At 43.3% G+C, this 243793-nt stretch overlaps 6 protein-coding genes across 7 annotated transcripts in view; 4 read left to right on the top strand and 2 right to left on the bottom strand.

The window, feature by feature from the left end:
• The first annotated feature begins 1774 nt into the window (after positions 1-1774).
• Positions 1775-55581, top strand: GSAP (gamma-secretase activating protein). The gene is made up of 31 exons (XM_081879118.1): positions 1775-1883; positions 11123-11199; positions 13860-13916; positions 15507-15576; positions 16770-16826; positions 16918-17006; positions 17223-17292; positions 18113-18159; positions 18570-18674; positions 21871-21930; positions 22194-22237; positions 23082-23167; positions 24856-24933; positions 28517-28594; positions 30540-30632; positions 32175-32392; positions 32975-33044; positions 33416-33498; positions 33983-34036; positions 34831-34959; positions 36328-36380; positions 37474-37505; positions 41010-41071; positions 42284-42379; positions 43144-43214; positions 44706-44800; positions 46278-46397; positions 51880-51941; positions 53600-53704; positions 53967-54060; positions 54879-55581. Exons 1-31 carry the CDS (start codon positions 1790-1792, stop codon positions 54968-54970), a joined length of 2541 nt encoding a protein of 846 aa, XP_081735244.1. The 5' UTR covers positions 1775-1789; the 3' UTR covers positions 54971-55581.
• A 2144-nt stretch (positions 55582-57725) lies between these two features.
• Positions 57726-134988, bottom strand: CCDC146 (coiled-coil domain containing 146). Its single transcript, XM_081879110.1, has 20 exons — positions 134847-134988; positions 128389-128453; positions 126923-127122; positions 95995-96077; positions 94994-95203; positions 94065-94122; positions 89515-89691; positions 89302-89375; positions 79322-79549; positions 77733-77919; positions 72486-72581; positions 70079-70249; positions 69531-69619; positions 69260-69424; positions 67866-68090; positions 65889-66117; positions 62060-62188; positions 61056-61193; positions 59734-59982; positions 57726-58145 (listed from the first exon to the last, which is right to left on the bottom strand). Exons 2-20 carry the CDS (start codon positions 128399-128401, stop codon positions 57942-57944), a joined length of 2925 nt encoding a protein of 974 aa, XP_081735236.1. The 5' UTR covers positions 128402-128453; positions 134847-134988; the 3' UTR covers positions 57726-57941.
• Positions 102417-110267, top strand: FGL2 (fibrinogen like 2). The gene is made up of 2 exons (XM_081879181.1): positions 102417-103193; positions 108872-110267. The coding sequence occupies exons 1-2, from the start codon at positions 102578-102580 to the stop codon at positions 109576-109578; spliced, it is 1323 nt and encodes a 440-aa protein (XP_081735307.1). The 5' UTR covers positions 102417-102577; the 3' UTR covers positions 109579-110267.
• Positions 134989-135122: 134 nt separating the features above from the next.
• FAM185A (family with sequence similarity 185 member A) lies at positions 135123-172147 on the top strand. The gene is made up of 9 exons (XM_081879193.1): positions 135123-135245; positions 135392-135913; positions 137369-137478; positions 137771-137863; positions 146879-147017; positions 154563-154604; positions 164679-164777; positions 166037-166171; positions 171803-172147. Exons 2-9 carry the CDS (start codon positions 135448-135450, stop codon positions 171916-171918), a joined length of 1200 nt encoding a protein of 399 aa, XP_081735319.1. The 5' UTR covers positions 135123-135245; positions 135392-135447; the 3' UTR covers positions 171919-172147.
• Positions 172148-172965: 818 nt separating this feature from the next.
• Positions 172966-243793, bottom strand: part of FBXL13 (F-box and leucine rich repeat protein 13) — a 94439-nt gene continuing 23611 nt past the window's right edge. Inside the window, exons 10-21 of one of the 2 annotated variants that reach the window (XM_081879123.1) lie at positions 237157-237209; positions 236497-236597; positions 230734-230863; positions 210746-210844; positions 209327-209444; positions 208985-209147; positions 207576-207695; positions 206191-206317; positions 181211-181294; positions 177011-177145; positions 176614-176777; positions 172966-173748 (exon numbers count right to left, since the gene is read on the bottom strand). In XM_081879123.1, coding sequence (XP_081735249.1) covers positions 173529-173748; positions 176614-176777; positions 177011-177145; positions 181211-181294; positions 206191-206317; positions 207576-207695; positions 208985-209147; positions 209327-209444; positions 210746-210844; positions 230734-230863; positions 236497-236597; positions 237157-237209 — 1514 coding nt within the window. In that variant the 3' untranslated portion in view covers positions 172966-173528. The remainder of the gene's footprint in view (positions 173749-176613; positions 176778-177010; positions 177146-181210; positions 181295-206190; positions 206318-207575; positions 207696-208984; positions 209148-209326; positions 209445-210745; positions 210845-230733; positions 230864-236496; positions 236598-237156; positions 237210-243793) is intronic. The other variant, XM_081879122.1, reaches the window with a different exon arrangement.
• LRRC17 (leucine rich repeat containing 17) overlaps positions 230653-243793 on the top strand; it is a 13937-nt gene continuing 796 nt past the window's right edge. Inside the window, exons 1-3 of the mRNA XM_081879182.1 lie at positions 230653-230793; positions 240749-241642; positions 243384-243539. Of these exons, the coding sequence (XP_081735308.1) occupies positions 240886-241642; positions 243384-243539 (913 nt within the window). The 5' untranslated portion in view covers positions 230653-230793; positions 240749-240885. The remainder of the gene's footprint in view (positions 230794-240748; positions 241643-243383; positions 243540-243793) is intronic.

Below are 243793 nucleotides of genomic sequence, written 5' to 3'. Positions count from 1 at the left end.
CTCGAGTGTCCGTCTCTGAACCACCCGCCTCTGCCTGCGCAAAAACTCTTCCCCCCCCCTCCCGTTCTCCATGCATCCAAAAAGCTCTTGCATGGTTGAATCCTTGTTCTGCAAGTTTTTTCTTGCTACGGTATTTTGCACTGGAAAGAGACTTCTTCGTCCTGGAAGGTTTGCACATGTCGATCTGTATGTAGAATAAATTCCTTCCAGTAGCACCTTAAAGACCAACTAAGTCAGTTCTTGGTATGAGCTTTCGTGTGCATGCACACTTCTTCTTCTTCTTATCTGAAGAAGTGTGCATGCACACGAAAGCTCATACCAAGAACTGACTTAGTTGGTCTTTAAGGTGCTACTGGAAGGAATTTGTTTTGTTTTGACTATGGCAGACCAACACGGCTACCTATCTGTAACTGTATGTAGAATGTTAGAACTGTCGTTAACAAGGGTTCCTCCGGAAATGTTTTTGCATTTAATATGTAACAAGTTCTGGAGCTCCAGCCTATCCCGCCCGTTAGGCGGAGCACTTTAAACCGCAGCTTGCTTGTTTTGCTTTCACACCAACACCCGGTGAAACTTAGCTTCTCGGCATTCTTAAGGAATGTTAGAAGGATGTTGGAATGAAGTTATGTGGTTTTAGCAGAAATGTTACAAAGGATTAAGTAAAAATGGATTGGTAATCAGGGAAAGAAGAGAATGTAAAATCATAGTATATCAAGATAAATTATTAGGATAAAAACAAAGATGGAAAGGATTTGCTCTAATATCAAATTGAACTAGAATACAAAAAAGGGGTGTGTGAGGAGGTCAAGGAAATAAGCAAATGAAAGATAAGTTATGGAAAGGTTTGATTTGTTTTTTAATGGTTAAGTATTTTTCTGTCATCTTTTTTTGTTTTTGTTTTTATGCATTCTCTTGTTTTTTTTGTTTAACTTGGCGTTCCCTCTTTTTTCTTTTTGTAACCCTTAAAACTTTAATAAATATCTATTAAAAAAAAAAGAAACTTAGCTTCTCGGCATTCAACACGGCGAAAAAGGGCAAGATCGGGGAGCTTAAAGATGCGCCTGCAATTGAAATTCTATGTGTTTTTAATTGTTTTCATTTTTGCATTTTTGTTATTTTTTCTTTTTCTTTTTTATAATGCATTATTTTTGAAATGTCAATAAATATTCTATTTAAAAAATAAAAAAAAGAAAGATGCGCCTGCAAGCGCCACTCAGGGAAACCCTCCCGGTGCAATGTAAACACAAAGGGGGCACCCGCGCGCGTCCCCGCCCTCCCGCCCCTGCCCCCCCAGAAGCAAGAGGCGAGTTCACCCCGCCAAACCCACGCGCGACCCGGACCCGCACCCAAGATGCAGAGAGCGGAGGAAGGGGGCGGACGAGGCGGGTGTCTACTACGGGCTCCTCCGAGCGCATGCAACCCTAAGCGGTCCCTGGAGAGGATGCGGCCCGTTTGCTTTCGGTTGGGCCATTCGCCGCCCCGGCTCCAGACCTTCCGGCGGCGTCGGGGGCCGAGGCGCGCGAACGCGCCCAGGCTCAGCCATTGCGCAAGGCGAGCGTCTCCCTTTCCCGGCGCGTCTCCGAAGTTTGGAGGGCGGGCGCTTCCTCGAGTGGCACTCGGCGCGCCCAATAGGCAGCGGCGCCTCCGCCTAGTTGGGGAGCTTCCCCGCGAGGGGGGGCGGGCCCGGGGCCAAAGCGAAAGGCGCTCCGGGAGCCCCGGGTCCCTGCAGGGCGGGCGGCGGGCGGGCGAGGCCTCGGGCGGCGTTGGCGGGGCGTCCGCGGGGCTGGCGATGCTGCTCCAGCTGAGCGCCCGGTTTGATCCGCAGGGAGCTGTGGGGCCCTGGCTTTCCGAGCAAGCGGCGCTGCGGGGAGACGCGGATGCTGGTGAGGGTTGCTGCTGCTGCTATGGCTATGCTGCTTCTTATTTGTTAAAACAAAATACAAAAATTCCTTCCGGTAGCCCCTTAAAGACCAACTAAGTTAGTTCTAGGTATGAGCTTTCGTGTGCATGCACACTTCTCATTTCATGCGGCTCTATGTGGTGCCTTCCATAGTTCCAGTTACAGATAGGTAGCTGTGTTGGTCTGCCATAGTCAAAACAAAATAAAAAAATTCCTTCCAGTAGCCCCTTAAAGACCAACTAAGTTAGTTCTAGGTATGAGCTTTCGTGTGCATGCACACTTCTTCAGATACCTGGTAAATGTTTTGTTTTTCCTTTTGGAACTCTTGCCAAGCTTGGTGGTTCCTGATAGAGTTGTCCAAAACAAGGAGTTCCTCCTTTATTAGCTTCTGTTTAGAGTAGAGAACGCTGATCAGATGTTTGAGCAGCTTCTTAGAGAAAGTGCTGCATAGTTTTCTTGCATATTCAGTGGGATACGTGGATTGTAGAGGGTTCTTAATTCTAAGACCCTTGGGTATAATGTCCAGGTTCTTGCATTTAGTAAGAAAGAAGATATCAGTCGTTAAGGCTCAACAGGCTCATCACAGCTATCTGCCAATCACCCATTCCCACCACCCTTCTGAGTAATACCCCTCCCCACCTTCTCACTATATAGAAGGGTCTGGTGACTTCTGTTTCAGTGTATCTGAAGAAGTGTGCATGCACACGAAAGCTCATACCTAGAACTAACTTAGTTGGTCTTTAAGGTGCTACTGGAAGGAATTTTTTGTTTTGACTATGGCAGACCAACACGGCTACCTTCTTATTTGTTTTTATTCTTCTTCCTGAGTGGTGGAGTCGCGCATTCCCGTCCTTGTTGCCCCCTCAAAAAAAAAAAAACCCCTCACGAATGCTAGAATGATGTTGGACAGAAATCAAGTGGTTCCCAGCTGTAATGTTTTAAGAGATTGGGAAAATAAGGTTTTGAAATTAGCCAAAATTAATGGAGAGGATTTGCTGAATCAATAATTTGAATTGGAATATAAGAAAGGGAGGTACGAGGAGGTCCGGGAAATAAGTGAAAAGAAAATAAGTAAAGGGAAATTTTATGTGTTTTTTCTGTTTTTTAATGGTTTTTGTATTCTTTTTGTATTTTGTATTTTTGTGTTTCTTTTCTGTTGTTTCACAATGTATTATTCTGGAAAATCTCAATAAATATCCTATATATATATATATATATAAAAACCCTCACGACCTCTCGACTTTGCCACTGTACTCACAGGTAGTCAGCTCACCTGTCTGAGTAACTTTGGCCACTGAGCTGAGGCCAGGTGACAAACGTGTCTCGGCCTCAGCTCAGTGGCCAAAGTTACTCAGACAGGTGAGCTGACTACCTGTGAGTACAGCGGCAAAGTCGAGAGGGCGGGTTCCCCTCATGACCGTCGCAGCCTCTCCCCACACTCACAGCGCTGCCGTCTTCTATTTTTTAAAAAAATAATATTTATTAAAGTTTTAAAGGTTACAGAAAGAAAAAATAAAAATACCACATTAAACAAAAATAAAACAACACATCACAATATGAAAAAACAGAGAAGTAAAATCCATTAAACAAAGACGAAAAAACAAAAACAAAAAACAAAGAAAAATACAGCAAATTTTCTCATTACTTGTCCTTTCATTAGCTTATTTCCTTGACCTCCTCACACCTCCCTTTTTTGTATTCTAGATCAATTATCCATTTCAGCAAATCCTTTCCCTCTTTTAAAATTATAGTCCTGTAATTTATCTTAATATAATGTAACTTTACTTTTCCTCCTTTCACCAATTAACAGTCAGTTATTCCCAAATCCTTTATATCATTCCTGCTAAAATCATATATTATTATTCCAACATCCTTCTAACAAATATTAATTTTACAATGTTTCTGTAGATAGTCTTTAAATTTCCTCCAGTCTTCCTCCACCGACTCTTCTCCCTGGTCTCGGATTCTGCCAGTCATTTCCGCCAATTCCATGTAGTCCATCACCTTCATCTGCCATTCTTCCCGGGTGGGTAGATCTTGTGTCTTCCAATACTTTGCAATAAGTATTGTTGCTGCTGTTGTAGCATACATAAAGAAAGTTCTATCCTTCTTTGGCACCAATTGGCCGACCATGCCCAGGAGAAAGGCCTCTGGTTTCCTCAGAAAGGTATATTTAAATACCTTTTTCATTTCATTATAAATAATCTCCCAGAAAGTCTTAATCCTTGGGCACGTCCACCAGAGGTGAAAGAATGTACCTTCGGTCTCTTTACATTTCCAACATTTATTATCGGGCAGATGATAGATTTTTGCAAGCTTGACTGGTGTCATGTACCACCTGTATATCATTTTCATTATATTCTCTCTTAAGGCAGCGCTGCCCTCTTCTATGAGAACCAGAAATAATCTTTAAAACGTCTGGCTGCGTACCCTGAAAGCACATTCATAGTTTCCCCTTCTCTGCTGCTCAAAGAATTCTGGGCACTGTAGTTTACCTCTGAAATATACTCAGAGTCGCAAAGTGATTTCATGCTCTTTATTCAGCTCATAGTGGTGAGGAGGAATGAATGAAAGTCCCCTCAAGGTATCTGCTTTATATACATTATTTACACAATGGGCTGCACATGATTGGCTAATTCCGGAATTCTACTGTAAGCCAATCAGGTTGTGGATTCACTTCTATCTGGAGCATGATTGGGTAGTTCCTGCCAACCAATCATACTGCTGCATTGTTCTAGGACCAAACAGACTGCTGCATTCTGAATCCTATTGTTCTAGGACCAATCAGACTGCTGCCTTTTGGATCCTATTGTTCTAGGGCCAATCAGACTGCTGCAGTTTGGATCCTATTCAACCCAGTACATAACAACCTCCTTCACAGAACCACTATAACCAAGAAGCCATAAACTACAGTTCCCAGAGTTCTTTGAGGGAAAGAATGGGCTTCAGGTGTGCTTGGAAGGTATAGGATGAATACAGCCTTCCTCTGCTTACATTAGAACAGGATGCTTAAAACAGACGTTTAAACCTCCTTAAAACACCAATCGTCAGTCTTGATCAAAAACAGTGATAAGCTGATCCCAGAGGAGACAATAATTCCGTCTAATAAAATCCTTTACAAAGCTGAAGGTCACTGTTAGTAAAACTGGACTATTGCTTTTTAAAGTGAATGCATTATTTAGGGGTGCTGTTTTGCATATGGTTCTGTGTATAATATTGTCTACCAAACGCCAGCCTCCTTTCAAAACACAGAATATCACCCATATAGTAGTAGTAATACTAATACTAATACTAATACTAATACTAATACTAATACTAATACTAATACTAATACTAATAATAATAATAATAATAATAATTTATTATTTGTACCCCGCCCATCTGGCTGGGTCTCCCCAGCCACTCTGGGCGGCTTCCAACAAAGATGAAAAATACACTAAAATGACACATATTAAAAACTTTCCTGAACAGGGCTGCCTGTTTATGTATTATGTTTATGTATTATGCACAATCTACTGTATTACTAACAGCACATTATTTTCTGACCAATAATGTATTGGCTCTTCCCTAAAATAACAATGATGATCCTAATCACAAGCAGACTGCTATTGTATCACTTTGTCTGATGTATAACATGAAGAAGCAGGCAGCCTACGGGTCAAACTAGACATGATAAAGGAGATGTGTGATTATATCTATGGTCTCATTAAACCTATCATAAATAACAGCTGCTTGGGTGGTGGACGAGAAGTGGAATCCATTCTTAGGACGGGCGGGTTGTATCCAGCTTATCTTGTACTCGGAGTAGATTCATCAGTGGACTTAATTGGAGCTATTCAGTGCTTCAAAACAAAAGCTCCAGAGAGACAAAATATGGGGTACTTCCAGCCAGGAGGAAATTTGGTCATTAGAAACACAGAGATTGTGTAGACCATGTGATTGTGTTGGAGAAGCGCTAATGGTCATGTCAACACCAGAGAAGTTGAGAAATGTGCTGTTTTTGTTTGTTTTTTTTAACTGCAAATAATTTTGTTTTGCAAATAATAATAATAATAACATTTATACACTGCCTATCTGCCTGGGTTTCCCCAGCCACTCTGGGGAAACTGCAGTACAGTGAAGAACAATTACAAAACAAGAAGTTACAGAGCCCCACATGTCATTCTTACAGCATATGACTGGAAAAGTGATAACCATTAAAATCAGATAAACAAGAACTAAAGCAACTATAAACCCTCAAAAACCCAGTGTGGGTAGTTGGAGGTCATGAACTCTCAAGAGAAGCATTTATGAAAGTTAGGAGCAGAAACCATACTGTATCAAATGGATTAGGTGTACTTTGACCCCTCAAACATATCTAATGTATTGAATGCAGAGTTTTGCAAAATTTTGGAACCTGGGTGTGGACAAGAGGGCCAGGCTTCGAAATGGAACCAGCTTGCTGCCATTTAATAGCAAACCAGTTGTAGAGCAGTTTTTAATCTGAGCCATGGGAAAAAAGTTATAGGAGCAATGGAGCACCCAGTTTGGGAGGAATTGTCCACAAGAGGTGAGGGTGATAGTGTTTCTGATTCTAGGTGTTCAACAGGGCACAATATCAAGTCAAAAGAGACCAGAAGGCTGTATGGGAAAACACACATGCCGTAGACATTTGGAGATTTAGGTCTGGATACGCCAAATCTAGGAAGTTACTGAGCCAATATGGGAAATCCACAAGGCTTGGCTTTAAAGGTGAGCAAAGATACTTTAGGGAGTATTCTAGTGGAATGGAGAGAACCAGTGGGATATAGTTGCATCTGTAAAAAAAACCTCTATAAGAAGGACAGGAAAGGGCATATGGTAATGGTGGCACGCATCTCAGAGGGCATAAACTAGAAATCTCAAATGAAACAGACTCTAGCAAAGACTGCCCTCCCCCGAAGCAAAATGCTCAGGGTGATCTTGAAATGGAGACCAAGTTATGTCAGGTCATGGTTTGCTTATTTACAGCCTAGGACCTTGGTGGTAACTTAGACCCAAAGGCCCTCAAAGCAGTGAGCAGCATATTCATGTTAAGAAATATGAATTAAAAGTGCACTAAATACAGGAAATCAATCATCAAAACAAAACACCTGATAGCGGCCTACCTATAATAGAGGTTGGTGGTTGAGGAATATGATCCCTAGTGGTAATTTGCTAGTACTGTAGTAATAGATGGCCTCAGTTACCCTTATACAGACAGTGTGAATGTGTCTGCAAGTTATGGCAAAGAGGTAAAAATTAAAGATAACTTCAGCAACTGTGTCTTGGAATGGTTAGCCATGGAACTCGCCAGAGGAGAGTTGGCACTGGACTTAATTTTCTGTTTGCAGCTAAACCATAGAATGTTGCCCCAACATGTGGCAATGGGTTCCAGTTTAGGTGATTTTCAAAGTTGGGTTAGGTCCGTAAATCTCAATATATCTGATGCAATAGACCTGGAATCCTCCCACTATATTTGCGGGAGGGACCAGAACCATATTTGGACCTTGAAACATCCCATTCCTGGTGGAGTCACCAGGAACCGGCAGCCAACAGTTTGTGGACTGGTACCAGTCTGTGCACCACCACTTTGAAAGGCACTGGATTAGATGACTGTAATCTGCTTACTTGAAAAGTGAGTTCCAGTGGTGCTTCCTCTTAGGAAACACTGCATAGGATTGTAATCAACACTCTTTATTTAAGGAGGAGCAGCGCAATAAAGAACCCCAATCATTTTCCACCAGGGGTGCATTTCAGAACATTTGCTCCTGAGTCAGGCATTTTTTATGAATTATTGCCACAATATATAAATACCTGGAAATGCCTGTTTTCCTTGCTGTGCTTTTTTGATTCTTCAAAAAATTATTAAGACCCCAGTTGTGGAATTCCTTCCCAAAAGAGGTGAGATTAACCACATCCCTGGTAGGGTTTAGATGGGCTGTGAAAACATTCCATGTGGTTTTAATGGTTGTAAATATATTTAGGTTTTTACACAGATCCTTTTAATGTTAAGGTTTTAGTTTACTTTATGGTATTTTGTTCTTTCTTGTAAACTGCATTGGGGGCTCTTGCTAGGGCCAAATATAGACAATTTTTTAAAGCAGACTCTGTGACTCTTAAGAAAGTCCTCTGTCTTCTCTGATTATTTCTTCAATATGTATCTTCAAAAGTAGTATCTGGATATGTGATTCTACAAATGGCTCTGGCAACATTATTCATCTTATTCTGACAAGTAGCTTAATACAAACTTTAATTTTTAAAGTGAAACCCGCTTTGTAAGGTGAGTTCTGTGTGTTTGTAAAAAGAAAAGTGTGATGGTTTCCTTTAGTTTGCTTAGTCCTGGCAAGCATAAAACTTGTTTAGTAAGTATTTCTGGTTGAAATCAATGATACTTAAAAGTACTTAACCTTTGGCTGGATCCTTCCCAAAGTTACCGTAAAGAGTTGCATAATCCGTGTGAATGCCAGGAATGGCATATCGAATTGGAGTGCAATATCAGATACAGCCTGAAAGCTCTGGAAGTGTAGAGTTTATTTTTCTTTTTAATTTAAACTTCCTTGAAATATGACCCAGTTTTACCTTTAGCATTATAATGCTGGTGATTCACACAAAAGACTTGAGAACGCTGAAACCGAAGCATGAGAGAACAGGAAATCCTTCTGCAGATTCAGCTTCCTACTAACTGTCTATCATGTGCACCAGTTTTCCTTTGGTGTGTCACAACTTATCTTGCTTCCATTTTTCTCCTGTCAAAAATGTGGCAAGAGAACATTTATAGCACCTCTCTCTCTTGACTTTAAACTCTAAATGTGTAACAAGGAAATGCTAATTAAACTAATTAAACTACAGTGGTACCTCGGGTTAAGTACTTAATTCGTTCCGGAGATCCGTACTTAACTTGAAACTGTTCTTAACCTGAAGCACCACTTTAGCTAATGGGGCCTCCTGCTGCCACCTCGCCGCCGGAGCACGATTTCTGTTCTCATCCTGAAGCAAAGTTCTTAACCTGAAGGACTATTTCTGGGTTAGCGGAATCTGTAACCTGGAGAGTATGTAACCCGAGGTACCACTGTAGAAGGATTGTTCAGGTTGCAGGTTATAGCATTTTGCAAGAGTTATTACACTGGGTAAGGCAAAACAATAAATTAGGGCTGTCACTCAGTTAAAAAAATAATAATCTTAGGCTGCAATCCTGTGCATGCTTCCTTGGGAGTAAGCTCCCTTGATCTCAGTGGGGCTTGTGTTTGAGTAGACATGCACTATGAATTGATAATCACCAGTGACTTTTAACAAATTAGTCCAGCAAATAATTTTGCTTCTGGATTAAAGCAGAAGTAAGAAGCACACTTGCATTGTAGTTCATTCATGCTCATGCCATGGGAGACGTCTTAGAGTCTGCATGCTGTGAGAAGGAGGTGAGGACCACTCCTTTAAAAACTGCCATCAATAATGTTTAGAAGTATGAAACGATTTCTTTTAATTTTTTAAAAAATCTACCCCGTCAAAGAGGGGCACCTTTTTAAATGATTAATGTCAATTGGTTAAATGTTGCAGCCCTCAAAAATATATGGCGGATTTAGGCACAGTGGATTTTAAATTTACTATTATTATTGGTTACCGTATTTTTCGCCCCATAGGACGCACCGGCCCATAGGACGCACCAAGTTTTTTTGGGGGGAAATAAAAAATAATTATTATTTCCCCCCCAGGCGTTTGTGGGGCCGGCAGCGGGGAGAAGCGCTCTTCTCCCCACCGCCCGCCTGCAGACCAGGTCCAGGGACAGCGGGAAGACGCGCTGCGCCTCCCAGCTGTCCCCGGAGCTTGCGGGGCTGGCGGCAGGGAGAAGCACGCTTCTCCCTGCCGTCAGCCTCCAAACCACATCGGGAGAAAGCGGGATGGCGGCGTTCCGCCTCCCCGCTGTCCCCCGACCATGTGGGACTGGCGCTGCGGCTCTCCTGAAGCCTGGAGAGCGAGAGGGGTCGGTGTGCACCGACCCCTCTCGCTCTCCAGGCTTCAGCGAAAGCATGCATTCGCCCCATAGGACGCACACACATTTCCCCTTCATTTTTGGAGGGGAAAAAGTGTGTCCTATAGGGCGAAAAATACGGTAGTTATAAAGCATTTCATATTTGTGGGTTGACCTGTGCTAAGGGTTTGGGACAGAGAATGCTTATATTTCCCTCCTGCCTACAAGGGCCAGCCCAAGCCGTTTATCAGCCTGAGGGAGAGCAGCAAATGGGGATTGCTGCACTTGTGCTGGCAGCAATCCCAACCCACTCAGATTCTGTGTTCCAATTAAGGCTGGCAAATCTGTCCCTATCAGTTCCTCTTAGTTTCTAATTTTTCCACTCTTAAGTTCAGTTCTCTACATTTCCACAACATTGTCATATTTACAAAACAGTCCTTGTGAAAATTCTTCAGCATTGTAGTGTTTATTATTATTACTACTACTGCTACTACTACTGCTACAGTGGTACCTCAGGTTACATATGCTTCAGGTTACATATGCTTCAGGTTACAAACTCCGCTAACCCAGAAATAGTACCTCGGGTTAAGAACTTTGCTTCAAGATGAGAACAGAAATCATGTTCCGGCAGCGCAGCGGCAGCAGGAGGCCCCATTAGCTAAAATGGTGCTTCAGGTTAAAAACAGTTTCAGGTTAAGAATGGCCTTCCGGAACGAATTAAGTACTTAACTTGAGGTACCACTGTACTACTATATAGGGAGCTCCCCATTCCAGTCATACGTGACTTGCTGACACACATGCCGCTTTGGGCATTGGAAAGGGACAAAATGTGGGCGGAACAGGGCAGGGTGGGCTAATGGGCGTCCCACCATTGCGTGTGGTGCCTTGGAACACAACCCTTGCGTAAATGGGGAGTTGCCTGCATGCTCCTCAGCTTCTTGAGATAAGTTCATGTGATTTTCAAAGTTCCTTCTTATAGATGAAATCAAATCTCCCATTTCGCTGTCCCACCAGTTAACAATATCCACGGGACACTGTGGCTTATATTATATTAGAAGACTAGAACAATTTCCCCATTCATGCTGAAAGAGCTGCACTCCTAATAAGGCCACTAAGCAATAGTTTAAAACTACTAATTATTTCTATAACATTACATGACATTATTGTCCTAATGATGTTTGTTTCTTTCTCAGTCTTTAAAAAAAAATATAATTGAGCTTAAACTGGCCTGAAGCATCTTATGGTTGTTATTTCAGATATTTTGGGGAATAACTTGGAGACACTCCGCACAGTTAATGTTGAAAGAAATGGAAATATTATTTATACCTGGAAGGTAAGTAAAGAAAGAGAGAGAAGACTTAAGAAATGGTCTACATGATGCTATGTGTGCTTTACTGGAAGTAACATTGGCTACAAATGGGCATTGCACTCAAGTAAGACTTGGTGTGTTATATAGCAAATAATAAGTGTGTCCATCCCTTCATTTAATTTAAACTTTGATTTTGCGCTGAAATTAGAGATCTTATCATTACAAAACTGATTAATTTGCAGTGCTGACTTCATATCCCGCTTCATTCATAATCACTGGAGTGCTTCTATTTAGCACATTTTGGACTGCAGGGCTACATACACTTTCCTGGGAACCAGTGGGATTTAATTTGAACAAACGTACATAGAATTGGAATGCTAGTGTTTGAATCCGTGGTTATATTAGCTTGTCCTCCTATCTTGCCTTTCACCACCAAGATGCTCTTGGAAGTACACCACTGTGCTTATCAGACACTTCCATTGGGACAACCGATTATCTGTAATCCCTCCTAAAATCCAGTCCTATTTATTTAACAATTTGTACAACTTTCTTTCCTTGTTTGCTATCAGCTGCTCCTCAGAAGGGTTGGAGCAGCAGGAGTCAGCAACCCTTTTCAGCTGTGGGCCAGTCCACCATCCCTCAGACCATGTGGTGGGCCAGACTATATTGGGGGGGGGGAATGAATTCCTATGTCCCACAAATAACCCAGAGATGCACTTTAAACCCAGAGATGCACTTTAAATTAAAGCACACATTCTGCTCATGTAAAAACATGCTGATTCCTGGCCCGTCTGCGGGCCGGATTGAGAAGGCAATTGGGCTGCATCCGGCCCCCAGGCCTTGGTTTGTCTCTAGTATCAAATGCCTCTGAGCTTCAGAAGAGTGGGCAGGGTTGCATTCCCTCCGTCCAACAGTGGACAACTTTTGCAAACTGTGGCAGCTGAAGTAGTTTCATTTCTGAACAAAGACTGGTCTTACCCAAATTTTCCTGGAACTCTCCCACCACTGACTGACTGCTCATGATCATTGGGTCATGCAAATATGTTTTCCAGCAGCTGCTGTCTTCTTAACTGGAGAAACTGGTTCAACCTAGTACTTTTAGACATGCAAAAATGTTTTTCGCCACTTTGCTCTGGCTTTTTCCGCAGACCGCTGACGAGGTGCTTCGTCACTGAGCTGTCACGCTTCCCCTATTGTGCCCAGACTTTAAAGCATGAGATCGTTGTTGTTTTTCCACAGACCTCTGATCTGGTGATACAGACTGGATGTGCCAGTTAGTTACATGGTGGCTGTGCACAGCCCATGCTGGTTCCTCCAATAGTCTGTCCAACTGCTTTTAATTTAATTGCTCCTGTTCTGTTAACAGTGGCCTGATACATAGCAATCAAACATCTGTTCATCTCCATACCAGTACAAACACCACATGCTCAATTTCTTTCTGTTGAGCTGCTGTTAACGACACAGAAATGGGGTCAGTCAGAGTTGGCAGCCTTCACACTGCATAGCAGAATTAAGAGGAAGTAAAACTACTAGGATGGGACGCGGGTGGCGCTGTGGGTAAAAGCCTCAGCGCCTAGGACTTGCCGATCGCATGGTCGGCGGTTCGAATCCCTGCGGCGGGGTGCGCTCCTGTCGTTCGGTTCCAGCGCCTGCCAACCTAGCAGTTCGAAAGCACCCCCGGGTGCAAGTAGATAAATAGGGACCGCTTACCAGCAGGAAGGTAAACAGCGTTCCGTGTGCTGCGCTGGCTCACCAGATGCAGCTTGTCACGCTGGCCACGTGACCCGGAAGTGTCTGCGGACAGCGCTGGCTCCCGGCTTCTAGAGTGAGATGAGCGCACAACCCTAGAGTCTGTCAAGACTGGCCCATACGGGCAGGGGTACCTTTACCTTTACCTAAAGCTACTAGGTGCAAAGATGAGATGATTTAAAATGGGTTTCCAAATTCCCCAACATGTTTTGATGAGTGCTTTTTCTTGGGAGAAAAAAACCAAATCTATAAGTTCATTCAAAATTGTATTCACAAGGCATTAGAATACAGAGCATGACTTATGTGCCTTTTTTCTTTCTCCTTACCATGAAAGGGGAAAGGGAGGATATATTTAGTTGAGGAAACTGAGAGAGAAGGCATGACAGAAGTAGAATTGTCTATGTGTACGCCTGCTCTCCCGTTCTATCCTGGCCTACTTTCTGAGTCTCACAGCAGCTCAGCATCAAGAAGTTAAGTAGATGAAGGATTATCATCATCACTTTTATCTCAGAGATGGGCAACCTGTGGCCCTAGGACCACACACAGTTCTTGGTCTAATATCGCCTCCCTGCTCCCTGTAGGTGATCAGTTCAGGCTTTTGGCGAGAGTAACAGATCCCTCTCCCTGGCTGTCTGCTGGGCAGGAAGGAAGAATGGAAGGGAAGAGAACAAGGACTCCTGGCTGTGGCCTTCCTGATTTCTGGCTTCTGCCCCATTCAGCACTGATCCATGGTCCCTGACATTATCCACAATGAAAAAAAGCTTCACCTCCCTTCATGACAGGGGAAAATGTAATCATGTATTTCGGGCTCTTAAAGATAAGGAACCAGGGCCAGTGAAATGTCGACAATTGAAGATAAATGGTTATATTATTACAGGTGACACTGAATGTTTTTTAAATGTTCTGTTCTCATGGCTGAATCACTTCCCTTGCAGGGGAATCAGGCGCACACCTGTATTGGATTGTATGAGCCCAGTAGTCAAAAGAACCAGGTAAGCTTCATCCACCATATAGAATAGGGAGTGTTATAGCTTGGCTGTGTCCAAAATCAAGGCTTTTACAATTGCTACAATAAAACCAACAAGTGTAAAATCTATAACAGTTAATCATTCACATATATATGTGTGTGTGTGTGTGTGTGTGTATGTATATGTGTGTACGTATGTATATATATGTGTGTGTGTGTATATATGTGTATATATGTGTGTGTGTGTGTGTATATATATACACCCACACATTTATAAAATTATGAATATTGACATATCATTATAAAGCAGCAGTATTGACTTCTCCAGAATCCTCATAGAAGAAAAAAGGGTTGGACAATATCATGACACTAAAGGGAATAAGCTTAACAGATCTTCTAGATAGAGTAGGATTTAAAGATGCAATTCAGCCTATTAGCATTCTGTTATTAGCACCCTCAGAATGAACATACTTAGGGGCTGATTTGCCCGAGGATCTTAATTGGCACAGTGAGGTTCACATGGCAGAAGTAATTCCCCTTATGAATTGGGGCTTGGATTTGACTCAGTTCTGGCAGGAAACATGCAGCGAGTGGCAAATGTTCTGGCGTTACATGTTACCTGGCTTTCTTCAATGTAGATGAATGGCTTCATTCTGTGACACCTACAATTTTTATAACTACCCTCGGGTGCAGGTCCATGCAGGCAATATTGCAGGTCAGGGTATGAGATATTCAGAGACACCTTTTCTCCAAAAGGGACTCAGTACCCAACACAGATGTAATTGAGAAAGGTCTTCCTGGGCACTGCTGCCACCCAGGAGCCAAGGCAGGTCCAGAAAAACCATCATATCACAAACCAGTGTAATCCGGGAGAGAATGTGTAGCTAAATTCATATCCCTAAAACTGCTCATAATCTCCTGTACCTCCATGTGACTCCTTCTTAGATTGACCCATCATCCTGTTACCATATCTAGACACAGTGATTCACAGTCAAGATAAGATCCAGCATTAGAGGAAAAGCTGGCGGAAATTGGCATCTATTATAACTATGAGAACTTTCAGAATAAATAACTTGCACAAAACATGACTAGTAGATAAGATGTGCAGGTGTTGATTGGTCTAGCATAATAGGTAAGATACCTCTATTCGCTATACTTCCATATCACAAAATTGCTTGGTTTTGAGGGTATGGACCATGGGTAGGCAAACTAAGGCCCAGGGCCGGATGCGGCCCAATCGCCTTCTCAATCCGGCTTACAGACAGTCCGGGAATCAGCGTGTTTTTACATGAGTAGAATGTGTCCTTTTATTTAAAATGCACCTCTGGATTATTTGTGGGGCATAGGAAGTCATTCATTATTTTTTTCAAAATATAGTCCAGCCCCCCCACAAGGTCTGAGGGACAGTGGACCGGCCCCCTGCTGAAAAAGTTTGCTGACCCCTGGTATGGACGTTAAAGAACCTAGTTTTAAGGGGATTGCACTAATACTGATTGCTTTGGTCAATTGTATGGAGACTAAAGTGTGTGAATGTAAAGAACAAGGAGAAAGAGAGAACTAAATGTAGTTAAGATATACTTGCTCATAAAATGTCCAAACATTTTCCCCCCAATAGCACTTATATACTTTTGAAAAGGACTTGCACGTGATCAGCTGCTCTGTCAACAGTGAGAAGACACTGCTGGGTAAGCTGGTTCCTGTTGCTTTGTCATTAAAGTTATGTTCTGTACAGTGTTAGGAACTCAGACATATAAGCTATGTGACAAATGGCATCTAAAATCTAGGTTGCAGTCACTACAATGGAATATCTATTTGCCAGGGGGTTGTCGTAGATGACGCTCGGGATTGCTTCCAACGCTACAATTCTATGATCTCAACTGCATTGCTTGGTCTTACAACAATTCACTTGTCCCAGTATGCAAGGAAGAGAAACACACACAGTGGAAATGGAAATGGTATTAACTATGAACTGAGGGAGAGGTTTTTAAACTGTGGTCGCCAACTTGGCCCCAGAAATCTTCACATAGTTGCAGTTGGACCCACGCCAGTAGCAAAACGCACCTGGCTAATTTCTAAGACTGGTTCTTTATGAAGACTCCTTGTATCTTGTTAACTTGTAGCATTAATCCTTTAAGTGTTGCAGTATAATCTAAATTATGCCATTTTTAATGCAGGCTTTGGCATGTTAGTAGGCAGTGTGGTGAGGGAGTGGGCCTGTGGGTTTCACATTTGTTCACTTAAGCGTCGTTTAGTGCAACATGAATGAGCAGGAATGAGTCTTGGGCTCCTCTTCTCCCCTTTCTCCTCCAAGCCCAGCAGGAAGAGGAGTTTGGAAACATGTGGTTCCGCATTTGTATATCTGCAGATAGTTACACTGGCCAGTTCAATCAAGCCAACTTCAAACCACGTTATTGAAGTTGGCTTGTTTAAAATAAACATAGTTAGAATTAAGCACAGTTATGGTCTGGCCAACACAGAATACTGTCATTAATCAGAAGCAGAAATCAAAGCTTCTGAATTTCTCCTAGTCTTGCAGGAGGAGGAGAGGAAGGGAAAGTACTCAATTCCAAGGTTTGCCTTATCTTGTTTCTTCTCATGCCCATGACGCTAAATTATGGTTTTAGTATGATTTGCACACATGAGTATTCGCTTTTAAATATGAGCTAACCACCATACATTTTTATTATAGCATTGCTTTAAAGTAATATAAACATAGTAGTAATACAGTTGCGTTAGACAGGCCACATTCATTCCCTAGGGCTGAGGATCCCCATCACTGTAGCAATATCCCTTGAAAATCTTGTTAATTTCCCTCAAACAAAAATTGTGGGAATTCAATATTTGACGCTTACAATTTCTATATATTTGTTGTTATTAGCAGTCAGTTTTATCCAGTCAACAACAGAAGAAAGAACAAAACTCTTGTTTCCCCCAGGTATTTAAAACATTGATACACCTTTAAATGGATGTTGGATATAATTTACAAACAGCAGACTAATGTTAAGTTAATTCTGCTTTTATCCTAGTGTCTAAATGTCTGACCTTGCTGATTGAAATTCACCCAGTAAATAATGTGAAAGTTTTAAAGGCTGTGGATAGCTGGATCAGAGTGCAGGTAAGTAATATTTGCAAACTTTTCATGATTAGGTGTGTAGTAACAGCCGTTAGGTTTATTTTCTGTGCCAAAGTGACATAAAGTCTGCTTTCTGTCTTAAATATAATTTAACAGTAACAATACCATTCTCTCAATTAGACTGTGCAGTACACCATTAGCCAGCTATCTAGCCTCAATACAGCAAGCCCGTTATCTTTGAACAATTTCCTTTTACAGTTTGTTTATCCAGTTGCAGAAACCATTACTTCTCCAGAAAGCTACCTGTTGCTCATTTCAGAAGATAAATGTAAGTACTTAAATTGAAAAAGCATTTTGATAAAATGTACATTTTGATTGTAGGTTGGTACAGTGTTCTGCAGGGTCTTTTCTTGCTTTGGAGACAATATGTAAGGTCCATTTCTCTTTTTTAATCCTGCTTTAGGAAGTGTTGGGAGAAGAAAAAGATCTAAGCCTGAGTGGCATTCATGGGTGGCATTCTATTGTATAAAAAACCATCTTTGATTAAATGGTGGCGGCAGGGGGAGGTCTCTTAAAATGACCTTGTGGTTGTGAAAATGCATTGTTCTGTTCTTTCCAGAACCTTCTGGGTTGTTTGAAAAAGCATTAAGTTTTATAGATGAACTGTGGGAATGGTTTCACGCAGACCTAGAACCACAAGAAAGAACTCTGTGTGGCTGGAAGCTTTGTTTCTTGTCAATGCATCATGACTTTCAGATCTGTTTGTTTATGAAGGATAACCGACAATTTGCCCTTATTTGTAAAAAAATGTTGTTGTGTCCCATTTGCAAATTGCCAGGTTGAACAATGGCACCATCACACTGAGGCTTAGAATGTGGCATTCAGGCTGCCGCCCTATGCCCATCTTCCTGGGAGTACCATGGAACTTAAGTCTGAGTAAATAAGAAGAGGCTCACACACTAAATCTGTACTAGTATGCTTTCAGAAACTCAATATTGCATGAGTGTTATTATTCAACACTCATGTGCAGATATGCGGGCACAAATGTGCTCATCATTTAGAAGCAAAATATCCATTGAATTGTTTGGTGGTCTGTGTGTCTGTACTGCATAAATAGTCACAAAATGACATTGTTTTTCAATTTTAAGATATTGAAAAAATCGACATCAAAGTTGTCAGAGAAGGAGACAGTGTGGTAAGAAGCTTAATCCACTCCCCTTTAATTCTTTGTTCAAGTGGAATCGGTTGGGTTGATATTTTTATGGACTGTCATTGTGTAATATAGACAAGGTCAGCAACTAGATGGTCAAATTCAGCCCCCAGCTGGCGTACAAGTTGGCAGGATCTTGCCATTAATCTATTTTGGTGACTCATAGTCTTGGCTATAGTCCTCCTAAACTAGCTGCAGGATTATTCAGGTCAGGTGTTTTTTCTACATGCTGGGGATTGTCTGAAAGAAACATGACCTGCATTCTTATCTAAACTGCACATGTTGCGGTTCTGGGAGTGTTACCTGAACAGGTCTCTAGTTACTGCAGTCTATTTGATTTGACACACATTGTTTCACTTTTTTCCTGATTAATGCTGATTTTCTGTCCCTTCTAGATGATAGAAAATGCAAGCCAGCTTTCAAGACAAAGAATTGTTGACGATATCTTTTGGGCCCAGTGGGATATGCTGGAGCAAACATTATTTTACATTGCCTCAAAGGTTGAAAATATGCACTATTTTGTTGCTTTGGTTACGCACTTGCATGCTATTTATTCATTGAAAATGTTACATTTTAAAATAGTAGCAGTGTTTCTGATAATAAGGAAGATAGAAATGTGTTTTGAGATATACCTCGAAATTAGACTTTCATGCCATCTGCCATTTATGCCCTGGTACTTAATTGAGTAGGGGGAGGGGAAATGTGATTACGTACTGGAGACGGAACAGGATCCTGTATTACTGAGTTGAATATTGGGAATCTAGTAGTGAGAATGGATTCTTGAGTGACTAAGTGTTGATTTTGCGAAATTCAGCGGAAGTTTCTCCCCTACGTGTCTACAGTTCCATGTTCACGAGCAGAGTCTTCAGCCATGGAATGAATTGCATTTTATACCAGAAGGTATTAGCAATCAAAAGACTGCAGGCCAAAGCTTAGAACAACTGATTACGAAAGATAGTGATTAATATTCAGTTTGTGATGAAAGTAAAAGATTGGTTACAGAGGCAGCATTCAAATTGGTTTGGCAGCTATGGGGTGAAAACTACAAAGTGGTAGAGGCTGGATGGATTCAGTGCCAAGAGTTCTGGGGAGAGGGCAGCAGGACTCAGCGAGACATAGGTGGCTGAATCAGATTAGGGTGGAAAGTTGGGCTATAAACTGCTCCTTCTGCCAGCAGCGTGGCTTGATGGAGGAATTGGAGAAGCAAAGAGGCAGAAACAGGGTACGAAAGAGGAAGCTGGAGGGCAGAGAGTATCTCTCTTACAGCAAAGGCAGTGGGGGGGAAAAGAAGTTTTCTTCTTTAGGGGACAATAACTATAAAGCCCTTTAGATCTGTGATGGGGAAGTGAGGACTAGCAGAGTCCCACAGGTCTCCAAATGTTGTTATACACGGCTTCTGCAGTTGAAGGCAGCACTATTTCTGAATACTAGTTGCTGGAAACTGCAGCAAGCTTGGATCCTGTTTGCGGGTTTCCTGCAGGCCTCTGGTTGGCTATGGTGGGAACAGGATACGGGGCCAGATGAGCCATTGGCTTGATCCAGAAGGCTCTTCTTATGTTCTTAGAGGATTGTAACGTGAGACAACAGGTTGTGCTTTCCTCTGGTCTTTAATTAAACTGAATACAAAATGACAAAAAGATGGAGGCGGGGAGAGCACTGGGAAAGGAGGCAGGGAGAGGAGCCATGCTGACTTGGGGTGGAGTGATCCCATGAAGACTGATGTTTTGGGGAAAGAACCTCCCTGCGGGAGAGAATAATGGACTCATGGAATTGTAGAGTTGTAAGGCAATGCAGGAATCTCAGCTAAAGCATCTATGACAGATGGCCACCCAGCCTCTGCTTAAAGACCTCGCCATGAAGGAGAGTCCACAACCTCCTGAGGGAGACCGTTCTATTGTCGAACAACTCTTACTGTCAGAAAGTTCTTCCTGGGAGGTTTATACTAAATGAAGAGTGACGAAATACTAGATTCATTAGATAAGATATTCACGTTTCCAACCACAGTGCAGAGGTGTGTGGTGTACAGACAGATTGCAGTGTGCATATATTTGCATTGGGTCATGTCAGTGAGTGCTGATCTGCCATGGGCACAGAGCTTCTTCCACCAGGGCTTTGAGTAGGTCCAATCACGATGTAGGTTGGAGGTCAAGTAGAAAGAGAGGCACTTGTGTGTTCTGTGTTGAATATATACACATAGACATACACACATTGAAAATAGCCAGCAAGAGTCCACTGTTGATCTAAACTGAGGATACAGTGGTGCCCCGCAAGATGAACGCCTCGCAAGACGGAAAACCCGCTAGACGAAAGGGTTTTCCATTTTGGAGGCGCTTCGCAAAACGAATTTCCCTATGGGCTTGCTTCACAAGACGAAAATGTCTTGCGAATTCCTGCGGGTTCCCCCCCCTTTCCCCCTTTTCCTAAGCCGCTAAGCCGCTTATCAGCTGATCCGCTGATAAGCCGCTTATCAGCTGATCCGCTGATAAGCCGCTTAACAGCTGATCGCTAAAAGCCGCTAAACCGCTAATAGCGCTAATCCGCTAAGCTGTCAATGGGCTTGCTTCGCAAGACGAAAAAACCGCTAGACGAAGAGCCTCACGGAACGGATTAATTTCGTCTTGCGAGGCACCACTGTACCTAGTACAAGCTTCAAGTTCAACTTCTCTCTGAGTGCCTCATGTATCTGCATATTAGCACTTGAAAGGCATCAGGGAGATTTCTAACTAAGGCGCTATGGCCAAGCTTAAAAGGACAGTGAGTCTGAGTTCCTTGGTAGCAAGCCTGTCAAAATGTCATTTTCCTGAAAGTAAAAAAATACTAGCACCAGAAGTGTACCCAGGTGTGCAGATTAGGGTGCCCAGCTGTCATAGCCTGGCATCTTTCCCCCCCCCCCCCAAATAATTCAGAAATGCTGATCTAGCTATGAGGCCACATTTCATAAGGCCTTGCAGGAGAGGTATACTTTTGTGGTGGTTTTTGCTGTTGTTGTTAATAGAGTTCCTAGTACCAACTGTTAAAAACTGTGCAGGGCAAATGTACTTAACTCTACTGAAATGTTGTTGCAAATTGTAGACTGTAATTTAAAACTAAAACACACACACAGCTACTCTGAGTTTTCAAGAGCAGCTCTGAACTGAGAATAGTGTTTGCAGTTTTTCTAACATGTCTGTGCCAAAAGGCAATGGGAAGCAGCTTGACACCCACAAAAGGTTTCCTCTTATGAAACTGCAAACAATGTTTTATGGTAAGCAAAACCATAAGTATTTACAGACAGAAGGTAGACAGTCTGGGGGAGGCAGGAAGGAAGTATCAAAGCTGTGTTGTGGTGAATTTTTTGTACTTTCTTTCTGAATTGCTTCAGGGCACATATGTTCAAAGAAGGGTCATATATTTTAAGGATGGAGCGCTTTTAAGGGCAGAATTAGATGTTACAAAGTCAAACACAGCTCTAATGCTTTTTCTTCTTCTCTCGCAAATTGGACTCTAAAGCTAGCAATGAGCCTGGCTTTGTAAGGAGTAGTAGTGTAGGGAGATGCATTAGGGGCAAACTATGGGTTCAAGAGCAGAGGACAGAATTTTTCTCCCCATGCATGCATTCCTATTGTCTTAGCCAGCATGAGCATGCTTTGCCAAGGTAATGTCCAGTTCTTCCCCAGTGGTTTAAATGTATGCCAATAAAGTTTCTCTTTGTTGTAGGAATCAAGGGACACACTATATTGCATCCAGTTTTATCCTGATAAAAACTTTAAACTTATAGTAAGTTCTATTAAGCTTTTATTTGTTCAATTCAAAATTCTGTTGATGTAGACTGCAATTTTAGCCTTATTTACCTTGAAGTAAAGCCCATTAAATTCAGTAGGACTTACTCCTGAATAGACATGGTTAGGATTGTGCTGTTTAAATAGTCCACAAAAGGCCTCCATTCTATGAAAAGTTCATCATTTTGATCTCTTAATTTTGCTGTCAGCTTTGCCATTTCTGCAGAGTCCATTACTTAGTGCCTTTCTGTTTTCCAACAGCTTGAAACACCTTTGGATATCAACTTGGATGACATAGGATTAAAGTGAGTTTGGGTGGAGTGCCTTCTAGCTGTTTTCCTCAGAGCTATTTAGATTGAATTAAGCAACATCTCAGCTTCGTGTTCTGCTACACATACATCTCTGCACTCCAAACCAGTTGTAAAATCATTTCCTGTCAGGAGGTGTTGCCGTTGGGAAGCCGAATTTTAGAGGAGACCATTTGTGGGGTGCTTTTTTAGCGCTGTAGTGGCACACTATTCAATATAGATAGTGATTGCAGATTTATTTCTGCTTCTTGATATCCTATATGTATTTATGAATTGGTTTTCTGTTTGGCAAGCCTAAAAGCAATCAGTGATTGTTTCATGCTTCCCTCAATGCTGCAACAACTTAGTTCTTTTTTAATTTTCCTACATATATACAAAGATGCAAGAATTGATGAAGATGACTCCATCTCCTGAAGATTTAATTCAGACATAATGGTGTCATTATGAGGAAGAGTCCAAGCAAAGCACTGAGTTCATGTGCTTAATAAAACACAACACGCTATGCCTTGTGGAAACCATGGCTTGCCAGCCGATGAGATTTCCAAACAATTATGAAATTGTATTTGGAATCCTAATTTAATGGTAAACTGTGGTTTGCACAAGCCACAGCCTGTCACATTTAGACAAAGCAACAAACTATGGTTTGCTGCAGACTAGAAGCAGAAGCTTCCAGTCTCCTATTGTGTGCCAAGGGGAAGAAGACTCCCTGCAGCTTAGTCTCATAATGACAAATTTGTTTTAGGGCTGCCAGTGTCTAACTTAGGCTGCAGATTGATCTTGGCAAGACTTCAAAGATGTCACTATTTTGAGTAAAGAAGCAAATTCATGTTTCTGTTCCTAGATCTGTGAATTTGGATTTTAACTATTCTCAAGACCAAGAGATGATATCTAAACCTTTGAATATCCAAGTTTTTACCAGTGAAACAGGTAATGTATACATGAGACACAGACTTGTGAACCTAATTTACCCAAACCTTTGAGTTTTCCTTGCAGCTGAATTCTTTCTTACCTTTCACCATCATACAGTAAACTTATCCCCTTTAGGTATGTACTGTAGTTGGATAGAAATGCCAGAAAAGTCATGCAGGAACCTAGCATTTCTTGTGAGAAACATGCCTATTTAAATTACTGTTCTTCTCTACTTAAGTTGGGACACACTCTGTTCTCTATCACTCCTTCCATGAAACTTGCTGAGAGGAGCATGTCTGCATCATAAATCATGTAAGGCACAAATGATATATTCACATCAGTACCTGAGCTCAAGAGTGGTGTAACGAAACAGCTCTTGCCTTTCGAAGTAATATATTATGTGTACGTTACTGATCTGCTTTTTTATTTCTTTTGGTAACGTGAAGGGTGTTTGATGATTACTGTGTTTTGCCTTGATACAGACATGAAAAGTAAACCTTTTTTCAGAGGTGTAATCATCCTGTCTCTCAACTGAATTCATTCCACTTCTACTACTAGCAGAAAATTTTACTAGAACTCCCAAAATGTAATACCAGTACTTCAGGTTTAAGGATGAACTTGTTTGATGACATACCACATTATTATATCATAAATGAGCATATATGTCTTAGATCTTTGAGCCACAATTATTCAACATGCATAAAGGGTTTTTTTTAGGAAGCACCTCTGATATTCACACCTTAAGTGCACAATATCAGATGTATTTGCCCTCTGAGGTGTGTGAGAGATGACTACAACACGTTTTGGCAGTACAGTCATACCTCGGGTTGCGAACGTGATCCGTGCGGGAGGCATGTTCGCAACCCGCAGCGTTTACAGCCTGAAGCACCGCGTCTGTGCACGTGTGTGAAGCGATTTGCCGCTTCTGTGCATGCACATGGTGTCATTTTGTGTTTCTACACATGTGCGAGCGCCGAAACCCAGAAGTAACCCATTCCAGTACTTCCGGGTTCAGCACAGTCCGCAACCCACAGTGTTCGTAACCCGAGATACGACTGTACAGGAAGATAACGTGTGTTCTGCATCTGAACTCTTCTTCCATAGTGGGTAGGCTGGAAAAACTGCAATGAAATATCTTCTGCAGCTTCTAGTATAATACAGCTGCTAGTGACTTAAGTACCGTATTTTTCTGTGTATAAGACTAAGTTTTTTCCCTAAAATAGGGGGCTCCTTATACATGGGGGCGTCTTATAGACAGAAAAGTACGGTATTTAACAAGTTGCTTTTTTCAGGGAGTCTGAGAGAAGGAACAGCTATTCCTCCCAGGAAGCTTGAATGTTACTAGAGGAAACAACAAAATGCGTACTTCAGAGAGGAAAGGTTAGAGCTACCATGTTTTTGAGCACAAGGGGTCAAACTGTTTGAGATGTGTTTGAGATTTCCTTCCTTCAGCTTCTAGGACTGAAGGAGTTTGGGGAACTGAAGAAATGAATCTAGTCCAAGTAGCATTCTGTTTTCTTTTAAGTCTGCAAAGGAAAAGTCATTCATATTGTTAACTAAACCACTACAGGGAGATGACTCAGAGATAGGCATGTAGCCATGGAAGTATCATTCCTCACTGGGCTGTAATCAGTTCATTTTTCTAATATTAAAGTGGACATTTTATAGTTGCAATTTTGTGAGGAACATACTTCTTCTTTTTCTAGGATGTCTCTGCATATGCTGTAACCTGGTTCCTGTTAGTCCTGAAGAAGTAACATACTCGGTGTCCTTTTTACATAAAGGTATGTCAATAGTGCACTCCTGTGCAGGTCTACTTAGAAGTAAGCCCAACTGAGTTCAGTGAGGCTTCTCCAGGTATGTGTGGATAGGATGGCGGCCTAATGCATCTTGTCCAAACTTTGCTACAGTGGTGCCCCGCAAGACGAATGCCTCGCTAAACGAAAAACCCGCAAGACGAAAGGGTTTTCCGATTTTTTAGCGGCTTCGCAAGACGAATTTCCCTATGGGCTTGCTTCGCAAAACGAAAGCCCATAGGGAAATCTCCGGGGACAGCGGGGAACCCTCCTCCCACCGCAAGCCCCGGGAAGAGAGGAGAAGCTGCGCGCCTTCCCCTCTGTTCCCGGACCTGTCCTGAAGGCTTGCGGTGGGAGGTCCGGGAACAGAGGAGAAGGCGCGCAGCTTCTCCTCTCTTCCCGGGGCTTGCGGTGGGAGGAGGGTTTTTCCTCCCCACCGCCAACATTCAGAAGGCTGTTCTGAAGGCTGGCGGTGGGAAGAAAAGCCCTTCTCCCGCCTCCAGCCTTCAGAAGAGTTCCCCGCAGGGCTCCCCAAGCTGTGAATGTCTGCCGCGCGCGAGGGGCGCTCTGCTTAAGAGCGCCCCTCGTGCGGGGCAGCAGGCTGCTATCCGCAGCTTGGAGAGCCCTGTGGGGAAGTCCGGCAGGGCTCCCCAAGCTGCAGATGTCTGCCCCACCCGAGGGGCGCTCTGCTTAAGAGCGCCCCTCGTGCGGGGCAGCAGGCTGCTATCCGCAGCTTGGAGAGCCCTGTGGGGAAGTCCGGCAGGGCTCCCCAAGCTGCAGATGTCTGCCCCACCCAAGGGGCGCTCTGCTTAAGAGTGCCCCTCGTGCGGGGCAGCAGGCTGCTATCCGCAGCTTGGAGAGCCCTGTGGGGAAGTCCTGCAGGGCTCCCCAAGCTGCAGATGTCTGCCCCGGGCGAGGGGCGCTCTGCTTCAGAGCGTCCCTCGCACCCGGCAGCAGGCTGCTATTCGCAGCCTAGGCAGCCCTGCAGGAACTCTTCTGAAGGCTGGCGGCGGGAGAAGGGCTTTTCTTCCCACCGCCAGCCTTCAGAAGGCTGTTCTGAAGCCTGGCGGTGGGGAGAAAAGTCCTCCCCCCCCCCAGCCTTCAGAAGAGGTCCGGGGAAAGACTGTCCCCGGACCTGGTCTGAAGGCGGTCTCCCTAGGAACGCATTAATTGATTTTCAATGCATTCCTATGGGAAACCGTGCTTCGCAAGACGAAAAACTCGCAAGAAGAAAAAACTTGCGGAACGAATTAATTTCGTCTTGCGAGGCACCACTGTATTTGTATTCTAGAAGGCCTCATTCTGTTACAGGATTTGTATTTATTGTAATCTCTGTCCCCTCAAACCTCCTTACGCCTTTGGTACTTGCTGTTGTTTTTTATCCAAATTTTCAAAAGCAAATACGTCTAATTTCAATTATTTAATTTTGTAAGGAATAAAGTAGATAGTGAAAGCACCAAAGGTAAGAACTATTTAATAAAACTGTATGGAAAATATCTTCTTGAATTCATTGTTTTTGTTGATGTAAAATACAAGAATTCAAATTCAAAAGTACTCTCTGCCCATCATAGAATTACAAATGTATGTCATTTGCCCATCATAGAATTTTGCATTGTCAACACAATCTAAGCTGTATTTTTACAACATTAATATTATGGTTTGCAAGAGGACTTTGGAATTTGCCTGCTTGAAATTTATTGTACTTATTTATTTAAACAAAGCTTTTTTGGGGTTTTGCTTAGTAAATTTTATTCAAGGCCTGCTCTTGGCTTCCTTGATTCATAAATGGGAACCACATTCCCCCAGACACGATTACCTGAACATCTGCACTTCAGGGAATAAACCAGAGTATTTTATCCAGTGCTTCACAAATGGAGTCTTATTTGCACAACAGAACTTCCCTTCTTTGCCTCTGCATTTGTGCTCCCAGTATCTCCTCTTGAGGGTCCCTCAACCCTCAGGAACAGATTTTGAGGGTGCAAGGGAGAGGGGCTGCAGGTGATTTTTTGTGCAAGCAGAACAGCAACACCGGACACAACCCAAGAAGATTCAGTTAATAATAATTTCAGCTCAAAGATGAACTTTGTGATGCAAGTGGAAGCAGAAGAGTTGGTTCTGTAATGTTACACACACTTATCTGAGAGAAACTGTTAAGTTGTGGGTTGACATAGCAGATGACACAGCGATTTCTCCAAAGCAGCTCTTTATTTTGTAAGCTGGAATAGAACTGACTGCAAACAGCTCAGCCGGCCTGCTTTTATAGGCAGCCGGCTGTCAACATTGTAGCAACAACAACCCAGAGTTTCCCGCCTAAAGTAACTGACGTGGACCTGAGTGAAAACTATCTACAGACCTGAGTGAAAACTATCTACAGTATCCCCCTGCTGGCCCAGGGTGAAACTTCACTACATAACAGAAACGACCAGGGAATTCAGTAGGCCTCATTTCTTAGTAGATATGCATAGGCTCCAAAGCATTTAATCCACAATGTCCTCCAAAGCATTTAATCCACAACTTCCTCTAAGGCAGATTTCTGATTCTTCTAAGGGATGTGGGTGGCACTGTGGGTTAAACCACACAGCCTAGGATTTGCCGATCAGAAGGTCGGCAGTTCAAATCCCCGCGACGGGGTGAGCTCCTGTTGCTCGGTCCCTGCTTCTGCCAACCTAGCAGTTCGAAAACACGTCAAAGTGCAAGTAGATAAATAGGTACTGCTCCGGCGGGAAGGTAAACGGCGTTTCCGTGCGCTGCTCTGGTTCGCCAGAAGCGGCTTGGTCATGCTGCCCACATGACCCAGAAACTGAGGACAAACGCCGGCTCCCTCGGCCTATAGAGCGAGATGAGCACGCAACCCCAGAGTTGGTCACGAGTGGACCTAATGGTCAGGGGTCCCTTTACCTTTAAGAAGCTTCTAGCAAAGTGGTGGGTAACCTTTCAGGCTGTAGGGTTGTATCCGCACCACCACCGAACTCTCCCATTGGCCATGCACACGTGGGAAGCAGATCACTTCCTCTTCATATGGTGGTCTAGACCTGGTGATCACTCATCGGGTATCAGCCCGTCCCAGGGCTGTGTTCAGCAGTAACCTCTGTTGTGAGGTGAGGCAGTGGTGTCTTTCTAATGCTGAATTAAGATATTTTGGAGCTCTGGTACAGTTCTCAAACTAGGACCTCCCTCCCTTTCTAAAGGTACACATGAAATCAAGTACCACAAAGTAAGTCTTGTGGTTTCTTAAAGAATAACAAATTGATCATGGCATAAGTTTTCATGGACCAGAAGAAATACTCCTGAGCATGCGCAGATGGGGCAATAGAGTTAGGCTCTCACATGACAAGTTTGTTGAATTACACCTTCTTCCACCACAGCATGCAGAGGTGTGCATGTTCAAACACAGAGAGGCATATGTGCGACACTGGGAACGGCAGAGTGCAAATGAATGACAATTTCAAATTTAAGGTGGAAACCTAGCTGAGGTGGAACTTTCCAATTTATATTTTTCTATTATTTGTTCAGGAAAACTGACTTTGTGTCTGTGGTATACCAAAACACGCCCCCTCTTAATCCTTTGCAGGTTATAGTAAAACGTATACTATTACTCTGGAAAGAGGGGATTCCTCAGAAGTGAAAGATCTTACATTTTTAAATCTTGGTAAGTTTCTAACTTCCTCTTCCTCCTTCAGTACTTCCCTTGATTACATACAATTATGATCAAAAATCCTTAAGTGGTTTTTTTATTGTGAAAAGTGGAAATGTACATATTTTCCTTCCTTTGTCTTACATGAGTCCATTACGCTTTCCCAAGATGATTGCTAAATAAGCAAATCTTTCTGTATTGACCTTCATTTCGTTTGGCATTAGCAAGTAGCTTTAGTTGTCTACAGTCATGAGACCATAGCATGCTTTTCGGGGGGGGGGGGGAATGAGAATAACCAGGCTGCTTATTTCCTGTGGCACGGCATGCATAAATCTTGCTGTCTTGTGTATTGTGCCTCTGAGACACAGGAGTGGTTTTTGCTGGCAAAGGAAACTAGGCTGGGAGTCATGTAGTTGGCACACATACAGGATGCAAATATTCTGGTTTTAATGAGAATACTTTAATGAACCACAGTTCAAGAAGGACACTGACCAACTGGAACGTGTCCAGAGGAGGGCAACCAAAATGGTCAAAGGCCTGGAAACGATGCCTTATGAGGAACGGCTAAGGGAGCTGGGCATGTTTAGCCTGGAGAAGAGGAGGTTAAGGGGTGATATGATAGCCATGTTGAAATATATAAAAGGATGTCACATAGAGGAGGGAGAAAGGTTGTTTTCTGCTGCCCCAGAGAAGCGGACACGGAGCAATGGATCCAAACTACAAGAAAGAAGATTCCACCTAAACATTAGGAGGAACTTCCTGACAGTGAGAGCTGTTCGACAGTGGAATTTGCTGCCAAGGAGTGTGGTGGAGTCTCCTTCTTTGGAGGTCTTTAAGCAGAGGCTTGACGACCATATGTCAGGAGTGCTCTGATGGTGTTTCCTGCTTGGCAGGGGGTTGGACTCGATGGCCCTTGTGGTCTCTTCCAACTCTAGGATTCTATGATTCTAATGAGATTAAACATACATAGAAAATTGTTACAAAAGTTGGGTGCCTCCCTCTCTTTCTGCCGAGCAGCGGCAAGAGCCCATGGGGTTCCAGGCACTCACTTGGGGTCTATAGTCCTCTGGAGAATTGAGACATGGCAGAGGCTGTTATATCTTTAAAAAATATACCGTGGTACCTCTGGATATGCACACCTCTGGTTGTGTATCCTTCAGGATGCGAATGCGGCGAACCCAGAAGTATTTTTCTGGGTTTTGGGTTTCGCCATGCGCACATGCACAGAAGCACTCTTCCGCGCACATACGCAGAACAGGCACCTCCAGTTGCGAATTCCTCCAGAACGGATCCCGTGCACAACCGGAGGCACCACTGTAGTTTATTCACCTATTCACACGTTCAGGCTGCATGGATGGAGTCCAGATCTTAGAACATGGTTATTTCAAGAGGGGCTTGTATTATTATTATTATTATTATTATTATTATTATTATTATTAAATTTGTATACCATCCTATACCTGCAGCAGTGCAGTCATCTTTCAGCCAGCCTGCCCAAGATGGATTCCAGCCTTCTTCCTGCTGCTGCATCTTCCCAGAACCCCTTGCTGCCAGACACACAGTTACCCAGGCAACCTTCCAAACCCCTATCTCTGTTCACACCTGAAGGTGGGGAAAGCAGTTCTCTTGCATTGCCAATGGCCCTCAATGGCCTTTCATTGTTTCTTAATGGCCCTAGCTTGGCCAAGTCGTTTTGCATAGGCTAGCCCAGGAATTCCTCTGCAGCTTGTATTCTCCCTGCAGATCCCTAATAACCAAAATCCTACTATTTATTAATTTCTAGGGTTTAGGGGGTCCCCCCTCCAAATCTATAACAATATTTTGAATACAATAGTTCTGAATAACTCATCTATCAAATAAACCTAAGCTGTAAGGATAATTACGTGCTCAAAATTAAAAATTCTCTCCTGTTTCTCCCCCCAAATGTATGTATATCTGGTTGTTGTGAAAACAACTACAGACTATTATGTGGCTGTCTACTTACCTGGACACTTCCTGCATCTTCTCAACACTCGGCATCCTGACCTGATGTGCTATAACTTCTTTCTGACAGGTACAGTGGATTCTTTAACAATTAGTTCTGCAGCAGCTTCTCTCAACAGAAAGTCCTTCTGTGTCCTTCAGGTGCCTCTACAGAAATGAAACCCACATGGACAATGCAAAATAGAAAGAACAATGAACTTTAAAAAAAAATTAAAAGCAAAGCCTCAAGCTTTCTAACCAGTGCGTACTGTCATGCTCTTTCCCAGTTTTCTGCACTGGCTCTTTAATGATGAAATTTCGGGCAAATTGGCAAAGATGCCATTTACACCACTGTGTACTCAGTGCACAGACAGATTATGCCCTGAGGGCATCTTCCACCAGCATAGTTTCACCACATATGCCTTGGAGATAAATGGGTGTTTGCACAGGAGAACATTATACACTGTGTGCTCTTGAGCAGGCCCCATTAATTTCAAAAAGGGGTTTGTATGAGAACTATAGAGTTTGACCTCGCAATAATTTGGAAGCAATGTCTGGGCGGAAATTGCTGAAATGTCCGTGAAAATTTAAACATATGGCAACCCGTGTTGGATTTTGGTGAATTTCCAAAACAAACAAACAAAACAAAACTCAACAACTTTGACTAAGTTTCACTTTTTGAAATAAGGCAACCCTAGCTTATTCCCAGATAGAATTGTGTCTAGAATTGCAGCCTCATTGTTTTATCTTCTCATTTTTACTGCACGCTTGCATGGTTCTAGTTTTTCTTTTACCTGCTCCCACCCACCAAATATAAAACAAAAACAGGAATGTGATCCTACCTTTTCCTCTTCCAACTGTGAGACAAGCTAGGCAGTTTATGTGGGATATTTCCCCCCACTTTGAAAACATGACCCCATAGGAAGGTTTGAATGGTTTTATGACGACAGGGCATCTTTAAGTTTCTCTCTCCATGTTGACATCCTGACAAAAATTACCCCTCCAACCCCCCACAAAACTGCTGTACCCCCTGAAGGGGGGGGCTGTATTTGGGGGTTCTATGTCAGGTTTTAAATCCTTTTTCATTTGTTATTTGCTTGCCTGGACTTCTCTGTGAGTAAGCGTGGGATATCAATTTAAGAAATAAATATGTAATACCAAGCCATATAGTTGCTAGATTGGGTGGGGTGGATGAGCATCCTCCATTGCCCTCCCTTCAGATCTGGTGAGCCCTTCATTAGTTTAATGTAAACACTGTTCATGTGTCATGTGTCATTGCTAGCTTTCTTTGATCACGTAGCACAGGAGCCACAGCTTTCGAAAGCTCTTAGAATAAAGGCAAACATGTGATGCGGGAGGTTCCTTTCCTGCCTTGATTCATGTTTTCAGTCCCCTAAAGGCAAAAGCATTGCAGCCCTTCTGAGAAATGCCACCAGCCTTACTCACCTGAAAAGCACACCATATATACCGGACATTAGTCATACACTGAAGCATGCAAAACGAAGGGTGAAAGTCACTGGTGTATTATAGGGCTTGTTCCTCATGGAAATTACACTGGGGCACGAGGGGATTTGTATATTTCAGTGTGCCTTGTGAAATGTAAACTACTTCTCTGCAACCCTTTTTTATTCAGGTGGGAATGCAAAAATTAATAGCTTGCACATGAACACCCTCCTTTCCCCTCTCAAGTCGATGGTCTTGGATCGCAGCACAGGAAGCATATTTACCGTTGCTATAAACAGGCAGGCCTTGCTGCAGTTTTTGTGGAACAGCAAGTCGGATAACGACAGATTGGCAGCACTTCACTGTTTACTTTTGCACATTGGAAGCGCTAAGGAATTGGAAACCCAGGTGGGAAAAGGATTCATTTTTTTCATGCAGCACAAAGGTGGATGCCATTTTGTGTGTAAAACATAACAGCACGGTTCCTTTTATTAAGCAAATAGTTGCTAAGGCCATGTGTCCCAATATTGGCGTTAAAAATATGCAGCAATCTGAAAGCAGGAGCCCATATATATGTAGGAATTTAATGCAGCTCCTACAGAAGTTTAGCTTCGCAAAGAGTTACAGTGGCTTGCAGCCCCCTAAAGTAGGTCAGAACAAAGCCACAATCTTGGGATGGGCACAGTGGTAGAGAGTTGGGGAAAGTAGAAAATGTTCCAGAGATAATCTGCACTCATTGTATAAGTTTGCAAGCAAAAAATTAGACGACAGTAAGATTCAGATGATTTGGGGAGACTTGATGGACTCCCCCTCTAGCCAGTCAAAATGGCGGGAGGAAGAAGCTTTGTTGCTTGTAGGTTAAGTGGAAGGAGGCATATGTTTAGTCTTGACTCAGGAAAGCAAAGCACAGAGATTTAAAGTCCTTATGTTTTTACTGTAAACCTTCACACCTCAATCTGTGCTGACCATTTTATATTCTTACTTTCACAGATTATCCAGTGGATTATTGAGAACGCAGCCACTTGTTTTACATTTGACCCCATACAGGAACTTATCATTGGTAGGTGCTTCTAGGATTGGTGTCAGACTGGAAGTGGTGTGGGGTCTGTACACATGAGTTTGTTTGCCTAAAAATTCAGAGGTCATAAATCATTGGAGGAGAAACCCATTGGGAGGGGAATTTAAGTCAGGCTGACTAGCCCAAGGTCACTCAGAGAACTTCATGGCTGAGAGAGAATTTGAACCATGGTCTCCCAGGGGCTGGTCCAGCTAATACACCACTCCTTCTGAGAAGCCCAAGGAAACCCATGCCGATTCTTCATATCTGATATATTCTTTGAACTCCTGGTATTTTTTGGAACAATTGCAGGAAATACGTTGACTTGGAGGTCGCCAAAAGCCTTCATTGAAATGTTCTCTCAATTTTCTCAGCTTCTTTGTACTGGAGAATGTGTCTGAAGGACAGCAAACTGGGTAGCGTTTTACCATATACACCACTCCTGTACTGGAATGAGGTAAGACAAATGCAGAATTGAAGAACTTAAGCTTCCTCTTCAGCTAGGATTTAATTAAGAGTCTGTAATCACTCCTCTTTAATATGGCCCCATAAGTGGAAACGGGGGGTGGTATCAGGCTGCCACTGTTCCTGTGTGGGATTCAGTCACACACCAGCAAATTTAGGTTGTGCAGTTACAGAGGATGTGTCACTCTTGCACAACAAACCCACGGCCAAAATGGGACTTCCCAAAGTTACAGGAAAATGCACTGATAAATGTGGTGTAACAGTTGGTTGACGCAAAGTTGTCTAACCTCCCTGAAGTTTTTTTTTGCAAACAAATTGGGATGAATGCTTAATAAGCAGGTTGTCTTGAAGCAACCTTGAGCACAGAAGAGAAGACTATTGCCCTTTTTTTTTCATAGCCTGCTATCCAAGTCCGCAGGAAAAATTGGTGCCACATCCCTAGCCTAGATTAAGATCTTGTGTTCTTGTATTTGTAGGATATCCCTGGAATCGTATGCAGAACACACATTATCTCGCTACCTGTGTTAAAGGTATGTCTGCATAGGAGACACTTGCTAGCAGGATAGAGAGTTCCATGTTTGTGGTTTTCAGAAATACTTACGTAGGTTTATCTGTATGTGCAATTCATCATATTTTACAAAATTGCCACTAGGGGACACTATTGTTCCACATTGTTTTTCAACAGTTCTATCAAATACTGTCGCATACTTGCTGCAAGAGGCAATACCTGCAAACTCCGAGACTGAATGGTGCACTAAATGCCTTAAGTATCTGGATTTTGAAATGATTCCAACATTTACTGTTTTTCACAGAGTAATATCAGAATTCCACACCCTCATGGATTTTATATGGCAGGTGTTTAAGCAGGAGCAGGCAGGATTCAAGGTCTATTGTTTGACTTCATATTTCCTTCAGAATCCATGTGAATGTTTCATTCAACATAATCGTTTTATGTTGTACTGATGTGAAAACGTTGAGCATGCGTTAAAATTACAAGCAAGGTCACTGCCAAATACTTCAACATGCAACTAAATTGTTGAAGTTAATATCTGAAGATTTAGCATAACCAAACCTACTCTCAAGATTCCCCATCTTCAGGAGAAAAATGATGGTTGCATGTATTTTGTTTCAGTGTATAAACATTTGAACTTATCAGTTTTGAGGCTGTGCAACAGGTTAATGTCTGGGTGATGCAAAATTTCTCTATCACTCACTTTAAAGCTCTTTGCATTCCAAAGCTAGACTCTGCATGTCTCATTATCTTCTTTTGCTTAACTTTTGTTTATAGGAGGAAATAACTTCTCTGCTCTCTCTCACTCTTAAGGTACAGAAGTGCAAAGGCTTCTGGGAAAAGCTAGGTTCAAGCTTGGAATGCTCCAGGTGTTTTGACCCACACATGTGTTTCAACAGCAAGCTGCTTAGGCTGGAACGGGATAAATTGCTTTCAGATGAGGTAAATGGATCTCAGTAATGAATATTATGGTTCAGACTTTCCATTTTGTCACAGCCAATTTATCTGTATACTGTGTTCCTCACAAGTACATTGTGCTCAAAGTGGTTCATAGGATATATAGAGTATAGTAACCACAATTATAATACATTACTATATAACAACCAGTGCAACAATTGCAGTTGATTTAAAAACATATGAGAAGATTAAGTGAATGTAATAGGACATACCAGTAGACCACAAAACAATATCCAATATCAATGTTATAATCACATTAAGCAGTTCATTTAGTAGTTAATAATTCAAAGACCTAACAGTATGATACCACAACCACATCAAGCTAACAGAAAAAGAGGATATGATAAAACAAAATAGCCATAAGACACTTTAGAGAACTCAGATGTGTAAATGGATTTGCATATTGATTAAACCACATGACAATTTATATGTGAATTTCTTGTTGGCAGAAGTAGTTTTGTAATATATGGTTGCTGTATTAGAGAAATAACGCATTTTTGCACACTCATTTCTCTTTAACTAAAAAACACCGTTTATTGGTAATTGGTTCTGTGTTCATGAAGAAAGGTTTGTCCTACAGTGAAGAAATATCTGGGCCTTGCTGTGGATTCATGCATTCACTGGTAACTTTAAATGCTCATTTAGACATCTCTTTGTCTAATCCCATTTCAGTACTCCTTTAATCTTCCATCTAGACGGGTGTGATTCAGCCTGGGGTGATCAATGTAGGCTATGCATTTTGTACACGTGGCTTCTCCTAGTCAGTGCAAGGGCTGGTTCAGGTGTAATGAGCAACCAGTTTCCCATTCTGTGAATTAGCTTACATGAAACTCAGGTTCATGCATTTCCCACTATCCTACTGTTGTGTAGCCACAAGGAGATTAGCTCTCCATTGTGTCCTAACCTAGGGTACTGTGGGTGGTTAAACTGCAGTTTGTTAGAACAAGACAGGAACAAAACATTGTGTAACGTCCTTGCTTGTTCTGAGACAACGGTATAAACAAGAAGAGAGGTGGGAAGTGGGAAGGCCAAGGCAGGCTTATTCACATATCTGGAAACCATGTTTTTTGTAACATCTCGGCCAGCTCAAAGAACATTCTGGGGAGCAGAGGACCCACTTTTATTCTGGGTCACATCCACTGTATTCTGGTTTTCTGGAACTTAACTAAGAACTTCTGAAGCTGTTGCTTGCACAGTTGGAGTACATAATTTGACAATGTAGGTTTCCTGTCTTCCTTCCTTCCTTCCTTCCTTCCTTTTATTTTGACTTAAAATTCTTATTAGACATTGATAGAATAAAATTGACTGTATCTCATAATGTTCTTAATTCAAGTAATTTACACTTTGATTTAGAGAACTGAAGAGAGTACAATATATACGGAAAGCATGCTTGAAAACGCAAAGAAGTAAGTTGATTTCTGTAATGTTGCTGTTTCCAGAAAGTGAAAGACTGCATTTTAAAGGGTCTGTCTGTTTTTAGTGTGTTTGTGAAATTTAGCTGGAGAACAAGTTGCAGATGCCTCCAAAAAACACTTTGGCTCCTCATGGCAAACAGTCAATGGTCCATTGGTAACTTCAAAGGGTGTGGGTTTCTGCTATCAGGTTAAGCAGGCATCACCTGACACAGAAAGGCCACCCTCCCTGTCATTTTCAGGCTGCCCCCAAGACAAAACAGCATGCCTTGCAGTACTGGCGTATCCGTGGCAGGATTTTTAAGTGTTCCTGGACCACCTGGGGGAAAGCAAGGGATTGGCTCTGTTGTATAGAAGCCTAGTTAATTATGGTAGCAGTATCATTATTTCAAATAAAAATATGGATGGATAGAATGAGGAGTGGTTATTCTGTAGCATATAATAAGCTTTACTGGGCATTAACTAGTGACATATAAACCAGCTGTTTGAGACTATTTTCCATTTCGAAGTTTCCATTTTGAAGAAATGCTCCAGTTTTGTGTTATTAGTATTCACTTAGTTATCCAGGTTTGGTGTGTGATATAATTCACGCCTTATCCTGTTTTGATTTGCATTTTTGCAAGCTTCTGCCTGTTCTATTTGTTGGTGTGTGAGCATCTGCTCTTGGGTTTTCATTTCTTTCTGCAGCAGAGTTCCTTTTACAGAAAAGTTTCCCTGCATCTTTTAATTCTTTGCAGCAGCAGCAGCAGCAGCAGCATTCCAGCTGTCTCTTAGTGAAATTCCCATTACAGGAATAAACACCATTTGGTTCTGTTTCTCAGAGTCTTTATTATTTACAAAACATTACACTGGTCATTAATAAAGAACAAAAACAAATAAAGCAACATAATTTATTTCTCTTTTTAGCTGTCCGGCCAGAGACCTAATCCTGACTCATTCAGGATGTCTTGCTGGACACTATTTTCAGTTTCTGTTGTGTTTTCATTTCAGAAATCAGTGGTTGTTGTGTAGATTGTGTCTGTTTTCTACATATGTTTGAGCACTTCCCCCTTTGAAGCACATAGGTAACATTTTTCTTTTCACTTAGAGTGTTTTCCAGCCTGAATAAATGGAACACAGGTAAGACTAGTATTCCCTGACGCTGAATAAAATAGTGATATTATATTCCTTCCCAGTGTTCCCTATAGACTGACATTTTTATCATACAGGCAACTCCCAATTTACATGGGGGTTACATTCCACACTGTCACATGTGTAACTGAAATCATGTATATTGGGAGCACTTTGGAGAGTCCTACTAGCTTGCAAGGAGACTCCATAGAGGGGCTTTGTTGAGGCTGCTGAGCCTCCCTGCCCAACAGCCGACATGTGGAATAGTGCAGCACCACCACAACCCCCGCTTCCCTGCATGTCAGCTGAGCGGGTCAAGGAAGCCAAGCTGCCCAGCTTGTGTGGCTTGCACAACTGACATGCAGGGAAGTGGCTGTGGCGGCTGCGCTACTCCGCATCTCTTTTTTTTTTTTTTTTTAAATAATTTTTATTGGGTTTTTTCATTTTATAACAACAGACACACACACAAAGACAAAGACAAACAAACACACAAATACAATTACATACCCTAAGTTTCTTTACCCACTTTCATTGACTTCCCCCCACCCCCTCCTCTTACATCCCAATTCCAAAATTAATTCAGCAAGTTCTTACCTAACCTCTTAAAGATATTCACATTACTTTTAAAAATTAAATTCTTTTGTTTATCTATATTCAACTATCCAATTCTCTTATAATCATTAATTTCTTTTTTTTTTTAAGGTCGATCTAACTTCCCCTTCACAAATTTTCCCTTTATTATATTAATTATAGGTCACATTGACCAAGTAAAACAAAACATAACATTTTATAATTCTATTCTCTCCCCCCCCTGCCCCGGTTTCTGTCCCTTCCTAGACAAATGTCCAGAAAACAAACAAAAAATATTTCTAGCCCGGATTCCTCACGTCCGAGGCGTCTGATTCTCTGTCAGTCCCTCTCTGCCAGCTATATTGGTAGTCCTCTTTGATGGTCCTAAGACCCCGAAGGAGTTCAGTCAGAGTCAGATCATATTTTCTTTCATTCAGAATGTTGAAGAGTGTTTGCTGCGAAAGACCATCTAGTTTTCCATGCTCAAGAGAAAAGTCCCAATCATATTGCTTTGTTCTTTCTAGTTTTAATATTCCAAGTACTCCAGGGGCTTCTCTCTTCTTCTTTCTCATCTTTCGCAGGTCTGTAATCCAGAGGTCTTCTTGCTCATACTCTAACGCTACAGATTCCTGGTTGATATTTTCCACTTGTAGTGTCTGAACTCCTTCTTTTTTCTCTGTCAATTCCAAAGGCATCTCTTCCTGCTCAGCTGCAGAATTTTTATCATACATCTCCTTTGTGCATTCAGCAGAGTTGTTTGTTTCAGGATTCAAGGTCATAAAAACTTTACTCAGAGCCATACTCTGCTCCTGCAGGATTCCCACGAGAAAGAACATTTTTTCTATCTCCGCCAGTAATTTTCCTTCTGCAGCCATTGTAATGTCACTAATTCCCCCTAGGGGGCTTTCAGTTATTTAGTAGTCCTTTTCCAATAATCTGTTACTTTGTTATTATCAATACTTTGTTTCCAATCGCCTCAGTCCAAATGTATCAGCTTTAATTCCAAGAGTTATTAAATAGCAAAATTCTTTACTTTGTCCGCCCGTTTGACAGCTTCTTTGACAGCTGTCAAACTCCTTTCACTTCTTCCTCCGGGACCCAAATAGGACACTCCCGGGTTTTTTGGGGGGGATACACACAAAGTTCCAAATTCCCTTTCTCTCCAGCACAAAAATCTTGTTCTATCAAATTTGTGAGAAACTTTTAAATCATCAAAACAGTATTCATTCCGCCTTAATTCTCCGTTCCTTGCTTTGAAACGTCTATAAGTAGAGGGGGTGCGGACTTCCCTTTAACACATCCCCCGATCGTGCCGAATTCACAGGATAAAATTTTTAAAGTCCAAATTCCACTACTCACGGGTCCTTTGTTATCCAGTCCAAATTTTGGGAAGAAAGTCAGCGCTCTCCGGCCATGGCTTGCGGCTTCGCTCTACTGAGGTAGCGGTCTACTCTCAGCACCACGCCACTCTCCGTACCCTCTCCGCAGCCTTTAAAAAGGCTCTTCGTGGGTCGGGGAGGGCGCTTAAGGTGCCCACCGAGTCACCAAGTCCGCAGGCTTCCGCGCCTGCGGTTTCTGAGGGTCCCCGTGTCGCCGGCACGGCAAGACCCGTCCTCAGCAGAGCCGATTCCCTCCGGAGCTCGGAGGGAATCCGCCATTAGCCGTTCGCGCTAACCCGGAAGTCGCTCGCTACTCCGCATCTCAGCTATTAAGCGGAGAGGCTCAGCAGCTCCACAAAGCCCTGCTGCTCCTCTGGCTCATGACGAGCCCCCCTCCCAGCCCAAACAGGATGTCTACTTTGGGCTCTGGGAAGGGTCTCCTTGTGAGCCAGGAAGACTATTCAGGGTGCTCCCCATTTCCAGAATCCGCTTCCAGGTTCCTGGCACCACGTGTGTGTATGTAAATGGTGACTTGCCTGGTACTGTGAATCACACAGATTTGCTGAAGACAAAGTAAGTGTGTGTGGGGCATTTAATTAAAATGCCAGAACGCTGCTCTAGATTTCTTGGGAGAGGTACTTGGGTGAAAGGATTGCTGTGGGAAATAAGTTTGCAGGCAAATATATCTGCTTCATTTCAGTGGGGAACCCGGCCCCTCTGTATTTTCCTAAATACGTTTATTTATCATGGAACTTTTAGTAAAGTGTTCCAAGATCAGGGTGCTGATAGTTACACATAACTTAGAGGTACCATTTGGAAGTACCAAAGTCCTGTCTCAAGGCATCTGCAAGTTAATTCCCATTCAGTTTGGGGGCCTAAAACATGGGCTGGACTGCTCATTGTGCTTAAAGAAGCAAAGTGGCAAGTAAGCAATGTTTTGCTTCTAGAATCCCAACCTACACGCCAATAATCATTTGTTCTCCTCTTCAAGGATCCTGTGCATGCTGTGAGCTATGAATGTCAACTTCAGAACAAAGAGCATTTTGTATTATTTCCCCTGATTTCTCTGGACCTGCGGGCTCTAAAGGGCTTGTGGTGGTTAGAGGGGCATCTTAGATACTACCAGCCTGTTCCTATGTTAGGCTTCTCAGAACTCACTTCAAGTTTTCTCAGGCTTGGTGCAAAGGCAACCCTCAACTGAGCTTGCCTTACATAGCCATGCATGGATATTTTAAAAAATTGATAAGAAATTTATTTCCTTATGGAGAAAGACCATCACTCAGTGGTTGAGAACATACTTTGCTCGTAAATGGTCCTGGCTTCAGTCGCCAACATTGAAGGATCCCTCTTCTCCATTCCTGGCAAGCTATAGATGCATCAATGATCTGACTCAGTTTAAGGCAGTTTCTGTGTTCCCTGATTATCAAAATGCAGACAGCATGCTGGCACTACATTCAGAAGCTGCTCAAACATATGCCCTGTTACCCAGAAGACTCTGATGTATAGCATGGTCCCTGAATAACATCAACATAATACAGCCTCTCCTTCTCTTGTCTAATTTCAGAAGAAAATATGGTTCCTCTCTTCCAGGAAGAAGATTACCAGCAACGGTTGCTAACAGGACTGGTATGTGTTGGCAATAGGCGGCACAAGTTGTTTAAGAAAGGATATTGGAAAGTGTAAATGCAAATGTTAGCTTTCAACTTCTTCATGAAGCTCTGTTTTCTTTGGTCAGCAAAACTACTATACAGAAATGCTCATACATTTCCTCAGGTTGAATTTTTCATTGTGCACACTGACCCCTCTCGCTCTCCAGGCTTCAGGAAGCTTTCCGCAAGCAGTGGGAGAGCTGTGCGAAGTCGCGCAGCTCTCCCGCGGCTAGCGGAGAGCTTGCCTGCACCCAGAAGCTTGGGGGGGAAATATATTTTTTTCTTTATTTCCCCCCCAAAAAACTAGGTGCACCCTATGGGCCGGTGCACCCTATGGGGCAAAAAATACGGTAATCTTCTCATGTTGAATATGAGCTTTTGGACTGCTGAGAAAATACCATGTAATACCCACTGGCAACCTCCTGCTAAGGCCCTCTCTGTATAGAAGGCTCTAGACCCCAATTTTCACTTATGGAATTTACATAATAAGTGGGAGTATGGGTTGCATGTGCAGAAAATAAATTAGTTCACTTATTGTTTCCATGTCATAGGTATGTGTGGAGATCGCAGGAATACATGATAGTCGGAAAGCTCATAAACCCATGTTTTTCTATACTTATACAGCATAAGATCATACAATGGGTGGGGGGAGAGGAACACAATTCATGCACCATGCTGTTGTGAGTCACATGGCTTCAGGTGCTGCATCTGAACTCACCACAGATATCTTGTGATCCTACTGGACTTATTTTGTTTTGGGATATTTCTGTATCCAATTTCTTTTAGTGCTGCATTTGAAAAAGTATATCCCAAAGATTTTAATAAAACGCACATTGCCATATTTGTAAATTATTTTTTGTTGAGGATTTTCATTAATGGTAATGAATTAAACAAAATAACGGTAATGAAAACAAAGAAAAGAAATACAACAAAGAACAACATTGAACCAGGAATAATTAATGTGAGACAAAGCATAAAAAGGACCATGGATCATAGAGTCCTAGATCATAGAATTGTAGAGCTGGAAGTGACCTCGAGGGTTGTCGCAATCCCCCATCCAATTACTACTTGTGGCTAAGGCATAGACAATTGTTTGCTTTATAAAACTAATCTTAACTTCCTAGGATTACCCCTCCTCTTGTTCTCCTCTTTAGTATTAGAATTGTAAGTTACTGTTTTGTATTTTCAGATGGTAGCACAGTTGAAAGATCATCTCACAAGGCACCTGCAGCATGTTGGCAAAAAGAAGATTGACCAAATAGCTGTGGATTATGTTTCGAAATCGGTCGGTTCTTTTTATGTATCTATGTATAAAAGTAAAACAATGTTTTACAGAAAGACATCATTTTGTCCCTTTAGAATGTGTGTGTTGCTGTCAGGCCTCACTATTTAGCCACTGAAACTATTTCCCCCAAACAGCACTCACCTGCCCTGCACTCAACATCCCGTGTGATGGAGAAGCAACAGGATGGGCGCCAGCCCCTATAGAAAGCAGGGGAGCATCATCTGATGGGCAGGAGAGCTCAGTCCTGCTTGGTTTGGCTGCACCAGACAGTTCCCTATAGGGAACTTATTGGCGCACCCAAACGTTGTGGAGAAAGCAGGATTGAACTCTCTGTTTAGCAGCTGATGTGTGGGGAATTCACTCCTCCTTGGTTCAGGTGCGTTGGCAAGCTCTTTGACCACATTGGCTGGGCCACCAACTCTACCCAGAAAGCTGCTTTCACATTACAGCACATGTTGTTCGTCCAATTACAGCGTAGTCCTATGAATGTTACTCGGAAATCACAGATAAGTTTCCTTTGAGTTCAGTAGCGTTTACTCTAAAGTAATTGTTCATAGAACTGGTCCCCTGCAGAGCAATCCCTAAGCATGTTTACTCAGAATTAAACTATACTTTGCTTAATGAGGTTTCAGCCATAGTAAATGATTTTAATCTGCTTAATTGTAGTGATGACTGGTGAATAATTGTGAGAATTTTGAGAATAAGTTAGAAAATTGGAAAGTCTTGTACATAAGAATTCAAATATTTTCCCCTCCCCTTTCTAGCTGGATCTAATATGCTTGATAATGGAAAATGTTTGGAAGAAATATAGTCTTGGTCCCTGTATCTTCTCATGGTAAGTAATTATTTTCCATTAAGTCACAATAAGTTCAATAAAAAAGAGAACCCCCCCTAGTGATAAGACAAAAGCTGAAAAGAGTGTTGTGTTTTTTCTTTGGGGTGGTGAGATTGTGTCATGATTACCTGACTCCACACATGGTAGACTTGTTAAGAACATTGATCAGAGCTTTATATGCATAAAGGTCTATTTAATCTTTTGTTATGGCCTGTGACAAATTCATTCAGCATGTTCAACAATACATAGTTCTGTTTATGAAACGCCACAAAATGTAATTATGCTACAACTGTTGCTTTAATTTTTAGACTGTAATGCTTATGTTCCAGTTTAAGCATCAGAAGGGTCATTTTAGACATAGCATTCCTTACTACGTAATACATTGTTTGTGAGGTCAGAAATGGGTGTCAAGTCTTGTATTGTATTAAGGGAAACTGAGGCATTTTAGTTACAGGTCGGTAGCCGTGTTGGTCTGCGGTAGTTGAAACAAAATAAAAAAATTCCTTCCAGTAGCACCTTAAATGGTTTTAATTCTGGGCTGCATCAATAGGAGTATAGCATCTAGGTCAAGGGAAGTAATAGTGCCACTGTATTCTGCTCTGGTCAGACCTCACCTGGAGTACTGTGTCCAGTTCTGGGCACCACAGTTCAAGAAGGACACTGACAAACTGGAACGGGTCCAGAGGAGGGCAACCAAAATGGTCAAAGGCCTGGAAACGATGCCTTACAAGGAACGGCTAAGGGAGCTGGGCATGTTTAGCCTGGAGAAGAGGAGGTTAAGGGGTGATATGATAGCCATGTTCAAATATATAAAAGGATGTCACATAGAGGAGGGAGAAAGGTTGTTTTCTGCTGCTCCAGAGAAGCGGACATGGAGCAATGGTTCCGAACTACAAGAAAGAAGATTCCACCTAAACATTAGGAAGAACTTCCTGACAGTAAGAGCTGTTCGACAGTGGAATTTGCTGCCAAGGAGTGTGGTGGAGTCTCCTTCTCTAGAGGTCTTTAAGCAGAGGCTTGACAACCATATGTCAGGAGTGCTCTGATGGTGTTTCCTGCTTGGCAGGGGGTTGGACTCGATGGCCCTTGTGGTCTCTTCCAACTCTATGATTCTATGATTCTATTCTATTCTATGATTCTGTTATACTCTTTCCTGGGATTACTTGTCAATGAAGAGTAGGCTAAAAGTATTTTAGATGCATAAACAAGTTTGCAAACTCCTCCATGCTTTGCTTCATTGTCTTGCACACTGGCTTTGACATGGAGATTCTTACCTAATGTCCCAGCTAGTAAACTGATATTAAATTAAATCAGAGATCCCTGTTTTGGAAAAACTGGTTAACAAAGCAGGTTCTCCAGATTGCAGCTGGCTTGCAGGAGGAGGGGTGAGCATATGGGATATGAAGCTGGACTATGAATAATGAAAGGAGTTCAGGGAAGTATGTGAATTTGCCGTTCTTACATTCCATGCTGTTCTTATCTTTTATGCAGTAGGCAGGAAGGAAGATTGGATGAGATGGTCGTATTCTGTATCATGTGTCAGATTCTACAGGCCACCAGTGGAATGTGTATGCCTTTGCCTCCTGGTAAGTCCTAGGACAGTCAAGCTGTGTGTTCCATTCATTTAGGCAGGGAGAGCCAGAATGCTGTAGTAATTATGGTCAGTACTGGACTGGAGACCTGCATTTGAAGTTCCCGCTCAACTGTGAGGCTGATTATCTGAACTTTGGGCCAATCTCTCTCTCTCTCTCTCTCTCTCTCTCACACACACACACCCTGACATACCTCCATGGGTTTGTTGTCAGAGTGTAATTTTGTAGGAGTGAAAAGCCATGTCTACCCCACCCTCAGCTTCTTGTAGGAAAGGGAGAAATATAAAAGTCATAGTGCCCGTTTGTGGAGGCTAGCTTTCTTCAGTCCCCACGTGTGTCTGTATACTGAGGAAACTTTAAATACTGAGTTTTTAATATAGGTTGTTTAGTACAGTGGCACCTCAGGTTAAGTACTTAATTCGTTTCGTAGGTCTGTACTTAACCTGAAACTGTTCTTAACCTGAAGCACCACTTTAGCTAATGGGGCCTCCTGCTGCCGCCGTGCCGCCGGAGCACGATTTCTATTCTCATCCTGAAGCAAAGTTCTTAACCTGAAGCACTATTTCTGGGTTAGCGGAGTCTGTAACCTGAAGCGTATGTAACCTGAAGCGTATGTAACCCGAGGTACCACTGTACAATAATTTATATCTTGCCCTTCAGGATTCAGATCCTACCAAGGCAGTGATAAAATCCCAATAAAAAACTGTAAGTCAGCATCTTTCCTACCAGGCAGTTGCGAGACGGGACTCTGTGGGGCAGGCAGAGCTAGAACGAATGCTTGGCACTACCTTTGCTTCCTCCTGTGCCTCCCCCCCCCCCCAGCTGCCTTCATGTCAAGATAAGGGGTTTTTATCTAGCGGTACAAAAAATCAAAACTAACAGGCGAGCATTGATTTGAATTTGTCCTATGCCATCATCCACACACCATTATAAGAAATATTCCTGGTGTACAAATAATGTTGGCAAATTGCAACCCCATGGAGGTGGTGAATGCTGCTTCCAATTCACCTTCATGAGCCACTGGGCGAATCTTATTCTGAGCAGGAAAGATTCAGAGGAGTTATCCACGGAAAGAGGAATTGTCCTTATGATGTTGACTGCACTGTAGCTTTCTGAGAAGCCGCTCTGGAGGAATTTCCTAACACTGATCTGTACCCATGCTGCTTGGCAGTTTCCCAAAACAGCAAGGGGTTTCTCATCTGACCCAATAGACTTGGGCTGGTTTTCAATCCAATAAAGAATGTTTTTGCCAGAGAACTTGGCTAATCATCTTGACACTTGTGTGGCCATTAGAGTAATGGTGTAACCCGTTGCTTATTTTTACTCAGAGTTGATCCATTGAAATTAACAGACATGACTAAATTAGGATTAATTTCAGTAGGTTTGCTTAGTCGAACCTCACCCAGCAATTCTGAATAGGGTGTTTGCTTTGCTTTTGCTGAGGAATATTTCTCTCTCTCTCAAACTGCAGGATTTCATACTCTGCATATAGCGCTGGGCATCCGATGTCTCCCTTTGCATGCACTCTTGCATTACATTGACCATGGAGTGCTACATTTGACGGAGAAGTGTGTAATGAAACTTTTGAAAGGTAAGATGGATTTTCCATGTCCCATCATTAACTATTTGCTAGCAGCTCTGAATAGAACACTAGAACCGTAACAACTGTTATTTGGAAATTAAGTCTCCCTCTCCTACGCGAAAGCGATGGAAGCTGGCATCACGCCGTGCCCTAGTATGTAGATTTGTTATTTGGGATGGCATGCAGGAGAGAGTCTTGAATTTCCACTGCCACATACATAGCACAAACTTCAGTATGAAATGAGGCCTGCATGTATCTCTCTCTCTGTGTGTGTGTGTGTGTGTGTGTGTAAATAAATAAATATATGCCCATATACAGTGGTGCCCCACAAGACGAATGCCTCGCAAGACGAAAAACCCGCTAGACGAAAGGGTTTTCCGTTTTTCGAGGCGCTTCGCAAGACGAATTTCCCTATGGGCTTGCTTCGCAAGACGAAAACGTCATGCGAGTCTTGCAATTTTTTTCGATTTCCCCCCCTTTTTCTAAGCCACTAATAGCCGCTAAGCCTTTAATAGCTGCTAAGCCGCTAATAGCGCTAATCCGCTAAACTGCTAATAGGGGTGCTTCGCAAGACGAAAAAACCGCAAGACGAAGAGACTCGCGGAACGGATTAATTTCGTCTTGCGAGGCACCACTGTAAGTGGGTCTGGTTTTTTTTTTAAAAAAAGAGGATGTGTATCAAAAAGAGTTGGATTTTGGTTCACATTAAACTTTCCAGAGGGGCAGGACATGAGACTTAAGATTCATTCCAGTCTTTCACTTCTCTTCATACTCTTGTGTTTATAGCATTGATAGAGAGATGGTCGGAAGGATAGCATAAGCAGAAGTGTCTTGCCGTCTTGCCTCACCTCTCATAGATTGTGGTCCACGAAAGTTTATGCCTCATTAATTTGTTATTCTTTTAAGATGCCACAAGACATTTTATGTTATCTCTGTAACATTTAAGTTCAATTCAAATATTTCAGCTGCAACAAAGAACTTTGTAAATTGTGGGCAGAAATATTTGCTTTTACTGAATTCATGCTGATAGAAGAGCGTAGAAAGGAGAAAATTTTGTGTTAGAATGGTATTCAGCTGGTATTTATTAGGGGAGGAGGCATGGTTCCGACAACCATGAAACATCTAAGTTGACTGAACTAATCATCTGTTCCGCCTTGGAAGTGTGGGTTTCTAAACTGTGAAACAGCCTGGAGGGACTGGTGTTTTGGTTCCTCATTAGGATTTTGAAGAAGTTTGGTTAACAAAATTCTCTCCTGAACAAATTCACTCTCGTTAATGGTTGTGTTTTGCCATGATAAAGAGATGCTATGATTTGTAGAAAGAGCAAATATTCCAGTTTTTAAAAGCTTTATGTTTTATTATTCTGAAGGTCATCATACTTAAAGTGTTTGCATCGGACCAGAACTGTATGTGATGATGATCAAAACAGCTCCCTCTTATTTCTGTAATTTCTTGTTAAGGAAATGTGTGACATCATGTGATTACATCATGTGTTTTTCCCTTAAACATTATGGGTTGCTGCTGGAGAAATGCACAGCCAATAGGTTGCAGCACATGTTTTTGCAGCTACACACTAGAGGGAGAACAGATGTACTTTTTCAGTGTCAACTGCATTTGGCATTTAAGAAGCAGTTGTTTCAATGTAAATGGACTTTGTTTTTATTTTTTCTTTAACTTTTTCTTGTAGCTGTATAAAAATTTGGTCCCAGCCACTTAACTTGAAAGTATTATTTTAATAAAAAGGTAAAGGTACCCCTGACCGATAGGTCCAGTCACAGACGACTCTGGGGTTACGCGCTCATCTCGCTCTATAGGCTGAGGGAGCCAGTGTTTGTCCGCAGACAGCTTCTGGGTCATGTGGCCAACATGACTAAGCCGCTTCTGGCGAACCAGAGCAGCGCACAGAAACACCGCTTACCTTCCCACCGGAGCTGTACCGATTTATCTACTTGCAGTTTTTTGGCGTGCTTTCAAACAGCTAGGTGGGCAGGAGCTGGGACCGAACAACAGGAGCTCAGCCCGTTGCGGGGATTCGAACTGCCGACCTTCTAGTCGGCAAGCCCTAGGCTCTGTGGTTTAGACCACAGCGCTACCTGCTTCCCTTGTTTTAATAGTAATGCACAAATAGGGTTATATATTAGAAAGGCTATTGTAAAATCCTGTGTTCTTGAATTCATGGTAATATGCAATCAGGCAATTACATTAAAATTATATTTGAGAGCGGATTTGCTCAAACTTATTTAGATCGTGAGCTAAGGTAACTGAGATTTAAAACGTTGGTTTAATAAGTTGTCTTGCTTACAAGCTGTTTTGAGGGGGGCAGGGTTGATAGCAAAGGACAAATATACATTTGGATATGAATATACATTAATAAAATCACCATTAAGACACATTCTGCATACTGTCCTCGGTGCAAATCAAGGCCATCTTTTCTTAAAGAAGTGGAGGGTATTCTTTAACCGGCACGACACTACATGAAAATCTGGATCAGTTTTCTATATAAATCTAGTTTATTTGCGGCACAGGCTTGGGTGCTCTGTTTGTTTTGAAGCTATGCCTTGGTTTCCACCCTTTTGAAAAGCTAAGCTCTAGTTCTTTGTAGCTAAAGCTCCAGATACTCTGGGATGAAACCAGTTTTCTGGATAACTTCAATTGGACGCCTGGGTTGGGTACAGAGACTGACTTGGCTGCCCTGTATGAAGGAACACCTGTGTTGGGATACAGACAAAGGAATGTGATGTTGTTGGTTTTCTTTGATTTTGCAGCAGCATTTGATACTATCAACCACCCTCCTGGTTCGACTGCCCAAGCTAGGAGGGAGATTTAATACCTTGTAGGAATTCTGCTTCTGTTAACGTGCTTCCCCTACTTGGATAAGATTAATTGGTTAATTTTCACGAAGGAAAAACCGTGCAAGTTTGATGGTCTCTTTTATTGTTTAGAATTCTTGGTTGTAAGTGTAATTTTTAATCCTCTTTCATTCCGAAAGTCTTACTGAGTGAAATATGTCTATGTGTGTTCATAATGCAAGTCACATTCTTTCTCGCTACTTTTATATGATAGTTGTAATTATCACTGCTGAGGGAATACTATATACAGGCTGAGTGAACCCAGGTGGGGTCCAGAGCCTGCCTTGCCCCACTTTCCTCATTGGGAGCAGTCCTACAGAGGACTAAGCAGGGAAGGGCTGGTTGCAAAAAAATAAGGTTCTGCTATGGCTGGTGGTGTCATCCCCAAAGAGGCTGACACCAAAGGGACACTCAGGATATTGATATAGGCTGTTGTAAGCCAGGGACTGTGGGGAGACAGTTCTATAACCCTCACCCATTGTGACAGCCTGGTATGCTGGGAATCTGAGGTGAGAGAGACACATAATGGATGTTTCCCCCAGTTCCAGTCACCGCACAGAGGCATCTTAAGGTCCAAAATAGTTTACAACTGCAAAAGATAAGGCTTCAGTAATACAATTCCAGACAGTGATATGTGCATACAGCTTGTAGGCTTTGTAGCTACAGATACAGATATATAAAAGTACAAAGTGTCTCTGTTGTTCCAGCACTTTAAAGACATAACACACATGCATAACACTCATGCTTCCAGTCAGACTCACCCACTTCACAAGACTGACTCCAGCACTGTAGCACAAGACCCCAGACCCACTGATGTGCCTCGATCACTTAGATAGGTGGCACTGGGCTGTTGCCATAGCAACTGGCTTGGCTAACCATGCACCTGTTGGCTTACCTTATTGATGGGGTGATTTGTTCTCATGAAGGAAATTAACCTCCTCCTCCATGTCCATTTCCCCCAACAGGGTAGAGGGTCAGTTTGGTTTGGTGGGATTCCCCCTTGAGTGATAGACAAAGGGAGAACTGTTGAAGTGGACTTATTGTTTTCCTCATAACTGTGTGGGATGTGCCCCCTACTGGGATTTAGTTTATTATCTGTGGCCCCATTCTTCTAGTTTTATGTGGTGATATTGAATGATTGTACTGAAATTTGTCTGGGTGGGCAGGTAGCAGGGGGGTGCAAAAATGCTACAGTGATCCAGAGCCCACAGGCACAACATTGTATGAAATTTGTGTATGCTAATTTATATGCATATATGCATATCGAGAAACAATTACTAGAACTCTATTTCATGAAAAGCAAGCTAGTTAATTTTCCTGTCCTAATCACCAGATAATATCTTCACATGTCATCCAGATCTGTTCAATTAATTACCCCATTACCCACAATTAATTTTCTGTCTTGATCCTCCTCCAAAATCAAATTCTCTTCAGTTACCTCCATTTATCACATCATTATCCCTCTAAATTGAATGAAATTCAGTTCAAAATAAGCAGGAGGCACATCATGGTTCCCTTTGGGTGGTGGGAGGCGGATCTGTACTGAGGTGAGGTGGCTACTGAGGTGCTCGCCATAGCTGTCAAGTGTCCCTTATTTGAAGGGACAGTCCCTTATTTCAGCGCCATGTCCCGGTGCTGTCCCTTATTGATGGATGTCCCTTAAATGTCCCTTAAATGATGTCCCTTAAATTTCAAAGGAAGCAGCTCCTCTCCCTCCCTCCCTGCCGGCCAGGGAGGAGGGAGGCTCCAACTGTGTTGCATGGCTGTATTGCTCACTCAATAAGAAGTCTAAGAACGACTGGGGGGGGTGGAGCTTGCATGCCTTGTGTGTGGCTAGTTAATGCAAGCTGAGGTGGTTTTTGAATGCTGGACGCCATTTTGTTGCACGTGCTGCTGCAAACTTTGCAGTGCAAAGCCAGGCCGGGGAGCCATCTTAAGTTGAGGCTGCATAGGCCTTGTGGTGCATGTGATTCAGATTCTATTCAGTTGAACCTCTGGTTACAAAGTTGGTTGGACAGTGTTCTCGAAGCTACCAGCATGAGTTTGACCAGACTGCAGGAGAACAGGAGGACTAGAGTGCTTGGAACAAGTGAGGCTGCAGGTCCCTTATTTTGGCTTCTGGTCCCTTATTTTCAAGGCTGCTGGTCCCTTATTTTCAGATCTGTAAGTTGACAGCTATGCTGCTCGCTCAGAATTTTTTAAACCTTGCTGAAGCCAAAAAGGCAAAGTAGCAGCTGGTCCACCATTGCTGCACCTCATGTGCTGTGATCCAAAACCACACATGCTTCCATTTCCTCACAGAACTCTAGTCCAGTGGTTGCCATTCATTTGATTTTGAACTGATTTTAGAATGAATTGATTTTAGAATGCTGTATTACTTCACTGTTGTTAGCCTCTCTGAGCCTGGCTTCGGCTGGGGAGGGTGGGATATAAATAAATTATTATTATTATTATTATTATTACTATTACTATTACTATTTGCATAAAAATGGCTGTAAAAAAGAAAGGAAAAGCTTGCATAAGGGATTTAGGATGTGATTAACCTTTTAAGTTAGTGCCACTTGGAGTAAATGTAGCTGAATGAGGATTTGTATAGTCAGTGACCTTTTCCCTTTCTTTTTATCGTATCCTTTTGTTTTCAGAGCTGGATAACACCGAAAAGAATGAAAAGCTCAAACTGAGTATCCTTATAAGGCTTCCTGAGGTAACTGTGTGATTTGTTTCGTATTAAATCTGTTTGTGGGGAACATACGTGTTTATTGATGAAGTCAGCCGTACTACTTTTATTCTATTAAAAGGTTAACAATTTCCCAATTTGGGAAGTGGGGCTTAGAGGAGAGTGATCTGAATAACTGTAAAATAGCCACTTGTAGAATGTGTGTCAAAAGCTTATCATGGCTTAAGGTTGGCACCTTACTGCTATAAGGTAATGAGAAAACAACATTGAGTCCTGGTAATTAGCTTTTAACAGGGGAAATGTTTTAAAATGGCATGGACTGAAAGCCAGACAGTGTTGTCTCTGGCCACTGATTTACTTCTGCAGAGCCAGTGAGACAGGATCTTCATTTGAACGTAAGTCAAGCCAAGATTTAGTGTGGACAACCAAGGCAAGATTGTGACCACTTTGTTCACTCCTGTGGCTACCACTGAGCTCAGCCACCAGTCAGCTTTGTAGCTTTGTACGCTGTCTGAACTTGGGCTTGTAGTTTTGCATTCCTTTTCTATAGGCTGCCATGTCTATTTCAAGAAACAAGAAGGGCTAATTGAACTTCCTTACAGAAAGGGGTTCTTTATTTGGCTGCATGGCAAAAAACAAAGCTGGTTCTGTCCTTGCTACATTTTGTTTTAGGGAGTGGAAGGAGTCCACTGAATGGCATTCCTTCAGGGGCTGCAGTGTTGCGTCTTAAATCCTCATCAGCCTTCGGGTCAGAACTCTTCAATTACACTTTAATTTAGGTTTGGAGCCAGAACTAATATTACTTTGCCTCTTTTTGTTGTATGTAGCTTATTAGGAACATTAATCTTTTGTCCCTTTTTGACACTTGTCTCTTGATTCAGTTGCCCTGATGATTTTATTGGTGAATTGGTAGGGAAGAAGCCGTTATACAAAAAGTAACAAAAGCAGGATGCAGCTACCTGGCATTTAACAGGGCAGAGCTTTGTGGGATGGAAGCAGGACCATTGCAGACCCTCTGCTAGGCTGCATTTGACCTTTTGGGCACTAGCTGAAGAATTCTGGAGTCTAAAGAATGCTGTTGACCACATTGTACAAGCAGGATTTTCACTATGGTGGAGAAAGCACGTCATTTGCTTTTAGAGCTACATTTCTTGTAGCTCGATTCAACTGGTTCGTGTCCTGCCCTCCCGATCAGGAGAAAGCAAGCCAGTGGCGTAGCGTGGGGGGTGCAGGGGGGGGCCGGCTGCACCGGGCGCAACATCTGGGGGTTAGGGTTAGGGGGTGCAAATCCACAGGTTAGGGGGCGCAAATCCACGGGTTAGGGGGCGCAGATTACTTGCCTTGCCCCGGGTGCTGACAACCCACGCTACGCCACTGAAGCAAGCTTGCTCCATCTTCCATGTGACAGCCTTTTAGATAGTTGAAGATGGCTATCATGAAGCCTACATCTGAAATTGTGGCTTGTGCTATTATTGTTTATTAATAATTATTATTTGGGCAGAATAAGACTGCAGTCCTAACCCCAGTTACTTAGGAGTAAACACCATTGAACTTGGTGTGACTCATATCTGAGTAGATGTGGTTTAGGACTGAACTACTGTGTAAATTAATCATCATCCAAAAAGGAACAGATCAATGTTGCATTGCCCTTTAGATATCTAACCTTATTTTATTTTGTCTTATAGGCAACTGGTCGTAAGGTTAGTCAACTCTGGAATCACCCTGTAAGCACCAACAGTATTGCAAGGAACTATGTTAAACTCTTGCTTGAGAAACTCAGCAGTAAACAGGCAAGTATCCTGGGATTAAACCTCAACTTGAAGTTGTTGTAATTCTTGTCCACATGGAAATTTGCAAACCTCCATTCGCTTGAGTGGCACTGGAACACCAGATTAGAAGTTTGGGAGACAGGAGTGTCTGAGTCTAAATGGCGTAGCAGGAAAGCAGGGAAGAGAGATGAGGGGATCTGGATAAATTGAGTCTTAGAAGTTGAAGGGCTTTACTGTTATTCCTAGTATTAATCCAATACTTAAAATGCATTTTCCTTCACAGTACAGTATGCTAGTTATGGAGAGTTTGTCACCGCAAATAGAGTTTCTTCCGCTTAACTACTTGGTCAATATGCTGGCAGAGGTGGAGACTCAAGGTAACTATACTCCTGCAGTTTTCTATTCAAGTTCCTTGATTGTTTAAAAACGCATCTTATCTTGCTATTGCCATGTTGTTCTGTGGTTCACATGCACCTTGCTGGAATATAGAATTATTAAGCCCAATTTGCAGCTTCCTTAATGCTAATTAGTGGCAAAATTATCCTCCCCTCTCCTCCAAAAAAACACATTTTTATTGAATGTTGGTTACATATAAATACACCGGAAAAGCAGGTAAGCAACAAAACAAAATTATTGTGGTACGCTTGTTAAGCACTTTATAAAATTCATCAGTGCCTGATGCACCTCACACATTTCAGATGAAGAAGAAGAGTTTGGATTTGATATCCCACCTTTCACTTCCCTTCAGGATTCTCAAAGCGGCTCACAATCTCCTTTCTCTTCCTCCCCCACAACAAACACTCTGTGAGGTGAGTGGGGCTGAGAGACTTCAGAGAAGTGTGACTGGCCCAAGGTCACCCAGCAGCTGCATGTGGAGGAGCGGAGACGCAAACCCGGCTCCCCAGATTAGGAGACTACCGCTCTTAACCACTACACCACACTGGCACTGTGTCTGCTGAGAAGCTCCTTCCACATCACACTGGTTACTTACAGAACCTCACCTTCCTCTTTCACGTCTGCTGCCATGAAAAGCAACCATTGTGCTGCATGTGATGAGATTCCCAAATGCCAACTGTGTGACGAGTGGGGTTTTTTTTTTAGGAGTGCTAAAAAACAAATTGTGCTTTTTCCGCATTTGTATCCACCAGCGTTAACTATAAGCCTCTCAAATTCACGCCCTTTGTATCCTTCCTAGGATGGGTGACTTCTACGGCACAGGAAAACATGAATGCAAGATGTGTGGAAGAGTTGGCACTGAAGCACACGACTCTGCTCTTAGGTCTTTAGTGAAACTTAACGAAAGCAACCTTCTTACCTCAGCTGCATCTCAGCCTTGCTGTGTCTGCAGCTAGTGACATGTACTGATTCAGGAGAAATACTGAAACTTCCGTTGACTACTTAGAGAGAGTTCAGTATAACGACTTTCTCATTGTCGCTACGTATTATTAGTAATGGGATACATGCCAAAGTGGGTGTGCTCCAAATGCGGTGACTTTCAGGTACCTACATGGAATTACGAACTTATGCTTATTTTGCCTGCTACTCCAGTTCAGATTCTGGCAAATAAATTCTGAATATGGAGTAACTATATAACAGATCAAAAAGAAACTGGCAGCTCTTGTACACTGATGTATAAGGGGATCCATTTATGAACTTGGGAAGTATGAATAAAATAGCTCTCTGTAAATAATGGGAATAAATGTATAATTTTGAAACTTAATATATCCTTGCTTATGTAAAATGTCATCTTTCTTTTGTATATTTTGCTACAATCGCATGAAACTTCTGCAAGGCAACTAAATTTCAACTGGGGCATATTTATATCTGTATTCTCCCTTAGCAATCAGTGGGTATGATCCACTTTTAAGTTAAGCATCATTAAAGCTTGTTGATATTGATGTGAGAGGTGATTTGCATTTAAATCAGTAGGACTGGAACGTGTCTCTTTCTGATAGATGTAGATTAAGTGCCAGTGCAAAAAGAAATAGTTGCTATCAAAAAAGTCATGCATCTCGCTCTTGCTTCTCACCTACTTTTGTAAAGCACTAGGCTTCTCTGTTTGTTTTCTTAGCTGTGAACAGCAACAGCAATAGAAAAGTTGGATTCCAATCAGGAACATTTTCAGTTTCCTACATGCTGGCATACCATTAAACTGATGTCATTTTCCTTGCAGCTACAAAAAAACCCCTATTATCTAAGTGTTTGACTTATAGTGAACAAAGAATTCTTCCACATATTTAAATTAGACTCTGCATACTTCAATGTCCTATTCCAGTAGGATGCAACTATAATTGTGGAAAAACTGCAGCTGAAATATATTTCACCAGAGTGCTGTGTACTGAAGTCTTTTTAACCAGAGCATCATTTTAAACAGGTAACTGTTTTTCTATATAAGCCCAGTGGGTGGTACCCAACTATGTCATGGTCTACCTAAGCCCATTACTTCATACTCAAGAGTAGCCCCACTGAAATTAGTCACATACTATGCAACAAGATTAAAATATGTGGGGGATTCAGATCTAGAAAGCGGAGGAGTGCAAAATATTGTACAGGGTACTTCAAAGGGATGGGGGGGCTTTTGATTTTAATTCATTTTTATAATGTTTTATAATGTTGTACTGTTTTAGTGTTGTTAGCCGCCCTGAGCCTGGCTTCGGAAGGGGAGGGCAGGATATAAATAAAATTTATTATTATTATTATTATTATTATTATTATTATTATTATTATTATTATTCAAGGTTAACATGAATCAAAGTGGGAATTCCTGTCTTGTCTGGCTCAGAAATCCAGACATTTAAAAAAAGCTGTAGAAAAGTGAAACTGTGTCTCTAAGTTTAACCAGGATGGAGGAGGGGGGAGGGAACAACATTGAAAAATTGCAACTTAAGTCTCTAGCTTAAGCGCCAGCAGCTGAAGAGGGGGCAGTGGTGGCTGGACTGAGAACCGTAGCTGGAGTCAGGGACATTGACAGGCAAGTGATGCTACTTTCTCCCCTACCGCCTTCCTCCTGAGGTCTAAAATGCCAACCCTGAGGCTCGGGGAGAGGAAGCTGACAGCCGTGTCCCCTTCTGGATTGGCAGGCAGGGCTGGCTGAGGGCAGACTGAAGTTGGGGAGTGGGCCAGTGCCTCATTTGCCCTAAAGGACCAGCCTTCATTTGGGGGATCTGCTTAATGGCTGACAGGTTTAGTTTGTAATTGACAACGCACTCTAATCCTCCTGCTCTTGGTAGGTTTTCGAGAGCAATAGCTTGTCTCTTCTAAGCTTGAAGATAATGCCAGGATGGGGAGAGGAAAGCAGTAGCGATGCATTGTGACTTGACAGGTCAAGCTTTTAAGTGCCCAGCACAGGAGTTTCTCACCTTACTTGTCTACACAAATCAGCAGCTTTGTTACTCAGGCAGGGACACCTCTGTCATGTCTGCAATCTTCAAAACATGTCTGCTGGCATAACATTTGGGGGTGGGGGTTAAGTGAAATCTTTTTAAAACCCCCAAAATAGTGAATGGGGGAAGGTAAATGAAGTAGACAATAAATTGCCTCCAACTAAGGTAGTTTGCTTTATAAAGTGCCAAACAGATTATTGTGGTTGGTGCGCACCCTCACTAGAAAACATACCGGTTTTTTGTTTATCTAAGTACAAGAATTTACTCCTTTCCTATTTTTGTGGTAATGCTTCCTTGCTACTATAACGCAGATATCTAAAGTTACCAAACCATCTTCTTTGCCTTTTAAGAGGAAGGAATGTAATCACAAATTTAAATAAGCACAAACCTCATTTTATTTCACAGTTACTTTTATTTGAGCATTGAAAGAGTACTTCATACATCTGCAGAAAACAAGAAGGCACAGATAGTAAATGTTAAGAACTGATTGGTAGCTTTATCGCCCATACTTTATACAAACTACTTGGCAGCCTCCAAACATTTCCAAATACTGCCTTAAACGTTTGGAAACTAACTGCATAAAGGTAATAGGATTGTACTGATGATGATCTATGTCTAATTTACTACTTGTGATTATTTAAAATATAGATTTTTTTTGCTTTATAGTTTTTAAATAAAAAATACTTAAGAGGGTACAATTTGCCAACCCCTTACTGTACAACACCATTCATTTCATTAAGTGCTGTGTGACACTGGGGAATGTTTGTCAACAACACTGTGTGATCTGTTATGCCCTAGTAATGACATTGTAGGGAGTTCTGACACTGAACATAAGAGTAGGCCCTGAATTATAACTTCTGCAAGGTTCTGTCTCTTTAGACTTCAATTGGCTTCACAATTGGCTTCCTTATATGCCTCATATTTGCACTAGGCTCGCCTGGTTTGAAAGGAGCCAGTGCACCATAGGGCCGTGGCAGAGGGAGAACATTTTCATCATCGGGGATGTAGGCATTGGGACGTTGCTCGGCTGTGGTGAATACAGAAGTCGGTAAGGAATATTGTTCCTCTTCTGTAGCACGCTGTAAAAACAGAATTTTTAACTGGTTAAATGCAGGCTATTAATTAAAACAGCTGTTATGAGTGCTATATGTTTCAACAGAACCAGGACATTAGTGTGCACCAGGGATAAGCAAACCTGTCATTTTTCAGTTTCTCATTTTTCCCATCTGAAGTTCAGTTCTCCACAATTCCACATCATTTTTTGTTGTTTCTTAATCAAGAAAATCAAATTAATCAGCATTTAAGTGCAAATCCCCCCCCCAACATACACATTTTACAAAGCTATTTCCCCTAATGTATTTTCGTACACATTACTTGGCTGAATTGCAAAATTTGGAGAAGTGTTAATTTTGGGAGGATTTCTGTGTTTTGGTTCACATGGAATAAAATTTTGCACTTTAGTGTGCTTCAATAGTAGAATTATTGTAGACAAGAACATAGACAGGTAAGATATCAAGGATATCAAGCAAGTTGTACTATTGTGCATTTTTTCATTGTTTTGGCTACTGAATTGAATGAGGAGGGGAAAGCTTAGCCCTTTTCTACGGCATTGTTTTCTCCAACCTAATTTGTCACCTTTCTCTAAGCTACTGTTAGTACTGAGGAAAAAGATTGTCAATATAGTACCTGTCCTTATCACAAATCTTCTACATTATGTCTAGCTTGGCCCCAAGCTTCAGTAAAGGAGCATGTCTAGTGCCACGGTTATGATATCTGGGTTCAGCAATGATAATCATATGAATATCAAGGCTGATAAGTTCCACAGCTGTCTTCCATGGCTGTCCTAGCAGAGACTGATGGGAGTAGAAATTCTAAAATCTAGATGCCACCAGATTACAAGAGCCTGTTCTTCCGAGACAATATATCTGGCTGTAGTCTCACTCCACAACTTATACTTTGAGTTCCCAGCTTCGACAGCACTTGAGCTCTCTCCCCGCTATTCTCTTAGTACTGATATGCTATAACCAGAGCATTTTTTCAGCCTGAACGCTCCAGAACTTAGGGTCTGCCGGAACGCTCTGGAGAGATGCCAGAACTATCTGTGTCCATCATCATCCTGGTGTTGTGGGTAGAAAGCACGTTTTCTGGGTGGAGGAACTGGGATGGATTGGGAGTTGGCGTGTTGCGTGTTTTCGGCGCTTTGCTTCTCTTCCGAAAGAAGCTCATTAAGGGAGGCAACTTGCCGCGTGTTTTTGGAAGCTCCCTAGAAAAAGTTCAACAACTTTTGTGTCCTCCTGAAAGAAGCTCAACAACTTAGGGTTGTCAGTCAAAAAAAGTTGGGAGTTCCTGCACCTCCTGCACTGTCTAGAACAATTACTTTAAATGATAAACCTGAACTGTAGCAACATCAAATGATCTCTTAGGTACCTTGCCTAAAGTGGGATACCCTTGGGCAGACCCGCTCTGAAGAGCTGCTTAAGGATCTGAAGGGCTACAAGATGCAGCCAAGTAGAGATTCTGTCAGAATGGTGCTACCAATGCAACATAGGCCTTTCTGACTACCACCTAGAAGTCCATGTCAAAGAGTTACCGAAACCTCTTCTTAAATCCACATTGGAGAAAACACAAAATGAGCTTGCAAAGAGCAGTATCCCGGCAGAAACTCACTTTTGCTTTGGCTTCCATTGCTGCTTTATAGACTTCTTCATCACGCAACACCTTTAACCACTCAGTCTCTACATCCTTAGGAAGTGGGAGACCTTTTTCCAACCTGGAGGTGATGGTCATTAAAAACTGTTCTTTGTCTCTCATTTCTTGCTGCAGCTTAATGGCATGTGCTTGTTTCATAGACAGCTCTGCAATAAGAGCCATCATTTTTTGGGTTGTACTTTTTATTTTCTCTTGTAGTCCATTCATCTGAAATGAGCAGCAAAAGCACAATGATATGCCCAGTTCCCCAAAGCAGCCAGGAAGCTCTGCTGCAGTCTCATCTGAAGCACCTGAAAATGATCCATCTTGAGAGCATGTCAGACAGCTGCAGGATCCAAAGGTCCCCAGCTACTCTAGCATGTCCCCAGGAAGGCCAACAAGCTGCATCAGCCCTCGAGTCGCATACTTTATTTCCCCTCCTATAAAAACATTAAAAACAACAATGGCTGACCAGGGAAGGGGCCTGGAAAGTCTGTCACTCCAACTTTCTGTCCTGGCAAAAAGAAAAACGAAAAAAGCCACTCCACGTTTCCCCCTTCTGTGTACAGTGGTGCCTCGCAAGACGAAATTAATCCATTCCGCGATTCTCTTCGTCTAGCAGTTTTTTTGTCTTGCGAAGCAAGCCCATTGACGGATTAGCGCTATTAGCGGTCTAGTGGCTTTTAGCGATCAGCTGAGAAGCGGCTTATCAGCGGATCAGCTGTTAAGCAGCTTAGGAAAAGGGCGAAAAAAGCAGAAAAAAACCACGGGAACTTGCAAGACATTTTCGTCGTGCGAAGCAACCCCATAGGGAAATTCGTTTAGCGAAGCGCCTCCAAAACGGTAAAACCCTTTCGTCTAGCGGGTTTTTCGTCTTGCGAGGCGTTCGTCTTGCGGGGCACTACTGTACATAGAAATTGCTTCGCTAATCCTTCTGTGTGCTTAGGCACAATCTGGTAAAAAATAATATCAGGCCACACTTCTCTCTAGAGAAATAATTTTATACTAGGACTGCTTTACAACTCAAGGTATTTACGCAAATCTAGCTGCATCAGAATGTGGACAAGGATGCGAGTTAATGTTGCAATTTCAATCTCAATCTATTGAAATCAATATATGCAGCTCACAATTCTATATTCATAGAATTTCTTAGGAATAAGATAGAAGTCATTGGAGGTTAAATCACCTGGATTTTGGAATAAGAAAACGTAACCACTCCCATTTAAACAACCAACAGACATGTTGAAGGCTGTTGAAATGTGTGGATATCTGTATCTGAACTGGATAGTGGATGACTTTACCTTTTTTGCCAGTATTAAAGTGTCCTCCTTGCCATTTTCAGCCTTGGCATGTATTTTGTCCGTCAGCCGGGCAACTTGCTCAAAGATAAAGTCCTTCTCAAGCAATTTCTCTTCTTTTTGTGTCAACTTTATTTCTAACTATGGTTCAAACAGATTCATTAATGTATACAATTAATCATCAGGGACGAAGTCTACAAAAATCCATTTTATAAAGTTGATTATGCATTATATATTCTAAAATAAAAGAGTGTTTCAGGGTTGGTTGGCAGTGGTTCAGGAGAATTTCATGGGTTTGAATTACCTGAATTAAAAATTAAATTTGCTCTTCTGACTGTAAACTCCCTGTGATACTTGGATAAAAGGTGGTATATAAATTTAATAAAATAAATCAAATAACCAGTTATTGTGAAGGACATCCCATTGAAACAACATCCTCGAGCGAGTTCTTGCCTCTACCCTCCACAATATGTAGTATGACTTATTCCATGTGACTTGGCATAAGTGATGCTGCACATTTCTCCATTGGTGTTCAACATCACTGGGTGGTAGGGTGGGGTAAAGGACTTGTGACAATTTCAGGACATAGAATAAAGTGTTTTTACATAGAGCGCACTGGGGAGATGGCAACATTAGGATGCTGTTTTTAGCAGAAACCTGTTTTTCACATTGTCTGGTTCTGCTCAAAGATGTCCCTTCTCAATCAACTTCAAGTTTGGATTTGAATTTGATATCCCGCCTTTCACTCCCTTTAAGAAGTCTCAAAGCGGCCAACATTCTCCTTTCCCTTCCTCCCCCACAACAAACACTCTGTGATGTGAGTGGGGCTGAGAGACTTCAGAGAAGTGTGACTGGCCCAAGGTCACCCAGCAGCTGCAGGTGGAGGAGCGGAGACGCGAACCCGGTTTCCCAGATTACGAGATTACCGCTCTTAACCACTACACCACACTGTGAAACATGGTCACTTGTCCGCAATAGTCTCATGGACATACAAATGATGTGATTACCTCATCTATTTTATGGTACAACTCTTCTAGAGTGAGGTCCTTCCCTGGTAGTGCTCTTGTTCTGTTTTGTCCACTGGGGTCTATAAACAGTTTTTCCAGGCTTTTAATCTTGTCCTTGCATTGTGAAAACTGAGAGAGAAAGAGAGAAGAGTGGCAAATAGGTTTGGTAACTCTCCCATAATTGTTATCATCTATCTATCTATCTATCTATCTATCTATCTATCTATCTATCTATCTATCTCTCTCTATTCCAGCGAAACCAAACTCAGCACTGTTACACTTCCATTTCCACACACACACACAAAAGCCCCTATTCTGTGGAATAGAAACATCTGCTGATCTGAAATGGACAATCAGCAGGTGATTCACTCTGTGGAGTTCTTCCCCCCCCCCCCTCTTACAAAGCTGAACCATCCAGTCCTTCCTGTTCTCAGAAGTCAAGTTGCATCACAGGAAAAAGGAAGGTTTTGGTTTCTTTAATACACTAAAAGAACTTTTAAAAGGGGTGGGGGCACTTTGATGCACAAAAACAAGGTAAAGCTGCCCCCCCATTACACATTCTCGAACACATAATTTAACATATTAAATCTTGGGTTACATTGTGAAATTTCTGGAAACTGAGAAATGCTTGTTAATCAACACTAGAACATCAGCGTGTGTGCTCTGAAATGAAAATATTTTTTAAAACAAAACCACCACCGTACCTCATAAATAACAGGATGCAGGGAGTGTTCCCTTGAGCAGTCATGTAGGCAGCTCAGCACTATACAAAATGTACCCCTTTCTTTATACAATCTACCATGAGCCATTGCTGTACAAGTAGGGATGAGGGATGGACAAATCCCACTGTTTTGGTTTCTCTCGGTTTCTAGTTTTTCCACTCTTAAATTCAGTTCTCCACATTCCCACATCAGTTAGCAATTTATTTTTTAAAGCCCAGCATTTTAATGCAAATTTATCTTAAAAGGCACATTTTTGCAAAGCAATTTCCCCTGATATAATGCATTTTTGTAGGTTACTTTCACTACTGTATAGAGTTTTATGCACCATTACTTTGCATTGCAAAATTCAGAGAAATGTGAATTTCAAATGATGGCTGTGATTTGGTTTGTGTATTATTTTGGAAAGTGTGAATTTAGGTACATTTGCCTTTAAATGTGAACTCAATTGAATTTCTCCCATCCTCCTATGTAGTGCCATTAAAATGAATGGAAGACACTAGCCATAGAGATACTCGCCCTAATCTAAGTCAGCAGCAGCAGAATGCTCCCCCTTCTGGTGATTCCTTGCTGCAGTGCTGGCTAATTTTACACTAGCCTTGGTCTATGTGTGGACAAGCTATTGAGTGTATATTCATGACAGCACCACTCTGAGGATGTAGGGCAGGACTCCTACAACACCCCTTGGTATGACACTTATACAGGCCTCCTGCCATTTTGTAATAGGAGAACTTTCCGTGATAGTCTTCAGCAAGTCTTCTCCAAACGATTTATGTTGGTCACTTGTTTACTCTCTTAAATGTCCAAAGAAGTAGCATGAAATGTGCTAGTTGCTTGTTTTGTCCCTTTGGCTATTATTAAATGCTAGTCGCAAGCCTGGGCTTGGTTGTGGTGCTGTATATGAAGTAATCGTCTTTGTAAACACATGCTGTGTATCTTTCAGCAGGAAGTCTCACTGTGTTCAGTGTGACTGACCTAAGTTGTGTTTAAAGTTATGGCCTTGCTCTGTAACCATACTTACAAATGTAGCTAGAAACTGCAACCAAATACTTAGCTTTTGAATCAACATATGAATTTCAGCCATTCACCCCTCTTGCCAACAACACAGCCTCTCCTGACCCTGAGGCATGTGAGATATTTGTCTCCAGTCTACCCTGCCTTCTCAGCTGTCCTGCTGATTGGCTTATCAAATTACTAGCCCACCTTTTCTCCTAAAAGAAACAATGCAAACAATGGACGAGCAAAATAAGAAGACAAATTTGGTCCTTTACCCGCCTGCCTCCCAGAGCTTCCTGAAATATGCAGCTGGTCCGGATCCTGCTAGTTCTGCTGCCCTCGCAGAAGCTGCCTTGATTCCATGACAGGAATGAACGTCCCCAACAGAGCAACTATCCTGCCATTTACCCTACCTAGCTCATGCAAATCTGTTCATCTGGGTATCCAAATTGTTGAGTGCGATTCTTCCCCCTCCAACCAGCCTAATTTTTTCAGTCATTTTTCTGGCTGTCCAAATTGTTTATGCATTCCTCGGGGGACGTGGAGAAACTAATTTCTCAAAATGAGTGGAGCCCAGAGCTGTAACTCAGTGTTATTCTACTGTGAACATAATAGCAGCCACATGTCAAAAGTGAAAATGTCCAAATAAGAATGAACAGAAACTGTTATGAGGGTGGGGGATGCTGTTTGCTCTTAAAATCAAAAGTTAAGTTATCTCAGGAAGAAAGGATATAATACCCCTAAGAGTAAAGGAACCTCCCTCATATTATCTCCTGTCACTTTATGACAACTGTGCATCCCCACTTCTTATCTGAGGCTTATAACCACAGGTGAGTGTCCTTGGATAGTAGCTGTTAGCACCTGCTCAGCACATAGCAGGGGCTTCCATAGTCATCTTAAAATATTGTATATTGCTATTTCCAGCACTGAAATTAATAAGCCTAGACATAAAGGGAAGGATGTTCCGGTTCTTGCAATGAAAGGGTGGCTAACAGTTGACCCATCGACCTGCTTCTTAAAGCAAGGGAGGGGAGCAAGGGTGGTCCGGGGGTGGTGGGAGATCTCAACAAGTCCTTCCTTGCTATGGCACCACCAAAGCCCCAAGAGGTGCTTCACCCACTCCTATTTGACTTGGTCTCTTCCTTTCCCGGGACACTGTATGTGCCCATGAGTCCATAGGGGTAGCCATTTTACCCCCCTGGAATAAATGGAAGCAGCCGCACATCATCATGGAACATCTTTTCCCCATAGCAGACTTGGGGCTTTAATTTGTAGAACAGCAGCAGGCCAGCAGTGCAGCAGGAGGTCCATTGCTAGATAATCCCATTCTACACACTGGCATAGCTGTCACCATGCGCCATCGCTTCCAGGTGTGCAAAATTGTATTGCCAGCTGCCTGGTTCTGTCTCCCAGCTTACCGCTTGAGCATCCTAAGACCTTATTTTGTAGGCTCAGGAGCCTCCTGCATCAGGTCATAGAATCATAGAATCCTAGAGTTGGAAGAGACCACAAGGGCCATCGAGTCCAACCCCCTGCCAAGCAGGAAACACCATCAGAGCACTCCTGACATATGGTTGTCAAGCCTCTGCTTAAAGACCTCCAAAGAAGGAGACTCCACCACACTCCTTGGCAGCAAATTCCACTGTCGAACAGCTCTTACTGTCAGGAAGTTCTTCCTAATGTTTAGGTGGAATCTTCTTTCTTGTAGTTTGGAACCATTGCTCCATGTCCGCTTCTCTGGAGCAGCAGAATACAACCTTTCTCCCTCCTCTATGTGACATCCTTTTATATATTTGAACATGGCTATCATATCACCCCTTAACCTCCTCTTCTCCAGGCTAAACATGCCCAGCTCCCTTAGCCGTTCCTCATAAGGCATCGTTTCCAGGCCTTTGACCATTTTGGTTGCCCTCCTCTGGACCCGTTCCAGTTTGTCAGTGTCCTTCTTGAACTGTGGTGCCATTTAGGAGTATTGTAAAATGGAAAGTTCTCTACTACAGGCCAACTACAGTTGCCTGCAGTGACCTCACATTTCCATAGTCCTGGCTTTCTTTCCTCTCTCCTTAAAATAAGAAATCCGGTTATGGAAGGGTAATATTTCTTATCGCACCTACCTGAATCTGCAGGACGACCAGATCTGCATCCAGACCTCTTTTCAGAGGCAGCGTTCTCAGGGACAACTCAATCTGCCTCTTTTTCTCCGTGAGCTTCAGCTTCAGAAAGCGGATCTTTTCATCCATCACATTAATCTCAGTATCACCATTTCGACTCATCATTTCCTGAATATTTATTTTTTCGTAAAAAATGCACACTTCTTCTTCACGCTCTATGAGCAGAACTCCACTACAAGGAACCCAAAGTGAAGACTTAATAGGTTGTAAAGAACATAATGGTGTTTGTTACAGATTGGGGGGGGGGACCCCTAAACCCTAGAAGTTAATAAATGGTAGGATTTTGATTATTTCGAGTATTGAAGAGCAGATTGCAGGCCAGGGGGAAAATACAGGCTAATCTTCCTTTCCAAGCCTAGGATAGAGGCATTAACATGACAAAAGGGGTTGGTGGCCCATCTAAGAGGAATCTTGGGCCTGGGCAGACAGGTGTGCTGGGAAGAAGATGGGAGAGAGAAAAGGACTGAGGCCTAAACTAGGTTAGTGATAAGAAGGAAGAGGAAGGAGGATACTAATTTCAGCTTATTATTTTTGAGCATCTGTCTTGGTTTGGAGCTCCATAATGACTGCCTCAGTGGTTTTAGCAGTGGTACCTTGGGTTACAGATGCTTCAGGTTACATACACTTCAGGTTACAGACTCCGCTAACCCAGAAATATTACCTCAGGTTAAGAACTTTGCTTCAGGATGAGAACAGAAATTGTGCAGCGGCGGCAGGAGGCCCCATTAGCTAAAGCGGTACCTCAGGTTAAGAACCGTTTCAGGTTAAGAATGGACCTCCAGAACTAATTAAGTTCTTAGCCCGAGGTACCACTGTATAGTCAAAGGACAATTCAAAATTTTAGTCTTACAAGCAAAATATAACCGCCATGTAAGATGACAAACTAATTAGGAACAGAGGACTGAGAAATGAACAAATTACACTTGCAGCAACCTGCAAGTTGTTAAGTATAACTGTTTAATTGTACATTGAAATGGAAAATAGCTCTGTATGTGTATTACTCAAGGTTTAACATTGGAAATTCCACTGAAGCCAAGTAAGCTCTCTGAGTGCCGAACAAGTTAATTATTAGCTGTTCATGTATCTCTGCAGCTCTGTCATGTTTTTAACTTAGATCACATGAGAAGGGTAAAGGTAAAGGTACCCCTACCCATACGGGCCAGTCGTGTCCGACTCTAGGGTTGCGCGCCCATCTCGCTTAAGAGGCCAGGGGCCAGCGCTGTCCGGAGACACTTCCGGGTCACGTGGCCAGCGTGACGAAGCTGCATGTGGCGAGCCAGCGCAGCACACGGAACACCGTTTACCTTCCCGCTAGTAAGCGGTTCCTATTTATCTACTTGCACCCGGGGGTGCCTTCAAACTGCTAGGTTGGCAGGCGCTGGGACCAAGCAACGGGAGCGCACCCCACCACGGGGATTCGAACCGCCGACCTGACGATCGGCAAGTCCTAGGCGCTGAGGATTTACCCACAGCGCCACCCGCGTCCCTTGAATGAGAAGGGTATTCAGTTGCAAATCTCCATTTTGTTGAAAGAAAGAAGGATGTGTGCTAATTATTCTCTTTCTAAGATAATACAGCCTCGGGCTGGAATGCAGGCTGTGGGAGAGACAGAGCTGCTTTCAGCTCTAATTTAGCCTAGTTATATATTTCTAAGATGCTGTACCTGTGCTTGGACAAGCACATGACATTATGCAACTATTTGGATGTAGTATTATTGTTTTGAGTGTCTGTTTTAGAACAAGTTCTGTTAGGAAAGCTTCTGAACCATATTTTTGGAGTGGACAATTTTTATTTCAAGAGTCAGTTTTTAATTATCTGTTTGCTTCCATATCCACAATATTAATGACCACAAAAGAAGTTATCATTCAAATGAAATACTTGCAAACCTACAAAGTGTTTGACGTTTGCTGTGCTCCCTACCTCTCATTTCGAAGCTGGACGGCCTTTTCATATTTCTTCCGCAACTGAACCATTTCATCCTCGATACGAGTCAGCAAGTTAGTGAGTCTTTCAACATCCATCAGCTGCTGCTCTCGTTTTTCTTTCATCTCCACAAGTGTTTGATGAACTTTGCAAACATCACACTGGATGCTGTCTTTGACTGAAATGTTACTTGCATGTTTCATTTGGTATTTTTGCAATTTTCTGAATGGAAGGAAAATAAATGAAGATAAAAAGGAGAATGAAACAGAATTACATTTTTAGATGACCTTAGACGGCACAATCATTCCTGATTTCTTGAGGATTACTTATGTAGCATATGTGAAAGACTGAAGAACATTACATTAAAATTAAGCATTATTATTATTTTTAGTAGTATTTCTCTGAAATTTCTACAAACTCATCTTACCTACCAATAAATGATTGGGAAATGAAATAAAACATGTAGAAATAAACTAAACATGTATAATGAATAATAGCTAATCTGAGAGAAGATGAATTGTATTTATTGTATTTATTGATGGGTTATTCATCAAAGGCCTACACGCAGCATAAAAAAACATGAGGTTGAATCCAGACTTAGGCAACTCCCAGACTGGGTGGCTTAGGCAGGAATAATAATAATAATAATAATTTTTATTTATACCCAACCAAGGCCAGGCTCAGGGTGGCTAACAAGCAATAATAAAAACAAGTTGAATGAATACAACTTAAAAACAAGATTAAAATATTGAAACATTAAAATGCAGCCTCATCGCAGGAGGAGAAAGGAAAAAGAAAGAGGGGGAGGGAATCAAATTGGCTCCAAGCCAAAGGCCAGGCGGAACAACTCTGTCTTACAGGCCCTGCGGAAAGAAATCAGATCCTGCAGGGCCCTGGTCTCATGAGGCAGAGCGTTCCACCAAGCCGGAGCCACAGTTGAAAAGGCCCTGCCCTGCCTCTGGTTGAAGCTAATCTAACTTCCTTAGGGCCCGGGACCTCTAGGGTGTTGCTATTTATGGACCTTAAGGTCCTCCATGGGGCATACTGGGAGAGGCGGTCCCGTAGGTACGAGGAAGGCACAAAGCTCACACACGCAATGCCAGGGCATCACGACATTGCCACCCCCAATGACCTTCACAAGCTGGCGCCTCTGGCCCTAATTGTTTCCTACGAAAAAATTCACCGCTTGCCATTTGGTTTGTGCTTACAGCACTTAATCCAGAAATTGACACATGCACCTAAGTTTGTTTCTGTATGACATCAAAAATGAAATAAGGTAACAAATATAAAAATAGAAATGAGAATTTACCACATAGTGAGAAAATAAAAGCCAGTTCTAGAGCACAACAAGGATGATTGTCCTTCAGATAAATTATTAAGTGGGTGCTCACCTCTCTTTAATCACAGCATTGGTCCTTAAGATTTCCTTTTCATTATCTAGCATTTTGACTCTCTCTTTAATTTCATTTGTTTTTTGGCGAGCACAATGCAAAAGGTTGACCAGTTTGTTTCTCTCATGTCGCACAATGTCATACATTTTAGCAAATTCTTTCATTCTGCAAACCAAAAATATTACAGGGAAAGATGTTACTTGTTTAAATGCATTAACTATCTCCTGCTATAGAAGGTGCTTCATCAAATCCTTTGCCAAAATTTCCTTACTGTCTCTGAATTGCTGTTTGCTTTTTCATATGTTCCCTTACTTCAAAGTCTTTTGTTTTTATATCTGCTTTAACATTATGCAGCCGTACCTGCAACAGAAATAGTAGTGAACAGACTGGTAACTGGAAGCGTTGCAAAGGCATTTCTGAAAAAAAACACTTAGACAAAGACTACTCATAAGCATGCCATTTCTTCAAAAAGGTATTTCCAACCCACAAAGTGTAAACCCCACTAATAAATAACACCCATTCAAACCAGCAACATCTTGGTAGGAGCAGGCACTGGAAGAAAAATCAACTTACCCAGCTTCACAACGCAGTCCTAATTCTTGTGGGGATGCAGAAGGGGAAGAAGAAGAATTGTATCACAGGTAAATATAGCCTTGCCAGCGGTTTGGATTTGAAAGTGTGTTTTGTGCCATTTTCTAATTCTTCAAGTATTGACGCTAGAAGCGGCAGATAAAAGCTGACGACCACAGGCCCCTAGCAATTCCAGGCAAGTACTAATATTGGATGTATCAAACTAGTCATCTGTTGGATTCCTCTTACCTGGGATTTTAAAAAATCCTTTGATTTTTGCTCCCTCTCATCAGCCTTGATCTGAGTCAAACGTATCAAGTTGTCTACTTCCTCTCTGTAGTGTTCCTGGGCCTTAAATAGTTGGTCTTCTTCAGCAATACACTGCTCAAGCATTCGTACCTCAGCATCTGTTGATGTTTTCTAGATTAAAAACACCAAAGGCCATTTTAATGTTATGGGGGATGGGGACATCGGGTGTGGGGCAGGTCTAGGAGCCAACTCCTAGGGGCCGGGGTCCTTTTGCCCCCCCCAATAACATATTTGAGGGGGCTGCCCCCCCCAAGTTGATGGGCATTGCCACTGAAGTGATGAGCATGTGCTGTTTTGTGATCAATTATGTGGGACGGCGCTTATTTAGGCCCCCCAAGATTTTATTCAAGTTGGCCCCCCTGGGGGCTGGTAAGCACTTGGATAAAATTGGCTGAGCTAGTGCCATGGCGCTGTCAGGCAAGGAATGGCCAGAGTGAGGAATTGAGTCTTTGTTGTCAAAAGTACACTTACAGGTTAGGAAAAGGCAACCCTTGACCAGCCTGACCTCTCCCTCACTCCTCCTACACTGATCCCTTATTATAAGTCCGCCTCCAACCCTACCCCCTTCTCCTAGTGCCCATGCCTCAGGTTCCAGCCACAACTCCTCAGTGTCCAGCCAGTTCCGACAGCTGGTGCAGCTGACGGGCGCTGAGAGGAAGCACCTTTGAAGTCCAATGCATGCTTTCATCACAAACTGGAAAATAGTAACACAGGTTTCTATCTAGACAGTTGGCACCACTTGAGCAATTAAGATTGGAAGGATCAGACTCCGTAAATGAGCCCCCCTGAATCTTACCTTTGCAACTAGTACAACATTTAACCTAATAACCAGTAAACAAACTTTTTTTTACAAAGAAATGACGCACGGAGAGAGGTTTTCAAATCTAGGACTCAACACCAAAAAGCAAGAACTACACCTGCCCTATTTGCTATTGTAAGCAGCTATGCCAATTGTAAGCTGCCCCCTTGTACTCCTGAACAGCAATCCTGCCAGTTCTGATAAACTTTGTTTTACTCCTATACCCACTCTGGCTAGCATCCTCCTCTAAAGGGTGTTAAGGAAACCATGGCAGTCTGTGTTCTCTTCAAATCTCCTTAGAGAGGGTAAAGAAATTGCACCGGTCATAGATGTCAATGGAAAAAGCTGCCACTATTCCACCAGCTTAGTGAGGAGATGTTTGGAAATTACATAAGCATAAAATTTACAAACTCCGTGTTTATTAATGGTGCAATGCTCCTGTTACTCTAGATTTCATTTTTATAAGTCCCCCGCCCCTACAGCATTGCATTGTAAAGCATTGTGCACTTGAAGGTAAAATGAACTGCATAAAAACTCATCCAAATTTAAGCTACAACACTCCACAGGCTGGAAGCAGAGTGGGTGAATGGCTAAAACTGTAGAATTGTTGAAGGTTGCTTGACTAGATTCCTTATGCATGTATGAAGATTTAACTGAATAAAAGGGGTTTGTTTTTTCTTCACTTCAATAGTTTTCCTCTATATCTTGTTTATCACAAAGATGCCAAAAAGCAATCACTGGATGCTTTCATACAGCTGAAAGAAGAAAAGGACTCTGATACAATGCCTGAACTACAACTGATTGTAACGGCATGGCACACACAATGACTACACATACAGTACAACATTGCTTTGATGATCACACATTTGGTGCAATGTGACCTCAGCAATCTGTGTACTAAAACATTTTTACCCATTTCATGGTGATTTATGACAGTATTAGAGCTTTTAAACCAGGGGTAGTCAACCTTTTTATACCTTTTTTATACCTTGATGGTAAAATTTCCTTACCGCCCACCAGTGCTCGATGGAAGGAAGATTCAGCTTGTGCCGTAGAACCCCCTACCGCCCACCTAGAATCCTGAAACGCCCACTAGTGGGCTGTAGGGACCAGGTTGACAACCCTTGTTTTAAACGGACACAGAGTTTTGCAAGACTTGTATCTTAAATACAGTGGTGCCCCGCAAGACAAACGCCTCGCAAGACGGAAAACCCGCTAGACGAAAGGGTTTTCCGTTTTGGAGGCGCTTCGCAAAACGAATTTCCCTATGGGCTTGCTTCGCAAGACGAAATGTTTTTCTGACTTTTTTTTTCCTTTCCCCCCTTTTTCTAAGCCGCTAAGCCGCTTATCAGCTGATCCGCTAAGCCGCTAAAAGCCGCTAATAGCGCTAATCCGCTAAGTCGTGAATGGGCTTGCTTTGCAAGACGAAAAAACCGCTAGACGAAGAGAATCGCAGAACGGATTCTTTTCGTCTTGCGAGGCACCACTGTATTGTAGAACGGAAAAGAACTAGAAAAACATAAAATATGGGGCATGGTAATAACATACCTCCTGGGCCAGATTTCTCTTAATCATTTCTACTTCCCTCTGGAGCTCCCTTCGTCTTTCTAGTAGTGTCCCATCATCTTTTGGAACAGCATCTAGCTAAAAAAGGGAAACCTGAGACAGTTAACATATGCAAAAGAAGGAAATGGTGGTATTTTAGCATAGACAGTACTTAGCATCTTCCTTAAACATTAACTGAATTAAAGATTAAGATTTAGGAATGTAGGTACACATTCCAACTGCAGAACATGGTTTTTTTAAAAAAAGTTTGTTAAATGGCTTGCTAAAGGATGCTAGAAAAGCAACCATCACAGCAGTTGATGTAGGTATTACAGCTGCAACCTGGAATTCTGGAGGTCCATTCTTAACCTGAAACTGTTCTTCACCTGAGGTACCACTTTAGCTAATGGGGCCTCCTGCTGCTGTAGCACCATCACTGAACGATTTCTGTTCTCATCCTGAAGCAAAGTTCTTAACCCGAGGTACTATTTCTGGGTTAGCAGAGTCTGTAACCAGAGGTGTCTGTAACCTGAAGTGTCTGTACCTGAAGCGAGGTACCACTGTAGACATGTTAAACTCAGTGGGATTCCATGGGCTCTAAATATCAAGATACACAAGACAAGCACCAACTGATCTGTAATAACCACCTGAACCATAATAATCACAGTGCTGACATATGATATATAATGATAGGCTGCTATTGTAAGCAAACTTAGTCATGCAGATGTGTGTTGGCATAATTTGTACTGTGGTGGCTGAAATACCTTTTGACGTGGGTTCTAGGTGTCCTAAACATGCCACACCCTTTCTCTGCCTATTTCTGTGTTGTGTATCAGTTTTGGATGCTGCTGCCAGACTAGAATTCTCATGTTATGGTGATGCCAGCTTATCAACTTGCAACATCACGGCATCATTGTACCCCATCACTTAAGGCACTTTTAAAAATATGATTGCCCTAATACGGATTTTTTGGAACTTGCTATCTGTGAATGCCCATCAGTTTGCGTGCACAGAAGTATTTACAGAAGGGCAATTTTCCTAACAACTTCAGACCATTAGACAGTTAAGCAATGCTTTCCAGTATAATTTTAAAATGCCTGGCAGCTCCTGGGTTACTTTACACAACTGAGCGGAAGGCATGATAGAAGAAATATGGAGGTCTTGTAAAAGCTACTATTTCAACACTCCTCTGGTATTCCATTTCCACTGATAATGTTGTGGTTGGTTCTTTTGGCTTAACTGCAGCAAGATCATATAGCCCAAAATGTTACTGACACACACAATACACTTTACCCCTGTTGCCCTGTCTGCCTCGGATTGGCACGTTGCTGGGAAAAGGCACAACTGCACAGTAAGCAGTTTCACAAGGGAATCTGGCATGATGCTCTTGTGAAATAACTGGTTTGTAGGAAGTGCTTCTGTCACAACCTGTTTCCTGATTCTGTGAATGCTTATTCATACAGTACTTCCCACAAAATTATATGCAATTGGGTAGAACATTGCCATAGCATCGAAGGGATTGGGGGGGGGCGCGAAGCATTTTCATATGCTTTGTTAGAGTTCCTTTAAAAAAGAACAACCTAGTGACGCAGTTGTAACATTACTGGAAGAATTAATCAGCAAAGCCGTCAGTTTTGTGTAGTTTCCTATATGTTACCCTCACAATAAGGCCTGGCTCGTTCCCCTCTGCATTTCGCCCTCTTGGCTTCTCGGTCAACCTTATGCCGAGCCTCCATAAATATCCGGAGTTATCTGGTTAGACTACATAAAAAAGTTATACATTATAACTCTATTCTTCCAGGCCTAACATATGGATTAACATTTACAGGTGAAACTCAGAAAATTAGAATATTGTGGAAAAGTTCATTTATTTCAGTAATGCAACTTAAAAGGTGAAACTAATATATGAGATAGACTCATGACATGCAAAGCGAGATATGTCAAGCCTTTATTTGTTATAATTGTGATGTTTATGGTGTACAGCTGATAAAAACCCCAAATTAACAATCTCAGAAAATTAGAATATGAAATGAAATCAGCAAAACAAGGACTGCAAATAGAGCAATATTGGACCTCTCCAATATTGGGAGCCAGTGTGGTGTAGTGGTTAAGAGCGGTAGTCTCCTAATCTGGGGAACCGGGTTCGCGTCTCCGCTCCTCCACATGCAGCTGCTGGGTGACCTTGGGCCAGTCACACTTCTCTGAAGTCTCTCAGCCCCACTCACCTCACAGAGTGTTTGTTGTGGGGGAGGAAGGGAAAGGAGAATGTTAGCCGCTTTGAGACTCCTGAAGGGGAGTGAAAGGCGGGATATCAAATCCAAACTCTTCTTCTTCTTCTACCTCTGAGAAGTAGAAGCATGCACATGTACTCAATACTTGGTTTGGGCCCCTTTTGCATCAATTACTACCTCAATGTGGCGTGGCATGGATGCTATCAGCTTGTGGCACTGCTGAGGTGTTATGGAAGACCAGGAAGCTTCAATAGCAGCCTTCAGCTCTTCTACATTGCTCGGTCTCATGTCTCTCATCTTTCTCTTGGCAATGCCCCATAGATTCTCTATGGGGTTCAGGTCAGGCAAGTTTGCTGGCCAATCAAGCACAGTGATCCCATGGACCAGGTTTTGGTACTTTTGGCAGTGTAGGCGGGTGACAAAGTCCTGCTGGAAAATGAAATCAGCATCCCCATAAAGCTCGTCTGCGGAAGGAAGCATGAAGTGCTCCAAAATCTCCTGGTAGACGGCTACGTTGACCCTGGACTTCATGAAGCACAGTGGACCAACACCAGCTGGTGACATGGCTCCCCAAATCTCTTTTCTGATGAGAGCAGCTTTTGCATCTCACTTGGAAACCAAGGACCCAGGGTCTGGAGGAAGAATGGGGAGGCACACAATGCCAGATGCGTGAAGTCCAGTGTGAAGTTTCCACAGTCTGTGTTGATTTGGGGAGCCATGCCATCAGCTGGTGTTGGTCCACTGTGCTTCATTAAGTCCAGGGTTCCCCCTACCAGTGGTTTACCCTTACCAGACTTCCTGCGCAGCGGGCAGGAGTCAGATATAGTCGGGTCTAATCAATGCCTAAGCCAATACCACTCACATTCTGTAATTCAATAAAGTTGTGGCCAAATTTGCCCAATAACATAAACCTAATATCCGTGTCCTTGTGTGAGTTATTTCCCAATGAGGGGGGGGCTGCGGAGTCTCGACACGCAAGTCATAATTTGAAGTAGCAAGCAGTGTGGGGTGGAACAGAACATCTCTCTATGCAGCCAGGCACACAAAAGCACACTTGGGCCAATTGCCGGGGGGGGGGGCTCCTCTGTGTATTCTGGCTCCTCTGTGAGGGGTCTGGGGCAGACCCCTGACTGAGGACTTCATGGGTCGGGTTGACTCCCAGGGTATAAAGGGAGGCTTCATGCTTCCTTCCAGTCTGGTGTGCATCAGCCTTTAGGAATTTGCACGGTTGCAGCATCAAAGTACAGTACAATCTAGGCTGGATGGAGTGTGTGACACAGTCTGAAACTGTGAAAAGCAGAATCTACAGATTTATCACGGGGTGTTTTATTTCTTTCGAAAGGAACATATCCTTCCTCTAAATACAGCATTCGGTAACCTTCAAAGGCAAACATAGCCAGATTCTCAGTTACCCAAGTTTTAGTTTTTACTGCCATAGCTTGCTGATTTTTTTTTTTGCTTTTTTGCCATAGCTTGCTGATACAAATATTTTTGCTTTTTTGGTCTCTTGTTGCTGTTTGTTATTCTTTAAAACAGCAAGCCCTTGGTTGTTGTGGCTGCCTTCATGCTGGAATTCCATGTCACCTGGCAAAAGCTGGATGTGTTAATGATTGTAGTATTCCAACGCTGCCACAACACTATGCACACACAATCCTGTGTGGAGAAACATTTTCTCTTTTTTGTAATATATATATATTTTTCTATATATAGAGTTACATTTGTGACTCAACAATTATATTCCAATTCAACAAAACTAGTGACTTATTGCTCACCCATCACCCATGTTTATAACTCAAATTACATACAATTTAAGGTTCTGTCTTACCTGATTTCATCCTCTCTAACATGTTTCTTAATATATTTTGCTGTTTTCTTACACTGCAAACCCCTCTGGGATCTTCACATATGGGAAATAACTTTTTTTTTAGACAAGAAATGGTTTCCAGAGCTCTTTAAAAGGTTCTAAATTTATATCTTTTATCAGTGCTTGCAGCTGTAGTCACGTACAAGTACCATTAAGGCTTTCTTTGGGATTTTACTGTCTAGTTTCCCCAGCAGGGACGATTGTAGTCTCTTGGGAAAAGTCACTTTAAATCTTTTATTAATTTCATTCTATATCATGTCCCAAAAGGCCTTTCGCCTTCCTGCAGGCTCACCACATATGATAGAATGACCCCTAACAAACTTTACATTTCCAAGATTTGTTTAATACATTTTTGTACTTTTGAGCTAGCTTCTTTGGGATTAGATCTATACATCATCTTGTAATAGTTTTCCTTTAGGCCATAACGTGCTGTAAATTTCATTCCTGTTTTCCAAAGCTTTTCCCAGGCAGCCATATCTATATTATGTCCAACCTCTTTAGCAAATCCATTATTTAAATCTTTTTTTATAGATGTTGTTTAACTGATGATACTGGAACCAATTACCCACTAAGTTTTGTATTTTGACGAATTTCTAAAGCTTACATCCTGAAAGCTCAATAAATCTCTATATAAAGCCCATTCGGGTTGCATATTTGTTGATTTATGTGCACAGGCCTCCATTGGTGATAACCATAAGGGAGTCTTATGTTCCAGAAGGCTTTTAGTTCTCCTTCACACCTCCATCAGACCCCTACTTATATAATGATTAAGAAAATCTTTATTTTTATTGACTTTGTCATACCACAGATATGAATGCCATCCATATCTTCTGTCAAATTGTTCCAAGTCTAATAATCTAGTATTTTTTAATGTTATTCACTCTTTTAAGCAAGTTAAACATGCTGCTTCATGATACAGTTTGAAATTAGGTAAGGCCAAACCTCCTCTTTCTTTAGCATCTGTTAAATTCTTAAAGTTTATTCTTGGTCTCTTTCCCTGCCAAATAAATATAGTTATGTCTCTTTGCCAATGTTTAAAACAGGTAACCGAATTAATTACTGGCACAGTCTGAAAGAGAAAACAGCATTGTGGAAACATTTTCAAGCTAATTTTAACCAGGAAAAATATCTCTAATCAAACTTATTCATACAAACCTCTAATTGGATTCTCTCGTGATAGGATCTGATTTGCTCCAAGCCCTCCTGAGCTATCTTCAATTGCATCTCCATCTTTTTAAAATTCCTGAAATCTTTCTCTCTCTCTCTTTGCATCCGACTCAAAGTGTCTTGCAGTTTTTGCTTTGTCGTAATATAGTTACGAGAACCCATTTCTAAGATAGCCCTACAGAAGTGTACAGAAAGGAAACAAAATGTACAAAAGAAAGGAAAAATAAAACTGGGCAAGGAATAGGTATAAACAAAATCAATGAATTCCTGTTATTTATAATGCTGTGATTTGTTTTGTTATTTTTTTAAAACTCTTGTGAGCTGCCCTGAGTGCATCTTGATGTAACATTTATAGGAATAAACAAAAATACAGTTAGGAAGAGTGGGAGAAAAAACTATTGTTGGGCAGCAGTCAAAATATGAAACCAGCAATCACTTTCAAGGACACTGATTCAACTTTACCAGTGTTACAGCATTTTTTGTTCCACAAAAGAAGCTATGTCAGTCTGTTGCAACAAAACCAAAAGCTTTATGGAGATTAATGTTTTCCAACCATGCCACGTGATCTCTTGGGATTCCAAAGGAGCCTCTCAATGCGAAGATCATCCATGGCAGACAGGCTACCTGAAAGGCAACTTGCCCATCACTGCCACTTTTTCTTCGCAATGTGGTGCATTGTAGAGCATATTACCAGTTTTCCAAGAATGTCAGTTAAGCCCGCACAGACCTAGTCACTGCTCTATATTTACTGACAGCTTGTGGCCTAGAAACAGTCTTGAGATCCTCTTCAACACAGAGGGATTCTATAGTAGATCTGCAATGGGAAACTGTTTCCTGAAGGTAAACTAAGGTAAAGGGACCCCTGACCGTTAGGTCCAGTCGCGGACGACTCTGGGGTTGCAGCGCTCATCTAGCTTTCTTGGCCGAGGGAGCCGGCGTACAGCTTCCGGGTCATGTGACCAGCATGACTAAGCCGCAACCAGAGCAGTGCACGGAAACACCGTTTACCTTTCCGCTGGAGCGGTACTTATTTATCTACTTGCACTTTGACATGCTTTTGAACTGCTAGGTTGGCAGGAACAGGGACCGAGCAACAGGAGCTCACCCCGTTGCGGGGATCCGAACTGCGACCTTTCGATTGGCAAGCCCTAGGCTCTGTGAATTAACCCACAGCAAGTTTGAAAATCACTGGGCTTGAGGTCACTTCACCAGACGCACGAATTTTTTTAGAAAATTGGTAGGCTCATCTCACCGTATCTACCAGTTTGCTTGACCATATTATCATCTGACAAAGAAGCTGATCTGCTGATTTATGAGTCACTGAGAAGTTTCTGAAGATCCACAGGGCTCCCTATAGCTGCTTGTTACAGCAATAAGCTGGAAAAACAGCATTCGCTCCCTTTTTGTTTCCAGGCCCAATTCAAAGGTGCGGGATGAGATATTTAAAATGATGTACAGTTTATACTGGAATATCTGAACAGGAGTCTTCTCCCATATACGCATCTTGGAAACACAACCTAGCAACCCAGTGGAATTTAGCAAGCAAAACAGGTGGTGAAAGACAAATTCCTCCTTACCTTTCTGCTATGGCACTTCCTTCATTCTCTTTGTTCATTTCATGCATTTTAGTAAGAGAGATAAATTCTCGCTCCTTGCTTTCCAGCAAAGCCTTTTTCCCCTCCACCTCTTTCATCACATCATCCTTTTCTTCTAGCGCCTCGTCATTTTTTGCCTCTATTTTTCTTAAGGACTCAAATATCTCTCGTGCTTCTTCCTGCATTGCCTTTCTCCTTTTCTCCGTTTCTCTGTAGACAATTGCAGGTGTTTATATTAGTAACGAAACAGGTCTCTGCTCACATCCTGCCATTATACCTGTTGTACTCCAGTAAAAACACAATAAAAATTAATGTGAGACTTAGACCCAAATTCCTTTTCCAAAACCATGAGACCATGTTGAAGCAATTAAAGGTCCATAATGCACTGCCTGCTTTCATGTGACAGGGGGCAGGGAGTAGTAAATATTCCAAATAAATAAACATATATAGCTAACAGGGAACTGGTCTAAAATTTCTAGTAGATCTGGTGACAGAACAGTAATGAGACTTGGGTAGACCTGTCTCTGAGAATCTAGTTCTAGGAATATCCCTGTGTTGTTTTTCACTGGACAGACCTGGTGTTCATCTACAGACAGACCTGGCATCCATACTGTGTCTTTCCACCCTCAGTTGGAATCTTCAGTGTTTTTTCTGGACCCCTTAAGTCTTTAATTAATTGCACTGCTACTGCAATTAACTTAACAGCCCTGTTTAGGGAAGTTTTTTAATGACTGATGTTTTAATGTATTTTTTAATCTCCTGTTGGAAGCCGCCCAGAGTGGTTGGGGAAACCCAGCCAGATGGGCAGGGTATAAGTAATAATAATAATAATAATAATTGTCAGGGGTTCAGGGAGAGAGACGCAGATGAGGGAGGAGACAGAAAGTGAGGGGGAAGGATTCCAGACTGACGAGGACAATGACCCAAGATTGTCCATGAGTCCGTCCAGTGAATCGGAGGACTCCCAAAAGGGAGCCCCTCTGGTCAAGCCAAGGGGAGCTAGAGGGGGAAGCAGTCAGGAGCAGGGAAACGAAGGGGGAACCCCCAGTGGGAGTTGGAGAGCGAGACCGGCTGCTCCGCTGGAACGGAGTGAGGGGGGAGGAGTGACCAGTGTGTCAGAAGGAGCAGAACAGGAAGGAGAGAGGGGAAGGAGATCAGGGCAAAACGTCCTGCCGGAAGGGGAGGAAAGTAGTATCGAGGGCAGTGTAACTGTCGAAGGGAAGGTCAGGAGCAACGTACGCGCGCCAAGTTCAAAATGGGAGGCGCGCGGAAATGAAGAGAGTCCTGGGGAGGAGCCTGGTCCCAAAGCCCGAAGGAGGGGGGAGGAGGCGGCAGAGGATTCAGCCTCTGGAGAGTCCCGAAGGGAGAGAACACAGGGGGGCAGAAAGACCCTGCGGAAAAGGAAAGAGAGAAAGAGGTGGACCAGTACAAGCCTCTTAAACTGGTGTAGAGGCGGTACTGACTCAGAGGGGACTTCAGCGGTCTAAGCGTAACAGACGTAGGGTCACAGACCTCGGATGTAAAGCTACTAATGTTCTTCAATAAAAGCTTTTGTACATAAGCTGGAGTGGACTTTGGTCTCTTGTGAGCTGGGACCACGGGTGACTCTGACAGCAAGTCCCCTCTCTAAGAACGCAAAATTTTTTTTTGCAAAGCTCACGAACGGTAGCAGCCATGAGTGCGGAGGAGCAGCTGACAACACTGCGAAACGCAGTTACAGAACTCACCGCTGCAGTCATTGCATCTCAGAAGAAGAGTGATGAAGCGGAGAAGCGCTGCCAGGACCTGCAAACAAGGTGGGAGCGTGCAAGCAGGGAAGGGTTCCCAGCGTCCAGATCGGAGGGAATTGGACTTGGAAGGCGGGGGGGCAGTCTAGTCACCCACTTCGATGGGAACCTAAAGCACTACCCAAGTTTCAGAGCAGACGTCTTGTATGCACTGCATTTGCTTCGTAATGACTTTAAAGATGAAGAGGAGAAAGTGGGGTTTATTGTGTCTCATTTGCATGGGGAGGCAAGAGCTTGGTTGCGCAATTTGTGGCGCGAAGACGGCCCTGCCCGCCGCGATTCTGATGAATTTATTAAAGCGATGGACGCTTGTTTCCAGTCAACCGTGGATCTTGATCTTGCACGCAGGGAAATGCACGGGTTGCGGCAAGGGAGAGCCACTGTGCGTCAGTATCATTCGCGATTTTTCGCCTTACTGACTGTCTTAGGCTGGGAGAAGGACTGCAAACCAGTGAGAGATTTGTTCTGGGAGGGTCTCAGCGGCCCCATAAAAGATGAACTTGCCAGGGGAGACAGACCTCAGACCCTGGAGGACGTCGTGCAGAGGGCTCTTGCAATAGGGGTACGGCACGAAGAACGTCCTTGGCACAATGAGGAGGGACGCCAGGCGCGTGCACCGGCAAGGACGCCTCTTTTTCTCTCCAGAGACTTCAGCCAGGCACATCCCTCGCCTCTGGCGCGGCAGGGGGAGGAACCGATGGAGATTGGTGGTGCTAAGGCTCAAGCAACAGCCAGAGTCCCCGCATCCGGTGCAGTAAAGGCGAAGCCTCCTAGAGGGAACAGGAAATGTTACATCTGTGACAGTGCACAATACATCGCGAAAGAGTGCCCCCAGAGGCCCCAGAAGCACACTGCAGCCTTAGCAACAGTGGCAGCAGAAGTGATGCAAGAGGAGCAGCCTCAGGGAAACGACAGTGCCTGGCTGGAAGCAGAGCTGCTGGGGCTCAGCCAGGCGAATCTGTAGAGCAGTCCCCAGTGCCTTTGCAACGTACAGACCCTTTACCACCCAAGCCAACGGTGCAGCTCACTGCAACACTCCAGTTGCCGAACGGAACCACCCTGGAAGTCCCCATCATGATCGATTCTGGGAGCAACGCGGACTTTGTGGGGGTGCATTTCGTCAAGCAGCATCGCATAACGCTTCTGCCCGCGACAACGCCTCTAAACGTAGTCACGGTTGATGGCAGGAAATTGCTGGGAGGACAAGTTGTGCAACAGACGCCCCCCATGGAGATGCGGATTGGACATCATAGAGAAGTCATCAGCTTCAATGTCACCCGCCTGTCGGACACGCCTATAGTACTAGGCATGAGTTGGCTGGAGAGACACAGTCCTGCGATAGCGTGGTACCAACGGCAGATCACCTTTTGCTCATCGTACTGTGCTCAACATTGTATCCAGTCCAGCCAGGAGGAAGGGGCGGAGCAGCAGCTGCAACTTGGCATGGCGCAGGCAGTTCCTCGCAAGTACGAGAGTTTCCTGGAGGTTTTCTGCGAGAAGGAAGCTGACCGGCTGCCGCCCCACAGACCTTACGATTGCGCGATCGACCTGTTGCCGGAGGCGCAGCTGCCGACTGCGAAGCTGTATTCCATGTCTGAGGACGAGATGCAAGAACTCAGGGAGTTCATAGAGCATAATTTGAAGCGTGGATTCATCCGGGAGTCCAAAGCAGTGGGGGGCAGTCCTGTGTTTTTTGTAAAGAAGAAAGACACGCCCCAGAAAAGACTCATTGTGGATTTCAGGGCCATAAATTCCATGACCAAGCCCAAGGCCTTCCCATGCCCAAGATTGATGACCTCCTAGCGACCGTGCGGAAGGGGAAGATCTTCACCAAGTTGGATCTGCGTGGAGCGTATAATCTCATCCGTATCCGGGAGGGCGATGAGTGGAAGACGGCCATGTTCACGCCTCTGGGCACGTATGAATACAGAGTTATGCCGTTTGGTCTCCAAAATGGATCTCACGTCTTCCAAGCCTTTATGCATCACATGCTGGCGGGGCTCCTCTACAAGAAGTGTGTGTGTTTCCTCGACGACATCCTGATCTTTTCGGAATCGCAGGAGGCTCATGAAAGAGACATGAAGGAGGTCCTGCAGAGACTGCGAGAACACAGGCTCTACGCCAAGTTGGAGAAATGCCAATTTGATGTGATGGAGGTGGATTTCCTCGGCTACAAGCTGTCTGACAAGGGGCTGGCCATGGACAGCGTCAAGGTCCGCGCCGTGTTAGACTGGAAGAGCCCACGCAATCGGAAGGAGGTCCAGAGATTTGTCGGGTTCGCCAATTTCTACCGCAAATTCATCAGGGGTTTTGCAAAGGAGACGGCAGCAATCACGGACACCCTCAGTTCCAAGAAGAAGAAGTTCGCTTGGACGGAACAGGCGGAGCGCTCTTTTAGGAAGCTTAAAAGCCTCTTCGCTTCCGAGGAGCAGCTGATGCACGTGAATCCGGGCAGACCCATGCGAGTAGAGACCGACGCCTCAGACAGAGCGGTGGGAGCCGTGCTCCTGCAAGAAGATTCCCAAGGAAATTGGAGACCCTGTGCCTTTTACTCCCGAAAGCTCAGCAAGGCGGAGCAAAACTACACCATATGGGACAGAGAGCTGTTGGCCATCCACGCTGCCTTCAAAGCGTGGCGACACTTCCTCATAGGTGCCAAGCACACAGTGCAGGTCCGCACAGATCACAAGAACTTAGAGTATTGGCGCACGGCGAAGCTCCAGAGCCAAAGACACATGCGCTGGGCTGAATTCTTCGCGGATTTCGACTTCAGGATAGAATACATCCCAGGAGAATCCAACGTTATAGCCGACGCGCTCTCCAGGAAACCGCAATATCTCGAGGAAGCAGCGCCAGTGGCAGCCAAGCACATTTTCGCACCGCAGGCGTGGACGTGCGCTACCATCGCAGTCGACCTGGACGCGGTGCGACGTGCGTTGCAAGTAGATCGATTTGCACAATCCAAGATGGAGGCGCTGCGCAGGGGTTCGCAGAGAGAAGATGAGTTCCAATTACGCGACGGGCTGTTAACTCACAAAGGTGCCCTCTACGTACCGGGCAAAGAGCTCCGCGCAAGGGTTCTGCAGCAGTTGCACGACGCCCCCAGTGCGGGACACTTCGGCAAGGAGAAGACAATAGAACTGGTGGCCAGGGACTTTTGGTGGCCCCAGATGCGGTGAGAGATAGCGGATTACGTCGCCAGGTGTGACACTTGTCAGAGGTCCAAGCCAGTGCACCAGAAGCCAGCGGGGTTACTGGAACCGCTGGAGACGCCACAGCAACCGTGGGAGAGGGTGGCGCTGGACTTCGTCACTGACCTGCCCAGCTCCAGAGGCAAGACGGCGGTGCTGGTGGTGGTGGACCTGTTCACCAAGATGGCGCACTTCATTCCTTGCGCGAAGGTGGCGACGGCGGAACAGACCGCCAAACTCTTCATCGATCACGTGTTCAAGGTGCATGGGCTGCCACAATCCATCCTGTCCGATAGGGGGCGCCAATTTGTTTCTACTTTTTGGCGGAAGCTTCTAGGTATCCTGCATGTCAAGATCAACCTAACGTCGGCAAGGCATCCGCAGACCAACGGCCAAGCAGAGAGAGTCAACGCGATCATGCAGCAGTACCTGAGATGTTACGCCAATCAGCGCCCGGCGGCGTGGGTGGACTACCTGCTGATGGCGGAGTTTGCCTACAACAACACGAAGCACGCGTCGACGGGGGTGACGCCGTTCTTCGCGAACAATGGTCGTCATCCCAGAACCTTCCCGGGGTTCGTAACACCGGGAGAGGGGGTGACGCAAGAAGCCGACCAGTTCGCAGCAGAACTGCAAGAGGTGCACGAGGAGCTGCGGAGACATTTGGAGCTAGCCAAACAAGCATATAAGGTGCAGGCAGACAAAAACAGGAGAGTGGGAGAGGACATCCAGGTGGGGGACTGGGTATGGTTAGCGGCCCAAGCGATGCCAGCCAGGTCGTTGGCTAAGAAGAAGCTGGGACACAGGCAGCTAGGGCCATACCAGGTGGAGGCTAGGATTAACCCTGTAGCTTTTCGACTGGCCCTCCCTGAAGGTTCCAGAGTGCACCCGGTCTTTCATAGGTCGGTGCTCACTCCCTACAAGACCCCGCACAGGTTTCAGGAGTCTGAAACAGTACTGCACGCACGCACTCAGTCACCCGAGAGGGAGGGGGCGCCCAGGGCCGAACCACTCAACGAGGTCACTGAGATCCTGGACTCGAGATGGGGGGTAGAGGGAGTAGAATACCTTCTAGCCAGAGAGGGTACCCCGGCCAGTGCCAATATTTGGGTGCCGGACTACGCTTTAGACGAACCTCTTCTGAAAGACGAGTTCCATGCACTTTTCCCGCATAGACCCATGCCAGCCGAGTATTTTGATGACTGGCTCTTTACACCCACACTTTCAGACAGTACTTTCAGGGGCTTTTCTTCCGCCGAGGAGAGAACGCCAGAATCAAGCCCGTCCAGGGGATCGTGTTCGGGGGTAGACACAGAACCCTCTTACTGGTGGGACGAGCAACCAGAGGACGACTGGCGCAAGAAATGGCTGACGGGGCCTTGGCAGGCAGCTCCAGACGAAGTAACAATGGAAGAGGGAGCCGAGAACATCTTGGGTGAAGAACCCGCATTCGAACACACATACACCGAGCTGCTAGCAGAGGACATTGAAGCAAACGAACTGGATCCTGCATCTACCTCCGAAGAGCTGCGGCTCCCACGACCTGCCTCCGAGGGCCGGCAGGGGGGAAGGGGGGGCTTCGAGGGGGGGATGGATGTCAGGGGTTCAGGGAGAGAGACGCAGATGAGGGAGGAGACAGAAAGTGAGGGGGAAGGATTCCAGACTGACGAGGAAGAGGATGACAATGACCCAAGATTGTCCATGAGTCCGTCCAGTGAATCGGAGGACTCCCAAAAGGGAGCCCCTCTGGTCAAGCCAAGGGGAGCTAGAGGGGGAAGCAGTCAGGAGCAGGGAAACGAAGGGGGAACCCCCAGTGGGAGTTGGAGAGCGAGACCGGCTGCTCCGCTGGAACGGAGTGAGGGGGGAGGAGTGACCAGTGTGTCAGAAGGAGCAGAACAGGAAGGAGAGAGGGGAAGGAGATCAGGGCAAAACGTCCTGCCGGAAGGGGAGGAAAGTAGTATCGAGGGCAGTGTAACTGTCGAAGGGAAGGTCAGGAGCAACGTACGCGCGCCAAGTTCAAAATGGGAGGCGCGCGGAAATGAAGAGAGTCCTGGGGAGGAGCCTGGTCCCAAAGCCCGAAGGAGGGGGGAGGAGGCGGCAGAGGATTCAGCCTCTGGAGAGTCCCGAAGGGAGAGAACACAGGGGGGCAGAAAGACCCTGCGGAAAAGGAAAGAGAGAAAGAGGTGGACCAGTACAAGCCTCTTAAACTGGTGTAGAGGCGGTACTGACTCAGAGGGGACTTCAGCGGTCTAAGCGTAACAGACGTAGGGTCACAGACCTCGGATGTAAAGCTACTAATGTTCTTCAATAAAAGCTTTTGTACATAAGCTGGAGTGGACTTTGGTCTCTTGTGAGCTGGGACCACGGGTGACTCTGACAATAATAATAATAATAATTAATAATAATAATAATTACAGCTACCCCCTCCACATTCATTCACTAAAAAAAGAATAAGTCCCAGGATAAACACTAGAGTACATTTCAGGGTTGGCATTACATTACTCTTAACTCCCACTCTTGAAAATGGAAATAACCCTGTGTATAGAGCCAGTGTAATCCATGCTCTCTCAGACACAGACCCTGAAATAACTGCATTGGTAGGGCAACTTCTTTAATTTTTACAAGCTCAGTTATAACTTTGGGGGCTACGCAATAATATCTGAGTTAGAAAGATCCAAAAAGTCCAATTTTTGCTGCAATGTTTTGTTTTGTTTTTTTGTAACTTTTGCCTAATCATTAACTACACTAAAATCACGGATGCCTGAATTGTTTTCTATGGGGCGATGAGCACTTCGCCAGGGAAAGCTTTAAGCTTGAGCCTAGTTCAATCTGTAGAAAATGGGTGTGTCACTCTAGACTTCTCATTATCTGAGTGGTTAGATTTGTTTTCATAAATGTCGATCAATGTTGTGATATCATTCATTGGCTAAAAACACTGAAAGGTGGGAGCAGGCTGGGTAAAGGGACCCCTGACCATTAGGTCCAGTCGTGGCCGACTCTGGGGTTGCGGCGCTCATCTTGCTTTATTGGCCAAGGGAGCCAGCGTACAGCTTCCGGGTCATGTGGCCAGCATGACTAGGCCGCTTCTGGCGAACCAGAGCAGCGCACGGAAACGCCATTTACCTTCCTGCCGGAGCGGTACCTATTTATCAACTTGCACTTTGACATGCTTTCGAACTGCTAGGTTGGCAGGAGCAGGGACTGAGGAACGGGAGCTCACCCCGTCGCAGGGATTCAAACTGCCGACCTTCTGATTGGCAAGTCCTAGGCTCTGTGGTTTAAGCAACAGGCTAGTTTCTTACAAAACAAATTAACAGAATAGTGCCTCCACATTTGACATCATATATTAGTTTTCACAAGGGCTAGAGATGTAACTATTTTTAAAACAAACACTAGGAATCCAGAGACTATGCCTAACCACCACACTCCTTGTGCCTGCCCCCAAAGATGCTCATGTCCCCCTCACAAGCGTCCCTTGGAAGTCTGAACAGCTCCATGTTGTTACTCATCTGTGCTCTGATAAAATCAGGAGCAAAGTCTTGATGGCCTTACATTTTCTACCCAGGTGCTGATAAAACACTTACACTTTTAATCCAATTGATTACTTTTTTTACTATGAAAAGGTGTACCTAATATGGCAGGTGGAAAGGATTTTATTATAAAAACCCTTTTCAATAAGAACTCAGCTCCTCACTTTTAGAAACTGATTAAAAAAATTATACATTCCAAGGGTCATTTAGTCCAATCCCTGCAATGCAAGAATCTTAGCTAAAGGATTCATGACAGATGACCATCCAACCTCCACTTAAAAATCTCCAAGGAAGGAGAGTCTGCAATCTCGTGAGGGAGACTGCTGCACTGTCGAACAGCTCTTACGGCCAGAAAGTTTTTCCTGATGTTTAGTTGGAATCTCCTTTCTTGAAACTTGTAGCCATGGGTTCAAGTCCTACCCTCCAGGGCAGGAGAAAACAAGTTTGCTTCATCTTCCTTTGATGTTGTAGTTGACATCATATGTTTAGATGGCTGTGCATCAGTTTAGCTTTACAGGACCCTGAGGACCTTTTGTCCATCTCAAAAGCTCTGATGGAGATCCACAGAATACTAGCCTCTAAGGGCTTTGAAGCTTGAAAAGCTAATGGCAAGAAGGACCAAAGACCTATAAAGTAGCAGGAAAACAAAATGCAATCTCAAATAATCACGTTCCTGAAATATCAGAATTTCTATGTTATTTCTGTAGCTTTTAAAAGTATGATTTAAAGCTGTTCACCATCTAACTGCACAGTCACAACGTAATAACAGCACCAGATAAAACAAGCCATGCCTTCAGAAAAAAACAAAAAGAAAAAGAAAAAAGAAAGAAACATTTTTCATAGCAGCAGGAGGCCGTAATGCAGCACAGCATCGCTATACAGGTGCTTGTAGTGAGCACCCATGTAATATGTTACATTATCAATTTGATGGAGATGAATATCTCTGCTATCACTAAAACAAGAGCTTCAGTCTAGGGCAGGTATGAAGAACCTGTGGCCACCTAGAGATTGTTGGGTTATAATACCCATCATACCAAACCACTGGCCATGCTGGCAGGAACTAATGGGAGTTAAGGTCCAACAACAGCGGAAGGGTCATATGTTCCCCATTGCCTATGATTTTGTCAGGATTGGATTGTGAGTGTTGTGGAAGCCAGAAGAAGAGGACCCAGTTCAACAAACCAATGTGAAAGGTGGGAAGAACCTATTGCTGTGTAACCACAGCATCACAAACCATGATGTCATGCTTGTCACACCAGCAAACAGACCAACACAAATATTTAGGATCAACGTTTAAGTGCCAGGTGGCTTAAATTCAAGAAAACGGCAGTGGGCTTAATAGGACAATCCACTGGGCTGCTAGCAATATAGGCTCCTTTGGGAGGAAGGGTAGAAAGTCAATAAATATACATAATACTGGGCAAACAAAAAACATTAAGGAAAGAAACCCATACTGCATTCTGCGGTTTATTTTGTCCATATCCTTTCCGAGCTGAAGAGGAATGGCTTGAAGACGGACAAGGTCATCCTAGTGATAAAAATATAAACATTAGTCTACACAGACTGAGGTTTTATGGAAAGCTACAGAACTAATATTCAAGTTGTATCAATTGGGAGCACACAGTGGTGCACAGCTACACAGACTAATGAATATATTATTGAATTACTTTTATTTCTTCTTGCTTCCGAAATAGTTCCTCGAGTTCTTTTTGATCCTTAGTAAGGCGCTTGTGTCTTAAAGAAAGATCATCTTTCAGTGCTCTGATTTCTTGCCGCCTGTGTGTAGTTTCTTTACGAAGCTCTTCACAGCTTTCCCTCAGAGCCTTCATCCTCTTATCTGCATCCTTTAAAAAGCGAAAATTAGTCACTTCATGTTTGGAAAGTGGAATGCACGAATTAGGAAAACATTAAAACATGGTTATTCTAGAATGCATGTTAAAATAGTATTTTAGGGGCATGCATGTTATTTGACCTGCAATATTACTGCCCATTTAGCTTCCCTATTACAAAATCTCTCAGTTGTGTTGTAGATTTGTTTTGTGGCAGTCCCTCATTAGGGTCAGGAATAAAAAGGGAGGGGACTGCGCCTGCCTCCCAGAGTTCTTTGCTCTCCTGCCTCCGTCCTGTCGGTCGTAACCCAACCCATTCAGTTCATCAGCAACCACCTTAAATTGGATGGGATTAGGAGATCTCCACCTCTGGGTTTCTAGGGATATGTTTTAGATTAGGGACATATGGAGCAGGTCTCCTGAAGGCTAAGGCACAGGCAGTAGCAAAGAAGTCAGTGACTGCTGCTACTGTCAATGACAGTTAAGTGCTACCGTGTTTTGGGGGGAAGGGGACAAAACATTTGAAATGAAACTTGTCACAAACTATAACTTTGGTGGTATTTGGCTGGATTATTTGGAAGATCATATAACTGTTTTTGCTCTTCCTGAAGCTTAGCTTTGTAGTTTTCTTTCACTTTCAAAACTGTTTGCCCTGCTGTACCTTGTTTTCTCACTGAAAAAGCCAAATGCAAATGAATAGAAGCAATGCAAGCTACCACAGGGCAGCTCCACATTTCTGTTTCCCAACAATGACATACTAAGCCAAATTTTGGCTTAGTTTAGTGTGGCATGGCAGCAAAAAGGACCAGGGGATGCACAAAGTAGTATAAGCGCCTCTCCAGAAGCCAACAAGCTTGTCTGGTTTGGCTCAGGATGCCTACAACTCCCTGTAATCTGCAAAGTGCAAAGAAAGTCCGTACACCCTGGTTTCAAACTCTGGTTAACCTTGGTACACATCTAATGCTAAACATGGTTAAGAATTTTACATCTCGAAACAATAAGAAATGTCAAGGAAAGTGGTAAGCATATCTATCAAAACTATCCCAGACAAATATGGAAATGGAGATAGGATATAGTGCCATATTTTACATGATGTATGAACTTAAAATACTTTTCTCCCTTAACTACTCACAAGATGGTGGCTCAAACCAAAAGGACTGAACAATATATAGCCTAATTTACACAGCAAATGTTGGTGGTCATCTTTAAGGTGCCACATTATGCTTTGTTGTTTTTATCCAGCCAAATGGCACAACACTAGGAGTCACAGGTAACACGAACATAATAATAATAATAATAATAATAAATTTTATTTATATCCCGCCCTCCCCAGCCGAAGCCGGGCTCAGGGCGGCTAACAACACTAAAACAGTACAACATTATAAAACATTATAAAAATGGATTAAAATGAATTAAAATCAAAATTGATGGCAACCATAAACTAAAGTTTTGTAAAGATTGCCAGAGGAGGGAGTCAGGCTGCGCCCTGACCAAAGGCCAGGTGGAACAGCTCTGTCTTGCAGGCCCTGCGGAAAGATGTCAAGTCCTGCAGGGCCCTTGTCTCTTGTGAGAGAGCGTTCCACCAGGTTGGAGCCGCAGCCGAAAAAGCCCTGGCTCTAGTTGAGGCCAGCCTAACCTCTCTGTGGCTTGGGACCTTCAAGATGTTTTTATTTGAAGATCGTAAGTTCCTCTGTGGGGCATACCAGGAGAGGCGGTCCCGTAGGTACGAGGGCCCTAGGCCGTATAGGGCTTTGAAGGTTAAAACCAGCACCTTAAACCTGATCCGGTACTCCACCGGGAGCCAGTGCAGCTGGTATAGCACCGGATGAATGTGATCTCTAAGCGAAGACCCCGTAAGGAGTCTCGCTGCAGCATTTTGCACCCGCTGGAGTTTCTGGGTCAGTCTCAAGGGCAGCCCCACGTAGAGCGAGTTACAATAATCCAGTCTGGAGGTGACCGTCGCGTGGATCACAGTGGCTAGGTCGGGGCGTGAGAGGTAAGGAGCCAACTGCTTAGCTTGGCGGAGATGAAAGAATGCCGCCTTTGTTATAGCTGCAATCTGCGCCTCCATAGAGAGGGAGGTATCGAAGATTACACCCAAACTCTTAACGGATGGTGCTGGCACTAATTGCACCCCCGCAAGAGATGGGAGTTGCCCCCTCAGCCCCCCGTCGTCCCGTCCCAGCCAGAGGACCTCTGTCTTCGAAGGATTTAACTTCAGCCGGCTCCCACGTAACCATCCAGCCACAGCCTCCAAGCATCTGATCAGTGTGTCTGGGGCAGAGTCCGGGTGGCCGTCCATCAACAGATAGAGTTGGGTGTCATCAGCATACTGATGGCAGCCCAGCCCAAAACTCCGGACAAGCTGGGCGAGGGGGCGCATAAAGATGTTAAAAAGCATTGGGGAGAGTATTGCACCCTGGGGCACGCCACACACCAAGGAGTGGCGGGATGACAATTCCCCCCCAAGCGCCACCCTCTGTCCCCGACCGGAGAGAAACGAGCGCAGCCATTGAAGGACTGTGCCCTGGATCCCCACGTCGGCAAGGCGGTGGTCCAGGAGTTCGTGATCGACCATGTCGAAGGCTGCTGACAGGTCTAGAAGAATCAGCAGCCCCGACCCGCCTCGATCCAGCTGCCTGCGGAGGTCATCTGTTAGGGCGACCAGAGCCGTCTCAGTCCCATGACCAGCGCGGAAGCCGGACTGGAATGGATCCAGAGCCGATGTTTCATCCAGAAACCTACCAAGCTGTTCAGCAACCGCTCTCTCAATCACCTTACCCAGGAATGGAAGATTCGAAACCGGGCGGTAATTGGATAGATCTAAGGGATCTAATGATGTTTTCTTTAAGAGCGGGCGCACCACTGCCTCCTTCAGTTCCCCTGGGAATGTCCCGGTGCCAAGGGACAGATTGATGATATCCCCCAGGGGGGCCCGCACCTCGTCTGGACACGCTCTAATCAGCCAGGACGGGCACGGGTCGAGAGGACATGTGGTGGGCTTTCCAGCTCGGAGGAGTCTGTCCACATCGGCTGGGGATATCCGGTCAAAGTGGTCCAATACTGGACCCGAGGACAGTCGAGGGGCCTCCAGTTCCTTTATTGTATCCAAATTGGCAGGGAGGTCATGGCGGAGCAACAAGACCTTCTCCGCAAAAAAGCTCGCAAATGCCTCACAGCTGTGTGTCAAATTGTTATTTAAATTTGGCTGTCCTTCGAGGGACGTTAAAGACCGAATTATACTAAATAATTGCGCCGGGCGAGAGCTAGCGGATGCAATGGAGGCCGAGAAGTAAGACTTCTTAGCGGCCTTCACTGCCATCTCATAGGTTTTCATAAAAACCCTATAAGATGTTCTTGAGGCTCCGTCACGGGCACCCCGCCATACTCGCTCTAGCCGTCTGAGGTCCCGCTTCATTTTCCGGAGCTCCTCGGTAAACCAGGGAGCCCGGTTTCTGCGGGGTCGCAGAGGGCGCTTAGGTGCGATCTCATTGATGGCTGCCAGGAGCTGGGTATTCCAGGCCTCAACAAGCTCAGTCAATGAGTCGCCAGGGGGAGAAAGGTCCCGCAAGGCTTGACGGAATCTATCAGGGTCCATCAGCCTTTGCGGGCGAGCCCAAATTGGCTCGCCACCCAAGCAGGGTGGGGGTGGAACGTCAATCCTGGCTTTCAGGGCATAGTGATCAGACCATGGCACCTTCATCGAAGGAAACATGATCACATCTATACCGATGCCAAAGATCAGATCCAGCGTGTGGCCTGCTTGATGTGTGGGGCCCGAAACAAACTGGGAGAGCCCTAGTGTCGCCATGGAAGACACCAGGTCCAGAGCCTGCGAGGAGGGAGTGGCATCAGCATGGATGTTGAAGTCCCCCAATACCAATAGGTTAGGGAACTCCAAGGCCCAGCCGGCCACCGCCTCCAGCAGGCCTGACAGGGTGGCTGCTGGTGCGCTGGGTGGCCGGTACACCAGCCAGACAGCCAAGCTCACCTCGGAGCCCCACACTAGGCCAACACATTCAATGCCGGGGATCGATGGCGATGGTAGAGCCCTGAAAGGACAATCTTCCCGGATTAATAACGCCACCCCTCCCCCCCGGCCCACAGTCCGCGACTGGTGGAGGACGGAGAAACCCGGGGGCGCCATCTCTCGTAAGGTAACAGTTACCCCTTCGCGCACCCAGGTCTCCGTCACACAAGCCAGGTCGACCCCCTGCGAGGTAAAGAAATCTCGCAGGGTGGCGGTTTTGTTGCCTATAGACCTGGCATTGCACAACACCAGTGACGGAGGTGAGTAATCCTTGCTCACCCTACCCTCGTCTCTCGGGATGGGGCGCAGATTGGAAGGGGTACGAGCATATCCGTATCTCGATCCCCTTCTTACTTACAGTAGCTTTTGGCATTCTTTTATACTCCCTTTCGATGAGATTCTTGTCTTCTCGTAAACTAAAGGAAAACAGCACAAAAGATCATTCAACTCATAATGTCAATAAGGTGATTTAAATATAAATTATTTGCAAGCATGTACCCTTGAAATGCTTCAATATACAGCTAAGGAAAACAAAAGGGGCCAAAATGAAAGGCTAAGTATTGGTTTTGTTAAAATAAGTTAATAATGTCACAATAGTGTCACAATTTTGGATTTACTCACTCGTAAGATTCATATCTGCAACAACTAGTTCCCAACATTTTGTCTCTGGGATGGGGAACCCGGGCTCTTCAATCAGTTGCTAGACTCCAACTCCCATCAGATGTCTCAGGGGAAAATTATACATTGCACTTAATGCGCATGTCTCCCCCACCTCTTTAATCAGCTGCAAATGTGGGGGGCAAATGTTATTGGGACTCTGGTGCATAGGGAAGGGAGTTACATCCCTTCTGCCCAAGTCATGCTCCCACAAAAAAACCCGCTTCCTTCGTGGCTACAAGGCTTAGAAAAAAGTTCCCAGTAGCCCCCATGCAAACATTTTCCCTAAACCTCACAGCCATGCAGGGGGTGGGTATGGAATTTATCCCAGTAACAATTGCCCTCCACACCTGTAATTAATTTAAGGAAAACATGAGACATATCTGCATGCTACATACTAAGTGTAACATGTAGTTTAGCCCTAACTTCAGCTGACTGCCTTATCTGATGCATCCACTTTTCGTGTCCTCACCAGGCAGTTAAAGTCCAGTGGCTCCATGCAGCTCCACTCTCCCTGCCCTAGCCTACGCAAACCAAGGGTTCCCCATTTGTCAATCAACTGGATATGTGACAGTCATTACTCCTTGGTACATAGTTCGTATTGCAGATAGCCACTCCAATATTATCTACCTGTTCAACTTGTACTGAATTTCATACTCCCTTTCCTGAATCGCATTGTATTCATTGACATATCTCAGGTACTGCTGTCTCAGTTTGGTGACGTCTGAAGAATATCCCTCTGGAAACTGATCAGTAGTTTCTAGTATCTGCTCTTGCTGTTCTATTTCGACCGTGAAACGTTTGGCATCCTGTAGCAGCTGAATCTCTGCTTCCTGTAAGCTGAAGCAAAACAGCAATGTTGGGATAAAACACATTTTTAGGAAACAAACCTTCAACTACTATAATGGAAAGTTATTGCAAATCACAAATATTATTTCATATCTTCGGAGCACCAAGTGACAAAGGCAAAGAAGTTAGATTAGATTATTGCTCTATTCATCTAAGAATGTAAGTTTTGACAGTAGGGAAAGACAACCAATAGGGAAAAAGGAGGAACAGATTTCTTATTATTTACTGCATGGCCAAAATTGGGAATCAAATGCTGAGATAAATCTTTGCTTTGTACTCTTTCTCCTGTGTACGCATTCAATAGAGTATTATTTCCATGCTTACAATATTAAAATTTTAATGGAACTATATCTGAAAGCAGGAAACTCTTGTCTGGCTGTCTTTTAGAACCTTGAAACACTTAGCCTTGAGGTCAATGATTCAACAAAACTAGTGCTTGGGTGAAAGAAATAATCTTCACTGCTGTTCAAATATTTACATAAATATATATGGAGCATTTCTGGAAGAATTTGACATTCATTCAGAACAGTTTAATAACCGGGCACAACCACCAAACACAGTGTTTCCTGGCTTCTCCAGAAGACCTAAGTTTGGAATGATGGTAGAAATAGTGAACAGAAACACACCCTTTGTTCTCCTCTCCCATCTTTTAATTTGAACAAATTTTCTCAGTATATTTTATTTTATTTTTCTTGCTGAGTTACAAACACATAATTAGCACAAATATTTAATCACTAGAAATAAGTACTCACGTTACATACAGAAAGGTCTACAAAGCTTACCTTACTAGGGTATCATGCAGAACAGTATACTTTGCCTTCAGTTCAGCCATTCTGGTTCCAGGGATTTTTCCATCATAAAACAACTAAGAAATGTAAGAGTGACAATTATGAATTTACTTGAATAATTATTATGAAAAGAATCAGGCAACGCTTTTATCTAACATGAAAACAAATTGAAACTTTTCACTGTATCAAGCAATACCCAGGAATGATTAAATGCCTGGGGTGATTTGTTTCACAACTTGTGGTATAAAGCTTCAGTATATAAAAAATTAGGTTCTCTTTGCTGAGATCTCAATATTGAGCTAATCCTCTTGGAAGGAATTTTATATCATTTCCAACACTCAAGTACTATTAGCTACCATTTTAAAATACAAAATTCTTAAACTTCAATTCCAGCGTAGTTTCCCCCTGGTCATGGAAGCATGTGAGAATTTGCTCTTCCATTTGTGAAATTTATTTCTAAGATATTCAAATTAGACCAGTATATAATTTCTAGGATTCCCTCTCAATTTCTTTTTTAAAATTGATGTAATATTGGCTGCTTTCCTGTTTTCAAGTATGGTGGCTGATCTTAGGCACAAGTTACATATTTCTGATAGAAGATCAGCAATTTCATATTGAAAATCTTTAAGATCTTCCAGGCCAATCTCATCCAGACATGGCAAGTTTTCATTTTTCATTTTGTCAATAAGAACTTCAACTCATGCTACCACTGTTTGTCTCTGTTCCTCATTCTTCCAGTGGAAAACCTTCTGCTTTCTAAAGAAAACCTTACTGACTCCAATAGCGGTTTAGATTCTGCTCATTTCCACATTTGTATCCTCATGACCCTGGTTTTACCCTTCCTGATCTGTGACATACATTCTAGCAGAGCTTCTAATATTGTGGTTTTAAAGAACTTTTAAGCCTTTTGGAGAGATTTGACCTTCCTGACTTTTCCTTTCAACTTCCTTTTTAACCAATTTCCTCATCTTTGGGAAGTTTTCTCTTTTGAACTCAAATGTGATGGAGTTGGATTTTCTTGGCAATGGTCTATTTACATATATATTGAATTTGATAGCGCTGTGGTCACCGTTCCAAATCAGTGAATGAACTTTTACATCTTGCACCACTTAAGTTCAGTGTCACTGCCCCTCTGGTCAGCTCCATGACAAACTGATCTAGGGTAACTGTTTAGGGTATCTAGAAATTGTACTTGTTTGTTGCGACTGGGCCACAGAATCATAGACTCACAAAACATAGATGTAACCCAGTCTATGTGAGGGTAACTGAAGTCACCTACATCACACCCTTTTTTGGGATGCCTCCTTGAATTCATTCTCAATCAAAGGGAACGTTTCCTCCTTCCTTAGATTGGGAACAGGAGAGCTGTCAACCTGAGAGTGGGATGCAGTTATCACATCCACCAGCCAATCTCATCTCAGTTTCTCTAGGTCAGCCACCTTGGCCTCAGAGGAATTAACTTGTTCCCTGAGGGTGTGTGTGTGTGTGTGGCATTTTATGCAATAAACTGGAAAGCCACACCACCCCAGATGGTTTTCTACGTGAATAATTATTTTATTTCCTTCTTACCCAACATAAACCAGCACTGCTAACAAATAAACGTAGTTACAGGAAAGTTTAAACTGGCACCAGACCTTAGCTAGCAGTTTTAATAGAGGTTAACAGTTTGACAATTCTCATGCATTACCAGTCAAAGCAAGCACAAACAGGTACTGTATCACTTTGATTTTTATTCAGATTTGCAGTAACTACTGTGCAAAATATGCATGGCTGCATAAAGCTACATGGCAAAGGTACAGGAACCATTAAAATGATGATCAATGTGGCCTTTTGTCTGGAATGTATAGTTTTGCAATATAAAAGTTTTAAAACATGCATTGCAACGCTACATACCAAGGGCATAAGTCACTATCACAAGATACCCAAAGCTTGTAATGTGCCATTTTCCAAAATGTGTGCCATCTGACCAGCTGTATTGGGACACACACACACACACAGTGAATCTGAGTCTGACTCACTGTGTTTTCCTTTTTAAGAAAACTAGGCAAAAGTACCATTTCCTTTACATAGGTTCGAGTAGTAACTCGATCTAAATGCCATGAAATTTGGGTTTTACAATATCCTGTGGCACTACTGATTCAGGGAACTATTCTGCACTGTGTGAACTGATTCGGGAACTGGAATTGCCTAAAAACGATGTAAGGTGAAAACTAAGAAGATTGTAATACAGTTGCAAAAAGAGAATAACTGAAACTCGTTAGTTTTGACTCTCTTCTCTTCACAAATGAACTCAATCCCCAGGTTTTGTATTTAGCAATACATTGTATCACACATTGTATCAAAGGCAACTCAGGTGTTCTCTATATAATAACATAGAGAACACCTGAGTTGCCTTTGATACAATTCTTTGAAAGAATTACAAAATATGATTCAAATATGCCTCTCTGGATGACACCTTTGTATTTTTATTATTAATTAAAAAATAAGCTTTCATTTCATCAGCTTTCTCCACCCCTCAATCTGCATACCTTTCCAAAGTTTAACAAATGAAAAATAGGAAGACTCTTCTTGCCCTCCACCCTCATTCCTGCAAATTTTAGCCAAACTTTCCTTTCCTTGAACCTGCCGGATTTTTTCTCATTCTCTGTCCCCCACTTTCTTGTTGTCTCCATTCAGAGGCCATCCTTCAGGCAGCACAATGGAGGTCGGGGTAAAGGATGAAGGGTGGAATTTGTATCCGAGGGGTACAGCCAGTGGCGGACCTACATTTTCGCAACCAGCAACGAGACCTGGGTAACCACTTCAGCGAAGTTGTTCCACGACAGATCACCACACCTTTACAACATCTGTGCTACTGACTCTCAAACGTTGGTATTCTTGAAATACAGACAATAACAAAAGATATCAAATTGACTCATGCAAATCAAATTGGGTCTCCTAAACCCAACATTTTAAAGCAATGTGAACTAAAGTTGCTTCTGGGACCCCTCCAGGATTATGGACCCTAAAGCTTAAGCTTTATTAGTTTCATAGTAGATCCGCCCCGTGGTATAGCAAGAATCGTGAAGGGCACCTTTTGAACTCCACTTCTGACTGAAAAATGTACAGTATTGGGCAGACACTTTCTCCAGTGAAATAAAAAATCAGTGATCAAGGATAAGCAAAGAGAGCTAGCCAACAGAAAAGCATCTTATTATCACTTAGCACTGAGGCCTTGGAGATAAAATGTAGTTGGCAGTGAACAGGAAATAGCCATCGCACTTGAAAACACATTTTATTGCAGTACTTTGCTTGCCTCAGTGAAAAAATATAATTACATAAGTAACAATAACAGCCTTTGACATCACCATATGGTAAGATAAGGAAAATAAGATATTTATATGAAACTTTCACAGACTTTACAATGTCTAGGTCTCTGGGCTTCCGCCTTGGACTGCAATTCTATGCATGTTAACCCTGCAGTAAAAACCCTCAGTAAAAACATGATGACTTACTTCTGAGTAAATATGCATGGGATTACACGGCCGGTTAGCATGGGTGTGTTCATTTTGCAAATAAGGGACATGTTGATTCCTTGTTAAGATATAACAAGAATTCCAAAACCTCTATTGTACTAAATGTCAGACACTATTTTATTGATTCAGCAATAGACTAATGACAATAAAAATACAGGATGCAGGTATTGTGGAAAGGTTCTGGTAACACAAGAACAACATTTCTGGGGAAAACAGAAGAGGCAAAGTGCATTTCCAGGTGGGTGAGAAAGAAAAATAACAGCAAATATTAAGGACAAGAGTTCAGAAATGGGGGGTGAGTGAGGGGCGAGCTCCTTGTTTGAGGGGCTGCTTGCCCTCCCTCTGGTGCCAGCTATGTGTGATAAAGTTCTCCTGATCACATGTTTTGGTGTTACACATTGTTCATTGTGTCTAACACTATATTGTTCTTAATAAACATCAGATGATTCAGAGTTTTTAAGCCTCTGAGAGGTGTCAGCAAACCAAACAAATATTGAACTAAGAAAAAAAAGCCAACCCTAGAATATTTTTCCAAGATAATAAACTAAATATTCTGATCCCTGTCCCCAGTTCATGAGAAAACAATTCAATGTGGTCCCTTCCGTAGTTTTCAGGTCAGAATTTAATTTTAACATTTTCTTTTTATGATTGAATAGGCAATAAATCCAGGGATCTAAGATTGAAATCTGTTTCTGCCCTTCCGATAGGAAAGTGTATCTAAGGAAACTTGAAGGAAGAAGTTCCTTAACTAAAGATTGCAGGAAGAACTTAGGAGACAGGGAACTTCTGTTCTAGATGGTCATTCAGAGAGGCCAATAATTTTTTCCACTGTCAGGAAAAAGATCAGAAGACAGTATCCTCTTTGTGAACAGCACATTCTACAGTAAGATTCGGCAGCAATCACCATTTTTGAAGAATCAGTTGGTCTGAGGTAGGAAGAGTCATAAAATAAAAGTAGGAACGATTTGTATCATTTCATTGGAGGCGGGGTCTGGTGAAATGAGGCACGGAGGGTACAGCGTAACATTTTCACAATATTTCCTGAAATGTTGGTTCACAGGGGGAAGTGGACGACCTCCACAAATCAAATCAAAATGTTTATTCGGCTTTACGCCCATCATAACCTCCACAATGATGGAGGAGGAGGAAATATTATTCACTGTGAGAAGCTCTCAAAAGGCTACTTCTAACCTTGATAGTTTTAGCGGGGAAAGATTAAAGACCTGCATAATGGATTCATTCCACAAGTCATATGCCCATAGAATATCCTATAGAGCGACAGAATTGTAGAGTTGGAAGGGAGCGCAAGGATCATCTAGTCCAGGCTTCCTCAGCCTCAGCCCTCCAGATGTTTTGAAACTACAATTCCCATCATCCCTGACCACTGGTTCTGCTAGCTAGGGATCATGGGAGTTGTAGGCCAAAACATCTGGAGGGCTGAGGCTGACGAAGCCTGATCTAGCCCAACCCTGCCATACAGGAATATGCAGCTGTCGCATATGGGGATCAAACCTGCAACCTTGGCATGATCAGCACCATGCTCTAACTGCGCTACCCATATACAGTGGTGCCCCGCGAGACGAATGCCTCGTAAGACGAAAAACTCGCTAGACGAAAGGGTTTTCCGTTTTTCGAGGCGCTTCACAAGATGAATTTCCCTATGAGCTTGCTTCACAAGATGAAAACGTCTTGCGAGTCTTTTCCCTCCCCCCCCCTTTTTCTAAGCCGCTAAGCCGCTAATAGCCGCTAAGCCGCTAATAGCGCTAATCCACTAAGCCGCTAATAGCCGTGCTTCGCAAGACGGAAAAACTGCAAGACGAAGAGACTTGCGGAACGGATTAATTTCGTCTTGCGAGGCACCACTGTATGTAACTAGTCAAATGTGTCAGATTTAGCATGCATACAAAATGGGTCAGTGATACAAAGATTCTATATCTATAATGTGTGAAGTGATCCTGAGGTTGCAACCCTGAACATGCTTACTTGGAAATAGGTTCAACTCAAATAAAAACATTTACTTCAAGTCAGTCTTATGTGATATAGATACAAACTTTATGGGGAGGGGTGGTGTCACTCTGTATGTCAAAAATGGCATTTAGCAGTCTTTCCCAACCTACTCTCATCAGCCCCAGCAAGCATGGCCAATTCTCAGGGAAGCAGTCCAAAATATACGGGGCGCATTAGTTTGTGGAGAGTTGGCAAAGCCTCAAACACAAAAGAGACCTCTCAAAATCACTGTGGGTGTCAGTACCAGACTCCCAAAATAATTTGGTACAGAGGACATACCAGTTTCCCCCTGATCAAAATATGGTAGTTTTGAGAATGCTCAAAGAAGACTTTCTACATCATTTTATTTGCTAGAAAATCTTGCACATTTCTCCCAGAATTCACTGCAGAGGATTCCCCGGACTGTTCCAGAGTGCAGCCTTGGTTCATGCGGAGTGTTTAGTCAGGCTTCTTGAGCATAACTGTTGCTTCACATGAATGCATGACAGGAGACTGACAGTGGACAAGTTGCCCTTACAAATTTTCTTTCAGAAGAATTTACGCTGAGCTTCCAAGAAACCCTAATGTTGTCCACTAAGCACACCCTGAGACTGTTGGCTGAAGTCTACCCTAATACTGTTTATATGCTAACAATGAACACATACAATTTCATTGCTAGTTGGGTTTTTCTTTAATGAAAAGCATACCAAAGCAAACACTAGTGTGTTAAGAAACATACATTTGTTTTTGAAATGGTGTATTTGTTGTGTTGTGTATATATTTATTATTCTAAAACGAATACCTGGGTATAAGTATCTCTGTGTTTGATTATGCAGACAGGTGCTGGAGATAACATTTTGTAATGTGCAAGTCTGAGTAATTTCCCCATAGCTACCTACTTTACTCTTCTATTAATATCACTGCAGCTTGCTGTGATGCAACCAACTCCCACCCTTTTCCGAGAACAGTGCAGAGGCAGCCTCTCTGATAAGTCAGAGGCAGCAGTTAGCTGCTCTTTATAAAAGTCACCGAAACTTTGCACACTTCCTCACTGGGCTAGCAGCTCCTCAGAAAAGATGAAGCTCATTTACAGCATTTTGCTCCAGACAGCTCTGCTGCTATTTACAAATGGCTCTGCAGCGACAGATGATAGCACAGACGGCGCCCGAGGAGAAGAAGAACTGATTGGTGCTTGTCCAATAAAGCTCAAAAGCAGCGGGGAATGTGATGGAGAGGAATGCCCGTATCGGGTAACCTTGCCTCCAATGACCATCCAGCTGCCCAAGCAGTTTCGGCTGATTGAGAGAACGCTCAAAGAAGTGCAGAACCTGAAGGAAGTTGTAAACAAGATGAAGAAGTCCTGTGAAGACTGCAAGCTGCAGGCAGATGAGAATCTAGAAAAAGACAGCAATGAATTTCTGCCACCTGGCACAGACGCTCCAGTCGACAACAGCAAAATACAAGATAACAGAGTAAAAGAATTGCAGAACAAGGTTTCCAGGCTGTCAGCCAGTCTGAAGAATGCAAAGAACCAAATCCATTCTTTACAGAATCAGCTGGAGCACATGAACCTCATAAACATGAACAACGTGGAAAGCTATGTGGACAGCAAAGTAGCCAACCTGACATTTGCTGTGAACAATCTGGATAATAAATGCTCTTCAAACTGCCCAGCCACACAACCACAACCAGGTAGGTCAGCTTTTACTATTTTACTAAAAGGAACAGAACAGCATTTCCTTACATACATCTATTAACTTTTTGCCACCTACCAAAAAAGTAAAAGCAAATACAAGGCGTTACTTGATCCATATTACTTTACAATTAGGGCATATCTGGATATTAAGGAAAAATTTGCAGATAAAAGTAGGATTCAATGTGTTAGGATTCAATAGTAGGATTCAAAAGTAGGATTCAATAATGCTGTACTGTATTGTGTTTTTAATATTTGGTTGGGGGCTGCCCAGTGTGGCTGGGGAAACCCATCCAGATGGGTGGGGTATAAATAATAAATTATTAGTAGTATTATTATTAGTAGTAGTTTTTAGTGAAACACAATAAAATATAACCATCTTGTTGGGCCAAGAAGACTTTTAGCTTAGCTGTGAGGGAAGTACCGTATTTTTCGCTCTATAAAACGCACCAGACCACAAGACACACTTAGTTTTTGGAGGAGGAAAACAAGAAAAAAAATATTCTGAATCTCAGAAGCCAGAACAGCAAGAGGGATCGCTGTGCAGTGAAAGCAGCAATCCCTCTTGCTGTTCTGGCTTCTGGGATAGCTGCGCAGCCTGCATTCGCTCCATAAGACGCGCACACATTTCCCCTTACTTTTAAGGAGGGAAAAAGTGAGTCTTATAGAGCAAAAAATACGGTAATTGAAATGGATGAGAATCTAGCACCTCTGAACTTCATAATGGGTTTTTCTTTTCCTGCTAAAAGAATTTTGAACACCCCCATACTTTATTTTTGTCAGCGTTTGATGCAGCAGTTAGTTACAGGCAAATTCTTATGTTCCTTTACTGAGCAGAAGAAGAAAGCTTATGAGAAGAAGTGTGTGCATCTTAACTTTCTACGGATGTAACAGGTGGGGGGATGCACATCAGAAACCACACTGCAATGTCCATTAGCATCTCAGTGGGTTGGCTGGCTGAATCTTTTGAGGTGCAGGGGGATGTGTGTCCCTATTTGTAGCTACCAGTTGTTATGCACAACTATTTTGCCACTGGAGACACCTGGATTCAGGCCAGAATCTTTAAGGATTTGGCTCCATTAAAGTACAGAAAAATCAGGCTGTTAAAGGGCATTTTCCAATGTTACACGTGGGTAGCTGTCCAAACTCAGAGAAGCTTGCACTGGTGAAATAAGGACGCCCTTTTACTTTTATCACTTCTGTTCAGGTAGAAAGAATGGAAGAAATTGATTTCTCATACAGGACCAAGGAAGTAAAGGTTATATTGAGATTTTTAAAAATGAATTCCATTTATCCTGGAGTGTGGACATCTGGAAAATGTTTTGTCTGCATTTTGTTACTGCTGTGTGCTCAGTTTTCTTCATACCACTTCCTATTGGAAGCATCAATTGTTTTATATTGGTGTGACTTAAAGCTTACAGTTACATAAATTTTAAAAACAAAAACGAAGAAACTCAAAAATCTTCCTTTGAATATTGTTTTGAATTACACTTCAAAATGTTAATAAATAACTTGCCATATTACATACATTTGGGAACACAGAGGAAGGTGTAGTCTTACAGATGGATGACACAAATGATTATGTTTTACAGCTGCACATGTGCAAATCTGAGCAATACTAATATATCCCAAATGAACAGCATGTGATATCTTTAGAGTGGAATCTTGGCAATGTTACATGAAATAAACAATGTTACATGAAATATCATTTTGACTATTACTTTTCCCAACCCATCTATTTTTAGTGGTTGCACTTAAAAGAACATTATCCTGTTACAATAACAAGAAATAATTTTGTAATTCATAGCTCTTGCTAGAAAACAGTGCTTGGAATCAGTTCTTTAAAAAAAAAGTTCTCTGAAGTCATTCAACATTCTCTGAACTGCACTTAAAAGTAGTTCCCATAATTGCTGGGTGAACTGAATGCGAATTAAGTTCATTGTGAAGTAGAATTTCTAATGATGCCTACTTCACCTTCAAGTTCATTCTGGTACGTGACTCCTTTGGGCCTTGAAGCTTAATGGTTATATTTTGGGAGGAAATAAATCAAAACTGTTCACATTCCACAGTGTGTGTTTTGATGTTTCCTTAGCCTTCTTAAGCATATTTATCCCTCAGCACAGCAGTCTGTAACATTCTGAATGTTGAAAAAAGAATGCTGAGGCTCATTTGGATAAACTTCAGCAGTGAGTGGAACATACATAATCTCTCTTCCTGAACAGGATATTTTAAAACTATATCCCTGAATAGAAGGGACACGGGTGGTGCTGTGGTCTAAACCACTGAGCCTTGTGAGCTCCCGTTGCTCAGTCCCTGCTCCTGCCAACCTAGCAGTTCAAAAGCACACCCCCCAAAAAGTGCAAGTAGATAAATAGGTACCGCTCCAGCAGGAAGGTAAACGGCATTTCTGTGCGCTGCTCTGGTTTCGCCAGAAGCGGCTTAGTCATGCTGGCCACATGACCCGGAAAAACTGTGGACAAATGCTGGCTCCCTTGGCCTGTAAAGCGAGATGAGGGCGCAACCCCAGAGTTGTCTGTGACTGGACTTAACCATCAAGGGTCCTTTACTTTTTTATCCCTGAATAGGCTTGCAGCAGCAGGGGGAGGCAGCCTGCCTGATCTCTGCCTCTTGGCTCCCCTCCCCTCCCCTCCCCTCCCCTCCCCTCCCCTCCAGCCTCCACTTCTCCCTCTTTGATTCTGGACTGCTCTCTGCCACCACCTCTTTCCGCTCACTAAATCTTGTTATCCTTCAGCTTTTGACACCTCCTGCTCCCAGTCCTTTCCCTCTTCTCCCTCTGACCACTCGTCATCATCCCATCACTACTCCCCAGGCTCTGAGCCTTCTTCCCTCGGGGGTTCCCCAGCTGGTGCCTTCCACCACTCCTCTGCATCCAGCTAGTCCATGACAACGGACAACGTGTCGTTGTCTTGGATTGCTTGAGAAGGACCCAAAGCAATATGGATTGCCAGAGAAGCAACAATAAACAATGATGGGCTGTATCCAACAAGTCATCCCATTAGTGCGAGGACTTCCTCTCCCCTTCCTGTTTCTGCAGAACCCCCATAACAGGTTGGGTGGGAGGTGTAGGGAACACACAGAGAGAAGAGAGGGAGAGAAAGTATTGCTGTATGGTCAAAAGTCCTGGCACTAATGGGACAACTGTGTTAGATACAACACAGTCTTCCCCAGTGGGTGATCCGTACGCACTACTGAATCTGTTATGACTTCTCCTAGCATCCATATCAGGTAGAGCTGGATCATGAGTGTATGTGAAAGTACATTAAAATTCACTACATTCTAATACAGTTGTACCTTGGTTGTCAAACGCCTTGGTACTCGTATGTTTCGGCTCCCAAATAATTGAAACCCAGAAGTGAGTGTTCCGGTTTTCTAACTTTTTTGGGAAGCCGAATGTCTGATGTGGCTTCCACTATTGTTTCTGACGTGCCTGCGCAATTGGAAGCCGTGCCTTGGTTTCCAAACGTTCCAGTAGTCAAATGGACTTCCGGAACGCATTCTGTTCGAAAACCAAGGTATGACTGTATTCAGCATAATTAAAACAATTTCTAGACTAATTGTCTCTGAAAAGTAATCAAACAGCATATGTATTGCTGGCTGCACTTCTCTAAAGCAGTGTTTCCCAACCTTGGGCCTCCAGCTGTTTTTGAACTACAATTCCCATCATCCCTGACCACTGGTCTTGCTAGCTAGGGATGATGGGAGTTGTAGTCCAAAAACAGCTGGAGGCCCAAGGTTGGGAAACACTGCTCTAAAGCAACAACAGTATAAATGAATCAGAGTACGTTGTATCTATTAGATGTATTAGAACGATAGTTTACACATATTCATATGGGGGTGGGTACAATGAGCAGACCTATTGGGAGCATTTATGCACCTCTTAAAGTAAACTTGAGTCCTCTTTCTTTATGAAAGACTGCATCACTGCCCAAAAATCAATACTGATGCCTGATTATGAAAACTTCAAACTCTCTCAATAGCTTCACTTGTCTCTTTTCTGCCCTCCAACATATTTGGGTGACAAATATTTCCCCTCCCAAAATATTTTATAATAAGAATCAACATAACTCAGAAAACTTATTTCCTCAGTCCAAATGATATTAATTGAATGCTGCTGCGTCAATAATTTCATGGGAAAAAAATGTAAGAGCATTTCATTTGTAAAGTTTGTTAGGCTTCTATTAAATAAAATAAATAAAATGGGAAATAAAATGGGCCATAATCTTCAGGAAACACCTGGAAGAAATACTTAATATCATAAAGTGTTGCATTCCTGCTTAGTATACTGTCCAAATTCATTTCCACTCTAAATTCCAGAGGTTACATAATAACACGTTTACAGGAAACCACCGTCATGCTCTTAAACGACATCTTTCTGAGTGTCAGTGTCACTTGTACACGATAGCCTGCAAATAGCTAGGAAAAAACAACAGGTGACACCAGCACTTTAGGCCAATCTTGTAAGAAATAAAATTATCCTGCTCTCCATAAGTGTAAAAAGACAGTGGTTAATGCAAAAGTTAACAAATGTCAAGTGGGGACTCGGCATTTGACCACAGGTCAAATTGTCAACTGTCTCAAGATAATTGTTAGGCAAAAATTATGTGGATAGTTCTATTGCACATTGAGGACTCCCAGGTAAGATCCTCCCTCTATTGTGTGGGCAGGTAATCCCTCCCCTACCTGGTCTGATCTCCTTGGCAACGCTTCCCCCAGGTGGGATTGGACAACTGACAGGGGTAGGCGGAGACCTCCTGGTATCCCACCTGAGGGAAGGCAAAGCCAAGCCTATGCTGATGGAGCCGCTACAGATCCAGGGGCTACCTGCGTCCACGCAAAGGTCGCCCCCCCCCCGTTTTATGCGGGGAGCGGTCATTGCACATTGAGGAGCGCAACATAAAACATTTGGTGAAGAAAAGATGAGAGTTCTCACACAAAGCAATGAAATAATATAAAAGCTATGCCTCTGATGATCCTCTAAGTTGGCTCATTAAATGGAGGTTTCTTTGTCTGGAGGCCCCCCCCCCATTGCTTCCCCCTCCCCTTTGACATGAACAGGCTTGTGACCCCACAAGGATCAGTTGTGTACATGATATGAAATGATAGCTCATGTGGGAACAAGCAAACAAAATTCCAAGCAAGTTGTGGGCAACAGCAGAAGACACAACATACCCTTGTCGAGAAATTACTATTCCCAGTCCTCCCCCTGCCCAAATAAGGAGAGGCTGAGGCAGAAATTTACCTCAGTAGAAAGTCTTCTATAAGAAATAGAATTGGCATTGCAAAAGTTATCAAGTGTAATCAAATCCAGCTCTAACCACATATTAAATTTAAACTAGTGCCAGCAGATGCTTCCCCTGTTTTCTTCTAGGCTCATTTCCTACATTACTCATGATATTATTATTATTATTATTATTATTATTATTATTATTATTATTATTATTACAATGACTTGCAGAAGCACAGAAAGAAGCTGTTCTCTGATATCATTGAGCTGTGTGCATCATTTATTCTACATCCATACACACTTCACAAATGGAAAGGTGACTAAAAGTGTGTATTCCATTATGGATTTAGATTGCTTTCTATTATGCTATACAAGTTAAAAATGGCTTGTAAATAACGCGGCTAACTTCGTCAACCCCCTTTCTCTGTCCAGTTATACAGATTCTGCAAGGAGACTGTTCCAATTATTATGCAGCAGGCAAACTGCGTAATGGAATCTACAGAATTACTCCTGATCCAAGAAATGACAGCTTTGATGTTTACTGTGAGATGGAATCTATGGGAGGCGGCTGGACAGTGTTCCAAATGCGTCAGGATGGCAGCACCAGCTTCAACAGAACATGGAAAGAATACAAGAATGGCTTCGGAAACCTGAGTAGAGAATTCTGGCTAGGGAATGACAAAATTCACCTTCTGACCAAAAGCAAGGAAATGCAGCTCAGGATTGAACTTGAGGATTTCAACGGAGTCAAAGAATATGCAAAATACGAACAATTTTATGTGACCAATGAATTTCTCAAATACCGCTTAAGTATTGGCAGCTACAGTGGTACAGCTGGGAACGCCCTGCAATTCGCCAAACATTACAATCATGACCAAAGGTTCTTCACTACCCCAGATAGAGACAACGACAGGTATCCATCAGGAAACTGTGGAGCGTACTATAGCTCTGGGTGGTGGTTTGACGCATGCTTGGCGGCTAATCTCAATGGCATATATTATCACAAAAAATACAAAGGTGTTCGCAATGGGATTTTCTGGGGCACCTGGCCTACAGCTTCGGATAATAGTCTAAATGGTTACAGACAACCTTTCAAAAAGGTCAGAATGATGATGAGACCCAAAGTCTTTGTGCCATGAATTAGTAACTTCTCAATACTGACACTTTTCTCCAGTATCTGAGTGCAATTTTAAAAACAACAACTGCTATGTCTCATGTTTAAATATTTTTTCCTTGAGAAAACATCTCTTCCAAAGGCACCCTAATGTATATCTCCTGATAAATTCTAAATGTACAGGGAACAATTCAGTTTTTGGGTAGCAAATAATGTGTCAGCCTCATCCATTAACCTCTGTTAGGTCAGAAGCGGAGTGTAAGCTTATTTTGTCAAGTTGACTTCAAAGGCATTCCACTATTGCCGTATCACAAAACAATGCCTCGGCCACCCACAGGCCAAAACCAGATTTGTAGAGTTGGAGAGCAACAGTTTCAGACCCTTAATGTACTGCTTCCTCATCATATTCCATAAATATCTCTGCAGAACCACCAACCTGCTGCAAAGCTAGTGAGCCCAAACTGGCTTAAACTCAAGTATTCCAAGACAACTATATTTTTTCAATGTAAATAATAGATTCAACATGTTATAGTTTCATAATTCATTGCCACTGTTAACTAGCGCTTTTTTAAAAAAAAAGCTATGTGACTGTACCAGAAACAAAAACAACGTATCTTAATCTAAAGGCTAATAAATGCTGTTAAGGAAGCATTTCTAATGATCTTGCTATTTTTATATATGACCAAACATTGCAATACTAAATCTCTAAAAATATTAATGAACATAATGTGGTGGTTTATTTATGTGCAACTAATTTTGTATGGATTCAACCAATATTTTCAGACCTCATTAGAAAATGTTGTCTCAAGAGACGAATAACTGAAAAATTATATATATATATATAAATTATATATATATATATGTCACAAGAGACAAGGGCCCTGCAGGACTTGACATCTTTCCGCAGGGCCTGCAAGACAGAGCTGTTCCACCTGGCCTTTTGTTAGGGCGCAGCCTGACTCCCTCCTTTGGCAATCTTTTCAAGACTTTAGCTTATGGTTGCCATTAATTTTGTTTTTAACTCATTTTTATAATGTTTTATAATGTTGTATTGTTTTAGTGTTGTTAGCCGCCCTGAGCCCGGCTTCGGCTGGGGAGGGCGGGATATAAATAAAATTTATTATTATTATTATTATTATATAAAGGCTTCAAGTTTACAGGGGGAACTCTGGGCCTTATAGTACAGTCGTATGATCCACTTTTGCCAGCAGCCCCTACGTCAGGGTTACAGCTGGTGTGACAGTCGCAATCCTACGTACTCCTATCAGCATAAGAATAGATATCGAAATAAGAGACGATATAGTAATGCCAAAAGAAACATCTGCAACATCCCTGGCAACTATGCTACTACTAATCTAATAAGATTTAACACTGCTGACATCTGCACATTAGTAGGGCATGGAAGGCATTTTTGATGGAATATCATGGGAGAAGGTAAAAGTGCCATTTTCCTCAAACAGATTTTTGGTATATTGTTGGAAATATTACTATTTTTAAAGAGCTACTTTAGGCAATTATGATCTAAGTGATATTGCCTCTTCAGTAGGCATTTCCAAAGATGGCTAATATAGGTGTATTTATCTGTATATGCAACAGAAGGAACTTATAGGAGAGGCATCCTTACAATGCCTTATATTCGTGAACAGTAAAGAGAGGAATACATTTTAAATTTTCATTGTGTATTGTTGCTAATGACCAAAGTATGTGGATTTACACACGTGTCTGTGTCTGTGTTGTTAAAGGGGCTTTGCTAGATGGAATTATGCCCAGTTGTGCCATGCAGTTTGGCTATTTTTCTTCATTGTAAATGTCTCTTAACTGGTGAGGGAAACCAAATCTAATACTGAGAGATTCTATCACCTTCGCTACAAAATGTTACGTATCATCGTTAGAGGTTGTTGCTGGTGAGTTTTCTAGATGAAAAGATCCTTAAGTTCAGCGGCGTAGCGTGGGTTGTCAGCACCCAGGGCAAGGCAAGTAATTTGCGCCCCCTAACCCAGGGCAAGGTAAGTAATTTGCGCCCCCTAACCCGGGGCAAGGCAAGTAATTTGTGCCCCTAACCCCTAACCTGCCGCCGCCGCCAGCTTCTTCTTGCTGCTGCCTGGGCTGGGATATTTATGGTAAGGTAGCCATGGCGGCGGCGGTGGGTCCGTGTCAGGTGATCTGAGGTGAGTTGCCGCTGGTGCTGCCGCCCAAACGACGCCACTTGCCCGGAGGAGGAGAAGGGCAGAGAGGCGAGGAAAAAGCAACATGGCCCAGCAGCTGCAGCAGCGGCGGCGGTGGGGCTGTGAGGAGGGGCTGCCTGGCGCGCCCTCCGCGGCCCTGATGCACGGGGACCGCGGCGAGCGCTGAGAGCCGCTGCCTGCTGGACGCCTTCAGCCCGGACGCGCGCACAGCTCGTCGGTTCCGTGAGACATGGGGCTCTGCTACAGCCTGCGCCCGAGGCTCTTCGGCGACTCTGGAGGCGGCGAGTGCGCCCCCCCCAGATGTTGCGCCCGGTGCGCCCGGCCCCCCTGCACCCCCCACGCTATGCCACTGTTAAGTTACAGGATTGGGTCCAGTGTGTCCCATCTGAAAATGGAAGGGTTTCTTCTGTTCACTGTTCACTTTTCATCTAATCCCCCTCCCAGGCTCCCATTTAATCTCTCATACTTTTCCAGGGTTTCTTCAGTTATCTGAAGCAGTTTTACGGAAGGCTGCAGGGGAAAATAGACTCCTGGGGAACATCCTGTGAGTGAAGTTCGAACACAGGATTCAACCCAAAATGTAGAAATAAATGTAATCACTTGTTATGATGTGCAGTAAAAGATTTCCTCCAAACCATGTTGAAGTCAATAGAAGATAAGTATCTACTGTAATTTTGATTGGTTTTGGTTATTGCATTTACATACTGTACAGTGCTTCAAGATCTGCACAACAGACTACTAGTTTGCTTCTGGGCACAATTCTAATTGCTGGGTTTTTTTGCCACTCAACTGTAGGTCTGGGATGAGGTGTATGAAACCCCCAGGAACTTGCCTATGTGCAGCGATTCTTGGCTTAGGCCCTGCTCCAAATGCCTCTCCCCTTCTTCGGAGATGTGGTGGGTGACTTCTGGGGACAGTTCCTTTTCTGTGGTGGCACCCAGACTTAGAACTCCCTTCCCAAGCACAGTTCCAAAGCTTATATCACTATCTTTTAGGCAACAATAAAACCTTTGTAATTTGCCTGAATGTCTGGCAGCACCTTATTTGCAATGCTTTTTATCCATAATTTATTTGCTCATTTATTACTTTCATTTCATTGTTATGTATTAGGGATGGGAGACCTTTTCTTTTTAGTTTGAGGGTCACAAACGCCTCATGGGGGACCTTCCAAGGATGACATGCCAGGGGTGAGGGCAGCAGGTGTAAAAGTGCGTTGAGCTATAGAAGCAACGTTTTTAACTTGGCACACAACAGTTACAGCTTCCTGCATACAACCACATACACACCTCTCTATCTAGGCATTATTACCATTCACAGACCTATCCTAGCCAAGTAGGGCTGTTCAACAGAAGGCAGAGTAATTCACAACTAAAAGTATAGTTAGATGAATCAGAAGAATACAAACATAGTTGCTAAGCTAGTTTTCTGTATGCAGTCATACCTTGGGTTGAAGTTGCTTCAGGTCGAGCGTTTTCGGGTTGCGCTCTGCGGCAACCCGGAAGCAATGGAATGCGTTACTTCCGGGTTTCATCACTCACGCATGCGCAGACGGTCATGCGCAGAAGCGGCGAATCGCGACCTGCAAAGACGCAGGTTGCGTTCGCTTCAGGATGCAAACGGGGGCTCCGGAACGGATCCTGTTCATATCCAGAGGTACCACTGTACTGTATTAAATTGTGTTGTTTTCAGTTCAGATCTTTGTGTAGATGTGCCCAACAATTTAAAATTTGTTTACCTACCACAGCTTCATTCAAACTATCGAGGTGCTATAACTTTGTGAGAGTCCACACAATTTCTTGCCCATCACAGAATTAAAACTCTCAGTGTTCCCTAGATTGGACCACAGATACGCATTTTGTCTAAGACTTAAGTCCAAAATTAATCCTGGCTGTGAAGCTACCAGCTTTTTATTTACAGTATTTGAAATCCTTCCAATAAATAATGAAATTTTGCCATAGAAGGTGAACACCAGGTTTTGAAACAATTACCAATACTGTTCTTATTTGCTAAATGCTTTTATGCAAATGAAAATGTCATATATCCTTTCCACAAAGGTTGGTTAAGTTGTATCTTTTCTTCTCCCTGCTCTTGAACCAAAAGCTGTTGGTTTGCAGAACTTTTGTAAATTAAGAATGATTACATCAGATCTTCCTGCAAATTCCCAATGGGTACACTCAGGACAAAATACACACTTGCCTGTTCAAAGTGCTCATCCAAGCACACCCCGATCTCTTGGCATAAGTTGAACACACTCAAGGAAACTGCTACAAAGCAAAAGCAGGAACCCTGGTGGCCCAGTGATTGACCTGCAGAGCTCCTGCCTGACAGCTGTTCACAACAGAGATGTTTGGGGGGGAGGTCGATTGCTCAGTGGAGAAAAGTCTGCATTCTGCAAGAAGAAAGTGCCAAGTCCAGTCCCTAGCATCTCCATTTAAAAGGCTCTCTGGTACCAAGGAAGGGAGGCCACTCTGGCTTGGATAGAGCAGAGTAGACCGTCAGCTGTCAGTCAGGAATAGACAGCCCTGGCTCTATCTCCAGTTTAATTGCTTCAAAAGGACTGTAATGAAAATGGGAGGAGGTGGGACTCAACAGCAGCCTTTAGGAAATCTAAAGAGAGCTTTCTCCACACTGTCAGAAGCCATGCCTTTGTAAGATTCCTGAGCACATGGAGAGAATCCTCTCTGGGTACAGTTGAGCAAGGAGGGCGTTGATAGGGGAAAGGGTCTGTCACATTTCATGTGCATTAATTATCCACACTTTTCTATTTCTAGAAAAGGGCTTGGATAAGGCAGTTTAATGAGGACATATATTCAAAGCCTTATTAGTTTTGGATAGGCAATACTGTATTAACATATGTATTCTGGCACAGAGAGTTTTGTTCAACAGGGAAACTATAATCAAAGAAGCTGGGGCCTTTTACAGCTTCTTCAGAATTATCCTTAAGATGCAAAGCATTTCCTTCTATTAGAAATGGGCTGCCTCTTCTGTGGAAAAGAACACCTTCATGCATCTGCTACACTGCAAAGCAAGTTAAAATGTGATAACACTATTTGCAATAAAGCCACACCTAAAACAATATGTTTTGGATTAATGGCTTTAAATCCTTTTAAAAATGAAGGCATTTAATAAGTATTATAGTCATGAAACCCATGTCTAACTCTATAAAGGCAAGCAGTAAATAGTAAATTTAAAATTTAGAAAACCCAAATATTGAAAAACAGCTCGACATTTCAAAATGAGAAATTATAGGCCATAGATAAGAACAAACAGAACAGGTTTCATCAAAGTGAGTTCCTGTAACCCTAAAAGAGTAGAAGAAGTTTATCAACAGGGAATACAGCATGGTGATTTGCACATTACTGAAGCTGTTGGTTGTTCCTACTACATTAGAGACCTACCTGGAAGTCTATGGATGAAATAGATTTTAAAAACCCAGCGTTGGGTACAAAGCAAGGGATCTAAGCAGACACCAAAGGTCAGGGGGTTGGGGGCAAGAACAGCAGGCCTCTATCTCCAGAGTGTTATTAGTGAAAGGAAATTTTAGAATCTTGACAACAGAGAACTCCACATAAGCACATTCAGTACAGTATGATATCCAGAATAATGAAAGTATTCCACTGGAATCAAAGATGTTTTGATTGAATCCAGCAGTTTTAAATGCCTGCCATTAATAAAAAAAAATCCCAGCAGATTAATTAAGCACTTCCGTCTGACCTTGAAACCCTCATTTCTTATTTCCTCTATTTGACCCCTGATTTAAGAAAGGTAGGAAAATAAGGATAGTTATTTTAACACCTGCAATTATTCCAATCGTATTCTGAAATGCATACAAAAGGCAAAAACATTTCTATCCTTCTTACTGCCATAGTTAAATGCTGAACATAGTTTAACACTGAGGATTTGTCATTTAGAAAGTTAATAAAACTTTGTACAACAAAGGGCTCATCCACACCTAACCCTTTGCCCTGCATTTTCAAGAAACAGCTTCATACTTTAAAGCGCTGTGTCCAAGCAACCCACTTCTTCTTTTTGCCACGGTGCTTTCCCTGCGGAAATCGGTACTTTAGCACTGAATCAGGACAAAAGGCAAGAAGGGGTTTTCTGTGGATTGCTCTGATTCAGCAGTAAAAGCAGAGGGTGGGGGGGCTTTAAAGTGCGGACCTGTGCCTAGAAGCATGGCACAAAAGGATGTCTGGACAAGCCCTCTGTGTCACATCTGGAACAACAGAACATTTACTCACATTGACATAAATAAGGTGTCAGCTAAGATGACAAGCTTGTGAGCAGCAAGGTCTTCAAATGGTTTCAGATAATATGCATGTGGACTATGCTCTGTTAGGCATATTTTCTCCATAGTTGAAAATGCTACATTTATATTCATGCCCAGATAACAGCTGAATAAATAATCTACTCAAGACATATACACTTGAGGGGAAGCATCTTTAACACAAAGAAATTTACTTTTGCTAAAGTCGACTTCAAGTGCATTAGTATCAGTGTATCTTACCGGGGGGGGAGGAAGGGGGGTGCGGTGGAGGTGGTCCGCACCGGGTGCCACCTCTGAAGGGGGTGGCAAAATGCCGGGTGGCACTCACCACAGGACCTGCAGTGCCCTGAGCCACGCGTCTCTCCTGTGAGGGACGTGGTAGTTTGGGCTTTGCGCTGCCCAAATGGTCTGCCCGCCACCTCCCCCTCAGCTGCAGGGTGGCTGAGTGGGAGAAGGCAGGCAGACCCCTCAGAGAGCGTCCTGCCACAGCTGGTATCACCCCAGCGGGCAGCTGGTCCCACCCCAGGCGCCCAATCAGCTTGCTCCGCCGCTGATCTTACCATGCACCAAAATGAATTTTCCGCCCTGCTGTTGGCCTCATCAGAAGCTATCAGCATGTACTTTAACAGTTCCAGAACTGTTTGGATACATACACCTAGGTATTATATATCTTTCCCGGACTGACCATGTCAATGTTGGCAGACATACCTTCATTGTATTGCTGATTCCACATGCCTACTAGCAGGTTCTGTAATAAACACTGGCATTTGCAATGAAAGTCACATTATCACCACTGTCAATGATTTCCCCAGTGATAACAGGAGTTTGAACAGTCTGACAGGATAGAAATGGTTTGCCTAATTGCTGTTAAGAGCCTTTTGGCTGGAGGTGAAGGCAACATCTGTCTTATTTTTTATGCCAATGTAGTTATAGGGCTTTAATGTTGCTCCAAAAGCTTTGCAAGGTTTAGATTTAGTAAGGTTTGGAATGAGCCACAATGTTGGGATAAGTAAATGCCTGAAAGTGTTTTCAAAACTGTTGCTGGGTGAACATTTTTATAGCTAAAGTTAGAAGTTTCACAAATTATGTGCACTTGGTATATGGGGGGGGGGATACCTTAAAAAAGAGGCCAGTGAGCACATGTCTATAATTGGCACAGCAGTAGCTGTGAGAAAGGCAACTGAATCTGGAATATTTAGTACAGTTCTGGTCGCTTCACCTAAAAAAGGATATTTTAGTTTTGGAAAATGCTCAGAAAAGAGCAACCAAAAATGATAAATGGGATGGAGCAGGGGCAAAATGAGGCTTCCTTTCACCCAGGTCAAAGACTCTGTTTGGCACCCATCCCACATGCATTTACCCATCGACACACACCCACACCCCTCAACACATTTGTGTGTAAAGGGCATCAAAAGTCCAACAAAACTCTGAGTCATAGAATTGTAGAGTTGGAAGGGACACCAACGGTCATCTATTCCAACCCCTGCAATGCAGATATCTCAACTACCGTATGTTCCGGTGTACAAGATGACTTTTTCTCCCTGGAAAATCACCCCAAAAGTCAGGGGTTGTCTTATATGCCAGGTATATGCGTTGGGAAGGAGGAGAGGGAGCCGGTGAGCAGAGGCGCCCCTTCTGCCATCGCTCCTCCTCCCTCCCCACAGAAGGGGACCGGAAAGTCCTTCTGAGCGCGGCACTCACCCACCAAACGCCTCGCCTCGGGCTGCTGCTGCTGCGACAGCAGAGGCAGCGGAGGGGTGCGCGCTCTGCCCCTGGCGGCGCTCAAACTCTGTAACTCTAAAACTCTAAAACTGAACAGCAAAAGTTGGGGGTTGTCTTATACTCCCAGTCGCCTAATACGCCGGAATTGACAGTAGATCAAACATGACAGGTGGCCATCCAACCTCTGCTTACAAACCTCCAATGAAGGAGAGTCCACAACCTCAACTCGGTACCTCTGGTTCCTCCTAAGCAAGATTTCTAAAGAGGAAGGGAATTTGGGGAGTGGACACACACACAAGGTTGCCCACCCCTCATAGCAACCTGCAACTCATTTCCCCTAAGGTAATGCATTTGTGTATGCTCTTTTCATTAATCAATGCATTTATATGCAGACTTTAATGTAGTATATACATTTTTGTACACATTACTTGGCTGGAGAACTGGACTGCAAAATTCAGAGAAGTAGAAAAGTTGAATGGTGGCTGTGTTTTGGCTTGCGAATTGTTTTGGAAAGTGCAGATTAGGTAAATTTGCCTTTTAATGTGAACTGAATCAAATTTCTCCCCATACTTACATTTTACACCATATCTTAGGTCACTCTGAATGGTGCTATCTGGCTTTTGGGAGAAAAAAGACTTACAAAGCCTATTACACACGGAGAAATTTGGGATTGCTTACCCGATATCTATTAACATAATCCAAGGAAAATGAATGACCTATGAAGAGAGAGAGATTGTATCCTACATAGGAGAAATGGACTCAGAAAAGAACACTCAGGGCATCCACAAACAACTTCTCTTGAATAGTTTACTAAATCTACTTCAGATTAACAGACTAACATATTCCAGTGCTGTTCTCATGCCAAAAAGGTTACAAGCCTGTCTGAAGGAAGAAGCAATTGCCCCTCTGATGGATCTCAAGAAATAATGCTCAGCTCTATTGATTAGTGATCATTATTCATTTATTTTGTATCCCGCATTCATTTATTTCAATAAACAATTCCACCTTCCAATTGCCTTTTGGCCTACTGAAGTATAGTAGAGGGGCTGGGAGCTGGGGGCACTGTTATACAGTGGTTTCGCTCCTTCCTCCTGGGCCGTGTTCAGAAAGTGGTGGTGGGGGATGAGTGTTCAGACCCCTGGGCCCTCACTTGTGGGGTGCCTCAGGGTTCCGTCCTCTCCCCCATGCTTTTTAACATCTATATGAAGCCGCTGGGAGAGATCATCAGGGGGTTTGGACTGGGTGTCCACCAATATGCAGATGATACCCAGCTCTACCTCTCTTTCAAATCAGAACCAGTGAAGGCGGTGAAGGTCCTGTGTGAGTGCCTGGAGGCGGTTGGAGGATGGATGGCGGCTAATGGATTGAGGCTGAATCCTGACAAGACAGAAGTACTGTTTTTGGGGGACAGGGGGCGGGCTGGTCCCTGGTCCTGAATGGGGTAACTGTGCCCCTGAAGGACCAGGTGCGCAGCCTGGGAGTCATTTTGGACTCACAGCTGTCCATGGAGGCGCAGGTCAATTCTGTATCCAGGGCAGCTGTCTACCAACTCCACCTGGTACGCAGGCTGAGACCCTACCTGCCCGCGGACTGTCTCGCCAGAGTGGTGCATGCTCTAGTTATCTCCCGCTTGGACTACTGCAATGCGCTCTACGTGGGGCTACCTTTGAAGGTGACTCGGAAACTACAACTAATCCAGAATGCGGCAGCTAGACTGGTGACTGGGGGCAGCCGCCGAGACCACATTGGCTCCCAGTACGTTTCCGAGCACAATTCAAAGTGCTGGTGTTGACCTTTAAAGCCCTAAACGGCCTCGGCCCAGTATACCTGAAGGAGCGTCTCCACCCCCATCGTTCTGCCCGGACGCTGAGGTCCAGCGCCAAGGGCCTTCTGGCGGTTCCCTCATTACGAGAAGCAAAGCTACAGGGAACCAGGCAGAGGGCCTTCTCGGTAGTGGCACCCGCCTTGTGGAACGCCCTCCCATCAGATGTCAAAGCGATAAATAACTACCTGACATTCAGAAGACATCTTAAGGCAGCCCTGTTCAGGGAAGTTTTTAATCTGTGATATTTTAGTGTATTTCTGGTTTTTATGGAAGCCGCCCAGAGTGGCTGGGGAAACCCAGCCAGATGGGCGGGGTACAAATAATAAATTATTATTATTATTATTATTATTATTATTATTATTATAGAGAGTGTATGTGCTTTTACTATATCAATACAAATACATTGCAGCTTCATGTCACACCTTGGAACTCTCAACATAATTCTTTAAAACCTGGCTACAAATTCCTCCTAAAACAGGCATAGGCAAACTCGGCCCTCCAGATGTTTTGAGACTACAACTCCCATCATCCCTGACCACTGGTCCTGTTAGCTAGGGATCCTAGAAGTTGTAGTCCCAAAACATCTGGAGGGCCGAGTTTGCTAATGCCTGTCCTAAAATCTGCATATATCACAGAATATGTACTTAGTCACATGAAAAACAAACTGTGAAAGAACAGGAACACAACTACATATTTTGCCTTAATGAGTACAATGTTGACAGCTTTACAGCAGTTAGGAAAGTGACATATTGCAAAGTTGGCTTTGTCAACATTCCAGGATCTGTGGCAGAAAAACAAAAAGCAAAACACAGAGATGGGTTGGGCTTCTGAAAAACAAGGTAATAGTCCAATACTGACTTCCACTTGCAATCACTTCCAAGTTACCCTTGCACAGGTGGAGTCGACCACGGACAGAACCTTTATGACAGAGGAATCCCAGCCAATCTTGCAGAATCAGAGAGGGGGCATATGCAGTAGAACCAACTGTCATAAAACAAATGCAGGAATACTGCATTGAAGATGTAATGAGGTGAAAGATGCATGTATGACTCCTCTGTCTGATATGCAGCTCCCTAAAGCTCAAGGGCCCTTCAAGAGCAAAAAGCTGGCAATCCCATTCCACTGTGATGCTTTCAGAACTCAGGCCACCACTGAGAGTGCTCAATAATTTTATTATTGCTTCATACATTATTCTTTTCTAATGCTACTTAGCAGCAGGTGTGCCCACAGGAATTGAGGGGGGTGGGGGTGGGAAGTAATAATAACTAAGAAGACATAAATAGCATCAAAGAACAGGTCTTTCGCGATAGATCTGGGGACTGAATTGTGGTGAGGTCTGGGTAACTTTGGATTCTGCAAAGACTATAAAGGTAAAAGGGACCCCTGACCATTAGGTCCAGTCGTGACCGACTCTGGGGTTGCGGCGCTCATCTTGCTTTATTGGCCGAGAGAGCCGGCATACAGCTTCCGGATCATGTGGCCAGCATGACTAAGCCGCTTCTGGCAAACCAGAGCCGCACACAGAAACACCGTTTACCTTCCTGCCAGAGCGGTACCTATTTATCTGCTTGCACTTTGACGTGCTTTTGAACTGCTAGGTTGGCAGGAGCAGGGACCGAGCACGGGAGCTCACCCCGTCGCGGGGATTCGAACCGCCAACCTTCTGATCGGCAAATCCTAGGCTCAGTGGTTTAACCCACAGCACCACCCGCGTCGTCTATTGCTTTGTTTCTCTTTGAGTTGTCTCCCTTCACCCCATCCAACCCTTAGTTATTGCTATAATCAACCTCCTAGCCCCTCCTTGAGGTTCCCTGCAAAAAAAACCAAACTCCATCACACCAGGATAATTGCATGGTTGTCATACACTACTCTAATTTTCCCTCTCTTGCAAAGCTACTCCTCTGTCTTCCTAAATGTTTGTCCTCTTCCCAGTACAAAACATGCTGCATGCAACACTCACATGTGTTGAAGCTTTGATCCTACAGCAGCTATCAAGCCATCCTAATGGGAGACAAGTTTCCTATCGTTCCTACCCACTAAGTCATGGAGTATCCTAAGTGGAATAGCAGCCTCTCCTTTCCCAACTGACCCTAGAGTTTTCCTCCACCAAGCACTTAAGAAACAGTATTTAAGTAATATTTATGAATTACTGAAAAGCATTTTTAGCCATCTGTTGGAATCTGATGGACAACAGATCTTGCCACAACATGCCCTGATGACCTTTAGTGTCATTGACAAATCAACGTATCATTGGTTTCCATTGTCTCTTGTATTGCAACAAGTGCTTAGCAATTGTGTTAGGTTTAGCACACTGATTCATGGGCTCAACTACATAACACTCTGTGAAAACGTTTGGTTTTGCACCTTTCCCAACAATTGCCACTGTATCTCCCAAGGACTTTTCACTTTTAGATAAGCAGTAGCATGGTGCAGGATAGCTTAATTGCTAAATACCATGGTGAAACTTTACACTACATCTAAACAATATATCTATAAAGAACTCACAGAATACCGCTGGAACTCTGAGGTTCACTGTCCATAATCAGTTTATATCTAGAGCACAAGAAACAATTTGTGGTGTGGAATCGCAATATCCTCTCAAGGCAGTATTCCTGTAGCAGGGATGTCAGATTCCCAGCAGCATTCAAACCACATTATTTTGTTACATGGGAAGTATTTTTTCTCCCCCAGTTAGTACCTGCATTGCTATTCAGAGTGGTGCAAGAAATATGGTTGCAGGAATGTCAAGTGTACCTACTTGTCAGGGAACTGCCATCGGAGCCCAGGGGAGTGGCAAGGCTCCCGGACGCTGGGGAGGGAACCAGCAGGGAAAGAGGGAGAGCTTCCGCTGAGGAAGGAGAGGAGGAGAGGGCGTCGGAAGGAAAGCTCAGGGATGCTTCCAGCGAGACCAGTGGAGAGAGCTCAGGACCTCCCCTTGGGACGCCCACTCTGCGCAGAAAGCTGTCGCGCAGGGAATCTAGGCAGAGACTCTCTGTCAAGGAGCTTTTATGCTGGAAGAAATTCAGGAAACGCCCACTGACGGATTCTGCCAGTGATTAAGACAGACACGAAGTAAGGGCTGTTTGGTCAGGGAAAGTTTTAGCCAACTACTCAGCTTGGAGTGGTTCGGCGCTTACGCACAAGCAACCCCTTATCCCATTACACTACTGAACAATGTAATATCACCACTGATAAGCAATAACCACAACTACCCCTTCAATGTCTATCTAATTTGGGATTTAGTTACAGATAGGTAGCCGTGTTGGTCTGCCATAGTCAAAACAAAACAAATTCCTTCCAGTAGCACCTTAAAGACCAACTAAGTCAGTTCTTGGTATGAGCTTTCGTGTGCATGCACACTTCTTCAGATACACTGAAACAGAAGTCACTTCTGTTTCAGTGTATCTGAAGAAGTGTGCATGCACACGAAAGCTCATACCAAGAACTGACTTAGTTGGTCTTTAAGGTGCTACTGGAAGGAATTTGTTTTGTTTTAATTTGGGATTTGTTTATTTTTCTAATTTGAATCTTAACTTTTAAAATATCTGCAGTGGTTGTCTAGCACCCAAATACCCTAGAGCAGGGTTGCAGCACTCATCTAGTGCAAAGTTTCTGTCTGTTTGTTTTTAAAGGTCAAAATGGTGCAACATTACGCTCCACTTCCAGAATATGCTCATGTTCTTAGTTGAATAGACAGTGGAAATGTTGAAGCATCTTATAGCTCAGCGGGAGGGAGACAGAGATACAAACAACAACATGTCTTTACCCCACTTGCAACAATGCTATTTCTCAACAATTGCATAGGGATAAGATACTGAGGCACTAGGCCTAGATTGGTTCTTTTATAATCCTATCAGTAAAATACTGAGCAGTATTCAACTAATCCATGCCAGCAGCAAAAGGATTTCCACTTGCCCAATCCCTTTCCTATCCCAGCCACCCTCCTCAAATCTGCTACGGAGGGGTAGCGGAATATTCATGTATAATTATGTTGTATTCCACCCATTGTCTGGAGAAGTTATAAGAAGTCACACTGACTTCACTGGAAACAATCGTAAGTGGAGACTTCAGGAGGGTAGCTACAAAAAGAAGCAGCTGATTAATAAAAACCACGGTATTTAAACAGATCTCTGTTAAGAAGAGTATTTTATTCCAACCAAGGAATGAAATCAATGAAAGAGTCTGTTACACGTTGCTAAATTGACATGGAAATGTTTAGCCAAATTGAGGTCATTATGGAAATAACGACACGCTGAAATGGACCAGGACTAAGCAATCCTTATTCATTACTTCTATGTTTCTAAAGTTCCCAGCCTTTCCCTATAGTGCTACATTGTTTTAGAAAAATAAGATACTTTGTGTAAGAGATGAGCCGTATATCTATTATTTTCTTGTGAGAAGGAGCTGAATGGTGACTATCAAACAAACAAATCCCAAATAAAAATGTTAAACACTACCATAAATTCTTACCAATATGGAATTATCTACTGGTACAACACAATGCTCAATTCAACAGGATTCTAGCTGAAGATGTAAACACTCCGAGAAACAGAAATGGATCATTGGTTCCAGCTTAAATGTTTTTCATTGTACATTTTGTGTACCACATTGGACAATTAATTGGAATGTGGCATGAACCGAATATGTACATAATTGAGACAATAGTTCTATTCACCCATCATGAAAATTGTGTTGAATGAACACACGGTGGAGAAACAGAAAAGCTGGCAGCTCGCTTCCATTAACTGGAACAGGATATAAAGGTGCATACATGTAAAAAGCCAAATGAAGGCAGTTCTGATCACCCATGATCAATATCTAGCAAAACTAAGGAAACAGCAAGAAACACCAGTTATCAGGCTTTGCAACAGTTATGCAGTAGACTAGGTCTGAAGAGAATGCTTTGGATCTATACAGTTTGCCCAGTGTGTATGTAATGTATGGAAAGAACAAACTTACACATATCTTCAGGAATTCTTGGCATATGAGACAACACATATCACTTCAGGAATGCCTAGCTAAGCAACGCTCTCCAGGGCTACTTTGGTCTTATGGCACAATAAAGTAAAGGGGATGCAAGCATGCCTGAGCTTCTACTGGACTGTGAGAACTAGCTTTTGTCATGCCAGGGGTTCTATATAGCATGCAAGGGTCTCACAGTCTCTCTCCTTTTCTTTTCCCCTGCATGCACTGGGAATTAGTTAATGCTGTGCATTTATTCAATCAGCAACATCTGCAAAAAGGGTAAAGGAGAATGCCAATCACCCTCCAGGGTCTACTCCAGAGGTGACAAGGCCTCTTTGCAAAATCTGTGTTCTTTGGCCCCAACAGTGCTGAACATGTCAATTTCCAGGATGTTGCTGGACAGAGATGGCAGCTGTGGGCAGTCAATAAGCCTGTTAAATTCTTGTTTTTAAGAGGCAACAATGGTGGTAAACCTTCCCATGACACTGGGGCCTTGGCAGCTGCCCAGGGTTTTCAGGTACTGATGCTGGGCATGCTGCCTTGGTAAAAATCCATATGAGAGAAGGACAGTTATACAGTGGTAGCTGTTTGGGGCTAGTTTACAGCAGTCTTTGCTATCAGCACTGCCCAAAGGAAATAATGTTTTGTTAACATTTCATATGGTTGTTACGGTCAATCTAAAAAAGCTTCATGTTAACAAAGTCCAATAATGTAGGACGCGTTTTGTTAGGGACTTACTCTCATGGAAGTTTATGTGGCAAGTCATGCCATAGATTTCCAATATAAAATTTATTTTCCCCTTGTGGTTGTTTTTTTAGCTATCTGTGCACATGCACTAAGAGTATTGCCCAGTACAACAGCACAGCACATCATTTCTTTCTTTCTCTTTTTTAAAAAAACAAAAACTAACAGTTAATTTAAAGCACTGTGCCTGTGTTATAGAATGATCTTATTACAAAGCCAGCGGCATATGTACCTGACTTGATATATGAATATCTGAGACTGTTGGCATGGCTGAAATTTCCCACTGTGTCTTAGGAACAGAGCCAATCATAAGACCAGGTCTTTGGGTGCTTATTCCAACACTACGGTTTAGTTTGCAACACACAGTGCTTTACATTTGTGTCTGCACCTTGCTAGTTTTGATTTGAGTTGGCTTCTGTGCAATGGAAGCCAACAGAGTTTTATATTATAGTCTCTCGTGTTTAGTTTTGTGCCATTCTTAGTGCAATCCAGAGAAAGTTTTGTTTCAACTCTTTCTCAAGAGTGTTATGAAACTATTTTCTTCTTTGGCTAGGCCTTGGTGTGTTTGAACAAAAAATGCTTCGTAAATTTTATAAACAAAAAGAATTTAAGAACGTACTAATTTCACTTCACTGTTTCCTGTCAGACAAAACTAAAGACCAAATCCACAGGAGAAACAGAGGGGAAATATCTGAAAAGGTGCTGAAGAAAACAGGGGTATATTTTTTTTTATTGCCCGATGCAATTTGAACTTGCCACGCTCTCCTAAGGCTGTTTTCGTTCCCCTTTCGGAAAACTCTTTTTATGACAAAAAAGATAATTTTATAAATTAAAGTCACCAAGCAAACTTTTAATGTGTACTTCATAACGCTGGATAGCTGTCAAAACAGTTTAACAATGATTCTTGATATAGGCGTGTATTGTGTATATTATTGCCCAATCCTTAAAGAGATTTATCCTGTATTTTATGGAAAGCAGCAGCCAAAACAATAGTGAGGGAATAAGACTTGTTAGTATGGTCTTTCTGCTGCACAAAAACTTCATTTCACCCAACCACACAACTCCTTTTCCAAAGTTATGTCAACAGTGTCTCCTTTGAGTGGCCCAGGGGCAGCCAACATGGCATGCTCCAGAAGTTGTTGAGCTACAACTCCCATCAGCCCCAGCCAGCATGGACAATGGCCAGGAATTATGGGAACTGTAGTCCAGCAATATTTCAAAGGCACCAAGCTGACTACCCCTGGAACAGAAAAGAGCAATCGTGTCAGCTCTGCAAAGTAACAGATTTTTACATTTGACACATATTCTATGACATTGCTGTTTCTTATGCAAAGCCTTGAAAGGACTCTTAGGAATTCTGTTTAACATATTTGTGGAAACAAGATAATGAACATTCCACCAAAGTCAAGAACATTACCCCAATAAGGCAAAGTAGTGTGCTTGGATAACAGTGCAGAGTTTTTCATTTGTTTTATTTCAGTTTGCATGCTTTTTGACAAGATGGTTTCCTGTATCTTGTTTTCAGTTGCTGTTGTGATAGATCAATGCTATTTTCACAATAGGTACTTAAAAGTTGCTTTGTTTTTAATTTCCTACAGAGGCAATTCAACTGAAAACAGTATCTATCATGCTGACATAAAGGAAACTAAGAGCACACTACCTCATCAAGGCACTCAAACGCAGGACATGTGTGCACGTCAATGGAGCCTTCATCCCGAATATTAACTGTTGGAGCCGTGGCATAAATAGGATCTTCAGGATCCTCTGGTTGCAATTCGGGTTCAGATTGTTCTTCTGACTCACTGGAAACATACTCTTCTTCTTCTTCTTCTTCTTCAGAATCATCCCTTTTCCAAACATCTGCAAAAAGTACCAAAATCCACATATCAAATTTTGATCATTATGCAAAATAAATTAGAAGCATAGCTGTCAACTTACAGATTTGAAAATAAGAGACCAGCAGCCTCAAAAATAAGGGATCAGCAGCCAAAATAAGGGATCAACAATTACTTTTATAAAATACATATTTTGTTGCGTGCAAGATACCTATTAGGTCCATAAATTACCATATAGCATATATTCAACACAAAAAAACAGCAACAATTTGTTGTTGACAAAGCAAGCTGGACATATCAAGGGCCCCATTACCTTCAGTAGCTTATTTAAGAGACATCATCAATAAGGGACAGCAGCAGGACATGGCGCTGGAATAAGGGACTGTCCCGCCAAATAAGGGACGCTTGACAGCTATGATTAGAAGATAAGAGCTGGAGATAAATCAATGGGATGAGGTTACACATATCAATAATGGGGAACTCCAGAAGAAAGGGGAGGGGAAAGGGTGAGGGATAGCTGCATATATTCAATATACAGTGGTGCCTCGCAAGACGAAAAGAATCCGTTCCGCGATTCTCTTCGTCTAGCGGTTTTTTCGTCTTGTGAAGCAAGCCCATTGACGGCTTAGCAGATTAGCGCTATTAGCGGCTTAGCGGCTTTTAGCGGCTTAGCGGCTTTTAGCGGCTTATCGGATCAGCTGATAAGCGGCTTAGCGGCTTAGAAAAAGGGGGGGGAGGAAAAAAAAGTCGGGAAAACTCGCAAGACATTTCGTCTTGTGAAGCAAGCCCATAGGGAAATTCGTTTTGCGAAGCGCCTCCATAACGGAAAACTCTTTCGTCTAGCGGGTTTTCCGTCTTGCGAGGCGTTCGTCTTGTGGGGCACCACTGTATGTGCATAGCTGGAAAGGTTTTGTTAACAAATTAACAACTGAAATGCTTTGACTGTGCACTAGTAATACTAATAAAAGCAATAATTAGGAAAACAAGGAATAACTCTACTAAGTGTCTGTCTTCAAAGACAGTCCTCAGAAGTATTCAGAGACTGCCATAGTGAAGTCACTAACCCACTTCCCTATCCACAACTTCTAGGAATATCAATGCAGTTAGATACATCCTTATAAATATTGCCATATGCAAGTCTAGCACTGACCCAATTCAAGAAATCAAGGCAGATCTTAAACTCCCAGTATCTTCCAGTTGTCAGGGATCAGGACTATGTTATGTGGAATCTACAATGCATCACACACTAAAGAATTTGTGTTAACCAATAACTAGGTGGCATAGTAATTACCTTCAGAGCTCATTTTCCTTGCCTAAACAATTGCAGTCACTAGGACTGTGGAGTTCCAAACTGATCTGAAATTAAAACAAAGAATTTATCATTATACTTTTCCAAGTATATTTAAATTGGAATGCAGATGAATCAAAGCAGCATACATTAGTTAATTTACAAAGCATACCCCAGCAATTTAGCATTAGGATGCAATCTTGCTACATCTGTGTGTGTTTACTTTTTCAAAGAACACCATGGTCTATGGGTCAGCAAAATCTTTGAAGGCTACAAGTGTAAGCTGGCCTCTAGTGCTATTTGGATTTTCTTCAAGGACATTCTGCTTTACAGAGAAATTTCAGCAGCTGCATTTGCTCAGGAATTTTAAAAAAAATAAAAATCTAACCCTGATGATGCCTCCTACAGAAATCAAAACATTATGTAATCAGCTGCAATCAGCATAAATTTAATATATTACATAAACATGGGCATATAGTAATAAAAAAAAATTTGAATACACATAATATGAGTTATAGTTACTAAATATTTATTTCAATTGTACCTCTATGGGCATGCCGGTAAGCTTCATAGGTTCATGAAAGATTTGAATCAAAACACACCCCACTCATCACAAATGCAAAAAGCAAGTGCAAACTTAGGGTTGTCTATTGAACATTTGGGGCAGTAGCCAACAAAGTATTTCCATTAGTGGAAGGACTTCTGTTTGTGCAACAGAACTTTGCCTCCTTCTCTCCCCATGTGCACCCCATACTTTCTCCAAATCTGCTCTACTGCATTGAGGAGGGAAACCCAAAACAGATTTAGGGGGCACACAGGGCAAGAAGATAGAGGGGAAGTTCAATTGTACAAATATAAATTGTTGCGCCAACCCAACTTTGTTGGATACCACCCTTCATGTCCAAGGTGTGGGTTCAATGCATGGCACAGGTAGCATGGGATTGGGGAATGCCTGGGTAAGAAAATGTCCTCCCATAACCTGCACAAAAAAGTATAATTAATTTATTCAAAAGCAAATTTTATTTATCCCTTAACTGGAATAAATTTGAAGACCCTTTTCTTCAACTGAACAATGTATTTTAAACATTCAACGGCAATAAGAAGAATACATTTCATTTTCAATTAATTCACATTACATGTTAATTGCCATACACCTTCATCATTGTAAACAACATGAATATATTATTTCTGCAAATTCCCCACATCTAACCCTGCAACCACCTCCACTTATACACAAATGTCCGTGTGACTTCCTTCACCCACATGCGTGCTATCCAACTTATTACTTAATAGAAACCTCTAACATTGTGTTCATTTTTATTCATTACAATAGTCATTCATCTATTAAAAAAAGAAAAAAAGAGAGGAAAGCATAACTTCTTAAGTTAATGGGTTCAGTCTATACTTATCCAGAGATTTCTAACGGAATGATTTTGTACAGTATATTCTTCAACACATTTCCATTCCTTTCTTAATTTTTGTTTTGATTGCAATCTGATTGATGCTGTCATCTTGGCTAGTTCAATATATTCACAAAATTTAATTTGCCACTCTGAGATTGAAGGAGTCTCCTCGCTCTTTCAATTTTTGGCCACCAGTATTCTAGCGGCTGCTGTAGCATACAAAAAAACTCTAAACTTATCCTTGGGAATGTCTTCTGAGACTAGTCCAAGAAGAAACGCCTCAGATCTTTTTTGGAAGGTTATTTTAAATATTTTTTTTCAATTCATCGTAAATATTGTTCCAGAAGGACATAATCTTGACACAATTCCACCAAATGTGGTATAACGAGCCTTCAACCTTTTTACATCTCCAGCATAGATTTGAAGGTAATTTATAAATTTTTGCTCATTTAACTGGGGTCATGTACCACCTATAACAAATCTCCATGATATTTCCTTTAATAAAAAATAAAAAGAAGAATATATTTCATAGGCCTTAGGACATTCTTTTTTCTTTCTCTTTGATCTAATTGTAGAAATGCCAAAATAAAACTATTTTAAATTTTTTAAAAAACCTTTGTTTTATCTTACATGCTAGCCCTCTTCTGCCGTTATGTAAAAGGAGGTCCCTTTACACACTTTAGTGGGTTTGAGAGCAGAATGATAGTTTCATCTGGGGAGGGTTAGCATTCTAGTTGTCATTTCCTTGGGGCGGGGAGCCTGTTTATGAACTCAACAGGCATCCCAGGTTACGCATTTCAGCCCGCAATTGATACCTAGCAATATTCTGTAACCATTTCATAGAAATCTAGTTATGTTATCAAATATTGTGAGGTGGTATGCTACTGATGAATCAAGAGTAACCAATGAAGGCCTTACCTGGGTTGTCTCTCACCGCCCTGAAATTAAGTTTGAAAAAAGCATTATACTGTAGCCAATATCGTAAGCTGCAGTGTGTGCTAGGTTGCAGTCCTATTTTATACTCAGTTACAGAATGGATTGTATTTCTCCCTGTGTACAAGTATGTCCATCTTACAGCTGCCTCATCACATTCTAGGTATACAGTATTTATAATTCATATCTGAACAAAAAGTTAAGTGCTTTTCATATCATAAGTATACCAAACAGAATTTTATATGCTCATTGCTAAGTAAGAGCATACCCACACCCACTACAAACTATTTTTATTCCACTCTGGCAACTCTCAGAACTGTTCTGCAATGGGGCAGGGAATCTGTAGCAGAAATGTTGCCCAACTACAAAGTCTGCAAGCCTATATTAGTCTACTCAGAAGTAAGTCCTGCTGAATTCACTGGGACTTACTCCCAACTAAAGTTGCAGTTGTATGGGTGGTTACTTGGGAACACATTTCATTGAACTGAATGGACCTTCCTTTTGAGTAGACACATATAGGATTGAGCTATTAAAGTAAAAGTAACATATAGGTTAGATATGTAACTATTGCATATATTTCATTTTTTTTCTGGGGGGAAAATCTAGAAGATGTTGCATCTCTATATTTGAATAGTAATAATGAATATTTATTTAACTTCATTAGTATATCGTTCCTCCAGGTTCAGCAATTGTAATCTGTGAGCGAAAAACGGTTTTAAAAGGTCCTTCTGAATGTGAGCCCTAGAGGGTGCCACATGGATGAAAAGTTCTGAGTTTAGTAATCTGAACTTGGTTTTAAAAATAAATATAAATCCATGTACCCTCAGGACCACAAAGAGCATGCAGTGATTTGACAGTGTTGCTTATTAAAAGGAGTCAAATTATGCCCCCTCCTACACACATACACAAAATGTTACCAAAATAACTGGAAACTGAAAATGGTGATGGGGAGTGTTGAACTTTATGGAGCTCATGTTACATTTTTAAGCTTTATGTTTAGAAACTCAACTACAGAAAAATGCAAATGAATAATGACACTTTTCCATACTATTAATGGAACAAGTACTGTTGTCTTCTTTTTTCTCAAATTGTAGCTCCTTAAGTTCAGCCTGACTTTGTTCATAAAAGTCTGCTGTAATTCTTCATCTTTTCTGAAATGGTTGCCAAAGAAAGTAAAAAAAAACCTCTCAGGTTCCTCTAAATATTTAATGAAACATCACTCTCATACTGAAAGCAAAAGAATGCTAGATTCCAAACACACTACATTAAATAAGGATGTTCTTTTCTTTTTTATGAACTTAACCTTGAATTAAAACATGCCTCCAAGTTATTTACATATGAAAAGAAAGGGAAGGTTGGAGCAGCCTAAACCTGACTTCGCTGGTAAGGTTTCTAATTTGCTTCAAATAATTGTGCAAGAACTATTCAGTACAATGAATCTGAAAGTCACAAAAACTTAAAAGGAACTGGTGTTGAACAAAAGTGTTGACAGTCTAATTTAGTCTTCTTTTTCTAGCAGCAGCCAGGAGGATCATCTGGGAAGTACAAGGGGGTTTGAAGGTGATAGGCCCTCCTGTTGTTAGTCCAGCATCTTCCCATCTCCACCAGCATGGAAACGACATTTTCATGCGCTCTGGTTTCTGTCAGAAGTGCCAGAAGTGGTTTAGTCCTGCTGGCCACATGACTCGGAAAGCTGTCTGTGGACAAATACCGGCTCCCTCGGCCTGAAAGCGAGATGAGCGCTGCAACCCCATAGTTGCCTTTCACTGGACTTAACTGTCCAGGGATCCTTTACCTTTTTAAAACTTTTATTACCTATGAACATGGAGGTTTCATTTATCTATAATAACCAATACAGGTTAAGTCACTTCCCTGTTACTGGCCCAAAATTCTGGAATATAAAGGAAGATTATATGCCTGTAAGATTAGAATACACACTTACACCTGCCTGGCTGATGTGATGGAGTAACACAAAGCGAAATTAGGAAGAAATTACACTCCACTTCCTGTTAAAGCATGCTTGCATTCCCTGATAGCAACTAAAGTGTGCTTACTAAGAAAATAGAAACTGGACACAACTACATCAGTGAAACAACAGTTCAAACAAATGAGGAGACATGCAGTACACTCCTATACAAAGTAAAGGTAAAGGGACCCCTGACCGTTAGTCCAGTCGCGGACGACTCTGGGGTTGCATGCTCATCTCGCTTTACTGGCCGGGGGAGCCAGTGTTTGTCCACAGACAGCTTCCGGGTCATGTGGCCAACATGACTAAGCCACTTCTGGCGAACCAAAGCAGCGCACGGAAACACAGTTTACCTTCCCGCCAGAGCGGTACCTATTTATCTACTTGCACTTTTTCCGTGCTTTCGAATGGCTAGGTTAGCAGGAGCTGGGATCGAACAACAGGAGCTCACCCCATTGCGGGGATTCGAACTGCCAACCTTCTGATCGGCAAGCCCTAGGCTCAGTGGTTTACACCACAGTGCCACGCGTATCCTATACAAAGTAGGCCACACTATATTCAGTGAGACTTACCGTACTCCAAGATAATAGCACTGCAGCCTTCATATGACAATGCAAAAGCTCAACTACTAGTATTGGAAAGCAAGGAGAATAGATCGACAACACTTTATTTGCAACCCAAGATTTCTTACTTGGTCAACACTTCATAAACAGAGAGAACACATTAGGGGGGCCAGATGAAAAAGAGGTCAGAGCTCTTGCACCCTTAAAAGTTGTGCAGGAGAGGAAATTGAATTGGGTTTCATTTGTCCCTTTTCCCATCTGGCCACCCAACTGCAAGTGCAGTCTTTGAGAAGCCCTTTCTACTTCTATTTCCACTTTGTTTCCAAATGTTGGGGTGGCGGGGGGGAAGCTGCGAGAAAGGATGGGAACCCAAAGGAAGTTATAGAAGAACCAGTCCACACAGCCATCTTGCTACTACTTCAGCATGCTAAAGTCAGTTAGCTTCACTATGTGATAATTATAGACTCCTGACACATGGAGCAGCCTCTTTTGGCTAACACATACGCACACCTGGGAACTATACTCCCACCCACTAAAACCACCTTCTGCATTAGGGGCAGAAGAGCTGGCTAGCATTTTATTTAACTATTTTGGGGTCAGAGCCTACAGGTCTGATGGGACATCCACCCTCTGTACTCAGAAGTTGGCCGGGTGGGGGTAGCACTTTGTTTCAGATGGTGGCATGGGAGCCAATTCCTAGGGGCTGAGGTTCCTTCGCCCCCCCTAAAATATTTGAGGGGGCTGTACCCCCCCCAAGTTGATGAGCATTGCCATTCAAATGGGGCATGTGTGTGTGCTGCATGTTGTGATTATGTGGGGCAGGGCTTACCTGGGCCACCCCCAATATTTTATTCAAGCTGCCCCCCCTTGGATGGGGGTGGCCAGTGTTCTGACTAGTGAGGTAGACTCAGGGGGGTCTATATGCGGCTCCCAGCTAGTTCCCTGTTCAGCCCCCCCCCCAGGCATGTTTAGCTTCTCCGAGGTTTGGCCGCCTCCTCCAGACCCCCCACTCTGGGAGGAAGTGCTTTGGGAAGGAGGGGGATGAGGTGGAACTCAGAAAAATTATAGTATATTAAGATAAATTATTAAGATAAAAACCAAGGGAAAGGATTTGCTGAAATATCTAATTGAACTAGAATACAAAAACGGGAGGTGTGAGGAGGTCAAGGAAGTAAGTGAATGAAAATGATGTCACGTTAGGTTTGACTTGGTTTTTTTTCCTTGCTTTTTTCTGTTTTTTGATGATGTTTGTTCCTTATGTATTTTGTTGTTGTTGTTTTGTTTTTTATGATTGTTACTTATATCTTTCTTCCCCCCCCTCTTTTTTTTTAACCTTTAAAATCTTAATAAAAATCTATTTAAAAAAAAGAGGTGGAACTCGGTTCTCTGGGCTGCTTGTGCCCTTGAAACACATTCTGGGGTGGGCGGGGTGTGTGTGGCTCCGCTTCCTTCCCCCGCGTCATTGCACTGAAGGGGGTCGGTCTAGATGACCCTCAGGGGTCCCTTCCGTCTCTTCAAACCCCGCGACTCCTCCCCTCGCGCCCAGAGCAGGCTTCCTTCCCTCCTTTCAGAACCGGGTCCCGCCTGCTCCTTTACCTTCCCCGCGCGGCCCCGCTCCCTCCGGGGAAACCTCGACGCCGCCGCCGCCGCCGCCGCCGCCGGAGAGGCTGGAGCCCCGTCAGCGCCCTCCGTTGCCATGGAGACCGGCTCTCCTCTTCCAGCCCCGCCCTCCGCGCTTCCTATTGGGCAGCCGCAAGACTCCATCCTGTCCAGGGAGACATCCGCCTCCCCCAGCCGCTCATGGGCCAAGGCTTCCCCGGGAGACGCTCAGCTTCCCGGGACTTGTAGTTCGGCCTTCGGGCTCCTTCGTCGCGCCGACGTCAGCAAGGAACCACAATTCCCAGCAGCCACCGCGGCGCGACTGGACTGGCCAATCGCTGCTAGTACAGCTCACCGGTTCTGCGCTTGTTGTTTTGAAACTTCCAGGATGGGTTTGTAAGTGGGCAGAGGGGGGTCCCCCTAATGCAGATACCTCTGCCCTAAAGGGTCTTGGGGAGGGACGGGGGAAGGGGGTGTCCCATGCCCTGCCCAGAGCCTGGAGCGCAAGTTCTCCCTTTGCACTTTGATTTTCTTCTTTGCAGGGCTGGGTTGTTGCGTGTCAAAAGGACCCCTTGAAGCAGCCTCAAGGCAGTGCAGGATGCGGCCTCTGCCCCCAAGAGGCTGGTGCACGGCAGCGAGGGCAGTGGCCGGGAGCTGGCATCGGCTGTTGAAGGGCGGAGGCGTCACTGGGCGAAGGTGGTGGACTGGCAGCTGCCAGCAGCCTCGCTGGTTTGCTGCCAGCCCTTGTCTCTGCAGCAAGTCCGAAGCGAGCAAGCGGAAGGGCAGCAAGCCTCTCAAGGAGTGGACCCTGGTTGTCGGCCCCTACGGCCTCCTGAAGGCACGGCTCCCTTGCCACGTCTCTGTGCACCCTTTGGACCCACACAAGTACCCCCAAGCGGACAGGGTGTTCGTGACGGTGCGGGGGGCGACCGCCGGCCCCGCGCACGGTACAGATTTGGATAGTTTGCATGTGAAGTATGATGAGGTGCTAAAGGAGATTACGATTATCTCGGAAGACATGGACGGCGCAGCCTCTGTGGATGTGAGGACCCCCGTAAAATTTGGTATGTGCAGCGACTGGTCAAAAAGAGGCACTACTGTGACATTTAACTGAAGTGCCCCATGCTCTGTGGTGAGCAGTTAGGATGGCTGTTTCTTCAGCTGTGAATCTCAGTTTGGCATGCCATAGTAGATAATGTGGCCCATTCAAGTTGCTACTTCCCTGCTTTTGCAGATACAGTGGTACCTCGGGTTAAGAATTTAATTCGTTCTGGAGGTCTGTTCTTAACCTGTAACTGTTCTTAACGTGAGGCACCACTTTAGCTAATGGGGCCTCCTGCTGCCACCATGCGATTTCTGTTCTCATCCTGAAGCAAAGTTCTTAACCCGAGGTACTATTTCTGGGTTAGCGGAGTCTGTAACCTGAAGTGTCTGTAACCCGAGGTACCACTGTACACTGACCCAATGTTGCTATTGACAGGAGTCATAATGTTCACTGCTGCAGCTCAAAGGCTTCTGCTGCAAGGCCAGAGTTCAGGAAGATGCCTTGGGAAAATTAGGAACACTGTCTAAATCCCAGCTGTTTAGTCAGCTCAGCTTTTCTCTTGCCTGCTACTATCACCAGGCCAAACCCAGAAAGCATATTTTCCTTTCTTTGACAGTTATTATGGTGAAGTCACTTGGTAGGTAGTCTGTTGGACTTGGATTGGGGAAACTTGCATTCCAATCCTGCCATTCGCAAAGCTCAACACGGAACCTTGGACCAGTCACAGTCTTTATTAGTCTCACAGGGTTATTGTCAATAAAATAAAATAATTAGATAAGCTCCATATATGCGGGTGGCGCTGTGGGTAAAACCTCAGTGCCTAGGACTTGCTGATCGTATGGTCGGCGGTTCGTATCCCCGTGACGGGGTGAGCTCCCGTCGTTCGGTCCCAGCTCCTGCCCACCTAGCAGTTCGAAAGCACTCTTAAGTGCAAGTAGATAAATAGGTACCGCTTTATAGCGGAAAGGTAAACGGCGTTTCCGTGTGCTGCGCTGGTGCTGGCTCGCCAGAGCAGCTTCGTCACGCTGGCCACGTGACCCGGAAGTGTCTTCGGACGGCGCCGGCTCACAGCCTCTAGAGCGAGATGAGCATGCAACCCTAGAGTCAGACACGACTCGCCCGCACGGGCAGGGGTACCTTTACCTTCACCTATGCTGTCCTTGGAGGAAGAGTAGCGTACACATGCCATAACAATAATCATAACTGGTAATAATGTGGCTCACTAACCTGGGTATATTTTAAATATATTCCTTGTTCTTCGTACACATCACTGTAATGTGTATTTTTTTCTTAACACTCCAGATGCTGACATGTGACACTAATTGTTTGTTTGGGGGACTCAGGACATGCTTTGAAAGTGGGATGCTTTTTCCACTCTGTTACATTGTTTTGCTAAAGGAAATCAAAAATTTAGATTGATTTGCATTGAATTTGTTTGTTTCTATTTATCTCCACTATTTAAAATTGATTTTAGACTTGGATATCAAGACAACAGGGAATGGCTGTGTGAAGACTGAGAAAATTGAATGTAACAGCTGCAGAATAGAGACAGAAAAGGGAACAAGCATATTGCGGTCAATAAAGGTACCAGTATAGATACAAGAGTACAAGACTTGTGTTTTCTATCCTCTTGTATATATTTTTTGCAAGTCTTTTCCTGGGACCTCTCCTGCAACTGCATAACAAGCAGAAATTCAGAGCTGGAACTCTTTCAGCCATGCAGATATAATTGTGGGACCTGCAAGAATTAATTGATGTATCATTTTCCATAATAACAACCGAGAGATGCAGGTGAAATCTTAGTTAGGGCCCATCATAACTATCTTCAAAAAAATAAGAACTGAACTCTTTTAACATGTATACAATTCTGTTTCAGAGTCAGAAAATTGACATTCAAGCTAAAGGAGGGAAAGTTATCTGCCTGGGAACTCTTCAAGGAAATGCTGATATTCATGTGTCACAAGAAAGTGTAAGCATTTTTAAAATGTATGGGCTACAATTATTTGGGTCACCTATAAAATACATTGAAGAACTACATTACAAAAATAGCATTATGGGCTTTTAAAATCTTCGTGAGAATATGTGTCTTCACTTTTTCAAGTTCTGTGACTATTGCAGGGTTTTTTTTTCAAACAGAGGCTCTGTGTCTTTGACAGCTGTGGGGCAGGCAAAAATTCAGCAAGTACAGTGCTCCTGTCATTGTCTCTCTGGGCTGGGCAAACTGCACCTGCTTGCGTTGAAGTTAAAGTTATAGAGCCTACATTGGATAGACCAGGGTGTGGAGTGGAAAACCTATGTGTAGAAACTAGCAGTGCCTATTATAAAACATATATTATTACATTTAGCATCAAGGCCGGCCCTACTGTGAGACAGAATGAGGCAGCTACCTCAGGTGGCAGATGCTGAGGGGTGTGGAGTGGACAGAACTGTGTGTGCTCTTCATGTCCTTCTCCACACCCCTTAAGATACCCTGTTGTCTTCAGATGCAATGGTGGAATTCTGTAGCATTGCCAGTGTTGAACTAAGGCCCCATCTGTGTCATACATTTAAAGCAGTATCATACCGCTGTAAATGGTAATGGCTTTCCCTTCAAAATCCTGGAAATCTTAGTTTGAGGGTGCTGAGAGTTGTAAAGAGACCCTTATTCCCCTCACAGAACTGCAGTTCTCAGAGTCATTTAACAATCCCTCTTCCCAGGAAACTCCGGGATCTGTAGTTCTGAGAGGGGAATGTTGTTGTTGTTGTTTAGTCGTTTAGTCGTGTCCGACTCTTCGTGACCCCATGGACCAGAGCATGCCAGGCACCCCTGTCTTCCACTGCCTCCCGCAGTTTGGTCAAACTCATGCTGGTAGCTTCGAGAACACTGTCCAACCATCTCGTCCTCTGTTGTCCCCTTCTCCTTGGGCCCTCCATCTTTCCCAACATCAGGGTCTTTTCCAGGGAGTCTTCTCTTCTCATGAGGTGGCCAAAGTATTGGAGCCTCAGCTTCAGGATCTGTCCTTCCAGTGACCACTCAGGGCTGATTTCCTTCAGAATGGAGAGATTTGATCTTCTTACAGTCCATGGGATTCTCAAGAGTCTCCTCCAGCACCATAATTCAAAAGCATCAATTCTTCAGCGATCAGCCTTCTTTATGGTCCAGCTCTCACTTCCGTACATCACTACTGGGAAAACCATAGCTTTAACTATACAGGCCTTTGTTGGCAAGGGAATAGGGGTCTCTTAACAACTCTCAGCACCCTTAACAAACTACAATTTCCAAGGATTATTTGGGGGGAAAGCCAGGACTGATTAAAGTGTTATGATACTGCTTTAAATTGCGTGGTGCAGATGAGGCCAAAAATTCAACATCCAGTCTGGGCAGCTTTTCTAAATGGAATGGTGTGTGTTTGTGTGTGTTGGACACAATCTTTCCCTTTGCCTCAGGCAGCAAAATGTCTTGGGCAAGCCCCATTAATCATACTGCAACAACAAGTTGACTCTGTGAAAAGTGATTGCGATTCCAGCAACTGAATTTGAGCTGAACGTGCTTCTATTATAGGTCTCTGAAATTAGACACATACATTAGGCTGTTGCTTCCTTTTTCTCTACAAATGTCAAATTGCTTTCAGTTAAACCCTGCAGAGTGAATCAGCTTTTAGATTTGGATTTAATATCCCAGTCATAGGCAAGCTATTCTCAAAATGCAGGGCCATAATTTTTAAATGGGCACATGGCTGAGATGGCATTCAATGGATGTTAATGCCCCCTAATTATCCCAAGGCAACAGTAAACACAACTGAAATTCACGTCTTCTGTGGAAATGCAGGTGAGGTGTTGAAACTTCAATTAGTACCGGGTATTTTCCAGAAGATGGCGCCTTTGGCTTGTTTGCTTTGTTACTGGGAAGTGTTACTGTTCTTGGAGATGTGTATAATGTGACCCTGATTTGAGCAGCACCCAGGGGTAAATAAATATCTCATAGGTAGACAGCAGAGAATTTTCCCATCCATTCAAGGCCTGCAAGAAAAGAGCAATATCTCAAGTGTGCTTAGTTTATTGCTGGAATTGCTAGCAGGAATAATAATTCCAGCTAGTTCCTTGGAAATAATTTAAAGTGAATTTGTAAGAGCATAGAGATTATTTGCAACCTCCTTTGGCTTACCTCAGCCGAGATGAATTGATTAGAGAGACTAAGGCTGCAATCCTAACTGCATTTACAAGGGAGTAAGCCCTGGCTATAGGACTTTTGCTTCATCTTACTTTGTTTAGAATACAGTGGAACCTCTACTTACAACCATGATCTGTTCCAGAGGTCTGGCCATAACTAGAAACATACATAAGTAGAGGCATGCTTTTCCATAGAAAGTAAAGGAAAAGTGAATTGATCCGTTCTAGATGATGAAAAACACCCCCTAAAACAGCAATTTAACACGGATTTTACTTCCTAACGAGACTACAGATCCATTAAAAAGGTAATAATCAATGTACTGTACTATAAAATAAATAAGACAGTATTGTAGATGAAAAAAAGGAACATTAATTTTTTTTCTTACGTGCACTGAGGGTGGGTGGGCTTATCTGGCTACAAGCTGGGGGTGGGGGCAAGGGTCAGTAAGGACCTGGTTCACTTTGGCCAGGGTCAGTTTTTTTCTTGCCAGGCCAGGTTCTTCTCTGGACTTTCTCAGGTTAGTTCCTCGGCGGGGTTTGGGGCTGCAGTGTGCCCTGCTGTGCCTCTTCCACATCTTCGGGGGTGGGATGGGGGCCCTCTCCCCAGCAACAGAGGCCTCAGTGTTGTCCTGCAGCTGATGTGGTGAGCTCCGGGCTGCTGACAAAGCCTCTATTCGTATCTAGAGGAAAGTTCATAAGTCGAAGCACCTACTGAAAGTCATAACTGGAATCGTACGTAGGTAGAGCCGTACATAAGTCGAGGTTCCACTGTACACTGGATGAAGAACTCACTGTTGTGTTAACATACAGCTGTTTTAAAAGACAGCCAGAGTTGTATTTCAGGATGTGTAATAATCTCTGATAAAGCAAGAAAGTACAATATGTGGGGTTATTGTGGTAGCCATAAGAATCTTAATGCATAGTATAGAAAAATACACACTTCCAGTTCTGGCTGGGAGATACTAAAGTAGGGTTGCTATATTTCAGGAAGTGGAAATCAGGAAACAAAAGCAAATGGCGTGAAAAATTTCACATATTAAACTGGAAATGTCTAGAAAATAAGAATTGGAAATGATCCGTAGATAATTGCAAGCTGAAACATTGACCCTACTAGGGAGTCATATTGAAATGCTATACATTTATGCTCAGAACAAAGCCCCATTGAGTTCCTTTACTCCCAGGTAGCTGCCTACTGCAGAAGCCTTCCCCAACATGGTGCCTCCCAGATATTTCAAAGTACAATTCCCATCAACTTTTACTCTGGCTAAACTGGCTGGAGCTGGTGGAGTCGCGGTCCCAGGATGGAGACGTCTGGTGTATCAGATTGCTGCCTAAGTCCTTTTTGAACTCAGTGCGACTTAATTTTAGTAAACTTGCTTAAGTTGTATATATATATTTTAGTATACAAATCAGTTTTAGCAGGGTTTGTAAGGCAATGTCATAGAATTGTTGAGTTGGAAGGGACCCAAAGCCTCATCTAGTCCACCCCCTGCAATGCAGGAGGTTGGCTGCATCAGGTCTTGGGTCCAAACAGATATTCAGAGCTGATTTGCCTGCCCCCACTAGTCACTTCTACTGCTGCCAGCGATATCATGTCAGCACTTAGCAGTGAGTGGCGCTAGACCAACCCTCCTCAACCTCAAGACGCTTTGGACTACAATGCCCATCATCCCAAATCAAGCATGAGCAATGGCTGGGGATTATGGGTGTTGTGGTAAAGAACATCTGAAGGGAACCGGATTGGGGAAGGCTCAGCTTGACTGGGGGCCATTGCCAAACATTTGGCCCCATGGCATTTAGGCTCATTTACCCTCCCTCACCAAGAACGCGGGTGGTGCTGTGGGTTAAACCACAGAGCCTAGGGCTTGCCAATCAGAAGGCTGGCGGTTCGAATCCCCACGACGGGGTGAGCTCCCATTGCTCAGTCCCTGCTCCTGCCAACCTAGCAGTTCGAAAGCATGTCAAAGTGCAAGTAGATAAATAGGTACCACTCTGGCGGAAAGGTAAACGGTGCTTCCGTCTGCTGCTCTGGTTCGCCAGGAGTGGCTTAGTCATGCTGGCCACGTGATCCGGAAAGCTGTACACTGGCTCCCTCGGCCCATAAAGCGAGATGAGCGCCGCAACCCCAGAATCTGCGACTGGACCTAATGGTCAGGGGTCCCTTTACCTTTACCTTTACCCTTCCTCACCAGTGATATCTTCACACATGTGCAATACAATGACAATGTAGGTAACATTGTAGGAGGAAAGAGGAAGAAATTGACAAAGGATTGCATTTTGCGCAGTAATCCTTCACTGAGTGTATTCTCACCCTTTGTTTACAGACCTGATTTGTATGCTAGTGATTAACTTTTGAAGATTTTTTTTATCCAGATGAGAAGCATAGAATTTATAATATACTAATTTATCTTGCCGTGACCATATAATGTTCTGTGGTGTGTGTCCCTGTGTGTAAACCCTACATATAAACCAGCAAAACCACAGCTGTAGAATTAAGCGTCAAAACTGACATGTATAACACTTATCTTCCAAGCACAATAGCAGAGCAGCCAACTTTTTGGAGGAAGAAGTTTGGCTTGCTTTCTCGAAGAGCCATTTCTGTTAGCAATCAGCCTGTATTTTATCTGCCATGTGGGCTTTTATGACAATTTTGTTCCATCGACTACAGTCATCATTATGTAGCTAGGGCTCTGTCAGCGTTTCCAGTGTAAACCAAAACTGTCAGAGGTTTGTAGCTGTGCATTATAATTCCCCTGGCAATGAAACTGGACACTTTCTACTTCAGTCACTGGGGCAAATGCTTAAAACATTGAGAGAGAGATTGGGATGAACATTTAAAAACCTGCAGATTAATTCAAATGTTTTGTTTTTAATTTTAACAAATAAAACGGGGTTAACCCAAGTAGCAGCTAGAAACAAGCAGCAACTGTTTCCTGGGGCTGCCTCTCTCCACAGAGAGGCTATCTCAGGCTTCCTCAACCTCGGCCCTCCAGATGTTTTTGGCCTACAACTCCCATGATCCCTAGCTAGCAGGGCCAGTGGTCAGGGATGATGGGAATTATAGTCTCAAAACATCTGGAGGGCCAAGGTTGAGGAAGCCTGGGCTAGCCTAAAATCCCACTGGCATTGCAGATGTGGTTCCTCACCCAATTCTCCTTATCACATCGTACCTACTGGTGTATGTACCCAACTGACCAAGTGATGGAAGCACTAAACTGCCTTGTGGACAGACAGTAATTGCATGATTTTTCAGTGCTGATGTCTGACCCCAGTTATCTGGCGTACATACACATAAGCAGGCTGACATGGGGTCAAATTGATACTTAACAGTGGTTGAAAGTAAGAGATACTGTGTTCCGTAGAGAAGTGTGATGCCTTGCTGAGCATCTGGTCGAGAGTCTTCTTTGTTTCGGAGGAATTGTCAGCAGCTTGACTACATCATACAGTTCTTCATTTTATAAGGCTGTGATAGATCGTGCTGAAATGCTAGAGCAGATTTTAAGCCAAATTAACACACAGCTTTAAATCAGATAGGCATGCTGGGTCACAAAATTGCATATGAGACAGGACTGAACCGGAAAATTAAAAGCATCTGAATGTTTTATTGTAGCATAAGTCAAACCGAGCTTAGTAGAACACAATTAAATTTGATACGGTATTAGTATCTATTATAGTCTTCGTGTTTACAATAGTTCCAATGTGACTGTAGAAACTGTTCGTTTGGTAAAACATCTTTAGACTTTTATTATCCTGGCTCTTGCTCTGGCTGCCTGCTGTATCCTTCTTCGTCTCTTAAAAAATGGAGAATTTATCAGCTGATTCCATCCACATCTGTCTTGAGCCACCATTTGATCCTGCTGGGAGACTGGTGTTAATCTACTGACCCTCTTCTCCGCTATTGGCAGCCTTCTACAGAGCATCAGTTTGAGGGAAACCCTAACATCACAAATGAGTGGGAGGGCTGAAATCATATGGTCATAATTTCAGATATTCTGTAGATGTTATTGTTCCTTTGCTTTTCCAGCCTTATTACACTTTTGCAACAATCAGGCATAATATATGTCTTCTTGTCAGGCACACTGACAAAACTCTGCTGTGGCCGGAGCCAAATCAAAACCAGATGGTGTGCCCAAGCGCATCCAACAGCCTTGCAGAGTGATACTTTTGCCAGGGGTTCCTGGGATAAGCCAGTGCCAGACCATTTCTTGAATATAGCCCTTGTTCTCCAGCACAAGCAAACAAGCTAGGCAGAATACCAACCAGGTTAGGAAGGCAGTCCAGGGTACAGCCATGGACATAGACTGCCAAGCAGGAAGACCAAAGACCTAAACTAACAGCTCCAGTGTTGAGGCGATTGAATTTTTGATGTAAATTGTGCTGATTTCCCAAGAGCTTGCTAATTTATTCCAGCTGCAGCCAATGAGGCAACTGGGGCCGAGCCATTAGTTCGGGTTTCCTCAACCTCGGCCTTCCAGATGTTTTGAGACTACAAGTCCCATCATCCCTGACCACTGGTCCTGCTGGCTAGGGATCGTGGGAGTTGTAGGCCACAAACATCTGGAGGGCCGAGGTTGAGGAAGCCTGCATTAGTTTCTTTCCTCCATTTTAGCAGCAGTTTCAGTGCAAACCACTTGTTGCTGCAGGAACAGCAAAGCCCCTTCCTCTGCAGTTTGCAAGCACCCAAGAACCAGGTGGCTGTTGGACTCTTGGGCAGTGCTGCACCATGGACTGACAAGTAAGTGAGGCAACTCACCTGGCAGTCATCTGATACTATAGTGATGCTAGGTGGTTGGCAGGTGGGTTATCCCACCCACCTGTTGAAATTGGGCCACAGGAGAATCTGGCTTACTGGGCCAAAAATACTCCCCACCACTGCACTAGAGGCAGAAATCCACACACCTGGGCCTTGATGGTGACACTGGGCTTTAGCTATCATTAAAGCTGTACAGTGGTACCTCTGGTTACATATGCTTCAGGTTATATACGCTTCAGGTTACAGACTCCGCTAATCCAGAAATAGTACTTCAGGTTAAGAACTTTGCTTCAGGATGAGAACAAAAATCGTGCTCTGGCAGTGCGGCGGCAGCGGGAGGTCCCATTAGCTAAAGTGGTGCTTCAGGTTAAGAACAGTTTCAGGTTAAGAACGGACCTCCAGAATGAATTAAGTACTTAACCCGAGGTACCACTGTAGTTCCAGTCAAATGCTCTGCTGCAGGCAATGAGTTTTTCACTTTTTGCAACCAACTGTTACATGAACATGGCAGACTCTTCAAAAAAGTAGATGTTGCTTTACCTGTTTACTTGCAGTGCCATATATCTTCTAGCTTCTTACTCTCCTCTGTATACGTTATCCATGTCCACAACCACAAATCTGGCCATCTGTCCCACCATCAAGGGAGTACTTCAACCTCTAATGCTAATTCAGTGTTATGAAATTTCACGGATTGTCATTTTGCAAATCAATGCAACTGTTTTCCGGTGCATAACTTCTAGCTGCAAGCTTTGTCTTTCTTTGTTGACAACGTGAAGAGAACCATAGGTATCAACTCCGGTAGCCAATTAAGTTTTACGCAGAGTAGACCCATTGAAATTAGTGAACATGATGAAGTTAGAGCCACTAATTTGACTGAATCTACGCTGAGTAAAATTTAGTTGACTACGATCCCAGGTTTCTACATGGACGAGCCACATGGGGCTGTTGCAGAGAGTCACGTCTCTCCCAAGAGATTGGGAGCCAGAGACAGATTCTCATGCTGTCTTCACCTTTCCCCTCAGCTTAGGTGCAACTTCACTGCTCCTCAGTCATTGGCACTGACATTATCAGGCATTTGCTTGTATATTGTGTATTTGATGTTTCTTTGTCACCACTTTCTGAACTTCTGTGGTGGAAAAGTGACTGGATAACCTTCTTTCCTCCCTCTGCTTCAGTTTTCTGCTTGAACAATAATTTCAACCTTTTATAGTTAATATCTTCTATAGGCTTCTCCAGGCAATCTAGTTATTGAGCATTCATCCTGATTTGCTTGCACAAGACTTACATGGTTAGATACAGTGGTACCTTGCAAGACGAATGCCTTGTAAGACGAAAAACTCACAAAACGAAAGAGTTTTTCGTTTTTTGAGTTGTTTCGCAAGACGGATTTCCCTATGGGCTTGCTTCGCAAGACAAAAACGTCTTGCAAGTTTGTTTCCTTTGTCTTGCAAGTTTGTTTCCTTTTTCTTAAAACCGTGCATTCAATTCGAGGAACAACTAATAGCAGGCAGTGTGGTGGCCTTTTTTGAGGTTTTTGAAGACTTTGGTGATTTTTGAAGCTTTTCCAAAGTCCGTGCTTCGCAAGACGAAAAAATCGCAAGACGAAAAAACTTGCGGAACGAATTAATTTCGTCTTGCGAGGCACCACTGAAATATTCCAACTTTATTGAATAGTTATTCTGATTTGTTTGTGGGGTGTTTTTACGTCCTCTTGTTAGTCGTTTATTCATTCTAAACTTTTCAATGCATTTCCCCTTCACTTTCCAACCTGCAAAAAGTCCAGTTCTTTTTCTAAAGTGGATTTGTGACAGAGTGCTTTAATTTTATGGCTACGTTTACAGTATGGGCCTGAATCCTACCTGCAAAATAAAACCGATTGGAGACATTCCATACCATCCTTGGATGAATATTCATCCCCACCTCCCGTCTATTCTGAAGATTCTAGCTAGCAGATATCTGGAGCGCTATGAACATGTGTATGTGAAAGATGTAGCTTAATATATCATCAAGATGAACTGATGTTTGTCTGTTTCTTGGCTGTAGTGCTGTTATATTAATTTATTCATTTCCCCCCTTTTACAGAGTGTGAATATAGAAAAGCTACAAGGCTCATCTATTCACATTTCCACCAAAAATGGCTTATTAAAAGCCAAATATCTTTATGCAGAATCTTCATTGCTCTCTTCAACGGCTGGTGACATTCTGCTGGGGAATGTTCATGGTAAGATAGCAAATTGGTCTGCAATTAGAGCTACATTTTGTTTAGCAAATGCCTTTTTAAATATTTGTGATAGAAGGTCATCAATTTCACATTTGAGTTCTTTGAGAACTGTTGGGTAGATGCCAGCTAAATGCCATGATATGTCAGTTTTTATTTTTCCAATAAGGCCTGGAACTTTGTGCCTTGCCACCACTATCTGCCTCAGTTCCTCAGACTCCCTTCTTGCAAAAGTTAGTTCAGGCATCAGGATCTGCCCTTTATCTTCCACTATGAAGACGAACACACACAAAAATTCACCTTCTGTGCAATCGCTTTATCCTCCTTTTCCACACCTCGGATTCCCTTGTCATCCAAGGGCCCAACTACTTCCCTAGCAGATGTCCTGTAGTTGAAGAAATTCTTCTTGTTGGTTTTAGTATTTTTAGCAATGTGCTTCTCAAATTATTTTTAGCAATCTTTATTGTCTGCTTGCATTTCTTTTGCCAAAGCTTGTGTTCCTTTTGTTCTCTTTGTTTGGACAAGACTTCTGTTTTTTTAAAGGAGGCCTTCTTGCCTGTAATAGCTTCTTTGGCTCTGCTTGTTAAGCATGCTGGCATCTTCTTGGCCAGGGTGATACCATTTCTGATCTGCGGTAAACAGCCAGTGGAACTCCCAGCTAAGTGTATATAGGATTGCGGTCATACCTAATTCCAGGCCTGGCAGATTAATAAACCATACTCAAAACTATAAACTAATACACTGACAGTCACTATAGCTATAGCTTTTTGGCTAAACGATTGCATTAAAATATTATACAGATAAAGTGGTATTTTAAGGGAAGTACCCTATAACTACACCAACAATAGGTGGAAAATGCAATACTTGTAGCTAGAGGAATTCCACTGGCATAACAATATTTTCTTCAGAAACAGGATCTGTTTCTTCGTTACTGTAATTATATGTGAATGCTGCTTCAGTGTGGCCATTCTAGCAACGACAGGCAGTGGAAATATGAGGGCTAGGAAAATGTCATGCTTCTTTCTTGTGCCAGAGTTGCCCTTCCTGGGGCCATGTATATTCCCAGTTTGGGAAGGAACTTGGAGCTCTCCCTTATGAACTGGATCTAAATCTTTGCAGAAATCAGCGGGGTTAGTGTCTCTTGATATAAATTGGTGTCACGATGACTTGTGTTTATGCTGATTTGTTGGAAACATTTCTCTGGGTGTTTGGGCTGGCATGGTGCACTCCAACCAAGGCACTGCCAATTCCATTCTTGGTCAAGAGCATCCTATGTGTTGGTCCAGTGGTTCTCATCTGTTCTTGGGCAGATGACTAATCTGTGTATTCTTCATGTTGCTTAGGTTGGTGGTCAGAGTGTGGGTGTGCAGTTCCTCTAGTCATAATTTACCACTCCTGGTGTGCAGACTTTCCATGTGCTTGAAGTATTCAGCCTTGGTGATTCAGAAGCTTATACTGAATCTGAAAACTACCCATCTTTATAAGGCCACAGAAGTTCAGCACTATGGCACCAAGCTGTCAGCTCCCAACAAGTGTCCATCTTGCTTTAAATGCCATTAGTTCTTTCTGCCCCACCCACCCCAGTCCATAGGTGTATGCCTCTCTTTATTTTTTCATAGTGAACTGGCTGCTAACTTAAACTCCTGGCTGTCTTCCCAGCCTTCAGAATAGAGCCAGACTGACTGGGCACACACAGTCTTGAATAAATAAATACAACTTGATTTTTAAAATTATGGAAGTATGAACTATATTTAGCCACCATGTAGTACACTGATGTAAATTTGCCAGTGTCCAATTCGAAGCTCCTAACTAATAGGTTCTTAATTTGTTCACAAAGGCCTATTATGGATGTTTTAAACTTAGTTCGTACTTGTGTTGTGTGTGTTTTAGGTTACTTTTACAACACTTCCTGTAAAAATATGTTGTATTTTTCTTCCAGGGTGCAGTAAAAAGGCAAATAGAGTTGTATCCAGTTTAAACAAGATAACCTTAACATTGCTTCATGCTTATTTTCAGAATGCTGTTAATGAAATGTTATTGGGACGTTCTGTTATTTTAAACAAGTGTTCTTTCTATAAAAAGTTTTAGAGTCATCAGAAATGAAACATACTTCTGACAGTACAATCTTATTTATACATGCCTACTCAGAAGTAAGTCATATTGAAGTTGCAGTCATATACACCTCACTGAGAATACACTCCACTAAATGGAGTAGGACTTACTTCAGAGTTAATGTGCCAAGTAATGCACTGTGAATGTGTTTATTATACTGTATTCATATTTTATGGGAAATTAAAACGCTGTAGAAAAAGCAAATAGAAAATGAATGAGTTTTGCAATGAGTGGTGATTCCTTCCAGATGGTGTCATGGGGCCTCTAATGGGCCACCCTAAATCTTTCTGGAAGTATCAACCAGTTTAGGCATATATTTTGGGGGTGGAGTAGGACAGGTATCTGGTAGCCACAGACCCATCTACATAGAACTGGGGGTGGGGAGGAACAACACCAACAAGCTCAGAGTCATCTCTCTGTGCAGTGCTTGCAACATAAATGGAAGGAACCCTAAGTATTTTCAGATGTCTCTGTTTTTGCTCATTAGTAGATATTTGTGGCTTCTCACATCAGGGCTAAAAGCAAGATGGATTGTTGAGCTTGTATCTTGGAGCCTTCCTCTGTATTTAATCTTGCATCTGATGATGATCCTAAGTCAGAAACTCAAAGAATACAGTCGTACCTTGGAAGTCGAACGGAATCCGTTTGACTTCCAAAATGTTCGGAAACCAAGGTGTGGCTTCTAATTGGCTGCAGGACGCTCCTGCAGCCAATCAGAAGCCATGGAATCCACATCAGACATTCGGGTTACAAAGAATGTTTGCAAACCGGAACACTCACTTCTGGGTTTGCGGCGTTCGGGAGCCAAAACGTTCGACTTGCAAGGTGTTTGGGATCCAAGGTACGACTATAGCACAGCAGAGACATAGTCATCAGGTTCTGGAACCAATATTGTCTCAGCCTGATCCTGAAACTTAGACTTGTATCTTACTATGTACAGAGAAACAAAATGTGGGCTTTATAAAAATGCTTCCAGTTTTCATAAAGAGCAAAAATGAAGAAAGCTTGAATTGCTTTTATCAATGATACATTGCCCAACCTCTGTAATTCCTGGATGTCAGCACTAGTTTAGAATAAACAATTTGGCTAGAATTTGACTTTTTCCTCTCCCCAGAATATCTCGATTTGAGGGTTGGTTAGTATAAAAATTATAGGCTTCATTAAGCACTGTTATTGGTGGAACAATTATATGACCACACAATTCTTGCAGAAGTTCATCCTTCCAAAGCAGCATATTGAACTTGCTTCAGATAATGTGATTTGCGAGACCTTTGTTGATCTTAAAATGTTTCTCATTCTTTATGGGTATCTTTAGAAAGTCCATAAACCAAATGAGGTGGTAAATCTTATTTGAGAAGATCTGAAATTTTTTTACAAAACAATGTGGTTTTTGAAAGTGGAGAACAGAATACATGCCATTCTAAAAGACTGTCAGCAAATGGTCTGGCTTTGGGAATGAGCTGTAGGCGTCAGCCTGAGATGAGCTGGGAGATGTGCTGGGGAATTGGAGCTGAAGAGCAAGGCAGGAATCAGAGAAGAGCAATTATCAGAAACCAAAATCAAGGAGTAAGAGCTGAAGGGTGAAGCCAGAAGTCAGGCCCAAAGAGGAAAGAGGGACAAATGAGTAGGCAGGCCCAAGGAGTAAGAATCAAGAGTCCGAATCGAAAGGTCACACAGTAATGCTTCACTGCCCTGGAGGCTAGGACCCGAATCAGTGGATTCAAGTCAAGAAAGGAGATCCCAACTAAACATCAGGAAGAACTTTTCTGACAGTAAGAGCTGTTTGACAGTGGAACAGACTCCCACAAGAGGTGGGGGACTCTCCTTCCTCAGAGGTTCCTAAGCAGAAGTTGAATGGCCATCTGTCATGTATGATCTGGTTTAGATTCCTGCAATCCAAGGGTTGGACTAGATGACCCCTGAGGTCCCTTCCAACTCTACTATTCTGTGATTCTGTGAAACAGGAAGTCCTTCCTGTCTGGGAGAGTTCATTGGCCAGCCAGGATGGGCAGGGCCAGACTTGAGGATACTTGCTTCCTAGGCAGATGCTGTAACTTGTAGTTCTGTGGCAGCTTAAATGAATCCGAAGGTCCTCTTATTTGAGCTCCTGACAGGGGCACAGTCTGCTTTTGGATCACAGTCTGAATTTGAGACCTACATACAGCATGGGTTCAGAAACTGAACTAATGTTCAGAAGAAACTAAAATGTTGCATCCTACTCAAAACACTTCTGTGAAATAACTGTCCATGAAGAGATTGTGAGGTCTTCTTAGTAGATGAAAGGCCCTGAATACAGAGCATCTCCATACAAGTGTCAATGTATGCATCTATGCGTAGACCCTCCATGTGATCAGGAACATTTGTGTCATGACCCTAGCTTCAAGTAGTGACTAGAGCATGGACTGGGATGGAGGTTTCTAAAAGTCTCAGGGAGTGAACCTTGTGGCAAGGACTTCAGAGCTGTTGGGTAAAGGCCTTGACACCTGTACAGGATCTAATCACCTGACTTCCTGAGACAGCCCCCACCCTGCAAGATATAATTCCCTCTCCCCAAAGAGTGACTGTCGTTATCCCCAAGGACCTCATAAACTGTGCTCCAGCCGGGCCACAACTTGAATGCAGATGGTTAGACTTAGCAGAGGAGTGAAGGAGTATGAATCTCTAGGCCTCTAAAGCTTTCCACATGGCATAGATAGCCAGGCATAGCCGATGGGATATCCTCCATATGTTGCCACACTACACCTCCCATCATCTGTTATCATTGGCCATGCTGGTTGAGGCTGATGGGAGTTGGAGTCCAATAACATTTGGAAGGTACCAAGTTTTCTACTCCGAAGGAGTTAGTTGGGCACCAGACCTTATTGGAGGAGGTTGCAAACCTAGGGGTGGTTGGTATCCTGGCACTCCAATCCCACCAGCTACTCTGCCTGGCTGATTCAGGATTCTCATTCTTTTCCATACCCAAGGTTGTTTGCACTTCCCTGGGCAGGGCACCACGCATGGGAGGCATATTTGAATGCTTGTGATCCCAAGGTTGCACAATGTCACACAAAAACATCCCTCCCCCCCCCACCCTAAGCAGCTTCCAAGTGGGGAGTGTTAAGCCACAGGACAGATTAAAAAACACATGACAAGACCTTTAAAAATACTTAAAGAGGGCTCAAAACCACTGCTGGACCTTGAAAGTACAAGGCTACAAGAAGCCTTGAAATATTAAATGCATCACATCTTGGAAGTCTCTGGAAGGGGGGGCGAGTTGTGCCTTAAATTATGAAACCTAGTAGGAGGCTGGGATAGATCACAGTGTAATAACATAGCGAGAAAGTTTCGCAATAAGGAAGAACACAGGTGGGATCATAAATCAAGGTAGTAGAAGTGGAATTGGAAGCCAGATCAACATATTAGGGTCATTGGTGCAATCAGGAATCCTGCAGAAGTACAGCGCTTCATTTTCTGCCTATAATAGGTAGATTTCTGCTAAGAGCTTTTCCATGTTCCCTCCCTTTTATTTACAAGAAATCTCTGCAAACCAGAAGACAGGAGGAGATGGACTCTCTACTGAACGCACATAACCCTATCTCCTGTTTCCCAGAATCCCTTTATGTCCCAGAGCAGCTGTCAGACACCACTTTGTACCATGAAAGCAGAATACAGATTTGGCCAGCTCAGTGATACAAATCCATTAGCTCTGCTCCTGGTAAGACAAGATTCTGAACAGAAGTGCAGATGAGCTAGTTCCATGCCAAGCGAAGGCAGCTTTCAGTTCCACTGGTTTTAATTGCTTGCTATTTTGAAGCATGAAATCTTGCCAGGATGATTAAAACTGATGATTTATAGCCATCTCACCAGATATCTGACGCTGGTAACATCCAGCATTTACTTGGCATACGTAAGCATTGCACTGAATTAATAGGAGTCATGTGGTCACCACAAGCAGGCAAGGCTCAGGGGCACAGCTGTGACTTATTTGGTTGATTCTAGAGACATCACCTTGCCAACAAAGGTCCGTATAGTAAAAGCTATGGTTTTCCCAGTAGTGATGTATGGAAGTGAGAGCTGGACCATAAAGAAGGCTGATCGCCGAATAATTTATGCTTTTGAATTATGGTGCTGGAGGAGACTCTTGAGAGTCCCATGGACTGCAAGAAGATCAAACCTATCCATTCTTAAGGAAATCAGCTCTGAGTGCTCACTGGAAGGGCAGACCCTGAAGCTGAGACAATACTTTGGCCACCTCATGAGAAGACTCCCTGGAAAAGCCCCTGATGTTGGGAAAGATGGAGGGCACAAGGAGAAGGGGACGACAGAGGACGAGATGGTTGGACAGTGTTCTCGAAGCTACCAGCATGAGTTTGACCAAACTGCAGGAGGCAGTGGAAGACAGGAGTGCCTGGCATGCTCTGGTCCATGGGGTCACGAAGAGTTGGACACGACTAAATGACTAAACAACAACAACAAAGGCTGCAGATCTGGGCCTGTTCTCCCATTGCTTCATTCTAGGTGTCATAGTTTCATTTTAGGCTATTTGTCTTGGTTGCAGTCGAGTTTTCTGTACCATGCAGAGCTCCATACTACAGTGGCACCTTGGAGATATTGTGGGCAAGGATGCCCAGACTCCATTTCTCTCTGTCACTAGCCAAGAGTATCAGAACAATTTCTACCCAGGATCTGCCAAGCAAATTGCAGAACTGTGATTAATCTTCAGATGGAAAGTTGAGCAAAATGCATTTCTCCAGAATAACATGAAGGGACACAGATTGAGGTGGGGGAGTGGGAAAATGTCACCAACTCTGCATGTTCACAATCTGGAAAATATTTTCCATTATTTGCTGCGAGATGTATTTCTTGTAACTTGCTAGTAATCTGTTGTGTACACTGTTTGGGACTATCCATAAAAAGGGTGGTATTGAAGTCATTCCAATCACTATCCCTCCCCCATGTAAAACAATTGGGCAGGGGTGGGTGGGTTGGTCCAAAATGAAATAGTTATCAGCTCTGGATATTTTGGGGAACAGTATTGTTTGCTCTTTTTTTTTTTCATATAAGCCACCTCTGTAAAATGTTTAAAAAGACAAACTATAAATGGCATTACTTTCTGCTTTGGGTGTGTCAGCATATTGCAAATAAGAGGTGATTTATAGTTAGCAGGACTGGCCCCAGACATCTTAGGACCTGAGGAAAAATGGTGTCTCTTTCCCCACCAGGGAAGGAGGAGTGAGTGAAGATTTGCAACAGCAACAAGGGGGCAATAAAGGTCTGCTTCAGGATCTGCTGCCTCTGTGGATCCTGTCATCTGAGGCAGTCTCCTCACCTTGCCTCATGGATGGGCTGGCCCTGATAATTGGCCTCAGGACCACTCAACATCTTGCTAATTCACTGTGTGAATTAAAACCGTCGTACACCAAGCTTCAAACTACTGTTTTAATTTTTTTGCAGGAGACACAACCCTTAAAACAAAAACAGGAAACATCACAGTAGGTAAGTTGAAGGGTGTTTGTTTGTTTGTTTTTACCCTTTGCAGATGTCACGTGTGGGCAGCTTTTCAGCCCCTGGGCAACTTTTAACTGTGCAGCTGCTGAGCTATTATTATTATTATTATTATTATTATTATTATTATTATTATTTCATAAACGACATCAGGTATGGAACAGGTAAAAACCCAGCTCAGCCAAAAGCGTGTTTGCAGACATTGTTGATCAGGGGAGCCTGAAAAGCTCCTTCAAAACTCTTCTTCTGAAGCCTTCCTCCGCTCACCTTAGACATTCCTGAGGTCCACTGAAATCAGTGGTGCTAAAGAGAGTTAGATATTTAAGTTCCTTAGATTACAGCATGACTGACTCCTGCTGTGTTGTGTCGGTTAACTCTTTAACACTGTGGTCTGGAACTTTCTTGGAACAGTCGTGAACTTATATATATTGTCTTAGCGGGGGAATAAGATACAGCATAAATTAAAAGTTTAAGAACATCTCATAAAAGGAGATGTTCTTAAATGAATACATTTTTGTCTTGGGATGTAGCGACCATATATGCATCTAAAGAGTATAATCAATAGGAAGACAAAGGATTGCGACTCAGAGTCTAAAAATGAAAGACGATCCTTGTGTAATATACATTCCAGACATCTGGTGTCTAACAAGACACTCAACGATAATTCTATCCAGATTGTTCAACCTCATGCAGGCAATAATTTCCATTCAGCTGGGCTATCAAAATGAATTTGTAATACTTTTTCCAGCCTTGATGGCATGTATTTCATTCAGCATCAATGCCTGCTATTTTTACCCAGGACACCTAATGAATAGGAACCTTGAATTTGTGCTTTGCATCCTGGCCACCAACAAGATTTGCCCTAAATTCAGATTCAATAATTTATAAAACCTGCAAGGTAACCCCACTGGAATGAGTAAAGTCTTGGGAGGCTGAAAATCCATAATTTTTCTTATTTTAATGATCATTAAAATGGGTTGGGGAAGGTTCTCTCTGATTACACCAGAAGTTGGCTGTAGAATGTACTGATTGGCTGGGGGTTATGACATCACAATAAAGTAAGTTAGACCCATTAAAACTTAGTTGACTACCATCTTGAAGACCCAATATTTGTTGAAGGTAGGTAGAAGCTGGACTTGCTTGGGGGTGGGAATAATCCCAGTCACCCACACAGCGTAGTCATTTTTTAAAGGCATGTATGTTGTTTGTGGTGCTTCATGCTTGCGTCTGCTTCTTGTATTAATTGAGATCCATATGATGTCTCATCACTCCCTTAGCAGAGAGATTATCTATTCACTCATAGGAGGTGCACAATTGTGCCGTATCTTCTTTGGGCACACAATTGTATATAGGCATTTAAAAAGAAGGAGGCAGTAGAGGAGTTTCCCAGGAACAACACTTTCCCCTGGGCCCTTCTGTGCAACCACTCAAAACAGCCACTGAAGCAATAACATTTGATGCTCGGGCATTTTCTCCTCGAGAAAGCTTCTCTTTTACTTCATCTCCTATATCAGCTTCGATTTTGAATATCAGAAATCAGACTGGGGAAATGGGTTCTTGAAAGAGGTAGAAAAACTTCCCACTCCTTGGTAAATATTCTGCTTTAAAGACCAAACACAATTTCTTGAACATTTTCGTGGCAGAAATGGTGTATCTGGGGGTGGGGGTGGGGAATGATTGTCAGGACTGTATATTCCCTCCTGAGATGCAAAACATTCCAAATTTTCATAAAGCGTTTCATTCTGTGCTGACTTCATGGCTGTGGTTTATATTCTGTTCTTGTATCAGTTTCCCAGACTTAGTGAGGTTCATATGGCTCACTGCTCTGTAGAATATTTGCCAAGCTTCAAATAATGTGATCCAGAAGGACGCTCACGTCAGATTGGCTCTCCCCCCTACACGCACGTTCAGCAACTTTCCTCTCAGTTTGTGAACCCAGAATCTCCAGAGTTTTTTTGGGTTTTTTTAAGCAGATCAGTGTGGTTGTTGGGTGTCCTGGCAGTGACTGAAAGTGAAATGGAAAACCTTGGCACAAAAATAATGCTAAGAAGAAAGCCCAAAGTGTGTTTTGTGTTTCTAGTTTATGATTTATGGATCCTGCTGCCTTTAAAAAAATATTCATTTCTCTGCAAACCTGTGAGTGAGCAATTAGCGGTGAACAGTAAGATAGCCAAATTTGCTGCTGACACCATTTTTTTCAGGACAAGAACAAAAAAAGATTGCAAAGAGCTCTAAAAGCCTCACTCCAAACTTGGTGAATGGGCATTAGATGTGATTCATTGTAAGCAAGTGTAAAGTACCGTATTTTTTGCTCTATAAGACTCACTTTTTCCCTCCTAAAAAGTAAGGGGAAATGTGTGTGCGTCTTATGGAGCGAATGCAGGCTGCGCAGCTATCCCAGAAGCCAGAACAGCAAGAGGGATCGCTGCTCTCACTGCACAGCGATCCCTCTTGCTGTTCTGGCTTCTGAGATTCAGAATTTTTTTTTTTTTTCTTGTTTTCCTCCTCCAAAAACTAGGTGCGTCTTGTGGTCTGGTGCGTCTTATAGAGCGAAAAATACAGTAATACACGTTGGGGCAAAACCCTGAACTTCACTTATGTGCTAATGGGATCTGAACTGGTGATGGAGGCTGGGGAAGCTCGGTCGGCGTGAGGCTCTTAATCTCAGGCCCCACGCTGGGCAAAAGATTCATGCATTGTAGGGGGTGGACTAGATGACTCTGGGGGGTCCCTTCCAACTTTACAATTCTATGAAATAAAAAAGGAATTCGATGAATTCGCACGGACAGAAACAGGGTCCAATCATGTCGGTCAGGAAAGGCCTGGGCAAAAAGATAAAGTCTTTATAAGATGTCTGATGCAGCTGATGAATGCCATTTATCGTAGAGGGAAGGGCATCCCATAATAGAGGACTGAGAGCAGGAAATGTCTGTTCTATGGTCACCGCTCTATAACAGTTTGTAAGGTACAGCACTGTAAGTAGAATTTCTGCAGATGTTCTTAGTGATCTTACAGGCAGTAAAGAGGTAAAGGTAAAGGGACCACTAACCGTTAGGTCCAGTCGTGACTGACTCTGGGGTTGTGGCGCTCATCTTGTTTTATTGGCCAAGGGAGCCGGTGTACAGCTTTCGGGTCATGTGGCCAGCAGGACTAAGCCACTTCTGGCGAACCAGAGCAGCACACGTAAACGTTGTTTACCTTCCCGCCGGAGCGGTACCTATTTATCTACTTGCACTTTGACGTGCTTTCATACTGCTAGGTTGGCAGGAGCAGGGACCGAGCAATGGGAGCTCACCCCGTCGTGCAGATTTGAACCGCCGACCTTCTGATCGGCAAGCCCTAGGCTCTGTGGTTTAACCCACAGCGCCACCCTTGGCCCAACAGTAGAGAGAGGGGCAGGCAAAATGCAACTCTTTGGAGGAACATCTGGATCCCAATGCAAGTCAGAAATAAAACACAGAGGGAGAGAGGTGGGACCTTCTCATTAGCATACTCCAGCTGCAATTTCCAGCATGGCTCACATCCTTGAGACTCTTTTGTAAACCTGCTCTTGCCCACAGGTAGAAGTGAGGGGCCACATGGGGTGGGGGCGGCAAGAGTTACTGGAAACACGAAACTGTTATAGCCCAGTTCTCAAGAGTAGCAACAGCTTTTCAGATTCCTAGATCCTGGAACTCATATCTTTATTACCTCACAGTGTGATTCAGTAAGTCCCATTGCTGTTTCTGATCACTAATGTGCCCAGTTATCAGCATTGTTGTCCCCGCCCCCTGGCCAGCATCTGAATCAGTTCAACAGCTGTGGCTGTTAAAACAAAAAACAAAAGCCCTGCTCTCGCCAAAGGTTTGCAAGATCATGCTGAGAAACTCTGGTCATATTAAACTGATTTGCTACACTTGATTTCTTCTTAATTCGATGACATCTGATGTGTCTCACCAGTGGAAATAGGGAAGCAGGAAGAAACAGATCAACTGGAATCCTTCTATTTATGATTGGGAAAGGAGTCCTTTTTCTCATTATTCTGAGTGCCCAACTCACTCTCTTTAGTTCATACATTGGTCTCTCTCCTTAGCATATCAAACCCTAAATAGCTCTTGATCAGAGAACCCTAAGCTTCCTTACCAACTTAAATTTAATTCATTTTAAAGGCTGCTGTGATTAAAAATCCAAAAACAACCACTGCAAGTAGTCTGCAGATTATTTCCCCCTTTTCTCCATAAACCTTAGCTTCCTTTGTTACAACTTAGAAAGCTGAACAAAAATGGGCTTTGCATCATTTGTGTGTTTAGCCCCAGAAATCTGTCTTTCATAAACTGAAGCAAATCTATCAAAACTGTTCCTTCCACTTCATCTTCTGTGCTTGTAAAAACCAAGTTTGCTGTAATATCTCAGGAACACCACACCGTTTATCACAGCCATCTGTACCTTTTAGTTTTGCTCTCTGCCTTCTCTAGAGGGCCACCCTAAAAACGGTTGAATTTAAGCTGGTCTCATTTTATTCACAATCAATGCAAGCGCAGCTAAGCTTAGTTGCAAGTTAGACTCATGGAAAGGTGTGGAACCAGGACGGTGATTAAGTTCTTTTGATTCCAGTGGGAATTAACTAACCTTTTGGCTAGATTGTGCCCAATGTCCTCTATTTGCACCTACAGTTTCAAGGTTGACATGCAAACATAGTATATATCCCCTCCAACATGGAGCAGGTGCTGAAGCTGAGGCCGCAGTTCCAGAGCTCTTTTTTTGGACAAAAGGCACTTAAATCCTACCTGGCTCTTCAACAGGAAAGAAGAGGGCCATTCCTCTTTGGGGGTCAAAATAATGTTAGATCTTTGCTTTTGAAAAATGAACAGCTCCGTGTGTACAGCCCTAACTGTTGGATTGGGGAGAGGAACAACACATGCCCTCTCCATGTAGCAGAGCAATCCTGAGGCTTTGCAGAGGTGTGGAGTTGTAAGTGCATCCCTAGTCCAGAAGTGGAAGGGGGGGGAGAGAAGATTGGGCCTGATCCCTGTGCCTTCTTTAGGCTTCTGTAGCAGTTGGGCCTGGATCAGGGCTTCTGCTGGCCGACACTAGCAGCGAGAGCAGCTTGGAATCTAGCTGATCCCAGGCCAGGTCAGAATGCCCTGTTTCTGGGCCTTTTGTTAGGCTCCACTGGTGGGGATATGGCGGCAAGCTCCATACCTGCAGTTTCAACAGGTGGATGGGGAAGGCTTGTGCCAGCAAGGTGATATGAGCATCACTGTGGCAGCTGGTGAGAGGCTGCAGCCCACATAAGGCAGTGTGGCTAAAACTGTGGATGTAAAACGTCCACATGCGTTGTCCCAGGACTGGGTTGATAGTATCTTTGATCTTTTGAATATATTGGATCCTCTGTGTCCACAATGAATCTCCGGGACAGGACAAGGAAAGGAAACCGCGAAAGCATATTTCCCGTCCCTCTTTTGTTCCGGGTTCTCTGATAACACCTGTAAGAAGCTGCACATCCCAAATGCTGACTTTATAAATGTATTCTAATTTAAATTCCTGTCCTGGAAATGTAGTTGGCCAGCTTTAGGAAACGCTCCCAACAGCATTCCAGATGGGAGACGCCCTATTAATCTGAAGACTGGGAACGCAGTCATTTTCTGACTTAATTCATCATTTATCATGGCCTGAGCGTATTTCAAAGCTTGGCACAGCAACAGCCACCTTCAGTGGCTACTCCATTTAAGCTCCTTCTATGTTTTCTACAGATACTGACTAAAAAACCCCAACCCCAAATCCCGTTGTTTTTTTTCAACCGATGAACCAGAGTGGTTGCGTTCCAGTCTCTCTCACAGGCTGACGTATCAAAACTCCTTTTGGGCTGGGTGGGACAAGGCCACGTTTGAAGCTGTCTTCTCATCATTGGTTGTTTACCATTTTTCAAAGCCAAAAAGATGCTGTCACTTTTTCAAATGACCTGAGTTGGCAGCTCTGCTTTTATTCTCAGGAAGAGATTGTGTTCCCTTATTTCATTCACATTCCTTGGCATATTATCCAGCTGTGTTGTCATGTACCCCTGGAACTGAAAGCGCATGAAATTGTGTGAGCAACTTCCAGTGTATCAGTTAAGAACAGAGTGCCTTTCTGAATGCATCAAGGCTGCAGTTCTACATGGAACCCTGACACTTTTATAGGATCTTTTGACACGGAGAGCTGACCACACTCCAAGAGTAAACTATGACATCAAAGGTAATTCTAATATATCAAAAGGGAATTAGCATACATATTGAATATATGTGAAGAGATGTGAATTGACACAGACCTTCCTAAACTGTACACTAACAACAGATTAAGTTTCATAGAATTGTAGAGTTGGAAGAGACCCCAAGGGACATCTAGTTCAAACTCTTGCAATTTCAAGAATCTCACCTAAAGCATCCATGACAGGTGACCATCCAACCTCTGCTTAGAAACCTCCAAGGAAGGAGAGTCCACTACTCCAAGGAAGTCTGTTCCACTGTCGAACAGCTCTTACTTTCAGAAAGTTCTTCCTGATGTTTGGTCGGAATCTCTTGTAACTTGAAGCCAAAAGAGCTAACAGTGAATAAGCAAGTTAAAACTAATTATCTCAGCTTGCGGTTCTAAAGCATGCCTGAAAACACATGGAAGAAGTAGGATGCAGTAAAACTGGGCAGGGAAACGAGAGAGTCACAAGTGTTGGCTGAAGGGGTAAAGGTGGTAAAACAAGGAGGCTTGGACCACTTGATTTAGAGAGAAAAGGACAAGATCAGAGGTGGAAGGGAGTTTGCATGGTGTCAGGAGCTGGAGTCAGCAATAAAACAATCAAGCACCCAATGTCAGTGAAGTTAATTCTTTATTCAAAGAACAAAACAGCTCAGTCATAGTTATCCCAGCAACTCTGCCAACAAGGCAGTTGCAAGGACTGAAGAAGGTCCCTGCCTTCCCACCGCTCTCCTTCCCCAGCAGCCTGAGGCTTCATCATCTTGCCTCTTGTTGTTTCTCCCTCTTCATTTCTCTGCGTGTTCTGGGAGACCAGGGAGAGGGGAGCTGGTCGCAGCAAGAGGGAGAGACTCCCTGGATTCTTCAGCAGCCTGCCTCATCTCTGCCTCCTGTAACTTCTTCATTAGCCATTTAGGGAAGAAGCAAGGAGTGACACGTTGGGTGATCGCATGCTGGCTTAATGCTTCCAGAAGGAGTCCGATGCTCTTTTGTTTACTTTTGACATGGCAAAGATTTACATTGAAAAGAGGTGGCAGTTGGCGGATTATGCAAGAGGTGCTGAAACTCTGCTTGCTTGAACATACTTTACCTGAGTTGCTAGTAATGGAGGGTCTTTCCTTGCCTCTGCAGGTCAAAATAGATCTTCCCTTCTTAGGTGCAGGCTCCTGCAATTCTACCAAAAGCTGGATTTTAGGGGTACTTCATAAAAATGGACATACAAGGCCAGGATCCTAGGCTGAAATGGCCGATGCAGTGATACAGTCCAAACATCCGTTGCCGGCTTCTACAGTGGCAGCAGAAGTTGGTCGGGAATTAAAAAATGGAATGTTTGGTGCTGCGAGCTTTCAAGCCTAATTCCAAGAATAAATTGTTCTCAAAGACCAAGTGATAGACATGATGAGAGATTATCATGACAAAAGTGGGCACAGTGGTGGTGGTGTTAATTCAATTTATATATCTCCCTTTATGCAGGCGGCACGCAAAGAAAGGCCTCAAATGGTGATCACAGGGTCTAGCTCAGTTCATATAGGGAAAGGCAGTCCTTGAGGTATGTAAAGCCATTTAAAGCTTTACAGCCAGCACTTTGAATTGGGCCCAGGAACTGCTTAGCAGCCAGTGCAGTTGAGCCAGAATTGGTGCTACATGCTCAAACCATCTTGCCTCAGTCAGCAGCCTGGCCACTAAGTTCAGCACCAGCTGAAGTGTCTGAACCATATTCAGAAGCAGCCCCACATATAACACGTTGCAGTAATCTAGCCTAGAGGCTGCCAGAGGATAGACAACAGTAGCTGAAACTGGTGGAAGGCACTCTGCACCACCAAAGCCACCTGAGGCTCAAGTGACAGCACAGGATCCAGGAGTACCCCCAAGCTGCATACCTGCTCCTTCAGAGGGAGTGTTACCCCATCAAGAGCAGGCCACCTCCCATCCATCTGTTCAAGCAAACTGTCCACTAACAGTGCCTCAGTTTTATCTGGGTTGAGCTTCAGTTTGTTGACTCTCATCCAGTCCATTACGGAGGCAAGACAATGGTCTGGCACAATCACCAACCGCCGTACCTGCAGATGTAAAGGAGAAATAGAGCTGTGTCCCATCAGCATATGGCTGATAACAGTGCACTCCAAAACTCTGGATGACCCCACTCAGTGGTTTTAAGTAGATGTTAAGCAGCATGGGGGATAATATGGAACCCTGAGGAACCCCAAGCATCACCCTGGAAATGACTATCCAAGTAGGATCAGAACCACCACAAAGCGGTGCTACCCACTCCCAACTTGGATATGCTCCAGAAGGATATCATGGTCAATGGTATCTCAAACCACTGAGAGGTCAAGAAGGATTAACAGGGATACAGTGGTGCCCCGCAAGACGAATGCCTCACAAGACGAAAAACCCGCTAGACGAAAGGGTTTTCCGTTTTGGAGGTGCTTCACAAAACAAATTTCCTATGGGCTTGCTTCGCAAGATGAAAATGTCTTGCGAGTTTTTCTGACTTTTTTCCCCTCCCCCCCTTTTTCTAAGCCACTAAGCCGCTTATCTGCTTATCCGCTAAGCCGATAAGCCACTAAAAGCCGCTAATCCGCTAATAGCGCTAATCCGCTAAGCCGTCAATGGGCTTGCTTTGCAAGACAAAAAAACCGCTAGACGAAGAGAATCGCGGAACGGATTCTTTTCGTCTTGCAAGGCACCACTGTACATTGCCCATGTCTCTCTCCCGAGGCAACCAGGGCAGTTTCTGTGCCAAAAACTGGGCCTAAACTCCACTTGGATCAGTTTCCTCCATGTGCACCTGCATGTGGTCCACATTGATGTATGTGTAGCAAACGCAGGCTATAATAGCACATTCTTGCTCTTTTTCTGGGAGGGGTGATCTGTCACATACATGGCCCAAGAGCTTTGTTAAAAGAAAAACTATGAACAAGTTAAATGCATTTATGATTGCTACTGGACAAACCCTGGAAACCTGAGGAACAAACCTGAATCAAGCTTTTGGTTTCCACCAGTTAAAAAACTCTTTCAAATAGCTCTTCCTTTTTTTGTCTAGTTGCGTGGTTATCTCTGAGATTTAGCTTTCAAACCACCATGACTTTTTCTGTTCCTTGTTAATAAATCCTTTGGATAAAATAAGTACATGTTGGGGGAAAATACTGGCAATTCAGCCTTAATCTGCAAAGATTTTTAGAGCATTTCCTGTTGTTTAGCTTCTGGGTTCAGCTTCAGATGTATTCTGAAACTCTCTTAATATCATAGTGTGGGGGTTTAGATTTTTTTTTACAAAAAATAACAAGCAACTTTTGTTCCCTAGAGTTTGTGCAAATTAGCTTTTGAACAACTTTTAAATGCAAGCTTTTCTTTCAGTGTATGTATGTAGGGGGAAACATTCATCAAAAGCCTGGATAGCATGCAGAGACAGTTTAGAAAACAATGTTAGGTTTGTTATCTTTGCACCCTTCGAAAACATGCTCCTTTTAGAATCACCCATACATCATTTTGCTTTTGGTGAACCCTTCTTCCTGTTTTCCTAGAGGAGGAAAAATGAAAATGTCTGATGAAAAGTATCTACGTGGTTATCATGAACATTTTGAGAAGAACTAAGCTGTGTTACCATCTCTGAACAACTGCAGATGTTCTTTCTATGTTAGATGTTCAGTGAGTCTCAAACTATCTATTAAAAGTTTAAATATAGAGAGAACATTGTGTCCCTTCTTCTCTCTTCCCCCACAAAAACTCCACGGCACTGCTTTCGCCCTAGGAGCAAACATTTCAGAAACAGTCTTTTAATATGGGACTCACAAAATATACATACTATTTCATTGGAACCCACACGGCTCAAAATATTTTCATTCTTTTGTTCTTCAGATTCCGCCGAAGGATTCCTGAAAGCTTCTACACATCATGGGGAGATAGATGTTTACATTATCAATCAAAAGGGGGAAGTGGATCTGAAATCTCAGGAAGGTTAGTAAATAGTAATTTTGTATGTGAAGCTTTTACAGCTGAAGCACTTTTACTCAACAGCAAGTTCTTCTGATTTCAATGGGATTTGGCTCCAAACTAAATGTACCATTATGTGTAAATAACCAATATGCAAAGTTCTTGAAATTTGCACTTCAACTTTGTGGCTCTGTGGAAAATATGATTTCTGCTCTCTCTCGTTCTTTTTTTACATTTGTGCTGAGTGAGTCACTTAAATTACTATGGCAGAAATGAAGTTAACCTCCCTCTCAAACTGTAGAGCTCAATCAGGGTTTCCCGATAAAGTATGAAGAGAGTAACCCTTTCCAACAAGAAAAAGCAGAGGTGGCATGAGGATCATCATCCTGATAACTTCTTAGGTGTTCACTGCAACATCCAGACTTCGCACACACAAACCAGTATAGAGTCAAGATTTGTTGTCCAATATGGGCTGTGAGTCCTGGAAGACGTGACCCCTGCTTTAGTAGCTACTTTCCACGTGGCCTAGGAGGGTGGAGCTCTGCCCGCTTGCTTGCCTGACTCCAGCTACAAAAGCTGAGGCTGCTGAAGAGGCCCGGCACCATCTTGGCTGTGAGTTCTGGGGGGCCTGCTCACTGCCTTGCAGGCCTTTTCCCACCTGGCCTGGGAGGGAGGAGGCATGACTGACTCCAGCTACGAAAGCTGAGGATGTTGAACAGACTCTTGGGCAGGGGATTGCTTAGGGGGTCTTGTTGCTATTAATTATTTGCACCTTTAATTTTTAGATCTTATGATTTGCGTAGAAATGGTTCAGATTGTTCGTGTAGTTTTTGATGTGTTTTATTTCTTGTTTATGACTGCTTTTGTTTTGTTGGTAATTACATAAAGATTTCTGTGTTGTAAGCTGCCTTGAGCATGGAAAGATTTCCGTGTTGTAAGCTGCCTTGAGCATACCAATATGTTGACAAAAGCAGCCAGCACATCGCTTTGGAACAGGGGCATCCAATTTTGCCCTCCAGTTGTTGTGGACTCCAGCTCCCATCGTTCCTGACCATTGGCTATACTGGCTGGGGAAGGTCCAAAGGGGGCTCTGGAGTCCAAAAGATCTGGAGCTGCCATATTGCTTTCCTTTTGCTGGGTAAAAACTGCAAGCCCACATTTCTCATGGAACTCTGTTTAATTATTTTTTTTTTGGGGGGGGGGAGTTTCTCTGACCCAAAGTGGCTTATGCCTGTCACCTTGAATTGTCTTAACACAAATCCTTTTGTTCTTGTGTATAATAGGCTCCATTACTGTCAAGGTGCCTGCAACTCTTCAAGCTTATCTGCAGTTATCTGGGAGCAAGGTTGAGGTGAGCCCAGAGATCCAGTTACAGGAGACTCAGAATGCCTTTAGGGAGGACCGCATTACAGTTACAGGTCAGTCTTGTCTTGTAGACGCTCTCCCCATAAAACTTTGCTTTTAGGTATGAATCAAATTACTCTGTTAATTAAGTGTATGCAGTCAGGTTTGCAACCCTTTCCATGGGTGCAAATTATGTTTGTACCAGATTCTGCCCATCATTTTTAGCCTAAACTGTAGTTAACACCATTGCCTAGGCAATGCTTAAGTGGGGTTAACCTAGGAGGAAGGATGTGGTGGGGAGAAGCAATCTTGTTGTCCACGCTAGAGCTTTTAGTCATGGGATATCTTTAATGGGACCGTGATGGACAGTTCTAAGTACAGAGAGCATAAATTCATGCTTGAACTGCACAAAACATCATGAGATTCAGTGGGGGGGGGAGCTACCCTACTTTGCTAAATGGAAAATTCTCAGAGAGAGCTGCACATTGTCTCTATTTTAGTCATCTGAACTAAGAGCTTGCTTCACAAATAAGCGGCTCCTTGGAGAATGGCTCAAATGATGTGTATCTTGGGGGTGATTGATTTTTTTCTGCTGGGAAGAAGGAAAGAATAGATAAGTTCTGGTTTAGACTTGCCAGATGTAATTACTGTGCTTCTCAATACCCTTTGCTGATGTAGCACTTTAGAAACAAAAGGAATGCTAGCATAAATCCAAAGTTTGCCTTGCTTGCTATAGACGAAGAATATATGGGAGACATGGAAGGTTGATTTACTTTTATAAACCTCAGTTATTTTCAGTCAAACACAATAAAATAATATTATATGCACCTTCAGTACAGTTTTCAAGTCCTACGGACAAACATCCTTTTGATACTCTGGGTTTTATCCTTCAAATTACTGGTACTGTATAGGTTATTTCCTTTTGTTAGCAGTCCAATAACTTGTTCCCTGGCAAACTGCAGGAAAGAGTGATTTGCTACCATTGAGTCAAGAATGCTTATTTGGGTTTTGCTTCGTCATATCCATGCACCACATCAAGGGCCTTTATATATCCAAGGGCTGGCACCAGTTTTGCTTGGACAGTCAAAGCATAACAGAGGAGGCTGCTCCAAACTGCAATTCCAAGCTACGCACTTGTTTTGTTCCTCTAATTTAAACAGCCTTTGATGACACAAATATACACAGACACAGCCCAATACACAATTATCTGAGCTCAGGCAAGGTCATAGGAGAGTCAGAAAGGATACCTGACGAAGAATCAATGTTAGGGAAGCCCACCTAGCCTGTTTTCTTCTTACATCATTGCCTCTCTATCCTAGCCTATCAAAGACCTTCTTATTTAAGAAGCCATTTAGGTTGATGGAAGAGATTGAAACTAATTTTGTTGTTCTCGTCCAGGCTTTTCTCTGCTGCAAGTTAGAATAGATGTAATAAATGCATGCCCATGTTTGTAACTTTTCATCGAAACACAAATTTGCTTGCTTCATTGGTTCAGAAGCAAGCCATGCTCTTCTTAACTACACAAGATAATCCCAGTATATGGGAAGGAGAACTGAAGTGAAAATAAAACTTGCAGAACTTTGTAGGGAAAACATTTTAGTGGCTCACCAGTTGGAAACTGAGTCAATGAACTGTACTTAGTGGAATACTACAAATTGTGAACTATGTAAAACAGTTGTCTTCTGTGAAACTACTGGAGGCCCCAAAACAGGGTGAAACAATGTGGTAGCAGCCAAGGATCTGCTGGGTTTTAAATTAATTTTAATTTAATTTAATTTAATTAATTCTTCGTCATCCTTCACTATATTTAGTGAGCAAGCCAGGAATATAAACCACGATTGATCTCTCTTTCTTTGAATGGACAACAGTTTAAGCTATCCAGCATTTGCTGCGTTCAGATGTAACAAGGAACTTTGGTTAATTTAAAACTGGAAGTAGTAGCTTTCAGTCTCCTGTGGCATGTGAAAGGGAATGGGGAAGTGTGGGAGCCCATGGCTTGCTGTGGGTTGTCTACACAGCACTGAACTATGACTTAGAGTTGCATATGAAGTGGTCTATAGAGACAGCATTTTAATATTTCAGGCAATGTCATTTCAGGCAAAATCATTCTCATTGTATTATTAACTTGTTGGATCAAAGGTTGATCACTTAATACATTTGATATATTTATCTAATTGAATAAAAGAAAAAGCATGTTTATGTCAAGGCAAGTCTTCATCAGCTTTTACATGACTCAGCTATTTCCCACCAGCCTTTAACTTCTATATGTATTATGTTTTCCAGCCGAGTAATTTTGCTTCCATATTAACACAAGTTCCTGTGGGATTTTCCTCACAATTTCATTTAAAGGATCGTGGAGTGAGTTCTCCACCTCTGGTGTTTCTGATGAAGCCCATTATATTTGCACAAGTTGTGATGATTAAAATATCTCGACCCTTTGTGTCACTGAGAAGGAATGTCCCTGTTAAGAGCAAGGGAGCAAATTTGCCTACTCTTGGTTTTCAAAGGATGACCCTGAAGTGCAGCTAAGTATTCTGCAGCCTTCATATCAACAAAGAAAAACTTTGTTTTGGAAAATGAACTTAGCAAACGTAAAAATAAACCAGCCGCAGGAGAAGACCCTTAGGACAGTTGAGCAAAGAGGCTTCCCAGACGCAACTGCAAGAAGCTAGCCAGGGCACGCAGCATTCTTCCCCCCAAAAGATCTGGGGCAAAGATGCTATATATCTTAGACTCCATTTATTAATATGGAGTCAGGCTGTGTAAATTACAAGCTTGGCAGCTACATTTGGAGTGGGCAGAACAAGCAAGGAAGCAATTTACAACATTTTTAATGCTCCCCTATAAATCTCTGTGCTGTAGTAACTGCAAATTAAAAAAATAGATTCCCCCATCTATATTTAGCACCCTGCTCATATATTCCAAAGAAAAGAGGTGAGCCAAGGCATTTTCAAAGATGGAGAGTCTAGCCAGTCTATCATCAGAACCCAGCAAGCATGCAGCAGCCATATTGCTAAATAGTTTGTTTTGCAAAATGACTCACATTTTAGTCGTGTTAGAAATGGACCTTTAAACTCCACTAGTTGTACAAACATCCCATAGTATGATCTGCTGTACCTGTTTCAGGCATTTCACAGACCCAGTGCAGTGGGAATGTTTTCCAACCCTAGGATTTTTTGGCCATCAGTATTGATCAAAGCATGGTGAGATTTCCACACACAACCCACCGCGGTGTGGATTCTAATGCTTGCTAAAGGCTGGGTGGTTTATCAGGCGATAAGGCCTTTTAATAAGGTATTTTAATATATAACATTCATGATTTTTATTCCATACTAAGATGGTCATTTACTGTTTGAATACACTGGGCAGAAATAGAGAAATAAAAAGTGTGGGGTCTTGTTCCAGCTCACAGTGATAGGAGGGTACCATGTTGGTCAGATTACTGTAGTGTGCTTTAGGGTTTTAAAAATTATTATTGAGAAAATGTAGCCATACCTTGGCGATGAGGGGGCTAGGTGAGGTGTGAGCATTATAGATCTTGATGGCATCAAAGACCTAAAGGCACTTTTTGAAACAGGTAGATGTTTTTCCTAAGAAAAAGAGAATACATTCAAAGAAAGCAGGAAATGTTTTATAGACTTCTTTGAATAAACTTTTAAGACTGTGAGAACAGATGAATCATTTATTCCTCCAAAGGACAAAGCAAAATAACACTTCAGCAGTGTATTGAGGAAGAGGTCTTCCTTCAATAACAGCCGAGTGACCAGGAGTGAAGCAACAACATTAGAATAGAAATAATCTGGCCACAGTGGTCTGTATGGATGCACTTTGCCACACTTGATAGCACACATTTAAGAAGCAAGCAAACTTTCACACACTAACCACTTGATAAGCTGGTGATTTATATTCACCCATTATATGGCTGGTGCCAGTCTTAGTGCCATATCTAGCACAAAATTTGGCACTACGGGACACAGAGATACAAAATATGGCAACTGTGTGCTTATAGCATAGGTGACTGAATAAGGGGTCCAGATGTTGGTTTTGGTATCACCAGGATTCTAGTGCTCTTGAAGGGCAACAGCGCTTGAAATGTGTATGTAATAGTAGCTCAGCTTCTTCAGAGATCTCACATGCACTAGATCTCTTTACACATTTATACTTGGGGTAGGACTAGCCAGTGTGGGTGCCTTCCAGATGTTATTGGACTCCCAATCTCATTCGCACCAGCTAGCATGGCAAATGGAGATGCATCATGGGAGTTGTAGTTCAGCTCATCTGGAGGCTACCACTACTCGACCTGGAGCATGATCCTGCACCACCACAGAGGGATTGGCATTGGAGCTCAGTAGAGTCCCTGTGCACTTTCCTGTCTTCTTCTTGCTCTCCTCTGCATCCAAGTGCAAATTAATGGCGCTCTGAACTCTGAACCCAGCATAAAAATGATGTGGCATTAATGTAACATAAAGGAGGCAATAATACGTTACCACTTAAGAAGGGTTTCAGTCTTCACCAGAGCCTGTTGCCTTTTCTCTTGTGGATTAAATTCTTGAAGTGACTCCAAAACACGTAGAATCTAATAACTCAAGTGTAGATGCTAAACGGCCACAGCTGGAAGAAGGCCTTTCTAGAAAGCTATGCGTTTTTCATTTACCGTGTGTTTTGGATGGAGAGAGCCAGGTCCTGAGTACATAAATTGTGTTGAATTTTAAAGAGGAAATAGACCTTCAGGTGTAAAAATAAAACGAACAGTCATGAGTTTGAGAAGTGTTCTGTACACTATGAGACTCTGTCACTGGCACCTGGTTTATATAGCGGCAAAGAAAACCTTAAATCCATCAGGAAAAAGTTCAGTATTGCTTCAAATACAGTAGGCATCCTTATACTGTTTTTAGTTGTACATTTTGTGACTTAAGTAATTAATTTTGGCCATTTTTCCTATGAGAGGCATGCTAACTTTTACTTCCTCCAAGGACAGTCCACTGTAGTTTGCACTTATGAGATATGACTAATTTCAACAGAATATTCTTAGGGGAAGGAACAGATGTCTAAACTAAATGCTTTCCCATAAATCATTTGAGTTCAAACAAAGGCGCTAAATTGTTTTATGCACATAATATCCTTCCAACTTAGCTACTCGTTCATTTTCATCTTTTGGAGGCTTACCCAGGTTACCTCTGGAATACAGTTCTACTTTGTTTTCTAAATCCAGAGGCTGAAAATAGATTTTGGAGCATAGCTTAGCCTTGGAAGATAAGATTAAAACATAGAAGTCCATGGATTCTAGTCTGCATGGAGTGGCAAGAAAGTGATTCATTCAGCCTGCTACAGCTGTACTCAGCTTATGGCCAGCAACAGAGACTGAGTCCCAAACTAGGAATTGTGACAACCTGAATTTAAGAGCTAGCTTTCTGCATCCACAGGGTTCGCATTGGGGAAACATGTTTCTATAATCATGGACTATCAGTAGGCTTGATTTAAAATCAACATAATGCAAAGACACATTATTCTTCCCCAAATCTATTCTGCTGGGACTTTGCTGCGATGAGTCATGGTATGATGTCAAGGAAGAAACCAAGCAGCAGGACATGCCATGATTTATTCCAGTAAAAATTTCCATGAAGGTAAAAATGAATCTGCTTAGAAAAAGGTCCCAGAATCAATTTGTGAAATTAACTACCATAATTTTTCTTTTGTCCATTTAGGCCATATGAATCAACAGGATAAACAAGGAAAATATATTAAAGCAGAGACAGAAAATGGCACGGTTCATCTCAAAAGTCAAACCTGGTTCCAGTCTGTGAAACTGAAGGCCTCATGATGGAGTGAATAATCTTTACTTAATCAAGAAACAATGCAGACGGATTACTGTAAATCTTGCCCAATGTTTGCATATAATATGCACTGAGGCATGTTTTAGTGTTTCTGGTGTCTTTGACTTCAAATGCTCAAAAATCAATGGAAACCTTTCCCCCCTAACTTGTTTATTGATCACTTTAAACAGCCAAACTTTCAATAAATACCCTGAATATTAAAATGCTTAATCCTGAGTTTTGGTTTTTTTTTAGTTTTTTTTTTGCTTTCCTCCACCTTTCTTCTAGGCCGTTAGCCCCAATTCTCTCCCTCACTGCTTCTGACACCATGGTGTGGCAAGGTCTCTCCCCACACTGGTCCCCCACCTTTTTATAGGAATATTGGATAGCAAAGTCACTGAGGACGATGCAGTGCAAGAAAGCCTCCATTCAATGCAGGTTTGAGTAGAGCCAGAATAATGCAGTGGAGGCCAGAGTTGTTCCCAGCAGACCTTGGGAGTCAGCACCACCTCTCCTCACCCATAGGACAGACGGTTGGCGTTAGATCAGATCTCCCCAGTGTGCACTCACACCCACAGTGGTAACCCATCAGCATTTCGGAGGCCTCTGCAAGTGACAGAAAGAAAGCAGGCCCACATTTGCCAGCCTACGAGGCTGGCCTCGGTCATCTGGAGGGGGTGAATCAAGCAGCTCCCAATCTGCTGTGAGGGTCTCCTAAATCTCCAGAGCAGATTTTGGTGGCTCACAGGAGGAAAAGAAGGCTCAGTTGCCCAAGCAATAGTCTGTTGCACTCATGCAGCGACTCCCTCAATTATTTATTTACTAAAAATACTGATATATCACTTTGTAGCCCCCCCCCAATTCTCTCAAAATAGCTTTTAAAAGCTTTGTACGATACAGTCACATAAACAACAGAACGAGTGAAGCAAGACTATCATTTCCAAAGTTGCATGGCATAAGGCACATGATACAGCTAAGCAGCTCTGCCTTTAGTCAGTAAATGTGAAATACTACCATGTTGGGTTCCATTATTGAAGAAAGGCAGGACACCTATGTAATAAGTAAACAATAAAGAATGTTTATTATTTGAGGGATGTGTGTTTCACTTGCGCATTTTAGGTAACGTGTGGGTGAAACTGATTGGCATACAAACTATCTAGTGCAAGATACACTTAATATTCCATAGATAAAATGCTGTACTGTACCTTTTTTTCTTTTTAAGGCCTCCTTAGTTGGAATGACACCTGGAGAATTCTGAGCTTACTCAGGGGCAGAATGCTGTCTTCAACAACCAGAAAAATGCCAACTTAATTTTCTTAAATGTACATAGCACTAAACTGTACACAAATTATGTTAATTATTTGTAGAGAAAACTAAGCTCTTTGTTGACTGGTGTTCAAAGAAGAACTGAACAAAATAATAACATTTATTTGACTGAACTAATTAGGAAAGACAGTAACAATGTTTTCTAGGGTGACTTGTACTAGCTATCAAACGAAAAACAATCTTAAGACAATGTATCATTATCTTCTTAAACAAAACAAAAATGAGTTTCCATTTCAATTCTTTGTGCTTAAGGCTATTAAACATATATGATTGCCAGCATTCTGCGGAGGTTCTATTGTGGGGGGAGACTGAATTCCACACTTTTTTCTGCTGAAGGGGATAGTATGGAGGGTGTACTGGACTCTATACTTGGTTCTATGCTTGGCCGAGGTTTTTTATGTTTCTTTGGAATGGGTGTGTCATCCTTGGTATCATAACCAAACCACTGAGGAGGTTCTTCATCGTTGTATTCGTATTTCTGGAGCCTTGGTGCAAATTTTGAAACTGCGTGTCTGAAATAGATAGATGGACAGACACTATTAATGTACAGTATAAGTCTTTCCTTTGAAGGAATCTCTTGTGTAAAACATAAATAATATAGCAAAAAACTAGAGGACCCTATAACCAGCTGTGTGTCTGGGCTTCTAACCCACTTTCAGGACTGTGTCATAGAATATTCACAAACACTGTAATTGTTCATAGTGACTATGATAGCAACAATAATTTAGAAAAATTGTATAGGTTTGGAGGGCCAAACAACTTGGCACTCATTCAATGAATACAATTTAACATACACTAATACTTGTAACACAACTTCCAGGTGGTATGCTTCTTGCAGAGGTCAACAAAAATAATGAAACCATTACATATACACATATAGAGTAAATTACAGGTTTTTTAAAAATACCACCTGTCTTTAAGTTAACATCTTACATCAAAAACCTGACAGTACCAAACTACCAAAGGCTTTTCACCAAAGCCAGACGAAATGTCTTTCCCTCTGCAGTGTTGGATGGTAGGTTGAGAGGAGTTCCCTACCAGGACAGACTTTGCTTGTGTGCTCAAGACATCGATTCCATAAAACGTATTTTGTTGCATTGTGCAAAATATGAGCAGGCCAGGGCTGAACTGATACTACCCTTGCTGGTATCTTTTCTGGGAAAATCAGAGACTCACTATGTCAGGTTCCTACTGGAAGACCGGACAAGTGCTAGAACGTTAGCAGTGGCAAAGTTTTTATCGGTGGTTGCAAGAACAAATGAGCCCTATATTCTAAACAAAATGCTTGATTAAGCTGGAGGTAGGGACGCGGGTGGCACTGTGGGTAAAACCTCAGCGCCTAGGACTTGCCGATCGTATGGTCGGCGGTTCGAATCCCCGTGGCGGGGTGAGCTCCCGTTGCTCGGTCCCTGCTCCTGCCCACCTAGCAGTTCGAAAGCACCCCTAAGTGCAAGTAGATAAATGGGTACCGCTTTATAGCGGGAAGGTAAACGACGTTTCCGTGTGCTGCGCTGGTGCTGGCTCGCCAGGGCAGCTTTGTCACGCTGGCCACGTGACCTGGAAGTGTCTTCGGACAGCGCTGGCTCCCGTCCTCTTAAACGAGATTAGCGCGTAACCCTAGTCGGACACGACTGGCCCGTACGGGCAGGGGTACCTTTACCTTTTTAGGCTGTATGAATTGTGTATTGATTTGTAATGATTTTTTGGGTCTCTGGACCGTAATAAAGATTGATTGAAAATACCACCATCATTAAGTATTACAGATGCAAAATGGCAAGATCTAGCAACTCCTGCAGCAAAGCCAAACCTATTGGTCCACTTTCCTTTGGATCACATCAGCAAGGCTGGGGGGGGGTCCTCACAACTATGGAACACCCTCCCATCAGATGTCAAGGAAATTAGCAACTATCTGACTTTTAGAAGACATCTCAAGACAGCCCTGTTTAGGGAAGTTTTTAATGTTTGATGTTTTAATTTGTTGGAAGCCGCCCAGAGTGGCTGGGCAACCCAGTCAGATGGGCAGCATGTAAATAATAATTTTTTATTATTGTTATTATTCACACTGCCTGGGCTTGCACCCCAGGGTCGTCTCTTCTCTCGAGACAGAAGGATGCCCACAAGTGAAAAGAGGTGTGTGGTTTTGTTATGGAAATATGCATTTTTTTGTAAATAGCCCTGAATAAGCTGAAGCATCCACCAGACCATAGTCAGAACAACAAAAATCCTCTCCAAATATGATACTTGCTTTCCAAGGGAACTTACTATTTGTCCTGATGGAAGCTTCCCATGAAATGTAAATAGTGTGCCAGGAGAGGCAATTTTAGCTGAGACTTTGGCAGTGAAAGAAAGATATGCATTTCTCCTTCACCCCATGTCCCTGAGCAACTCAAGCTTTAGGGCCGGAGGGAGTGGGATTAATATAACAAAACATGCATATAATGGCAAGAACAATTTGGCCGGAGAGGACATTAAAAGCTGGACCATACAATATGCTGTTCATATAAATTGCAACTGAGTGATTGGCTTTTAGAAAGCAAATAACACTAATGGGTGCTTGTGGGTTCTTACCTTTCAACCCTGCTGAACTCAGAAGATACAGCCCTGGGAACATCATATGCACAATCTTTGTTCATTTTAATAAGATTTAGTTAGAAGTAGTTCTTCACAGAATGTAGCTTTGTTTTCCCCCAATAAGATGGATGTGTCCATGAAGCCCTAGTGGTCAGGGTCAGACATTGAGTTCAATGGGACTTAATTCCCAGAAAAGTGTGTATAGGTTTGCACCTAAGTTTGGTTGGTTGACATCTGTCTGTCTTGGGAGACAATGGAAGAGTGTGCCTTCAGGTGTGAAATCAAACCCCTGGAAATCAAACCCCTGGAGAGTTGCTGTGGCTGTAGAAACATGTTTTGTTGCAGCTGGGGTGGATGAAGGCTGATCATGATGAAGATGGATCATTGGGACTATTTTGTTAGCAAGAATGTTATTGCAATGACTCTTTTGGTACATGATGTATACATTTATTAAGTAGCTTATGTGGTGATCTGCAAGCAGATTAGTCCACAAGAAGACCAAGCTCATCCACAACTTGATTGTTGACATGAATCAGACACCTTCACTGTACACTAAAAACATGTTTGTTTAGGGAAGCCTATTCAGACTTGTAGAATGTTGACATGTTTTACAATCTGTTTTTACAATCTGTTATCATTGATTTTAATTAACTCTGAATGATTTAAATAGTAGTTTTTAACTGGGTTGAGGGTTTTTTACTAATAATTTTATTCTTTTTGTACACCACCTTGAGGTTTTTATTACAATCAAGAGGATATAAATCTTGTGAAACAAATAAAAACTAGACTTATAGAGAACAACTTACCTGGTAATATTTGGGCAGTACAGCATCTTAAGAATTCGAAGCTGAAGGCAACCTTTCCACAGACACTTAAGTGTTCTGTCAGTAATACACATGCAGCCTGAAATATCCAAATAGTGCAGAAAAGGGCATTCTGCAGCCACAAACTGAATGCCAGTATCAGTGACCTGTCAATGAAGCAAAAAAGATACACTTTGGAGGAAAATAAGGAATTATTAGCGACAGCTAAGAGAAGTAAAGTTTTAGTAAGCTCATAAAATATTTAAGGTACTGTATATTGAAGGCATTACCACCAAAGCCTTTAGCACTCATACAAGCAACACTGACAATGATTTTAACAGAACAAAGTCTATGTAGTAACAGAGTTTCTAATACTAGTTGTCTTTCTTTTCATACATACCTTGGGACAACCAGTCACACTTAGAATTGTAATTCTGTGGCAGTTGAATGCCAAATGTTTTAATGAATTATTTGTTAACTGCTGGTTATAAGATAAATCAACGTGGTCTAGGCGTTTTAAGTCAAGGCAGAATCTCTGGAACAGAAGTCACAAATCAATCAATCAATCAATCAATCTCAAATTTACCCAGAACACTTAGATTTAAGGTTTCACAATGCACTCACGCTGAAGATAATCTGCTAATCTTCTCCAAACACTTGATGCACTTCTCTCATCAAATGGCTGGGAAAAAAATCAAAGGAACATAGGAAGCTGCTTTATATGGAGCTAGACCATAATAGGCCCAGTGCTATTTTTCTAGAAAAAGAGGTGCTGGAACTCACCATGAACACCTCCCTCTTGTCTTAGAATGGCAATGGCGCCTACCAGAGAGGTGCTGAAACTGCCAGAACCCACCTGAGAGGTACTGGAACTGAGTTCCTGTGAGTCCCCCTAAAAAAGCCCTGCATAGGCCCATTATTGGCACAGATGGACAGTGGCTCTCCAGGGTTTCATATATGAGGTTTTTTCTAATCACACCTGGGACATTCTGCTTGCAAAGTATGAGCTGTGGAACTGAGCTACTTCCCTCCCCTAATGAGTTAAGTTATTTATTGATTGCATTCAAGAAAAGCTCATTTGAATGATCTGTACATGCTTCTGTGCTCTTTCAAGCCTCCAAACTGCTCTGGGATTTGATTTATTAATTTTTCATAGTGGTAAGAACAAAAAGGGACTGCGAGGAAAGAAAGAATTGCTTCAAGCTTGGTGAAAGGGCATAAAATGTGATTCAGTGTAAAGAAGTGTAAGGTGATGCACACAAGGGCAAAAAAATATATGATAACAGGGTCTGAACTTGGTGGTGACTGACCAGAGAAAGAACTTAGTGGACTGATCAAGTATAAAATGAAATGGATGTGTGCAAATCTGAATAAAATTTTGTAAAACCTAAATGAAAAAATATATAAAACCTAAATTTCTAAATCTCCCTGATAAGCTACAACATTCTCTCTCAAGAAATTACTCCTCTCATCAGATACTGCAGATAGAAAATGTGCAGTCTTCACAACTGTATTTTTATCTTGTCCACCCAGTATGTGTATATTAGTAAATAAATTTCAATATTGCAAATTGACATATGTTTCCAGAGATCCTTTCTTCCAAAGGAACCCAAACACTGTGAAGCACTAGACCCCTGGAATGTCTCACTGCTTGAGAAAAAGGTGTACATTTGAGACTCTTAAACGTACTAAACTGATGATGAACAGTTTTAAACCTCAAAAGATCATATCCGTAGTTCTTCCTGCTTTCAGAAAGTACTTGTGCTAATTAATCACATTGTCTCAAACTTGTATTTTTATAGCTGATCAGTTTGTAGAGGGAAAATAATTCAGCGAAACTGCCTTGGCAACACGGGTGAACCAAACATAATCTGGCAATCTTAACACATAAAAGTGATAGAAAACAGCTGTTGTATACTTTTTTCAAATAACACTCTTATTTAGTAAGCTGGTTATTTTTAGAATATACTCTAGACAAGGCTTCAAAGCCCATCTCACAATGTAGGAGCTAATTCAGACTGGGAGTATAGGTCCAAACTAGACGACCAGATTTCCCTTCTTTTTAAAGCATCCCTGAATTGAGTTGGGACAACTACTCTGGAAGAGAAGTGTTAACCTTATCTTAGCCACTGTGCCCCCCATGTAAACCAGCTCCTTCAAATTTCTACTTGCTCAATTAACAGAGGCATACAAAAATAGGGGGGGGGGTTCATTCTTGTTTATTTAAGCGGAACGTATCCTCCAATAATGTACAAGAAGAAAGAATGAAAATTACACACACAAAAATACAATCCCTGGGAAAAATAATGGTGATTATTGGTGTTGGGAGGTAGTAATTTTCTAAGGAAGATTTGGTTTATTTATAAATATCAGGCTATTCTTGGAGCGAGGACTTATCTCTTTGAGAAGGAATTGAGAAAGAGAAGCTCGGCACATGGTGTTGGTGTGTTCCCCACAAAATTTTAAAACATCCGACAGTGCAAGTGGCCCTCAACATCTAGTGCTGAAAGAAGAGAACTGGGAAAGATTAAAGCCCACAGTGTAACTACAATCTGTTGCATGATGTTAGGAGTCAAGAATCTCCATCTATGTCATCATCGTATTGGCTCACATGGCCCCTAGCAGATGGATCCAAGTTGCATCCTATGTGAAGATGTTACACCACTTATAAAGAAGTGATTAAAGTCACTGTAGCAAGCAAAAAAGACATGTTCCTTGGAAATTTTGATTAGCTTTAAGGAATTGACTTTGTGGAAGAGAAATTGTTAATCCCATTTAAATAAAGTTTCAGTTCCACGCAGCTTTCTCTAAATGCTTTTCCTGATGTCTGTATGAAAGCCCAGATGACTACAGAACGGCTTTCCATAAATTAGACAGGATATCTGTACTCTAACACAGTTGCTCTTTACATTACAATAAACTAGGAACATGGCGGCACACTGGAAACTCCATTCATAACTATTCTCCAAAGAATAAATTATTCTGTCAAATGTGTGCTTGTGCATTATCACATACATACAGAGCAGCAAAATTCAAACCAGCTCTGTGTGGCTGTAGATAATGAATGATACATATATACAACAATAGATTGATGGATGCTCGAATTTTACGACGGAAAGGTACTAATTCATAGGATAGCATAGTCATTATTTTCATAGTCGTTACTTGATCAAATGTGATGATCACTGTGATTTCTGTGCAAGATTTTTGGGCATTTTTCAGAATATAGATTAAAAAATATAACAACTGTACAGTGGTGCCTCACAAGACGAAATTAATTCGTTCCGCGAGTCTCTTCCTCTTGCGGTTTTTTCATCTTGCGAAGCACCCCTATTAGCGGCTTAGCGGCTTAGCACTATTAGCGGCTTAGCAGCTTAGAAAAAGGGGGGGGGGGAGGAAAAAAACTTGCAAGACTCGCAAGACGTTTTCGTCTTGCAAAGCAAGCCCATAGGGAAATTCGTCTTGCGAAGCACCTCAAAAAACAGAAAACCCTTTCGTCTAGCGAGTTTTTCGTCTTGCGAGGCATTCGTCTTGCAGGGCACCACTGTATAAGTTTGTAGTGAAACCATGTTATTGCTAATGCAGGGTTAATATTTTGCTAGATTAATTCACCGAAGAGTCTCTTTCTATGCTTGCATAAGTCTTTCTCCTCCACTACTAACATTATAGGTGTTTAAGATTTCCTCCTGTTCTTGAAATAGTTCCTTCGTTCCTTCGTGATGGTCGATTCAGCTTCCTTCAGCTGAGTTTCCCCCAGGAATCTGTCTTCAGTCCTTTCTCTCTCTTTTTAGCATACACCAGACACAAATGATGGGAAACGACACCATTTTTATTGCAAAGCTGCAGTTTTCTATCCACAATCTGTTTTCTGTCTCAGCCATCTTATCAGAATCCCATGAGGGCTGCATAGCAGCCACTGCCAAAAACACATCCTGTTTTAAATAAGTCCTGCTAAAAAGTAAAGGCAAAACTGCCATTGGTTGCTGTGCAGAGACATTTTTCCCTTCTTAAAACGTTCTAGTTAAATCTCCCTTCCTGGGCTGAATATTATCTCTTTCCACATTCCAAAACTCTCAGTCACTGTAGCTTCACTTGCCCACATTTGCATCTATAAGGCTCAGGAGTTCAGAGCGGGAGCAGCGCAGTGGTTAACAATATGAGCTAAGAAACTGAAACCGCCAATTCAAATCTCAACTCATCCTTAAATTTCCTGGAACACTTTACGCAAGCCACTATTTATTTATGTAAAGTGGTTTTACAGCCCTTCAATTATATTTCCAGGGGAGTTTACAAAAAGAATAAAACAATGAAAATGTAAATTACACAATATATCATAAGCTAAAAGCTATAAAAATCATAAAAGTGTTGTAAAATAAAAAGGTCATAATGGTCTGGAGCTGAAAGGACAATTAAAGAGCCCAAGTTGGCATGTAAAGGAAACCAGCCAAGGCTTGAGTACATTTTCCTAATGGCAACATGTTTCAACAGTTTTAAGAAAAAACCTCAGCATATTTACTATTTGATTGTAAATCAGACGTGTTCAAGAGTGACATACATTTACTGATGCTTGTAACATGCATAACATAGGATCTTATTTTACCTTAATTCCTGTATCAGTTAACAGCCTGCATTCTGATATAATAATCTCTTTAATTTTCCAGAGTTTGCCAAGAGCATCCAAAGCCTAAAAATATTTCAGACAAATATTAGTTTGTTGGCACACATATGTAAAAAACCTGTTATACTACATAATGTATTTATTTTGCTTTGCTGTTATTCAATGCTGTAGGTCCCCCCCCCCCATTACCTTTTAAAACATGTATTCTTTTACCAAAACAAAACATAGCTGGAAACTTAGGAACATGCCATGGGTTTGTGCACTCAGTTGTTTGTATGTCCTTCCCTCTACAATGTGCATAATCCTAGTCTGCTATAACTGCCCCAGTTGAAACAAAATACAATGAAAACATCACAAAACACCATAGGAATTGTTCAGCAAAACCGGAGTGTGTGTGGTCAGGGGTGTAGGAAGGGGGGAGGTGGGGGAGCCGCCCTGGGTGTCTTCCCTAAGGGGGGGTGACAAAAAGGCACACTGCGGGGGGCTCACCCAGCTGTCCCCACGCGCGGCAGATCGCATCACCTTCACGTGCGGCAGATCACCCCACCGCAGCAGCGGATCATGTTGCCCCCCTGCACAGCTCCCCCCCCCCCCCGCCGAGTGCACGGCATGGGCTCTGGGCACCCATGCAGCTAACTCCGCCACTTTCCCTGCCTTAGCTGGAGATGGACAAGAGGGGGAGAACAGGACCCTTTGGTTTGATCAGGCAAGGCTATGCTTACGTAGCAGGGATATTTACAATAAAGCTACCAAGATGTCGTGTCCCCCTCGCTTTTCTACGTCCATATGATTATTGCGGTCCATGTGTGCCAGGTATTCAGCAACTAATAATAAAAATAGTAAACAAACATGTCTTTCAAACACAGAAGCTGGGTGACGTGTTCTCAGTTTGATTCAGCCAAGAGATACATCAGTGCCTCCTAACCCCCCAAAGAAACACAAGTTAAGATCCATACATCAACATTTCAGGAGAGAGTTAATATAAGAATATATTCACGTTAGCATGAAAATTGTTTGTCATTCTTCAGTGAGCTGCTGAGACGGTGCTTACACAGCTGTGCCCTTCTTTGCATGTCTACTTAGAAGTAAGCTGCACTGAGTTCCATGGGAATTCATCCCAGGAAAGCAGGTGTAGAACTGCAGCCTAAGAACATCCGTTTCTTTTTGAAATGGTCTGTTTAATTAAATCAACAACAACAGCCCAATAGTTGAAGTTGAACAATACTTTATTAGGACTAACTCAAATGTCTCAAAAGAATGAGCAAGTGTTTGAGTTGCAGGTTGTTCAGGGCAGATACTAAGAAAAAACGCAAGGAGTAGGAGAGGAAAATGGCCCCTTGAAAGGGATTTGTGCTTCTGATACGGTGCATTACACGGTCAGCTTTAAAACAGGGGGTTGGGGGGCTAGTCTGTGTCCCTCCAGATGTTGCTGGACTACGTCCCCCACTGGTCCCAGCTAGTATGGCCAATAGGAGTGATGGCAGTTGTAGTCCAGCAACACCTGGAGGGACACAGATTAGCCACCTGTTTTAAAAGGCATTATAAAAGTAAAGGGAGCTGCACCGAATCATAAGGAAAACATACATCCTTATTAGGGCAATTCCATTATTAGGCCTACCTATTGCAAAATAGTGTGCAAGGTTCAAGTTCTACCATCAGGCCAGTAAACAGAGCAATGGGGTGGTGGGTTAGAAGAAATTTGTTTCTGGCTGATATTGAAGCCACAGAGTCTGCAGGGGTTTTAAGTTCTTACGCTCACAATGTTAAGTAAATAAACCAGAAAATAACACTTGCAACTGTAAGTATCTTATTTTTCCTTCTTTTAATAATTTCAAGGGGGGGGTGACAAAAAAAATCTGCACCAGGTACCACCTGACCTTGCTACGCCTCTGTGTGTGGTTACATAGTTCCCAAACTTGTCAAGCATGATACTTTGTGAATTGCCTGCCTCAAACCGCCATTCATATTCAGACACATTTTATTTACCTCTCCAGCCATTTTAAATACCCATCTCCTTCTCCCTCCCAGATATATTCTTCTTGGTCTTGCTCCAATTCCGCTGCCTGTCAGTTCCTGTCTTCTACTGACAAGCAACCCCATGACACATTCATAGCCCGTTGAGTAGTTTCCAACTTTCCTATCTACTGACTTTGGAGGTGGTTGCTGGGCTGAAATATGAGCAAAACACTACTCTCCTGCCCACCTTCTGGTTCACTGTATCATTTGACATGATTTTCATTCATAAAACACGGTTTTCCATTCACAAAACATAGTTATGAAGTTATCCTTTCCAGGCTGTGTGCATGTAAGACACATGTATGGTGCATGCCCTCAATTTACAGCAGAACCCATTAATAAGCTTGCTGTGTGCCTGACGGGAGGCACTGAATTAGGTCTCTGCATGGCTCTGCAAGGTGCTCACTATTGCAAGGAAAGTAAAGGTAAAGGGACCCCTGACCATTAGGTCCAGTCGTGGCCGACTCTGGGGTTGCGGTGCTCATCTCGATTTACTGGCCAAGGGAGCTGGCGTACAGCTTCCGGGTCATGTGGCCAGCATGACTAAGCCGCTTCTGGCGAACCAGAGCAGTGCACGGAAACACCGTTTACCTTCCTGCTGGAGCAGTACCTATTTATCTACTTGCACTTTGATGTGCTTTCGAACGGCTAGGTTGGCAGGAGCAGGGACCGAGCAACGGGAGCTCACCCCGTCGCAGAGATTCGTACAGCTAACCTTCTGATCGGCAAATCCTAGGCTCTGTGGTTTAACCCACAGTGCCACCCGCGAGGAGGAGGTTGCTGTAGAAGGGAAAGGCGCTAGTTTGTAAAGGGAAAAAGTGGGTTTTTCAAGGGATGCCTATGTCTCTGAACTCCTGCTACAATGACCGCTCCCCGCTTAAAACGGGGGGCGCCCTTTGCGTGGACGCGTGCAGCCCTGGATCTGGAGTGGCCCCATCAGCATAGGCTTTGCCTTCCCTCAGGTGGGATACCTGGAGGTCCCCGCCTACCCCAGTGAGTTGTCCAATCCCACCTGGGGGAAGCGTTGCCAGGGAAACCAGGCCAGGTAGGGGGAGGGATTACCTGCCCACACAATAGAGGGTGGATCTTACCTGGTAATCCTCACTTGGCTCCAGAGCTTCTCCCACCCTACCCACCCTCAGTTAATGTCTTCTTTTGCAGGTTAACTTTTCTTCATAGGTGTCAGGGGTTCAGGAGCAGAGACACAGGAGATGGAGCAAATGGAGAGTGAGGAGGAGGAATCCGAGGGGGGTGTAGGCAGTGACAGTGGTCAGAGAGATTCCACGAGTCTCTCCAGCGAATCGGAAGATTCACAGAGAGGAGCGCCGATGGCCAGGGCAAGGGGGGTGCCAAGGGGGAAACCCCAGAAGGAAGGGGCCAGCGGGGACTCCCTGAGCAGCAGTTGGAAATCAGGACCAGCTTCCCCACCAGAGCGCAGTGGGGGGGAGGAGTCCCAGGCATCGGGACCAGTGTTCTCACCACCAGAGAGAGGAGATGAGTCAGGATTGACCACGCCTCCATCGGAGAGCGGGGAAACGGTCAAGGGGAAAGTCACCGGCTGGGCGCGCGCGTCAAGTTCAAATGTACAGGCGAGCGGCACAGCAGGTAGCCCGGATAGGGAGCCAGGTCCTAAAGCCCGCCGGAAGGAAGGGCAAGACTCAGGGGGGTCAGCGTCAGAAGAGTCCAGGAAGGAGGAAACCCCAGGGGGCAGAAGGACCCAGAGGAGGAAGGAACAGCGCAGGAGGTGGAGCCGGGCTAGGATCTTAAACTGGTGCGGAAGGGGTAGTGACTCAGAGGGGACTTCGCCGATCTAGAACCAAGACGTAGGGTTGCACGCTCTGGGGTTTGAAATGGAAACTAAACTTCAATAAAGACTTTTGTACATTACATCAACCGGGCGTTGGTCCTCTGTGAGCTGGGACCTAGAGGCAGCTCTGACAATAGGTTTTGCAGGTTAACCTTTCTCCACAGTGTCAGGGGCTCAGGAGCAGAGGCACAGGAGAGGGAGGAAATGGAGAGCGAGGGGGAGGAATCCGAGGGGAGCATAGGCGGTGACAGTGGTCAGAGTGATTCCATGAGCCTCTCCAGCGAATAGGCAGATTCACAGAAGGGAGCGCCGATGGCCAGGGCAAGGGGGGTGCCAAGGGGGAAACACCAGAAGGAAGGGGCCAGCGGGGACTCCCTGAGCAGCAGTTGGAAATCAGGACCAGCTTCCCCACCAGAGCGCAGTGGGGGGGAGGAGTCCCAGGCATCGGGACCAGTGTTCTCACCACCAGCGAGAGGAGATGAGTCAGGATTGACCATGCCTCCATCGGAGAGCGGGGAAACGGTCAAGAGGAAAGTTACCGGCTGGGCGCGCGCGCCAAGTTCAAATGTACAGGCGAGCGGCACAGCAGGTAGCCCGGATAGGGAGCCAGGTCCTAAAGCCCGCCGGAACGAGGGGCAAGACTCAGGGGGGTCAGCGTCAGAAGAGTCCAGAAAGGAGGAAACCCCAGGGGGCAGAAGGACCCAGAGGAGGAAAGAACAACGGAAGAGGTGGAGTAAGGCTAGAGTCTTCTACTGGTGTCTAGGAGGCGGAGACTCAGATGGAGCTTCGCCGGTCTAGCTTCTAAGACGTAGAGTTGCACGCTGCGGTTTGGAAATGGAAACTAACCTTCAATAAAGACTTTTATACGTTATTACTGGCTAGCGTTGGTCCTCTCTGAGCTGGGACCTAGAGGCAGCTCTGACAGTAAGCTCCATCTCCCAAAATAAAACCTCGCAACGTGAGTGGACGCAGCGAGGGGCGAAGATTGGTGCTTCGCAAGCTCACGAAAGCAAGACAAGATGACTACCGAAGAACACATAACAGCCCTGCAAAACGCAGTGGCACAACTTAACTCGGAAATACTGGCATCCAGGAAGAGGGAAGACCAAGCCGCTGCTGTCTGCAAGGATCTGCAAATCAGGTTGGAAATGTTGACTAAACAGGGGGCGCCGGGAACCAGACCCGAGGGGATTGGGCTGGGAAAGAGAGGAGGCAGCCTTGTGTCGCATTTCGATGGGAATCTGCAGCAGTACCCTAACTTCAGAGCAGACGTGGTTTTCGCCCTAGAATTGCTGGAGAAGGACTTTAGGGATGAGCAGGAGAAAGTAGGCTTCATATTAACGCATCTCCACGGAGACGCTAAAGCGTGGCTGCGGAATCTGTACCGAGACAAAGACCCAGCCCTCAGAGATGCGAAAGCCTTCATTAAGGCGATGGATGCGTGCTTTTTATCAGAGATTGAAGTAGATATCGCCAGAAAAGAGATACATGGGTTGAAACAGGGGAGAGCCACTGTAAGACAATATCACTCCTGTTTCTTTGCACTGGTCAACGCGCTGGGATGGGAAAAAGATTCAGCTGCCGTCAGAGACCTGTTCTGGGAGGGGCTGAACGGAGCTGTGAAAGACGAAATTGCGAGGGGGGAGAGGCCCCAGACCACTAAAGACGTGATCCAGAGAGCGCTGACGATTGGGGTGAGGCTGGAAGAACGTTCCTGGGGCAAAGACGAAGGGCGTTGGGGACGCACACCGGCAAGAGCACCGCCTTTCTTTCCCAGGGAAACAGCGCGCGCTCAATCCACGCCCCCACTGGGAGGGGGAGAGGAGCCGATGGAGTTAGGTGGTGCCAAGGCTCAGTCAGCAGCCAGAGCCCTAACGCCGGGAGCAGTCAAACCGAAGCCTCCTAGAGGGAACAGGAAGTGTTACATCTGCGACAGTGCTCAGCACATGGCGAAAGAGTGTCCCCAGAGGATTTGCAAGCACACTGCAGCCTCAGCGACAGTTACGGAAATAGTTCAGCAGTGTGAACCACAGCAGGGAAACGACGATGTCTGGCTGGAATCAGAAGTACTGGGGCCCAGCCAGACGAGTCAGTGAAGCAGTCCCCAGGGATCTTACAGCCCACAGACCCCCTCCCACCCAAACCAGTGGTGCAACTCACCGCATCGCTTCAGCTGCCCACTGGACTCACCATGGAAATCCCTATCACCATTGACTCTGGCAGCAATGCAGACTTTATATGTCACTCGACATAACATAGCGCTCCTGCCTGCCACGATGCCGTTGAAAGTGGTGACAGTGGATGGCAGGGAGTTGCTAGGGGGACAAGTGGTGCAGCAAACACCGCCAATGGTGATGCAAATTGGGAATCATCGCGAAATCATCAGCTTCAACGTCACCCAACTGTCGGACACTCCCATAGTGTTGGGCATGAGCTGGCTGGACCGGCACAGTCCGGCATTAGCATGGTACCAGCGCCAATTGACCTTCAGCTCTTCCTACTGCGCAGCGAATTGCATACTGCCTACCCAGGAGGATGAGGGGCAAGAGGATGCTCCACAACTACAGCTAGGCATGGTGCAAGCGGTACCCAACAAGTACAAGGCGTTTTTGGAGGTCTTCTGCGAGAAGGAGGCTGTGATGGCCTGGGATTCCGATTCAGAGGATGAACCAGAGGAATCCCAGCCTGCACAGGAGTCCCCGCCTCCAGGGCCGGCTGAACTGGGGCAAGGCCTAGATGCTGAAGAGCCTGCACCTGTGACAGAGCATCAGGAGCTGGCCCCAGGTGAAGCCCTTCTGGCCCCAGAGGGGCTTGACGACTCAGTGGCCACAGGTGAGCCTCCTCCAGGGCCCAGTAACCCTTCGGCCTCTCCTGATCTGCAGAGGCTTAGGGCAGAGAGGCGAAGGGAACTGGTTGCCCCCAGGAGGAGTGCTCGCCTTAAGGCCAGAGGAGGCGGGGCTCCTGGGGGCCGGGACCGCCCCCGGCCTTAGAAGAGGATAAAAGCCCAGTCAGCCTGGCCCCAGGTTGCGGGAGCAACGTCGTTGTTGGCTTTGGACCTTCCTGTGTTCCTGATCCCTGCTTGGCCTCCTGTTCCTGACTATCCGGTGTTCCAGTTCCCAGCTCGGCCTCCTGTTCCAGCGTACCTGTTCCCCGCCCGGCTCCCCGTCTTGGACCTCGCCCCTCTTCGTGTGGACTCTGCTTACACCCACGGTACCTTCCCCCGGGACCAGCACAGTTTGCTCCCGCCACACCCGCACTCCCCCTTCGTTGGGGTGCGTTCGGGAAAAGCCAGAGGCCATGGCTGACCAGGCGGCTGCGCTGGTGGCATTGGCCCAGGAAAACCAGGCCTTGACCCACACCGTTCAGCAGCTAAGCGATGTGGTTGCGGCGCTTCAGCAGCGGTTGGAAGCCTTTCCAGATCCTGGGGCCGACGCCCTAGCTCCAGGCAAGTACCCAGTGGCCTTGCCAGAGAAATTTGATGGGACCCAGGCCAGTTTTCCCATGTTCCTCGCCCAGGCCAAGTTGTACATTCAGGGGCGAGCCCGGAACTTCCCTGACGACCGCACCAAGGTGCATTTTTTAATCAGTTTGTTAAAGGACCAGGCGGCCAAGTGGGCTTTGCCACTGCTCCGGCAAGACTCTCCTTTGCTAACGGACTATGTGGGGTTTTGTAACCACTTAGAGACTGCGTTTGGTAACCCACTGAAGGAGAGCCAAGCCAATCGGGCGATTCGTCGGTTGAGACAGGACAAGTCCACAGCCGCCGCCTACGCCACAGAATTTCGGCTGTTGGCACAAGACTTGTCTTGGAATGACTCTGCACTACGGGACCAGTATCTTGAGGGACTGTCGGACGAGATACTAGACCAGTTGGCCATGATGGATCGTCCCACCACACTGGATACCCTCATTCAGCGGAGCCTGCAGATAGATGATCGGTTGGAGGACCGTCGCCAGACCCGGGACCGCCAGCACTCCCGACTCCTGGCGCCAGTCCTTCCCAGCAGGTCCACGCCCACAGCCGAGTTGCCAGTCGAGCCAACGCCGTTCGGGGCTGCGCGACCTCGGCTCTCCCCCTCGGAGAAGTCGCGGCGTCGGGAGGGGAACCTGTGCCTTTACTGCGGTGGGGGTGGACATTATGCCCGTTCCTGTCCCGAGAAGCTACGAGTCGCAGGGAAACCGCCAACCTCGGTAGCCGAAGGCCCTAGCAACGTGGGGTCCCAAACCATGCAAGAAGGGCCCTCACCAGTAGAATTGCGACATCTCATGGTACCGGTGCGTCTCTACCCTCCAGGTGGGCCCTGGATTCTTACCCACGCTTTGGTAGATTCGGGGGCAACCCGCTCCTATATGGACGCTGCCTTTGCCGCTCATCATCAGGTGCCACTTCAGAACAAGCCAGAACCGGTACAGGTGGAGGCAATTGACGGACGGCTCCTGCGTTCGGGTGCCGTCACTCGGGAGACCCAGCCCTTGGTCCTGTGTCTCCAGCAGCACCGGGAGGTGCGAACCTTGGACATTGCCTCCATGCCCCGGTTCCCCCTGGTGCTCGGAATGGACTGGCTAGAGGCTCACAACGTTCAGATTGACTGGGTCAAACGGACCGTACACTTCCCAGATCCATGTTCCCATGCTCAGTCGCAGATGCTAGCGGCCGCACCCACGGAGGAGGCAGCACCCACGCTCCCAGCCGTGTACCGGGACTACCAAGACGTGTTCGAGGAACGGGGGGCAGACCAGCTGCCGCCGCATCGGTCTTTTGACTGCGGCATAGACCTCCAGCCCGGAGCGCCCCTACCGGTGAGTCGCTTATACTCTCTAACAGAGCCAGAGCGCGAGGCTTTGCAGGACTTCTTGCGCAAGAACCTGGAGCGTGGGTTCATTAGGCCTTCCACCTCGCCTACTGCGGCACCAGTGCTCTTTGTTAAGAAGAAATGTGGGGAACTCCGTCCTTGCCATGATTACCGAGCCCTGAACAAAATCACCATCCCAGACCGGTACCCCTTGCCCCTTATTTCGGAGTTGCTGGAGCGGGTGCAAGGGGCACAGGTGTTCACCAAGCTGGACCTCCGGGGGGCCTACAACTTGATTCGGATCCGAGCCGGGGATGAGTGGAAGACAGCGTTTGGGACCCGGTACGGGCAGTTCGAATACTTGGTTATGCCTTTTGGTTTATGCAATGCGCCTGCTGTGTTCCAACGCTACATCAACCACGTGTTCCAGGATCTGTTAGACAAGTACATGGTGGTGTACTTGGATGACATACTGGTTTACTCCCGTGACCCGGCTCACCATGAGGGACATGTCCGGACCGTGCTGCAGCGCTTGCGTGAGCACCGTTTGTACGCAAAGCTCAGCAAGTGCGAGTTCCATCAGCGGACTGTGGACTTCCTTGGTCACCGGCTCTCTCCAGATGGGGTGCAGATGGACCCTGGGAAGGTGGCAGCGGTTCGAGAATGGGCGGCACCCCGGAACCGCAAGGACCTACAGCGTTTCCTGGGGTTCGCCAACTACTACCGGACCTTCATCGCAGATTATGCTCATCGCACCACCCCGTTGACCCGGCTACTGCGCCCAAAGACGCCGTTTTCCTGGGACGAGGAGGCAGAGGAGGCGTTCCAGGGGTTGAAGGCCTGTTTCCAGAGGGCGCCGATCTTACAACATCCTGACCCCTCTCGACCCTTTGTGGTGGAGACCGACGCCTCCAGTACGGCTCTCGGTGCCGTCTTGTCTCAACAGAATGGACCTGAAGCGCCACTCTTGCCCTGTGCCTTCTATTCCCGCCAGCTCCTACCAGCGGAGCGTAACTATACTGTGTGGGAGCGGGAACTACTGGCCATCAAGGTGGCCTTTGAGGTCTGGCGCCACCATCTTGAGGGGGCACGACATCCGGTGGAGGTGAGAACCGACCACCGGAATCTGGAGTACCTCCAGACCACCCGCAAGCTGAACCAAAGACAGATCCGGTGGGCGTTGTTCTTTTCCCGGTTCCAGTTCCGGATCCGCTATATCCCTAGCTCTCAGAACCAGAAGGCAGATGCCCTGTCCCGGAAACCTGAAGACAACGCAGACACGGTACAGCAAGCAGAACCCACCACGATCCTACCTCCAGCTGCGTTCCTGGCCACCCAGGAGGCGGAACCACTGCAGGCTCGGGTGCGGGAACAGCAGCGGGTCGACGCTTGGGCCCAGGAACGACTCCGGGAGCTGGCTGAAGGGTCCAGCCCACAGTGTCCGGGGCTGGTCCTGCATCAGGGCCTTCTGCTGCACCACGGCCGTCTGTACATCCCGCCAGGGCCACTGCGGCTGGAGGTTCTCCGGATGGCCCATGATGCCCCAGCAGCGGGGCACTTTGGACGGTATCGGACCACCCATCTGGTCAGTCGTGAGTTTTGGTGGCCCCGCCTGAAGGCCGACGTGGCTCGCTACGTTGCTGGTTGTGATGTCTGCCGGCGCGCCAAGGGTCCTACCGGGCGACCCCCCGGCCTACTTCAGCCATTGCCAGTTCCACCGCGCCCTTGGCACACGGTTTCGTTGGACTTTGTAGTGGACTTACCCCCGTCTCGTGGCTGTACCTGCCTTCTAGTGTTCTCCGACCATTTCACCAAGATGGTGCACTGCACCCCCTGCCCATCTGTACCCACAGCCAAGGAAACCGCTCAGCTGTACCTTCAGCATGTCTTCCGCCTGCATGGCCTACCAGAGCGCGTGGTGTCCGACCGGGGCGTTCAGTTCACATCCCGGTTCTGGCGAGCATTACACCAGACCCTCGGGACAGAGGTCTGCCTCTCGTCAGCCTACCACCCACAGACCGATGGCCAGACGGAACGGGCGAACGCGGTGCTGGAGCAGTACCTCCGGTGTTACTGCAGCTACCAGCAGGATGACTGGGTCGACCACCTGGCATTGGCGGAGTTCGCCTACAACAACGCGGTGAATGCGTCCACCCAGCAGACCCCGTTCCAGGCCAGTTACGGTTATCATCCACGGCTGTTTCCAGATGTGCTGCCGGCATCCGCGGTCCCGGCGGTGACGGAGTGGCTTCAAGAGCTCCAGTCCCAGCAACAGCTTTTGGTGGAGCAACTGCACCAGGCCAAGGAAGCGTACAAAGCCCAGGCCGACCGCCACCGCCAGGTGGGGCCGGAACTTCGCGTCGGTGACCTGGTTTGGCTCTCCACTCACCACCTCCACCCCTCTCGACCTTCGCGGAAGTTGGACGCCCGCTTCACCGGCCCGTTCCCTATCGTGGACCAAGTCTCTCCTGTAGCATTCCGTCTCCGGTTACCCGCAACCCTGAAGGTTCACCCGGTCTTCCACAGGTCCCTGCTGAGTCCGGTGGCCCCACCCGACGAGTTCCACCCGAACCGTCCCCGTCCGCAGCCAGTGTTGGTTCAGGGAGAGCCTGAGTATGAGGTGGAACGCATCCTGGACTCCCGATACCGCAGGGGAAAGCTGCAGTATCTCATTGACTGGAAGGGGTATGGACCGGAGGACCGTTCCTGGGAACCAGCGGCCAACGTCCACGCACCTGCCTGCCTCCGAGAGTTCCATGCGACGTACCCCGGCAAGCCGGGTCCGGACCCTCGGTTGAGGGGGGGGCCTGGGAGGGGGGATGGTGTGATGGCCTGGGATTCCGATTCAGAGGATGAACCAGAGGAATCCCAGCCTGCACAGGAGTCCCCGCCTCCAGGGCCGGCTGAACTGGGGCAAGGCCTAGATGCTGAAGAGCCTGCACCTGTGACAGAGCATCAGGAGCTGGCCCCAGGTGAAGCCCTTCTGGCCCCAGAGGGGCTTGACGACTCAGTGGCCACAGGTGAGCCTCCTCCAGGGCCCAGTAACCCTTCGGCCTCTCCTGATCTGCAGAGGCTTAGGGCAGAGAGGCGAAGGGAACTGGTTGCCCCCAGGAGGAGTGCTCGCCTTAAGGCCAGAGGAGGCGGGGCTCCTGGGGGCCGGGACCGCCCCCGGCCTTAGAAGAGGATAAAAGCCCAGTCAGCCTGGCCCCAGGTTGCGGGAGCAACGTCGTTGTTGGCTTTGGACCTTCCTGTGTTCCTGATCCCTGCTTGGCCTCCTGTTCCTGACTATCCGGTGTTCCAGTTCCCAGCTCGGCCTCCTGTTCCAGCGTACCTGTTCCCCGCCCGGCTCCCCGTCTTGGACCTCGCCCCTCTTCGTGTGGACTCTGCTTACACCCACGGTACCTTCCCCCGGGACCAGCACAGAGGCGGACAAGCTACCTCCCCACAGGCCCTACGACTGCAAGATTGACCTCCTGCCGGGGGCGACGCTGCCAACTGGAAAACTGTATTCCATGTCTGAGGATGAAATGCAAGAACTCAAGGAGTTCATAGATCACAACTTGCAGCGGGGATTCATCCGGGAATCCAAGGCAGTGGGGGGCAGTCCCGTGTTTTTTGTGAAGAAGCGGGACACGCCCCAAAAGAGGCTGGTAGTTGATTACAGAATCTTGAACTCAAAAACCAAGCCCACAGCCTTCCCCATGCCCAAGATCGATGACCTGCTGGCGACGGTGAGGAAAGGTCGCATCTTTACCAAGTTGGATCTACGCGGAGCGTACAATCTTATACGCGTGCGAGAGGGCGACGAGTGGAAGACGGCCATGTTTACGCCGCTAGGCACCTATGAATATAGAGTTATGCCGTTTGGATTACAAAATGGTTCCCACTGTTTTCAAGCCTTCATGCACCACGTCTTGGCGGGTCTCCTCTACAAGAAATGCGTCTGCTTCCTGGACGACATCCTGATCTTCTCGGAGTCGCAGGAGGCCCACGAGAGGGATGTCAAGGAAGTCCTGCAGAGACTACGAGAGCACAGGCTTTACGCCAAACTGGAGAAGTGCCAGTTCGACGTGACGGAGGTGGATTTCCTGGGCTACAAGCTGTCAGACAAGGGACTCGCCATGGACAGCGCCAAGGTCCGCTCAGTGCTGGACTGGAAAAGCCCGTGCAATCGGAAGGAGGTCCAGAAGTTTGTCGGCTTTGCCAACTTTTATTGCAAGTTTATCAAGGGTTTCGCCATGCAGAGGGTGGCCATCACCGACACCCTCAGCTCCAAGAAGAAGAAATTCATCTGGACGGAGCAGGAGGAGCAGTCCTTTCAGAAACTCAAGCGTCTCTTCGCGTCTGAAGAACAACTACTACATGTAAACCCCAGCAAACCCATGAGGGTTGAGACGGATGCCTGAGACAGAGCCGTGGGGGCAGTCCTGTTGCAGCGAGATCCACAAGGGGACTGGAGGCCGTGCGCTTTCTACTCCAGAAAACTCAGCAAGTCGGAGCAGAACTACACCATCTGGGACAGAGAGTTGCTGGCCATTCATGCCGCGTTCAAGGCGTGGCGGCACTTCCTCATCGGAGCCAAGCACACGGTGCAGGTCCGCACGGACCATAAGAACTTGGAGTACTGGCGCACGGCGAGGTTCCTGAACCAGAGACACATCCGCTGGGCGGAGTTCTTTGCAGATTTTGACTTCAGGATAGAATACATCCCGGGAGACAACAACATCATGGCGGATGCGCTATCCAGGAAACTGCAGTATCTCGAGGAAGAGGCACCGGCGGCGGCCAAACGCGTTTTCGCACCGAAAGGGTGGGCATGCGCCTCAGCCACGGTGGACCTGGACGCAGTATGGCGCGCGCTGCAGACGGACTCCTTCGCACGAGCCAAGATGGAGGAGGTGCGCCGCGGCACAGCGAAGGATGACGAGTTCCAGATACGCGACGGACTGCTCATCCGCAAAGGGGCCCTCTACGTGCCGGAGGGGCAAGACTCAGGGGGGTCAGCGTCAGAAGAGTCCAGAAAGGAGGAAACCCCAGGGGGCAGAAGGACCCAGAGGAGGAAAGAACAACGGAAGAGGTGGAGTAAGGCTAGAGTCTTCTACTGGTGTCTAGGAGGCGGAGACTCAGATGGAGCTTCGCCGGTCTAGCTTCTAAGACGTAGAGTTGCACGCTGCGGTTTGGAAATGGAAACTAACCTTCAATAAAGACTTTTATACGTTATTACTGGCTAGCGTTGGTCCTCTGTGAGCTGGGACCTAGAGGCAGCCCTGACACACAGGTATGCGGGCGCTGCTACGATAAGGTCGCTGTTAAAGGGCCGGAAAGGAATTTCCCTGCATTGGCAGGTTTCGCCTTTCCCGTAGCAAAACGTCACAACTTTGGCGGTATCAGGCCTTGGGCGGAATCCTTTAGTCCATCTTCCTCTTTGCGGCGGCGATACCAGGGTTCCCCGTTAAAGGGGTTTCTGAAGGGAGGCTTTGACTGTACGCCGAAAGGTCGTCATTGCTCTCCCCTGCAGCGGCAGCGTAACGGGGGCGGCTATCTCTGCTTGAACATATGTTCTCCAGAGCCAGCCCTTCCCCCCCCCACACACACACTGGATAACCCTGTAGCTCCCTAGGTCCCCGGCTGGGGACTGGGGAGGGAGAACGCCCAATGCCTGAGCCAAGGTCTACCCACATTTGAAATTTAATAAAGTTGTGGCCAATTTAATCCCATAGCACGTTGTCTAGAGTCGTTATTCCACATGACGGGGGGGGGAACCACTCGAGATCTGGGGACTCCGCCTGTCCACGCAATTTCTGTGACACTTATCTTTAACAGAGAGGAAGCTACTGCATTATCAGCGAATTAACTTGTGAATTCCAAGTATCATATCTGTAAACACCCACTCACATCTGTAAATAAGCAAGCGTATTGCTTTTGTACTAATTCCTTGAATCCAACCAAGAGAGAAAAACATGTTGTGAAAATGTTCATGAAATGGTTAGCTGAAAGAACAAAATGTAGTGCATGTTAATAACATTATTACATGGAAAAAGTAGGACATGTTCATGGTATATGTGTAAAATTTTACTGCATAATAAAAGGTCTTTTGACAGCTTTTCATGTTTGAAGGAAACAAAGTATGAATGAAAAAGCAGAAGGAAACAGCCTATTTTCATAATTCAATCCATAACACACACACACACACACACACACACACACACACACTGGATAAGGACTCCCCACTTACTACCAACTTTTGTAGAATACATAACGATTAAACCTTGACTAAATCATTTGGGATACAGGGTAAATAGCCTTATGTCAAAGGAATCCTTGGACTTTCAGTTATGGCAGTTTTCACCATTTGGGAGTGTAGAGAGAGTAAAAGAATTTATGCATTCTCCACTAAAAAAGGCCAATGCCAAATCTGTACTGGTTAATAATAATAATAATAATAATAATTAATTTTATTTATATCCCGCCCTCCCCAGCCGAAGCCGGGCTCAGGGCGGCTAACAACACTAAAATAGTGCAACATTATAAAAACATTATAAAAATTAATTAAAATCAAAATTGATGGCAACCATAAACTAAAGTTTTGTAAAGATTGCCAAAGGAGGGAGTCAGGCTGCGCCCTGACCAAAGGCCTTGTGGAACAGCTCTGTCTTGCAGGCCCTGCGGAAAGATGTCAAGTCCTGCAAGGCCCTTGTCTCTTGTGACAGAACGTTCCACCAGGTTGGAGCCGCAGCCGAAAAAGCCCTGGCTCTAGTTGAGGCCAGCCTAACTTCTGTGGCCTGGGACCTTCAAGATGTTTTTATTTGTTTTTTTGTTTTGTTTTGTTTTGTTTTAAATGATATTTATTCAAGTTTAACAATAGAGACATACATAAACAAAAAACAAAAAGAAAACACGTATAATTTCCATCCTTATTTTCTTAAACCTAATTTCCCCGACCTCCTCATACCTCCCCCTTCTGTATTCTAATTTCATTATCTAATCAGCAAATCCAATCCCTTATTTCCCAAAATCTTTAATAATTCCGTTCTTTTTCCATAATTAACATCCCTGAAAACCACAAAATTTCTAAACCCATGTCAATTCTAACCTTCATTAATTTTATAATATTTGTTAAGATAGTCTTTCAATTTCTTCCAATCTTCTTCCACTGTCTCTTTCTCCTGGTCTCGGATTCTGCCAGTCATCTCTGCCAGTCCCATGTAGTCCGTCATCTTCATCTGCCATTCCTCCAGAGTGGGTAGATCTGGTGTCTTCCAATACTTTGCAATAAGTATCCTTGCTGCCGTTGTGGCATACATAAATAATGTTCTGTCCTTCTTTAACACCACATGGCTAACCATACCCAGGAGAAAGGCCTCTGGTTTCTTCAAGAAGGTATATTTAAATACCTTTTTCATTTCATTATATATCATTTCCCAGAAAGCCTTAATCCTTGGGCATGTCCACCAGGGGTGAAAGCATGTACCTTCATTTTCTTTACATTTCCAACATTTATTGTCTGATAAGTGGTAAATTTTTGCAAGCTTGACTGGGGTCATGTACCACCTATAAATCATTTTCATAATATTCTCTCTTAAGGCGTTACACGCCGTAAATTTCATACCGGTGGTCCACAACTTTTCCCAGTCAGCAAACATAATGTTATGTCCAATATCTTGTGCCCACTTAATCATAGCTGATTCAACCGTTTCATCCTGTGTATTCCATTTCAGCAGCAAGTTATAAGAACTTGACAAGTTCTTAGTTTTGGATTCTAACAACTCTGTTTCCAATTTTGACTTTTCCACCTGGAAACCGATTTTCCTATCCAACTTATAAACCTCCATTATTTGATAATATGATTTTTAAAACCTTTGTGAGCCTTAACTTTATCGTACCAGAGATATGCATGCCACCCAAAAAAATTGTTGAAACCTTCCAGATCTAAAATGTCTGTGTTCTCAAGAAGCAGCCAGTCCTTTAACTAGCAGAAAGCTGCTGATTCATAGTAAAGTTTCAAATCTGGCAGGGCAAATCCCCCCCTTTCCTTTGCATCAGTTAAAATCTTAAATTTTATTCTGGGCTTTTTGCCCTGCCTGGCAAGATGTTTTTATTTGAAGACCGTAAGTTCCTCTGTGGGGCATACTAGGAGAGGCGGTCCCGTAGGTACGAGGGCCCTAAGCCGTATAGGGCTTTGAAGGTTAAAACCAGCACCTTAAACCTGATCCTCTACTCCACCGGGAGTCAGTGCAGCTGGTATAGCACTGGATGAATGTGATCTCGCAGCAAAGACCCCGTAAGGAGTCTCGCTGCGGCATTCTGCACCCGCTGGAGTTTCTGGGTCAGTCTCAAGGGCAGCCCCACGTAGAGCGAGTTACAATAATCCAGTCTGGAGGTGACCGTTGCGTGGATCACAGTGGCTAGGTCAGGGCGAGAGAGGTAAGGAGCCAACTGCTTAGCTTGGCGGAGATGAAAAAATGCCGCCTTTGTTATAGCTGCAATCTGCGCCTCCATGGAGAGGGAGGTATCGAAGATTACACCCAAACTCTTAACGGACGGTGCTGGCACTAATTGCACCCCCGCAAGAGATGGGAGTTGCCCCCTCAATCCCATATCGTCCCGTCCCAGCCAGAGGACCTCTGTCTTCGAAGGATTTAACTTCAACTGGCTTCCACGTAACCATCCAGCCACAGCTTCCAAGCATCTGATCAGTGTGTCTGGGGCCGAGTCAGGTTGGCCATCCATCAACAGATAGAGTTGGGTGTCATCAGCATACTGATGGCAGCCCAGCCCAAAACTCTGGACAAGCTGGGCGAGGGGGCGCATAAAGATGTTAAAAAGCATTGGGGAGAGAATCGCACCCTGAGGCACTCCACACACCAAGGAGTGGCGCGATGACAATTCCCCCCCAAGCGCCACCCTCTGTCCCCGACCAGAGAGAAACGACCGCAGCCATTGAAGGACTGTGCCCTGGATCCCAACGTCGGCAAGGCGGTGGTCCAGGAGTTCATGATCGACCATGTCGAAAGCTGCTGACAGATCTAGAAGAATCAGCAGCCCCGACCCGCCTCGATCCAGCTGTCTACGAAGATCATCTGTTAGGGCAACCAGAGCTGTCTCGGTCCCATGACCAGCGTGGAAGCCGGACTGGAATGGATCCAGAGCCAATGTTTCATCCAGAAACCTACCAATCTGTTCAGCAACCGCTCTCTCAATCACCTTACCCAGGAATGGAAGATTCGAAACCGGGCGGTAATTGGATAGATCTAAGGGATCTAAGGATGTTTTCTTTAAGAGCGGGCGCACCACTGCCTCCTTCAGTTCCCCTGGGAATGTCCCGGTGCCAAGGGACAAATTGATGATATCCCCCAGGGGGGGCCCGCACCTCGTCTGGACACGCTCTAATCAGCCAAGACGGGCACGGGTCGAGAGGACAAGTGGTGGGCTTTCCAGCTCGGAGGAGTCTGTCCACATCGGCTGGGGATATCCGGTCAAAGTGGTCCAATACTGGACCCGAGGACAGTCGAGGGGCCTCCAGTTCCTTTATTGTATCCAAATTGGCAGGGAGGTCATGGCGGAGCAACAGGACCTTCTCCGCAAAAAAGCTCGCAAATGCCTCACAGCTGTGTGTCAAATTGTTATTTAAATTTGGCTGTCCTTCAAGGGACGTTAAAGACCTAATTATACTAAATAACTACGCCGGGCGAGAGCTAGCGGATGCAATGGAGGCCGAGAAGTAGGACTTCTTAGCGGCCTTCACTACCATCTCGTAGGTTTTCATAAAAACCCTATAAGATGTTCTTGAGGCTCCGTCACGGGCACCCCACCATACTCGCTCTAGCCGTCTGAGGCTTCATTTTCCGAAGCTCCTCGGTAAACCAGGGAGCCCGGTTTCTGCGGGGTCGCAGAGGGCACCTAGGTGTGATCTCATCTATGGTTGCCAGGAGCTGGATATTCCAGCCCTCAACAAGCTCAGTCAATGAGTCGCCAGGGGGAGCAAGGTCCCGCAAGGCCTGACGGAATCTATCAAGGTCCCTCAGCCTCTGCGGGCGAGCCCAAATCGGCTCGCCACCTAAGCAGGGTGGGGGTGGAACGTCAATCCTGGCTTTCAGAGCGTAGTGATCAGACCATGGCACCTTCATAGAAGGAAACATGATCACATCTATACCGACGCCAAAGATCAAATCCAGCGTGTGGCCTGCTTGATGTGTGGGGCCCGAAACAAACTGGGAGAGCCCTAGTGTCGCCATGGAAGACACCAGGTCCAGAGCCTGTGAAGAGGGAGTGGCATCAGCATGGATGTTGAAGTCCCCCAATACCAATAGGTTAGGGAACTCCAAGGCCCAGCCGGCCACCGCCTCCAGCAGGCCTGACAGGGTGGCTGCTGGTGCGCTAGGTGGCCGGTACACCAGCCAGACAGCCAAGCTCACCTCGGAGCCCCACACTAGGCCAACACATTCAATGCCGGGGATCAATGGCGATGGTAGAGCCCTGAAAGAACAATCTTCCCGGATTAATAATGCCACCCCTCCCCCCCGGCCCACAGTCCGCGACTGGTGGAGGACGGAGAAACCCGGGGGCGCCATCTCTTGTAAGGTAACAGTATCCCCTTCGCGCACCCAGGTCTCTGTCACACAACCCAGGTCGACCCCCTGCGAGATGAAGAAATCTCACAGGGTGGTGGTTTTGTTGCCTATAGACCTGGCATTGCACAACACCAGTGACGGAGGTGAGTAATCCTTGCTCACCCTACCCTCGTCTCTCGGGATGGGGTACGAGCATATCCGTATCTCGATCCCCTTCGCCTATGACATCTGCCCCCACCGCCATACCTCCCTCGCCCCTCCACAGTAGGAATCCCAAGCCTCATACTCGCCTCCATTTACAAAATATAAAAGCAAACAAACAAAAAACAATTACACCAAAACAAAACCAATCCCCACCCCACTCAACAACCATCGCACCCCAACCCAAAATAAAACAAAACAAAATAAAAATACATGGATAAAAACCACCGTTTATGGTGGTACAACAAAGTAAAAAGTAAAAACACTTTTAAAACAGTTTAAAATATATAAAAACATTTTAAACATTTGCTGCAGCAGCACAAGTGTCCTTAAAGTTGTGGCGGTGGTGAGTGTGGGCCCCGCCCCCTGGCCTGGTGAAGTTGGCTTGCAGGGGGAAGAGCCCTCCCCACAAACTCACTGTTTACTGTTTACTTCCACTTTGCCAAACCTTTATTAGGCATTACAAATATACGCCATCATAAAACATCCATATATAACATTTTAAAATATATACAAATAAACAGCCACGTAAATATATGTAATAGTGAAGATTTTCATTCGAGAGTTTTCCTGCTAAACAGTGCCATTCACCACTCTAAGAGATACTACAGTGGTGCCCCGCAAGAAGAATGCCTCGCAAGACGAAAAACTCGCTAGACAAAAGAGTTTTCCGTTTTTTGAGTCGTTCCACAAGACGAATTTCCCTATGGGCTTGCTTTGCAAGACGAAACGTCTTGCGAGTACTTGCAAGTTTTTTTCCTTTTTCTTAAAGCCGCTAAGCCGTTAATAGCCGCTAAGCCGCTAATAGCTGTGCTTCGCAAGACGAAAAAACCGCTAGACGAAGAGACTCGCGGAACGGATTAATTTCGTCTTGCGAGGCACCACTGTATTGATAAAAACTCAGCCACCCTTACAGTTAGGTTTACTGTATGTTTGAGATAAGCATACCCTCCAGAATGCCACAAATGACATTAGGGACATGCTTCTAACACTTACAGTACTGAATATTTCTCCTCCTCAAACATTACACTTTGCTTAAGGCTCTACTGTGTTTTATGTGCTTTCCAATAGCCAGTCTTCAGGTGATTTAAAAGTCAATATGGTATTTGTTCTTTAACCAAGAGAACAAGCTTGGTCTTGCCTTTTAAATTAGAAAACATAAATGAAATGACTGGCATGCGGAGAGGAAGCAGATCTGGAAGAAAGACAAGTCTCACAATTCACACTTGTTGTTGGCATCCATTTTTCTTGAGAGACAATGGAGTGCGCCTCCAGGGGTGAAGTCAAACTGCTGCATTAGCAGCACCCTGGGGTGCAAGCCTGGGCAGTGTATATGGAGGTTCTGGGATGCCCAGATGACAAGACACACACCCTGCCATGTTGATGTGGTCCAAAGGAAAGCAGAGCAATACATTTGGCACCGGCTTGGCTGCAGGAGTTGCCAGAAGAAGGGGTCCAAGGACCGATACAACCATCTTAGGGACTCTACTCCGAAGTTGTGTAGGCTTTCCTTCTTAGGCTTTTCTTCTCCAAAATATGTCCCATAAGGCTATGAGTCCCCTTACTTGTATTACATATCTTTACTTTATTACCTTGGGCAACAATGAATCTCCAAATTTGATTCAGATGTTGTGCTTTATTAAAATTAGCAGCTCAGTTTTTCACAGGATATAAGATCAAAGGAAAGCTTACGTGTTCAGTACATCTGGACGTCAATCCCTATGTTTTGATACATCAGTACAAGTTTAGATGCCTAAAGATAGGGCATTCGGGTTAAAAATACTGACCACTATGATTTCTCTCAACTCAGAAAGGAAATTAAAGCCACAGTCAGGAAGAAAATGTATAGTTTCACACACACTCCAAATAATTGGTTTGAAGTAAATATTTAAAATGACACTCTCAGGCAATCACTTCAACAGCCACACAGTGCACAAAAGGTAATTGAAAATATGATAGAGGGAAATTAATGTACAGTATTTATTGGCTAGAATGCAGATCGCGAGAGCTGGGCTAATGTAATATTATGTCAAACTAGGCAGGAAAAATGAACTGTCACTCCAAGAGAGGGGCAAACAGATTCCATTGGAGTGGTGACATTTTCCTGCCTTGCGAAATGGGAGGAACTTAATATTCCATTTGGGGATGTCCTACTGTCCACTGGAGAATGTACAATATAAATATAAAGAGATCCTGTGATGAAATTAGGGCAACCAAACTTTCCAAGCAAGGATCCTATCAGAGTGCCTCTGAAGATAAGAGATTCTGAGAATCTTTGGGACCTTTGGCAGGGCCATCTTGACAAGCGTGTTCCTAAATACTGTATGTTGTTAAGAATTTTTTAAAAGACATATGAAAAAGAAAAAGGTCAGCAGTGTTGGAAAACTAGCCAGTTGAAAATGATTAGGGGAAGGGTAGATTTTGAATACGGCTGGATAATTAATTTTTTCAAAGGCAAATAAATTTATGGTATATATAGAAGGAAACTATAGAAATTTAAACACTATAGCAGGTCTATTATAAACCTTACGACGCGCAAACCATTAAAAATTTATTAGCTGCAGAGAAAACTTTTTTTTTTAAGAAGCCCGAAATCGGGAGGGAAGGAGGTCAATAGCAGGGTAGAAGAAAGATCTAAATACCTAAGGGCATAAAATTTTGAAGTATAAGTATAAGACAAAGAACCGTAACAGAAATTGATGTTTTTTTGGTGTTATGTATGGATATTTGTTCTTTCCTGTTTTTCATTCTTTTTTCTGAAACTGTTGTTTCGTTTTTTTTGTTTTTTTTTCTGGGTGTTTTTTCTGTAACTGAAACTTAATAAAAAGAATTAAAAAAAAAATTTCCAAAGGCAAACAATATTGCCATACGATTGTGTTAAAATATACAACCTCCACTGTAACAATTACAACAATCACATCCACTCTGAGCCCCTTGCTTTTAGTAATGTATCAGTTCTTGTATTTCACTGTGTCTTTGATTATAAGCCAAAATAAAAGTGCAGTAAACACTGAATAAATGTAGTACAGTTATTTTTTCAAGAAAAAGGGTCACGGCAAAATATTAATTTCCACATAGCAAGCATATTTCTCATCTTTAGTATCTCATATGTTGCATATTATTCAAATTATAAACATTGTTTCTTGTTTAAGCCAACAAAGTATGCTAGAGAGTTATTAGGATGTATTTTTTCCCAAAACTTATTTTTAGATGTCTATGCTCCCAAAGCCCTCAGGACGATATCTTTCTGAACTGAAGCATGCTTGCCACTAGAAAGATCAAACATCCTTACATCCATTTTAATGAAAAACTTAAGACACAAGAATGTTAGAATACAGCTTACATGACCTTTGTACGACAGGTATAAAAAGACACCCTAAATGCAATACAGCTTTCCATCTTCCACAAGGGAAAGAGAAAACTAACAGAAATGGCTGAATTTACATTTTAAAAGTAAAACAGACTTGTTCTAAAAACACAGAAGATGATAGATGATAGATAGATAGATAGATAGATAGATGATAGATAGATAGATAGATAGATAGATAGATAGATAGATAGATAGATAGATAGATATAGAGATAGACAGACAGACAGACAAAGTGCTTCATTGAGCTGGTTCATACATCACAATAAGGCATGGTTTGTGGCTTACTATGATTGAACAGATTTGTTCTTGGCTCACAGCTCAAGGTTTGTCTGGGAAGAGACCAATCACAAGTGCTGGTTTGCACATAACACTAGAATGAATCACACCCTCCATTTATTAACTGCAACTAAATCTTTTTGAAGCCCGGATTTTGCAAGTATGGGGCATCATGCTTATGGGACTAAGTAGCCATTTCACAAAAGGGTGTCAGAGCATCTAGCTATGCCCCTGGACTTACCCCTTCTATATGACATGGTATCATTTTATCAACTTTGTTCAGACAATTGAACATGTTTTCCCATATATCCAGTTAACATATATGGTTTTTTAAATGTAAACAGCCTGGTGTACATCAGACCCTCATGTGCTGGGGAGGAGAGTAACCAAAAATAAACTCCCCTCTGAATGCAAATAGCAATTTTGAAAGGGAGGGTGTTTCACAGGAGGAGGAGAAAACACCTACCTCCTACAGTCCCAATGCTACTCAGGACACCTCATGACTGTTGTCAGGGCTGCCTCTAGGTCCCAGCTCACAGAGGACCAACGCCAGGCTGATATTATGTACAAAAGTCTTTATTGAAGTATAATTTCCATTTTAAAGCCAGAGCGTGCAACCCTACGTCTAGACTCTAGATAGGCGAAGTCCCCTCTGAGTCACTGCCCCTTCCGCACCAGTTTAAGATCCTAGCCCGGCTCCACCTCCTGCGCTGTTCCTTCCTCCTCTGGGTCCTTCTGCCCCCTGGGGTTTCCTCCCTCCTGGACTCTTCTGACGCTGACCCCCCTGAGTCTTGCCCTTCCTTCCGGCGGGCTTTGGGACCTGGCTCCCTATCCGGGCTACCTGCTGTGCCGCTCGCCTGTACATTTGAACTTGGCGCGCGCGCCCAGCCGGTGACTTTCCTCTTGACCGTTTCCCCGCTCTCCGATGGAGGCGTGGCCAATCCTGACTCATCTCCTCCCTCTGGTGGTGGGAAGACTGGTCCCGATGCCTGGGACTCCTCCCCCCCACTACGCTCTGGTGGGGACGCTGGTCCTGATTTCCAACTGCTGCTCAGGGAGTCCCCGCTGGCCCCTTCCTTCTGGTGTTTCCCCCTTGGCACCCCCCTTGCCCTGGCCATCGGCGCTTCTCTCTGTGAATCTTCCGATTCGCTGGAGAGACTCGTGGAATCTCTCTGACCACTGTCACTGCCTACACCCCCCTCGTATTCCTCCTCCTCACTCTCCATTTGCTCCTTCTCCTGTGTCTCTGCTCCTGAACCCCTGACAACTGTAATCTGTATTTTAAAATATGCTCACATTGTTGCATTCATACAATTAACTTCACATCTAGTTTAGCCATTTAACTGTACTTCTTTGTCACCATATGCTGCTATCTGTACTTTCAATAGTTTATTGAACATTTGTAAGCTTTAAAATGGCTGTATTAAGCCTCTGGGGTAACAGATATCAATATTTCAATACTGTAAGTCATGAACTAGTCTTAGTTCCATGATCTTCCACACCTTGCACTCCAAAGAGACTCTGTTTTGCTACTGCTGTGAATACTTGGTCTCAAACCTTTATAAGTCAACAGTGAACATGTAAGAAAGATTGGTTGTGTTAACTGAAGAACCTTAGCATGAACATTATTAGATTAATAAAAAACAATTTTCCCAGTTATCTCTTGTTTCAATAACCCAACCCACAAACTTTACAGTTTATCCTATTTAGCTCATATCTTGCTGTAATCCCTTATTTTTGAATGCTGTTCTATTTCTTGATCCTTCCAATGTGCTACAGTGACCAAAAGGCAAAGAGGATGTTAAGAATTAAGAAAAGGAATTGAGAATAATACAGAAAATATCACTGTGACTCACAGAAAGTGCTGGCACAGCAATACTAAGAGCATACAAGAACACATTGCCATGCCTTTGTGCTTTCATTTTTACCTGGTCTGTGACATTAATTCCAGAAATATTAAGATATGCAAGTGAGGAGATCTGTGTTAAAGCATCAATTCCAGCATCAGTCACAGATTGACAATAACGCAGATTCAGATAAATCAGGTTGTGGCACCTTAAAAAACAATAGACCTTGTTATTTCTTTTCTTATTATGCCATACCTGTGCAACTTTTGGCTTAGGTTTTCATAGGACACTTCCAAAATTACAATAAAAAATGTTCATTTACCTGCTCACAAAACAGGATACCCTAAGATACTAACTAAGACCATCCTATAAATATTGTTTTAAATTAGTTATTGGGCACTTCAGTGTTAGGCTGTATTGTAGCCTGCCTCACTATTCCTGTTCAGTATTTTAAAAACATGTAAAATGTTTTTTCAAGCTTTTCTCATTTCCTCTTTTGACCGTTTTGTTCATGTCAGGCATTCTCAGCTTCAAAATAAAATATGAAACATTCGCATGAACAAATTAGCCAAAGGAGACCAGTAAGTAGATCATTTTTCAATAAATGGAAATTGTCGTTGTTATTATTAGGTACTAGAACACAGACACTGGTTGTAAAAAAGCATCTTCAGGTATGCCTGGGACTTGCATATACCCAGTGGAATTTTTCCCTTTTCCTTTTGAGTAACAACCCCCACTCCCACCCCACCTGCCCTTTCAACTGTTTTGAGACGTTCTCAGAGTTTCAAAAGTAGTTTGCCATGTATAGTCAAAGAACATAAGCCCAAAGCCTATTTGATACATAGAACTTATATGGCCTTTTGGATCCCCAAAACAAAACTGCTGTGTTTTGATTATCTGATAATTATAACGAAAAACAAATTATGCATAAATATAGGTACACACACAGAGAGCCATATAAAAACCAGCAATAAATAAAATTATCTACAGGTATTAGGGAAGAAAAATAATTTTCTAAACACTCATAGAATATCAGAAATTTTGAACACTGAATCCTATGAATCATTTTTAATTTGTCAGTTTTGCAAAAAGTGACAAAACAGAAAAAAATAGCTGAGACATTAATGGGTGTGTGATTCATGGTTATAGTCCTGTGCTTGTCTATTCAGAAGTAAGATTCGCTGAGTTCAATGGGGCTTATTCACAGGTGATTATTGGATTCCAACCTAAATTCTATGAACAGTTCTTAAGAAGCTCCATTGACATGACTCCTAAAACATTACAAATGAGCTGTGAATTCCATTGATTTCAACAGGGCTTAGTCACAACAACTCACTTTGCACAACATCTTTTCCTAAGCTAGATATCAGAAAGAAGATTGATTTTAACAAGAATTTTGAAGCAACATTCCTGAAACGTATCTGTTATGTTTCACCAAACAAATAATATATATGGCATTATGGTACCTGTGGGCTATTTTTGTGATAGCATTGTCAGTGATATAGGAACAATTGGCCAAGCTGAGTTCTCGTATATTTGAGCCTGAAGCACCATCAGTAAATGCTTTTAGTCCTCCATCACTGACTCTAAAACAAATAGAAAATAAGTTATCTGATATATGTCACAATTCTAATAATGTCCTAAAAACTAGCATCTGAATGCAAGATCATCTATAACTAAACTATACAGCAGTCAATATTTGTCTCTGCATCTATTACAAAAGTGGGTACTACAATGCTAGGGTTTTTTTTCACAACTACAAGCTAAACAATGAGATTGTTGGAAACCTGTTTCCATCTGGTAGCTAAATGGCTACCCGAGAAGGAAGTCTCATTAAAATGAATTGGACTTACTTCCAAAACTTGACTCTCACCAGGAGTGCCAACTTGGCTCCATGACCATGGGTGCCTGGGCAATGGGCACCGAAAGTTGTGGGTACTCAGGCACCCAGGCTCTGGGAAGTTGACAGCTACTACTCTCACTGTGGGTGAGAGTAATCCATTCATTCAACAGGACTTCCATTTCCTCCCCACTGCCTCCCGCAGTCCCTCAACTCCATATGGTCAGAAGCACACAGGAGACTGAAGAGAGAAAAGAATCCCCAAATCCCACTGCACAAGTAGATTTCTATTGCAAACACAAAGATGGTATGTATGGAATGTCACCCACTAAATTGAAATAATTTACTGAACAGTAGTCCACTAACTTCAGTAGGACTACACAAGAATAACTGGTTCTTGTGGTCTCACTCAAATGGGTGGCTTTATGATGCTTTTACTAGAGTAGCCCTGTTATGCCCTGTTATGGTAGACACTTGCCCACACCAACCCCAGTCTTGTTGTCTCTGCCATGTCCTCTGTTGCAGTCTAAATTTTATCACTGTTGCTGCACTACATTTGGGGAAGGAAGCTGTTGGTGTCCTGTTCTACAAATATAATGTGCTGGTTGGTCTAGCACAGGGGTAGGCAACCTAAGGCCCGTGGGCCACAAACGGCCCATGGGGGTCGTTTAACCGACCCACGAGCCGCCCCCAAACTGAGCCACCCACTCGGTGAGTCCCCGCATGCTGCGCTAAACCTGCGCAGTGCGGAGCGGGGACTCGCTTTTGTGGTGCCGGAAATCGTGTCTGCGCAGACGCCGGAAATCACGGGCGCAATCCAGCCCACGGAGGGATCTCCGCTGGAGTGAACTGGTCCAGGCGAGGTAAACCTTGCCAACCCCTGGTCTAGCATATTGTGGTGTTACACTGGGGCACAGACCTTTTCTCCATTCTGTGTGCTTATTTGCAGGCATGGAGGCTAACACATTTTTTTTGCTAATTTGCAATTTTGTTAAAAGGAATAACCCACACAGTCTTTTGAATGTAACGGAATACCTTATGCAATCTGATAATTTCAGTACAACAATATCAGGCAGCGGTGCAATCATCTTGAGACTCAAATCTGTTATCTTCTGGCAGTCAGACACACAAAGGTGTTTCATATGAGGCCAGGATTTGCTTATGAGTTTGAAAGTTAGGTCAGTAATCTGATTACTCCCTATTGAAATCACAAAACAACAATTAGGTTACATTTGGCCTGAAGTCAATAGCTTTTTCAGTCACAAAAAGCATGTCTACTTATGCACACGTCTATATATGTCAAAGAGCCAACGCCATGGTAAAAAGGTAGCACATACAACTATTTTGCAGGAACTATTATACTATGTCATCACTAACCTTGTATTTTCATCTTGACAAGTTTACATTTAGCAAGTGCTTTAAAAGCTGCATCAGAAACATGTGGGGATTCATTAAATTCAACAGACACAATCTGATGGCATTTTTCAGCTAAAGCCTTTAAGAGAAAATACACAGGTTTCAAATGCATTGTATTTTATGTGGAAAATATACATTTTATAATAACAAATGCTGGAGTTTCTATCCTCTCATATCCAGCTGAATACTAATAACTGAAGAAGTAAAAATGGCACATCAATTCTGATATTGCTCTTAGTAGCTACTGTTGGTCTACTGAAGCAAAATCGAAATCTCTGCATAAGGTTAAATGTTTGATAAAAATGACACACCCATTAGATTTTTTTTGTTTTCATATTGTATTACTGAGTGCTTAACAATCTGATTCAAATTGGATTGTAGGTAAATTCATCTGAGCTCATCTTCTGATTAAATATGTACAGTACAGTAATGGGTTATTAGCTGCTATGGATTACTGGTGGATTGGACTCATACAATATACCATAATCTCATATCATTCAGTTGTCAAATATCTTGCTATCCAAGATAGATGGGAGAGATGCCTTGGACTCCAGTGCTGCACTGGTTCAGGGATTAAGCCCTTCTTGAGATGACCATGCTGTAAGATCTGGACTCCCGCCATCTAAATTCAGGTGTAAATATGTGAATAAAACATATTTCTTAAAGCTACGACAGCCTCCACTGTGTCTTCATTGCTCCAAAGGAGAACAGACCCTGGTTGAGGGCAAAGACCCCTTTGGTTAGGATTGAGGGGGCCTGTAACAATACGGAAATCCCCTGTGTAAAGTGAACATGGAGATAGAAATCTTTATCCGTTTATTTCATGAAAGGCTCCCCCCAAAAAAGGAAGCAGTGCAGTCATCCTATGTAAAGGGGAGCACTTTTTTACATCTCCTTCCCAGCCAGATGAAGCAGGGGTGGAACAGTGATTTCAAAGAGTAAACTCTCTCGTGGTATCTACTGCCTGGCAAAAAAAAGGTGATGGGGAATGGGAATTTTCCTTTCTTTCAGCAGGAAAATTAGACTGTATCGCCTGCACTACATGGCACACAGCATTCTAGTGGAGGGAAGAGGAACCTGATCCTCAGATGCTTCATTCTTTTCCAGGTGGTAGGTGCAGAGTCCCGATATAATATGCCACTTGTGGGACTGCTCAGTTGTGGGGCCATCCCAACAGAAGAACACTGTTACTTCACCAGTAAAAAGCCACTGTGGCTTCTATTGTTTTTTAATCTGACTGGGAACAAAACCAAGATAGAGCTAAGCTAACTTCTAGAATAGTTTTCTTTAGTTTTGCTGTAAAATGCCATATTTTTCATGTCTGGAAATTAACAGAATATATGTTTACAGAACAAATATATGACCGTTTCCGTTTCTTACCTGAATACATCTGTCTGATAGAGTGGGCATTTCATTAATGATCAAGTGTTTGATACCACTGCAGCTGTCAGCAATATTCCTGAAGCCTTCCACTGTGAGCTGATTTTTAAAAACATTTTTAATAGAAAACATGAACTGTAAGCCAGTATTGAAAATCATTATTAACACCTATATTTTGAGAAAATTATTATACATTATTTTCAAGCTAGTAAAGGAAAACTACAAAATATAATCTGGAACAAAAGAAGATTTGTTTCACGAGAATCTATAAGAAAACAGTCTGTCTGAAAATGTCGGATTCCAGATTCACAGCATTTCCCAGCTTCATAAATACTGGGTATGTGTGTACATGTCAAACGTGTTTTTCCATTTAAATATTAATTTTGGAAAGTTAATCCTATACATAGCAATGCCTTTATGAATCCATGCTATTTCTGGTTAAGAAGCCTAGGAAAATTAATAAAAATTTAAAGTTCAAATGAAGCCTATGTTAAATAAATAGGTGCTATAGAGAATGCCCTTCTATGTTCTTCCCACTAAAGGCTCGTTCAGCTATAACACGAAATTATACTTTGGAGCTAAATGAGTGGACCTTGGGCTTGCATGATCCCCTCCTCCCCAAACTCTCCCTGCCTTCCAATATCATGGGCAAGACATCGTCTGTTGCTACATGGGGAATCAGTAGCCCTTAGATGTTGCTGGAATACAACTCCCATCACCCATTGGCAATGCTGACTGGGGCTGATGTGACTGGAGTCCAATAACAAATGGAAAGCCATGGAAAGCTGTGAAGGTGTTGGACCAGTGTTTAGAGGCAGAAAAGGGCTGGATGGGGGCTAATCAACTGAGGCTGAGACCTGATAATCTGTAAGTGCTGTGAATGGGTGGTTCCCATACCCAGAAATTAGGTGTATGACATGTCCTGGGAGGGGTTGCACTCCTTCGGAAGGAACGGGTTTGTAGTCTGGAAGGACTCTTGGATTCTGACTTATCCCTGGAGTGGCTTCTGTGGTTAAGAGCGTTGATGCTCAGCTAAGGCGGATTTGCCAGCTTTGACTGTTCCTAGATCAGGATGGCCTGGCCTCAGTTGTCCATGCACTGCTGCCCTCCCATCTGGACTACTGTAATGTGCTGTGTGTGAAGCAGCTCTTGAAGAGCACCAGAGAGCAATTAGTGCAGCATGCAGCAGCTACTAGGGCTAGTAAGTAAGTAAGTAGTGCAGCTGATAGGACCACTTGTCCTGAAAGCACTGCATTGGCTGCCAGTGAGCTACCAGGCCAAATTGCTCTTAATACTAGCATATAAGTTACAGATAGGTAGCCGTGTTGGTCTGCCATGGTCAAAACAAAATAAAAAATAAAATAAAAATAAAAATAAAATAAAAAAATTCCTTCCAGTAGCACCTTAAAGACCAACTGAGTTAGTTCTAGGTATGAGCTTTCGTGTGCATGCACACTTCTTCAGATACACACGAAAAGCTCATACCTAGAAGCTCATGCACACGAAAGCTCATACCTAGAACTAACTCAGTTGGTCTTTAAGGTGCTACTGGAAGGAATTTTTTTATTTTGTTTTGACCATGGGTGTATCTGAAGAAGTGTGCATGCACACGAAAGCTCATACCTAGAACTAACTCAGTTGGTCTTTAAGGTGCTACTGGAAGGAATTTTTTTATTTTGTTTTTACTAGCATATAATTCTTTTAAAACTGTTTTTAGAATGTTTTTAAACTGTTTTAAGATTAATATGATAAGTATGTTTGCTGCCCCGGGCTTCTTTAGAAGGAAGGGTAGGATGTAAATGAATAAAAAAAGGATATAATAATATGAATATTCAGTGGGACTTACTCACCAGTAAGCGTGCTTAGAAATGTAACTTTAGTATCACTGCAGCTGAGCGATAGATCACTTTCCTCCCAGCACCAATTTTTAAATTTAATCATTCTAGATTGGGCAGCACCAATACAATTCTTCCAAGTTTTTGAAGGTCTATAAGTCAACTTCATATATAACAACTGATAGACATAGGTGACCAGGAAGTCACTGCCAGTGAGTGAATGAAATTCCATGTTGGCAAGTGAGTAGGGCAGGTAGATAAGTAACAGGTGGCACTTTTTTCTCCTCTGCCAGCTCACTTGGCTTCTGAATTGGTCATGGAGGAAGAAGAAGCCCTTCTTCTGCAACCAACATGGAAACTAAGTAAGGATGTGGAGACGGAGTGGGGTGGCTTGATACCTTCAATCAGCTTGGAAGAAGATGTTGTTGTTACTAGCCTGTCAAGATGCTGACAGCCTCTATTTCCATGCAGGCCACAAAGGGGGGGGTGTGTATGCGTATGTGTGTGCTGTGGCGTTTGCCTCCTAGGATGGGTCATAATGAAAGGGTTAAAATGGGTGTGATGTGATTGGCCAGTGAGAATGCAAGGGGGGAGTAAAAGTTAGAGTGGGAGGTTTTGAAAGTCAGTTGAGGTTTTGGAGTTGGGGAAGGAAGAGGGAGGATTGGGGAAGGAAGAGGGAGGTGTGTGTGTTTCTTGTGGCTGATTAGCTGCTTTCCCTGTGCAAAGGTCAGAGGGGGCAGGGTTTCTGTTGAGGTAGGTGATTAGCTGTGGGAGGAGCTTATCAGAGCTTGCAGGGCAGCAGCGCGCCTGGCGGCGCGCGCAGTTTGATCCATCTCGTACATTTAGGGGAGCTAGTCTCAAACGTTTGTTGGGCGAGACCTAGGGTTTTTTGGGGGGGAGAGTTATTTGTCCTGTCTGCACGCTTCTTATGATGGAGGACCGCTGTAGCCAGCCCCAACGACACGTTCTCAAGATGGAGAGTGAGGGAACAGCTGCAGTCGCCTGTGGTTCCTGCACAATGTTTGCCATCTTGCCAAAGGTTGCAGGCAGCTTTACCTGCAGCAATTGCATGTTGATTGCCCTCTTAAAAGACAAAGTCCAGCAACTGGAGGAACGTGTAGCTACGCTCCAAAGAATTAGAGAGCTGGAGCTCTTCTTGGAAGCAACAGAGCACACCGTCTCCACCAAGGAGGAGACAGGGGACTCCCCTGAGAAGGAGGCTAGTTCACCAACACAGGAGCCAGATATATGGAGAAATGTGACACAAAGAAGTAGGAAGCCCAGGGTTCGCTCTGATTGTTTAGAAATACACAATCGCTTTGAGGTCCTCTCCCCTAGCATGGAAGACGAAGAGCAGACTCCATTTGAGGATCTCTCCCTCATTACAGTCGATCAGGTATATGAAGACGAGCAGCAAAGTCAGTCCTCAGGGAATGTGCAGGCGACCTTGGAACGGACAGCTCACGGAAGAACCCCGACCAAACCTAAGAGGAGGCGTGTAGTGGTGATAGGGGATTCCCTACTGAGGGGAACAGAAGCAATGATCTGTGGGCCTGACAAGATGTCTCGGGAAGTGTGCTGTCTCCCCGGGGCTAAGATCCAAGATGTAACTGAACGACTGCAAGGAATCATAAAACCCACTGACAAATACCCCTTCCTCTTGGTTCATGTGGGAACCAATGACACTGCAAGCAATAGCCTCCAGAAGATCAAAAGAGACTATGAGGCTCTGGGCAGGAAATTGAAGCAATTAAATGCACAAATTGTCATCTCATTTGTCCTCCCAGTTGAACGACGTGGCCCAGGGAGAGAGAGAAAAATAGTGGAAGTGAACAGCTGGCTTCGCAAATGGTGTAAACAGGAACGGTTTGGATTCTTAGATCACGGACTGCAGTTTCTTGAAGATGGACTTCTGGCAAGCGATGGGCTGCACCTCACAACGGTTGGAAGGAATGTTTTTGCCAAAAATCTCAGAAACCTCATCAGGAGGGCTTTAAACTGACTAATGTGGGGAAGGGAGACAGTGCTCCTGAAGGTAGGAGTCTATCAATTGATGAAGATGATCATCCAAATTTCATAGACCAAATGGAGCAAACAGCACGCAGACCTAGTGGTGGGAAGAAAAAATCCTTAAATAAGAGACACGGGGGAATGATTAATGGACTTCAATGTCTGTACACTAATGCGCAAAGCATGGGAAATAAACAAGATGAGCTTGAGCTCTTGGTACAGCAAACTAAATATGACATAATAGGCATCACTGAAACCTGGTGGGATAAGTCCCATGACTGGAATGTAATAATGGAGGGATACAATCTATTTCAGAGAAACAGACCAGACAAGAAAGGAGGAGGAGTGGCGTTATATGTCAGGGATGTGTATACCTGTGAAGAGATCCAAGATTTAGAACCTCAAAGCCAAAGTGAGAGCATTTGGGTCAAAATTAAGGGAGAGAAGAATAACAGGGACCTCATTGTGGGAGTTTACTATAGATCCCCAAGCCAAACGGAGAACATAGATGATGCCTTCCTGGAACAGATGGCCAAGCATGCAAAAGGAAGGGAGATAGTAGTAATGGGGGACTTCAATTACTGGATGTCAAACTCAGCCAAGAGCATAAGGTCAAACAGATTCCTCACTGGCCTCCAGAAAGTGGGAGAAGCAACAAGAGGAACAGCCATTTTAGATCTGGTCCTAACCAATGTTGATGACCTGGTTAGTGGGGTAGAAGTGGAAGGATCATTAGGCGCGAGTGATCATGCTCTTCTGAAGTTTACTATACAGCGGAAAGGAGCAGCCAAGCATACTAGGACTCAATTTCTTGACTTTAAGAAAGCCGACTTCACAAAACTTAGGGAAGTGCTGGGTGAGATCCCATGGACAGTAATACTAAAGGGAAAGGGAGTTCATGATGGCTGGGAGTTTGTTAAGAGGGAGATAGTTAAAGCACAACTTCAGGCAATACCAATGAGACGGAAACATGGAAGGTGCCTAAAGAAGCCAGGGTGGCTATCTAAAGAACTTTTAACTGAGTTAAGATTAAAAAAGGATGTGTACAAAAAATGGAAAAGGGGGGAAACCACGAAAGAGGAATTCAAACAAATAGCCAGCACGTGTAGACACAAAGTCAGAAAAGCTAAAGCACAGAATGAACTCAGGCTTGCTAGAGAGGTTAAAAGCAACAAAAAAGGCTTTTATGGGTATGTTCGTAGCAAAAGGAAGAACAAAGAAACAGTGGGGTCACTCAGAGGAGAAGATGGTGAAATGCAAACAGGGGACACAGAAAGGGCTGAACTCCTCAATGCCTTCTTTGCCTCAGTCTTCTCCGATAAAGAAAACAATGCCCGACCTGAAGAATTTGGAGCAAATGATTCAGCAGAGGAAACACAGCCCAGAATAACTAAGGAGATAGTACAAGAATACTTGGCTAGTTTAGATGTATTCAAGTCTCCAGGGCCAGATGAACTGCATCCAAGAGTATTAAAAGAACTGGCAGATGTGATCTCAGAACCACTGGCAGTCATCTTTGAGAATTCCTGGAGAACAGGCGAAGTCCCGGCAGACTGGAGGAGGGCAAATGTTGTCCCTATTTTCAAAAAGGGGAAAAGAAAGGACCCAAATAATTACCGCCCAGTCAGTCTGACATCAATACCAGGGAAGATTCTGGAGCAGATCATTAAGCAAACAGTCTGTGAGCACCTAGAAAGGAATGCTGTGATCACCAATAGTCAGCATGGATTTCTGAAAAATAAGTCATGTCAGACTAACCTGATCTCGTTTTTTGACAGAATTACAAGCCTGGTAGATGAAGGGAACGCAGTGGATGTAGCCTACCTTGATTTCAGCAAGGCATTTGACAAGGTGCCCCATGATATTTTTGTAAAGAAGCTGGTAAAATGCGGTCTTGACTATGCTACCACTCAGTGGATTTGTAACTGGCTGACTGACCAAACCCAAAGGGTGCTCATCAATGGTTCCTCTTCATCCTGGAGAAGAGTGACTAGTGGGGTGCCACAGGGTTCTGTCTTGGGCCCGGTCTTATTCAACATCTTTATCAACGACTTGGATGATGGACTCAAGGGCATCCTGATCAAATTTGCAGATGACACCAAACTGGGAGGGGTGGCTAACACCCCAGAGGACAGGATCACACTTCAAAACGACCTTGACAGATTAGAGAACTGGGCCAAAACAAACAAGATGAATTTTAACAGGGAGAAATGTAAAGTATTGCACTTGGGCAAAAAAAATGAGAGGCACAAATACAAGATGGGTGACACCTGGCTTGAGAGCAGTACATGTGAAAAGGATCTAGGAGTCTTGGCTGACCACAAACTTGACATGAGCCAACAGTGTGACGCGGCAGCTAAAAAAGCCAATGCAATTCTGGGCTGCATCAATAGGAGTATAGCATCTAGATCAAGGGAAGTAATAGTGCCACTGTATTCTGCTCTGGTCAGACCTCACCTGGAGTACTGTGTCCAGTTCTGGGCACCACAGTTCAAGAAGGACACTGACAAACTGGAACGGGTCCAGAGGAGGGCAACCAAAATGGTCAAAGGCCTGGAAACGATGCCTTATGAGGAACGGCTAAGGGAGCTGGGCATGTTTAGCCTGGAGAACAGGAGGTTAAGGGGTGATATGATAGCCATGTTCAAATATATAAAAGGATGTCACATAGAGGAGGGAGAAAGGTTGTTTTCTGCTGCTCCAGAGAAGCGGACACGGAGCAATGGTTCCAAACTACAAGAAAAAAGATTCCACCTAAACATTAGGAAGAACTTCCTGACAGTAAGAGCTGTTCGACAGTGGAATTTGCTGCCAAGGAGTGTGGTGGAGTCTCCTTCTTTGGAGGTCTTTAAGCAGAGGCTTGACAACCATATGTCAGGAGTGCTCTGATGGTGTTTCCTGCTTGGCAGGGGGTTGGACTTGATGGCCCTTGTGGTCTCTTCCAACTCTATGATTCTATGATTAGGTGTGGGTTGGTAGAGTCGTATTGTGAGAGAGTGAGAGGAATTGTCAGGTGGAGTCAGATAGATAGTTGGGAATAATACAGTTTGAAGTTGTTAGGAACTAAGATTTAAGAAACTGACAAGAGAAAAAGAAACTGAAACCATACGTGTGTTCCTGCATTTAAAAATAAACTTGATTATTTGTTAATGTTACAACTGTCTGGACTCCGTGTGTCCCCGTGAGAAGCAGGGTGGTGGCAGTGAAGAAAGCAATCACACTGGTGGCACAGGGTCAATAGACCGTCAAACGTCCGGGGGCCCTGTGTGATCGCCACAGGTGAATTCTCTGCCTTTGCTGCCTGAATGGACATTCAGGACACTAGCCTCTTAGCCAGCTACTAACATCTGTGGACTTATTTACAATGCTAACATGAATACTAAAATAAGTATGCTAGGACTCCAAATTTTAAAAACAGCTTAGAAAGAAGAGTAAGCTTAATGCCATAAGTAGAAGCTTACTTGAACGTAGCCAGTAACGTTGAATTTTAGAATTTATTTTAGACACGGGAGGAAGAAGTAAATTTAGAATGATAAATGTGGGGGACAGGCTAGAGAAGACACAAAAATATAAACTTATTTCAGGCACCAACTCCACAGTTCTTATTTTCAAATGACATATAGCAAATAAATATGTGATACCCATCGTTTTAACTTCTGCCTCTCTGCTTCCCCACCAATTGCTCAAGAATATCTATAGTATGCCCACAAAGATGCCTACATATCCAGCTTAAAAGGCTTCCATATAGCTTTGCTCTGGACTTCCGGAGGCGGCGCAAAACGGCAATGGCGGTCCTCTTTACTCTGTGAAGAGGGGCTCTGCGAAAAAGGGTCGTCCGCTGCGGCAAAGCGGAGACCCACTAAGAAAAACCACAGGCAGAGCGAGCCTGTGGCCGTGGGACTCGGCGGGCGCCAAAAGCCCCCCCAGAAACGAAGAAGGAACCTCGTAAGGGGCTCCGGAACGTGAAAGGGGGAGCGGCGCTGTGAGTTCATCGCTCTTTTCGTGGATGCAAAGCCGCGCTGCTGCTGCCGATGAGCGCTGACCTTTCTTCTTGAAAACACTGAATTTGACAGCTACATACCCGTGAGTAAGGGGTACTAAATTTTGGACTAAATTTGGACTAAATTTGAGGATTTTGACTGAAAACGGGAGGCGAGTAACAGGAAGTCCGTCTTCCGATCCTGCTAATTAGATCAAAGCAAGGGCTCTGAAGAGCGCTGTAGCGTTCAAAAAGGATCGTAAAAGCAGAACAAAGGCGCATTGATAGACTCTGCCTTTTAGAAGTTAAAAGGGAAATCTTTGTTAAACCTGTGGACTCTATTTTTGGAACTTTCTTCCAATCTTTGAGTTATACGGAGTTAAAAGGGACAACCTAGACGTCGGGCTGCCAGAGCGTAATAGAGAACTGTCAAACTGCTGATACTGTTGCTGAAGTTTAAACTGTTACATAGACTGAGACATTAACGTTTAAACATTGTTGCTGGGACCATTCTTGACACCTTGTGGCTTTTATTCAAGAAATAGAAAGCCTTGGGAACCTTCCTTTTGTACTCTGGAATTACAAAGACTTAATACGGGGAATATAGGAACTTCAATGGCGGAAAAGAGTTCTCTCCTTCCTTGAAACTTTGAAATACCCCCCCTAGAGGATTGTGGAGATATAGTGGCCTGGGAACTGTATTTTATTGAGACTTCTTGTGGTTTAATTGTTTATATTTTGGACTTGTCTCTCTTATGGAATAAAAGACAATTTGACCTTGAACTGAGGCAGGTGTGGAATGAGCGGCTCAGGGAAAACAAGAGCAGCCAAAGCTAAAGAAAAAGAAAAAGAAAAGAAATCTGTGCAACTTGTTCAAACAACTTTAACTCATCAACGCAGATCATCTGTCCCAACTGTGCTAACAGCACAGGAGGTGGAAACTGAGCAGCCTGTTACAGAAGATATGGCAACTGGAGGATCTGAAACAGTCCTGAAACAAATTTTGGAGCAACTGGCAATTTTAAACCAAAAGGTGGACAATCAATCATTAAAAATTGATCAAGCTACATCCTCTATTAGTAAATTATCTGACCAGGTTTCCCAGCATACTCAGGCAATAGAGAATTTGCAAGGAGCTACGGCTGAAAATTATAAATTAGCTGTGGAAGCCAATCAAAAAGCAGAACAGGCAAATAAAAAAGTTGATGAGATTAAGGGGGAAGTAAGGCCTCTGAAAAGACAGGTAGGGGAACAACAAGCCTACCTGTCACTGGTTGAATTGAAAAGTAAGGAAAATAATCTCAGGTTAAGGGCCATCCCAGAATTGGAGGTAGGTAATTTAGAGGGATTTCTGACACTTTTATTTCCCAAATTCTGGGGAATTGAGGAAGACAAAGATTTCAAAATTGTGACGGCCTTTAGACTGGGAAGATCGGTAAAGAAAGATAAGGCCAGAGACTGTTTGGTTATTTTGAGATCAAGAGAGGAAAGAGATAAGATATTAGGCCTACATTTTAAAAAATCTTTGGAGATAGAAGGTAAAAAGGCTGAAATCTACAGAGATATACCCAAACATCTATTGGATCTCAGGACCACTTACACAGACCTGACCAAATTGTTAAGACACAACGCAATTCCTTATAGGTGGGAGTTTCCTCAAGGACTATCATTTACCTATAAAGGAAGGAAGGTAAGAATCAAAACACCTGAGGATCAACAGAAGTTCCTACACGACCACGAGGAGGACCTACAAAAGGGAGCTGCAGCTTCTTGGCCACCACCACCATCGGGACCACCACCAAAACCTACACCGTCTGGATCTGGACCAGCACCACTACCTCCGGGATCGGAGGAAAACCTAGACACCCCATTGTAGGACCCACCAACTAAACCAGGATGTCTCTGCAGCTTCTCAGCTGGAATATAAATGGCGGAAACTCTCCGGAAAAAAGAAAAAAAGTATTTCATATTTTGAAAAAAAGAACAATTGGACATTATTTGCTTGCAAGAAACACATGTGACAAGGCTCCACAGAAAAGTGTTAATTAATAAAAGATTAGGCCAAGAATTTATTTCTTCGGACAAAGTTAAGAAAAGAGGAGTGGTGATATATGCAAAGGAGAGCCTGTCACCGAAATTCTTATTTAAAGATGAACATGGCAGAATTTTGGCGATTGAAATTCAGACACAAGGAGAAAAATTTTTGATATTAGGAATATATGCACCAAATGAAGGAAAATCGGAATTCTTTAGGAAGTTGCACGAGATTATGCTGGACTATTTAGACTATAACAACATCATTATGTTGGGTGATATGAATGGGGTCGTATCTGTAAACATGGATAAGTCGCAAAGTGCTAACATAACGAAAGATGGCAGACTACCTAAAACTTTTTTTGAAATGACTGACAACATGGACTTAATTGACATATGGAGGGTTAAGAACCCCCTAGGAAAAGAAGGAACTTTCTTTTCTGAAGCTCATCTGACATGGACACGAATCGACCAAATATGGGTAACTAGAGGACTGGCACCTAAGACTAGAAAAGTGGAAATCTGCCCAAAAACTTGCTCCGACCATAACGCTTTGAAAGTGGAACTGAGATTAAACATAACCGGATCCTATAGATGGAAAATGAATGAAACCCTATTAAGGGATCAGGAGATTGTTAAGAAGGCCCAAAAAACTTTAAAGGACTACTTTGAGATAAATTTAAACACCACTGTGGAAAAAAGAACAATCTGGGACGCAAGTAAAGCAGTTATGAGAGGGTTTCTTATACAACAAAATACGATCAAGAAAAAGTTCTGGAATGAAAAGAAGGAGAAGATATTGGAGAAAATAAGAGAAGGAGAGAAAAAATTAAGATCTAAGCCCAAGTCGAAGGAAGTGCTGAGAGAAGTGAAATTTTTCCAGGCACAATATTCGAAATTGATAAATCAAGAGGTGGAATGGAAAATTAAACAAATGAAACAAAGATCCTTTGAATCAGCAAACAAGTGTGGGAAACTGCTAGCATGGCAGTTGAAAAAGAGACAAAAACTTAATACAGTTACAAATCTAGAGATAGAAGGGAGAATGATCCAGAAACCCGAGGAAATTAGAAAGTGTTTCCAGAGATATTTCAAAGAACTTTATTCACAAGGGCCACAGAAAGACTTTGAGGTGGATCAATTCCTTAAAACTAATGGATTACAAAAAATAACCCAGGAAATGAGAACTACCCTGAATAGTAATATTACTCCGCAAGAAATTGAAAGTGCCATTCAGAACCTTCAACTAGGCAAATCTCCAGGCCCTGATGGACTTACCTCCAAATACTATAAGGTTTTGAAGGACTATTTGATACAACCTCTGTTGGAGGTCTGCAATCAGATTATGGAGGGGAGGAAGGCACCGGAGACGTGGAAAGAAGCTTTCATCACATTGATACCCAAACAAGAATCTGAAAAGACCCAGCTTAAGAACTACCGCCCCATCTCACTCCTAAATGTGGATTACAAAATTTTTGCGGATATTTTGGCAAGTAGGTTCAAAAAAGTACTCAATGAAGTGATCCATAAGGACCAGGCTGGCTTTCTCCCCGGTAGGCATTTGTTTGATAATACAAGAAACATTATTGACATTTTGGAACTTCTACAAACAAATCTTAATACTAGAGCGGTTTTAATTTTTATTGATGCGGAGAAAGCCTTTGACAACATTTCTTGGATGTTCATGAAGAAAAATTTGGAAGGGATGGGAGTGGGGCGGGGGTTTGAAAATGGAATAGAGGCAATTTATTCAGAACAAAAAGCTAAGCTGATAGTAAACAATGTGGTGACAGAGGGGTTTAAAATTGAAAAAGGGACACGACAGGGGTGCCTCCTATCCCCCCTATTGTTCATTTCAGTTCTGGAGGTGCTATTGAACATGATTAGAAAGGACCGGTCTGTACAAGGAATTGAGGTCGGAGTGAAACAATACAAACTGAAAGCTTTTGCAGATGACTTGGTATTAACATTACAGGAGCCAGTCTCTAGTACTAAAAGAGTGCTAGAATTAATTTCTGACTTTGGTCGGGTGGCGGGATTTAAGCTGAATAAGCAAAAAACTAAGGTTTTAGCAAAAAATTTGACAACTACAGAAACAGATGAGTTCCTGAAAGAAACAGAATTAAATGTGGTTAAAAAAGTAAAATACCTAGGGGTGTATCTGACCTCCAAAAATTTGAATTTGTTTAAAGATAATTATGAGAAATGTTGGTCAGAAATCAAAAGAGATTTGGAAATATGGTCAAGATTGAAACTTTCTTTGTTGGGCCGAATAGCAGCTATAAAGATGAATGTATTGCCGAAAATGTTATTTCTGTTCCAGGCCCTACAGATCGTGGACAAAGTGGAATGTTTTGGAAAGTGGCAGAAGGATATTTCTAAGTTTGTTTGGCAGGGCAAAAAGCCCCGAATAAAGTTTAAAATACTAACTGATGCGAAAGAAAGAGGGGGATTTGCCCTGCCAGACTTGAGGTTATATTATGAATCTGCAGCCTTCTGCTAGTTGAAAGATTGGATTTTATTGGAAAACACTGATGTCCTAGATCTGGAAGGGTTTGATAATGCTTTTGGGTGGCATGCATATTTGTGGTATGACAAGGTTAAAGTTCACAAATTGTTTAAAAACCATATTGTCAGAAGAGCAATTTTGTTGGTCTGGACAAAATATAAGGACTTATTGGAGAGTAAGACTCCGAGGTGGCTCTCACCGGTGGAGGCCAAGGCACGTAAGAGACTTAACATGGAAGCCTATTGGCCTAAATATTGGGAAATAATTGAAAAAATTGGAGACAATTGGAGGTTGCTGAGCTTGGAAAAATTAAAAAACAAGGTGCGAGATTGGTTGCACTATGCTCAAATTCAGGAGGTTTTTAAAGTGGATAAAAAGGTTGGATTCCAGGTGGAAAAATCGAAATTAGAGACAGAACTGTTAGAGCCAAAAAACAAACTACTTTCGAGAATGTACAACTTGCTGCTTAAATGGAATACACAGGACGAGACAGTCAAATCCGCCATGATAAAATGGGCGCAGGATTTGGGGCACAACATTATGTTTGAAGACTGGGGAAGGTTATGGAACACCGGAATAAAATTTACGGCATGTAGTGCCTTGAAGGAAAATATTATGAAAATGATATACCGGTGGTACATGACCCCAGTCAAACTTGCTAAGATATATCACCTGTCTGACAATAAATGTTGGAAATGTAAAGAGGCGGAAGGGACATTCTTTCACCTCTGGTGGACTTGCCCGAAAGTGAAGGCCTTTTGGGAGATGATTCATAATGAACTAAAAAAGGTACTTAGATTTACCTTACCTAAGAAACCGGAGGCCTTTCTTCTGGGCATCGTAGACCAGAGAGTACTTAAGAAAGATAGAACTTTTTTTATGTATGCTACCACTGCAGCAAGGATCCTGATTGCTAAGCATTGGAAGACACAAGATTTACCCACGCTGGAGGAATGGCAGACGCAGTTGATGGACTACATGGAACTGGCCGAAATGACTGGCAGAATCCGAGACTCGGGGGAAGAAACAATCGAGGAAGACTGGGAAAAATTTAAAGACTATTTGAAAAAACATTATAAGTTGTATGAATGTTAAAAAATGCACTTTTGAGGAAATTCTAGCTTCAGCAATTGTAAATTAATGAAATGAAAATTAAGGTACAAGAAGTCAGAGGTGGAATAATGAAATAACTTTATTATGTTCAAGCTAAAACGTATAAGATGTCGGTTACAACATTTTGGAAATTAGATAACATGATAAAATGAAAGATACAATAAGTTTTGAAATAAGTTAACAAATTGCTGGTGTTTTGTATCACAGAGAACGCAGGGTTAGGAAGATGCGGGGAAGTCCATTGGATTGGCTGAAAAAAAGGATTATGGAAATTTGTAACTTCTTTACTTTATTTTCTATATCTATCTTTTATTCTTTTTTTCTGTATTTTATAAACTTAATAAAAATATTATTAAAAAAAAACAAAAACATATAGCTTTGCTCTACTGTACTGAATTCACACTGCATACAAAATATCTTAGTTGCATGCATTTCTAATTTATGGACTATTAACAATAGCTAGTTTGCTTCCATAAATAACTTGCCTTAGGTAACACATTCTTTCTTGGTTGTGTTCTCTCTGGGCTGCCTGAATGATGCAAATCTAGTGGAATGTAAGCACCACTGCCAAATTGCAAATTTATTAAATAAAGGTAACAGATAATCTTTCACATGGTATAAGAACTGGATGCCAGCTTTTGTGCCATTTTCTATCTCGGCATAGAAAACAGTTCACAAGAGGACAGAAGGTCATGTTGAACAATTCCCAGGGGGCGAATGCTCCTTGAGAAAGTACATTCAGATGTTATTAATTTAAACACAGCATTCCTAATTCATGCTGTGAAAAGATAACTAATCACTATAGAAAATGTATGAAGAACTGCAACAAGCTCCTCAAAATATCAGTTTCTGGACTTTTCCTGAAATGTAAGCTTAGAAACTCTTGGGGACTGGGAAAATCTGGAGCCATGTTTCCTTATCTTATCTTTCTTCCCTTTTAAATTGAAACTATTTCCAAGAAGTTGGCAAGAAACTAGTTGAAAATCTGATTATTGTTTTCTGATAAATTGTAATTATTACATTTTTTCCTCTCACACACAAAAAGATCACTGTTCTAATTGGGAGATACTGGGAGGATTAACAATTTATTTTTTTCATGGCTGGGACTTCCCAATCCCAACCTATTTTATTATTTTAGAAGGCACGTTTGACTTGATATTTACTGGTAACAACCATCCTTTAATTCATATTCATATTCTTTGAGAATTGGCAATACACTGTATTGTAGCTGCTTTGGAACAAACAAAATCAATATAATTGTCACTTTCAATATTTGCTTTTTCAACAACTGTTCCCTGTACTATTTCATGAAGTATTTCTGAAACTCCACAATATTCTAAAAGCACTTTGCTTTGTAGTATATGTGGGGTTGTGGTAGTAGTGGAAAAAACTCAAGTCCAAATCCCCTCTGGATATGTGGAACTAATTGGGCACTGTCTAGTCAGTTGGACTAAGACTGGTATCCTATCAACAGCTATTAACATATACAATGGATTTTGCTACAGAATTGTGTATATATCATGTGTGTATATCATGGGTATGCACAAATTGCAGCCCAGGTTGTACATTATAATACATCTTTTTGGCTTGAATAAAAATATTTCCGTTAAACATAAAATGGACCACATATTGGAATTATTGCCATTTAGGGCCTCCTAGCTTTGAACTAAAGCTCCGTATAGTTAAAGCTATGGTTTTCCCAGTAGTGATGTATGGAAGTGAGAGCTGGACCATAAAGAAGGCTGATCGCTGAAGAATTGATGCTTTTGAATTATGGTGTTGGAGGAGACTCTTGAGAGTCCCGTGGACTGCAAGAAGATCAAACCTATCCATTCTTAAGGAAATCAGCCCTGAGTGCTCACTGGAAGGACAGATCGTGAAGCTGAGGCTCCAATACTTTGGCCACCTCGTGAGAAGAGAAGACTCCCCAGAAAAGACCCTGATGTTGGGAAAGATTAAGGGCACAAGAAGGAGGAGACGACAGAGGACGAGATGGTTGGACAGTGTTCTCGAAGCTACAAACATGAGTCTGACCAAACTGCGGGAGGCAGTGGAAGACAGAAGTGCCTGGCATGCTCTGGTCCATGGGGTCACGAAGAGTCGGACACGACTAAACGACTAAACAACAAAACAACAACAACAAGAATAGGCAGAACACTCCATAATGTTACTCCTACTCCCCTACATAGATTTTCTAATTTTTGGATTAGTGCTGCTGGAAGAGCCATCATGCCAGCTGTTCAAATCAGTCTGGCAGATATGCCCGCAGAGGCATTGCTGTGATGACACTTTGCCTCCTACAGCCTCCAGGAAATGTGAGGTGGCCTGAACATTGCCAGCTGACTCTGTCTTGGGGCGATCCAACCCTATCTGCGAATAACAACTATATTCTGGAACATAGCACAGTATTAAGTCTCTCTCCAGGCTGCTTTGACCCCCGTTAAATCAGTAGGGTATTTTCCTCCTATGCTGGAAATAGATATGTGGAAATTATAGTGTACAAAATTTTAGAAACTTATCAGCTGAGTTTTCAACTAGGCTGGAAAAAATTTGCTTCCGTGATTACACTATGCCTAGTATTAGCAGCATCTTTTAGTTGCCCACAATTGTAGACTTGCTGGAGCTTTCTGTGGTTTGGCAGTAGAGCTGGGCAAACTAAAGGAGCTCCTGGCCTTCAGTGGTGCTTTTGCATCACTGAAGGATTTTAGGTTGAGAGTAAGGAGTGCTAGTCTCCGGCAAACCCCTTCGGCAGTGCCATAGTGGTGGTTTTTGCCCCAGGTGAAGCCTCCAGAGGCGTGCCACTGAAGCTCTCAGCCTGTGTGTGTATGTACAAAATGCTTGTGTGCGTGCCAAACTGGCTTCAGAGAGTCGCCTTAAAGGGTCAGAGGCTTGGGGGAAATCAGCCTGCTTTGAAGATTAGTTGGAAATTGGGAGGGGGGGGGAAGAGGTGAATATGAGATTGACCTGCATAGCCAGCAGTCATAAGACTGATCACCTCAGCTCAAAAAGGATATTGAAGAGCTGGAAAAAAAGTTCAGAAAAGGGCAGCCAAAAAGATCAAGAGGTTGGAGCAACTACTCCAAGAGGAAAGGTTGCAATGTTTGGGGCTTTTTGGTTTAGAATAAAATAATAAGGGAGGGGGGGGCATGACATACTTATATAAGATTATGCGTGGTGTGGAGGAATTGGACTGAGAGATGCTTTTCTCCTTCTCTAATACCAGAACCTGAGGGCATCCAATGAAGTGAAATGTTGCAAGATTCAGGACAGACTAAAGAAAGTACTTGTTCACACAGCACATAGTAACTATATAATTGGTTATCTGAAGTCATAGTGACAGCTGCCAACTTGGACGGCTTTCAAGAGATTTAGACAAATTCATGGAAGACAAGACTGTAAGTGGCTACTAGCCATGAAGGCTACATTCTACCTCCAGTGTTGGGGCACTGTGCCTCTGAATGCCAGTGGCCGGGAATCACAAGTAGGGAGAGTGCTGCTGCACTCAGCTCTGCATGGGGGCTTCCCATAGGCAACTGCTTGGTGATTATGAAAACAGGGGTATTTCATTGCCCTGGTGACAAGCTGGCTGGCTATTCTGCCTGCAGTCAGATGGTCAGCAACAACTGCCTGTCTCCTGACCACTTTACACCAACTTTTGGAAGTTCTCACTTCAACAAAATTGTGTTTACAATGTAAATTATTACTCTATCTCCTGGGTTTCGTGTCTCACTGCAGGTCAATAAAATTTATTAGATTATTAAGCCATTCTTCACCCTAACTCTGAAATATGTCCATATTCTTGCTAAAAATCAAGACAATGAGAGAGAAAGCAATCAGTTGCAAGTACACCCAACAAAAGAAATCTGGCATGTGAAGCGTAAGCAGAGCTTTTTCTGTGACAGTCTAATACTCACTGGTATGGAGTACTGGCATCTCCCCCCCCCCCCCTATTTTTTTGCTGTCCATTTTGTGCTGGCACCCACAGCAGAGGGCCTTCTCGGTAGTGGCGCCCGCCCTGTGGAACGCCTTCCCATCACATGTCAAGGAAATAAACAACAATCTGACTTTTAGAAGACATCTGAAGGCAGGACTGTTTAGGGAAGTTTTTAATGATTGATTTTTTATTGTGTTTTTAACATCCTATTGGATGATGATGATGATTATTACATTATCAATATATGAGTAACAGTACCTCATTTTTTATCCAAAAACACACTAACTAGAAATTAAAATAAGTGGGGCACAGTTACAACATGATGTTGCATTATAATGCAAAGTTCTTCTGTCTAAGACTTCAACCAGCTAGAAACAGGAACCCTGTAGTGTTGTCTGGGATTTGCAGAGGGTGGGGGAAGTTTCAGTAAGAGGAAAAGGATACCTGTTTTCTTGCCCATCTTTCTGCAACCTTCTGCCATTGTGCTATATAGTTCTAAAGGGCCCAGAGGCATGCTAGAAGACAGTGCACTTCCCTCAGCACTGGTATTACAAGCCATGCCACCTCATTCTGAACTAGTTTCAGCTTCCAGACCCAGTGTAAGAAAATTCCTTCATGGACTACTGTAGCTAAGTGGTCCCTGTTGAAAAATCACCATAGCTGGTAAAAACTGCTTCTTCTACATTCAGATTCATGTGCTAATGGTGGAATATATGACCCTTGATGACGTAATATGCACATGATTCTCTCCCCCCTCCCCCCATTAAGAGAATACCCCTATGGAGAAAAGTGGCAAGTATGAAGTAGCCTTCAAACTTTTGAAGTGAATCCAGTGGCACTGATTTAACAGGATGGGTCTAACCAAGGAGTGTTCAGCTCAAACTTCTATAAAGTTCAATGCTTCTTAACTGATAAGAACCACATACTGCTTGAATTCATACAATGTGCATTTTAATTTTAAAATTATTACACTGAAATTATTTTTATTATGAGACAAATTAAGGGCCCTTGAAACTTCACAGATGGGGTTCATAGATGTTTTTCAAACAGGATATACCGGTATTTTAAAGGTCTTTCCTCCCCCATTACCTCCCCACTAGCTTCCTTGCTTTGGCCTTTCACCCAGTCTGTATCTCCATTTCCTAACTTCACTCAATTAACACCCTCATTCCTGCCCCTTTACATTTCACCATAGCTTCTATAACCTGGTAAGAACGTAGGTTTTCTGCCTTTTACACTTTGTTTAGATTTGTTCTGTTTGTATTTTGTTGATTTATTGTATCCTGTTTCGGGGTAGAAGAAAAATATTAATGAATAAATAACAGGGACAGGCCTGTTGCAAAAGCCTCAGTAGCAGATAGGAAACCAAGGAGGTCTCAGATCCTTCTCTCAGCTCTCAACTACTCCAGCAACCACTGAGGCCATTGCTTCAGTTTTAACACAGAGGCAAATTCTTTTGGAAAGGGTTGTTTGGTATGTGAACTTGTCAATGAAGTCTCACCTGATCCCAGATGAGGGACATGGAAATGGAAAGGAATGACCTACCATTGCTGATAGGACACAGGGGTGGAAGGGTGTGTCTCTATATTCTAAACAGGGTGGCTGGAAATTGGGAAATAATGTGCAAAGTGAGTGCATGATTGGGCAGCTTTCATTCTTCTGTCGAGAACTTCAACTACTTTTACTACTTGATTTATGTATTTTGCTTGCATATGTGGTGATAGTGGGAAAGGGTTGAATAAGGGGAAATCCAATGTTTATTTATTTATTAAGTTTAATTTCCCCTCTTCTTCCCAAGGAATCCAATTTTCTGCAGTAGCTCTTGCAATTCATTCCTAGATGCTTTTACATTTCACCTTTATGTCTGCACTAGTGAGAATGGAGCAAGGTTCAATGTGCCTTTTGAAGTTATGTTACGATGGTAAAGGATGTCCCCACTGTATAGATTCTTACACATACGACAGTGTGCTGCCTAAATGAAGCAGTTCGAAAGAATAGCTGTACACCTCCCTGCAACAACAACAAAAAAGACTCTTGGGGGCTGGGGGCCAAGAGAGAGAGAAAGAGTGTGTAACACTCTCTCTCTCTGTGTATTTCCCTCTCTCGCTTTTAGTGGAAGGGTGGTAGTATGTTACCATGCTACATTCTTACACTTTACAAAAGAAGGAAAGTGATATTAGAAAGCTCACTGACAATCTGATTTCCTTTTCAGGAGCTTTATTTCTGTTTGCTCAGCAGAGGACCCTTGAGTATTGTTAATGTCTGCAAATTGTACGTATGGAAGCAAAAGCACAAAGCAAGCATGTTTTAAGTCCACCTCCAACAGCAATGCATGCTTTCATTATGCAATAAGGACTGGCTGTTTATAGTTAAAGACGCCCACTGGACAAAAGCCAAAAGCCTATAGTGCTATTCCTCAGGAAAATTTAAGCAGCTGTGGTAATGTAATTTAAAACCTCTCAAAACTTTGCTGCAGTGCCTGTACTACTTGATTATACCATGAGTGCTTGGTGCCGTCAGTTCTCTAAAGGAATCGCTTCGCTACAATATGAAAAAGAAAACTGAAATGCAAACCTGGAGGCAGCCCGAAATATCCAAGTAGATGAGCTTGTGACAACCTCTTCCAGAGCCGAGGTACAGTAAACCATTGTCTGTGAATTTTCTGCAATAAGCTAAACTTAAATACTGTAAATTGGGGCATCCCCTATGCCAGATAAAAGAAGAAGTCAGTTACTAAGATGTTGCATACAGATTTCTGGTGCAATTTGATACTGTAGCTAAAAAGCTTTCTAAGAACATGGGTGGATACTGGAATTTAATGGGAATATTCACTTTGCCTGAATACAAAAAAAGCTGTGTTTCACTTTTCTTTGTTGCATGTACTTTACACTGTTTAATAAGATTATTCACGAATCAAAGTCATCTTAAATGAAACCTGATTTTAAAATGATTTTCCTTGGTTGTAAACTCAAACGTTTGCACTAAATTAGAAATATATGACTCTCAAAGATTTTAAGGACCAAGTTGTAACATTAACTTCACATTGTTTTTTAAGCTTTTTGTGTTCAAAATGAAAACCAGAACTCTATCAAAGGATATTAAAGGCATAAAAAATTAAACATAATGTTAAACCATCCCTGCTTGTGTAATTGTTTCCATTAAGGTTTGACACAGCTATTCTAACAAAACAAAAATACAAAATAGTTGTGTGCTCGCATAACAACCTAAAGCTGTAATACGTTGCTATATCTGAAGTAAGCCTCATTGAGCATGGTGACATTTTTTGAGTAAATATGCACGGGATTGCACTGTGTGACTTATTAATAGGAAACGTTTATAACATATATCCAGTGACAGACAAAGGAAGTTGGTTAGACAATATGCACAGCAAATGAATACTCTGAAACTGTACTCTCTACAACTTCATTTTTATAATACATATTTAGGCATTATCATACTGAAGAGTATTAATTTTATACAATTATATAGTAGTTGAACTAAAATAAGAGATGCAATGCCACAATTACCACAAATGAAAGCTTGCAGAAGAAAAAATACACTGTATGATTAGGAGTAGACAACATGCTCTGCAAGAAATTTTAGTTCAGGAAAACATTTAAGGCAACTTCACAAGTCAGCAAAAGCCAAGCTGGGAACACCCACCATGATGAGTGTATGACGTCATGACCACTGCTTGTAAGACTTGGACTTTTGTGTTCTTAATGAATAAGAGAGGGAAAACTTTGCAGATAATAAGGGTTAAATTTAAAGACATATGGAAAGAAATATAAACAGTAAATATTTTTTTTTTTATTAAGACAAAAAGGCAGGTAAAGCATTCAGATAAACTTTTCTGTGAGAAGATAAACACCTAAGATCTTCCAGTAATAGCACATTAATTTTTAGGGGTACACACTGTGGATTATATTCTCAGTATGTACATCATTATGACATGTAACAATGAATGGTAACAGACTTCATCTTCTCTCTCATCTTCTCGCGCCAAAGTTAAAATGCTTTAGCTTGTACTAGTCAGTATCTAATATTCTTTATGACAAGAATGGGAACCTGTGGTCGCATAGATGTTGCTGGACTCCCAGCTCCCATCAGTCCCAGCCAAGCGCAGCCAATGGTCATAGATGATGGGAGTTGTACCACAGCAACATCTGGAGGATCATAGGGCCAATCCCTGCAATGGGTTTTAATTAGACTTTGTTCTTCTAGACTTCAGGTGTCTGTTAATATAACAATGTAATAAACAAATAAGTATTCAGAAGTCCCAAATGCATGGCTGAATTGAAACAAGCTTTTTACAACAATATATTTCTATGAAAATGTGTGTGTGCATACCTTTCAAAGAGAAGGGAGATTAGGTTACCTTTTATTTTATTTCCCTTGGAGGGATGCTCTATTAGATTTCTCAACATATGGGATGTATTGCATCCCCTATACTTGGCATTCACGTGGCAGTGCTTTTTGTGTCAGTCTCTTCAAAGCCCTGACTGAGTGTAGCCAATCAGACCGACAGAAAAGGAGGGTTCAAAGTGGGGATAATGTTTATTAAGGAAGTGCAGGCTCACAATGAATGAGCTTTGTTTGGCCCAGCAACATCACCAACTGTATGATTTATAAATGTTACTGAAGAATTGTGTTAAAATATAACATAGTACATAAGCTGCACCTAGTTGAGACTGCCAACAACAGGAAACTGGTGCAAAAACTAAGGGTTTTGTGGGAGGGGTCTTAAAGGAAATTTCAATCTGAGCTGTTTGCTTGTTTTCTTTTTGTGGTTGCAGGAGATAATGTGATTAGGACAACATAGCTTGGCAGGCGATATAACTTTTGCAAAGTTCAGATAGGAAAACTACAATATGGTATGCTGAAAACAGAAAGTTCATTCACACTGATCCAAACACATTAGTGCTGAGACAGAGAAGCAAAAGATGATTTAGCTATATTTAAATGGAATATTATTTTTGCAGGGGGAAATGTCAGCATTTGAAAAGGCTTTATGAACTTGGAGGCTACTTTGAAAATACCACTAGGCCACACTGGACACTAGAAAATGGCATAAGGATATAAAACTATACAGATCAGACATTTAAGGGGATTGTCATACTAGAGCTGATTCTAGCTCACAGCAAGATTTAACCCAGCTTTCATTTGCTGGTGTACACACAGGAACATGGGCACAAAGAACAAATTAGCTATTTAACAAACTACCTATATAACATACTTTCTTTCATTCAAGCAAATTATGACCAGTTGAAATGCATAAGGAAGGAGTCCAGGTGAAACATACTGAAGGCTTGGTTTCCAGATGTTTGATCATATTGGTTGCCTCCTCTGCACACGTTTCAGCTTGTCAAGATCTTTCTTAAATTGTGATGCCCAGAACTGAACACATTACTCCAGGTGTGGTCTGATCAAGGCAGAATAGAGCAGTACTATGACATTCCCATGATTGGGACACTATATTTCTGTTTATGCAATCTAGAATAGCATTAGCTTCTTTGCTGCTACATTACACTGTTGACTGTTAAGCTTGTAGTCTACTAAAACCCCTAGACCTTTTCTCATGTGCTACACCCAGACCAGATGTCCCCCATCTTATAATTGTGCAGCTGGTTCTTCCTGTCTAAGTGTAGAACCTTACATTTATCCCTACTGAATTTCATTTTGGCAGTTTGGGCCCAGTTCTCCATTCTGTTAAGGTAATCTCCAATCCTGATTCTGTCTTCAATACTTCTACAGCATTAGATACCTCTCCCAGTTTGGGTGTCATGCGCAAATTTGATGATCATCTTCTCAGTTTCATTATCCAAGTTGTTTATAAAAATGTTTACCAACAAATGCCTCCCATTTTTCTTTCTTGTTAGAATCATCTGCATTTGTGCCTTCAATATTTCACCTTTAAGAAACTTCCATCCATCCTGGACTCCCTTCTCTTTGAGTATTTCTAACATACAGTGGTACCTCAGGTTAAGTACTTAATTTGTTCCGGAGGTCCGTTCTTAACCTGAAACTGTTCTTAACCTGAAGCACCACTTTAGTTAATGGGGCCTCCTGCTGCTGCTGCCGCTGAGCCGCCAGAGCACGAATTCTGTTCTCATCCTGAAGCAAAGTTCTTAACCTGAAGCACTATTTCTGGGTTAGCGGAGTCTGTAACCTGAAGGGTATGTAACCTGAAGCGTATGTAACCTGAGGTACCACTGTACAGTGGGATCTCACACAGTAGTTCCTCAAGTTTGTTAAGGAAATCAGCCTTCTTAAAGTCCACAGTGCATGTCCAATGACACTCAGGTTTCCCTTGCCTCTGTCTAATGAAACCCAAGAGGACATTATTGTTTCCTCTCAATGTTCACTGTACTTCCACTTTGTTGATCTCTGGTGCTGGTGAGGCCTAGGTGCAAGATAGGTATGTGGAACTTGAATAAAAAACATGTGGCCCTCCATATGCCCTAGTGAACATAGCCCATTATCAGAGATGATGGTAGTTATAGTCCAACAACATCTGGAATGCTGCAAATTCCCAATACAAGAAGTCTCACTGAACTCAGGGAGCCTTATGCTTCACAACTGGTAGGGAGCTTCAGACATAAGATTTAGACTAGCTTGTGTTGTGTCTATGATTCTTAAAGTATATGCATAGTACAGAAGGGAGCAGGGAAGCAGCTAGAAGATGTTTCACAAGGGTTGACTTGTCAGTATTTTTGAAATTCCTGCCAAGAACCTTTTAGAAGTCCAGTATCTCACACTTTCCTATTATAGCCTTCCCTCATCGTGTCTTACCATGCATCCACATATTAGGGGATTAATCAGGCACATTGTGAGCTTCAGGGAAAGTAACAGAGAACCGGATTTAATGGCCTATTTTAATTAAATTCATTGCAATTTACCTCTAGAAGATGTGAACTGCCTCCTTCAGTTTGATAACCCTGGTATATGATAAGCATTTAATTTGCCAGTATAGCCTTGCAACCACTGACATAGAGGATTTGTTCTGCCCATCTCCTCCTGCATGGTCCTGTTTCCCTTGACCTCATTAGGTGACATCATTAGGTGAGGTGCTTTGATGTGCATCACCCCCATGCAATGCATGGTGAGAGGGCTTTCTCAACTGCAGCACCTACTTTACATTTGTCACAACCTCAGTAATTCTATACAGCTTCATCTCTACCTCCTGAAAACTTTTTCAGCAATTCTTTTTGCTGATTATCCACTTAAGTTTTTGTTTTGTTTTGTTTGTTTTAACTGTCCATCTTTTGTTGAATTTTAAAATGTTGTTGTTGTGGCTGTATTTTTAAATAGCTGTCTTTGTTAGCTGCCCTAACTGATTGAACTGGAAAGGTGGGCTATAACTATTCCAAATAAATGAATAACTAACTAACTAACTAAAACGTCTTGGGGTAAACTGCAGTAAAATCAAACATGCCATTAACACAGTTCTCTTTCATTGTCCAAATAGCTCCAAAGTGCCTAATCAGGATGCAAGTGTATAATAAGGTAATCATGGTGCTCTATTTAGCTCTAACCAAATTTATTTCATGGTCCTTTCCCAATCTGTTGTTTAGAAGTACAAATAACTGAGGCTATACATACATACCTGGGAGAAAGTCAATAGGACTTATTTCTGAGTGTATCAATAGGATCGGGCTGTGAACCTGTCATTTTCAGCCCCCTTATCTGTCAGACTCAGAGAATATCTTGTGTTTGTGGGCACAAAGGGGAAATTAGCAACTGGCCGGTAATGACTTAGATTTCCTGAATCTAGGGAGGGTTTCATGAGGAGTGGTTTTACCACTGCCTCCTTCAAGCAGGGAAGGACCACCCCCTCTTGCAAGGAGGCAATAATAACCTCCCTGGCCCCTAGTTGTCCCCTCTCTGCAAGTTTTTATCAGTCCATATTCTCAAGCCTTATTACTGTCAGTTCCACCACAGCCATGAAGTCCTCAGCCACCCCAGAGCCAGTTGCCTTGGCAGGGATGTTGAAGTCTCTCAAAACCAGTGGTCAATGTTTTATTGGAGAGAGGGTGCTGCCCCAGCTTTTTGATCACTGTTTTATTTGGGAGAGGGTTGTAGTAGTTTGCCTTTTTTTGGGGGGGGGGGCTCAGCACTGCCAACTTTTCTGCTGTGAAATTGTTGTTGTTTTCTGGCACCCACACCAGTTTCCTACAATTTCAAATGTGTCTCTTGGTCCAAAAAGTTGGGGGACACTTGTTTCCATATTACAGTGATAGTCAGCGAGAGAGAGCAGCTGATCTTTATAAAGGTGGAATCTTTCTTCTATTGTTATACTAAAATTCAGAATTTATTTATAAAACAGATTGTTTTTACCTTGACAGAAGTCTTAGTGTTCCATTTGTGATATCTGTGTGAGATAAATTTAAGTAAAGGATTGCTGGGCAACCTTCTGTTACAAGCCTTATTAGTTCATCCTGTTCAATAAAGAAAATCATAAATGAAATTGGCTTCATTTTTTAAAGTAAATAATATGGCTCTATATCAGATGCATTTTTTCAGTTCACACTATACTTCAACGGCATACCTAGACATCTGATAATAAATTGGACATGCAATAATAATATTTAGCATCATCTACTGTAACCACATTCTTAACATAATACAACATATAAATGTAACTAAGATAACCAGAATCTTTAGGTGGAATAAATGACCTCTTTTGGTTTTCAAAATGGCCTCCTTAAATTGTTGTTTCTGGTCCATATTTGGCCCATGGTCTGGAGGCTCCTCACACCAGTGTAGACTGAAGTTGGAAGTCTATACACTTTTCCTTGATTACAAACCATGAAATCATATGGGTTTCCTATTCAAACTTCATAATATTTGGACTTTAGCCATATTATGCTACATAAATAGAGCACAGCTTTTCATTTTAAAAATGTTGTGTCTTCTCTAGAAATCGAAATTAGAACTAAAATTTATTATATCTGAATTACATTAAGGCTATTTCGAATTTGTTGTATGAATACTTACATTTAACCCTTGGCATTCAGTGACATTTAAGTCTTGCAAATTCTTACAGTGAGCTAAAATAAATATAACACCAAATTAGTATCTTGCATTACTTGAAAACATCAGCGCATATCTAGCAGTTTTCAGTAACATAAACCCAAAATCAGCAATGTAATGGGAAAGAATGAAATATATTTTATACCAATGGTCAGTAACACTGGAGATATGTCATTTCATTGGGATTACACAATGTTTTCATTGTTAAAAGATAGTTTTGCTTTTTCCAGGGACACCCCCTTACACACACATCACCAAAGGAGTGTAGTTATTGCTCTGTTAACACACATTCTCAAACAGTAAGATAAGCCACCCTGTTGAGGCTTGGACAAGATGCCTGTGACAGCATGTCACTCCTCTGACAGCTCCTAGACTTAATTGGGTCAAGAATGTAAACTTAATGAGTATTGATACTATGAGTGAACAGGGACATTACAAGCCTTTTTTGTCCTGTGACATCTCAACCCATGCTATGGGTCCATCTTGTTTAATGGCCTCACTTTCCTATGATCCCCTTGCCTCCAGGATGAAAAGATAATACAGACCACTGGGCAAACCTCTTTGTCCATTTGGTTTTAGAACTAGATCATATTACTATAACACTGGAACCTAGAGGTGAATGGGGCTCGCTCCCAGGTAAATGTGTATAGGATTGCAGCCTACATGTACAGGACAGAGTGAATCAACATCTTATCCTGTACACCACAGATTAGAAACCTGTGACCTCAAGATATTGCTTGAACATGACTCCCATCACCTCTGACCATTGATGGTGTTAGCAGACACTGAAATGGAGTCCAATGACATCTGGAGGGCCACTTTCCCATCCATGCTATTAGGCTGCAATCCCAGACAGTATTTTCATGGAACATGGTATTGTACCAGACAAGGCAGTAGAGCAAATATTTAGAAGCAGGCTAAGAAGAATCATAAGATCATGAGAGGGCAAAGCTCAGTGGTAGAACATCTGCTCTGCATGTGTACAGAAAGTCTCATGTCCAATCCCCAGCATCTCTAGGTTGAGCTAGGAGAAAATATGAAACCGTGGAGACTCTGAAACTCTGCTGTCAGTCAGTGTTAACCAGCGCTGGAAAACTTCTGGCCTATGGAAAGCCAGAGGTTCAAGAGCAGCATCAGCAGTGGACAGGCTGGGCAGGTCCATCTTCTATGTTCCAAGGGTGGACCAAACCTTCATAGTCTTTTCTCTGGTCTGCGCTGGAAGCCCTTCTCCCTGGGAGCCAGACAATATGACTCCCATCACCTCTGACCACTCATGGTGCTAGCTAACTCCAGTTCCACTGCCAGACTCCGCCCTCCTGCCCAGCCACATCAGGCAGATTCCTGATGCTTCCTACTCCTTGCCCAACAGTCATGTCAGGCCACAATGACCACCAGGTAAACCAGTAACAGGGTATTATTATCTTTAATGTGGAATTCACCTTTTTCAAAGGTGCCACACACTGGGTCAACATTTTAATCAAGCTATCCACAAAGACCCAAGGTCTCTTTCCTGTGTAGTCACTGCTATTTCAGACTATTAACTTATACGGGAAGGAAGGATTTCTTTTCCCAGTGTCCATCACTTAACACTTGTTTAAGAGAGCAAATGAAATTCAATGTAATTCCCATTCACTCGCTTTCATTTCAAGAAATACAAGGCAGTTCACAAACAAATAAAGTCAACAGCAAAATAACAAGAATAAACATATAGCTACCAAAAATAAAAATGCACTGTAAAACAGCTACATTAAAATACCCATAATTAAAATATATAACAAACCCCTTAAAACAGCATAAGAGTTACAACAACAATTATTACCAAACACAACCAACCAAGCTTGGGAACCACTAACGTCTCACAATATCAATAAAAATAAATAAATAAATACACAAAGAACCTACCCATGCGATGAACTGTGAAAAAGACTATGAACTGACTTGGAGAAAACAGATGTACAGTTCCCTGTTTTTCCGTTTGCTTTGTACCACAACCCCCCCATAAAAACTAATAAAAAACCAAAAAAACTGAGCCATCCTAAAAACAAAACAAATCGAATTACTACAAGCGATGAAAGTCAGGAGATCAGGGAAATGCTTTATAAGCAGGTGTATCTTCAGGAGTCAATGGAATGCCAATACTGATGGGGCATTGCATATTTCAGCCAAGAAGGGCATTCCATAGTACTGCTGTCACTAATGAAAACGGCTGCTTCCATGTTTACTACAAGCCAATAATCATCAGACTATGGCAAAACTAATTGGGTTCCATTTGTTGGCCTAAATGCCCTTACAAATTCATTCCCTGAGTTCCCTGTATCAGGTGATACTGTATCAGGTATAATGGTGTGTGACATCATCATCATTTGATAATAAATAAATAATTTATATCTCCATTTAGGAGGGAAGCTCACCATTATTATCACAGCCGAAATTATTTTCAATACACAATGTGCTGATTATTATGGAAAAGATATTGAAATGTCAGCTTTAATTCACTATAATTTAGGACACCAGTCATGAAAGACCTACATTGACTCCCAGTACAATTCTGAGCACAATTCAAAGTACTGGTGCTGAACTTTAAAGCCCTAATTGGCCTCAGCCCAGTATACCTGAAGGAGCGTCTCCATCCCCATTGTTCATCCTGGACACTGAGGTCCACCTCTGAGGGCCTTCTGGCGGTTCCGTCACTGCGAGAAGCAAAGTTACAGGGAACCAGGCAGAGTGCCTTCTTGGTAGCGGCGGCTGCCCTGTGGAATGCCCTCCCATCAGATGTCAAGGAAATAAACAACTGACCTTTAGAAGACATCTGAAGGCAGCCCTGTATCAGGAAATTTTTAATGTCTGATGTTTTACAATTTTTTTATATATGCTGTAAGCCACCCAGAGTGGCTTGGGAAACCCAGCCAAATAGAATTATAGAATAGAATCATAGAATCATAGAGTTGGAAGAGACCACAAGGGCCATCGAGTCCAACCCCCTGCCAAGCAGGAAACACCATCAGAGCACTCCTGACATATGGTTGTCAAGCCTCTGCTTAAAGACCTCCAAAGAAGGAGACTCCACCACACTCCTTGGCAGCAAATTCCACTGTCGAACAGCTCTTACTGTCAGGAAGTTCTTCCTAATGTTTAGGTGGAATCTTCTTTCTTGTAGTTTGGAACCATTGCTCCGTGTCCGCTTCTCTGGAGCAGCAGAAAACAACCTTTCTCCCTCCTCTATGTGACATCCTTTTATATATGTGAACATGGCTATCATATCACCCCTTAACCTCCTCTTCTCCAGGCTAAACATGCCCAGCTCCCTTAGCCGTTCCTCATAAGGCATCGTTTCCAGGCCTTTGACCATTTTGGTTTCCCTCCTCTGGACACGTTCCAGTTTGTCAGTGTCCTTCTTGAACTGTGGTGCCCAGAACTAGACACAGTACTCCAGGTGAGGTCTGACCAGAGCAGAATACAGTGGCAATAGGCGGAGTATAAATAAAATTATTATTATTATATTTTATTATTAATTCTAGGGTAATATCTCACTAATATTCTGCTTTTCTTCCAACAGAGCGATTCCTCAAACCCTTGCTGTGCCTCCTTGATTCAGAACCACGCTAGTTAAAGGCTTCCAAACTCAGATTTCAAAGGAATACTCTGACTGTTCCAGCTGTTGTACAAAATAATTGGGACCAGCTGGATGTCAGGATGCAAGTGGTTACAATTATAATACTACTTTTCTTTTGCAAAGCAGCTGACTTTAGGAAGACAAGAAATGGAAGTTCAAGAAACAAAGCAAATAATGGAAAGTCAAACGGCTTAAGAAGAGCATCGGGCACTGTCAAGCGCTACACCCCAGGCCCCCCATGTGATGTGTACACCTATCTTCATGACAAATACTTAGATTGCCAAGAAAGGAAACTGACATTTGTATTGTCTGATTGGCCTGAAGATTTAAAACACATGCTCCTAGCAAGAAATAGAATTCGCAAGCTGAAGAACAACATGTTTTCCAAGTTCACAAAATTAAAAAGTCTAGATTTACAACAGAATGAGATATCAAAAATTGAGGATGAAGCTTTTTTCGGTTTAAATAAACTCACTACACTTTTACTGCAGCACAATAAGTTGAAAATCCTGTCTGAGGAGGTGTTTATTTACATGCCTCTTTTAATTTATTTACGCCTGTATGATAATCCATGGGACTGCAACTGTCAAATAGAAACTCTTATAACGATGCTGCAGCTTCCAAGAAACAGGAACTTGGGAAATTATGCTAAATGTGTACACCCAACAAAACTAAAAGGTCAAAAGCTCAAGCAAGTAAATTCAGAGCAGCTGTGCATTGAAGGGGAAAGACCAGACTCTCCTATTCCAAAACCTAAACCCATCAGACCTGAATTTGACTCTTCTCTCTGCCACATCTACATGTTTCCTGTACAGACAATGGACTGCAGAAAAAAAGGTTTGTATAAGCCAAATACATGTTACCTTTTATTTGCTGATTAATGACCATTAAAGTTATCATTATGAAACTTTACCCAAGGTAATGGAAAGGTGGGGTATATTTTAAAAAATATTTTAGGCTGTAAGCCTTTTGACTGTTACCTGACAGTAAAACAAATAGCATTCAAGTAATTACTTGTCAGTAGACATGCAGAAGATTACAGTTGGTGCTTATCTAGCCCAAGCAGTGGAATTTTTCACCTATCCATTATCCATTATTATTATTATCCATAATAATCAATAGACTTATGATAAAAACTTATAGCATCCTGATTACAAAATAACAAAAGTGGGCATATGTGCCTTAAGTGTGTCAGAAGCAAGCAGCCTGGAAGTAGGATGAGCGTGTAGCCCTATAATACATTTAGCAGAAATATTAGTGGTTTAATCAAACAAATTGTGCCATCCTATAGAGAAGCCTGCATCTACCTACCACCCATGACTACAAGAAAATTAATTTAGAATAAAAATAATTTAGAGTAATTTATCTTTCAAGCCCCATGTCTTGTAACTGACCCACGTCTACTCAGAAATAAACCTCATTGTATTCAAAGTAAGTGGAATTAGGTCTGAGGCCTTAATTTGTTTCTACTTGAATTTTAAAAACCAATGAACTGCATTGTTCATTATTGCTATTTTCAAATGGAAAGAAGTTATCTCTTTTGTTACCTGTAGACTTTATCTGTACTCCTCAGTTACATTCCAAAGCTCTTTAGCAAAGTAGGAAGAAACATCTGAATTCAACTGCTAAAAATGTTTAAAATGTTCATATATTGGCATGAGCAGATTATTAAATGGAAAAAAGATTTGTGCAAAATAAACCAATGGCAGCAGAACATAAAATACTAGATGAAAGTTTGAATGAATTTTGGATTGGATTTAGGGATGTTTGTACACCCCTGCCTAAACAAATTTAAAAACAATAGAAATTAGGGAATAATATATGGAAGGCAGCAAAATATTATCCATATTCAAACTCCTGCTCTAAAAGACCATTCATCCACCAACCTGTCAAACTGCAACCCCTGCACCTGACAACCACACAAGCTATCTTCAAACTAAATAGCACCAGCTGAGTTTTAAAAAGTGACCCAAGCCACAAAGTGCAGAGGAAGACAAACTTCTCAATGTTGTGAATTGAGAATCAATAGCAACATCAGTGTGAACTGGTGAATCAATCGCAACATTCTTCATAAAATGTAATTCAATAAGGCAGCCAGAAAACAATGCTCTACATTGTCTACAACATGGAAAGGACACTTTTTGGCACAATCTGTACTACTTGTAGATTTTTAAGATGGTTTCTTTAGCACCTCAGTTGGTTTACTTTGTTTCAAACTCTCAGTGGGTACACTGATTCTCTGAAGTTGGTGATACAAAAACTAAAGGAGTAATGGGCAATGTATTTGGGAATAGGATATGCACACGAGGCTACCACCTTACTGAAGCTAAGTCGGTGTGAGTCTGGTCAGTGTTGGATGAGAGACCATGTAGGAACCACATGTATGCTACCTGGGATTCCATAATGGAAGAAAGGTGGGGTATAAATAGAAGAGAATAACTTTTAAAAACAAAAGAAGACTCAAGAATGCACATGAGTAGTCTATGTTGGTATATGGATAGATGGAAAACTATGTTGTGGCGGGGACTATGGCTTTCCATAATATATATGTATATATATTTCTTCTTTCCTTCTCAAGAATTAAAGAAAGTTCCCGGTAACATCCCTCCAGATGTAGTTAAACTTGATCTATCTAACAATAAAATCAACCAGCTACGACCCAAGGAATTTGAAGACATGAATGACCTGAAGGTATTAAACCTCAGTAGTAATGGAATAGTTCACATAGACCCAGGTGAGTAAACTTTATTATGATATATCAAACTATAGTGAGTTTTAATAAATGCTTTCATGATACAAAAGGTGGCTCATTTCCTCAAAATGTCATTTTTAATAATTATGAAATAGTAAGAAATAGCAGTTGAATATCTATCAAATCTAAGAGAATTCCACCTATGGGAAGCAACAACAGTCACTGATTAATCAGATTGTTTTAGAGTGCAATATTATGCATGTCTTCTCAGAAGCAAGCCTACTGAATTCAATACA

The sequence above is a fragment of the Podarcis erhardii genome (genome assembly GCF_964252035.2).
Source record: "Podarcis erhardii genome assembly, chromosome: 10".
Lineage (NCBI taxonomy): Eukaryota > Metazoa > Chordata > Lepidosauria > Squamata > Lacertidae > Podarcis > Podarcis erhardii.
Note: the sequence above shows the minus strand (reverse complement) of the source record. Positions and strands in the feature narration are given on the sequence as shown.

What these genes read in the sequence shown, in the direction of transcription:
- GSAP (XM_081879118.1), top strand. Translation starts at nt 1,790, where the DNA reads ATGCTGCTCCAGCTGAGCGCCCGGTTTGATCCGCAGGGAGCTGTGGGG. An exon ending in GCGGGGAGACGCGGATGCTG is followed by an intron (nt 1,884 to 11,122) that starts GTGAGGGTTGCT and finishes TTGTTATTTCAG; the next exon opens with ATATTTTGGGGAATAACTTG. An exon ending in CCTGAATAAATGGAACACAG is followed by an intron (nt 37,506 to 41,009) that starts GTAAGACTAGTA and finishes GTCTAATTTCAG; the next exon opens with AAGAAAATATGGTTCCTCTC.
- FGL2 (XM_081879181.1), top strand. Translation starts at nt 102,578, where the DNA reads ATGAAGCTCATTTACAGCATTTTGCTCCAGACAGCTCTGCTGCTATTT. An exon ending in AGCCACACAACCACAACCAG is followed by an intron (nt 103,194 to 108,871) that starts GTAGGTCAGCTT and finishes TTCTCTGTCCAG; the next exon opens with TTATACAGATTCTGCAAGGA.
- CCDC146 (XM_081879110.1), bottom strand. An exon ending in CTGCATGATACCCTAGTAAG is followed by an intron (nt 95,204 to 95,994) that starts GTAAGCTTTGTA and finishes GTTTTGCTTCAG; the next exon opens with CTTACAGGAAGCAGAGATTC. An exon ending in ACGAGAGAATCCAATTAGAG is followed by an intron (nt 72,582 to 77,732) that starts GTTTGTATGAAT and finishes TCCCTTTTTTAG; the next exon opens with CTAGATGCTGTTCCAAAAGA.
- FAM185A (XM_081879193.1), top strand. Translation starts at nt 135,448, where the DNA reads ATGCGGCCTCTGCCCCCAAGAGGCTGGTGCACGGCAGCGAGGGCAGTG. An exon ending in TCTGCTGGGGAATGTTCATG is followed by an intron (nt 147,018 to 154,562) that starts GTAAGATAGCAA and finishes ATTTTTTTGCAG; the next exon opens with GAGACACAACCCTTAAAACA. An exon ending in GGACCGCATTACAGTTACAG is followed by an intron (nt 166,172 to 171,802) that starts GTCAGTCTTGTC and finishes TTGTCCATTTAG; the next exon opens with GCCATATGAATCAACAGGAT.